Genomic DNA, 288358 nt, shown 5'->3' with positions numbered 1-288358 from the left:
TCTTTTCATCATCATCATCCTAGCCTATTCCTGTCCGCTGCTGAACCTAAGCCTTGATGAGCTTCTTTTGTTCAGTTTATAAGCTACTCAAAAAGTTTTGCAATTTCCTCTAATATATAACGCCTAAAAAGTTGAATACAGGTGAGGTCAAACACACGCAGTATTTTTTTAATGCCTATATTTTTTCTATTAATTTGTTGGAATTACTTTAATCAGGGTATTGTCCCATTGCTAGTAGTCAAATATTTTGACAATGGCTGGGACTAGGATACTATGATATATACAATATGAGAAATAGATCAAACCTTGGAATATTATGATAAAGGAGAATAATTTAACCCATTTTATCGACCAACTTTAAAAAATTGTACCAAATAAGGAAATCAATTCATAAAACCATTACTACCTACGAACATGAATTTGACCTACTTACATCAATAAGTATAGTAAGTACCTCACGATTTGTAGATCATTTGTAATTCATCACTATACTCATCACGATTATTATACCCGTAGGGCAAAGTGCAATTAACGGAATAATTATAATTGGTGCAACTAACAAAGAAGAGTTTCCAGGGTCTGCAGTATACTTGGTTAGATCTTGAAAACAACTGTTTCAAGTCAACAACTTTTTATCGTCCCACTGCTGGGCACAGGCCTTCTCTCACACGGAGAACGATTGAGCATTAATCAGCTTGAAGGTTTGAACTTGGAAGCAAACGGGTCCAGAATTGTTAACAAAATTTTCAGGGAGGAAATGGAAATCATATAACGCTGAAAAGTTGCAAATTAAAAACGCAAATAAAGCTTATAGCTAGTGTTAAATAGCCCATTTGATGCCAAAGGTATACTTTTTATCCTATTGCCAAAAGTAGTTCCCTCGTGACATGCGAAACAGCTAGTAAAAATTATATCGGCTTATATTAATATAAAAACAAAAATAGCCCTTATCACCCACCCTTCTCCAGTGCCTGTATGTTTTTACTGAGAAGAAGAAGAGGACACAACAAACTCCCCAGAAACACATATCAGACTCTTAGATTTCCTCTTATACCTGCCACTGAAAACATTTTTATACTAATAAACCATTACCACCATTTTATAGAGCAGTCCAGTACTAAGTAGAGCCCTAACAAGCACCATATCGCTCGATCCTCAGTTTTGACACATACAAATTCTGTCTGCCGACTTCAGCAGATCGAAACTTATGTAACCGGACTTAAAAATAATCTATTTAAAAGCTCCAACAGAAATAAAATCGAGGCCAAAAAAATGAACCCACCAATTTTTTTCCCAACTTTTAAGCTACCTCTGAAAATATCGATCCATTTTCATTCCATATTCGAAAAAAGATCACCCGGAAACAACCCCACCAGTAGCATCCTTGGTTGCTCAACCAAGTTAGAATTCAGAGCATCTATATAAGCGTTAGGTTTTCCTTGCAACCGTCAGTCGTAGCAACAATATATGCGCGTGCGCACGTATCAAGTAATTGTGTCTGTGATTGTGCAGTGAAGTGTAAGAACGAAGAAGCTTGTCAAAAAGTTAGTTTTTTTTTCCTTTTTTTGCTTTTTAAGTTTATTTTTTTGAGTTTCGTGTGTGGAGCTTTTATTCTTAGTGTTTTGTCTTTGGTCGTGTTTGTAATGTTTGATTGTATTTCTAACAAACAATAGTTCATGTTTGACAATAATTTGTGTTAGTTTATTTGCAATATCAAGACGAGCCATATAAATTGACAAACAAACCAAAATCGACTAAGTTACGATTAAGTTACAATTAAGTTGCGAACGAAGAATCATCATATCTATATATTTTTTTAAGTTATATCAAATTTTTATTAATATCAAAGTTTTTAACAACCATAACAAATAATATTTATAGAAAATAAACTGCATACTTCCTTACAAGTTAAAAACAACTTCCTAAGTTAACAAGTTGTAACTTATTTGCATAATCATGGAAGCCGAATCATTTGAATATAATACTAATTGGCTACTAACCGCTTGAAGTTATTAAGTTAAAATTACAGTTTTAATTGACTTAATAACACTTACCTGCTTTTACGTGCATCACTTATGTAAAAAAGAAAAAAAAATAAGCTGTCAATTTTGACAGTTTTTTTTTTTTAATATTGTAACGGTTATTTTACTTAACTATTACATAGAAACGGACAATCTTTAACCTCTCAATAACTTGTCATTTTAACTGTAAAACAAGTATATATTGCAATTGCATTTACAAGAATTTATCTGACAACCACACACACTTAATTTCTGAATAAATATCAGCAATACGTCTTACTCCTCACTAATAGTATAAATGTCACTGTTATTCTGTATGTTGGTTTGTATGTCATGCTTTAAAAGTAAAAGGCTCGAACAATTTTTATCACAGACAAGCTGCTTTTCCGCGGTTTTCCCGCATCCGGATAACTGCTTCCCGTGACAAAAATATCCTATGTCCTTCTCCCGGGTCTAAGCTACATCACCTCGTATTTATAGCTTACACCTTTCAGCAATACTTAAGTTATAGGAAGTGTAACTAACACGACTTTCTTTTAATATGAAAAGCTATGGCCCGGGTGCTAAAAAAATCTCTTCAACTTTGACACTTCAAAAACTTTCTAACTATTGCACTAAATTCGAAGAGTGAGTTCACAGTTTATGAACTTTAAATAAATAATCGGTATGTTGACAATATGGAAACAGATTTATATTTATGTCCACGTGCGTAAAAACTGTCAACGAAAACCGCGGGAAACATGAAACATATGACAGCTGACTCCGCCATCTTTGTCACAAACGTCAATCTACCAAGAAGGTTCACATCGCCGAAATTACTTCACAAAACCTTTTCAATAAATGTTTAATTATAATTTTACGAGCATAGTAAAGTATTTAGGAGAATTAACTTGTGTAATACGAATGACAAAAGTACAGGCATGCAACTAGAAACATTGTAGGCGATTAGTTAAATAGTTTTAGTAATATCTCTTTAGGATTATTCGTTGGAAATTACGATGCTCTTATGAATAAAATTGCTGGAATATTTTAGTTGTTTCGCTCATAAAATTTACTTTGAAGACGTGATATAAGGCCCGTTTAAATATTTCTATGTATTACTTCACTTCAGTTTTTTTGTTACTAACCGAAGTTTAAGGCTTGTAAGAATTTTTTTTATTTAAGTTTTCTTTCTGAAATCTTTCAATCTTCTTTATTGTATTTATTTTTTATCTTGAATTTAGTCATCAGTCCACATAGTTCAGAGAGTGTACCGATGAACACTGACCTTCCCTAACTTTTGATGCACACCCATAAAAAATATAAAAAGAATTTAGTCGTAATAAGAGTTTAGCTGTACCTAAATACTTCTTTTATAATATATTTTTTAAGTCTACACATATTTTGAAGTAAAATAAAATAAATTGTGATTATATTTCGGTTGAATACTAAAAGAAAACTGCATTACAATACAATAATAATTTGTCAATTGTTCTACGCATAAACTTGCTCATTTGTAGTGTCCACTTAAAACCAGTCCACTCGAACGGTCATTGGTGTTAAGCTCATGTGAATAGGTAACTCTTCACCTTGACACTTTTACTACTATTCCCTGTAAATTATACTTAGAAATTAACGTTACTTTAATTATTATTTTGTATCGGTTGTTTTCTGCGGTGTTATCCCTATCTCAAAGGAATTTTTTTACACATTATGATAAAAAGTATGTTAAAAAGCAGTCTATTAAAACGGACACAGGAAAGTACTAAGTACTTCTACAAAAGCCATCCTGTCTGTCTGTATAGGTTCGTTTCGCGCTTTTATACCAAAACTACTGAACCTATTTATTATTTAACCATTTATTTACACACACGAAAAAAGTAGAAGTAACATAAAATAGTACAAAGGTACTGCTTATTTCTAATGAAATCTCTTCCAGCAGACCCGTAGTAGGAGAGTTATATGTTTATATGTTTGGTACACAATTAAAAGCCTGAGCAAAGACATACGCTTCTTTCTATCTGGTTGAGGGAACTAGCTAGAAGTTCTTCCCTTAGGAACCAAGCAAAACCAACTATTAACTTATACTTTTACCTATAGCAATAGATATTCGGCTTTTCACCCTGACATCTTAATTTAAAATCCTAAACCCATACATATATTGCTGCAACTAGTTTCCGAGATAATTTCTGTCATCATTCCACATGACTATTAGATCGACATACGCAATTTACTCTTGTATTACCTACTTTATATATTAATGGTAGTCTGTCGAAATAATTTCACATCGTTCTGACACGGGTCGCAAATCTCGTTGCATCCCATTGCGAGAGAACGTAAATGTATCAACGTCAATTTTATTTGAGACTAACTTCCGCCCGCGACTTCGCCCGCGTAGAGTTCGGTTATATCGCGTTTCCAAGGGAATTCTTCAAAAGTCCGGGATAAAAACTATCCTATGTTCTTTCTCAAGGTAAACTCTATCTCTGTACAAATTTTTATTAACATCTTTTCTGTGCTTTAGACGTGAAAGCGTAACAGACAAGCAGACAGACAGAGTTACTTTCGCATTTATAATATTAGTAGGGATGCGCTGGTTTCCGTAATTTCACCAACTGAAATCGAGTAACATTTCGATAAATTTTATGACGTGACAAAAAACAAATGACCATATTTTTCCTTCATAACTGACAACTGTGGAAAACGTTTGACAACACTATACGTTTGTTTGCCCTGCTTTGTACATTTTGTTCCAAAATTATGAAATGTAACGTCATTGGCTCAACCATTTTATATCCAAAACAAATGGGCGATCTTTCCCATTGTAAAAATATTGAAATGAACATGCTCAAATAAAATTCAAGTATTTTGGTCAATTTTTCTTAGTCATCATTCTCCGAGCCTTTTTCCCAACTATGCTGGGGTCGGCTTCCAGTCTAACCGGATGCAGCTGAGTACCAGCGCCTTACAAGGAGCGACTACCAATCTGACCTCCTCAACCCAGTTACCCGGGCAACACAATAACCCTTGGTAAGACTGGGTCAATTCTTCATAGTATTCTTCATAGTAGACTAATATTAATCAATACGGATACCTTCAAGAAAATCATATGTAGCCTGTACTGACAGAATTTTCGAAATTAGGTCAATAGGTCCCGAGATTACCAAAGACAAATACAATTTTAAATATTACAAATAAATGATAAAAGGAAACTAAAAATTCAACATTGAAGGTTAAAAGTATAATACTAAGCACTTATTAAACTTTTAAGCCTCTTAACAAAAGTCTTAAAACGTTTAAGTAGTAAGTCGAGGTCTGACCGAATGGATGCCATATTTATTTTTAAGCACACCTATTTAGATACAAAACTTGGTCTGCGAGATTGTTCCGTTACCGCGGCCCTGGTACATAAAAGGCCTACGACGGAACACGACGGTTTTTAGTCAGTAAGAGTCTGACACTTCTTCACCGCTGCTAACCCACAGCGAGAGGGGTCATTTGATGATTTTTGACGTCGGTAAAAAATATAAAGGAGATCATTCAAGTCTCGAACATTTTGTACCCAAAAATGAAAGTGCCGGCCAGAGAAAAAAAATAGTAGATTCTCGTAGAGAATAACGCCCTGAAGATTTTTTACTATTACAAGAATCGTCTACAATTAACCCCCAGGCTGCTATTGGACGTTGAAAATACAAAAAAATCACACAATGTTTGACAATTGGAGGAGGCAGGCGCTGCTTTCAAGCAACTCCTGCCCAACCTGAGAGGCCCAAACGCTTTCTTTTTTTTTCTTTGATAGGAAATCATTAAATGACCCCTCCCGCTGTAGGTTAGCAACGTCTTCGGTTAACCCCTAGACTGCTATTGGAGTTTAAAGTGTGAGTACCGTGAATAAAAAATATATACTGGAATGTTACGAGAAATAACGTCTTTTTTTAACTGACCGTGTAGATTACTCCCCCTCTACACCGAGGAGCTTACTGATTGAAACCCATCGTGTTCCTTCTGACCGGGGTTTGGCCCTGGTGGGCTCAAGGTGGTTGTCTCCAAGGAGACAGAGGGACGATGAGCCACCCGAAACTATAGGGGGACAAACATTGTGTGACTTTTTTGTATTTTCAAAGTCCAATAGCAGCCTGGGGGTTAACTGTAGACGATTCTTGTAATAGTAAAAAATCTTCAGGACATTATTCTCTACGAGAATCTACAATTTTTTTTCTCCGGCCGGCACTTTCATTTTTGGGTACGAAATGAATGATCTCCTTTGTCAAAGATGGCTGACATATTTCTGAATTTGGAATGATGGTAAAGAGGTAAATAATTTAGGTCAAATATTTTTTTTTATTCTTGGCATTATTGAAGGATTAGCTTTTCGAAGCCCGAAATTGTCAATCTACTTGTAACTGATTTTTGAGTAGCCTATCTTCATCTTCGAGATAAATTGTCTACCAGTGAGTCCCATTGGGAACAAAGCCTGCTGGGGCTGCAGGATTGTTCGCGCGAGTTACCGCGGCGCTGGTACATAAAGGGCTTAAGAAGGAACATGGTGGGTTTTAGACAGTAAGAGTCTGACGCTCCCTCACGCTGCACATACAGCAGGAGTCATTTGATGATTTCCCACAAAAAGAGAAGAAAGATGAAGAGGTTTTAATGTTCTAGGGTAAAAATAGACTAACTCATTTTCTAGTTTATAATATTGAGTAAGAAAGTAAGGAAATACAAATAAACTACAAAGTTAACCATCCAATTAACTTCAACTTGTTCAGAAATTCTGACAAATGTGCATACTTACAAATTGCACTTGTTGAATGCAATTTAACTGCATTAGACGAACTCAATCAAGTTGACGTCTTAACGCTATTATAAGCTGTGAATAGCTTAGTTTAGGGCTGTCAGAAGTCAAGAATGACAAGATATGTAATATCAAAATTGTGGCAGAAATTGTGCATAAAAAAAATAGTGTGTATTTGTCCACACATTCGCACAAGCAACGTCACATAGTTCCTAACTAATCTGAGCTTGTACTACAAACATAGATACTTTTATATTTATTTTTTCTGAAAATACAAATATTATACATAGAAACACCTAGACTAAACCAACTACCCATGTTAATGCACTCAAATATTTTACTTATGCGGGAATTGAACCTGCAACTTCCTAGTGGCATCTATGTATACAGCATTTTTGTAACAAAGGTGATAAAATATATAAAATTTCTTGTAGAACATTTGTTACGTAATCGAAGTCCAGAATATAAAAATGCTCCAATTTTATTGCCGCACTTCATTTTTCTATGAGACAGCCCTAACTTGTAGCTAATCAGCTCATTTACAATGTGACAAATCTTATCACTTACTCTAAGCTTAGTAATCCTACAAGTTTAAGCGTAACTTAATAGTACTTAATTACGTAGGTACCTATAAAGTTTTCTAAGGACTTAGGCCCATTTCCTATCCATTTCCCTAGCAAGAAAAACAGCCATCGTGCATCGGGTCAAATGTCGGCCGACGACGGTTTAGTCTGCAATACCTATGCTCTTAATCGAACTATCTAAGTTCGAAAGTTTAAGTTTAAGTAATCTAATCATCCATAAATAGTCGGGAAATGTTGTTATCCTGTGCGAAGCCGAAGCTGGTCGCTAGTTTTAAAAATAAAGAAGCTTTATTACACACAGCTACCCTACATTTTGACGATTCAGACAAAAAAAACGAGCTCACTCTATCCTAAGCCATCTGTTCAATACTTACGTTGAGGAGCCACGAGAACTGTCATACTTAACGTTAACTTTCGCATAATATTGTTTAGGCCTACAATAATGATGATTGTAGTTACATATTTTACTTCAGTGTTTGCCAAAAACAATTTGACTCCGAAAAAAAACAAAGAATTATCTATAACACATTGCAAGCGACCTCTTATAGACCACAGACAATAGAATACCGTGGGATTCTTGCCTCACGAAGGTAAACTTCGTACTTTGAGTACTTAACTATCTGGACATGCCATTGCTGCACTTTTCTCCCTGCCAAATGTATAAAGGTGCACTTTGAATGCTAACTGCCGACTGCAACTGCTGACCACACGTGCAGCGACTGCATGAAATTAGTGCTGCTGCCGCTACGCATCACGCACTTCTGGTTTGCATGTTTCATATAAAAACATGCAAACCAGAAGTGTTTCAGTTTGCAGTCGCGGCACGTGCGGTCGGCAGTTGCAGGTGGCAGCTGGTTTTTAAAACTTACTTTAATAGCATTACTCATACTCGTTTATACTATGTGTGTTAAGTTTATGCTTCTGTTTGTCAGGTTTGTCATGCGCGTGCGTAACAATGTGATCGAAAATGCGCTAGTGGGATGTCACTTTTGTTGACTTCCTCAAGTCAGTTATCCGGGCAACTCAATAGCCCTAGGTAAGGCTGGTGTCAGGATTACTAGCTTATGACTACCCATAACTACTGCCAAATATGTGTGGTGTGATTACCATGCTGTTCCAAGTGTTTCAATGCTCTAAGAAACACAGTCAAGATATTAGCCATTCGTTACGTACGACAGACGGACGGCCTTTTTACACGCAATTTGATGGTTACACAAAATTATGATGAGTATGATAAAATTCGGCCAAGTGCGAACGTATGGTCTTCTGACCACATAATTAAGAGTTTAAACTGCTGTAGATATATCCTTAAGACCTTTATCTTATTTAGTATAATCATTGTTAAATCATCATCATTCGTCATCTGCCTATCCTCGTCCTCTTCCACTATATGCATCCTCATTCATCCTCATCACCTTCCCCACAACATGACTCTCATTCCTCCGCATCACATGTCCATACTATGGAAGATTTTTATACCAATGTAAGCAGGTATTTTGGGCAAACGTCCTTTTGGTGTAGCTGAGAATTTTGAATGGAGCCTAACTATGAACGCATATGAATGTTTTAAACCATTACACCTGTTAAACACTCCATTCTGATGACGTCATCAAAGTCTATCATTTCTGTAAAAAATCCTGATTTGGACGATTCCCCACGCGCAAGTGTGCAAGATTTCATACAATTTCACTTAAAGAATTATCAAATTCGTTTCTTTCGGCAAACCTGACAGGTGTGCATTCACCATATTTTTTTTTAACCTAATTTTAACTTCATAACTAGGTCAACCTCTAAACAACCTTGAGCAACCCATCAAATCACAGCGAATATTCTCACAGCATCAGATAAACGAACAGTTTAACTTACTGCGGTTGCCGTCAACCAGCGCCTAACCTTCGCGCCAACCGTTTGGTTCACGACTCTGACATATCAACCGAGTAGGCGAGATTTGTAATTTTCTAAGTTATTTCTGTTTAACGTTCCAAGCATGGATAACTAAATTATTAACAGAGATGTCATAACGTAAAATCTTATAAGAAAGTAGCGCGACAAAATGCGGGTGTTCGTTGGACTAGGAACGTTACTAGCTCCGCCCTTACACGCCTTCTTTGGAACCCGCCTATTATCTATTTAAATAAAAATGATTTGTTGTTCGTTAGTCTGATTAAAACTCGAGAACGGCTGGGCCGATTGAGCTGATTTTGGTTTTAAAATGTTTGTAGAGGTCCAGGGAAGGTTTGAACGAATACGAAGTTCGCGGGATCAGCTAGTTTTTTAAATAAAATCACCAATCTAATAAAGATTCGTTTTGATTCGACAAGGAACCGGAATGTCTCGTTAGTTCTAGTAACTGATCACGCCTACCGTACGTCACTTGACCTACAAGAAGGCGCCTGACCTACCTTCCTCATAGCATCTCCGCTATCTTTCCTTCCTCCGTATTTCCAACATAATCGTGGGATTTACGGAACTTTAGTTAATGTTTGCGGCAGTTAATTCATTGAGTGAATTACTGGTAGTCGTTATTTAAAGTCGTAAAATTTTGATGTAAATGTTTATCGCTGTAAAGATCACCTGCCTAGCCTTTTCCCAACTATGTGTGGTCTGCTTAGAGTATAGCCGGATGCAGCTCAGTACCAGAGTTTTACAAGGAGCGACTGCTTATCTGACCTCCTCAACCCAGTTACCCGGGTAACCCAATAACCCTTGGTAACACTGGCTGCTAAAATTCCCAAAACTACTAAAAGTGTTCAAATCACAGCTGAGTCCTAAAATTGAACGTAAATTTAGAAACACGAAAGAACTCAGAGCCCTAGAAAGGCCTAGAATAGAAGCTTCTTTTTATCTGAGTGTGGGATGTAGTTCCTTTGAGATACCTACTTATGGAACTGCGGGGTTTCTGCATTCAATTTTCAACCTTATCACAATAGTGGAAGGTTAATGTTCGACTGGTATTGAACAAATTCGGGTCGGTTGACCTACCGGTGTCTATACCTTTATATACCAATTGAATTCGCAATTAAACTGAATCAGTAATAATACTTAGATAATTGACATTTACCGTCTACTTTACGGTTCATCCTGGTTAATAATTTACATGTTAATCGAATTTAAACTATAAATTGTGATTTTATTGTTTCTGTATTTATGCGTCGTTTATTTATAGGATGATGACTGAATAATATACTTAACTGTAAGTATGGTTTATACTTTATACGTATCGATGTATGGAATAACTTCCTCTTTGAAAATGTGGTCATGGAACTCCTGTATTTTATAATAACGTCTGAGTTATAGATTCCCATTTTTCCCTCTGGGTAAACATAACAATTTTAACCGAAAATCTTTTGGAAAATACAGCCAGATATGCGTTGATGTCTTTAACACCATTTATTCACATGTAAAAATACTAGTCGGTGTGAAACGCATGCTACAAAGATTGTGCTAAGTATGAATGTGGAAGGATGGAGAGGCAGAGGTAGACCGAGGAAAAGATGGATTGATTGCCTGAAAGAGGACATGAAGCAGAAGGGAGTGGATGTAAGTATGACGTCTGACAGAGAGGAATGGAAGAAAAAGACATGTTGCGCCCACCTCAAATGACTTGAGAACAGGACAGGAAGATGATGATGATGATTCATACAAATAAACCATAAATAAGTTTGATCGACACCTGATACTTTTGTTTGATGCAAAAGACAACATTTTTAAATGACTTTCATTACAAATTTCTCATCTCATGCTTGCGTATTAAATATTTGCAAGGGTATAAATATTACAAAATATTTCAGTACCTAATTATCCTGAAAAAAAAAAAACACTGCAAAATATTTTCATACTGAAAAGAACAATAAGTTTCACACTTGCAAAATGTGATTATTTCCATGTCATTATATTTTGCATACAATTAAGTTTACAACATTTGGCTGTGCCAACAATTGCAATGTGCAATGTGAACGAGTAAATTGACAGGTGTCTGTGAATCCTTTGTTATATTAATGTCTTAATTAATACGAAAATTATATCTGTAATAATCTACTTAATAACTGTTTTTCGCAATATCATTAATATGACGAATTAATGGTAATCTCCGTAGACAATCTAGTTTAGCTCAGCTATTTTATCAATCTCGTGTTAAATTCTAAGTGACTAGATTTCAATGGCTTTGTCCGAGTAGCTCATCTTTCTCCGTGACAATTTTATAGTCATCTATGTGTTTAGCTGTTTTTATCGTAAAATCGTAGCAAGTAAGCAATCTCACTTTGACGTTAATATAATAACTGAATCAATTCATATAGTAATATAATATTTTACGTAGGTATACTTATGTATAAGAACATTGTGTGACGTCTTACTAATGATAATTTTTTTTTCACAGGTACAATACATACACCCTAATTTCAAAATGGTTCCCTCAGTCAGAAGGGTAAGTGTCATTTTATTTTAAATCCTATATCAACTTTTTATTTTATAAATATAAATAAATAGGCTACAATGAGAAATTGTAATTTTGCATAATATACATACAGAAAACCACCATTAAGAGTACATTACATAACAACTACATAGGTAAAATATATTTTATACATTATTTCCTCTATGCAACCCTATACACACAAGTGATTAAAACAAACCAAAACACAACAAAGGAACCTAACATATCAATTACTTACTAAAACAATATACCTATACCTTGTCAATCAACCATCAATTCTAAAAACAATCAAGGCTTTTTATTTAAACATCAAATTAATACTTTATTACCTGCCTTCATAGAAGGCCGAAAAACTAAAAAAATATATGAAATTCTCACGCTAACGTATTGTGAAGCTCGGAGAACAGCCATTGATCATTTTAATACTAGACATTTGGTATAAACAATTGGATTTATTTAAACAATATATGTATGTAGTCAGGGATTCTTGATGACGTGTTAAAAGATATGAGATGTCAGAATGGTTAGGAAATATAGTTTTATGTAGGTACTATGTTGAAAAAATCGGAAACGGTTCCGTAGCGTGTCATATAGTTTATACCTAGGTACTTGACCTCATTTGGTGAGCTATTTAACTGAAGATAAACAACCTGAAGTATAGAAGGATGTTGTTTCGAGCCTTTTTTACAAAATACATTAGATAATTCACTTTTCCACTATAACTATTAAGTGCATATCTTTCTCTAAGTGATGACTTTTTCAACTGTTTACTCTTAATCACGTTTAGACAGAGCAGAGAGCGAAAGCCTTCAAGTAATTATTGTAAAGATTACGTTCAGATATCGCAAACCAAATAGGTTCATATAGGTAATACATGTTCTGGATTTAACAATTTTTCCCAAAGATACAATCAAAATAATAAAATAGTTCGCAAACAAAAAAGGTGTACGCATTGACGCGAGTCTACAGCTAGCATATATTATGCTCGCGGGCCCCCAATTTTCAATTTCGAAATGTTCTTAACACATGAGAAGAAAAATATATATTCACAAGCTCATAAAACGATAAAATAACTGTAATTACATCAGTTAACATACACCTTGTACATATAATTTTCACACCGAGATATCGATACCAGTTCCGATACCGATTTCACACGGATACCGATATTTAAAAATCTATAAAACACGATACTCATAAATCACTATACTTTATTATACATTATTATAATCAACTTTTTGCACTCTAACAGTACTCTAAAAGCACACTGCAAACTTTTAGTCGGCCGATAGTTTGTTTGGGCTCATAAATCAGTATGAAGATGAATGGTAGTACGCACATTACAAAGATCAGGTATTTAGCCGGTATCAGAACGACTGAAAGCTTTGATTTGAATTATTGTTTAATGACAATTTTTTTTGATGAATGACATAATTTTGTATTGAAATTGTAATCATTAAAATTATTTCTGTTATAAGAAAGACAGACGTTTGTTGCTGGGGAGTTTGTTGCGCCACTTCTTCTTCCCAGCAATAACACATAGGAAGTGGCGAAGGGTGGGCATTTCGGGGACAGTCATATGGAATTCTGACGATCGAAAAGTGCTATGTTTGGCCTAATTTGAATCAACGAATTTGACTGATTTGATTTAAAAAATAATGGCCAACCATCGGGTTTACTGTCGGCCGACTGTTTAGTATGCAATGTTCAGGTACTCTTATTATAGTTGTGAAAGCGTCGTTTAAACTTTATTTTTTGTGTGTCAGTATGTGTGTTCATGTATCTAAATTGCTGGCGTTATAACGATGTCTGCTTTTTGATTGATTGGTCCGTTATTATGTTTGGTAATAACCATCTTCGGTAAATGTGAATTTTGTTTATGAAATTACGCGTTAGTTCAGAGGTCTATTTTTGTGTGGTAATCGCCATAATTTGGTAAATGAGTGGGTATTTTTAAGCAACAATACAATATGTATTGTTATTGTAATGCTAGGCTACTATGAACACAGCGTTGTTCATCCGTCTTTGGAAATTTCCAGTTTCCCGTTAAGTTTTAAGTCGACTATAAAAAGCCATTTATAAAAAATATGTCAACAATGCCAGGCCAAAATTAATAACAAAAATATGTGGCCAAAACATATTTTTTCAGATCTAAGTTATGTTTCATTTTGCAAAATATGTATTACTGTAACAGCCTTTTCCTTTTCCGAATACATAAGTCTACATGACAAAAATCACAAAAATACCTTTTCCTAACCCATAAAGAAACATCATGCTATTCATACATACTCTTCCAAATACGAAAAAAAATACCAGACCAACATACTGAACTAAATAGTTCAATTGAATGATACTCGTATTTCCGTAACACGACCACGAGATCTCAAACCATTCACTCACTCCTTATTCGGTATATTTTTTACCTATCCAAAGGATTCTAGCCTATATCTAAATGCCAGTTGACGTCCTCACATTCTAATTGAATGAGATATTTTATATCTTACGAAATCCTAATCCTAACTAATCTTATAAATACGAAAGTAACTCTGTCTGTCTGTCTGTTACGCTTTCACGTCTGCACCACTTCTTCTTCCTCTGAGCCTTTTTCCCAACCATGTTGGGGTCGGCTTCCAGTCTAACCGGATTCAACTGAGAACCAGTGCTTTACAAGCAGCGACTTCCCTATCTGATTCCCTCAACCCAGTTACTCGGGCAACCCAATACCCCTTGGTTAGACTGGTATCAGACTAACTAGCTTCTGACTACCCGTAACGACTGCCAAGGATGTTCAATGACAGCCGGGACCTACAGTTTCACGTCTAAACCACTGAATTGATTTAAATAAAATTTGGTACAGAGATAGAGTTGATAGTTTTTATCCCGGACTTTTGAAGAATTCTCTTGGAAACGCGATATGACCGAACTCTACGCGGGCGAAGCCGCCGGTGGAAGCTAGTTTACTATAAAATGGTTTTAACGTAAATTGATAGGATACGATAAGTCCGTAGTCGTAAACTGAATTAATTCGGTCCCATTCATTTGCTCTTTATGGTGAAGTCAGGTAAATAGTTACTACAAATAGTTTGTCTGATCATGTGTGTAATTTCGTTTCTGATACCATCAATTAATTGAGCTGTGAAAATGCAGTTTTTACTTAAACTTTATTAGGCAATAAATGTATTGCAAAGTTACATCCTTATTTCTTGACAAAGCTGGTTTTTCTTCTAGGAAAAACCTGCTACTTTGAAAGTGGTCAAATTCTTAAAAAGTATCGTCAAGATCAATATAATATTTGGTACATAAAAACACGTATAAAATAATTGAGGTCCTAAACATTTTAATAAAAACATATTTAATTTCGAAATAAATCAGATGACTAGTAAAAACAAAACATTTCAAACACCTATCAATTTTAACTCACCTGACATTTTCTAATTGATTTACAATAAATTCTAATACCCATTTCAATTATATTTCGATCATAATATTTGCAGTTAAAAATAATGGATTCCAATACTTGATATATTAGTGTAATAAATATTTTTGTGGTAGTTACAAAGACAGTTATTACATACCTGAATGATATTTGACGAAATTGAGGTTTTGATAAATCATCTAGTAAACTATAAAATATAATGGTTTGAATTCTCGAACCGATTGAATCATAAAGAGGAAATATTTTTTATTTCTTTGTTTGTACCCTAAAGGCTCCGAACTACTGAACCGATTTGAACAATTATTTCACTGTTGGATAGCTACACTGTTCCCAAGAAACATGCCATGTTCCCATTGGTAAATCCGCGGGCAAACGTCTAGTAATTTCTTCTTCCTCCTGCCCCGTTCCCAATTTTATTTGGGGTCGGTGCAATATGTCATCCTCTTCCATTTTTCTCTGTCACTCGTCACACTGACACTCGCCTTCCTATTTATGTCATCTTTCAGGCAGTCCATCCATCTTTTCTTAGGTGTTCCTCTCCTCTCCTCCTCTCCATCTATCTACATTCATTCTTAGCATACACTTTATTGCATGCGTATAATCCCTCCTCATTACATGCCCATACCATGACAACCTAATTTTTATGGTGCTAATGTTCCAAATTCAAAATCTTTAATCGTGGATGGGTTATAGAAATCCACCGCAAGATAGACACAGCGCATTTACTGTCACAAAGGCATCAAAAACAATGGCCGACTGACAATTTTGCGCATACATTTCAGATAACACAAAACTGGGGTCACCAGTTTGACCCCAGCCACCACTATCACTACTAGGCATTGCACTTTCTCGTAAATAGCAAGAAACTGGTAATTTTACACTTCATACATCATTTAGGGATGTCACTGTGTCATAAAGTTTCAAATAACCGAGTTTTTTTTATCCGCAAAATTAAAAATTTGAAAAGGAATGACTCCGAAACATCATCTGCCTAGCCTTTTCCCAACTATGTTGGGGTCGGCTTAAAGTCATACCGTATGCAGCAGAGTACCAGTGATTTGCAATGAGCGACTGCCTTTCTGACTTTATCAACCCGAAAACTACTGAACTGATTTGAAAAATTCTTTCACTGTTGGAAAGCTACACTATTTTCGGCTAGTATAACTACTTATATTTTATTCGCGTACGGGAATAAGTTCCCCCGAAAAGCGGTTGATACCGTGAAAGATATACGGTAATATGAAACTGAATTAACTTGATAAAACAATTTTTCTTCTCACAGTAACTTCGCCTTTTTCATCTACACCAATATAATAAAGAAGAAAAATTCTTTAACTATTGAAATACTACACTCGTTCCGAGTAACATAGGCTATATTTTATCTCGGTACGGGCAGTATTTCCCACGAAAAACGACTAGTATACCCACTAAAAACTGGAGTTAACTTAGAACTTTAGAACTATATTTAACCCAGTCCCCCAATAACATTGAGCCTCTAAAGCCTAAATGTTAACTAAACACTACTTATGTACTAACTTGAGCACTATTTACTTAAAGACCAACGCTTGGTGTAACCACGCGAGCATCAAGTTACAGTATACATAAATATGTAGTGTAAGTGAGAAAGGCCTTAAATATAGCTTTTATATGGGACTTGTAAGCTAATAATGTTTCCATCAGTGTTTGTCTGATTGCGGTTTTGTATAGCTTGGAGAAGGTATTTTGATATGGGATAGCTTTGGAAATTGAATTTTAGCGAGAATAAAAATCCTGGAAGTAAGTTAACGTCTATGTATAAAGTTAAATTCTGATTAACAAACCTGGACTGGTTGGTCAATGCAAAATAAAAGAAATGGGTTAGTGGGTCATTAATGGGGCATTTTTATTGGTCATTAAACTATTCAATTATACGAAACTCGAAATCTAGTGTCCAAGTTGTCATACAACTGACTAGAAAACGGAACTGTCAAAATCTAAAATGTTTCAAATTAAACATATTTGACCTCCAAAAATTATGGGAAATATTTTCAACCTGGCAGCCCTATCGTACACTATCATGCAACGCCTAATCGAATGGCGACATGCAATTTGTTACAACTTTATAACGGCACTAAATCATTGGAAAATCACCTCTCACTTCTTTGACATAAGAGTTATGGGGATCGCAAACAATTTTGTTCGGTTAGCCATCAGACAAGATTGTATGAAGATGGTTTTAGAGTCATTCAGAGAATTTGTAATGAAACGGAACGGTAGCGGTTTTCTTAGGATATAATACACCTGTCTGTAATACTATAGAAGGTAGGCAGTATGCCGTGAGTCTGTGGTCCGTGAGTTCGGGTGGCTCATCGCTCACGTCTAGTTAATAAAAAACAACAGACCTCCTCAAAGAGATGTCAGCAACCCCAGCGGGGCCCAGCAGGGCCAAGGCCTGCCGGGGCTGTGAGATTGTTCGAAAGAGTTACCGCGGCCCTGGTACATAAAAGGCCTACGACAGAACACGACGGTTTTTAGTCTGTAAGAGTCTGACACTCCTTCACCGCTGCTATCCCACAGGGGGAAGGGTCATTTGATGATAAAAAATCATCAGCATGCAGTATACATAACTAAAATTTTAAACAAGTTACGCGTTAGCAAGCAACGTTTGGTACGGTCGGTCCGTGGATGGGTGACCGTTTTATCATGATTGTGTTTCGGAAGGCACATTAAATTCATGGGCTCTTGCTGTCATTTAAACATCTTTGGCAGTCGTTACGGATAGTCAGAAGCCATTAAGTCGGACACCTTAGTCGTATCGGCTCACTGTAACTGGGTAACTGTCTTACTAAGGGGTAACTGCGTTGAGGAGGTCAGATAGGCAGTTGATATATGTAAAACACTGGTACTCAGCTGCATCCAGCTAGACTGGAAGTCGACCCCAACATAATAGGCAGATGATATAGTTAAACAACTACATACTATGAGGTTCAACTTATGTAGATACTGGGTTCTAGAAACGACGCCGTATTCAGAAGCCAGTCTACAATCATATGATTTAGTTCATAATTTCGCGTGTCGAAACTGCTATAAAGTTTATGTTTATGTCAAAACTATATATTGTTTATAGGTAAATGCTGTGGGTATTAGGTACTAAGCTTATGAGCATACGTCATAAATAATATTACTATGTAATTGAAATTATTACTGTCTTAGCTGGCTCCTAATATAAGGATCTATTTGTGTTTGTAGCGTTTTCACACTGGCGGATTTTCCGCTCGACTGTTCCACGCGCGACATTTACTTGTCGCATAGTTTCAGCTGTCATTGTTTGAATTAATAGTCGCCAATTTTTTGCGGTTCCACGCAGATATTTGCTTGGAAATTCTGTCAACGTGGAAGCGATGTTATGCCAAATTAAAATATTAGAACAAAGAAATTGCTATGTGTCTATGGCAGGTACAGTCAACGTCAGGTCAGTGGTAACAGTTTTATAGGAAAATCGTACTTATTACTATTGAGTTAAGTTGCATGACAGTTACCACTGATGTGCAGTCTACCGTACATCCGGTTAGACTGGAAGCCCACCACAAGATGGAAAAAGCTAGGCAGATGATGATTAAGAGATTAGCCCAAAGTGTGGGGTATCTCTTAAACTATAATGCAAAACTTGCCCACGTAGAGATCTATAGGTATTTTTATGATTACCTGTTAAAGAAGTTTATCTTTTCCATTATGAGACATGTATATTAGACAAATGCTGTGGACATACCTATTTATAAAAATTGTATTTAAGCACTAAGCATTATGCGAATCTCCTTTTGCATGACCGTAATATTTTGACACAGGTCAAATATGGTGATATTTTTAAAGCAGCTTTGCATAATAAGGCTAATGTCTCCTCTGTGTGTGACTGGCTATGAAAGTTCATGGCTTCTGACTGCCCATATCGACCAATTTAACGTGCCTTCCAAAACACAGAGGAATTCGTCATGCCTTATCACTTGCAATTTCCAGTTCGAATTCCTCAGCCCAGATTTTTTCTTGAATTGATAATTTCTTCATGTCATGCGAATTCCTCCCGATTATTTAGTCTGAGGTGTGTGCCTCAGCTGCGTCCAGGTGGACTGATAACCGACCCCAACATAGTTGGGGAAAGGCTCTGATGATGATGATGATGATGATGAATGCGTTCAATACAGTCAGTCACGATCTCCTGATACACATCCTATCCTTCTACAAGGTGTCTTCTCAAGCGCTGGATTGGTTCATTTCTTATCTTCAGGATCGCCAGCAGTCAGTACGAGTTGATGAAGTGACATCAAATTGGTGCAAACTGGATGCTGGTGTGCCACAAGGCGGTATTCTTTCTCCACTTTTATTTTCAATTTTTATAAATCTCCTAACTCTTGAACTTCAGTCTGCGTATCATCTTTATGCTGATGACTTGCAACTATATCGTCACTCCAGCCTCGAGGGCTTATCTGCTACAATCATGGAGTTAAATAATGATTTAGCTGGGTTGAAGAGCTGGGCTGATAGGTTTGGAGTGGCGGTAAATCCTGGCAAGTGCCAAGCTATTTTAGTTGGTAGTAGTCGCATTATGCAAAGAGTGGATTTAAGCAGCTTACCTCCGGTACAATTTGATGGTATGAACATCCCTTATAACTCAAGCGTGAAAAACCTGGGCTTACATATCGACACTACGCTAAGCTGGCAGCCTCATATTGGGAGTGTTAGCCAGAAGGTAACAGGTTTGCTGCGCTACTTTTATCGGTTAAGAAACCTTCTCCCGTTCAACGTGAAAGCGATGCTTGTGCGAACCTTGATCCTTCCCATAATTGACTATGGTGATGTTTGCTTCTATGACCTGAATGCAGATCTGCTCAATAAACTTGACCGGCTTCTCAACAATTGCATTCGATTCGTTTTTAATCTTCGCAAGTACGATCATGTGTCTGCTTATCGAGAACAGCTTAGATGGCTGCCAATTAGGCAAAGACGTGAGATGAGAGCATTAACTACTCTATTTTCCATTCTTCATACTCCTCGTTCACCTCCTTATTTATCATGCCACTTCCAGTTTTTGTGTTCTCAACATGACAGAAATTTGCGTTCCTCCAATAATCGTCTACTCCAATGTCCCTCACATCGCACAGATTTCCTTCATTCCTCCTTTTTTGTCCAATCTATTCTTTTATGGAATAAGTTGCCCTCGGAAATTAGGATGGTAAATAGCCGCTTGACTTTCAAATTGAAGCTTCGTGAGTATCTTCACCAGAGTTTGCAGAATTGACACAACTGTGCATTTGATTTTGTGTTATTTATATATGTATTAAAGTTTATTTAGTATTATATATATATATATATGTGTATGTATAATAAGTCTATGTACGTTTATATATTTTCGATGTGTCTTATATACATATTTAGTGCACCTGCCATGAAATTTCTCCTCCACCTAAAGGTTGACTGGTAGAGAACGCCTAAGGCGTTAAGTCCGCCTTTTGTACATTGTTTTTTTTGTAAAATGTGTGCAAAAAAGTATAATAAATAAAAATAAATAAATGATGATCCCTAACGTTTGTTATTTTACATTACAAAGCATTTGCTACAGACTAGCGAAGAGCTCTCGCACGATATTATTACATATAAGTAAATTGACACAGAATCGTGCCAAATTGCGCCTTTGTGACCTCGAGTGCGCAACTCTAGTGTAGGGTCACCACGTGTTAGAGTATTAGGAATACTGGGTCTTTGAAAATGGTTAAATCACCATTTTTCAGTTTTCTATACGTTCAACTTATAAATCATATTTTTTTATATTCATTGCTTGATAGTAATAATGAGAACTTTCATCATCAGCCTATCGCAATCCACTGCTGGACATAGGCCTCTCCAAGTGCACGCCACTGAGATCTATTTTCGGCTGTTCACATCCAGCTCCTGCCAGCCGTCTTGCGCAAGTCATCACTCCACCTTACCTGAGGACGTAATAGAACTTTGATTGACCAAAATTACAAGTAAAATTGTTGTGCTGCTCCCCTCATCGCTGCCACTGTGGTGAGGCTGTCACCAGCCTCGGACACCACGGCCTGTCGTGCAGCCGTAGTGCGGGCCGTATTGCGCGGCATGCAAACATAAATGACATTATACGTCGAACTCTTGTTGCCGTCGGGGTACCAGCTGTATTAGAACCAAACGGCTTGGCACGCGACGACGGTAAGAGACCAGACGGCATGTCGTTATTCCCTTGGAAGATGGGTAGGCCTTTAGTATGGGACGCAACCTGTGTCGATACTCTTGCGCCATCACACCTTCCAAGTTCTGCGTGCTGTGCTGCTGCTGCCGCTGCGGCTGCGGAGAACGTCAAGCGGCGGAAATATAGTGGCCTTGTCGGAAACTATATTTTCGAACCGTTTGGGGTTGAAACCCTCGGGTCGTGGGGTCCGAATGCCCACATTCTATTTAAAGATCTTTCTAGGCGGCTGGTTGACGCTTCTCGTGACCAGAACGCTGGCTATCACCTCGGACAAAGAATCAGCATGGCGATCCAACGAGGTAATGCTGCCAGCCTCTTGGGCACGCTCCCAGTTGACAGCGATGGGGACGAATTTTTCGACGCTTTTTAGTTGTTTGTTTTACTAGGATAGTTTTTGATTTTTATTGTAAATATGTATTGTAAATATCTTAAGTAAAATTGTTTGATTGGATTGCTTTCACGATTACCTTCAAAATAGGGAATCTGTTCCATTGTTTCATCTTCCCAGCAAAAACACATAGGAAAGAGTTTTTGGTGGCTGTCTTTTGTAAACCTGGCGTTCGAAAAGTGCTGATTTTCAGCTTAATTGAAATCACTTTTTACCTTATTTTTATTAAAATGTCCGCAGTGTCCAAGAGCTCAGAAAATTTTATGCTTTTCAATTAATCAACAAACACAACCGATTTGTGTCTAGAATTCCCAAAAAGGTCAGTCTAGACCTAGCTAACGACATTCAGACGAATGCTATCAATTTCTCAGTTACAGCCGTTTGATCAGTTTGATAGTCAATCCAAACCATTAAATAGTTTACGATCGAAATAAATGCTAGAATATAACGATTTGGCTTATAATCTGTATTTTCAATCATCAAAGATTTTAGTATTGGTGGATTTACGGAGTTTATTAATTACCTAATATGTCTGGTATGATCTATGGATCATAAGAGCAGTAAATGTACTGCCTTTTTATTGAGTTGTTCGTAGATTAATAAACTGTTTAACTATTACAAACTGCACTCCTAAACTAGTTCTTTAATTTTGCCAGAAAAGTTTTATGTAAGTACTGAAAGCTATTATAATTTTAAGTTAACAGTAGTAAGTACACAAAACCTTAAAATATAGGAAAAAAGTAAAGATATACACAGACGAATTGAGAACTTCCTCCTTTTGGGAAATCGGTTACAGAATTATAGATTCTTAAAAAATACATTATAACATACGAACTTTCAGATTTTGGCTAAATACAATTATTTAAAAACTTAGGTCTTCCTTTTAATAATATCACATTGAAACACTAGTACGATAGTACGATAGGCTCAATACACAAAACATTTGCCCTTTGAAAATCTAGGTCTAAGCTAACCTAGCTAGAAATATCATTAGCACATCATATCGCTTAACACGAATTCCCGTGTCAATCAAAACCTCATTTATTGCGAAACTAATAGAATAGGATACTAATTTTCTATAGAATAATAACGTTGAAGATCCTCCTAGCCGATTATCGGCCACGGCGGCTGTTCTCATATAAAGAGATCAGTCAGCTGCGCAGGACATGTTATAGTGTATAAGCATTTGCGCAGACACAAGTGCAATCCCTATTCCTTCACTCCCATAGCCCGATGGGACGGCAATCCGACACGACCGGAGAGAGATCAGCGGGCCTAGCATGGCGATTCTATCTCTATTCTACCAAGAAACGACAAAGCTCTTTCTTTCCCACTCGACATGTCTTCTACCCGAGCATGACGCGAGCTGTAGACTCGCGTTTCTATCAAGAGAAAGACTTTCCATAGCAACGGATAAGTAGCTAGTGATGGGTCGTTCTGCGATGAATTTACGTTTAGTTAGCCAAAAAAATGTGTCAATGCACTATTTTTCACGCATGAACCTATACATAAACTCACGTAACTCAAAGTAACAACAAAACGTATTCATCGAACTTATTTTTTATCTGTGGAACTAAAATGGTTCATGTTTGTTTGTTTACAAAAAACGATTATTGTTGTTGATTTTACGTATTTAGATATTGGTGATTACTGCGTGCGGCAAGGAAAAAGTAAGTAGATTTTGTGATTAAATAAATAAAGTACTGATTATTCCAATAGTTGTGTGTAATTAATCCAAACGAACATAATAATTATCCATACATACGATGAAAAGAACAAAGGAAAATAACATAATAATCTCAATAAATGGTGATTGGTGGCATTGTCTGATGAGAACTTTGCCATGCACAGTTCAATGCGTTCCTCACTGTTATCTTGCTTCCCTATATTATTGTCCGAAGTGTTTTTACTTTCGTCGTTACAAAACCTGTTTATTTACAGCGTACGAAGTCCCATCCAATAAACAGAGAAGATAGTATCCCGATCCATTGGGAAAAGAAGGCCACGATAAAGAAGAATAGGTCCGTATTCAAAAGCTGCTGAAAAAATATGGAAAAGAACGAGTTCTTGGCATACAATGCTGACACGAGAAACATTCTATTAGTAAGTGTCTTTAAATAATATTCATTTACTAGTAATAGTTCTCCAGACTTGTTGGTTTCATTCTAGCAAAACTCTCATGCTTTGTTTTCAAAGTATAATTATGGCAATAATAATTATAGTACCTATTTGTTGTGTGATATAAGCAACAACTCTTAAGATAAAAAATAAAATGAGACAATCATTTACACAGAGGTAAAGGTTTATTTACATAAAATTAAGGCTACAGATAGTCATTTACTCAAAATAGGCTGAAAATCAGCAGCAGAAGCGGTGGAACAAACTCCCCAGCAACTCAATTCTGTCTGTATGGTTTGAAGAACTGTTGATATACAAAGATATTCATAATAGTTGCTCTTCTGTGAGTTGCAGCTTGTAGTAAGCTACCGCTAAGGTCATTAGTGTGTCTCTCTTTCTGCCTTTCTTCGGGAAGAGTTGTAGCATAGGCACCCTGCAAAAAGAAATAACTGTTTGGTAAAGAGTTTTTACAAGAATTATTTTACAGTATAATAAAAGAATAACATACTGATAGTGACACATTATCAGCGTTCTTATTGATGTCATGAGTCAAGACCCTAACGCATGACTAGAATCCCCTGAAAATGAATGTTAATTTAATTTTGTGTTCTTGTTTCAGATTACAAAAAAAGGATGCTAAATGACAACTGGGTCGTCAGTTTTCAAATTATAAATTATTGAAATGATATCATTTAATAAAGAATGTGAATATTAAAATCATAATGGTTGTTTATTTAAAATGTCATTTTTTTCTTAGCAGATAAAACTGTCCAATTCTAGAGTCATATAGCCTGCGCAGTTTGTTCTTAATGAGAGAACTATTGAAAATTGATTGTTTATGAACTCTGTCAGGATAATTGGCATTTATGTTCAGTATTTTGCACTCAGTATCTACAATCTGAAATAGAGGTTATATCTAATATTAGGTATCATCATCTCAGCCATAGGACGTCCACTGCTGAACATAGGCCTCCCCCTTTGATCTCCACAGATACCTGTTGGAATATATTAGGTATACTAACCTTGTATTCACTGCAAAAACAAATTGCTTAAAAAATTTGCTAACAGTGGTTAGTAATGTTGTTAATGACCTAGGACCCGAACAAAGAACCTGCAACAATTAAGCTTTGTTAAATATTTTTCTTCTGTTTAGTTATTTTCTTGCAATGAAGGGCAATACCTACATAATAGACAAAATAATCTTAGAAACAATAATAAATGAATAGATCTTTCTATATTTAACTTATCTATAAGGACGAAAACTTTGTCATATTTTTGGTTGGAAAGCACAACGAAATAAAATAGACTGTAGGTACTTACATTGATTAACAGGCAGTCCCTAAGATATCCTAGGAGACAGATTCCGCACAAATACTGCACCATCTCTGCACATTTACGTTTTCAATGTCGAGAGGCTTAACACTCGTATAGCTCGTTCTTTGAGCTTTACACTGATTCTTCTCAGCATAAAAACTGACCACATGACGACGGTAGGACCCCGACATACTTTGTAAATGCTTTTTGAGATCTTAAAATTATAATAATATTCTTGTCTACTCTTGTCTAGGTCCGATGAGATGTAGAGTATTTGACATTTCATATAGAAAGTTATATCTACTCCCAAATGTCAAAAGTAGAGAAAATATAGTCGTCATGCTCGACGCGATAGACACATGTCGACGAAGAAAAGAAACATTTCTTTTCTCGATGTCAAACATCGCCATGCTCGGGTCGATAGAAATCTTTCTTCAATCTGTCATTTTGTCGATTCTCCGGTAGACAAAAGCTGTTTCTATGGCGGTCATGCTAGGCCCGCAGGCGCACGACCGACATTTACGTGCTCTCCGATGCACGGGTGTATAAATCACCAACTTGAAGGCTGCTTTGTGAAAATTTCTTAAAAACCACGAAGGGATAAGACTAAGAAGAAAAATAAGAATCTTTACAGGTGTTTTGATAAGGTTACGTTTCGGTCTGACCGAACCGAACCGAACCTAAAACCCCGTGTGCTGCTATTGTGCTCGTGTGCTCGATTGGACACTAATTCAACAGGGCAGTTATATTTTCTACAATTCTACATATGAGACTTGTCCTACATAATTTAAAAAGCATAGTCAACCTACTGCTATGTTATTGATGATTGTAAGTCTTCCCACGTGAGTGAAGCATTCTGACTGGATTCCGGCCTTTGTCTAGACTCAAACTTAGTCTAGAACTAGTAAATTGTTGGCTGCGTTGCTTTTTATCTGATAGTGGTAATGAATGGGTTACTGCTGTTGGTTAAATGTGAATGTGGATCTCAAGTTCAATTCTAGAGAATGTGTCATATTATAGGTCACACATGACTTTAAGTATTCCATTGTATTGTGACACGGACTTTGACAGAGAAAATATAAATAACTAGAAGAGTATAAAATGAAAATGAATTAAATCAGAAAATGACTAGCTATAACGTAAAAAAATACATAACAATTTAAGAAAAAAACACAAATTTGCCTTGATATTAATTGACGAAATTGTTACAAAAAAGATAATGGAATGTGTCAGTGTAAGGACAGTGGCGGCGTAGCATCGGGTGGCACCCGGGGCGGACAACCTATTGAGCACCCCAAAAAAAAAACGAAAAAATAAAATCACGTAGTAAAAAAAATCGTGTGGAAATCATTCATGGTGCTTTTCGCAAGGTTTAACATGAAGAAAAAGGAGACAGATCACTGCAAGTTTTAAAGCGCTAGCGGAGGGAGAACGAATTTTTTGAATTTTAGAACACAACAGTACTAAAACAACTTTGAAAAAAAAAACACCGCAAAGTGAAGAAGCCGCGAGCATAGCGAGCGCGAAATTTTAGATTTTTGGGATGCAAAGATACGTAAAGAAATGAAAAAAATAAAATACCCTGTAAAGTGAAACGCGAGAGCGCAGCGAGCGCGAAATTTCTGATTTTTGGGACGGAAAGATACCTAAAGAAATGGGAAAAAAACCTTTATAAAGTGAAAGGCGCGAGCGCAGCGAGCGCGAAATTTTTGAGTTTTGGAACACATAAGTAGGCACTCAAACAAGTTTGAAAAAAAGACCACTGTGAAGTGAACAAGCCGCGAGCGTAGCGAGCGCGAAATTTTTTGAGTTTTGGGACACAAAAGTCCTCCACCGCTTACAAAAAGCGCCTAAACAGCTTAGAAATATCCACCGTAAAGTGAATTTTCTAATTGTTGGTTTGAAGACTCTCAAATTTAACTTAGAATTAAGCACAAATAAAAAGAAACCGTGACTGAAGCGAGCGTCAGTTGTTTTTGCTACTTCGTTGCTTGAACTTTTTGTTAGATTGAGGACTCAAAAAGTAAGCGCAGAATAAATTAGAAATTAATAAAAAACCGCGAGCGAAGCGAGCGGATTTTTTTTTCAACTTTGAGGAATTAATTTAAGTAATCAGGTAAAGGCAAAAATACAAGAGAGGGGTGACAGCTGGACTAAGGGGTGACACCCCTTTCAGTCCCACCTCGATCATCCTGGTCATGCAGATATGTGCCGACCAAGATGGCACCCCCCCAGATGTGGTACCCGGGGCGGACCGCCCCCCCCGCCCCCCGCTTACGCCGCTACTGTGTAAGGAAAGTTTAATCATAGACAGTAGTCATTTCTACAATAATATGATGTTAAAGACTGTCAGGCGGATTTAAGATTATTCCAGCAAGGGTTGATAATCTCTCCCACTCCTAGCTAGGAACTGTCCACAGCCAAATATCTCGACCCTAGGCTGCTTTAAGACTTTTTGTAAATACCTCCGTGGTCACTACCAAAGTTCATTGACCTTACTTATCACACACCGGCCCTACAGACCACTAATGAAGTTATAACCATACAAAGTTGCATCCACCTCCCAATACAACACAATAGTAAACACGTCAACGTTTTGTCAGAATATAATAACCACGAATATTAATTAATAGCCAAAACGACCTTAGGACATAATGAACCATTATTTAACGTTAATTAACGGAATAGTTAATTGGGGTCATCTGTTATTTCGACTGTTAGTTGAACACCTTTGGCAGTCGTTACGGGTAGCCAGAAGCCAGAAAGTATGACAACCAGTGTTACTAAAGGGTATAGGGATATCCGTATTTCGGTGGGGCACGTTAAATTAATGGGTTTCGGCTGTCATTTGAACATCTTTGGCAGTCATTACACGTAGCAGAAGTCAATCTTACTATAGGGTATTGAGTAGCCCGGATAACTGGGTTGAAGAGGTCAGATAGGCCAGTTGCTCCTTGTAAATCACTAGAAGCCGACCCCAACATAGTTGGGAAGAAGGGCTCGGGGGATGATGATTCTTATTGAGTCCTTTATGTACCAGGGCAGCGGTAACTCCTTCGGACAATCCCGCAGCCTAATAAAAATACTTCTAGAGTACGTTTCTCTGCTGGCTGAAGCTCGGTCACTAAGTCACTACATAAAACTAATGTGGATCTGTGTGTCCCTCGTATTAAGCATTACCATCAATTACATAAGTAGGTATTTGCAACAATTTACATATTATCTACTGCTAACGAATTAAATACTGTTAGTCGTGTCGAAACGTCAGCCAAACGAAATACTTTACAATCTACATGTGATTAGACTGCGTGTGCGGACTGTTAATTTGAAGATGTAATTAATTTAAATTGAATTGAATGAGTGAAATAACATAGTTGTAATTTTATATGTATGAGTGCTTTATCGTATATAGGGGAAGAAGACGACGAAAGAAACGATGGATGGATTGTGTGAAAGTCGATATGGTTAGAAAGAATGTTACTTATGAGATGACGGCAGATAGAAGAGTATGGAAGGAGGAAACATGCTGCGCCGACCACAAATAAAATTGGGATAAGGGCAGGAGGATGATGATGATGAGTGCTTTGTCGTAATTGTGCTTGTGGATTGATCTTAACGGATTTTCAAGGCGAAGTTCTGTCTTTTATTCATTGACACATTCCTCGTTTTTGGGAAGTCGGTTTAAAAACGAACAAAGTTTAGATACCTAACTGTTGAAATAAAGAAAATGCGGACAGGCTCAACGCAAATATATCTAAAGCGGTGCAGTGTGGAAATGCAGTGCAGGAACGTTGAAATGATTATACTTAGACTTTTCTCTTCTTATTTAAAGCACTTTGAATGCCCAGAAAATAGTGAAGGTTAAGAATACTTTGGGATATATTATCCCATAGGCGTTAAGTCGCGTGGATGCGCAAGCGTGGCCGGTGTCACCTAGAAACTGGTTGCAGACCGGCCGGACCAGACGCCGAGCCAATGTCGACTGTTCCTATATTAATGGTATAGGAGTATTTACGTTACAGAGTACTTAGACAGTAATATTTTCTTACTATAAATAAGTACTCTTCTTCAGGCCGCTAGTCGGCTGCGGCGACTATTCTCTCTAAAGAGATCAGCCAGCTGCGCAGGATATAGTACAGAGCAAAAGCATTTGCTTGACACTCTCTAATCCTTCACTCCCATAACCCGATAAGAGTATAAGACGGCCATCCAACACGATCGGTGAGAGAGCAGAGTCGTCGTCATCAATTGGTTTCCATTTCATTAAGATAACTGAGCAATTTTAGCTTTGATTAATAATGTTCATTGTGCAAATGGGTTGAAAACTCTCTCTTTAAAAGCTCTAATTTGACTACCTTTAAAGCAGCCACCTTCGCACTCCATTCTCTATATAATCATGGCACGACACAAGTTTGTAGACCTTTGCTTCTATTGGCAATGTTAATTAGTAAACAGATATCATTGTAATTAAGGTGTGTTTCCAATTACAAGCAATGTTTTCTGATAGATTTTATTGGTACACAAATCTAATTTGATACCCATACTTTAAAAAGCACGTAAACTGGATAGAATAGGTACTCAATTTTATAGGTCAAATATTTTATTTAGAACGATATAAAAAAATCTTTATGTGCACCATTTTAAGGCTCTTGAGCTCATGTTTTTTTTTCTTAGACAGATCAAAATTTAGGTAATTAGGTAATCAAACTTAGTATAATATAAGACGGTACTTTATTTCACAAACATGATATGGATTTAACATCCTCTTTCATACTTTTCAATCTGTTATATTTTTGTGAAATAAAGTTAAGAATTTATTCTATTTTTGTACTAACAAGTATCTTAAGTACCTACAATTGTATTCAAAAAGGGTATTTAAACCATCTCGAAATAAATAATGACCACTACGTCCTCAAATATTAGTCAGCAATCATATCATAATGGTTTTTGAATGACTCACCAAAACATTTGAATAATAAAATCGTACAAAGGGCATGAAAAATCTTCTAATGACCAATAATGACTGGTATAACGAGGTAAATAGTAGTTTAAATATGCAATTGGTTGAATATCTAAATTATTTATTTATAAATGGTTATTAAAATCGATTTAAAAATTCATTTATATGATTGGTCTCGTTGACAGCTGACATTCGTTAAGCGATGACACCTGTCAAAATGGGTAGTTAGAATGGCGCTAATCTTTCGTAAACAAAGGATACAAAATCTATATGTATAAAAATGAAACCCGCTTTCCGTTGTCAAGACATAACATGAAACGGCTTGACCGATTTGGCTGAAAATTAGAGGGGAGGTAACTTAGACCCGGGAGAAAGTTTTAGAATAGGTATTGTCACCATCCGGGTACGGGACGCGGGTGAAACCGTGGGCGAAAGCTAGTAATAAATAATAGAGTTGCTTATGTATCTATACTAATATTATAAAGAGGAAAACTTTGTTTGTTTGTTTGGTTGTAACGAATAGGCTCAAAAACTACTGGACAGTTTTTAAAAATTCTTTCACCATTCGAAAGCTACATTATCCACGAGTAACATAGGCTATATTTTATCCCGGTACGGGCAGTAGTTACCACGGGACGCGGGTGAAACCACGGGACGCGGGATTCTATAAAATACACTGATATGTTGTGTCACTGTTTACTAATTGTCTCTTTAATAAAAAATGTAGGTAAGTAAAAAGTGTAAATCGAAAACCTTTACAATATTACGAGATACAGGCAAAAAAACATTAGACATTATACTTTAATTTCGTTTTTAAACCGATTGCGACTGTTAGTGAAAGTTTCATACAAATAAGTAGGTAGGTATCTTATTTTTCAAAAAATATTGCGCTGCATAAAATTACCATAAAATTCGCGCAATAATGATTTGCATACTGAAGTGAAGATATTACGACTTATAAAATAAGCAAACAGTTAATTTCTATTGCATTAATTAACAACATCTTCATTAAGAATGTTCTTACTAAAACAACGTACGTACTTAAAACATTCTTACTGTAACTGCTTAATTACATTATATCGTAAAACTGTATTTAACTGCTGTACTTCCCGATTCTCCTAATTTTACTCAAGCGACATACGATTCACGTTCGACTGAGATCCAATCCCGACTCAATTACGATTGAAGCGTATGTGGCATCCCGCTATTTTTTCTTTGAAATAAACGTTTTTATCCTTTTCTGTCATTCAATGAATCATTTTGTCTGCAAATGATTAACGATTGCAATATCACTACCGTAAAACCGACTAAAATCACCAAAATAGCAGACCAATCGCAAACCAATCAAATGTCGTTCGAATATGATTGGTCCTATATTAGTAGCAGAATGCCCGATATGGTTAACTGCTATTGCGATCATATTGCGATTCAATTTCTATTCGATTTTGACATTATAAACTTAGGAGAATCGGGCCCCAGGTCAGTGGTAACAGTTTTATAGGAAAATCGTACTTATTACTAAGTATTGAGTTAAGGTGCATGACAGTTACCACTGATGTGCAGTTTACTGTACCTATAGGTAGGTACTTAATTTTATAACATGGATTAAGAAATTATCAGTTTTACTTAATTCGTACTTAGTGAATAGTTTTCGTAGAATCTCGCTATAAGAATGTCGTTTGTATTTGTTCGATTAGATAGTATTTTTTTATTTTAAGTAAAATGAAACTGAAATGAATCGATGACATTATCTTAGACCCAAGTAGACTGTATGTTTTTATACAATTTTGGCTCACCCCTTTGCTGAGATAAAATTTATCATATGCCTAGCCTTTTCCCAACTATGTTGGGGTCGGATTCAGCTGAGTACCTGTATTTTGATAAAAGATCTACATTAAGGTCCATTTTACACTTTAGGTTACGTTACGTTACAGCCTTTTTATCCCAGCTGGCCTGCGGCCTCCTCTCACACGAAGAAGGCCACGCTTGCTCAATGCGGGTTGCTGATTTCAGACTTTATAGTCCAGGTTTCCTCAAGATGTTTTCTTCACCTTTTAATCAGCCATTTGTGTCTAAGATATACTTAGAAAGTACACACATATAAACCTCGAACTAAAAGTTGCATTGGTACTTGCTTAACCTGGAAACGAACCCAAACACATGAAAGGTTGGTGCTTTACCTACTGGGCCAAAACGAATTGACTTTACGTACGGAACTCTAAAAAACACAATGACGTTTAGAAACTAGTAATCACTGGTAACAGTTACCGTATTATGTAAATACGACTAACAACCAGTTGTCTGTCTGTCAGTTTGTCTGTCTAGACTGACAGTGATGTCTTGTTAGAGGGATGCACATTTAACTATAGGTGGGCTATTATTTCTTAATCATTAAAGTTAAAATATCAACAAGTTAACTGAAAATAAGAACAACTGTTTACTTTAAAAATTGAACGTGAAAATTCGTAGTAAACAGTTAAATGGTTTTAAGAAAATTCACGTTTATGTTGTTCCTAAACTTGGGCCTAAGACCATGCAAGGAGAAATATTTAAAATATTTCAGTGTCTTCTTAAAACTTTTTGAAATGCCTAGACTGTGATATAATAAACTAAAGAGTAGTTAAATAACTGCATTCTAATTGTATTATTCATTTATTTACATCATAAGTGTAGCAAAATTACTAGGCCATATAAACATGCTAATTAATAGACTGGACGTAATTCTTCTAATTCCTACTTAAGTATTTCCTGCTAACTAATTAGGAGCAAAAGATTGTTCTACCATGTACGAATGTAATAACATAATTTTCTCACTTTCAAATTCTTTCGAGATCAAGTCTTTTGCAATCGTAATGATTCATAAAGGAAGCATTATTATAAATATGTAACAAGCTCATAATAATTTAAATTCAAAATAGGTAATAAACATGACTCAAAAAATTGACATATAATTTCGCGGGAAACTTCATTTGACATATTAAACTTTTCACGTAAGACGAAGGTATGAGCGATACAGCCTATGATTATAAACTCATTTCTTGAATGTTCCAATTTTCTCACGGTATGGATGTAATCCGTGCACTATCTCAAATTGCCAAATAGGTAATGCATTGCACTCTTATGGGAAAAGAAAATGCAACAAGAAAATTGATTGAAGGTAAATAGTTTTCCGTTTTACGGAATTTGCGCAAGAAATTGAAATGTTGAAAGTTGAATTTAGACTGATAACTTTTTTGTGTGCTTCCGTGATTGTGTGGAAAGATATTTAGCAGCTTTATATACTTTACTTTTTAGGTTTTGTTTTAAAACAGGTTCCGCACAATAGCCTTTTAAATTTTTCAGAGTTTAGTCTGCAATCAAATTGGGCACGTGAAGTTGTTGGAAAAAAACAAAAGTTCAAAATAATTTCATAACAGCTTTCCCATAAACAATAACATAAAACATTATTGTTTGCAAAACGGTTATATTTTACTGGAAATAATAACCGTTTAGAAACCGATTACTAAATCGAATTGATGCTAAGGGTATCCCATAATCGATTAAATCGATATGTCAAGTTTTTGTCAATCGTTAACGTTTGCATAACTACTGTAATACGCAATGGCTTCCGTAAATTATTTTAAGATTTCGATGAAAACTCACGGAAATATGATTTTGAGTTTTTATAAAAGATTTCTGTACCCAAGTATATTAGAATATTTTATGAAGTTTTTGACACTTCAATTACCAGTATTTTAAAGGGGAAACATTTGTAGTTTTGTTTGTTAATAATGGATAAACTCAAAAACTACTGGACCGATTTTCAAAATTCTTTAACCGTTGGATCTACATTACATATATGTATCCCGTTATGGGTAGCAGTTCCCACGGGACGCGGGTAATATATCCTTACTTATCTAGTAAAGGTACCGATTACTGAATTTCTGTTATATTTTATTTTTGTTTGTAGCATTATTTCCAAGTCTAAAGTAAGTCATTCAAACAATCAAACATTTTATAGGTAGCTACTAGGTTTTATGAAGACCATAATTAGGCCCAACTAGTCAAACACTACCTATCTTTAGCATCGCGTACAAAAATAGCAACACCTAAACCTTGATAATAACCATCCGAATTGTCGGTTACAAGGCAAAGCCCATAATAGCACTTTAATATTACATTATAATACACGTAATATTATCTAATATTAAACATGTATTTACTGTTCATCGACCTCAGTTATTTAATATCTGTCTTCTGTCAAACAACAATAGATCATTCTTTATTTGACATAAGTGATAGCTGATATTGTCAGTGTTGCCATATTTGGCGACACGGTCAAGGGGCAACCCTGAGTGAATGAATGGCTTGTTCGTTGATTAGTGTATTGATCGATGAGTCAGAGATTGAGAATGTGAATGATTTTGGTAGTGGGATGTATCGACATGAATCTTTCGTCTTTTGGTTGTAGGTAGAAAACAATCGCTGTTGGGGAAACATGCATATTATAGGTAAACTGCAATATACCCATTGTATACTAATTGTACATAAAACATTGTTGAAAGGTTCTTCTAACCTACAGACAAACATGTGTTGCTGGGGAGTTTGTTGCGCCACTTTTTCCCAGCAAAAACACAGTTTTGAAGTGTGAGCGTTTTGGGGGCTGTCTTTTGTAAATTGAAAGTAGGTACGTAAGTATTAAAAGTACGATGATGATGATGATTTAGGAAAACATTAGAGATGACCTGCATAAGAGTAAACTCACGTATGCTCTCTATTCCCTCACTCTTATAGTCCGATAGGACCGTGATCCGTCACGACGTTTTTAGATTTTTATGTAACACCCTGCTTTGCAAACCTGTTTGTACTGCATCTCATGTTTTGAACAAATAAACAATCAAATCAAAAAAGACCCTACATTCAGAAAACTGTTACCCATCCATAAACTGACCCTTGAACTTCAGATTCCATATACTGCTGCTACTTTTAACATTTTAATGAAGATATTAGGCACATAAACTTTATAATTTCATTTTTTGATGTCCACAATAGATGAATTATCTACGCATATCTAGTATTGTGACTATAATAATGTCTTTTCACATTGAATAAGCTTATTAAGCGTGAATGTATCGAATTTGACAGAGAAAACCGAAATTATTGAATAAAGGTGTAAGTGTCATATTTGTTACATTGTCATTTTGCCACCCATGGCGTAATGAAAAAGTTTGATATGTCGAATTTCTTGCTATTTCATGGTGTATTATAGTTACTTAATAATACCTGCGCATAGTGCCCACATCGAAAGGGGACTTTTCGTAACAGAAAGCTTTTGCTCAAACGTCATCACCTGTCGAGCCTTTTCCTATGTTGTGGTCGGCTTCCAGTCTAACCAGCAGTCTTCTGATGCAGCTGAGTACCAGTGTTTTACAAGGAGCGATTATTAACGACAGCCGAGACCTACAGTTTAACGTGCCACCCAAAATACAGTCATTGTTGTCCAAGATATACTTAGCAAGTACATACAAACTGAGAAAAGTTGCATTGGTAGTTGCCGACTTGGAATCTAACTCACACACACATACATGCGAGGTTGGTTCTTCGATCGTTAAGCCACTACTACTACAAAATGCTTATCTCCAGTAACCAAAACAAAAGATAGATAGAATATAGAAATTAAGTCAAGTGCGAGTCGCATCAATTTTGTTGTCATCAAAGCGGCAATTAGGTTGATTTATGCGTGTAACTTGAACTTAGAAGCAGCTTATGTAACACTTGACACGTGACCTTACAAGCAGACGTTTTTACTGTAATTATCGTTAGAACAACGGTTTAAGGTTAAGGGAACTTTGTAATATGTTACAAGTACAAGTAATAATGGGTTATTATATTACGCCTTTTGGTTGCAGGTTTGAGGAATAAATAATTAACAAAAAAATGGCGTTTAAGTTTCAGTGCAGTCTAATTTTGAATGAGCTTTCTGTAAAAAAACATGAAAATATCTTTGGCGCTTTCACGCCAAAACTATTGAACCGATTAAAATGGATTTTTGGTACAAAGATAGCCTAGCGCCTCTGAAATTATATGGGCTTCTTTTTTCTCCAGATTCGGGAAGTAGCTGCCTCGTTCCTTCAATCGTTGGAGCTGTGGGAAATGGCTAGATTATAACTTTACGTAGACTTGTTCCTACTCCATTATGTACTTAATATACCTACCTATCTAATATTGTATTCAATTCCAACACACAAAAATATAGCAAAACACTTTCAACCTTCAAGAAAATCTTGAACAGCACAAGAATATAAAACTAGATAGAATCAATGTTTTTCTCACAAGTTATCATCCCATCTCTGCCTGGTCCCAAACGATTGTGGCTTAATGATAAATATGTATTAGCGAACAAATCTCACAGCTTCTAACTTATACTACATCAAAAATAAGCCTGCATTTTGTAACTTGACTTTAACATACAATTTTCAACCCTATTTTCTTATGTATAAACTTCAAATTCTGTTGACAAATACTTGTGAATGTACGAAATATTAATTTCAACTTTATGCTGTAAGGTATAAGGTTGAAATTGGCTTGTCATGGTAAGTTTTGTGACCGTTCCCACAAAAACAATAGTGACAATAATTAGGTTAAAAGTGTTGAATTATTTCACACAATTTGCGAGTACAAACATATGCGTGCTTGTAATGTATAGTTTAATTATAGTTTACCCTTCAGACAATTACTTAGAGCTCCCATGATGCCTAACTCAATACTTAATACTAAGAGTATACCACTAACTATTTAACGCAGTTTCACCTGCGTCCCGTGGGAACAACTGCCCGTATCGGGATAAAAGATAGCCTATGTTACTTATTTTTTAAATCGCTTCAGTAATTTCGACTGCAAACAGACATACAAAAAATGTTTCGTCTTTATAAAATTATTATTAGAAATGCCTAGAAAATGGAAGCGGGAAAATAATCTAACACAGGCTTGAAAAATTCATTTTCTCTAAATAGAGAAAAATAAAATAAATAATAATAAACAGGAAACCCTATCCAGAAGTTACTTATTTTGCTTGATCCTGTGCATAGGAGAGCACGTCAATGTGGGTCCTGTGCCTGATACTTCTCCGGTCATGTCGGATCGTCGTCCCATAGGGATATATAAGAGTGTGGGAATAGCGAGTGCACGAGTGTAAAATCAAGAAAAATACTATAAGTGTAAACTATTGTCTGTTTTCCTTAGAAATACATTACTTTTCCTACTCCACAAAACAAACATTACAAAATCGTCCTCTAGGAAACAAAGCTTACAACTTAACCATAGGAATCAAAGTGCTAATCCTCAGAGTTCGTAACATTTAGAAAGTTAATAACACTGCCCTAGTTCACTAGTCTCGCAACCCGGCGTCACTTGCTTCGTGACTTTACTTGCAACATTCTCTACAGGAACTTGGAGGTTAGACGATTTCCTAAACTTTACTTAAATTGCGGAAAACAATTTACTTTTGCTGAGGTCTGTTAAATACTGAAGGTTTTCCCATGTTTTAGGAAAATTGCTACTACCTCTTCTTCCTCCTGCCCTGTTCCCAATTTTATTTGAGGACGGCGCAATATGTCATCCTTTTCCATTTTTCCCTGTCACTCGTCATACTGACTCCCATCCTATTCAAGTCATCTTTCAGCAATCCATCAGAATTGGAAAATTGCTACTTGAAACCTGGATATTAAGTAGTCTTTAATATCCTCCAATGTTAGGGCAATCTTAGGTATAGATAGATAGGCAGTCGCTCCTTGAAAATCAGTAATAGTAATAGTCAGCTACAAGCAGTAGACTGGAAGCCGACCCCAACGTAATTGGTAAAAGCCTCGGGAGATGATAATGTTAGGGCAACCTTCGTATATATTTACAAAGAAATCGGTCGAGCCATGTTAGTAGTAAAATCGTAACAAATTAACCAGAAATATTTAATAATGTAATCATTCCGTGCGTACGAAGAAAATGCATGTAACTTTGCCATATTATTTCATCTGAATATGCAAAATCATCAAAAAGATGTCCCAACTCATTAGCTTAGACTTTCAAATGGTAACAATGCTTAGTTAATTTTCGGCTCCTTGATGATAATCTTAATTAAAACTCAGCGTCTCACGTCGTTGAAAGGTTGAAACTTGCGACGCGATATCAAACGTTTTTGGATAGGGCTGGTGCAAAAATATTGACTGGTACACGTAGGCATAGAATTAACTTCGACAAAGTATCAAAAATATTCACCGACAAGCGGCTCCTAAGTGCCTATGAAAATTCTAGAATACCACTATGAAAACCTACACGAAAAAGTTACACATTGTAGCAAAAAATATTAATATTTTTAACACTGCTTTTTAAGTTACTTAATTGATTAATTACTTATTGGGCAGAAAAATTGAACTTGAATCCATAATTTCCATGTTTTGGCTAGCGTTTTCACGCGGACAGAATTTCCACTTTTGTTTTCCAAGCGACGTCGCCCGATTCGTACTTGTGTCTCCGGACGGTCATTATAAAGAAACAAATGAAACAAATCTTTCCTATGTACAACATCATTAAAGATTCTTACAGCATATTTCTGCGAGACATCTTTATCTATGGATTCAAAGGATTGAAGCAAGAACATTAAACATTTACCTCAAACTTCCCACTACTTACAATTATCTAAGAAATGCTCTCAAATTACACCCACAAGTACAACCCTACATTTAAGCTATCTAACATTAAAATGTCATAGTTATACGCGATAGGTCGCTCTCGTGTGCTCTCCGATTCAATTACATGGTAGAATTGACGCCGTGCGGCTGGCAACATTGCCCAATACTACCAATCTAAAGAAAATTAGCGAGTGACGTAACAATGACAGCGTCAATTTGACATTTGGTTGTTATATTTTTTTTGACATTTGGCGTTTTGTTGGTGAGTTTGCAGAGTTGAGTTGGTGTAATAAAAGCAATGGATGTAGCTTATCAAGGGTAGGACCTATCTAACTGGGTTGAGGAGGTCAGATAGGCAGTCGTTCCTTGTAAAACACTGGTACAGTAGACTGCACATCAGTGGTAACTGTCATGCAACTTAACTCAATAGTAATAAGTACGATTTTCCTATAAAACTGTTACCACTGACCTGAAGTTGACTGTACGCAGCATAATATATGCTTTTAAAGAATATCTTGATTCAAAGCTTTCATTCCACATTCGGTCTAATACCGGCTTAATACCTGATTTTTGCAATGTGCTTTACCATTCATCTTCATATTGAATGATGAGCCCAAACCAAGTATTGGCAAAATTAAGTCTTATTGCCATATGTCCTACTCTCACACAAGTACATTCTGAAGTGGCTTTTATTTATAAGTAAATATGCAAGCTTAAACTACTAAAATACCTAATACAAAAATAAATATGTATTATTTATAAAAAATAAAGTATCGGCCGACTAAAAGTTTCCAGTGTGCGCATAGGTACTCTGAAGGAAAGACCCTCCAATTTACTCAAATAAACACCAAATTCTTCACTAAACATTCAGCAATTACACTTAACAACTGACAAACGTATCTATCATTACAAACCAAAATTATACATTACCCAACATAATCATCTGCCTAGCCTTTTCTTTACACGAATTATTGGCAAATCTGCCCTTTGGCCAGCGTGGGGCGAATTGTCTAAATTCTAAAACAATGAAGCATCATGTCGCTCGCTCGAGTGAGTACAATAGTTTTATCTTTAGATAGAACATAATTTGTGACTTAATGAATGGTATCTATTGTACTAGGGTATGTCAGGTTATAGTGACAGCGGAAAGCGGGCAGATATTTTCGTAGAAGCTTTTGAGCTCGTCAAAGAAATTGCGTTTACAAAAACGTAAATGGTAGCTGTAAATTAAAATTTGGTAGTTTTTATTTGGAAATGCGTCTTTAACTTTAACATTGATCTGATTGTTTGATCTTTTTTTTTTGGGAAAATTGAAAACTCCAATTATACATATTAAAACCTCACCATTTTCCCGCAGATTTATCTTCTCATGGAAACTACTGCCGGGATAGAATATAGCAACAGTGAAAGAATTTTTATATCGTTTTGGGTTACAAAAAATGTATTTTCCTACTTTAGATAAAAATTTAAAAAGTTATAAGAACCATTGCTTTCAACAGATCTTTTTCTACAAACTATGAAATCGTTCAATTCCTACGTTCCGCTTACAATGACGCCACACCTTAAACTCTAATGAGGATCCAAGTATCCAACCACGAGGAAAGATGGCGAAATAAAGCATTGTTTCACTTATTATGATATGCATCGTGAATCAAATATTAGACTGATTGATGTACTTTCAGACGTCCTTGAAATGTAAGAGTAAATATTAACCGTCTGACCTGCTGTGTAGAAAAACGTTAGAATCAAAATGGCATTTCAAAATTCTATTTATGAAAAAGAAGTAGGTTACGCCAGCATTTTCGGCCTCGTCTCGTGGGAATTAATCGACTCACCCCGATAAAAACGTTTAACCTTCCTAGATAAATAGAGTATCTATCCCCTATACTCAGAGACATTTAATGGTTACTTAAGCCATTCCTTAGTGAAGGATTTCTTTTACAATCCGTCACTAAGGAGTGATAAATCAAAGGAAATCATAAGGAGTGGAAATCATTAAAATGTCTCTGAGTGTGTCTATAAAACACTGATACCACATCCGGATAGCCCTTAACCTTCCTCGATAAAAGGACTCTCTGATCTTACACTGAAAGATCTTTTCAAATCATTAAAATCAGTACATACATCGGAAAATTAGCAAAATGTGTTCATCCATATAACGACATCGTTTACTTAAACACATAATACTTCTGCTAAACTGTAAACAGTTTTTAGTAGATATAACACGCGTTTGACCGATTTGGCTGAAGCGGCGATGAGGTCGTATATGGAATACGCTTGCTTAGAAAAATCCTGAACACTCTTGACTAGAAGACTCCCATATTCAGATATTAATCCGTACTTTTCTTTTGTAAAATTACAATACCTTACAAATAAATAACAAACTTTTTACTCTTCAGCTTAATAAGTGCCAAAACTTGTACCCATACAAACAAGCATTCGTGGTAGCAAGCACGATTTGCGATACGCTAACACCAAGGCGATGTTCAAACTGTAGATAACTGCGTACTATTGTCACGCTTAAGATAAATGGAAGGGAATCGTGAACATAACATGGTAAATTGTTTAACAAAGCTTGGTCTCGTGAGGGTTTTAATCGCACATCGTTTTGTGCTGAAAGTTTCGAGATGGGAGGTAGAAAAGCACGATAAACTGTAGGTCCCGGCTGTGAAACATCTTTGGCAGTCGTTACGGGTAGTCAGAAGCCAGTAAGTCTGACAACCAGTCTTACAGAGGGCCATTGGGTCGCCCGGTTAACTAGGTTGAGGAGGTCAGATAGGCAATCGCTCCTTGTAAAGCACTGGTACTCAGAGCTGCATCCGGTTAGACTGGAAGCCGACCCCAACATAGTTGGGAAAAGACTAGGCAGGTGATGATGGTATTTTATCATTGCTAACAAGAAAAATGTACACAAAATAACATCAAGCATTTTGTTAGTGCAGCGACCGACCTCGATCTACGATATGTTTCGCACATAAATATATGCACATACCTTGCACATATAGACATACATACACCCGTCTTGTACGTCGCGTGCAATCAAATGCATTCACGTACGGTTGGCAGACGATGCACAATGCACATGTAGTTTAGTTTGATATTCTTTAGTTAGGAAAAATGGAAACTCGTACTAATGTAAACTGGATTTGAATTGAGAAGAGCAGTACTAAATGATTCTTTAGTTCGAAAATACGAAAAAAAAATTGTGTCTGTAGAAAAATTGCTTTAAATATCGTTAAAAAAGCGTTTTTCAGATTCTAGTATTCGATTCTGTGATAGATAATCTGCAAAAATTTATATGTTTCACCTTGGATACAATAAAAAAGGAAAATTTAGTTGACTAGTGTTATTTAAACTGGTTAAATAAAATCCATCCACGTTTCTTGCCGACCATATTCACCATAAACAGCATTGTATGCAAAGTTTACGCAGTGTTCTGTCCGCTACCATTCCTACTGATTGTCAAACAAAAACTACTAATAAACGACTTTATTGTAGTTTGTTTTATAATGCAAAACGTATAATTAGCCTGTAGTTATATTTCACATACATTCTCATATTATAGCACTTACCATGGAGAACAAAATGACTAGTGGAGATGTCATAACGCAAAATCTCTTAAGAAAGTAGCGCGTCAATATACGGGTGTTCGGGAGACGAGGAACGTTACTAGCTCCGCCCTTACATGCCTTCTATGGAACCTGCTCATAATATTCAAAATAAAATCGCAAATCAATCAAGTTCAATATTTAATTTGACAAGGAACCCGAAGGCCTCGTTAGTTCTAGTAACTATTCACGACTGTCGATCGTTGCTTGACCTACAAGAAGGAGCCTGACCTACCTTCCTTATGGCATCTCTATCATTCCTTTCTCCGTGGTACCTACTAAACTAATAGTTTGTAATAGGTATTGTAAATGCAAAAGTAATTTTCTGAAGACAACATGATTGGACGGTAATGTCTAGTCTAGACGGTTAATTGAAATGTGGTAATTGAATATCTTTGTTACGGCTTGTACTGTGGATATATGTGCGTATTTTCAAGATGTGGTAAAAGCAGGAACTCCATAGTATTAGTATCTACCTATAGCTTATAAGCTACTTACTTCTCTGTTTGAAGAGAGATCTGAGCCCTGCAGTCATCAAGGCCCAAATATAGCTACAACATAAACGTAAACTTTCTTGAAACAAATATTTACTAAGAATTTTCCTTTTCAAGTTTCGAAGTATACAATTTTTTTTTATTGGTAGGAATCCGATAAAAAAGACTGTTTTATTCAATAGATTATTCACAAATGATCTTATGATAGGGAAATATTAAAACTAAGCATCAAAATATTCATCCGCATCGCAGTATACAGTTGTTTAAAAAAAATACATTTGTTTTTTTAGGCGAACTTGGCCCTAAAAGAGCTGATTATCAAGGCCTATGTTGAAGGATGTTCATTCAAAGCCAAAGTCAAATCAATTTATTTCATTTAAGCCTTTACAAGCACCTATGAACGACAGAAATAAGTTTGATTCTATAGTTGCCCATTCCAAAAATAGCTTCCTATGGACAAGAACTTGCAAGAAATTCCATGGTTACTGTTTTTTTTCGGAAATACTCGTTAGTTACTATCTACATAACATAACTTAACCATATTTTCTCTTCTCCTCAGATGTGGCTCTCCAGCATCGTGTGTTCCACGTTATTCGTGATGGCGATGTCAGCCGGGAACGAGTACCTTCCTCCGAGCAAGGGTTACAACTACGAACCGCCTTCCATACCCTTCCCTACTAATAATAATGGGAACAAGGTAAGAAACCCATAGGGATCATTTAGATTTAAACATATAGTCAAATAGGAGGATTAGGAGCCGAAACGTGGACACTGACGGTACGGCTGGTCCACAAGTTTAAAGTCGCTCAGCGGGCTATGGAAAGAGCTATGCTCGGCGTTTCTCTGAGGGATCGCATCAGAAATGAGGTAATCCGTCAGAGAACCAAGGTCATCGACATAGCCTACCGAATCAGCAAGCTGAAGTGGCAGTGGGCTGGCCATATTAGCCGAAGAACCGATAACCGTTGGGGTAAACGAGTTCTAGAGTGGAGACCACGCCTCGGCAAACGTAGTGTAGGACGTCCTCAGGCACGGTGGAGTGATGACTTGCGCAAGACGGCTGGCAGGAGCTGGATGCGAGAAGCCGAAAATAGATCTCAGTGGCGTGCACTTGGAGAGGCCTATGTCCAGCAGTGGACTGCGATAGGCTGATGATGATGATGATATAGTCAAATATCAGGTACGATGTTCCTGTGACCCTTAAGGCATGAAAATAATGAACATTTTCAATACGGTACGGTGTTGAAATTATCAAGGATATTCAACTATGGCACAGTCTTCAGTTGAAAATGAATTATTCAGGCTTCTCAACCATTTTCTGTAGCCTTATTCGCTAACTCCACTGACAGCTCGCAGATATCATCAATTGGTAAAGTGTACATTAGTAAATTGTCAAACAGCTATTTTCTTATTCGCTAACGCCAGTTACCAAATGAGATGACGTCATCAGGCTGATATCCACCATGACTCATTTTGACAGCTGTTTCTGTATCGATAAACGTTATATTGCGATTCCGTAAGCCCAGTGGACATAATGGATAATGGATAAAAAAATAGAGCTGTCAAATTGTCATCGTAGTTTTGGCGTCAGCAACCGTGTAACGATATCCGCCGATATCCACTTCATGCGATACAGAATACCAATGTTTTGAACTTATCGGTTGACATCAAAGTTCCGATGACAACTGAGGCCAGTTGACATCTGAGAATTCGAAAGTTAGCGAATAAGCCAGCTGAACTTTCAATAAGAAGCAATACAGATTATGAATGCCTACAATTCCACGTCGTTCACGTTCGTTATTACAATTCCAAGTCAGAGGCCGTCAGGCGGATTTGAGAAAACTCTGACACTAGGGCTTGTAGGTGATAAAAACCTACAGCTCACTCGATAAGAAGAAGACTTAATCATAATTGACTCGCAATTTAAAATAATCCTTGTTACCAAGGAACGTCTTGATTTCCATTGATCCACTTACACTAATACTATAACTTAAAAAGTAATATTTAACCAAAAAACGTTCTACATTTCAGCAACCAACACCGCCACCGTACAGGCCGACTACACCCCCGAGGCCGTACCTGCCCCCCAACCCTCAGCCGACTCCTGGACCTGGACCCTCGCCTACTCCTGGGGTAAGTAACTCAACATCTTGGAAATTATATCCTAATGCTCCGGAAGTTTCATACTATACCAGTGTTTTATAGGGAGCAACTGCCTATCTGACCTCCTCAACCCAGTTACCCGGGCCGATACCCCAGGGAGCGACTGCCTATCTGACCTCTTCAACCCAGTTACCCTGCCAACCCGATATCCCTTGGTAAATGTACCGAGATTTTAACTACTCTAAACTGTCCTGTTTAGAAGAACTTATGGCTATGCAGCAGGATCGATTTATTATAAGGTTAAGCAACGCTTGGTGCGGTCGGTCCAAGAATGGGTGGCCATCTTGTCATGACGAGTTTCTCCGTGTTTTAGAAGGCACCATAAATTAATATTGTCCCGGTTGTCATTTAAGTATCTTTGGCGGTTGTTACAGAAGCCAAAAAGTCTGATAGCCAGTCTTACCCATGGGTATTGGGTTGCCCGGGTAACTGAGTTGTAGAGGTCAGACAGGCAGTCGCTCCTTGTAAAATATGGAAGCCCACCCCAAAATAGTTGAGAAAAGGCTAGGCAGATGATGATGTTATTAAGATAGGTACATAAAATAAATAAAACACAGGCATCACATAAAACTATATTATTCGTCGTCAATATAATGATTAGGAATCGCTTCTGCGCTCGGGGCTAGATACTTCCCTTTAGGCACTTTTTTACCTCCACCATCTCCTTTATCTGAAAATGTAATTAAATTATTTTCTAACCTTTATTTCAATATCATTTAGTATAGAAACGTATAATGTTCGTTAAAAGATACGAAAAACAAAGTAAGGGTCAAAATAAAATTCAGTTCAAGTCTAAAATTATATAGATTTTGGTGAAATATTTCAGCCATAAAATAATATTTTATAATATTTTGAGCTGAAGAGTTTTATTTTGAAATATTATATTATTTTAGTGTTAGATATCGGCAAAGGTAATAAGCTCTTATCCGGGTATACGAAATAGATAGTTTTCATGGGAACAGTTCACTGTAACTTCTATATAATCTAAAACTATTTCACATGAGCACCGCTCGACCGCGCGGAGAGCGCTACGTATCCGCTTACTGCCACGGAATCCGCGCCTTTTTTTAAAAGCATTTTTTATGCTTACCTCCGTTAGGCTTTTTGGGCGCCCCTTTTCCCCCAATTTCCTCTGAAATTATTTATATTGTTAATAATTTCTTTATCAATTAATTAATAGATAAATTACAACTAGCAGTTTACTGCGGTGTCACCTGTGTTTTAAGAATCCTGATACTTTTCTATGTTCACCATAATTGTCATAGCAATTGGTTTAGACATTTTTCTGTGAGCAAAACGATTTACTTAAAACGATAATTTCAGGAATTTTGATACGATTTGAAAAAAATATTTCAGTGTTATATAGCCTCGTGTCGATGAAGGCTATTCCTATGGGTAGGTACTATAAAATAAATCACGCTTACCACTAGCTAAAATAGAATATACACTCAGCGGCACGGAATCTGGCCCAAGCACATTTTGGCCTTATAACCATTATTTAAATGAAAAATCAGAATTTTTATTTTAAAATTGTTTAATTTACTCATTTTCCAATAGAAAATGACTAACAGACAACAGAATTATGAAGATTTTCATTAAGTTTAATTGAGTTAGAAAACAGAGTCCTTTACCGCAGTAATCACCATAAACTTTTAAATTCAACATTTTTAACAAAACAGAAAGTTATCGAATTTTAATAATGGATGTTTCTTCCTCTTGATCTGATGAATGCTTGCATACGATCTGGCATGCTCTGGATTGTGTTTTTTATCTCCACCTGGGAGATCTCCTCCCAGGCAGCTACCAGCGCGGTTTTCAGTTCACTGAAAGTCCGTGGTGGGTTACGACTTGCTCGGACCTGTCTTTTAAGCATGTTCCAGACATGTTCTACAGGATTCATGGCTGGGTTTCTTGCAGGCCAGTCCAATTTTTGAATACCGACCTCGAACAAGTAATCGGTTACCCAAAGAGCTGCGTGAGGTCGAGCATGGTCCTGCATTATACGAAATTCTTCCTTCCTATGAATCCCTGACAGGGTAAAACATGATTTAGAAGGATCTTTTCAATATACCGCACTATTGTCAGACGACTTTCGACAACCAATAATTCAGTACGGGCTTCTGAACTTCTGCCTCGACAAACCAAGATGGACCCACCATGAAAACCGACTGTTTGCTTGGTAGTGGTGGGAAGAAACCATTGTCCGCGCTTTCCCCATCCACGTTCACGGCCGTCTGGAGCTCTTAGGACGACTCTGCATTCATCGGTCCATAAAATTTTACTCCATTAGTCATGCGTCCAATTTGCATGTTCTCGTGCAAACCTAAGTCTGGCTACGCGATGGTGCGGGAGGAGTTCCGGGCCTCGAACTGGTCTTTGAGCATGCACATCCCGTTCCTCCATCCTTCTTCTTATTGTGCACTTACGGACGTTGACTTCTCTTGCTGTTTGCAAAGGCTGGCGTATCTCTAACGCAGTGAGAAACCGATTTTTCATTATTGCACGTACGATAAATCGGTCGTCGTGCGCCGACGAACACCTTACACCCCACTTTCTGGTCTTCTTGTGTAAAGGCCAGTCCGGTCATGCATTTTCTATGCATATCTTTCACTTATACGTGGTGCACTTAAAGTTTCAACCATCGTCCACTGCGTACGCCCTTGACGTCTTAGCAACACTACTTGAGCAACTTAAGCTGCAGTAAGGGTAATTTTCAGATCAAATTGTGAAAAAAGAGAAACAAAAAACGATCATAATCATTATTTTTTTTTGGAACGTGCTTAGTACTTCGGCAATTTCTATCTGAATTTAAACTTAACTTTCTGCTTTGTGTTCCGACAACGAAATCTGCTTCTAGTGTTATAAAAGTTAAACAGACACACATTTTTCTGTATTTTAATTAACAAATACGAAAGGACAGACAATATGTCATATGAAATTAGAATTTACAACAGCTATCTGGGCTGATATCTACTTGTGTTTGTTTGGGCCAAATTCCGTGCCGCTGAGTGTAGTTAATTAAGTAAAAAAACATAAATAAAATACAAAATATACATAGTTTCCGTATTGAAATACTCACTTGGGAAGAAATTTGCACTTACTGAAAGTAAAAATAATAATAAAAAATAGCACTTTAGTACGCAATATAGGTTTATCAAAATCCCGAACAACAATACTGTATGCATGTTTGTTCCTCTTTCACACAGAAAATACTACACTGACTTTGACAAAACTTGGATCTCATATATGTTATAGGTACCTATATGAGAATAAAATAGGCGATTTTTATCCGGTTGCTGGAAGAAATTCTTTCATAATGGATGGTTACTGGGAACAGCTAGTAGATCATATTTACAAAAATAAATATCTACACAAATAATTTATAGGTACTGCAAAGTTATGTCGTGAAAAAGGAAGACCGAAGAAACGACAGATGGATCGTGTGAAAGTCGATATGGCTAGAAAGAATTTCGACTTGTAAGGTGACGGCAGATAAAAGAAAATGTAAAAATGATATAAATAATGTAAAAATGCTTACATTTTGGCAAAGGTTTTTCCGTAGTACATCTGGTGGAAAGTGTAGACGTGCCAGGCGTGGTTACTGTCGTTTCAGCAGCTTCGCTCGCCGGAGTATCTTCAATATCATTCATACGAGCTATATGCAAGTGATATTAATAAAAATATACGTTCACACCAAACTTAAAGGCGGTTTGCAACTAACTTCTGAGCGTTGCTTGTGGTATAGGCATTGCCAACATAAATGATCGCTAAAATGCAGGTATTTGATTGTTTTAACTTAACATGTATAATTTTTCTTTCCTTACAAAACGTGCTGTGTAAATAAAAAAAAATTAAAAGGATAAATGGTGAACATAACCTTATTCAGACACCATTATCTAAAATATGCTTTCTCTGTCCCTGTATGCTTATGCCCATTTTTATCAACAGTTACCTAAATTTAGGGACCCCCTAAGAGCATTAAGGGAACACTTAATACGAATTTCGTTTTCACCAAAGTTTAAGTGTCCCTTATAACATTTATTATTGGGGGAGCCCTTATTCCAAGGGACACTTAGGGAAAATTTAAGAGATGGTCAGTGGATCGTATTTGTTAATTGTATACTGTTAATTGCTTTATAAAATTAATATGAATATTATAGATTTTATACCTGTGTGAGACAATCTTACTTCTGTAAATTATTGTTGTATCATTGAAAATGTTTTTTTTTTAATTAGAGTTAAGTTTAATTTTTGAATTTACATTACATTAACAATATTCTGAAAGTGAAGTAAGTTACCTAGGGAGCCCGCTAAATAATAGAATTAGGAAGGATTTAGTGTGCCAAAAAAATATTTAATAAAACAAAAAATATTACTCTTTAAAAATCAGTTATTTACCTTCTTCAAGACCTAAAGTAAAAAATATATACATAAAAAATCAATTTTTTAAAACTAAAATATTTAAAAGTAAAAAAAATAGTAAAAATATACTCACTAGTTAACCTGACGCCATATTCTAATGTTTGATTATTTCTGAGTGTTATAAAATAATAAATATTCAAAAAATATATATTTAAGTCAAGTGCAAACATATTTACCCATGTCCAATTCTTTCACTTTGAAGGCTGAAAAATTACCTATAAACTTTAAAAAATTTACATGCAGATCAAAAAACCGGCCAAGCGCGAGTCGGACTCGCGCACGAAGGGTTCCGATAATAAGAAAATATATAAGTTCCAATAAAGTATTACTTAGGTCTGCTTACGAAAAAAACTAACCCAATTGAGCATCGTAGTTCGCTTTGCTTAACGGAATAATGGCTAATATCTGAAAATAAAATATAAACAAATAACATTGTTGTTACAATTCTGCAGTAAAGCAAAATACAAAAAAGTTTTTTGTAACAAGTTTTTATTCTTTAACTTTTTTAAGTCGGTATCTAAAACCTAAAAATGCTAGGTACATATGTTGGAAACCGCATCAAAATTGATTTTGCAAAACGAGAGATAATGGCCCGCAAACATAATTATACGCAGGTGAAACTGAAAACCTATTTTTTTGAAGTCATAACAACCGCTATTTTACTCTTTTACGTATCTCTTATACTTCGTGAAATTGTATCATACACTGAATTAAAAGAAAAAACGTACCAATGCATATGAAATTGAATTTACTAAATTAAGTCGTAACTCCATACCGCTAGCTTACAACTAAAACTATAAAATAAATAACTTAACAGCACTTCAATACATTTCCTTATTTTTATTAGTTTTCTTATTTATTTTATGACTTATTTCTGTTTATCGATATAAAATTTTATCGTCATTCTACAACCCTAAAATAAAATTAGAATTGACGAAGTAATAAGTAAAATTGCTTGAGCTTGCGGCAAAGTACCTAACAGCCATTGGTGCGTCCCAGTTCTTTCTTCAAACATCTTTGGAAGACTTTGCAAGTAGTCAGAATCCAAAAAAGTAATCTTGTAACCAAAGGTTGTGATGCCTCGGTAACTGCATTTAGGAGCTCATATGTATAGGATAAGCAGTCGCTTCATGTAAAACACTGATACTCAACTTCGTCTGATTAGACTGTAGCCGACCCCAACGTGGTTGGGAAAAGGTTAGGCAGATGATGATGATAACTATAAAACTATAAAAAAAATCAGCCATTACTTAAACTAATCTGGGTTTGATTAACTACCTAATTGTACCCGTTTTCACAGCCGTCTTTACAAAAACTGAAAATTATTTTACTACCTATTTATTTATTTTCATACTTTATACACAATATACAACGGCGGACTTACACCTTAGGCGTTCTCCACCAGTCTACCTTAGGGTGGTGAAATAGAAGTCATTAAATATTAACGTTATTTTGTTGTATTTTTCCAGCCCCACGATCATCCCCATGATCACCACCACCACGACCACGACCACGGCAACGGTAACGGCAACCACGACCACGGTGATCATCATCACCACGAGCCTGGCATGCCTTTCGACTTCTCCTACCAGGTATGTTGACGAAAACTAGAGGAAAAGCACTCTAAAGAAAGAGGGCCAATCAAAAAGTTATGACCAGTTTTTGTATATTTAGGTATACACAGAAAAAAATTGGACTGTTCCATAAATGTCTTGTAAAGAGTCGGCCGTATAAATTTTAGAATATTTCCGAGTGTAGCAACCTATATGTATAACCTATACAAGAAGTGCTACTGTCTACATAGTTAGTTACCGAAATTAGTACCTACCTATGTACATGTACTGGCTTTGACAATTCAAGTGGCTTTGAATGATCACTGCTATATTGTACCTACCATTACCTGAGATTGATTCTTACTTCTTATGCCGCAATTCTAAGATGCAAGCACATTTAAATACATCTAAAATCATAAAATCAATGTTGGTGTGACTTGAACGGCGCGCTTCGTTGACCGTAAGCCCTAGACCATTAGGTTTTTACAGATCTATCCAGGTTGTAAGTCTGGACGAGATTTTCTGTGAGAGGTTTATGGAAAGCTGCACACAGGACCGATGGGAAATAGGAATCAGTAGGTACTCACAAAGTTCCGCCGGTTACTGCAACTTGATCCACTCACACAGTACACAGATCACTTGTACACATGTTATTTATGGTTTGATGGGCGCCCAGTAACTCCCTGCAGGGGTTGTTGACTAGTTTAAGAAGTTTATTGAAGTTTAGACATAGTTTTTGATTTTAATTTGCGGCGCGTTAGGCGGCCGGCGTCGTGTTTTTTGGCACTCGCGCGAAAGTTTTTTGTATTGACGGTGGCGCCACGTCTCGCTTGGTGAGTGGCAGTTTTTGGAACTAGGAGAAGGAAATGGAAGGAACAAGGAATGCATGCAGGCTCAAACATTCCCCCCCACTTGAAATCAGTCCAGAGATTTCAAAAAATAAGAGTCGAAAAGACTAAAGGATGTGTGTTATGTGTGCTTGAGTTCAAATCGTGCTGAATTACCTAGTAAGTTACGTGATTACGATGCTAAGTTTATAATTTTAAGTTAAAAGTAAGTTGATTTTAAGCTACATTAACAATAATTATGGTTAATAAAATACAATGGAAAGGTTAAGGTTTAGTTAGAAGTAGGCAAAGGGCAAATCTACAGGCCGTCGAAGTCCTTTAGCCGTACGTAGCGTGACGACACGCACTACACCATCAGAGCCTGGATGAAGCTCGACAACACGACCGAAACGCCACTCCAACGGTGGAAGATTTTGTTCCACAATTGAACTATATCACCCGCTTGCATATTGACTTGGTCTTTGAACCATTTGCATCTCTGCTGCAGAGTATGAAGGTAATCTCTTTGCCAAATTTTCCTAATAAAAGTAATGAGCGATGTTGCTGCAAGTTGCAACTTGTATTCATAGAATTAAGAGTAATTACTGGGTCAGCAGAAGAAGCTGGAACCGCTGGAGTAGCACAAGAAATCACAGGACACGCTGACGTGGGGCCCTGGTCGCGATGAAGTAGCGTGTGATGACGCGCGTTGCATTTGGTACAGCAAGCTTTGGACAGACACATATCAGCCGCATGATTGGGCTTTAAGCAATTGAAACATAAGCGCTTTGATTTGGCTAAATATTCACGTTCATTTACATTTTTTAAATTAAACACTGGACACTTATAAATAGTGTGGTGAAAATACCCACAGCATACACACCCAAATTTTTTATCTGACACTGAGAATGCATGAACATCAGGATTATTCAAATTATTATATTGCATGAAATTGTTGTCAATAGAATGCGACCCTGTATTAGAGTTCAACCCTGTATTCAAATTACATTGATTTAAAATTGACTCAAGATTCACATCTGATGTATTATTAGGTAACTTTGTAAGAATGTTAATAATTCGATAAAAGTAGGTATCTGACTTTTGTTTTGACTTTCGAATCGTTTTCGTGTATCAGAATCTCATATGCGAGAAGATAAATAAAACATAATAAATTCCCCAAGGTTTTCGATTTTAATGGATTTTAAAGCGTTTACGGATTCCTGTAATAAACTAGTGATATTACGTAAATCGTTTAAATTACTAGATTTTAATGTAGGATGACTACAGATTTTTTCCAAATAATTTACTGCTAAGATTCGCTTATTTTGATACCGATCTATAAGCGCATCGAAAACAATTTGATAATTGTCTGATGTGACCGGAATGCCCTTGGCGATTGACAAAGCGGAACCCGTGAGGCAAGAAAGTAAATAATGAAACTTTTCAATGTTAGAAATGTTTTCGTTATCGTGCACGAGGGATGCAAATGTGTCATAGAATGTTTGCCAATATTCTATATTTCCGTCAAATTTAATAAGTTCGATTTTAGGTAAACGTGGTTGCGCAAAGTTGTCAATACGTCTATACCTACTCTTAAATGAGCCTAACTTGGACTTATCGGATGATAATTGACGAGATAAATCGAATAAAATTTGAATCTCACGAAATACGTACCTACTCACGTTGAGTGACGAGAAGTTTAAGTTTAGTTTCTTTGCTATCCATTTTGTATTGTTTAGAATTCAATGACTTAAAATGGACAACTAAATACTTTTACTAATAATTGAGTCGTAGGTTACACGATTTGAACCAAGCACACTCAACAATTAGGTATATTATGCGGCTTAGAAGGACCACTAAAAATGGTGTGACTTGAACGGCGCTTCGTTGACCGTACCTAAGCCTTAGACCATTAGGTTTTTACAGATCTATCCAGGTTGTAAGTCTGGACGAGATTTTCTGTGAGAGGTTTATGGAAAGCTGCACACAGGACCGATGGGAAATAGGCATCAGTAGGTACTCACAAAGTTCCGCCGGTTGCTGCAACTTGATCCACTCACACAGTACACAGATCACTGTACACATGTTATTTATGGTTTGATGGGCGCCCAGTAACTCCCTGCAGGGGTTGTTGACTAGTTTAAGAAGTTTATTGAAGTTTAGACATAGTTTTTGATTTTAATTTGCGGCGCGTTATGGCGGCCGGCGTCGTGTTTTTTGGCACTCGCGCGAAAGTTTTTTGTATTGACGGTGGCGCCACGTCTCGCTTGGTGAGTGGCAGTTTTTGGAACTAGGAGAAGGAAATGGAAGGAACAAGGAATGCATGCAAGCTCAAACAAATGTCTTTTATCCTTCAGGTGGCGGAAGATGGCAACGACTACAGCCACAACGCGATATCTGATGGTGACATCACCCGGGGAGAGTATAGAGTAGCCCTGCCTGATGGACGCACTCAAATAGTCAAGTACACCGCCGACTGGAAGAACGGTTTCAACGCTGAGGTGAGTAGTGCTGCTACTCGACAATAGATGGCGCAGTTTTCAATTATGCTCTCAAATCACAAATGGAAATAAATGTTTACGAATTAATTTTATCCGTGGGTTAGCAGTAAATCGATACTAATGTATTAGGAAACATTATTTTATTTGTTTGTATCCTAAATGCAAATTAATTAACCGATTACAAAAATTCTTTCACTGTTGGGGAGCTGGAGCTCCTAGGGATGTGGGTGAATCCACTGGACGCAGCTAGTAAAATTTAACTTAATCATAATCATATTAGAGTTAAATAAACATTACTAGCGTTTAAGATTTTGACCTAACTAACGAAACTATTCAAATGTTTATTAAATTACTAGCTTCTGCCAGCGGTTCCACCTGCATCCCGTGGGAACTACTTCCCGTACCTTGATAAAAAGTAATTTCCTTCCTTCTGCTTCCTCGATAAATGGGCTATCTAACATTGAAAGAAATTTTCAAATCGGACCAGTAGTTCCTGAGATTAGCGCGTTCAAACAAAACAAACAAACTCTTCAGCTTTATAATATTAGTATAGATGTTCCGATTGTACAACAATAAATGTAACCCAACTAATCTTTATTCCTCAACGCTCTAGGTGACATACGAAGGCGAAGCGAGGTACCCAGACCAGCCAGCTGGTGGATACGGCAGTGGAAACACCGGTAATGGCTACGGCAGCGGCAGCACGGGCGGTAACGGCTACCCCAGCGGGTCAGGTGGCTCCGGCACGGGCGGACAAGCCTACGTCCCCCCCAGCCAAGGAGGCGGCTACCAATACTAAATAATACCCAACGATAACGCAAGGTTTATAAAGTTATGATGATTTCTTGCTACAATTACGCGAATTGTTGTTTTAATAGTCGATTTTGGTGGGAACACCTCTATTTATGTCATGTTTTTGGCAGCTGTCAAATTGAATCGAAAATTTCCCGCCATTGCAGAAACAAAAATGGTTGAACAATTTGAAAGAAAACATAGCCATACCTATTTAATTAGATTTTCATAAATAAAATGACGATTCGCGTAGTTTTAGTAAGAATTACGAAGTGAAACAAACACGTTTGTTAATTGCCCATTTAACTGTTTTTCTTTATAACGATACTAAGTTCTGAATCAAACTTTTTTAACACTGATGGCATGCCTAATACCACCTCTAAAAAGTCGACTAAAATTGTTTGTATCAGAACTTATTCGTTACAAAGACTAAACAGCCGAATAATTGTTTTTAATATAATACCTATAGTTTAAGTTAGTATTACATTAACATAGTTACCGAAATATAGTTACCAATTGTTATAAAAATATTATATTATTAATGTACTTCGCTAGCTAGATAATCAATGCTGACAGTAGACCACATTTCCTTCTTTTTCCTATGTCATAACTTATTGAGGAATGTTCTAGAAATAGAAACAATACGTATACGATTTACACAACTTGTAAAATAACGTATACCTTGTAAACTTACATAAACAGCCTATATCTGTAAAAATATAACCTTTATAGTTAAAATAGAATAATAACATTTATTATACCTTTTAAAACAACTGTATTGTATAAAAAGGGAGCTAGGAACCATATTGTGATGTAAAAAAAATACAAAATTGCTTGTAATAGTTTTTAATTAATAATACTCATTACACTGCCGTATTTTGTATATTTATTGTATAGGATAGAGGCATAGAGGAGTAAATTTGACAATTCTTTGTTGAAAATATGAAGTGTCCTTTTGTACCTTATTTTTTTATAAAAATAAATCTAAGCTACAGTTAAACTTGTTTTTTTTTTCTCGAAGAAAGGAGTTTCCTTTCATCGTGGGTTTGTTTCAATGGGAATATGGAAGTTTATTACATACATAGCATTTCGACCCGTACGTAATACTAACTATGCTGCCTTAATAAGTTTTACTACCGACATCTAGCGATGAATAGCGTGAGCTTTTATTTTATGTCGTAATTTGATAGCATGAATTAAATAAAGCAATTAATTTTAAACAGTTTGCCATACATTTTCGTACATAATACTTTTTCTTATAAGACTAGAAATAATACAAACATAGCTGCCAACCTAATAACTTATGTAACAATTAAAAAATAATACTTGAAGCAAATACTGAAACTGCAAAATAATTGCTTACACCAATTCAGTTGTGCCTTATCAAGTTTCAAAACACAATGTCGCATGAACTTTTTTTAAATGTGAATTAAGATTTTTCTTCAAACTGAATTTCTTATCACAAATTACGCAACACTCTGTCTTTTCCATGTGTTTTCTCTTCATATGCTCAAGTCTCCGACCTGAGGTGATAAAGTCAGCACCACAAATCTCACATTTAAAAGGTTTCTGACCAGAATGCAACATTAAATGTTCAAATAAAGTTTTTTCATTGACGAATGTGTCACCACAAATCTCACACGTTTTATCCTTCACTTTTTCATGAGTAACAAAATGCTGAGTTAAGTTGCTCTTCTTATAAAAGCCTTTTCCGCACTCGGTACATTTGTAAGGCCTGATATTTAAATGGACCTTATTAATATGAGCTTCTAAACTGTTTTTGTTGATACTTCGGTAGTCACAACTACCACAGTCATGTAATTTAGATTTTCGTTTTCTTCTTGATAACGCAGCATGATTTTTCAAATGCAAATTGAAATGTGAGTGAGATTTCAACACTATAAAACAATGGGGACATTGCTTTCCTTTATGGCCGCCCAAATGAACTTTTAATGTTGAATTATTTTTTAGTTCTTTGCCACAAATATCACAGATTCTAGCAGAACTTGTATTCCTATGAGTAATTTTATAATGTTTCTCTAGTAATACTTTAGATTTGAATTTCATATCACATTTTGAACATTTTACAGCTATTAAACTATTAAGCTGTTCTTTAGTATTATTTATTATACTCTCACCAGTAGGTAATTGAACCCTTAATTTGTACTTTTTTGGTTGTCGTTCACATACTGTTTTGTTGTCAACTTCTTCGTTAATATTATTTACAAGGAGGTTCAACATTTCATTTTTTAAATAGTTCCTTTGCATGAGGCTAAACAACTTAATAATTAGGCTTGCACAGTCATCACATGCTTGTGATAGAAATAGATCCTGAAATCAGTGAAAATTAATATTAAACATAATTAACAGGTACAAGTAAACGATGGAGTAAATTTTAGTAACATTTAATTTTGATATAGAAGTAGGCACTGTAGCATGTACCACGCTTATGAACTTTACGAGAATGTTATGAATAAAAAAATATAAACAACTGCAATGGCAATGATGTGTAAATATGTGATTGTGAAGTCCCAAATTAAAGAATAAAATTGTATTATAGATGAATAAGCTAAGCATAGATGTACCCAGCACCTATTTTAAATTCTAAGAAAGGTGATAAACTTATTAGTTAATCTATTTGGTATTCTTTCAAAGTCGATCAAAATTATTCTTATTGAAGGTTCCTAATTTTTTATGGCTACAAGGTACTATGTTGGCCTTTGGCTGTAGATCAAAAATGACTTACGTGAGATGGAAATAACTGTTTCATAATATTCCATAAAGTTAAATTCAAACTAAAATATTCATCGTGTATTTCAATATCTTCGTGTAAATCGGTTGTATTTTCGCTTTCTTTATAACACAAAAAACATACTCTGTTCATAGATTTTGGATTTATTAGTAAGTTTAACATATCCATTTTTATAATTTTAAAGTAAATAAATATTTATAAACTAGATAAATAAACTAACATAACAATACTGTTGAAAAATGTCAAACAAACAAAACTAAATAAGTTTTTAATTTAGAGTAGTCCACTCAAGATCTCTACAATAGTCGAATTTGGAAGCCGATGAATCGACTAAATAAGTATCCTTAAGTTGGCCCCTGTTGATAGATTCAGAAAATATCGTGATTTTTAGCGAAACGAAACGCGCGACGCGGGGGGCGGAACGTAGGTTGTACGGAAGCATTCCATGTCACTGTTTTTCATAATCAGAACCTTTGACTTTATTGTGTTTTGCATTGATTTAATCATTTCTAAAATAGCATTACTCAAGATAAAACACTTCGCCCTTTTATTTATATTTGTGAAATCTTTGACCTTAAATTGCTTTTACGATCATTATTCGTCTCTGTCGCCATTCGTATGTGTATATCATATTTCATTCTAAAATCGAAATTGACAGATAACTTTCAAAGCTAATTTTATCGAGTGCTCAAGAAATAAACTGGAACGTGAAAAGGCGTAAGGTGAGACGATTTCTAGCTCTGGACAAGTTATTTCATAAAATTGTGTTTCCTTTCTCTTTGTACAAACGCTTTATTATAATCTTAGGCAACCATTTTTCAAACTGAAAATAGATACGCCATTTTGTCCCACAAAATGTGTACGTAACATAACCTAAGTACGGGAGTTTTATAAAAGCAATACGTACCTTTGATCAAAACAATCTGATTCAGGTAATTCAGGGAGAAATATTAACATTTTAAGCAATGCTTACGACTGACAGAGCTTCCTCTCACTTATAATCATGCTCAAAAGCTCGAAATGGGAATGGAAATTTTCCAAATGACATTTCGAGACTCGTTGTCATTATTTTTATAGACTAACAAGTCTGCTAAAAAGCTCCTATAAAGCTAATTGATGAATACAAAATATGCTTTAGGTCTGAGTTTGAAATTACATTTCAGTTTTTTGAACTTTCCTTAACAAAATACTGCTATACACAAAGTTTCCGCGGTTTCACCCGTCCCAAGAGAACTACTTCGTTGTCATCTGCCGAGCCTTTTTCCAACTACGTTGGGGTCGGCTTCCAGTCTAGCCATATGCAACTGAAAATCAATGTTTTACAAGAAGACTGCCTATCTGACCTCATCAACCCAGTTCTCTTGGTAACGCAATACCTCTTGATGAAACTGGTTGTCAGACTTTCTGGCTTTTGACTACCCTAAACTGCCAAAGATAACAAAGAAACAAAATAACTAAATTTCAGAACAAATACCTAAAAGACCTAATATGTTGTTCTTTTATTGACTTACATTTTTATTTTATTAAATAGTATTGACGTTTTTAAAGATATCTAAGTAACTAAAACTGTTACTATTTCCATTTTACAGACAATTGAAAATGGAGGAAGCAGTGAAACCTAGCAATCCTGACAATGTAGACTGGATCAAAGCCAAACTGCAGACGTTATGGACTTCACCGCAGTTCTGCGGCCTGTGCCTCGAGAACAAGGGAAACTTCTGTTCCGTTGACATGGAGTTTGTTATTAGCCAGCAGAAGCTGTCTAAATGTTTGCAGGATATTTTAAATTATATTTTTAATGAAGACGTAAGTTGATTTCAGTATATACTTTTTAAATGTGCAGAAAAAAGCAAATATTTTTATGCAAGCAACTCATTTTTAAATTCTAATATTTTTTCATAGTGCATCATGTTTGCAAAGTCTAGGCTCTGTAAAATAACAGAGCTTCTTCATTAATTTCAATTCATTCATTATTCTAACTATGATGTTCCTTATTTTCAGGCTGAATTCCTGATGTCAAGTCAATACCTGTGTGACAGTTGCACAGAAAAAACAATACAGGCCTACCTCTTCATCCACAATACAAAACAGCTTACAAGAATCCTCAACAACTGCGTCTCGGATATTTACTCCAAAGTAGTTGATGTGGATTCTCAACTTGACACCACTATCACATATGAGACAGCCAATGTCATGATTGTCCTTGAAAATGACACAGATTTATACAAAACTATTAACAATATGAACTCCATGACTGAAATAGTTGTTACTGAAAAACCTGTACCAATGAAAGCATATAAAACGGAGAAAGAAGATCTGAAACCTAAAATCATTCAGGTTTGTAGCATTGAGAAGCCGAAAGATATAACAAAAGAAGAACCAAAAGTCAACATGGTAGTGAAAGAAATAAAAGAAAAGAGAATTGAGAAACCTGATGGGACTCCAAATATAACCTTGAAAGAAGGTCACATTGTAATAAAACCTCTGAGCTCATCAAGAAATTCTACTCCTCGGTACAACACTTATGAATGCGCTGAGTGCCCAGACATATTTACAAATTTCAGAACACTGAAGGAACATGAAAAAGCTAAGCATAAGAAAACAGTGTTCAGATGCAAGTTGTGTGACAAATCTTATAATACCTTGCAGTATTTAAACATACATTACTTGACACATTCCAAAGCGAGGTGCAAGTTATGTCTACTCATTCTTCCGGAAGAAGAACTAATGGATCACTTGAGGTGTAATCATGCAAATTTGGTATACCCTTGCAATTTTTGCGATTTGGTCTACTACACCCAAGAATCGTTGACTACACATTTCAAAATAAGTCATCTAGTTAACGATACTAAAGCTAAGTCTCATTGTGTGATGTGCTTAACCAACTTCGTAGAAGATAAGAACAAGAAACATAAGTGCAAGTTCTCTTGCTCAGAATGCTTTGTGATGCCTTGCATACATTATAAGTACCTCATGTCTTACAGAGAGCAAGTGTTGAATCACGTAAGTTACATAAAATGCGTAGACTGTGACTATGGTACTCGTAGAAAAGAGCACTTGATAGGACATGCGAACAGGGAACATTTAGACCACCATCCATTCACCTGTGCTGATTGTGGACAACAGTTTTACACTAAATTGAGTCTTAAGACTCACATAGTACAGTTCCATTCAGATCTGTCCTGCCAATATTGTGATTTTGTCTTCAAGGATGCTAAAACTCTCGAGAATCATAGGAAATCTTGCAAGGTTGTCATACGGCCGTTCTCTTGTAGTCAGTGTGTTGCATCCTTTGATGTTTCTGAAGAACTGACCAACCATGAGAATTTAAGGCATAATGAAGGAGTACACGCTTGTACTCTCTGCAAGAGCAGATTCCTTACTGAAATAGAACTGCAGGAACACCACGCAAAGACTCATGGTGGTATTCAATGTAAGAAGAGGAGAAAGCATATTGAATGCTCCCTATGTGATATCATGTTCAAAAACGTAAAAGAGATGCTTGAACATGAGAAATTGCATCCCGAAAATGAAGTTTACCCATGCAAGGCATGTGCAAAAAAGTGTAATTCTTTAATGAAACTGTATATTCATAATCAAAGGCACTATACTAAGAGAATTAAGTGCACTCAATGTGGTAAGAAGGTTGCTGCATCATTCTATGCACAACACACTGTTAGGTGTCCTTACAAAAAGGACGCTGTTCTGAGTCATGTCTGCGAGGTATGTGGGAAGTCATTCCACTTGGAGTCATTACTGATCTTCCATCAAAGAATCCACAAGGATCCTGAACCCTGCCTTCTATGTGACAAGACCATCAAACCGTCAAGTCTGAAACGGCATATGGAACAAATTCATGGATTCAGTGCAAAAGCAAAGGCCAAACCTGGCCAGGCCATAGAATGCGAGTTATGCGGGCACATAGTTAAAAAGAAATGTGACTTAGAAACTCACATGAACCGATATCATTTAAAAATCAAGCCATTTGTCTGTCACATTTGTAGCAAAGATTTTTGTGGTAAAGTACGCTTGAAGGAACATTTAGCAACGCACACATCTGACAAAAGCTGCTTCTGTTCTATCTGCGGCAAGAAGTTTGCAAACCGCGTTTGTCTGAAAATGCACTTTAGAATGCACACGGGAGTAACTCCCTACGCCTGTGATCTTTGCGGTCAGAAGTTCAGATCCTCAAGTTTAATGAAGACCCATAGAATTAAGAAACATTTACAGAAAACGGTAAACTGTCCTCTCTGTGATAGTATGTTCTATATGGTCAGAGATATGAGGCATCACTTCAAAAAGGTTCATTGGAAAGGCAAAGATGGAGTGCCGTTTAATCCTGCAGATGTAAAAGAGTTATCCAAGGAACATTATCATTTGTTTGAAGATCGCAGGTTGCCGAAACTTACTTGAAACTTGTCATTTTTGTAGTTAGGTAGCTAAATGCAGATATGAAAAATTATCTTATATTTTTTTCCTGTATAATAATTTTTGATTAGAAAAAGGTGATGGATGGGTGAGAATGTTGGCTTTGTTATTTCAATAAATCATGTTCTTGAATAATTTTTGTGTTATTTTTACACGTAGGTATCATCTACCTAGCCTTCTAGCAACTATATTGGATCTGCTTCCAGTCTAACTGGATGCAACTGAGTAAGTACGTGTTTTCCGTGGTGCCTACCTGATCTCAACGACACTACGATAACTTAGGTGTTACCACATAACGCTGCAACGCGAAAATTCACGAAAGTAGAAGTAGTCACTATCCAAAGTAGGTATTGAATAAAACGTACACATTCAAACAACATACATATTATATTTCTCACAATGAACAAGGCATATAAATATCAACATCTTCCTCAGCAACTTTAACTCTCCTCCCATCATGAAACAAATGATAATGTTCTTTATCCAACCCTTTCATCTCCCGAGGGTCAAATCTTTTATCTTTCTGCTTCCAATGCACTTTAATCACATGTCTCCTTAAATCTCTCACTGTATGAAACTTATTCGAACATAACGGACAACTATTACTTTTATCCGAATGTTTTTTTAACTTATGAACATTCATAATACTCGAAGATCGGAACCGGTCTCCACAAATTTCACAAGTAAAAGGTTTCTCACCAGTATGCAAGCGTAAATGCATTTTCAAGCAAGCAGAGTTAGCAAAACTCTTTAGACAGACCATGCACATAACGCTTTTCATGTTATGTGTTTCTATATGTTTCTTCAGTAAGTGTTTGCCTATGAAATCTTTGCTGCATATATGGCACACGTAAGGCTTAATTTTTAAGTGGTGACGATTCATATGGCATTCTAACAGTGTGTTGTTCCAAGTTTTGTAGTCACATTGCTCGCATTTCAAGTTTGGCTGCTGTTTTTTAATTCCTGTATTCCCAGGATTCTCCTCCATTAAATGCCTTCTCCAATGCCTGCGCAATCTAGCTGGGTTGATCATCTTATTACATTTAGGACATGGTACATTTTCCAAATGTACTTTTTGATGAGATTTTAACAAAGCTACGTTTTGAAATGACCTGCCACAAGTTTCGCAGGTCTCTATAGAATTTGTGTGGGTAGTTAGATGTTTTTTGAGAAGAATTTCTCTCATCTCTTTACCGCAGATGTGGCAAGTGGCAAATGGTCCGTTGTGTTTGCGGTAGTGTGCTCTAAACTGTCTTAAGGTTTCATACTCAGTATTGCATATTCTACAAGGGTAGGTTGTGTTCGGTCCATGAGACCTCATGTGTTGTACTAATTCCCCTTTAGTATCAAAGATCTCTTGACACACAACACATTGCACATTAATAACTTTGTTCTTACTTTGTAGGCCACTATGAACCTTGACCATATGTTCCTTTCTCTTAGAATCTTTGAGAAACTTTTTGTTGCATAATCCACATGGGAAAACATCAGTACTATGTCTACGTTTTATATGCTTTGTGAGATTATCTGATGAATCAAAGGAGGCTGGACACTCGTCACAAACGAAACTCCTTTCTATATCCTCACAAACTTGCACATGCTCTGTGTATGTGTTAATATTGCTGAATTCTGAATCACAGAATCTGCATACAAAATAATCCTCATGAAATTTATGAATATGAGATGTTAGAACGATTTTAGAATAAAACTGTTGTCCACATTTATCACAAGTGAATGGATGATGGTCCAAATGTTCTCGGTTTACATGTCCGAGTAAAATCTCCTTCCTTTTACAGACATAATCACAATCCAAACACTTCACTTTACCTGCATGGTTTAATATCTGATCTCTATAAAACATCAGATACTTATAATGCATGCACGGTACTTCAGAACATTCCGGGCAGTTATATTTGCAACTATGTACCTTCAATTCTTCTTCAGTAAAAGTTTTAAGACACATTAAGCAGTGCGGGTTTTCTCCTTTGATTTTGTGGCAGATTTTTTCATGCATTTGTAAAGTGTTTAATGTATAAAATACTTCATTACATTGAGAACAAGTATGTAAAGAATCAATATGTTTTGCTTTAAGGTGTTCGAGTAATTCTTCTTCATGGAGAATTTCATGACAAATCTTGCATCTCAAACTAGCATGCACTTTGTAATGTGAATTTAAATATTGCTGATTTCTAAATCTTTTGAAACATATTTTGCATTCTATTTTCTGTTTCATACATGTGTATCTATGTAGTTTCAATGCTCTATATGAAGGTAGTTTTTCAAGACATTTTGTACATTTGAATTTGGAACATTTTGGTTTATGTGTTTCTTTTTTAACTTCAAGAAATTCATTCTTCTCTTGAGTAACTTTATCGGTTTCATGTTTTAAATAATCTATTTTCTCCTTTTCTGCAGTTGGCTCAAGAATATTGTCTAAAACTATAACTACATTACTACTTTCAATTTGTGAGTCAGGCAAATGCTGGTAGATTTCATCTGATTTCTTGATCAAATAATTTACATAGTTGTCAATAATCTTGAATGTTTCTTTAGCATTTTCTATGAAAATATATGCCTGTATTAGTTTTTCTGTGCAACTGTTGCATATCTGTGTGTGCGCCAAGAAGTTTTCTCCCTGGAAGAATACATCCTGTATCAATGTAAGTAAAGCTATGGACACATAAAACAACAAAGATAAAAGATAATTGTGTATCGTAATAGTAAATAAGGACATGGAATCTTGATAAAGACCTAACAGTTTTAATTTGACCCTGCCATGCATACTGTAGGCTCTAGCTGTCATTGAACATCCTTGGCAGTAAGTACAGTACCTTACATTACATACATTTACATTACCAGTAAGTCTGACAACCAGGCTTACCAAGAGGTACTGGGTTGCCCAGGTAACTGGGTTGAGCAGGACAGATAGGCAGACGCTCCTTGTAAAACACTGGTAGTAAGCTGCATCCAGTTACATTGGAAGTCAACCCCAACATAATTGGGGAAAAGCTATGCAGATGATGTTCATTTACCTGTTTGAATACCACATTAATCATGGCACTTAAAGGATTAGTGCGAACTTGTTGATTCACAATAATTTCTATAACTTCGTCAATGGTGCTCATATTGTTGTTATCATCGTTTTCCAAACAAATACCGCAAAATTGGCCGCTATGGAGAACATTTCGGAGTTTCACCTTGATATTTAACATGTTTTCATTCATTTATTATCACCACCTGCAGGTTTTAAGGTATATTAAGCTTCTAAATCACATATATTGCAATTTATTTACACAACAAAATATTATTTTGACATTTTCTTATTGTTTACAAAAATGGTAAGTTGAGGTTAGGTTTATTTGTGTTACGAGCTCTCAGACCAAAGAAATAGGCAGATAGAGCGCTCAGAGAACACGCGAGTGTGTCGACCAAAGCAAATACACGATCAAAAGCTAATATTGAGCTAATACAAACAAACCCGCGACAGTAGTTAGCGCGCGCATCGTCTCGCTCACACATCGCTAGTGATTTGTCATTATTAATTCAAAATATGCCGTCTTGTGTGTTTAAACACTGCAAAAGTTGTTCACAAAATCTAAGAAAACAAGATGGGATATCTTTCCACAGGTAACTCTTGTAAAGTTATTTTAAAAGTTTCATTTTCTTATTTTAGCGCATTTAAATAAAAGCTTGTTTTTAAAGATTTTTACAGTTACAGTTACAGCCTTTTTTATCGTCCCACTGCTGGGCACAAGCCTCCTCTCACAAGGAGAAGGATTGAGCATGAATTTTACCTTTTACCTTAATTTATTTTATACTTTTTAGTTTTCAGCTGGTAAGTCCCTAAGACTGTCCATCTCGTTCAACGCATCATTATTGCAAAGTCGTTTGCCAGTTAATTTTGAACGGCTTATTATTTTCCGGGTGACTAATAACTTAAAAGTCGACAAATGTTTGCAACAAATAAAATAACTTGGCAGCGATTAAATATTTTCGCGACTATTATAATATGTAAGGTTCAAAATTAAGGGTGTTATAAAAACTAAAAACTAGCAGCTGCGTTTAGGTAGGACATAAACTATACCAGTCAATTGAAATATTAGGTGAGGAGCTATTTATAATGACTTGGCGACTAATAATGTTAGTTGGGTGGCAAAGATAATATATTACCAACTATTTCGTGCCGACTAAAAACCCAGTTTCAGGCTTCGCTTTGTGGATAGCTCTAAATATTAAAAGGAGTACAATAAAAAGAAATAAGAGTTAATTATTAATATTTTGTTATCATAATTTCATGAAAACGGCGGCAGGTGCGGTGGTATTATCTCACTTGGCGCACTATGAAGATGGTAGAATTTAATTTGGATTCATTTTATTTAGCATATTGCCATTTATAACCTTCAATTAAAAAAACATTGTATTAAAAATTGAAGTTAGTGACGAAAACGAATCGCTGCAAAACCGACTCCACGTAGTCTTGTCTGCCCTACCCCTAGAGTGCAATTCAAAACCGCGTAGGCGCGGAGCTGCGAGCTGAGGCGCAGGTACTTTTAACGCTCGCCGCCGCGGCTGAGGCTGGCCGGCACCGCCGGCCATCAAGCCGAAGCTGCGGTGGTGAGCGTGAAAACCATCTGCGACGATAAGCTCGCATGGGACCGCCGGAGCCCCGCAGCGCCGGAGCCGTGACAGAAGTCATGCTTGCTGCATGTTGCATGCTTACTTCCATGCTATTCACCTATAATTTTGAAAATAACAGCCGCAAAATATTTTTTTTTCATGCCATTTTAGAGTTTATTTAAAGCTATTAAAAAGTCGCACAATATATTTATAATATGAGCTAGTTTATATTTATTCTTCACCCAAACAATTTTAAATAGAACCATATTTGTATTATTTATGAATGCCCATTTTCTATTTTATTGTCATCATTAAGTTTTCGCTTAGATATTAATTCAGTTGCCAAAAGAAAAACTTGATGCTAGTTTAAATTAAAACGGACCTCATAATTGATATATTAATATGCTACCTTTTACTTATTATGATACTCCTTATTAGCTGCCAACCCATTATAAATGGTACCCATTCTATTATTTTTTTAAACCTATATTCGTTTTACTTAGTCGCCGCGTTAAATACATGCCATTTTGAACAGTCTAACTCTTCAATTAGTAGCCCTTCTAATGATTTCTTTCACCCTAGGTACTTAAGGCCACATATGCTATTTTGGTGCAGAACTAAGGTTGTTAAGGTTCAGTGTGTGTAAAATAATAATTATTTGAATAAATATGTTGATTTTTATAATAAATTCTTTATATTTTGAAATTAAAAAACCTATTAATTAAATAGCTTATGAACCCTAGGTTACTAACCTTAATTTTTGAAGCTTATTACGAACCTTCGTCGTTTCGACTACGGTAATACGGTACTTAATTAAGGGGATAATGGGTTTTATTTAAATCAATCTTGTTATTTTTTATTATTAGTTAATTATATGTTTATTATAATTTACTGTGTTTACGTACAATATTTGAGAACAATTTAATTGAACAAAAATATGGGAGTATTTCTCAATATCTGGCAACCGTAAACGCACACAGATGCACGTGACTGTACCTACACGGCGCCACTTATCTGTCGCGCAGCATAAATAAAAACTGCCATCACTTTGATCTGGGACCCGATTCTCCTTAATTTTACTTAAGTGACATACGATTCACATTCGACTGCGATCCAATCACGATTCTTTCTGGCAATGGACTTTAGATAGGAGACAGGCCCATATAACACCGATTAAATATGTAGCGGTACTGCACATGCGCCTTGCTTTGATAAGAAGATAGGTACGACTCGTATCCTGCATGGTCCGGAGTCCGGAGTGATGAAAGGTGAAATGCCGTCGCCTCCTCTTGCGAGGATGTGATGATGCAAAGGTGGCGGTAAGGATAAGAGAAAACTTAGAACATACTGCACAGCGCCGTTAATTTTTGATTGCATTTAACGATTTAAAAAAAAAAAAAGAAATTTGACGATTTTTCTACTCACCTTTTGTTTCCTTTATCCCTTATTGTGTCATTGTTTGGGCTATATGGGAATACCAATTTCCGCCCGCGCGGTGCGCTAATAAAAAGCAGCATATGTGTTAATAAAGAGTATCACCTATCTACATACCAGATTTCAACTAAATTGGTCCAGCCGTGTTTTACATAACACATTACATCCACACATTCTCATAAACTTTTACATTTATAATATTAGTAGGAAGAGACTGACTCCCTACATACCTCACTCTACACTCACACTCTTTACTTTTGACCTTTTTAATAATTTCATACCAAAATAACAAAAAAAAAAACATTTCTATCAATGTAAATATAATCTTATTTATTTATTCAATTAACATATACCTTAAATCTAATACAATATTGTGTCTGCAGTACCTATATCGATACTTATTGCTAAGACAATTATGGACACCTAATCTATTTAATATTTAAAAAGGAAAATTTAATTACATAGAATAGTGGGTCATGCAATTAGTATTGCGCAGTCCAGAAGTGTTGCGCAGTTTTTGCGCAATCCAATAAGAGTTGAGCAGGTTTAGCGCAATTATGACAAAAGTTTGCGCAATAAGCGCAACATGGGCTAGGTTAGTATAAAGAGAGTGTGATAAGAAATTTTTTGGTTTGCTTTATAGATTGCAAACAAATGACAGTTAGTTTTGAAAATATAACTTATCAAATACTAATATATGTAGCTTGTGAGTTTGTCTATACATAGCAATTTGAAATATTTTTTTTCATCAGGTATTATATGTTTTTCTTACAATATTAGGCATTTTCAATAAATTGTAAGTATCTATTTAAATTGGAACCAATAAAAACATATGCATACAATACATACATATCTGAGAACCTAATTAAGTTTTTGGTCGGTTTACTATTTATTATTTACTTAGCTAAGGGTGAGTTGCTCCATCTAACTATAAAAACTATAACGATAACCAAACCATAACCAGCCGTTAACCTCCTATTGGTTAAATCGGCGGTTTAATAGTCAAAATGATTCAATTATGATTATAGTTAAATGGTGCAACTCACCGTAATTGGTAAACTGTATGTACCAAAAACAACCATGACAATAGTACCATTTTGATGTAAAAAAATTTCGATTATTGCATATATTTTCGAGTATTTACAAATAAAAGTATATTATGGCTACTCATGAAGCTTGAAAATTGTAATATAAATTGGGATAAACTATATTTTACGATGGTACTAGGGTACTTTTACGATGATACCATGCGACTAGGGCTGCCATATTTATAATTTTAGGACGAGTGAGAGCGAGATGCAATTAAAACCTACTGCCTGGAACCTTTTTTTTTACTACACATAATTACATCAATTAAAAAAATAACCCCATTTAAAAAATATGTTTTGGCGTGGCGCAGTTTCCAGTGAAAGCTTGTTAGGCACATATCTTATTAAATTGAATGTGTACTATGAATTATTATTGCATCATCCAAATTATAATTAAAACCTCCATCTTAAGGGCATTACAAATATAATCTGTGTACTTTACAATACATTTGAGAAACTTAAAAAAATAACTTGATTATTATAGCAATTTCAACAATATTATTTGCAATTCAAATAGCAATTTTGCTACTAAAAATTCAAGCCAAAAAATGGCTTGAATCCCCGCTAAATGACGCTATGATCTTTATTAACATGTCTTTTGAGTTCAAATTTGTTTGAAAAGATAGATTTGCAAATTCTACAGCAAAATTGGCCTCCGTGGTACACTTTCATATGCTCTCTTACTTTGGAAACTGAGTAAAATGATTGTCCACAAACTTGACAGCAAAAAGGTTTAGCTCCTATATGTTTCCTCACATGAATCACTAACTGCTTTCTACTTTTAAGAGTCTTTCCACAGAAAACACAGTTTTCCTTCGACGGCATACCATGTACCTTTTTATGATTTTTCAAATTATTCTCAGTATAGAACTGTCTTTCACACATGTCGCAGTTATAAGGCTTTATTTGTAAATGTATTTTATTTACATGGAGCGAGAGTTCATTATCGTTTGAACATTCTTTCTCGCAAAAACTGCACGTTTGGGCTCGTTTTTCTTTTAACATTTTTAGTTTTGTTGAATGCCTTTGTATGTGGTTGTCGTAGTGCGCTTGAGTCGCATAGACTTTATTGCACAGTTGGCAAGCTTTCAAGTAATGTTGTCTTTCATGAGTCTGAAGTTTCAATACATCAGTATAAGTCCGCCCACATACCCTACATGATAGATAAAAGCTCTGTTTCAACAAATGTTCCATCTTAGTATGTTCATACAAATAGAATTTAGACTTAAACTTACTAGCACAGATAATACACTGAACTTTTTTACTAACATGTTTCAAAATATGTCTTTTTAAGAAATAGTCGGAAATGAAATGTTTGCTACAGATAGGACAAGTGTATTTAACTAAAACCTTTTTAACTTTCTTCTTTTTGTTGAATGTCAAAAATTCGCTGCAAACATCTACCGGGTATTTATTATTACTATTACTCTGTAAGCCGTTAACTAATTTCTTATTTCTATAAGTTTTAGTTGCCGTTCTAGCTAAATTCTCTATATCTGGTATTGGAGTTAAATCTACTTTATATTCAATTTTGGCTTCAGGTTTCATTTCAACGGGTCTATCTTCTTCGCTCTCACTGTCCGATTTCAGTCTAAATTCATCTTCTAGAACGTCTACTTTTAGTTTAGTTTCATCTATAGGTTCATTCTCATCTAGAAGTAACGTTTCATCAATTTCTGGTGGTGCCATGATAACGGGGGGTGAAACTTGTACAAAAACATTAGTATGGGGTTCGATATCCTTAAGGTTTTCTAGCATAAGGCCGATGCACAAATCTAGACGTTCCCTAGTGAAGATAAATTGGTGAATGAATACGTATGAAGTGATCGCATGGTTAAGGCACTGTTCGCATATTTTTGTCCCAATGAAGTTGTGTAGGTAGAGCATCTGCAACAAAAATTTTGAATTAAAAATTAATATTAAAAAGCTTTGGGTTTTGGATCGGGATAAGTATGGAAATAGGCCTGACGACAGGGTTTAAAAAAATAGTCATTCTAATTGGTCCGGCTTTTAGATTACGAAAAAATTTTGGACGCGTATATTTTATTTTAACAAAACATAAGGAAACCAATAAGATATAAGGTATTAAAGTTTGAAAGTGGGAGTTTGTGCGTCGCGTTTATATAAAATTTGTACCTAAAAGTGACGTAACACAAAACTAAAACGTGTTGTATCTTCGTTATTATTGGACTGTGAGAGATAATAAAAAATACGTGTCTATTATTTTACGTTTATCCAAAAGACGGACTAATTAGTTTTTCGCGTCATGCCTATTGGGGTTTTTAGGGACAATAATAGACGAAATCGCTTCGTGAATATTTAAATATAATATTAATGTAATAAATATAACTTGAAATAAATGGCAGCACTAGTAAGTTATATTTGTAATCAAATGAGTATTATGTAAGAAGGGCCTACAGCTAAGATTATTATGTTTATGAGTAACTTTATAATACTGTTTTAGTTTTTAACTGAGTTTAAAGAAAAAATCTTATTTTAAATAACATAGCAAAAGCAGCAATACATATGTCTTACTAGACATAAATATGTAAGGAAGAATTATACTTATGCATAATGAATCAGGGCTGTTATGGAGCTCCTAAATGGAAACAATAAAAAAAAACTGTGATCCATTTACTATCCAGAATATAAATATAGATAACGAGAATATCCGCAAACATAAATTTTCTAGCCCATAACAACCCTTATTAATCAATAATACTTAACAATAAATGAGTACACAGATCGACACCTTGGTACATAAACAACTTATTTTTTTATTTCCATTTATTTATTTTTAAACATATATTTTACATTTTTAAATATTAAATATAAATGTAAAATACATGTTTAAAAATAAGTCGTTTTATGTAAAAAAAGCGAAATCGACATTTTGTTGGTTACGATAATATACGTAGGAGGTATCGAGATACAAAATCTTAAAACTATTTATGAAAAGCCTTCGGAATGTTCCGGACAGCCCTTTTTATCCTTCTACCACCCTTGTCATTTTGTACAAACTGTGAACCAATATTGAATTGTATATTAGTCCCAATAAATGGCCCAATATTTGCCCCCAAAGTTTGAGTTGGTGCAAATGTTGGAACCAAGTTTGCGACAGGCACATATTCTTCAATATCCATTTGTTCCGTGACTTTGGTATTGAAATTATAATTTACAGAGTTCATTTCTATGTCCATACTTTGTATAGTATTTGTTTCTTTGTCTGTTACTTCAATAGTTTCACATTTCATATCCATCATTGATGTTTCTTCTATTATTATAAACTGTTCAGCAGTTTTCGCTGTAGAAACATTATTTTCACTTATATCTTGCTTTTTAGTTATTTCAAAGAATGTATTGTTGTTTCTAAATGTAATTTTACAGTTGCCATTTTCTATATATTTCTTAGATTCACAGCAACAGCAAGTGAATCTATCCCCGTTGTTTACAGTTAGGCATACATTACACTGCCAAGCTTTTAGTATATCTTGCTTAATATTTTCTTTAACTTCTATGGGGTTTTCAAGTCCCATTGTGTCAATAGGTGTATTATTTTCAGAGTTTTGGTCATTTACAACATTAATAGGTTTCTTGCAGAATTCACATTTATTTTGTTTAGCAAATATCCAACAGAATTTACAATCTTCTAAATTTTTTGGTGATACAGTTGTCTCAATATAATTTTTTGTAGGAGTTTTATCAAATATCCAATTTAAACCAGTCGTTTTGTTAACAGGACGCATTATATCTTTATTTATGTTCTTTTCAAGTATGGCTTTAAAGTCGATAACTTCATTTTCAGAATTTTCAAATTCAGGATTCGAAAAATTAAATATTGTAATTGTATCTTTTTTAATGTGTTGAAGATTAGTTTCCAAAGTTATAGGATTTGAAAAAGGAAACATATTTGGCCCATATTCTAGTGGAACTTTCTCAGTAAAATTATTGCCACCCATTTCTTTAGGAAATAAGTTTAGTTTTTGGTTGTGAGTACAACCTGTTTCTGGATAAAGTTCTACAACATTTATTTTGTCTCTGGTCTTGTAGATTTTGTTAGTTATATCATTGTCTTGCTTAGTATTTGTGGCAATTTCATCAGCTTGATAGTTATTCTTATTGACTTCCATTTCTGCATGATCTACTTTTGCATTCTTTGCAAAGTTAACCTCTATGGTGTCATCTTTCAAAGATTTTATATTTGTATCTGTTATTTCATTAATATTGTCATGAATAGACATTTTAATGAATACTTCTTCATCAACAATATTTAGAGTTTTATGTACAGATTTCAAATGGTCAGGTAAATCCATTTCATTATCAGTTTCTGATTTATTATTATCTTTATCAAGTTCCATTGCAACCTCATCAGTTATTTCAATACATTTAGATACTTGAACATCAAAATTGTTAGTCTTAAGTTCATTAGTACTGATTATAAAATTTGGGTCTGGATCACAGAAAACATAGTGATAAAAATCATCTGTTTTAAACTTTTCTGCCTTTACAATAATAGGATTGGACCAATTAAACTTTATTTCTATATTATCTTCCTCAGTTTCTCGGTATTTTCTCTTTCTTTTTGTAATAGTCATTATATTAGCTTTCTGGGGTATGTGTAATTCTCGGTACTTGTATGATTTTCGCTAGAAAAGGAATCACCTCTTACAGATGGAACTTGGTAGATATTCACACAGTACAAAGGCATTTTCAAAAAATTTTTGCAAACGCACTAACTAGAAATCAAGAATGAATGGGAATATTTGTACATACTAAAGTTAACAGTCGCTAGTGCAAGAACGAAATAGATGTTTGAAATATTGTTTTTACTTTACACATAAACAATTGTTTGAAGATCGTAAAAAGTAGAAGTATATTAAGATTAATGGAGTTGCTAATGCTTACTAAGCCATGATAATCATAGTTGAGTAATGAAAATAAATATAAAGGTGATGAAATACTTACATCAGGCAGCGTAGAAGCCAACACCGTATACAGCGTTTTATCCCCCACCAGTTCCGGACAACTTCCATGAATGCAGACCATTTTATCCAACTCCACTAAGTTGCTCGACTTCTTCAGACAAATTAGGCACAGTTGGTCCGTTTTCTTCTCAATCAAATGTTCCATGACGCTTTTGAACTTATGCTTTTCTATATGCTGTAAATGCTGTTCGTAATTTTCTGTTACGTTACCGCATTCTCTGCATTTAAATGTCTTATCAGCTTCTGGCATCTGTTTACCACGAACGTGGACTTGTGTGTGATGCTTTTTCAATTGGTTATGTTTTATAAAAGCTTTACCGCATAACCGACAGTGGTACCACATGGTTTTCGGATGCAGTTTTTCGTGGTTTAACAACGTTTCTAGGTTAGGGAGTACTTGCCAACACTTTTTGCATTCAAATTCGTTCCAATCGGGTTCGTTGCTCAAAGATTCTGTTTGTAAATTGATGAGGTGTCTTATAGGTTCAGCGTAATCCATTACTTTTTTATGTTCTGCATATAAAACGTTGTAATTCGGTTTTAGTTTTTGTCTGCCTCGTTTTTTCGGTCTATCTATGGGGTCTAGTTTTGTTAGTTTTTCGTCCATGTCTATGAAACAGTTGTTTAGAGCGCGTTCTGCTTGTTCGCACTGCTGTGTGAAGAGATATGCGTTTAACGCTTTGTCAACACACTTCTGACAGATGCTCTCTGGGAATTCTTGGTTCTCGCTCACCTGAAATATGAGGATATAATTTACTTTTTAATATTGCATGAAGTTCAGGCTAGTAATATAGATTTTTTCAACAAAGTGACACAATTTTGATCAAGTTTGATGTGAACTGATAATATTCACTGATATGCAGAATAATAATACGGACAGAAACGACGTAAAAGCATTAAAATTACATTGATACCATATATTTTTGATAACTTACCTTGAAAGGATAGAAACAAGCTATCATCTCTCTGATTGTTATTTTATAAACGGCTCCTGTGCCCGCAATCTGCATGATCTGGTCCAGTTCGGACAATCCAGGCGATATTCTCAAGCAATAACGACATACTTCCGATTTTAGTTTTCCACTTAGCAAATACTCAACCGCCACTTTTGTAGTCAACGGTTCACCAAGTTCCGAGACCTTTCCTGATGGCCTAGAAGCTTCTTTAACATTATTAGACACAGGAGGTGCGTTTCCCTGCTTTTTAGGCGTCTTTGAATACGTTTTCTTCGTATTCATCAGGCATAATTCGGGAAAAATATCCTCGTCCATATTTAGGTTAGACGAAGATTATTGTTTTTATGTACTCTGTTAGAATCTTTTACATATTACAAGCACGGTTTGTAGTTGTAACACGTAATTTTAGTATTTGGAAGAACGTTTTAATAGGCAAATGTAAATAATTAAAATATTTCCGATGACACCGCCAAGCTAGTACGAAAATGGCGGAAAGAGAAAGAGAAGAGCGTCGATGTCAAATGATTGTCAAAAAGACGTCACCTAAAGACGCTATATTTCATGCATTATCCTCTATCGAATAAGACTAGTACATACATTGTAAAACTGGCTCATATTATATTGAAAGACTATTTATTTATATATAAAAACGTATTTTATTTAATACCATGATTTGAACACGGTCAAGTAAAAAATCCGTGAATGTGACATAAAAACATCTGCATGAAACGAAACGATCTCAGCCTGTTCTGTTTCGGGTAAAAAGTATCAATAATCTTATATCAAAACTTGCAGATTTTCTTGACTTTTGCTGCTATTGCGTTTGTATTGTATAGTATAATTAATAAATTCTAGTTTTTTGTGTTACTTTCGTAGTAATAACACCAAATAATGGTAGTAACAGTGATATAAATTGTATAATATTTTTTTACATAATTTCACCATTGGTTATTGACAAAATCGTACAGAAAAATAACATGCCCTCGTCCGCAACACCAATTTACACAAACGTCAAAAATGGACATAATAAAATTTTACTGCTCTATCTAATTTTTCCTGAAAAATAATCATTCACAAAAAAACTGGTTTCGTCATCCTTGCGCGATTGAAATCCTGTGTTAAAAATACTGTTTTTGTGTTCAGTGTTAGTCAGTGTGGACAGTTATGACCTGTTTTCATTTATGGTGTAAGGCTTAAAGGCATCGATACTTTGCTTACAGTGAGTATAAAAAAGCTGATACCCGTCAAGGCTAGGTCTCGTAACTTAATTATTAATTATCTGTTCAGATGATATCACTGTTAGTTCTTTGAACTTTATTTTCGTGATGTAAGACAAGTTTTGTGAAAATAATGTTTCCTTTGAGTTTTGAAAGTTATTTTTAGATGTTAGAGTACGCAATTACAGCTGGGTTTGTTTGTGTAGTGTTTATAGTGTGGTAATTTAAATTTGGAACACTTAAAGGATTCTCTTTGATTGGTAGCTGAAGTGGTAGTCAAGTTTACTTCCTGTAGCTTTTAAAAATAATCTGTGAGTATTTTTATTTCTTATTTTATTTGATAGAGATTCGAGTTTGGTATCCCATTTATCTTTGTGCAACATATTTGTTTGGCATTAATCTTATTATTTTTTTTTTTTGTAATTTCTATCAACAGTTAAATTATTAACAGTAGCATTAGTTCCCTACTATATTTCCACCACAATTTGAGTGATTTTGATTACAATACTTTTAGACTAAAATAAAAGTTTTCCTATTAATAAAAAGGTAAATTAAAAAATTTCTCAAAGGTTTTCCTATGAATTAGTTCTAGTTAACAATTTCATCCTACATTTGCTCCCTGCTAAAATAACTATTGATTGCATTTTTTCTATTGATTGTATTAATCTATTTCATAGTCAAACAAAACAAGTTTAATACCACTCCATTTCTTTTTAACAAATTAAATATGTTATCCATGTATGTTGAAGAGCTCAAACTAAAAATAGCCTTTGCATAAATGATTACAAAGCTATAACTCATACAAATAATATGCATAAACATAAATACTTGGTAAACATCTGTTGACCATATAAACAAAATTGTAGTCATGCCATGAAATACAAATGGTTACTAACTGTATTATTATTTTGATGCATGATTTGGCTATACTAATAATAAAGAAGAAACATTTTGTTTGTTTTTCCAAGACTTATCAAACTCTGTAGGATTTTGCTTGAAATACATAGTAACAAAATATATAAAACGGAATAAAACCCACATACATTCTTCAGTACAAACTTTTACCTATTTTATTTTTGATTTGTTTGTACTCTAAAGGCTCTAAAACTACTGAACTGATTTGAAAAATTCTTTCACTGTTGGAAAGCTACACTCTTCTCAAGTAACATTAGGCTATATTTTATCCAGGTACGGGCAGTAGTTTTTACAGGACATGGGTGAAACTGTGTGAAATGGCTAGCTTCTTATAAGTTAACGCCTAAATTACTTAGTAAACACAAATATAAATTATTGTGAAACATGGAATATCTAAGTTATCCTTGTATTTTTTGTTGTGTTGACTAAGTTCTCAAAATATATCTGCAGTCACAGAAGTTAGTAATGAATCATCATTGAAATACCTATCTTGCAATACTTGAATATAAGTGTTCTGTGTTAGTAATTTAGTGACAAAATATTTTACTTTTCCCATTATTGGTTTACCCATGGTAAGACTAGTTGTTGGACTGGCTTCTGATAACCCATAATGACTGCCAAAGATGTTCAAATGACAGCAGTGGCATCCCAAGATAAAAACACATAAAGAAACAAACTCATAAACTCTACCTCTTTTTATAGATTTTACCCCACTCTTCAATAGTTTTCACATACAAGGCTAAAACATATTTAGAATCTCTTGAAAACCTTGCAAATAGGTATACATAAGACATATTTGACCTATGCATCATATTATTTTCCTCATAGCAATTATTATTACATTAAGTTTATTAACTTTATTTGATAAATATATTGTTATTGTATTTATAGCAAGTCTAATGAGGCTTTATATCATTACAGTTATTATTTATGCATTCATCGAACCATAGACAATACAAACTTATTGTTATCTAAATCTGTGTAAGTGTGACGAATTATGCTAAAGAAGGGTTTGCAAATGAGGTGCTTATACCTACTTATTTATATAGCAAGATATCAATATTTTTTGTGGTCTTGATAGGATGCAGCTGAGTGCTAGTGTTTTAGAAAGAGTCATTGCCTATCTGACTTCCTCAACCCAGTTATCGGGACAACCCATTACCCCTTGATACAACTGGTTGCCAGACTTACTGACATCTGACTACCTGTAACGACTGCCATATATTATGCTAGCTTCGCCCTCGTGGTGTGTTGATAAAAAGTAGGTATCCTATGTTCATTCTAGTACTACCAAGAATACAAGTTTCATGATGATTGGTTCAGTAGTTATTGCGGGATAGCGTAGCAAACAAACGGACTTTCGCATTTATAATAGGTTCATATTATAATAGTAGGATTTTACCATATACTCACTATTTTTTTTCATCACTGACGCATACCAAAAGGGCAATGCAGCTCCTAAAATGAACTATAAAATACATCTGAAAAATTTTCTCTAAAATTCAATAACTTAACGACCAGATAACAGAACTAGCTTCCGGCTCCGGATCACAAATAAAAACAACAGTTTCAATAATCGTACCACAAACTCAAAACCTGTTCGAATGAGTCATTCAACCTCAAAAACTAACAAAGATATTCAAATGAGTGAATCTGACGTATTCAAAGAACTTCGGAAGTTGTTGAACCGTTTGCCGTAACCCATTAATTGTCGGAGCAAATAAATTAACACTACGGGTCACTGTGTGGCCTTAATAACCATAAATAATTGTTTGTTTGCCGTTAATTTTGGTTTCCACTTAAATTTTTGGTAGTAGCCGCGGTCAGTTTAAAATTCTTCAACTTGGGCTGTATTTGTCAAAGCCCTGATTGAAATACGAATAAGGCCCGGTCCTATTAACGCTCATAGTTTAATTCCGTTAACTCCAGACTATAAGTACCATCATCTGCCTAGCCTTTTCCCAACTGTGTTGGTGTCGGCTTCCAGTCTAACAGGTTGCAGCTGAGTACCAGTTTATCGTACCATCCGAAACACGGAATTACGAAAACTACATTTCAATTGATATTCGGAAGTATTAGTTTATTTCTACGACATGTTTAGCAGTCATTTTAATCTCCAACATAACAAATGAATAGCAAAGGATATAACGTATACAACAGATACTGGGTCAGCGTACCCCTTTTACTAAATAAACGAACGTGCCGCAACCCCTGTGTTCCCTACCATTATTACACAACCCCTATCTGGTCTTGTGGTTATGTTATTGCAACAGGGAATAAGCGAAAACACTTCTTCGAAAAGACTTCTAAAAACACCAAAGAGCAAAAAAGCAGGTGTCTAGTGGTACGGCTATGTACATTTCGTCATCTAAAAAAAACTTTTTTTTAGAACCACCCCTTTTTAGGGAAGTCGGTAAAAATTTCCCCTGAATTTGCTATTTAGAAGCGCTAAAGTTTGCCATAAAACCTCAGGATAGCTATCACAAAGCTAAAAGCCGCTTTGTCGAAATTCTAATCTAGAATTTCTGGACTTTTCGCTCAGCCATAGACTGTTTGGATTGCCAGTATTCCCACAGATAAGGTAGTACGTTGCAAAGGTTCAATGCTCGTTATTCGATCTCCTTGAGTTTATTTATATTATTTACGGAGCGATAAACGTTGTGTGCTTAACGGTTTTCCAATAACTTCTCGCTAGTATAAAAAATATTTATAAATATTCTTTGGTAGGTAGTTGTGAAAAATATGGCTTCATAATCTTTAAAATGAATGTCAATAACCTAGACACACGACTATCAGGTCTAGCGCTTTAGTGAATTAGGAATTAAGGGGATCCGATTTTGGTTCTAATCCCAGTATAGCAATATTTTTATCAATTGGAGTCAATTTTAGTAGACTAAATTCGTGTAAACGCTTACTGTTTTTTATAATGTGGGCTGCAGGCTTGCTATCCTTATAATCCTGACGGCCTTTAGAAATTGTAACGACGAATGTCATCAAGTCGGGGACTATGTTGGTTGAACAACAGACTCCGGACTAATTTAGGTGAAAATCAATTAAAAGAACTATTGAGAGGTGTAATACCAGGTGCATGAAATAGCTAGCAGGACACCAGTCTAACTGGAACTATAAGTTTCCTTGAGAAATAAAGCAAATCGTTGAAGGTACTCCTAGATTAAGTAATAATTGAACTCCTAAATGCTGAGACCACAGGCTTATGTCTTCTTTGACCTTAATGACAGGTGTCTCGATTTGAACGGCCAGTTTCTTTGATTAACGACTTTGATGGTGTCTAGACCGAATTAATAAAAGAACAAGGTTATGCCACAGAAATAATTAAAGGTAGACTGGAATATGTTACTGGTAGTATACCCCAAAACGTCTTAGGCCAATGATGAGGACTAATATTAAGACAGCCAAAAAGAAGCAACCTATGACTTCTTCTTTCTCATGCCCTGTTCCCAATTTTATTTAGGGTCGGCGCAATATCTCATCCTCTTCCATTTTCCCATGTCACTCGTCATACTGACACTCACTCCCTTCCTATTCATGTCATCTTTCAGGCTATCCATCCATCTTTTCTTAGGTCTTCCTCTTCCTTTCCATCCATCACCCTTCATACTTAGCACACACTTTGTTGCATGCACATGACTACTCAGATAGTATTATACTAAGAAAAATCCAGTTGGTGTGCTATCGCAATTAGATACAGATGACGAGATATTTATTAAACCAATTACCTTTTATTCGGCATATGCAGACACCCAGCATATTTAAATGTTGTTTGATGTTAAGTCACCCGGAAAGCGATGCTGATGGCTTTTTTCAAATGTTAATGTGTGAACAGAATGGATCAAAGGCGTCTGAAAAACACCATTGTCATTCAAAAAGGATGCACGAGTTGGAGTACGATGTGAACTCTTTTTTGTTGTCTTTTGAAAAGGTCAGATGTTTTATGTACACGTAGAAATGGTGTACACGGAAATAGTAGGGAACACATGTCATGTTCGTTATCAAACTTTTATTTTAGAGGTTTTACTTTAAAATGAATAGGTGACTGAAGTAATAATGACCCATTCAGACACTCAAAACATGCTCAAAATCCGTCGTCTATTTCAATAATTTAATGACATATGTAAGCTCCATTTAGGTGATATAGACAGTCGGTCCTTGTAAAACACTAGTACTCAACTGCATCAGGTTAGACTGGAAGCCGACCCCAACGTAGTTACAAAAAGGCTCGAGAAATGATGAGGTATAATCATCGGCAGGGATATTGAGCCCTGACCTTCACCTGCGCAGAAGCGATTTATTGGTTTATTGCCTTATGTGTACAGTGCGCAAAGCGATCCCCACTCTTCCGCCGAGAGCTCAATATCCGTGCCGATAACTATAACCCCGATTTAAAATACCTGCAGACACATTTTCCTTCTGCAAAACATTACCTTATTTCGAAAAATAAGACAGAAAGAAACCTAACGTCTTCATCAGCCCGTCAGTCTTGATTAAGCCCCGTAAAGGCGTATAACGGATAGTTTTATCCGCAGTATTACCGAGGTTATGAGGTCATGACCTATTTCCCCCCTAGTGTCCCCTAGTTAGCGCAAGGGCTCGTTTGTACGCTTTGAGCATGGTGCTGTGCTTTTCTACTTTGACTGGCTCTTTGAGGAAATGTTTCTTGATGACGGCTGTATGATGTCTTATCTTTTGACTTTCCTTGTTTTTTGTGTAGAGTCCTAACTGTGATTAATTAATCGTTTAGGAGCTGGTCCATGCTTCTATTAGGCAATCGTTTTATTGTTATTACATTTCATCAGCTGATTTTGCAATGCAAGCACGTTTGAGACAAAAGCAGTTGTCAGTTAGTTTTCACCAAACTTAATGGTGGCTCGAACTGGCCTAAACTTACTTTGCTCTCATAGAAAGATTTTTCGAGCTGCCACTAAGTTTGGAACAAACAATTACGATATCCTCCTAACCGATTATCGGCCACGGGGCGGTTGTTCTCGTAATAGGAGATCAGCCAGCGGTGCAGGTCATATTATAGTACACAAGCATTTGCGCAGACACAGGTGCACTCACTATTCCTTCACTCTACAAACTATACAATGATATCATCAAGACATAAGCTAGTGCAACTTCTGCTATCTGCTAATGAATAGACACATCACATTGAGAGCTGTTAGTAGGATGCAGTCGCTGCACTTATTTTATTTTACCTTGAATCTGCCAATTTGCCTAAATAATGACATCAGCTTTTTAAATAGCTGAAGTGTTGGTTTATTTGCTTGAACACGAACTCGAACGTCTCAGGAACATCTGGACCGGTTAAAAAAATATTTCAGTTTTTACATAGCCCTTGTAACGAAGAAGGCTATGTAGGCTACTTCTTATTCAAATGCTCAGAGAATAATACTTAAATATCCTATGGGATGCAAGTGGAACCGGAGACTAAAGCTAGTTTACAACATAAGGTACTAGGATCCGATAACCACGTGGAGTAATCAAGCACAACTATGCTACGGAATTCCGTAACGAATCGACACCTACACGCATCAGATATCTTAGATTTGATGACATCATCTCTTATGAGTCATGTACGAAAATAGACCTTATGTTATAGTACATAAGGTGTAATCAAACCACCTTGAAGTCCGTTCACCTTGCTTGTTTGAAATTCAGTCTTATTTCTTAGATGGTAAGGTTGATTTTCGTGTGTTTAAGAGTCGGGTTGTGTGAAATAAGAATAGGTAAATTGGACTTTATTTTGTGACTGTTAAAGTTGGTTTTGCTTTGATTATGTATGAAATAGTTTTGTTTGTATTGCTCATCTTAAAGTATTGATATTGTTAGTAATGAAAACATATTAGCGATATACTAAGATATGTATGTCCTTTGCGGGTAAAATGATACTTGAATGAGTGTCATATCAATTGATATTGTTAATTGGTTGTAATTAAACCTTAACGTATATGAATCCGGTCGGTCCGTGGATGGGTGACCATCTTGTCATACTGAGTTCTTCCGTGTTTCGGATGGCACGATAAACTGTAGGTCCCGGCTGCCATTTAACATCTTTGGCAGTCGTTACGGGTAGTCAGAAGCCAGAAAGTCCGACAACCTAACTTACCAAGGGGTATTGGTTTGCCCGGGCAACTGGGTTGAGGGGGTCAGATAGGCAGTCGCTCTTTGTAAAACACTGGTACTCAGCTGCATCCGGTTAGACTGGAAGCCGACCCCAACATAGTTGGGAAAAGGCTCGGTAGATGATACAAAGCTTTATCTTTACCTATATAAATCTGGAGGGTACGATTATGTAAATCCTACATGACAAGTAATTTTTTCAGACATATTGACGTAAATACGGCTATGCGGTATAATTATCAAGATATAACAATAGTGAAAGAGATAGATAAAGTTATCAGCAATCAGTAACTGCGGTTTCAATAATCTAAGTATCTATTGTTTAGCTTAGTACGATAAATGTGTAAAAATAAATATGTCAAACAATCAAACACACTTTCGTATTTATAATTTTAGGATAGTAAGCCTTCCCAAGGGGTATTGGGTTGCCCGGGTAACTGGGTTGAGGAGGTCAGATAGGCAGTCGATCCTTGTGGCACACTGGTACTCAGCTGCACCCGGTTAGACTGGAAGCCGACTCCAACATAGTTGGGAAAAGGCTAGGCAGATAAAATCTTTAATTGAGAAAGCAATTAGTCAAAGGGAATTCATCAATCAACAAGAATTTGCCTCGTTGATAGAGATATGAATTTAACTTTGAAGCTTTGCCAAGAACTTCAAACATTTTCCGTAGCGATGATAGCTGATAACCGGCCTATTGTTAACTAACTGACGATTAAGTATCCTGCTGTTTAGTCGTGGCTTAACTGCGGGATATCATTTTAGCTGTTTTCGGCGATTTTACCCGCGTCTCAGAGGAACACATTTCAGTAACCGCATAAAATGTAGTGCCTTTGACACTCGGGGATAGTGTAGCTTTCCATCAGAAAAATATTTTTTACAAATAAGTACTGAACCTACTTACTCAATATCGGAGAATTTAAGGTACAAACAAACAAAAAATATGTTCTTCTTTATCATGTTAGTATAGAGTAATGAAACAATATTCTAGAAAAACTTGTCCAAAATAGGTTAAGGACATTCGGATACGACGATTAAAACTTTTAAACCAACTTGAACTTTATAATTAAAAGGACAAAGTTGATATTGTCCTCATGAGAACCTTGGCTCGCGGTTTCCGATAACTATAATGCCTGTAGCACACCTCCGCTGCGAAACCCAAAGGGCGAAACCGCCATAGTTTCGCTGTGAGTTGTGAGTTGTTGGGCGGCGAAACAATAGCGAAATTCCCTGCTCTAACGTACAAAACTGACTATGACGTTGTCTCTTTCTAACATGATTTCGCTTATTTGCTTAGGCGCCGTCTACATCTCCGCCCTGGCGGACAACTGGCGAACAACGGGCGGAGATGTAGACGGCGCCTAAGCAAATGAGCGAAATCATGTTAGAAAGAGACAACGTCATAGTCAGTTTTGTACGTTAGAGCAGGGAATTTCGCTATTGTTTCGCCGCCCAACAACTCACAACTCACAGCGAAACTATGGCGGTTTCGCCCGTTGGGTTTCGCAGCGGAGGTGTGCTACAGGCATTAATAGATTTAAATATATACTGATAAAATATGTTGTATTTATGTATTTAGTTCATATAGTCATAATCATCTATGCATTTGAAAAATAAATTGAGAGTGTTGCAAAACTAATTTACGAAAATAATGTTGACAACTTAAGAATTAAATGCAAAAGTAACTCTCTATCTGCCACTATTGAATACCTATATTTAACATCTTTGACTGAATCGATTAACTACCTATTTAGTGCTAGTATATGTTATTAAATAATTTATTAACAAAAAAATATTTCTAGCGAAAAATGTCATTCAAGAAGAATGCCATTTTTCGGCACTACAACAAGCTTCTATGACAATTTATTTACAAAGTGGGAAATGCCTGTACTCAAAATTAGTAGTATCGAAGGCGTTATAATTTATCATACCCAAATAACAATGCTTCTTTTGTTGTTTATCTGATCAGGTAGATGCTTACGTCATTCATACATAGGTACTTAGGTATAGGTAAGGTCAGCTTCAAAAGCTCATTTACACTTTTAAAACTACAAATTATTACTTCTACATTGAAACCTGTCTGTACGTTAGGTACACACACACTGTCACTATTACGAAAACGTAAATTGGACATCAGAGAATTACAAAAAGTAGCTGTAGCCAGTTTTTCAGTAATTTTGTAATTTTGACTGTGTTTAGTGTTATTTCACGAAAGCGGTTGAGCCATACTAGTGTGTGTAAATGTACATGCCCATTGTGTTTGATTCGATAACTCGACCAATACTGAAACCTCCCAAGCTAACGCATGCTTTTGTGAAATAACACATACTTAACGGACTTTTCATTTTCATCATTGAACATCTTTGGCAGACATTACGGGTAGTCAGAAGCCAGTATCTGACAACCAGTCTTACCCAGGGGTGTTGGGTTGCCTGGGCAACTGGGCTTAGGTGGTCAGATAGGCAGTCGCTCCTTGTAAAACGCTAGTACTCGGCAGCATCTGGTTAGACTGGTAGCTGATTCCAACATAGTTGGGAAAAGGCTCGAAGATGATGAACGGACTTTTGTTGCTGACTGACTATACCTACTTACGCAGAATATATCTAGCCCAAAATCCCCAGTCTAAACAAATCCAGCTGAAGCACAAATAAACAATATTCTAATACAGACATGGTGGCTAATGTTATTGTATATTGTCTGCGTGTGCGCATGTTAAGTGTACAAGGTGAAGGATTATACACTCCCACGTTTTCGTCTATTTACTGCAGTTCTGTAGTTTAGGAAAATCTTTGAAGAGGTCATTTTAATATTAGTTGCATTGGTGAGTCCTCTGGTCGAGAATGAATCATTATTTTTGGTAACTAAATTACTCAAAGACTCGAATATTTAATAGTTTTGCTAACTGCTCTACACGATTATGTATTTTATTTATTTATTTAACCATTTATGTACACAGTAAAATGTATAGTTTATTATGTACTTATATAGTTCTCGCCAAACTTTATGTCGGCTCGGAAAGTCAATCGAAATGTTGCACAGAAACTATTTAATAAAGGATGGGTGAGATGCGTAGAGAAATAAGTTGCGAGCCATTTATTTTGACGAGAGCTGTAACCTACCATAAGTCCTACGATGGAAATGGTGATGAAAATCCAGCTCATGATTTGTCAAATTATACAGCTTTTACTTTCTGGCGCAACTTTGTTTAAGACATTTTTCTTAGTTCAATTTTATCACGCCATACCTCTGATTGTCATTTCTCTATCACGTTGGTAAATCTCCAGACTTGTAAGAGGCCTACAAACAGTAAAAAGTCCCTAAATACATATATATAGGTTGGCATATTAGCTCAATATCAATATTTGCTTCCGCAGGAGCGGCGTGATGCGATAATGCGTGTGCGCCGATAGTCAACGCCCCCGACATTGCTCTGACTACCGTAAGTTTGTCATTGTGTGTTATTATTATCTGTGTGTCTATGTTATTGTCTATGTAATTTTTGTAGTGTTGGTATTAGAAAGGGCTGCGGTATATATATTTTTGAGTAGGTAAAGTTTGTGATTTTGTAAGTTTTTAAATAAGAGATACCACAGACAAGTGTTTTTATTAAAGTTATTGTTAGTACTCTACTTCTAGATTGGGTATAAGCTGATGGTCCTATGGAGCTTTTTACCTAAGTTCGATTCCTCGGTCCTCATAAACCACCCGAAGTGTGATTGGATTTTGTCAGGAATTGGGTAGAAACCCAAATAAACAGTTGGTTGATTGCCTTAGATAAGAAACTTAGTAAATCATTTGTCAAATATTTATAAACTAGGAGGTCCTTTACCTCATCATACATCTTTAAGTCAAAGTCAAAATCGTTTACTAACGTAGGCTAATTAGATTAGCACATTTTAACGTCAATATTACAAAAAGGACAGCACCCACTTTCACATAGGATGTATAAGTAATAGATGTCTTAAAATTGGTATTTCCAGGTGTAAGATGGCGTCGGTATGGAAGCGCCTGCAGCGCGTGAACAAGAGAGCGGCCAAGTTCCAGTACACCGCCTCCTACCATCGCGTGGACCTCGAGACCTCGCCCAAATGGTAAGCAGAAGATTACTGTTACAATCGAATGCAGCGGAGTAGCTACCTACAAGAATTTTAGATGGAGAGACTGCTTATCTGACCGCCTCAACTCAGTTACAAGAGGTCGTTCCCAATATTCTATCTATTTGTTGATAGGTATGCTTATTCGAGATTGAATTTTAAGATTGAACGCATACAAGTACTGTCAAATTCCTATCCTAAATAAAGTATTGGGTATATTAGTAAGACAACATGATATCGCTATGCACTTGTAGAATTGATGAAAAAGCTTTCAATATAAATGTTTGGGTACTTCTTATTTCGTGAAAGGGTGAGGAATATTGTTTCAGTTTATATGATGTCAGGTTCCAAACAATTTACTTAAAATACTGGCAAAGAGGTAAGGTTGGTATACTATAAATGTTTCATATCACGAAAGCGGCCAAGCTATACTTGTGTGTGTGTACAGCCATATTGTCTTTCGTAATTCCATCCTCGGGAGCGCTAAGTGATGGCCGAATCGCGATCTACACACACAAGTCTAGCTCACCCGCTTTCGAAAGAAGATAAAACATCTATAACAATCTAGGAAAAGGTATTGCTTGTTATAATAAGTCGAAATATCGATTATCTCGTCGAAATTTGGGGTACTGCAACGAAAACTAATTTGGATCCAATTCAACTAGGTCAAAATAAATTGATTAAAATTTTATTCAACTACTAGCTGTTGCCCGCGACTTCGTCTGCGTGGGCAATATAGAATTTCCAATTTCGTTTATTTAATCGTTCATTGCTCAACCCCTGTGGGTGATAGCGTGATAATATATAGCCTATGTGTTGAACCGGCCTCCAGGTAATAGTCATGCAAAATTTGATTTAAATTCATGCAGTACTTTTTGAGATTATCCGGGACAAACATACAGACAAACAGATAAACAGACATACAGACAAAAATTCTAAAACTACATATTTGGGTTCAGAATCGATCATGGATCACCCCCCAAGTATTCTTTAAAAAAATATTCAATGTACAGTTTTGACTTTCCTATCATTTTATTATATGTATAGATAAATTTCGGACATCTACTAAAAAGGTATACGAAGAAACAAAAATAATGAATATTAAACAAACGTACATATACTACACGTGTATTCTAATACGTAAAATATTAAATAAGGAAATCCACTCCAACATAAAATTCGTTACTAAACGACAAACCCGAAAGATCAACCTAAGACGTGCTAGTTACTTAGTTACCCGTCCACCTAGAACTAACTATGGGAAAAGAAACTTGGAGTTTGAGGGTGTTACAATTTATAATAAATTACCATCAGAAATAAAAAAACCGGCCAAGTGCGAGTCGGACTCGTGCACGAAGGGTTCCGTAAATTACAGTTAAATCAACCTATCTCAAAAACTATAAGAGATACTTTGATCAAACCAAAAATCGTTGAAAGAGTTAATTAGCATGCATCACCTCTATTTTTTTTAGAATTTTATACCCCGTAGTTATAAAAATAGAGGGGGGGGGACATACTTTTTACGACTTTGAGAGCTGATATCTCAAAAACCGTTCACTTTAAGAAAAATGTTTTTTAGAAAACTTTATATCATTTTAAAAGACCTTTCCATTGATACCCACACGGGTATGTACATCGAAAAAAAATTCATCCCTCAGTTACATGTATGGGGCCCCACCCCAATTCTTTTTACTATTTAGTGTCATATTTTTGTAGCGGTTCATACAACACATATTCCCATCAAATTTCATCACTGTAGTACTTATAGTTTCCGAGTAAATCGGCTGTGACAGACGGACAGACGGACAGACGGACAGACGGACAGACGGACATGACGAAACTATAAGGGTTCCGTTTTTGCCATTTTGGCTACGGAACCCTAAAAAGAAAAAAAATATGTCCGATTTAAAAAACTACTAAAAAGTCACATAGTTAATTCATACAAATAATTTACATAAACTAGATAAAAAATGAAACACACATGTAAAGATACATAGATTACTTATTACTACATATATAGATAATTAATTTATTATATCACTAAATATTATTTGTAATTACTTAATTAAACCAATCAAGAAACTAATAACTCAAAAAAAAAAGAATACATATAAATACATAAAATATTAAGTAAACTAAAAAGACTTAATAAAACCATACTATACAAACATAAGAGAAAAATAACTTAATACTAATATGCCATCAATGCCATATCCAGTGTCTGCAAACCTGCTTCAAGCATCTATGTTGTGATTTGGTTCAAAAAGTTGTGTGTTGAGTTTACTGTCAATCTACCCACATTTTTGTATTTATTTCTTTTTGTTTGTGTTATTTCTTTATAGAAGTACCTACCTTTGTGCGCTCGAATCATTTATGTTAGTTTAAAATATTGTTTCTCAGTAAGTGAATTATGTAATTCTTTATGAGAAATAAAGTTGTTCTTAAACCTAAATATATTATATTAAAGGCAACAAACACAACATTGTAAAAAAAATACACATTATCTAAAACTCCTCCACATATCAGGCAGATGTCTTCTATCTACAATTTACATTACCTATCAATGCAACCGTCCTTGTTCGTATGCAAACGATGCAGCTGAACCCATATCGATCTGAGCTATTCGCGTCCCTAACTTATCGAGCTAAACTTAGATACTAAATACTTCGCTAAGTATGTCTGTGTGATTTTGTTTCTAAACTGGGTTATTGATGCATTGCATTTTCACCAACAAATACCAAAATTTAAGGATACCCCTAAGAGCATTTAGGGAACACTTAATACGAATTTCTCGTTCAACAAAGTTCAAGTGTCCCTTATAACATTTAAGCATTGGGGCAGCCCTTATTCTAAGTGACACTTAGGGAAAAGCTAAAAGATTGTTGGTGAAAACTGGCATTTCTTGAGCTTTTAACCCCCCTAAATGCAACAAACAAAGCTTTGTCAAAAAAAAAAACATAATCTAAAACTGACACATAATCTGAACCTATATCGATCTGAGCTATTCGCGTTCCTAACTTATCGAGCTAAACTTAGATACTAAAATACTTCGCTAAGTATGTCTGTGTGATTTTGTTTGTGAGTTTGAGAATTGATGATCGGGGCCTTTTTGTAGTTTTGTTGAGTTTAATTTATTAGTGCCTTTGTTTGCTTGGACGGTCTCTGTAACTTGAATTAAGTGCGGTTCTGCATCTGTTTAATTACAAATAATTTTTTCATTATTTTCTCCCGCGGGTGTCTTAATTAAAAAGTTGAATGATAGTGTACTTTTTTGCATAGCGAAATGCATAATCCCTATGGGACCCTTTCACCTTCTAGTCGTATTCGTGTTCGTTTCAGCCGAAAGACGTCCACTGCTGGACCAAGGTTCGCCACATTGCTCGATCTTCAGCATCCCGCATCCACTGCTTCCTGACGACCTTGGGCAGATCGTCCTTTGGACCCTTTTGGACCTCCTTAATAATTTATTTGCTTATAATTGTATGTTATTGTTTTAGGAAACCGAATAAATTAAGCGTAGTATGGACGAGAAGGTCTCGCCGAGTGATCACCGAACCGTTAGAATGGGAACCTTCCTTGAAAGATCCTCTCAAGTAAGTTGGAATAAAAATAAGTTATTATTTAATACTCTTTATTTAAATATTAAAAATGTGTAAGTTAATCTGTCCGTCGCACTTTCACGCCAAAACTACTAAAGCAATTTCAATTAAATTTTATACACAGGTTGTCTAGAGAGCATGAAGAAGGATATACCGATAGGCTGTACTTTTTATCCGGATGTGGACAGTAATTTCTTCTTTCTCCAGCTAGTTCTATACTTGTATTCTTTCTCCTCTTAGTTTATTTCCCAAGTCATCAAGTATTCCTCTATCTTATACTTATATTATACATATCTATTATTATAATTTGCAGAGGCTCAGTAATCTACACGGTACCCGAGAACCGGACAGTCGCCGTCACTCTGTTCAAGGATTCCCGTACTAACGAGTTGGAAGATAAGGACTGGACCTTCGTGCTTGAGGATGTAAGTATTATTATCATTATCATCAGGTCATTATAGTCTTGAATCGGTATCTTTTTATATACTTAAATATTGTATGCAACTGTAGAAATGTGTTATTTCTTTTTGAGAACTTTGCTTCTTGACCTGTTCCCAAGTTATTCCTCTTTTCCAGCCGTCACATCCTGCTCCTTTGTTGTTCGTTCCATCTTTAAGGCAATTTTTCTATGTTTTCCTTAGTCAACTCCTGCCTCTACTTCCACATTCATACTTTACATAATTGAGAATTTATTTACCTAATGATTGCGGTCCGAAATAATATGATTATGAACGCGTTTTGAAACGTTTGTTGTCTGTCGCCGAACTATTTACGTATGTATTCTTTGTATGAGAAGATACTTTCATCCCGTGTTAGGATGATAATTTAGATGATGATTTTGATAATGATAATTTTGTTTTTGTTTTTTGACAACGTCTAATAACTCGATATTACGGGCAGCATGCACGAAAAACTTGACGTCGTTGTCCCGTTACGCTCGATGTCCCGTTCCGCGAGCTGGAAAGAGGCATGATCGGCTCGAGTGGTTGGCTCATATACTACTATCATGTTTGACGTTGTCACGTCAAACTACCGTCCGTAAACCGACTTTAGAGACAACCAATGTTTTTTATTTATATTAAAATCTGTCTTTTAGGTATCAATAACAGGCAAGCGCCGTCGCCTAGCGGTCTGCTCCATCAACATGCGCAAGTACGCGAGCCTGGAGCCGTCGCAGCGGACACTAGTGCTGCCGCTAGAGCCGGTCACACAGAAGATTGTCGCCGCCAGTGTGCAGCTCACGTTGCACTGTGTGTTGTTAAGGGAGGGACAGGCTACGTAAGTGTGTTTGTGTTATATTGTGTGTTATATAGAGCCTGGAGCCGTCGCAGCGGATACAGCAGGTATTTTTGTTGACCCCACATGTAAATGTCCAACCAAATGTAAGCAATTTTGACCCAAATATACACCCAGACAAAAAAAAAGCATGTTTTATAGGCATTAGGCATTGTGTATACGTATAGTAAAGTCCTTTCAAGTAATAATCGTAATTTAATGTTCAACAGCGTTACTGAATCCAATGATGGCTTAATGTCAAAGTCTAATGAAGACTGAAGTGAAAGCGAAAATAATAATCACAAAATCAAGCCATTGTAAAATAAAACAAACTATTATATTTTCTTACCTTATATTTTCTCTCCTTCCAGTGATGAAGACATGCAATCCCTAGCATCGTTATTATCAGTGAACAATAATTCTGATATCGCAGTACTAGAAGATTTGGACGAAGACGACTATACGTTGTCTGATAATTCTACTAGACAGGTATGATATAATATTATTTGGATGCTTGTGTATGAGTGCTGTGTTTAGTAAGAGGACAATGGAATTTCCTTGGATATAGTTACTTAAACATTTGATGGATATGTGAGAGAAATAAGCAGACTGTAATATGTCTGTTTTACTGTCTGATGCATTTAGTTTTGAAGTTAAATAATGGTCACTGCCATCTAAAGGCCTTACTTAAGGTAGTATTGACCATGTAAGATCAGATGGAAGTCAAACTTATTTGACGTTGTGAATAATGAATACTTAAAACTTAGTTATAGAAATGCATTTGGTCATCTATCTATGTAATTTAATATGTATTTAATTTCTACAGATGCTGGATCTCCGACAGCAAATGGAAGAGATGACCCAAAGTCTAACAAACAGTGACATAGCAGCCACCCCCAACAGTGTCCAAAGCTTAAACTTCGACAATTCCCGAACTCCTACCGCCCCCATCACCCCCGATGATACCAACCCCACCACGCCAACAACCCCAGTCCCTTCAGACCCCATGCCTAATGATAACGACACTAATTTTGACCCCCCACCTAAAACTAGGCCAGAAATGCTAAGCCATTTGACTAAGTTAGCAATGTCTAAGCCAGAACCGAAATTTTATTCGACCCCCAAAAGTAATAATGTGGTGGAAAATAAGGGGGAATTGAAAGGGGTGGTTTTTAAACCAAGAACGGTTGCTATGAGGAATCTGAAACCTTTAGAGTTGAAGACTAATTTTAATTTGGATAGGAATGAGAATGAGAAAGATGAAGATAGTGATAAGACCCCGACGGCTGCCGATATGGAGAAACTGTTTCCCGGCAAGTTTGATAAGGATAAGACTCCGGTATGTTAAAGTTATTCTTATATTTGAAGTAGTTAGTACATTTATTTTGGTTAATTTTTCTAAACAAACAACAAAAATATGAGTAAAATGAACAGTGGGCCAAGAATTGAACCTTGTGGAATTAATTCCACATACTTGACTCGTGAAGTACTTCAGTGAAATACTGTAATTTTACTTCGGAACCACTATTTGTAACAAAAGAGTCATCATCATCATCATCTCAGCCATAGGACGTCCACTGCTGAACATAACAAAAGGGTAATAATCTTTAAATATAGGTTTCTCGTATGTTAATACTAGCTGGTGCCCGCGACTTCGTCTGCGCAGGTTTAGTATTTCGAACAATATGGTTACAAATTGTAGCCTATGTGTTATTCTGATGTATAAGCTATATTATTGTAAAGTTTCATTAAAATCCATTCAGTAGTTTTTGCGTGAAAGAGTAACAAACATCCATACATCCATACATACAAACTTTCGCGTTTATAATATTAGTAGGATACGTCATTTTGGTATATGAAAGTTATTGGTTGACTTTGTCAAAAGCTATGGTTAAGTCTGTATAGGCTTGGCAATCATCGAGTATGTAAAATATTTATAGTAAATATGTTTTGTTTTGTAACATACAGGTTCAAGACTTATTAGAATGGGTGCAAGGAGTAACGAAGGAGTACAAACAAGTCCGGGTCACCAACCTCACCACCAGTTTCCGGTCTGGCCTCGCTTTCTGCGCCATTATACACCGCTTCCGGCCTGATCTCATGTGAGTATGAATATCATATGGACTTGTGCACTGTTAATCATTAGTTTGAATACATTTTTTTAAAATCTCTTAGGTATTCCTAAATAATTTAGATGCTCTTAAGGATCGGTAATTAATGAATAATAAAGAATCTTGATGTGTATAATCAATGTGAATAAGATAATAACAATCAACAACTTAATTGGATCATTGTTTTAAGGATTAAGTAACTCTGATACGGCAAATTTCGTTTCCAAAAACTGTGCAACCGAATATATCTTATAAAAGGAAATATTAATTATACTAAGCCGGTTTGATCACCTATAGTTGTATAGAGGAAATATTTTTTGTTCGTTTATCACCTAAAGAGCCTGAAACTACTGAAACGTTTAAACGTCAAACATACTTCAGATGAAAGTTACCTGATCGCCCACAATTAAAAGGTCCACAATAATTAAAAAATTTTTCTCAATTCCAGTGACTTCTCGGGTCTGCAACCTGACGAGGCGGAGCGCAATCTCCGCGTGGCACTAGACGCCAGCTCCAAGCTCGGCATCTCACAAGTTCTTACCGCCGCCGACGTCTGCTCCCGGCAGATACCTGATCGATTAGCTGTGAGTAAATAATATAAAGCTGTGTTTGATTTTTTAAAATTAATTGTAGGCAATCTAGAGGATTTGAAAAGTTCTTTCGGTGAAAAAGTCTGTCTTTCACAATGCCTAGACGTTATCGGGACTCGAAATACTCGAATCAAATCAAAGCGTTTATTCGCGTTTATGACGCATATAGGACACAAAACAGACTTTATGCATAATAACATTGTAGGAGAAAAATATGCGTCACAGGCACGCGAAAAAAACGTCAAACATTCCTTAACTTTCTAATAATACAACTCAAAGATAAGTAACGTCCAGGTATTGCGAGAACAGAATGATTTTTGTTAAAATTGAGTTTTAATACTCGGCAATAATATTTTTTTTTATTTCATGATAATAATGATTATGTTTGTGTTTCAGATAATGACATATTTGTTCCAACTGAGGGCACATTTCACTGGCAACGAATTACATGTAGAACAATTAGGTAAGTAACCAATTATGTATTACCCATTTTATGTAAATAGTGCATAACACTTAGAATGAGCCCTGTATAGCCTTTCTTCAGACTTTATGGAACTATCAGATTTCAAAAACGCATAGTATTGAATTTATACTTGAATTAGTTTGTCTTTTTTGTGCTTGTGACAATAGTTTGTAAAAAAAAATAAGTATTTATTAAATTAAGTTATTATTAGACCTTATGCGGGTATTTGTCTATGAATAGTTGCTTATTATGTTAGAAATATTTTTTCATTTATAAACTCAAAGAACTACTCATAGTTCTAATTCCTCCATATTAATACCTACAATCTCCCAGGTAACGACGAGACCGAGTCTTCGTACCTGGTGGGTCGTCACGACACGGACGGCTCCATTCCTCAGGAGCTGTTCAGCAGAGAGATCAGCACCAGGCGATCCAGGAACATCATGGACAGGCCCAGGCCCGGGTGAGTTCACTTGTGGACTAGGATTAGAAATAATAATAATATAGTAGTAGTAGTGGTAACGTGATCTAGAGAAAAAGACAAGTTACTTCAAATTAATATTAGAAAAAAAAAACCTAATATAAAAAAATGCGGAAGTTTGTAAGGATGTATGTAGGTATCTTTGATACTTTTATTTATTGATAAAAAAAGTATTAACGACATTACGAACATGGAGCATTTTGAATAACCTAGAATTATTCTGGTCACATAATTTTGGAGTTTGACTTTAGCGATTGTCAATTTACTAACTCGAAATAAAAACTAACCTATATGTTATGACCGAGGAATGAAACTCTCGAACTTTTTTAGAAATTACTAAACAAATATTTAATTTGTACCTCCGCAGCTCCCAAGACTCACAAGAATCCCGCAATTCCCAAGACCGCTCAAGCCCGGACAAGCCCAGTTCCCCGGGAACATTCATGGCCCCGGGAGTCCGGGACATGTTTCTTCAGCAATCCAAGACTATACTCGGCAAGATGCTGTCTCCGGCGCGGGATTTGAGGGCTGAGAAGCCTACTGCTAAGTGGTTCGCTGATCCTTTGAAGGTTAATGAGGTAAGTTTTGGTTACTTATTTTTATATTTAATTTAATAGAGATTTTTTTCTTTGTATAGTTACTAATGTGTAAGTACCTAAGTCTGTTGCGCTTTCAGGTTAACTGACAGACAGAGATTTCTTATCGATACTTAATGACATAAAATAGTTATTTAAAGAAATTCGCTATCGATATTTGAACATTTCTTATATTCCATTGAATAACAATTATATTTTTATCGAATATCAATTATATTTCTTTGATAATCAATGATATTTCTTTAAGTATCGATTTTTTTCCTTTAAATATCGATTTTGTTTTTTATCTTTCGATCATTTTTGATTTTAATATTGATTACCTGTCTTGGAGTATCGATTTATATACCTTTGAATATTGATTATGTTTCTGCGAATATGGATAATATTTCTTTGAATATCGATTATCTTTCTTTGAATATCAATTATATTTCTCTAAATATCGATATAGAATATTTACTATCATATTTATTATTACTACTAGCCGCCCCCAGTCCGGCCTGAGAAGCTGATGACTCGCAAGGAGTTGACAGACCCCTTCGGCTCTGATGATGAAGAGGAACAACAGGAACCGCCACCAGCTGTGCAGAATAATGGCAACACTGATACAGGTAGTTTACTGATAAAAAACTTTAAGTAAGGATTGAAAAGGTTTTTTTAGTAAAAGTCGTACGGACTTTCTAGATTCATGTATAGTTTTTTTCTAAGACTTGTAACGTCATGTGACTTGGGATTAATTTGTTTTTACCCTAATATTATGAAGGGTAATGTTTTCTTTATTTATTCTTCCTTTGTTGTCGTTATAAAAAACCTCAGTAAATATACTTTTTTCGTTTGGTTTTGTGTGCGTCACGCGATGTGGCAAATTAACATTATTATATAGCTTGAACAATTGAGACCACATAGTGACAATATAAATTTATAAAAAAAACTTGATCATAATTTAAAAAAAAATATCTATATGAAACTTTTTACTCTTCTAGTAAAACCCCAACCAGAACAAAAACCCCCCGAACCAATTCCGGACCCCCTCTCACAACCAGACCCGGAACTCCGGGGAACCCCGAACTCGCAGCCGAAGCCCGTCACCCCGGAATTACCCAAACCGACACCGGTAAGACTAGTTGTTAATACAGGAATGGCTTCTTTTGTAGTTCGTAGTGTGTAGTTTGTGAACGTTAAAGTGGATTTCTATAAGGTATCTGTGGTTTGTTTTGCGATTAGATAGAATTTTGACATTGGTTCTTTATAAATTAGTCAAATTTCGATCTATAATTGCAAAACAGAGGATAGATTAGTTATAGAAACTCGTATATTATAGCCGGGTGATTTTGGTATTATTTAAAGTTATGGTTAGAATTATAGTCGCGGTGGCCTAGTGGGCAAAGGACCAACCTCTCGAGTATGAGGGCGCGGGTTCGATTCCAGGTCAGGCAAGTACCAATGCAACTTTTCTAAGTTTGTATGTACTTTCTAAGTATATCTTAGACACCAATGACTGTGTTTCGGATGGCACGTTAAACTGTAGGTCCCGGCTGTCATTGAACATCCTTGGCAGTCGTTACGGGTAGTCAGAAGCCAGTAAGTCTGACACCAGTCTAACCAAGGGGTATCGGGTTGCCCGGGTAACTGGGTTGAGGAGGTCAGATAGGCAGTCGCTTCTTGTAAAGCACTGGTACTCAGCTGAATCTGGTTAGACTGGAAGCCGACCCCAACATAGTTTGGGAAAAGGCTCGGAGGATGAGGATGATGATGGTTAGAAAACCACAGATTCAACCCTTTTTCGCCCGAGATGCTATTCTACCTCCTTTACCTATTCTATATCTCTATCTGGTTCTAAGCTACCTCCGCACCAATTTTTTGACAAATCGGTTCTACCGTCCTTGAGTTATTCGTGTAACTAAGATAATTAAAAAAAAAATGTACTTATATACCTAGTCACCCAGGCTATATGTTTTCACATACATATTTGTTTGTATTGTAAACATCAAAATATACTTTGAAAGATCTATCAAGGCGATTTATAGTTTTTAAGTGTGACACTGACAGCAAAAAAAAAAGATTTTCATATATAACTGAGAATTTTTTAGTTAATTATTTTAACCTTTCATTAGTGTTTTTTGCGTCATACTAATACAGTTCAGTGGTAAAATCATAGTTACATATCTGCAGAAAAAAACTATTTTTATGTACATATTAAAGAGAAAGAGGTTATACTCCATATTTTTTTATATTTTCATTATGGTAATACATTATTTTTGTGTTGATATCAAAATTATACTCTATGGTACATTCTTCCAAAAAATATTGTTTGTGTCTGTCATATATTGGGATATTTGGAAAACTGTAGATACCCAATATATAAAATGCTAGTGCGTTTAATACTAGTATTATATCTGCCAGTTAATTCATTATGACCATTTTCGTGTAACTCCGTACAGTTGGCAATGTAAAAAATAAAATATTAGGAGTTTTAAAAACAAAAATATTCTTCGAAAATCACTTATTTTTGAGATTGAATAATTATTTGGCAGAATTGCGTTTCATAAAACTTCGTCTTTAACCATAATTTTCCAAAGAAATATTTATTTAGTTTTAATTAAACTCCTGAAATTACCCAAAATTTACTTTGCCAACCGCACAAATAAAAAAATACTTCACCATTTCTTTCCATTGCCATCGACATCGCTTACAACCAATGCCTGTGTTTGACGCTTCTGATTGGACGACGCTATGTAACCCCGCTTCGCTGATTGGTCGATCATCTCGCCACCGACGTTTCCCATTGGCCAGCAATTGTTATCACGTCATGATGAGTTGAAAGAGAGAGCGAGGCAGTTGCTAGAAGCTACGAAAAGAGAGGCGAGAGAAAAAGATAGAAAACTGAGACAGAAGGAGAAAGAAGAGAAAGAGAATGGACTTAGGAATGGAGATGTTAGTCCTAAAAAGGTATGAGGATTTTATTTGCTAATGCTGTAGTTTTGTTATGGTTAAAATTATAGTATGTAGAGTAGTTGTAGATCTTAGTTTACATAACTGAAGGTTATATTGGACATGAACAAAATATAAAAAAAAATCTTCTTTTTCTAAAAATATCTGGGTTAATTTTTAATATTTTCAAAAAAATGACTATTTTTCTTTACTTTTTTTTTCTAAAAAATCGATTAAAGTTGTAAACAAGATTTGGGAGTCATATTTTACGCCGGAAAATTCTGATATTACGTCGTTTTTTCATCTTTTTATCAAGATTCTTATATTTCTCACTAAATTATTTATTTATGTTCAACAAAATAATTATTGTATAGCACATTTACTTAATTTCTAACGCAAGCACTTGATGTTTAAAGCCTATTTACACAAACAACTTAATAGAAACAGTGAATAAGCTAGTTATCTCTTTCTAGCCAATGACTGAGGAAGAGAGACAGGCGATGTTGAGGGAGAGAGCGAGAAAACTCATTGCTGATGCTAGAGCCGGTATTGTTAGGTAAGTGTTAAAGTATTAGTAATAAAATGTAAAATAGTTTGTTGGTTAAAAAGTAATATTGGAGATATGTACTCTCATATGAGAGTAATGAACTAAGGTCCAAGGTACATAAACGTGGTACACGAAATAATAAACTGACAAAATAAACTTCAGTTTTAGAGTTAACAGCTGTTTTAAGATAAACTGACGTTTATGTTGTCAATAAGAATAGGTCTAAGATACTGCTAAGCTTGACGGTACACCGACAATGTAATAAAAATATGGCACCTCTTATTATTTTCAACTTTATATTTATCTTTACTTCTTCTTCTTTATATATAAGCTATCTTTGCATCTTTATGTGTGTATACGAAGGATATTCTGCCGTTCTATTATTTTTGACCTAAAATAAAGTTTTTTTTTGTATTTTTTATTATTTTGTAACAAAAATTATACCATGTTATTTGTATTGTAGTCCTACATCTCCGCTGTCGCCGTCCCGTAACTCCCGCACCGGGACTGTCGAGATCATCAGCAAGCAGTCTGTTATGGACGAGATTGTTGCAGGTAACATAAAACACAGATAAACAACATTAATTTTCTTTATTATATCGCAATTTCATATTCTGATTGCAATTTAAGTTTAAACCAATTTCCGAGAAACTTAACTTACAAAAAAAATACACCGTTCCGTTTTATTTAATTTGAATCTCAAAAAGTAGTCTAGATTTTTTTGGAGACCTGATTTTTTTTAATATAACTAAAATAGTTTTTTTTGTACATATTTAGGTTTGGGATAAAGTATCACACGTGCATAGCATATATTCAATCTAAATAACTGTGCTCTCTATGATATATTTGATCTCTATTTATACAGCGGGTGGAGTGGAACAGCTAGACGCGCTGCTTGGCAGAACTGACTCCCTGCCTTCCACTCCTGGCTCCAGGAAGAGTTCCCTCAGTCCTGATAGATCTGGTAAGTGTTATACTATCATCAAGTTTACGTTATATGACGCATAATGTTATATTCAATATGAAGCGTCCATGGAGTTTCATGCCAATTCTTAAATTTTTTGGTACCAAAAACTATTGTGACGCTTTATAAAAGACTGCAAAACCTATGTGAAATAAAGAATTGTGACATGCTTGAAACATACGTAAATATCTTTTTGTTTGTTCTACACTGATTTTCGAACAGGTAAATAAGTAAATAATGCCGTATCCGATTTCTTCTAAATATGTTATATTTGTAAAGTTCTTTGCCAAACTAATTGCATAATGTCTCCCCGCTGTTACCTAAACATAGTGCTTTCCGCAATACATATTCCGTCATAGACTTTGGCGAGAAATGTGCTAGTATATTCCGTCTATCTTCCACATACTTACTGCTATATTTTGTCCAACAGAAGACCGTCACAGTGAAGACACAAAGAGTGTAAAATCTCTCTCTCTGAGCGGCGAGAGGCGCTCACCACTACACTCGTTCAGTGCATTCGTCGACTCGTTAGCGCCTGAACATGATAATAATGATACTGATGAGGTACGTAAAAATAATAATAAAAACTTTTATTAAAACTAGCGATCCCGCCCGGCTTCGCACGGGTAACAGTATTTCTCCATGATTTAATGCATGTTATTATACATAACCTTCCTTTTCAATCACTCTATCTATTAAAAAAACCGCATCAAAATCTCACAAGAACTACAGATTACAAAAACAAACTTAGTACTTTTATCGACATCTTTATCTGCCTAGCCTTTTCATAAGTATATTAGGAGTAAAAGACACAAGTGCCTGTGTTACTCGGGCCTAAACTTACAATTTAACCAACTTCGCCAAAAAAGAGGTCTTCAACATTGATGTTTTTATATATTTTTCTTTCACCAGGGCAAAGAAACAGGCTCCTACATACAAAGCGAACTAGAAGCTTTAGAAAAGGAGCAATGTGCTATCGACGAGAGAGCCGCCGCGCTCGAGAAGCAACTGCGCCGAGTCATGGAGTGTGCTGACAATACTGAGGTACGTACGTCCGTCAGTCAGGCCTCCAGTTCGTCAGTCTGTCAGTCTATCAATCCGTCAGTATGTCAGTCTTTCAGGCCTTCAGTCTGTCAGTCCGTCAATCCGTCAGTCTGTCCGTTAATTTGTCCGTCCGTCAGTCAGTCAGTCTGTCATCAGGTTCGTTAGCCGTACTATTTAGACAGTTGAAAATTTCACAGAAGACATATTTCTGTTGCCGCTCTAACAACAACTCTTGAAATATTTAAGGTTCTTTAAAATATGTTCCGTAATCTGTTTTACAGAAAATGTGGAGAAGATTGCTCTTATCCTGTATTCAGCCTCCCACTGACCCGGTAACCTTATCCCTCTCCCATTCCTACCCTTATAATAATACCTTAGGCCCAGATTCCACCACAGCGGGATGGAAAACTTTTTAAACATTTCGTTATACAATGGAAAAGTATCTTATTTGATCCAGAAATTCTATTGATTGTTTAAAAAATCTATGCTGCAATCCGCTTTCGTGGAGTTTCTGAGCCTTATAATTCCCTTAAAGTAGTTCCTGTAATTTAATCAAAGTAGCAATTCAATATCTGGTCAATGTAAAGATATTCGTAACAATTTAGCTAACATAAATACCTACTATAATTAAGTAGATATACATTTATCTCTGCAATAAAGTCTACATATTTTGGCGTAGATATGATTGTATAATATGATATAGTATTTATTTCTTTGAATTCGTATATTTAGTTGTTTATTGAAGATATTGTTTAAATAAATAATAACTATTTCCTACAGGAGGAAGATAGACTGATGTCTCAATGGTTCAACCTGGTGAACAAAAAGAACGCGTTACTCAGAAGACAGATGCAGCTTAATATTCTGTAAGTATTGTTTATTATATTGTACAATATTTTCTGTCGTTGTCATTTGTCGTCATTTAATGTTTTAGTCTTTGCAGCTTGTGACTTCATTTTCAATTTTTCATAAACAAAATTTCCGTTCCCGTCGTTGTATCTCCTAAACAGATGACCTATCCTATGATGTTATGCCTACTTTAAAATAAAGATTTTATTGTAGTAACAAAAATTTTTACAATATAATGATTCATCATCCTCCGAGCCTTTTTCCCAATTATGTTGGGGTCGTCTTCCAGTCTTACTGGATGCAGCTGAGTACCAGTGTTTTACAAGTAGTGACCTCCTCAACCCAGTTACCCGGGCAACCCGATACCCCTTGGTTAGACTGGCTTCCGACTTCCCGTAATGACTGCCAAGGATGTTCAATGACTGCCGGGACTTAAACTAAATATGACTACGTACTTGTATGTAGTTTTTTTTTACATTTTTTACACCGATGATTAGTTTTTAATGCTTATATATTTTTCTATACTACAGAGAGCAAGAAGAGGATCTCAGTCGTCGTTGCGAGTTGTTAGCTCGGGAGCTTCGCCTGTCTCTGGGCGTGGACGAGTGGCGCAAGACGCCCGGACAGAAGCGACGGGAGCGGCTGCTCTTACAGGCACGTATAATACTTATATACTCAGAGAGTAAGAGGAGGAGCTGAGTCCTTGTCGTGTCAGACTAAAGATGTCCACTGCTGGACAACGGCCTCCCCCAAGTTGGCTGGATCTTCAGCAACCCACATCCATTGCTTCCCGGCGATCTTGGCCAGAATGTCCATCTATCTAGTTAGAGGGCTGTCCACGCCGCGACCATATACAATCTTGAGGATATCAAGGCTCTATAGATCATATGCTTGGTGCTTGATTATGACGTCATTTTACTGGCGAGACAAAAGTGACCTTTATAATATAGGTACAAACCATTCTCAATGTGGCAATGAAAAATAATTTAATCTATTTTTTACAGGAGCTGTTATCAGCGGTGAACGAGAGAGATAGATTAGTGCAGGAAATGGATGAACAGGAAAGAGCGTAAGTTTAAACATCTTATTTATTTTACTTTAAAAATGTTTTATTCAGTTTTCATATTGTAGATTTTTCACTAGTGGTCTCAGTCAAATTAAATGAAAATAATAGTTATCTGCCATAAATTTCATACTTCAAAACATCAGTTAATTTATTACGTGAAATGTAGACATTGCCAAGTCTTATGAGAGTGAAAAAAACACAAATTCACCTACCTATGACCTGTATTTATTTATATTATTATATTGGGCTATGTGAAACTGAAATATTTTTCAAATTTAACCAGTATTTCTCAAATTCGCGTGCTCAAACAAAGTCCACCATATATTTTACAAACACGATCCTAATTATGAATATTTCTCCCCACAGGATAGCAGATGACGATGCGATAGAGCGCAATCTCTCGCAAGTTGAGATTCAACGCAAAAACAACTGCATCCTACAGTGAACACGCTGTGTTGACATACAGGCTGTTCACTTTACGGCAACTCATGATTTTATACAAGTGGAATGAGATTTTGAGTTTTCTTTTTGGTTTTGGTCGCCATTTTGTATTATTTTCAGTGTGTTACTTATGGCACGTGGGAACGACTTCGCGCACCCGGATAATGCTGTAGGCTTCTTTAATAAATGGGGTATCTAATACTAAAAGTTTTTTTAATCGGTTCATTAGTTCCTGAGTTTGAAGTTTTAATTTTTTTAAGTGTTTTTTTTTAATAATCATTAGGTATTTCAGGCTTTTATACCTATAACAATGTTAAGTTGGTCTGTTTTTGGTGTACTTTAACAAAGATACGTTAAGATCATAACATTTTAATAAAAAAATTGGTCGAAAGTGACATTTACATCGAAAATATAAAGTCATGAAATCACTATTTTAATAATCCATTAGTCCACTTGTAAAAAATCATGAAGCGTATAAAACTAATATTTATTTATTATCTACTAATTATTATTTTTGTAAATCAAAGTGCGATGGTTTTCGCAATATACGTTCGCGTCCCAAAAATCCCGTAATTTAAGGCAATTCGGGTAAAAGTATAATTTTTATTTTTTATTATGGAAACACAAGACTTGTTCAATTAACTGTTTTACTACTTTATAAGCTTATTTGCTAAATAATATCATTTATAAAAGTTTTTTCTCACGAAAGCGGGTGATCCACACTTGTGTGTGTAAAGGTATATGCATATTGTCTTTGTGTGAGTCGGTGACTCGACCAATAGTGAAAGCTCTTGAGCTTACTCATACAAAGACATTGTGTATGTATATTTACACACACAAGTAAGGGTCAACCGCTTTCGTGATACAAAACATATGACGCGCATATAAACAGATATGACGCGTAAACAATATTTTTTTCAAAATGAGAGACAGTGTGTTTTTTCTTTTAAAAAAAGTCATTCTTTCTCACTTATTTTAAATGTTTCTACAGTTTGCGTAAGTCAACTTTGCATTTCTGGAGTTACAAATTGTTAATATTTTTTTTTTACTATTGTAAAGTCAATAGTAGCCAACTTCGGACAAGCAAAGCTTATCGACAATATATGTACGAACAAATGCGTTCGAAGTCAATTGGCTAACTTCACAAATGCAAAGTTATTTGACGAACTGTACCAGTACTTATGTACTTGTACCAAAAAGTGGTAAAACAGACTTAAAAATATAATAAAAATGAGAAATGTGAATGATTGAAAATAAAATGGACGAGGAGTCAAAATTGTATGAACATTTTTTCAATTAAATAAATATAATAATAAAATTGTGCATTATAAATTATTATGGTTTATTATAAAAGGCTTAATTGGCATAATAGTTATGTTTTATCGTTAAATTGGTTAGTTGGGTAGGGTGGGTTCACACTTGCGATTGGTCGACAATGACTTTTTATAATTTTTCAATTTTATTTTATGACAACTTCGAGTAAACCTTTCAAACGCAAGCATAATTTTATTGTTTGTTTAAGGCTTAGTTGTTATAGAAACACAAATTTTTAAACTTAAATAGCAATGGTAAACCTTTTGAGAAATGGATATTATGTCCTAGTATTTTTTCGCAAAAATATTATCACAAAATTACTGAATTATTTTCTACAGTATTATGTAATGTTTTGGAAATAAATGTTGTTTGTAAAAGTGACAGAAATTGACTGTTCTCTCACAAAATAAATTTCCAGAAGACATTCATATTTTCTGGTCGTCGACTTTTCGCAAGTGAGTATAAAATGTTATGTTAAGGCGTCAGTCATGCGATGGATAATACTCAAAATATTGTTTCCTATATATTTTTTATGTCTACGAGTATGTTAGCATTTCTCACTGTATAGTTTTTTTGGTTCTAAACTAAGAAACAATGTCAGATATTACACGCGTTGTGATTTATTCAAACTCTTTCAAAACAGCGACGACTTTTTTTGTTAACTTTTTTGTCGTGAATGTTTGCGACTAAAAATCGCAGCGTGTGTGCGAGGCTTTATTTAACGCAAGTTTAGAACCAAAGCTTAGGATAGCATTAACATTATTATATTGTGGTTTAATTTTATTTTGGTATAGGTTTACCAAAGAATATTTTTTTTTAATTCCTACTACCCCCTTTTTTAGATAGAATGGTGATATTTAAGTACAATTTTGCCATAGTCAATGGATTCTTGTAAAGCTATGGTCGAAAGATTTATTTTGTAACGTTTTTTTTATTAAGTAGACATTTTTTGAAACGATCAATTATTTTTTTAGATTTAAATGTAAATAATAGCGATTTTTTTAGTTTAATTGATATTTATTTGTACACTCCAATAAAATCTTGCCGTCATTGTTTTTCAGTATTTTTTAAAATCGGAAAGTGAATAAAAAAAATTGGGAAAAAGGCCAGCGCAACATTGCGACTAGTCGTAAGCTGTTTTCATGCGACTAGTCGCAAGTTTGCGTGGAGCCTAATCGGCCGGTGCTAAATTGTACCACGTGATTCTGTCTTCACAATTTGTGCAATTTTTACTAAACGACGTACGTTTGTCTTATTATTAAATAAATAATGTAAATATTTGATGATGCTGGTTGTTCTAAAGTTATTTTTGAGGTTGAGAACATACGTAAACACCATGGTTTTATGTCATTGACGTTTGATTGTTTTGTGTATCTGTAAAATTCTGACACATTTGTACTTATTTCTACCAGACCGCCGGATTTTTATCGAGTCCCGGATTTTTTAAAGGCGACACTTTGAAGCCCTTTTGAGACAACTTTAATGACATGTTGACACAAAACCAACGATTATTCCGGCGTACTTGGTGTGTCGTTACAAAAGTAATTTCTGCATTCAGTAATTTCAAGAATCAATTTCATTGATTTAATCATTCATGTGTATTTAATTTAATAAACACAAAAATCATTCATTTTTTAAACTAATAATATCAATACAAATTCGCGTGGCAGTGAATAAATCCTGATTTTCAAACTTGATCTTTATTCCCTTAACACTAGAGTCGATAATCCCTCAAAAGAACTTTAGAACAGGCACTTACACGTAAGTAATACGATAGTTCGCAATCTAAGGCTTGAGGTAATCAGATGTATTACACACTATTAATATTAATAATAACATTATTACGTAGAAAACATTTGTGTAAATCCAACAAATTTCATGTGTGATGTCACCTTTATAAACTGGATTCGTATCAGAAATTCGTTTCAAGGATTTTTATGACGAAGGGATGTAGCTACTCGGAATAGTGGAAACAGACAAAATTAATAGGTGGGGTGGGAGGAAGTTTACTTCGTAATATAGAAATCTCTCTATATTTAAATTTTGACCGATTTTTCAATCCTCTGTTACTGTTACAGCCTTTTTATCGACCCTCTGCTGGGCCCAGGCCTCCTCTCACACTGAGAAGGAGTGTCAAACATGTTCATATTATAATTAAGTTATCAAGTGATTGAAAAATCAGCCCTTATTACATAAATAAATTTTTCAATTCAGTACCTCAAACATGTAGGTTTTGCTGGTTAACAACAGTAAGCAAAAGCGACTTTTACCCACTTCTGAGACAAAGTATGGCCTTCTAGGATAAGGATTCTTCTCTGGAGAGGATTCTTCTAGAATCACTCACTAGGTCACTTGATGAGGATTCAAAATTTGGACCCGCAGCTTTGCTTGTAACAAAAATAAATATTTTACCCTTCCTCCATAAGGAGGGTTATGTTTTACGTAACTTTTTAGAAAACTGTTCTTAGGATTGTATCCTTAAAACGTTAATTTATTTGTGATTCCTATATTTATTGTTATTAACATTAGGAATTTAAAATAAAGGTAAATAATCTTCAATTATTAACATAATTTATGGGAACTATATTTTTTGTCACCAAAATTTATACACTCTTTTGCAAAAAAAGCGGGCACCTATGCGAAAGCTTAGTTTTAAGGACTTTACGTGTATTTCAAAGGGTTTTAATGATTGTAGTATATTTCTAGCATCAAAAGGGTTAGCCGAGCATGCGTGAGAGTGTATTCTAAATTTGAATTTTGTACAATTGCTAAGAAATTGGTTAAACCTTGTTTTGGACTAATTGCTGGCAGAAAGTTCGTCGGTGTTTTGAAAAGTTTTTGAAGTGATTTTCAGAAAACTGATAATGCAGTTTTAATTAATGATTAATGTACCTTTTTGTTAGATAAAATTTTTTTGAAAAACTATGCGTATTTGATAAAATTTTCACCTGCTCTAAATGGGCTATACTGATGATTGATAGCAATGTTAAGAGTTTCGGTATTTTAGTGTAAAGCGTTCTTCTGTTTAGATATTATACCCACGTGTTTTAAAATATCGCTTTTTCATAATTAAACACTATTTAGAGGAGTATCAGTACATTGGGCTGCGACAAAACCAATTTAAAGTAAGCAGTGCCGATCACAACTCGTCTCCTTTTGGAGTTTAACATTTTTTTAAATCTTGAAATTCTACAAAATACAGAAAATAGCGCATAGACTGTGAGCACGAGATCTTAAGGTCTCGTAATCACTGATTTTCAAATAACCTCGTCTCTTGGGAAACTCCGTAGACCTCCGAAGATCTATGAGTCTGAGCGTTCAAATAGCGTGTTTTCATCCCACTGACATTTTATTAAATAAACTTGCCTGTACCGAGATTTCCTAGCATCTACAGCACTATCCTGCTTAAATCGTAACAATAATTGGCTATCTGCTCTTTTTTTAAGAAACATACGTTTGGTCAATACTTTTGAATTCTTGACTCCCTTTCAGCGAAATCATCGTTTAGTAACCCGATACCTATGGAGTTATAGAAAGCTTCAACGCGGCAATAATTAGACTTTTTAGATAGCTTAAACCCTCCTCATCATTTTTCATGTGGTTAATTTTAACATTTATCACAAAATTTGGTATTTTTTAATTTCAAAGTCCGATAGGAGACGAGTAGCGATCGGCACTGCTTACTTTAAATTGGTTTTGTCGCAGCCCAATGTACTGATACTCCTCTAAATAGTGTTTAATTATGAAAAAGCGATATTTTAAAACACGTGGGTATAATATCTAAACAGAAGAACGCTTTACACTAAAATACCGAAACTCTTAACATTGCCATCAATCATCAGTATAGCCCATTTAGAGCAGGTGAAAATTTTATCAAAAACGCATAGTTTTTCAAAAAATTTTTATCTAACAAAAAGGTACATTAATCATTAATTAAAACTGCATTATCAGTTTTCTGAAAATCACTTCAAAAACTTTTCAAAACACCGACGAACTTTTTGCCAGCAATTAGTCCAAAACAAGGTTTAACCAATTTCCTAGCAATTGTACAAAATTCAAATTTAGAATACACTCTCACGCATGCTTGGCTAACCCTTTTGATGCTAGAAACATACTACAATCATTAAAACCTTTTAAAATACACGTAAAGTCCTTAAAACTAAGATTTCGCATAGGTGCCCGCTTTTTTTGCAAAAGAGTTTATCTGTCATCAAGTTGTATCACCTAATAAATAGATCTATCGCCACGAAATATTTTCGTTCTCAGATAAACAAAGAGTGTTCCCAGGTATGAATTACCAAATTATTGTTAATATAATGTGTAAAATATGAGATGGATTACCAATAAAATTGTAGTGCCATTACATGAATATAAACTTCGTCCTTATAATAATAGTTTTATTACTGAAATAATAGCTTGGTGCTCAAAATGGTAGATCTGTCACCAAATAAATCGATTAATCGATCCCAGACTGCGACTCCTTTTTATTTGTTATTTTGTCACCAATACAGTAGTTACATTTTATTTCGTTCAGTTATTAAAATAATGTATTCGTTACCAATTTAATACATCAGTTTATAATTTTAATGAAAATATGTTCAAAGGGAAGAGGAAGGGAAGGGAGAGTGATTTTGATGACTACAAAGTTCAATGGTTCAGCAAATGAAGAGTGGGTCAACCGCACAATATTGTTTGGATACATGAAAATGCAACTGCCCTGCGTTTTACAAAAATTATATGTGCAAGCATATTATCGGATTAGTCATACGCTTAAAGCTGGCCAACCCCCCACCAGAAAATTTACTTATCGGCCAGAAAATGAAAAGGGGGCGCCCTTCAAAATCCAAACCTGCGCTGATTATTCAGTGATTGTTATTTTTAACAATGAATATTGATTATTTTGACTTTAATTGTTTTATTTACTATTCAGCTAGAAATTTAATTAAAATATATTTATACTACCTGTGGAAATTAAGACCCTTGGGGGAGGCACATGGCCAGTTAAGTAGTAGACTCTTTTGGTTGAAAGGATGATGATGTACCACCATACATTTTTAGACCTTCATGAAATGTTCTAGTGATATAATATATGATTTATTGGTGATCTCTTTAACTTAGTTTGCTTAAATACTTTTAGGACAAACCTATTATAATACATACAAAACCATTCATTTGGTACTTGACCCCATATCTCCGTGATTTTCGGTAATTTATTGTGGAATTGATTTTATATTGATTGGTGATACATTTTGGTGACAAATCTACTATTTTGAGGGCAAACCCTATTATTTAAGAAACACAAAATGAATTAAATTGGTGACAGCTTAAATCATACCCATAATTTATTATGAATATTATTTGTAATTTCTGATACAAATCCAGTTTACTATACAAAGTCAACGTAACTTTATATACCGTGGTAGATTTTGGTGTGTTTCTTTATAACACGCGGATTACACACATTTCACACTCTGGCCAATAAATAACAAACCTAATTATTGTATTTATCATATTGGGACGGCATAAAATTTTTGTTACAGGATATTCAACCTTATTCTATAGGAATAATTTCTCTTTTTTCTGCCTGTCTATTAAAATTCCTTTATGAATTTATCTAAACTCCATTTGAGTAGGCATTAAATAAAGGTAAACAATCTTAGTAGGTACGACTTTTGAAACTAATACATATTAAACAAATAAACTGCTGATTAAAGTAATGATTGAATTAATAAGGTATTATGGTATTTAGATAGATTTTTAACAACATTTTATTATTTTCAAACTGAGTCTGATGTAAAATTCAACATTTCATGTCCCCAGCCTTTTTACAACTATGTTTTGGGGTCGGCCTTCAACCCAGTTACCCAGGCAACCCTTTTAAAGACTGGATGTCAAGCTTTCTGGCTTCTAATATAAATATGTGCATAAGACAACCCGGACATCTTTGGTTAAATATGCTCTCAAATGGAGTATGTATCTATTTCTTTGTTCAGCTACGTAATTATCAGTGTATAATGTGTGTATTCCGTGTAATAGAGTAGGTATACACGGTAGTCAGCGCAAGTATTGTAAGCCACGCCATATTTGTCTGTACTCGACGACGCTACTATATCAAATATCGACTAATAAAATAAAGTGATATTGTCAAATTTATACGGGTTTCATTTTGCGCTCCGACCGTTTTTATTCTTCCTGAAAATTTAGTGGTTATAATAAATTCTTTTATTTTCTCTACACAGTTGATGCCTTAAATATACTTGTCGGAGGCGTCATCAAGATGGCACTATCGTCCGACATCAGCTAGGGTAATAGAGCAGAGATAACTCAAAGAAACTCAAAACTCAAACGTTTATTCAAATTAGTCAGAACAAAAGACAGCCCCCAAAACGCCCGCCCTCCGCCACTTTCTACGTGTTCTAGGTGGGGAGAAGAAGTGGCGGAACAAACTCCCCAGCAACACATACCAACCATTACAAAACATTCAAATACCACAAGAACCATACCTTGTACCGTACCATACCATACCTTGTACCGTACCATACCATACCTTGTACCGTACCATACCATACCATACCTTGTACCGTACCATACCATACCTTGTACCGTACCGTACCATACCATACCTTGTACCGTACCGTACCATACCATACCTTGTACCGTACCGTACCGTACCATACCATACCTTGTACCGTACCGTACCATACCATACCTTGTACCGTACCGTACCGTACCATACCATGTACCGTACCGTACCATACCTTGTACCGTACCATACCATACCTTGTACTGTACTGTACCATACCTTGTATTGTACTGTACCTTGTATTGTATTGTACCATACCTTGTACCGTACTGTACCATACCTTTGTACCACTGTACCATACCTTGTACTGTACCGTACCATACCTTGAAATTGTACTGTATACCTTGTACTGTACTGTACTGTACCTTGTGTATTGTATTGTACTGTACCATACCTTGTACTGTACTGTACCATACCATACCTTAAATTGTACCGTACCGTACCTGTACCATACCATACCATACCTTGTACTGTACCATACCATACCTTGAAATTGTACCATACCATAATGTATTGTACCATACCATACCTTGTACCGTACCGTACCATACCTTGTACCGTACCGTACCATACCTTGTACCGTACCGTACCATACCTGTACCGTACCGTACCGTACCATACCATACCTTGTACCGTACTGTACCGTACCATACCATAATACCTTGTACCGTATTGTACCATACCATACCTTTAAAATTCGTACTGTACTGTACCATACCATACCTTGTACTGTACTGTACCATACCATACCTTGTATTGTACCGTACCATACCATATTTGTACTGTACCGTACCGTACCATACCATACCTTTGTATTGTACTGTACCATACCATACCTTTGTACCACTGTATTGTAACCATACCATACCTTTGTACTGTATTGTACTGTACCATACCATACCTTGTACCAAAATTGTACCATACCATACCTTTGTAAATTGTACTGTACTGTACCATACCATGTATTGTACTGTACCATACCTTGTACTGTACCATACCATACCTTGTAAATTGTACTGTACCATACCTTGTACTGTACTGTACCATACCTTGTACTGTACCGTACCATACCTTGTACCAAACTGTACCATACCTTGTACCGTACCGTACCGTACCTTGTACCGTACTGTACCGTACCATACCTTGTACCGTACCGTACCATACCATACCTTGTATTGTACCGTACCGTACCCTGCCATACCATACCATACCTTGTATTGTACCATACCATACCTTGTACCGTACCATACCATACCTTGTACCGTACCATACCATACCATACCTTGTACTGTACCATACCATACCTTGTATTGTACCATACCATTTGTACTGTACCATACCATACCTTGTACTGTACCATACCATACCTTGTACTGTACCATACCATACCTTGAAATTGTACCATACCATACCTTGTACTGTACCATACCATACCTTGTACCTGTACCATACCATAACCTTGTAAATTGTACCATACCATACCTTTGTACTGTACTGTACCATACCATACCTTGTACTGTACCGTACCATACCTTGTACCGTACTGTACCATACCATACCTTGTACTGTACTGTACCATACTTTGTAAATTGTACCGTACCATACCATACCTTGTACCGTACTGTACCATACCATACCTTGTACTGTACCGTACCATACCATACCTTGTACTGTACTGTACCGTACCATACCATGTACCGTACCATACCATACCATGTACCGTACCGTACCATACCATACCTTGTACCGTACCATACCATACCTTGTACCGTACCATACCATACCTTGTACCGTACCATACCATACCTTGTACCGTACCGTACCATACCTTGTACCGTACCGTACCATACCTTGTACCGTACCGTACCATACCATACCTTGTACCGTACCGTACCGTACCCGTACCATACCATACCTTGTACCGTACCGTACCGTACCGTACCATACCTTGTACCGTACCGTACCGTACAGAAGAGAAGGTACGAGAACATAGTAGTAGATAAGGGAAGACATAAGGGTACATAGGGAGAACATAGTAGTACATAAGGGAGAACATAGTAGTAGATAAGGGAGAACATAGTAGTAGATAAGGGAGAACATAGTAGATAAGGAGAACATAGTGATATGGAGAACATAGTAGTAGATAGAAACAGTAGTAGATAAGGAGAACATAGTAGTAGATAAGGGAGAACATAGTAGTAGATAAGGGAGAACATAGTAGTAGATAAGGGAGAACATAGTAGTAGATAAGGGAGAACATAGTAGTAGATAAGGGAGAACATAGTAGTAGATAAGGGAGAACATAGTAGTAGATAAGGGAGAACATAGTAGTGGAAGACATAAACATAGGGAGGAACATAGTAGATATGGAGAACATAGTAGATGGGGAGGAACATAGTAGTAGGAATATAGTAGGGAGAACAGTGGAGGAACATAGTGGAATATAGTAGATAAGGAGGAACATAGTAGATATGGAGGAACATAGTAGATAGGGAAACACATGGTACACAGAAAAACACAAAGAGATAAGGAGAAAACATAGTAGCAGACAAGTGAAGAACATAAGAAAGATGAGGAACATAGTAGATAGGAGAACATAGTAGTAGATAAGGGAGAACATAAAGTAAATAAGGAGAACATAGTAGTAACATAGGGAGAACATAGTAGTAGAGATATGGGAGAACATAGTAGTAGATGGAGGGAGAACATAAAGATAAGGGAGAAGAGAAAGATATGGAGAACATAGTAGATATGGAGAACAGTAGTAGATATGGAGGAATAGATATGGAAGACATAAGGAAGAAAGGAGAAACATAGTAGTAGATATGGAATAGTAGTAGATAGGGAACATAGTAGATGGAGAACATAGTAGATATGGAACATAGTAGTAGATAAGGGAGGAACATAAGGAGAACATAGTAGTGAAAGATGAGATAAACATAGTAGTAGATAAGGGAACACAAGGCAACATAAGGGAGGAACATATTAGTACATAAGGAGAACATAGTAGCAGATAAGGAGGAACATAGTAGTAGATAAGGGAAGACATATGGCACATAGGGAACAAGTAGTAGATAAGGAGAACATAGTAGTAGATAAGGGAGAAACATAGTAGTAGATAAGGAGAACATAGTAGTAGATAAGGGAGAACATAGTAGAAAGATATGGAGGAACATAGTAGTAGATAAGGAGGAACATAGTAGTAGATGGAATAGTAGATGGAGAATAGATAAGGAACATAGAGGAAGGGAGAACATGGTAGATAAGGAGAACATAGTAGTAGATGGAGAACATAGTAGATAAGGGAGAACATAGTAGATGGGAACATAGTAGATAAGGGAAGACATGGAGAACATAGTAGATAAGGAGAACAAGATAAGGATGAAACATAGTAGCAGATGGAGAACATAGTAGCAAGATGGTAGATCAGTAGCAGATGATGGAGAAACATAGTAGTAGATAAGGAGAACATAGTAGCAGATAAGGAGAACATAGTAGCAGATATGGAATGAAGTAGTAGATAAGGAGAACATAGAAAGAAGGGAACAGTAGTGGACATAAGGGAGAACATAGTAGTAGATATGGAGGAACATAGTAGATAAGGAAGACATAAAATAGGGAGAACATAGTAGATATGAACATAAAATAGGAACATAGTAGATAAGGGGAAGACATATAGGGAGAACATAGTAGATAAGGAGAACATAGTAGTAGATAGGGAACATAGTAGATAGTAGAGATGGAACATGGACAGGAAATAAGGAAATATAGGGAGAACATAGTAGTAGATAAGGAAGACATAGGCACATTAGGTATAGAAAACATAGTAGCAGATAAAGGAAACATAGTAGTAGATAAGGAGAAATATAGTAGTAGATGGAAGGAAATATTAGAATATTAGGAGAAACATAGTAGATAAGGAGAACATAGTAGTAGATAAGGAGAACATAGTAGTAGATAAGGGAAATACATATGGCAACATAGGAGAACATAGTAGTAGATAAGGAGAACATAGTAGTACAAGGGAGAACATAGAAAATAAGGGAGAAATATAAGGAGGAACATAGAAAAGAAGGAGGAACATAGGAAGGAGGAATAGTAGATATGGAAGACATATGGAGAACATAAGGGAGGAACATAGTAGGATATGGAAGAAATATGGAACATAGGGAGGAACATAAGACATAAAGATAAGGAACATAGTAAATAGGAAGGAAACATAGCAAAGAAAGATAAGGAATATACATACATAGGAGAAACATGGTAGATAAGGGAGAACATAGTAGATAAGGAAGACATATAAATAGGAGAACATAGTGAAAATATAAGGAACATAGTAGTAGATAAGGAGAATAGTAGATATGGAGATATGGAGGAATAGTAGATAGGGAGAACATAGATATGGAGGAACATAGTAGATATGGAAGGGAGGAACATAGTAGATAAGGAACAGTAGATATGGAGAAATGGAGGTGGAGGAATATAGTAGATATGGAGAACATAGTAGTAGATAAGGAAGACATATGGTAACATAGGGAGAACATAAATATATGGAGAACATAGTAGTACATAAGGGAGAACATGAAATAAGGGAGAACATAGTAGATGGGAGGAAAATATGGAGTAGACATGGAAACATATGGAACATAGGGAAAACATAGGGAACACAGAGAACATAGTAGTAAATAGGGAGAAACATAGTAGATAAGGAAGACATATGGAAATATAGGAGAACAGTAGTAGATAAGGGAGAAATATAGTAGAAAGATAAGGGAGAACATAGTAGTAGATAAGGAAGACATATGTAAATATAGAAACATAGTAGTAGATAGGGAGAACATAGTAGATATGGAGGAACATAGTAGATGAGGGAGAACATAGTAGTAAAATAAGGAGAACATAGTAGATAAGAAATATAGGAGGAACATAGTAGTAATATAAGGGAGAACATAGTAGTAGGAAGACATAAACATAGGGAGGAACATAGTAGTAGATAAGGAGAACATAGATATGGAGAAATAGATATGGAACATAGGAGAACATAAGGGAAGAAGGGAACATAGTAGTAGATAAGGAACATAAGGGTCATAGGGGAGAAACATAGGGCACATAAGGAGAACATAGTAGCATGAGGAGAAACATAGATAAGGAAGACATATGGCACATAGGGAGAACATAATAGTAGAATAAGGAAGGGAACATAGTAGATAAGGGAAGACATATGGAAGGGAGAAATAGATATAGAACATAGTAGTAGATAAGGAGGAGAATATAGATAAGGAAGACAGGAAAAGAGAACATGGTAGATGGAACATGGAGGAACAGAGGGAAATGGAAGAGAAGGAAATATGGAGAATATAGTAGAACAGGAAGACATATAAAATAAACATATGGAACATAGGAAGACATGGAGAACATAGTAGTGGAAGATAAGGAAACATAGTAGTAGATAGGGAGAAACATAGTAGATAAGGGAAACATAAGGGTAATATAGAGAAATGATGAGAGAGATAAGGGAGAACATATAGGGATAAGGGGACATAGTGGATAAGGGAGAACATAGTAGTAGATAAGGGTACACATATGAGAAACATAGTAAATAAGGGAGAACATAGTAGATAAGGGAAGACATAAGGGTACATAGGGAGAACATAGGGGTACATAAGGGAGAACATAGTAGTAGGGAAGATGGAAGCATATAGGGAGGAACAGTAGATAAGGGAGGAACATAGTAGTGGAGGAAACATAGTAGTAGATAAGGGGAAGACATGGAATATAGTAGATAAGGAGAACGTAGTAGATAGAGGAATATAGATATGGAATAGTAGATAAGGGGAGAACATAGTAGATATGGAAGACATATGGAGAACATAAATATAAGGGAGAAACATAGTACATAAGGGAGAACATAGTAGCAACACATGGAGAACATAGTAGTAAATAAGGAGAACATAGTAGTAGATAAGGAAGACATATACATAGGAGAACATGAAGTAGTAGATAAGGAATACAAACATAAGGGAGAAATAGAAAATAAGGAGAACATAGGGGAACATAGAAGACATAAGGGAGAACATAGTAGTAGATAGGGAAGACACAAGGGAAGGGAGGAACATAGTAGTAGGAGAACAGATGGAAGAAGGAAGAAGGGAGAAAGAAGGAACATGGTGGAACATAGGAGAACATAGAAAATAAGGGAGAAATATAGTAGATGGGGAGAACATAAAATGGGGAGGAACATAGTAGTAGATAAGGAGAACATAGTAGTAGATATGGAGAACATAGTAGCAGATATAAGGGAGAACATAGGGCACAGGAAGACAAAGAAGCAGACAGGGAGAACATAGTAGCAGATGGAAGGAACATGGAAAACATTAGGAAGAACATAGTAGTAGATAAGGAGAACATAGTAGATAAGGAAGACATGGTACAGGGAGGAACATAGGAACATAGTATATGGAAGAAGGAATATGGAGAAACAAAGTAGTAGATAAGGAAGACATATAAATATGGAGAACATAGTAGTAGAGAGGAACATAGTAGTGGAGGAAGAACATGGAGAAATAAGGAGAATAGCATATGGAATGGAGGAAGGAGGAAATAGAAATATGGGGAGGAATAGTAGTGGAGGAATGGAAGATGGAAGAGAACATAGTAGTGGAGCAAATAGGAGAACAGGGCACATAAGGAGGAACATAGAAAATATATGGAGAAACATAGTAGTAGATAAGGGAGAACATATAGTAGATGGAGGGAGAAGGAAGAAGAAAGATGTAAGGAGAATGATAGTATAAATAGGAGGAAATGAAGAAAAGACAAGAAAATATAGGGAGAAACATAGTAGTAGATAAGGGGAGGAACATAAGGAAGACATGGAAGGAGGAATGAAGAAGGAGAACATAGTAGGGAGAACATAGTAGTAGATAAGGAGGAATAGTAGATATGGAAGACATACATAAGGAGAACAGACAGTGGAGAATAGACAGTGGAAGACATAAGGAGAACATAGTAGGATATGGAGGAACATAGTAGTAGGAGGAGAAATAAGGAATAGGGAGAATTGTAGTAGCAGATGGGAGGAACATAGTAGTAGATAAGGGAAGACATAAGGGTACATAGGGAGAACATAGTAGTAGATAAGGGAGAACATAGTAGTAGATAAGGGAGAACATAGTAGTAGATAAGGGAGAACATAGTAGTAGATAAGGGAAGACATAAGGGTACATAGGGAGAACATAGTAGTAGATAAGGGAGAACATAGTAGTAGATAAGGGAAGACATAAGGGTACATAGGGAGAACATAGGGAAGAAGAAGAAACAGGAAGGGTACAAGGGGAGAACAGGTAGTAAGACAATAATATCAGTAATTCAGAAGGAATTTCAAAGTAAAACTGATCACTGCCTCTTACAAGAGACAATAAACTCTAAACTGATAAATTAAAACAAAACATTTAAGCTCTACATGTGACCATGGCTACACTTCGCCCAGTAACCTCCAGTTACTCTTTACTGCGAACCTCACATAGGAACGCCGAGTCTACACAAAATTACATTTCATCATAAAGACATGCTCTATATTATTTCTAAAAATCAATCAAATACCAGTTCAGTTCATGTAAAACCCAATTGATCAGGTAACAAAGGCCAGTATCGTAACACAAACTTTTAGGTAATCTGTATCCAAGCACACACACCAATTAGACCTATACGGCTCTGCTAGTCCAGCAATGCAATCCATCTACCAGGATCACCGAGTCTTCCCATGACTCTACGGTCTAACCTTTTAGACCCGACCCCCGCCAGTGTTCACTACAATACCGCGGGCTCACGGTGTACTACCCAAAGGCTAAGCGTACATACCGATTTCAACGAACTACGGCTACAATGACACTACTGGTGCGGTCAACACATACGGTCACACTTGACCCGGTCTGCAACTGGAGTATCTAGCTTGGAACAGATTAAATATCACAATTTGACTCATCCTCATTAACTTCATTTGGTACCTGACCACTTGGCATACGTCTGATCAATCTAAACATTTTCAATGCAATAGAATGCTTTCACCTTGTGCGATGACATGCGATGTCCTGGCCTGCCGCAACCCATACGGCCTCCACGACGAATCTGGGGGAGGATGACGCTCCAAACAGCAACTGCAGCGCACCTCGCCCGCCGCTTGACTAGAAGACCTCGTCCTGTACTCCAGGCTCAGTTCACCTTAGATGTTATCTGTTAAGCCAGAAATAGAAAGTGCTTAGGCATCAAATATTGACAACATATGGGCCAGCAACAAACCTTCTCGTTTCGTAAGATAGTAAGACCTACACACATGTTACAGATTTAAAGAAGAGCAATCACTATTCAAATGAAGAAACTAGATACCTACCTTAAAAGCTAAGCACGTAATCAAAGAAAGATCGAATTGCTAATCAGACTCAACTTGTAAATTACTAAATCGCTAGGCTTCACGTGACCGTTGTCCCTTAGCCGAGCTCTCAGCCCATTCTGGCCTCCTAGGGACCACAACCACAGTGATATGACACCAACTGTAGCACTGATGTATACGGGTCTCTTCTTGGTCACCCCGATGCCATCACACAGGCCAACGGGTCTTTTCCAAGTCACCCCGGTATCCACCATTGGCACAAATCAGTACAAATTAACACAATGATACTGAGCAGGTGAACGTAACACCTTACCAAAAATCTATAGTCTGATGCACAATTCAATCAAATGTCACAAAACTGAAATATTCTAATTTGAAGTTTTAGTTAATAAACAGAAACCAGGTAAGCCCTGTGACCAAACATAAGATACACACTTCAGCCATCCCTGTGACAAGTGCTCAACGGCAGTCATCTCTGTGACTTCCAACTTGACAGTCAATCAACCCTGTGATTGAAGCGCAACACACAACCCTGTGAACCTAGCTTCCATCATCTACGATTTCAATAATTAAAAAAAAACTACCATCATTAATCACACATCAACATCTCAACACATATCGCGATTCTACACAGTGCCTCCATCAAGCACTATATTTTTTGAGACTAAATTCTAAAACCAACAAAGCGATTTCGTCGCGACCCGGGAATCGAACCCAAGACCTCGTGTATAGCAGTCATGCTTGCGACCACTAGGCCAACGAGTCAGTCAAACAGTACAATGTTCAATGACAAGCCACAATAAAATTGGATTGATCTCACCATGTTTATCATTCAGGCGTCTCTTAACATCTCTGTGCATAGCGTCTTGTGTATGTTCAGGCTGAAATCCGGCACGCAGTAGAAGCCAGGCGTCGCGCACGCGGACACCACAGCGACGAACTAGCAGACTAGACTCCTTTCACTCGAAGCAGGAGAGGCTCACGGGATTATCACATGCAAAAGAAATCGGAAATCGATTAATTTTATCACAACATTTTCATAACAACTATGACAATATTACTATCATGGCATAAATCTAATTTCACTGACTGACGATTTTCCCAACCACGCAATTCATGAAGGTCACGTCAACATTATGTTGCTCCTGCTCCTGCTCCTGGACACATTCGGATCAAAACAAACCTAACAGCAGTTTTATAAGGACGCTTGTGGCAATGAATGCTCCTTGAACCCAGGCAGTTCATAACCAACACTAATCAGCGAGACTGAAACTGCCTCTCAAGTTTATAAATGTTATATGACAAATAACCACAAAAATAAACCAAAAATGGATCGGTCTCACCGGGTTTCCACTCAACGTGCGTGACGATGCGCACGTCGCTATGGCGCGCAGTTCAGCAAGGCTTTCGCGGACGTGAAGCCACGGAGATGCACAAGCACCAACACTCCGAACTCACGATGACACGTCAGGCTCCTGGCAGGCAGCTGGGATGCTCCGCAGTAATTTTGTCGCCAGATATCACAATAACCACCGTCATCGTTGAAACATGAAAAAAAGACAGATTCGGTTAATTTTATAGCATACCCACGATAACTAGCTTGACATGTAAAAATAGAAAACGATACCATTACCATAACCGTGGTTACCATACTTGCACCTTCGCTGAAATTCTTAATAAATCTTCCACCACAAACTCCATTTCAAATTATCGACGTTACATTCCTCCTTTTTTTTTTGTTAGTGGGTAGAAATTTATCTTCGCATGGCGAATTCGAAACGCATGTGGGCATTCGGATTGCATCCCACTTCTGATGTCGGAGGCGTCATAAGGATGGCACTATCGTCCGACATCAGTTAGGGTAATCAAGCAAAGAGATAACTCAAAGAAACTCAAAACTCAAACAAACTAAAAACTCAAACGTTTATTCAAATTAGTCAGAACAAAAGACAGCCCCCAAAACGCCCGCCCTTCGCCACTTCCTACGTGTTCTAGCTGGGGAGAAGAAGTGGCGGAACAAACTCCCCAGCAACACATACCAACCATTACCGAACATGCAAATACCACAAGAACCATACCATAGACCATAATACCATACCATACCATGCCAGAGAAGAACCATTACAATACAAAAATCACAATACTTACAATAAGTTTAGGTTACCACGCTAGGCAATAACACCAGGTACACTACACGTAACGAAAGGCAGTAACGCGACAACTCCACGAAGACTCGACGAAGCTTCGACCAAGACTGAGCTAAGACTGAGCTCCGCGGACGCCACGCTGACCGCCACGACTCTGCCAAGCGCGCTAAAATGTTGTTTCACCGGAAACGCCGCTAGAGGGCGCGCTTGCGTGACGTTTAGTGTCCGTACTATTGACAGTCTCCGACAAATAAAGGACCATGCCCATCTGTGCCCCAGTAACGCCCAGAGAAAGTATATGACAAGATAGCCTTATTAAATAAAAACTAGAATTATAATGATAATTTGAAGTCTTAAAAAGCACCGGTTAAAAAATAAAAAAATAAGACATTCTTGTTGATATTGCAGTACATGACATCGTTTCAATCATGCTTTATTTATTGCGGTCTGGAATCTCGTCCTTTGGCCCATGTATATATTCATTTAATGTATAAAATATATTCAAATAACTGACATGTTTATCTTATAACATACAATTAAGTCATGAATTCATGATGATCATGAAGTTCCTAGTGAAAAACTAATAGCAATGCTGTCTATAAACGATAAAATGTATAAAAAACCAGTGGGAAGTTATCATGTTTAATGTCCAATATCTTTTGAATCGGTGCTTTATATAATATTAAATCTTACAAATATGGCTATAAAGCTATCGTATGACATAGAACTGGAATTTGGGCATTGCATGGCGTTGCTGACTTTTGACTCCATACTAATATGGGCATGATCCTTTGAACCTCGACAAAAAGCGAAAACAATAAAGTCGTGGAATAACATCATAAGATCTCATAGATTTAACGCAAGTACATTAACGCAATGCATTTTTACTGGAAATTGATCGCAATACGATACTTATAGCATTCCCGGTTGATATTTCTAATTAACGCAGACACCGTGATTTTAAACCCTTCGATATTAGGTACTTCGGCATTACAAACTTTCGATATTCCGTACATCGGTATCATGAACATTCGCAATACAGTACTTCGATGTAGCGTACATTCTAAGTCACGTGCATCTGGTGTACTTTATGGCTACAGTACATCGGCATTTTGAAAATCGAGATTCCGTGATAGTCAAATCCAACACACAGTCTTAAAAATAAATCTCAATTCAAATTAAAATCGTCTTTATTGATTATTCGTTGTACAAGCAACTATAATTAATAAACATTGTATAATCAACTTATAACAATTAATAATCTTGTTAATAACAAACAAATTGTACTGGAAGAACTTCTCCATAAATATATCTTACTTATTTTAATAATAATCACTTCGGTATCTTTTCTATAATATTAGGTACAATACCTACTGTATCTTTTTGTATGCACTGTAGAAATATTAAGGGGAGATTTCACCGGTGTAAGACACAATGTTTCTTCTTATTTCGAGTAGATATCTCTAGCAAAAAGTAGCAACATATACTGTGTTAACAATTAGTCAAATTTAGTTAATAACTAGTCAGATTCAATACTATTATTAAACTGTTCAAAAACTTTCTCTGCAATTTGTATGAAAGCGCGAACTATGACGTAACAGATTTTTCACATCAAGTTGTAAGTATACTTTTTTGCTTACATTAAAAAAAAACCGTCACAACTATAGCGAAGGTGAAATTTTTCTGAATTTATTTACTTTACGTAAAGGATTTTATTTCTGTCATATTTAATTAGCCAATTTAATATCAAGCGCGAGTAGGTATTTGGACGTTTTTATTTCTACAATGCATTCAAAAAGTCGAACTTCATAATCGCTTTACCGAAAATCACAACACTAATGGCCATACCGGTTAACAATATTGGAAGATTAACTGAAATACATTTCGTTGTTTCTAGAATCAAAATTGATTTGTTGGACATGACTGGGTATTTGGAAGATTTATAACTGCTTACTAGACACCGGCTAGGTTCAAAACGGTTTTTAAAGATTACAACATTTTGACATATCTTAATGATTCCGACTACGTCCGATACATTCCGTCACATAGCGGACTTCCACTTTTTAATTTTATTTTACACGCACGCACTTGAATAAAAAGTTGCCTATAGCATTCCTCGTATATAAATAAAATAAATATTACCTATTACCTATAATGAATATTACCTATTCATATAGGCTATTTGACCAGAAATATATATTTTTTGTCGGTACTAGTTCCTTTTTATAAATAAAACTTAAGTAGGTAACCTCATAAGTTTTCCGAAGGTAGTAAATACAAAAAAATGCCTACCTATTGTTCTGATAATATCCAACAAATCCAATTTTGATTGACAAGTTTAAATTAAACCCAAAATACAGTTATTGATACATAGCATTATTTGGAAAATTGTCAAAAAACTACAGTTCGTCGCATATTAGCGGTTATTTTGCTAAAATATCGTTAATTGTGATTGCTACGTTAGAAATATCAGTTTGGTCATATACAAAAGTTCCTTAGGTCTTAAACTTTATATAAGCTGAAACTATATGATATAGAGAAAACTATGAGATAAATAACTTCAATAAATAAAGTAGGAAATTGATAATCCGTAAATACATTTTCAAAATATTTCAAATTCAATTAGTTTTTTTTTTTAAGTTTAAGAAATATCTTTTAACACTAGAAACTTTTTGGTTCCATAAAAAAATAATTTTTACCTTGTCTTATCAAGAAGAAATTGAAAGGAAAAACTATACATTTTCTCTTATGATTTGAATCTTATAACAATTTGCTCTATATCATATCAGTGCTCAATTAAGTGTTTAATATTAATAATACTATTTATAGAAGCACTTGGGGCCCATATCATACATTAACATTAATTCTAAGAGTAAAAGTTAAAAATGACCATCCGGTCGGAAAACTTCGTATGGAAGTTAAGTTTGTTTCGGACAAAAAACCGTTAATTTTGAACGGTTAAAATTCTGACCAGCAGATAATTTTAAAATGTTTCACCATATATATTTCTTTTTAATTTTACATAACATTTTGGAACATTTTTTTCGCATTTAAACTACGTATTTTTTTAAAACAATTTTTACTTATTTTAATATTTCCAAAATGACAAAACTACCCTATTTATTTACAAAGTTTAGAATGAAAATCGAATGCTTCTCGTTGGCAGTACTGACCTTCTTAATGCATAAATATTTCAATAGTTGTGAACAATGAGGGTTTTTGAAATTTTTTCTGCCACCGGGTGGCGCCACGTATGCGTCTGGTCCAAACAGCTGTCAAATAGTATGGAATTGTAGGTGCCGAACTTATTGTTTATTGAAATTCTGTTATATTGGAAGTGTTATTGATTTTATTATGGACTACGGTCAGAATAAGGTTTCCGAACTATAAATTGAGCTAAGAGAGAGGGTGCAAAAGTCACTGGTACTAAGGAAAAGCTTGTTGAAATTTTTTTTAACACAATATGATTTAGTTTTTTTTATTTACTCAACCGCAATAGTAAAACAATAATGCAGTGCTTTAATTATAAAATAAAAAAAAACACTAAAATCGTTCACTATTCATAGTAAAGATAAGCACTTTGACAGTTATCTGGACCTGACGACTCGGTGCTGCCACCTCGTGGACGCCATTTTACGAAACCCTCATTTAACTTCACTTTACAATTAGGAATACTTAACTGTGATTTATCGATATATTTACAGAGTTAACTGTAAAAAAGTTAGAGGTTAACTTATTGGTTTTATCCTTTCTACACATTTTCATTTATAATATTTTGCAAAAAGGATAAAAGCAATGTTTGTTTAGTAAGAAAGCGTTATGTCATGGTAGGTTACGCTCGCGTGTGGTTGTTGGAGGTGACGGGTGGCGCAGCTTCCGCTTCGGCCGCTGCCGCCTCTCTTTTTAGCTTGCGGTATTTACCTGAAATTATACAAAATATTTTGATTCATTTATTAAGCATTATATAATTTATTTCAAAATATATATTTGCACTAGGATTGTTTATAATAAAACTGAAAACTATAATCTAAACTATCGATAGGTAAATAAAACGTTAAGTTAACCCCCGCAAGTAAAAGTTAACCTTAACACCTAACAATTTATTTAAGCTCCCATTTGGGCGCCAATTACAGACAAATGGACAGAATATCCCGTAGAACGGACATTATCAAAAACAATATATAAAGTATGTACTAGTAAATACAACAGTATGTTTTAACAACAAAAAACCTTATTTCCTAAATGTAAAATTTTTACGAATTTAGTCCCAGCTGGGCGCCACTTTCTTCACATTTTTTCAAAACGTTCTTTAAAAGCAAATACTAAGATACTAGAGCGGTATACTCACGTGAAGTCTTGACCATGATGACTCCCCACCATATGGACCAGCCCCAGCCGACGAGGCAGAACAGCACCGTGAACAACTGTCCACAACCCACCAGCAGGTTGATTACGAACGAGCCTAAATAAGGTACAGTTAGTTAATACTACAGTGTTAGCTTCTTAAGAGATCATAATTAAAAGGTATTTCGCCGGTTAAAGTTGGGTCCTCAAAGTTATGGCACTAAGAGCTGTAGCTCTTAAACATATGGTAAAAGCGATTGGATGTGGTTGTTATTGATGAAATCAAGTGTGGTGGTTCTTAAGACAAATTATGTATATCAAAATCGTTTTGATCATTTTACAGAAATGGATAATTTTGTCATTGACTTTTAAAATGGCAGGTTTTTCTGGTACTGATGATTTGAAACTCACCTATCCTATGTTTAGCTCCGTCGTGTACTCCAAATCGAGGAATGCCGAAGCATAAACAGAACATGCCACTCAGTATACTTCCTGTAAATACAAATATGTAGATTAGAACTTCGCACATTAAAATTTTTCATTAAATAATTAATAAGTAAGTAAATCGAAAAAGTATGTCTAAAATATAGTATTGTGAAGTTTTTAATGATATTCAACAAAGTTTCTATGTGAAAGATTAACTTGACCATGGCCCACAAAAACATAGGACGATTAGATGAACTGATCACATCCATTAACATGTTTTAGCGCCCAACGTGGGACCCAAACATACTCAATCTCAACTTTTTCAAAGTGAAAGTACTTTAATTTGTGGTCATAAGTTACAAAGGTGTTCATATTTAAAATTAAGAATCACTATGTTCTGCTAGTAAACGTAGTAGGTTTCTATGAAACTTTTTACTTATCAGATATATACTCTTCCAAACTATGTAGCTGAGTACTTAATACTCCTTGTCACGAACTGAGTAATACTAAAAATCTGACGAACTTACCAAGTCCCGGTACAACAATGTTGCACAGTAGACAGAAGTATGCGAGCACGATGGGCAGCACAGGTATAGCTCCTCGCATCACACTCGTGTGCTCTACTAGAGAGGTGTCCAGCTTCTTGCGTGTGTCCTGGAATTAAGATGAGACGAATCTTAGAATAAAACTACATATATTGAATACTAGCTTCTGCCAGCGGTTTCACCCGCATCCCGCGGAAACCTCTGCACGAACCCGGATAAAAAGTAGCCTGTAGCCTATAGCCTTTCTCGATAAAAGGGCTATCTAACACTGAAAGAATTAACACCACAATAAAGACATTATTATATCAGAGGAAAACTATTTTATGAAAGAGTTAACATGGGTTTCGAATCAGCAAGCTGAAGTGGCAGTGGGCTGGCCATATTAGCCGAAGAACCGATAACCGTTGGGGTAAACGAGTTCTAGAGTGGAGACCACGCCTCGGTAAACGTAGTGTAGGACGTCCTCAGGCACGGTGGAGTGATGACTTGCGCAAGACGGCTGGCAGGACCTGGATGCGAGAAGCCGAAAATCGATCTCAGTGGCGAGCACTTGGAGAGGCCTATGTCCAGCAGTGGACTGCGATAGGCTGATGATGGGTTTCAAAAACATGGGACAAAGTATGAATATACCGCATAACATTCTATAATCTGTGGTATAGCCATATTCACATATTTTCAGCAGTAAATGAATATCAAAGACAGCAACGACAAAACCATTGAATAGGTAGGAAGTTAACCTTCACATATTTCGGCAAGTTGAATAACGGTTTTTTAGTCTAATATTATAAATATGTTTTAACAGTTAAAATGTCAAGAATCGACCTCGTTTGCCCACACTAACCACACACTGCAGACTTAACAGTCGGCCGATAGTTGACCCGATGGCAACCAAATTTTTAAAGAAAATTTTGCTCCCAATTTAAGTTTTCAATTACCTGATCTCTCTTATATTAGTACTACTATTCATCTCCATATTGATTTATGAACCCAAACAAACTATCGGCCGACTAAAAGTTTGCAGTGTGCTTTGCATAGGTTTACAGCACATGTTAACTTGTCATGTTCGTGACAGGAGTGACGACGGGTCCGACTAGCTCGCTGACCGTATCGTTTCAATGTCACAGCTTAACTATTAAACTAGCTATGCTTTGTGGTTTTATCCGCTCATTGCGAACAACGGGACTTGTCACCGCTCTATCGGTAGCTCTTACCTTTTTCTTGGTTTACATACACATATGGTCGTTTAGCTGAACTTGAAATGAGGCTATTAAATGAAAGAAGAATAGTATAGTTGCTATCAGTCAGTACAAAAATGCTCAAAAAATGCTATCATCTATAGAAAACTGATAGCTGCCAGCTGTACCTGTGACAAAATTAACGTGGTGGACAATTAACGATCAGCTAAGTAAATACTTCTCGACATAATAAAATGTCGTTCTTGTACTTATGACTTATGTACATAAATAGTTGTTAGAAATATTACGTACAAGAAGTAAATGTTTGAAATTAATAAGTATCAACAAAAGTCTCACAAAATGTTCTATATCAGCCGACACTTAAACTTTGCTCATAATATCATTCAAAAGAACTGTCCAAGAAAGTACCTCAGCTTCCTCCTCAATATCCACATCCTTCTTCATGAAATCCTTCGTAATCACTATCCTGGAAGCTTTCCTCGATGGCATAGGTGATGGGTTCGGAGTAGCCCTAGGGGATACCTGGATAGAAGGCCGGGGAGAAGGGACCGGGGTGACAGCGAGAGTGGTCTTACGATCCATCGTAATAGGATAGTTAGGGTTCTTCGAATATATTTCTTGGGGTAAACTGTATAGGTAGTGCTGTAAGTGGGGCGTTAGGTAAATATTCGGCATTTGTCTTAGGCTGCTTATTTTCGCGTTGGCTTTGCGGGTGTAATGGTTTTTTAAGTTATACATTGATGATATTTTTTGCACTCATGATCACTAACACTTCAAACTTTATTTGAAAAACAAAACACTTCAATCTTATAATATTACACTTTTCAAGTTGATTTTTAATACTTTTTTATATTTTTTTTGCAGTACAGTAAATAGTCGTAATACGTAATCCGAATGCGTTCAAGTTAACAGTCGAATAGACACTGCGATTAAAATGCGCTAATCATACATTTAGTAATGTCATCGATTATTTCGTCCCTATTGTTAGACAACCGACCTTGTTTACACTAACCCATTTCATATAAATAGTACCTACTTACTAACTTACTTTTAATTACATATGGCTATAGATTAAAATCATTGCTAAGAAAAGTCTACACGCGACGAAATTAAATATATTTTTTAAACATATTGTTGTACTGCTTAGCACGCAATAAATGTACTTACTTTATTATTATAAACGACTGACATTAAGTTCCTTGAGTAATAATAGACATGTAATTTATTAACTTACGTGGTACCACGTTGGGCGCCAAGAATAATGTTGGCGCCCAAACAGGGACCTTCGTTCTTGCTAGTGTACATCTTTCAATCATTCTTGTGTAATGGTATTAGATGATTCACGTATTATTTTACGTTTACGATGTAGGTATAAGTTACAAGCAGTTATTTTAGATTAATCTTTAAATTGTTTTATTGCGTTAGGCTACGTTAGTCACATAAACTAAATATCACAAGTCATAAGCCCTTAAGTTTGTTGCCTTTGAGAATGAATCAACTGACCATGAGTAGTCCTAGCTCTGAGAAATCAAAAAGCGACGTTCCTTTATTCAAATTACTTGGCAATTTCCAAGAAACTACAATTATAGGAACAAACAAAGTTTTAATAACTGGCCACTGGTCAGACCTTGAGTCATGTTGTGAGACCCGCGTGGCGTTGCGTGACCGCCATTACAGAGCCACTTGGAAATATTCGGCGACTTGTTGGTTTTGGGTCATTTTGTATAGATTTAGTGAAGTCTATTGAACTGTGGAGTGACCTGGTTCGTAAGTGTAGATTTGCGAAAGTAAACAAAGATTGGCTTGAGAAATGTGGAATTGTTCACTGTTTATATGTCTAAGATACCACCATATTTTTCTTTGCTCAAACTTAGAAACTATTTCGTTATTTGAGGTTAAGAATCTACCCGACTAAGGGCAATAAACAAAACTGCGATGCGATGCGGCGTCGCAGTAAGCTTATATCAAGGTAATATAGTGATTATGATGACACAAGATGAGTGAGATACAATTTTAGATTTGATCAGTATTCCTGTCCCGATTAAATTCATCATCGTCCAATATAGCAGACGCTGTGCAAAAATGATTGGGCTGATGAAGTAGGAACAATTACTAGTCTAATTACCTCAGGAGGCAGCGTAGGCGACATGCTCTTGTTCTTGGAGAACATGCTGGTCCGCCTGCTGGAAGACTGCTCGGAGCTGCGCCGACACATGCCCGTCAACCACGTGCACAGCCGGTTGTTGCAGCAACTGTTGTCAGACAGTTTGTGTTAACGATGTCGGTTGAGAAGGTGATACAAGTTGCTCAATGAACTTAGAGATACCCAAACACATAATAGGGTAGTGTCCAGGGTCGAAATAATGAAATAATATTTAGTCCGCTTTTTAGATAATCAAAAAATATTGGATACGTATTTTTTCTTTTTTTAATTAAACATAAAATGACAAAGATAATACACTTCAAAAATTAGGAGTGGGGGCCTTTTACGTCACAGTGTCCTGAAAATTGTAGCAACTTGTGACGTCACACTCAACTTTAACACGCTATATCTTAACAAGTTCTGATCCAATTTAAAAAAGAAAAAATACGTATCGCTTAATTTTGGACAATCTACAAGACGGACTAATTATTATTTTTTAGGAAACTAGCCTATTGTGTTCGGGTTCCTTTGGTCAGACCCTACCAAGTATGACGGGTGATATTTACCCACCCAGTACAATTAGAATTTTCCCTTTTTAATAGTAATAAATGTCCCTAATATCCCATAAATTCTTCTTGCAATCAATAAATTCTGGTGATTAATACGTGGTGATGATGCACGAACTCCAAAAAATGTCCGACTATTATTATAATGAAGTAGTGACTATCACTATAGCCCTAGCCATGAACTTTAACGTATCTAAACGCCAGGTAAATTAAACCTGTACAGCAGGAGCTTTACCATTATTTATGTTCATCATCACTGTTGGAGCGAGAGTTTTGTTAGAAAGTGATGTTAATAGACGATGCCATATTTGTAACAATTGTGCTACCGAATTAACACCACTTACTCGTAAAGTTACAATATCACAGTCTTATATCCTACAGACAGACTTACCTAGTAGGAGGACGATCACTCAATATGCTATCCCTCCTCTCAATATGCCTCTTCTTCCTCCCACAGCAGCCGACCTCCTCGGGCGCGGGAGACATAGACTCGGCAACATTGTGTGGCATAGACCCTGTGTCGGCCACGCGTCGCCGTCGCCCGCAACAACCACAGAATATGTCGCGTAGTGTGCGTTTCGGTTTGGTTTCGTTTTCGTATTCTATTGAGGCCTGAGGTTATCAAAATTATTGTATTAGTATAACAAAGTTCTTCATCTTACGTCACATTTGCTACTATGTTGAAGATAAAAGAACAACGCCTGATTTTAGTTAGGTTAGTCTGATCCATCTCTGCACAACATAATAGAAAGAAAGAAAGCCTGTGACATTTTATAATAGAAAGAAAAACACCCATTGGCACATCACAAGACACTACATACAGCACACATAGTGGGAAAAAGTATTAAAGTACGTAAAAATATAAATAAATGTGAGTGCCAAATACTTCTGATTCGATCTTTAATTCAATATTTATGTAATGTTGTGTCAATATTCATGTAATGTTATAGAACACACATTTCTTATTTAGTTCGATAATATAACAAGATACTCACTTTGCCAGCAGCCCTTTCCATATCCCGTATCTCTTGCTCAGCCTTTTCCTCATCAACGCCTTTCTTACAGCAATTCAGCTTACTCATCATCCCTTTCTTTCCTTCCTGCATTTCATCTTTCTTTCTTTCTTTATCCTTATCTTTATCTTTGTCCTCATCGTCTGAATCTTCTCCTTTAGTGCAACAAGCGCAGCACCTAGATTTGCATTTTTTCATTAATCGTTGGCAGAAGTTGGGGTCTTTAGGTTTATCTTCTGAAGGATGTGTTGGGTCAGAAGGTTCTGTGGCTGTTCCTTCTGGTGGGGTCTCTTTGGCTTCTTTCTTGGTCCTAGCTGGAGGTTTAGGGGTTGTGCTCGTGCTTTGAGGGAACCTGATGATTGAAGGTTTATTGTTAGTAGATGTTTTGGTATTTTCATCATCAGTTTTTGAGATTATAGTTGAGTATGTTCACTATTATTTAGATACGTCCGAGATTATTTATTTCAGAAATGTGTTGGGGGTCCATTTTGATCTAATCTTTGATCTAAATCTTATTAGATCATTGTTAAACATTTTTTTTATTTAAGACTTCTATGCATTTTTTAATAGTTATGTTGTTCCTTTTGTAATGCAAATGCAGTGTCAGCCTTATAACATAGTTTGGAGTAGTTTTCGAAACCTTGACATTAGATAGTTTTTCAAAGACAAATTAGCTTTTCAAAAAGTTTAACAAAATGGTATTCTGTTTATATTGTTCCTGCAGTTGTTATTAATGCAAGCTTGCGGTATGAAGTTTAGTACTTTCTTGTTTAACGAGTTTTGCATAAATGTATTCATTACGATATTTCCGGAATCTCCTTTTAAACGAATGGTATTTCTTTGAAAAGTATTTTATTGCTTACGTAAATCTAGATTCATAAGAATCATGTTTTAGTGTTTTTGGTAAATAGTTGAATCAAAATATGTAATATAAATGGAAATGGGGGTAGATTGAAGGTGTTTTTACCCAGTGCTTAATTTTTACGAAATTAAAACTAAAATTCGTGTCAAATGGCGAGAAACTACCTAAGCTACCTACTACAAAATAGTAGTACTAACTGATTAATCTACTAATTTTACACGATATACCTACTACAAGTGCATGCCCTTAGCCACGTAAGCATAGCCAATGTGGCTATTGTGGCTATTTGGCTTACATATCGCTTTATCAGACAAAGCGAATACAGTGCGAACACAATATACTGTTTGTGGGTAGTTTAGTCATGCTTTAAGAATCAAGTTACGCTTGCTAAGCAAGTTATGTTTATTTTGTTTTTGTTTTATTTGTTACCTTTGCAGCATGGGAAGAGCTGGTATTAGGGGTAGCCTAGAATTTAGGAAAATAATCTGTTAAATGAATTCATTAAAACAATACTCATAAGTACAACATTTTAAGAACCAATCGCCTTTGTGACTGCAACGATAACTACTGAAAAAAACCCCTGTAGATTTATGCCCGTTTTCACCAACAACCTCTTACCGTTTCCCTATCTCAAAGCTACTTTTAATAAGGACCCCTCCCAATTTGACACCTACCTAAATTCATTTTCACCGCACTTGTACATGGATCCCTTAAGTAAGTGACAGATTACTAGTTCTACAAACGATAATGCAAAGTCGATATTTTATCGATAAAATGATTTTTCTCTATTTCTTAAGAAATAAACGTCTATCGAGTATATATTACTAAAGCCTGTGAGTTTTTTTTTCTTGTGATGTTATTTTAATTTAACTTAAACTACATTACGCTATGTTTTATGCAATAAAACAGTAAAGAGGTTTTCTATAGGTGAATTTTTACCTATGTCATTCGCGCGTTTGTCAAATTGACTGATGTGTATGTGTACATAGAGTGAGGTTAATTTTGGGTTTATTATTGTTGAATAGATAAGTTTATTTTGGCAGAGAAGAGAAAACGAGGATAAACCTTTCTTGCAGAAGAAAAAGACAAGCTAGTGAAATTGCTGACGTCTCATAGAGACACAATATTAAACAAAAAACGGATGGGACCACGAACGAAGCCAAAAACAAAGCTTGGATCCAGTTACAAATAGTTTTAATGCGATAGGAACCGTTTACAGGTAAATGTGAATAATATCTGTGTATAATAATATAAGATATTGCCGTTCAACTGTGTTCCTTGTTTTACTGTCGACTTCATTGTATTTTTGTTCTCCATGAGTTGATGGATTTAAGTATGGGGTTAAAATTATACATTTATTATATTTATTTAGTTTCAGGTGGTGCGAGAAATTGGAAAGACGTGTAAAAACATGCTGCGCCCAGCCCACCTCAAATTGAATTGGTGCAGGAGGATGATGATAATGTTTGGTACATCATATGAGGACTAATATTAAAATATTTGTTTACTATCTTTGTTTTAATTTATATATTTTATTATGTTCAATATTAGCCTACTTCTTACCTCCAGAGGGTATCCCCTATCACCTAGGAGATAGGCTCCTCCATATTCGAATCATTGGTATCTACTGCAGTTTTGGTATTTAAGGCCAATTCAAACCTGAGCGATATTCGCTGCCGCTGTGGGTAGAGGTAGATACCGCACGGGTTTCGCTCAGGTATTTAGTATCAAGTATAGTTACCGGCACGGATATTGAGCTCTCGGCGGAAGAGTGGGGATCGCTTTGCGCACTGTACACAAGGCAATAAACCAATAAATGGCTTCTGCGCAGGTTAAGGTCAGGGCTCAATATCCGTGCCAATAACTATACCTACCGCGGCTAGAGCGACCTGAGCGATATTCACTGCCGCTGTGGGTAGAAGTACATACCGCGCGGCAGCAGCGGCATACGTCCCGAACATCAACAGTAATATTATCGCATACCCACTGGGTTTTCTCTGTCGCAGGTGGTAGCGAATACCGCTTAGGTCTGAACAGTCATATTACCGCATACCATAATAATTCAGCGACATCACGACCTAGCAAGTGCATTCATAGCAAGTGATAACCTATAATCTATATCTATACTATATTATAAAGAGGAAAATGTTTGTTTGTTTGGTTGTAATGGATAAACTCAAAAACTACTGGACCGATTTTAAATATTCTTTCACCATTAGAAAGCTATATTATCTGCGAGTAACATAGGCTATATTTTATCCCGGTGCGGGCAGTAGCTCCCACGGGACGCGGGTGAAACCACGGGAAAACGGCTAGTCTTATAAAAAAGTCATGATCATCGTACTTATTTCTCAGTCATCTGCTCTTTCACGTAAGATAGGTACGTGGTCTTCTAATGATTATTATTTTACATATCCACAACCTCCACAGCTTCTAAACTTTCTAAAAGTTTACGTTTCATTTTTTTTTTGTATTTTTTTGCTTTTTAAACATGGTATTTTTGGTGTTACATAACATATAAAGCTACATTTCACTATCCACGGTTCAAAATATGTTTGTATTCTGTAATGATAATAATAGGGGTTGTTTAAGCAGGCATCAATCGGGCCCCCAAGTTGAAGTCAAATTTTAAGGTTATAATTTGACACCTAGGCTTTGGTGAAAATGAAATTCTTATTAAGTGTTCCGTAAATGCTCCCTAAATTTAGGTATTCGTTGGTGAAAACGGGCATAACCCTTATAAAATCCATTCACGCTTTGCCGGAAAATACAACCGAGCTAGATCTTTCGTGTCAGTTCAATTTAAATATTACCATGTTACTATTACTACTACCCCTACAAGCTAATTCTGCCCCCATCAGATAGAAATTATAATTTTTACAACTGTTATTAAGGTTTTGTCCACCGGAAGTGGAGGCCTTGTTTCAAGTGCCTATTTCCGGTCGCCAACGACTGGTAAGTACTGCCATGTGGCTGTTTGACACATTAAAGGTTATAAATACGAATATTTTGGTAAAAATTATACGAATAATCAGATCTAATATCTTCATTATTCCATGACTAGTTTCCCCCACCGGTTTCACCCGCGTCTCGTAGAAACTATTTTACGCACCACAAAAAAAGGTAGCCACTGTCTTCGGCCTTATAAATGGGCTATCGAACTCTGAAACCACTTTTCCTGAGAAAAGCACGTTCAAGCAAGCTAAATAATTCACATAAAAACAAATAAACTTCAGCTTTCTTCAGCTTCAGCAACAACATAATAGTTACCTATACATGTAATCAATGAGCACTAAAACATATTTTATAATAAAAAGAAAGTATTTCTCAGATAGGTACTTACTGAACTATACATGAACATTATTTAAAGCAAAATAGTACCAATATTTACCTATTCTCATCACCATACCGCTTCGGTAGTAACTCATTTGGCAAAATATACACAGTCCTATTATGTATCATTATCAATTCAAGACAAAACACAACAAAATCCGAAAAACAAGCATGGAAGCACTATTTTCAAAAACCGAACGTAAACGCGGCCATATTTTTATTACGTCAAAATAACATTTCGCGCCAAAAACCGGACATAAACCATAGACAATTTGATAGTTTCGAAAGAGGTTTTGTAATGAGGTTTAATGCGTTTTTTAGTCTATGTTTTTCCCGCCAATGTTTAGTTTTTGAGGGCGGGTGCGACGCTCAACGTTCGAGGGCGAACTAGAAGGGGGTTGAACCGTTTCTTAAGGGCTGTATCGAATGCCAAGAATTACGTGTCGTGTCGTGGCGTGTACCAACGTAATGAGCCTTGGCCAGAAAGAATGTAGTGGACCTTTGTTTAAATAGGTTCTGTACTAGACGGTTTTATTTACCTTTTGATTTATTGGGGGGTTTAAAAAGTTATGTTTTCTTTGGGCCTAGACCTGATTTAACAATTCTAAGACTAATTTTAAGTTTATAGGGGAATTTTAATTGTAACATTTTTGTACACATTTTTAAACCCTGCCGTGTGTGGAAAAGCAAGCGATCTACAAAATCTACACCATAAATACAAAACTCTATTGTTTTAATGTTTAAATTCAACAAAACCATAGACAAAAAATAAGAAACCAAAAACGATCTATCACACAAGCACACAATATTTTACCTCGTCCAGGTAATGAACCCACAACAATGTTGTCACAAGGAGACCTAATCTCAAACTGTTTAACATTACCAAACATTTATCCAATTGACTGCATTAACGTCATTGCATGCAACAAACAAAATGGCGGCAATCAAAGTCACACTGCACTAATCTTAGAGCATCTAGTCAACTGGACATGCCTGTGCATCTTTATCTATATGCTAAAGACACAGGGAGAACAAAATTATGGGAATGGATGGATACGTCATAATAGAAAATCACCTAAAGGAATTGTGACGCCAAAATGCGGGTGTTCTGGGGAGCAGGAACGTTACTGGCTTTATACGCATTCTTGAGAACTCGCCCATTAAGAAAAAAACTGAAATCGCCATTCAATCAAGTCCATCTCGACTTCTTTTTAATCAACTTCAAAAAACAAGGGGTTTCTCAGGTCTGTGTTTTTCTAGTATTTGTTACTCAATTGCTCGAAGACGTCGGACTGATATGTTTTTTTTTATATGAAAAAGTATCCTCGCCGTTTGGTTTCATTTCATTTTATCTACATGACCGTGAAAGTTCTTCTCAGTTCCAGTTTATTAAATGCTCTAAGCTAACTAATAGAAGAGCGATCTCTATCTACAATTTTCTAATTTTATGAGGTTTATTGCAAAGAAAATTATGAATCAATTCATTTTAATGTTTTTTTAAGCATTTCTGCATTTCTACTGTTAGTAGGTCATTGACTGGCACTGTTTGCGGGGATACAGCGACCTCTATCGTACGTTAGTGGTACTAGAATATATTAGGTTTAGTAAGGTTTGTTCTAAAATTATACTTTACGAATTTAGTCCTGAAGAGATGAATACAAAATTTAAACTGATGAAAAACTTTGGAAAATGCGACATCTTTTAATTTTAAAGAACGATACATTCTTTAAAGTAATAAATAAGATACAAGGACTTTTTAAATCGCAAATAATACCTGTTAAGGAAAACACTTTACTGACATACAATTTTGTTGCAATGCTAGTCTGAAACCTAAGAAAAAATAGTAGGGTGTAGAGTGAGCGTGAAACCGCGGGAAATGACTTGAAACTAAACTAAGGTACAACGAGCAATGAACCATAAATTCATGTACTTATTTACAACAAAAGGGAGATTTTTCCCATAGGTAATTTCAATTCGGTTGTGTCAGTAATCTCGTGTGGCGATCGTGGGTAAACCACCACACTTGTGTTGTCTATGGGACTTTCATTAGGTTCACCATAAGACTATATGCCATAAAACCTTATAATATGAGTATTTTCATATTTATGGATGGTATTTGTCAGATTTCTTAAGAAAAAACACCACTATTGCATCTAACTTTCGTTTTGTTATCAACTTCAAGAAGTGAAGCTCACTTGATAGACTTCGAAAAAAGGGGGATCTCAATGTGGATATAGATATTTTCTTTAAGTAATAGTTTTATATAAGCTTAACAATATTTACTTTAAATATTACATGATTCCATAATTATTTTACACATCATTAATTACAAAAAATCCATAAGTAATCTAATTTCCCTTTTCAAATAGATCGTAAAAGTTATATAGCTATGTAAATATATGCTAGCCTAACTACTAGGAAACAATACTAAAATGATAGTTGGATACATAATATGGTAATGCACATACATTATATAAAATAGGAAACCATTTTATGATGTACATATGATCGAACTGGGTTTTGAAAACATGCATCATCATCAGCCTAGTTTTACAACCAGGTTGTGGTCAGTTTTTTTCAATTCTTTCTCCTAAGAGATCTTAGAGATAATTTTCAAACCTCATTTCATTTCTGACTACTTTATTAGAGACAACTGAAAAAAGAAATTCTTCATTAAAAAAGTCAGGGGATTTTTGTGCTCTCTGCTTTAATGTTCTAGAATCCTAAGGCGGTATTACTAGACGATAGCCGCAGGCAATTGAAAATAATAAAATAGGTATGTAACTAAATCTATCTATCTAATTTTATCTTTACTTAATAATTCCCTAAACAAATTAAATTAATTTTAAAACACAAACGACACCGCATTAGGTATTCCCGGCTGTCATTGAACATCCTTGGCAGTCGTTACGGGTAGCTATATGCCAGCAAGTCTGACACCCGTCTAACCAAGGGGTACTGGGTTGTCCGGGTAACTGGGTTGAGGAGGTCAGATAGGCGCTCCTTGTAAAGCACTGGTACTCAGCTGTATCCGGTTAGACTGGAAGCCGACCCCAACGTAGTTTGGAAAAGGCTCGGAAGATGATGATGACACGACACCGCATTATCAAACTATACCTACTTTTAAATTCAAGAGGTCTAATAAACCAATTTCCGAATGACAAAAACAAACTTTTGTGTCCACTAATAAGTTTTCTAAGAACATTATAATGGAATTACTGAACAAAGGCCGTATTGTATGTTGTACAATGTTAAACGGTCGCCTCCAGTTTATTATCAAAACAATGACTTGGTTTGGGGTCGTTGTTACTCGGTACACGAATTGTGGAATGTATTTTTTGTTTGTATGTTTATGTTATTATTTTACGTATATTAAGGAAGAATGAAAACGTGATGGGTGCTGAATTTTTCAGTAGAGTTAAGGTTAATGGTTTTAATTTTCAAATAACTATCTGAGTCTTATGGTGAGTGCATTCATTTGCCAAAAAGTAGATTAGAGTTAAATATCGGTCATAAGATTTACCAAAATATCTTCTAAATTACATTGATATCGATGTTTTAATTCATCAGGCAGAGTGTAGGTGTTTAAAAGTATATTTATCTACATTAAGTTATGCTTAATGGCTACACCTATTTGCAAAATTACGATGAGTCATATAACTGAACGGTCTCAGCATAAACTAACTTAGGTTCCAATATAAGACCTTTTTAACCGACAAGTGACGACAGGTATTATAACACCTTTTGGGCTTTTTGTAGAAGTATAAAAATACAAATTACAGTTACTAATAGACCCACGAATAAAGGCACCAGAAATAGCTTACACCTAGGACATTTCCTAAGATCATTTGCCATTAAAATTGTAGTTCGAAAATAACTCAAGCATAATATGACCAAATTTTTGTGCCCCATCACGGGCGTGAATAGGGCTGCGAAAATTTATTATTTAACGTATTTTTACGCATCGGAAATTAACGTTATTTGGGTTAAAGTTGGGGACCGTGGCAACCTTGGCTGTTGAACTCGAGTGGCTACTGTGACAGGATTTGGGTCAAAAAACATGGAAAATAGAGACTAAATATAGCTTAATTCGCTGTGAATCTTTTTTTTTTTTGGTATTCTTATAAAACTTAGACTTACTTAGATGACTGTTTACGTGAAAAAAACGTATGCATGGTTCTTCGAAATATTTAGGTACTAGGTACTTCTACACTATGTAAGTAGATAAGTGAAATAGACAGATTGTAAGACCGATTTTCGCATTTACAACCAGAATGTTTACAACACAGATTTAAGTTGTAATTCTGAAAAACAATGAAGCTGACAAAAGTTCCCAAGAAAAAGCTTGCACTATTAAAATCTAACTAAAAATACCAAAAACTTATATTCTTCTTACCCCCAAAAAAGCCACTTGACATGTACAAAAACAAAACAAAGACAGAACATTAGTTGTGGCTAGCCCTGTGGGTATGTAAATCAGCTGGGTGGTCACGCCACGCGGTCGATACCGCTCGTTACCGCACTGGCCCACTACACCAGCGCTGGACAACGACGTGCGTGGGATTGATAGCTTCGAGTGTGGTGTCATGAATTATATCAAGCACGGGAGTAAAGGGGCTCTGAAGAGTGTTTGATTTTGGCAGATGTACGGATGAAGCATTAAATCATCATTCTCCGAGCCTTTTTCCCAACTATGTTGGGGTCGGCTTCCAGTCTAACCGGATTCAGCTGAGTACCAGTGCTTTACAAGACGCGACTGCCTATCTGACCTCCTCAACCCAGTTACCCGGGCAACCCGATACCCCTTGGTTAGACTGGATGAAGCTATTAAATGTGGCACATATTTCAGCTGCACCCGGTTAGACTGAAAGCCGACCCTAACATAGTTGGGAAGGCTCGGGAGATGATGACGACGATGGTGGCACATATTCTTTGTATATTTTAAGTAGATATAAGTAAAAATTTTGTGTGTTTTTCGGTGTCTTTAAGTTCCAACTACAAATGAATAACGAAGAAACGCCTGCAGCATTATTAACCTCATATTATATGTTTTACTCACGTGAGTGAACCAATAGCTATCTGTTATTAATATTATAATTTGGTTATTATTGAATTCCTATTATCTTGTATTATAAGTACCTACTTACTTAATCGTTTGTCCTGAAAATAGCAGGAGTTAAATACTATTCGTAAACTTAAAATAATTTTAAGATTCTTCAATACCATTCAACGCTGAAGTAAATGTCAATGCACGTTATTCTTCCAGCTTTCAATCTCAATTAAAAAATAAAACACACAGATGCTTAAGTGCATTCACTTCAAAACTTTCACTAGCGGATATGCAGTCATGTGAAAAACTGTCGTTTGGATACATAACATCCGTTGCAAATGAAAATTGATTGATATGCAAAACATAATTCCTATGAGTTTTATGAACGTACCATTGGGAGTGAAAGTAAATTAATATGAACCTCTGGGGGATTATCTGCCTTTCATATCTTTATTTATGTCTATCTATCTAACATCTATGTGTGTAAGTTACGCCTTTTTCCCAAGAGGGGTTGGATAAACAAAGAATGTCACTTGCATATGTTTATGCAAATAGAGATTTGATTTATAGCTTGTTTTGGAACTAGTTTAGGCATATTTTCACTTGCAAAATGGACATTGAAATACAGCTGTTTATCATAATTAAGTCCTAAAAATAGTATAAAGCAGCTGTGCTTTAAACATACCTAAGCTAATTTGCTTTGTAATACTGCTTAAGTTTTTGGGAATCATATAGTACATAGTTATGGTTACAAATAAATTTAAAAAACCCCCGACCCAAAAAAAGTACGCAATAATTATGACAAAAGGTTAAAAACGCTAAACCCTATAAAAAGCAAAAAATAACTTTTAACACTACGTAAACTAAATTTTGTCGTGTCGGGGGACCGCTTTAATTCATTACTTTAGATACGTGTTTTTTTTGTAAACGAATTTTGTAATTAGGTAGGTATCATTTGATTTATGTAAGTATTTATGAAGGTAAAAAGCGGTCCCCCGACACGTCAAAATTTAGTTTACGTAGTGTTAAAAGTTATTTTTTTGCTTTTTATAGGGTTTAGCGTTTTTAACCTTTTGTCATAATTATTGCGTACTTTTTTTGGGTCGGGGGTTTTTTAAATTTATAATTTAATTTTATTTCATGCTTTTTAAAGGAGCTCCTTAATTTTTCATTTAATTTATTTTATCTTAAGATGGGTCGCTATATGCGATCTCGGCCAAAGGAAGCTGTTTAACAATCTTCATGACAAACTGGCTCTGGGAGAATTGCACAGATTGAGAAACAATAAAGAGAAACCTTTGGACATTCTAGATTTTCAGCAAAAATATAAATCGGTTTATCCGTTTCATTCCGGCATTCCAGTGTTTCATCCGCCACATCCCATTTCCAGCATCAGGTTCTCGTCAATCAGAAACATGAAGAGAACTCGTCAAGACAAATTCAACAAGCCCAAACTCGATGGGTTTACTAAAAGGCAGTTCAGGGTTACGTCTCCTACCTTCGTGCCCTAACAGCAGACCAGCTCAATGGTTCCAAAAGACATTCGTGTTTCAAATTTCAGATCCCACATATACTTGCAAGTAAACTGAGCGTGTAATATTCCTATCACATCTAACAAACGAGCTGATGACCTTGAAGACCTGAACCGATTTCCACCAAACATAGCTAAGAACACTCCCGACTGACATACCTTTTAAACAAAAAAAACCGCATTACAATCGGATCATCCGTTTGGGAGCTACGATGCCACATACACACACACACACACACACACACACACACACACACAGACACGTCAAACTTATAACACCCCGTCGTTTTTGCGTCGGGGGTTAAAAATAGGTTTCACGAAAATTGAAAATAGGCATCAAACTGGTTAACTATCAAAGTATCGGTAATCTGAGTTTTAGTTGCCAACAAAACTACTGTGTATCAGAATGTATAATTGAGAGCAGATTTGAAAGATTTTCTCACAGATTTTAAGTACCGTTTTTAGCTTCGTTCTACAACATCGTAGTATTTATAAAGATGTACATAATATCTAGTGCAATATATATATAGGATTGTAGGTGCTCTAGGTTGATCAGGAATTTTTTAACCAAAAAGGACTATAAAATAAAAGCGACTTACCCGCCATTACTTTGAGCCGATCTATCAGACCCGTTGCCGTCTCCCAATTTCTTCTGCACCTTTATTTTATCGACACCCGGAGTCGACAGATTTGAACTTTGCACCTCTATATCTCCCTCACCCTTCACTAGAGTCTCATTCACTTTCTCAGCAATATCTGTACCACCATTTTTCTTTTTCTCATTAACAACTGTCACTATTGGTTCGATATCTTTTTTAGCTTGTTCAACTTTCTTAACAATGTCTTTTATATTATCTTTCTTCTCTGTTATATCCTTGGGCTGTTCTACAGGAGTGATTATGCTATCGACGATTTTAGTTACTTCGGAACGTATTTCTTCGGTCATTTTCTCGTTTTGTTTTACAACTTGATCTTTGACTTCTGTTACTTTATTTGCTGCTTCTTCTTTTACCTTTTCAGCTTCCGCTTTTGTTTTTTCAACAGCTTCTTCCGCGGTCTTCTTAAGTTCTCTAGATTTGGCAGATGCAGTTAGAATATTTTCTGTAGATACCTCAGGCTCTTTTAGAATAGCTTCTATCTTTTGCTTAGCTCTTTCTACCTGAGGATTGTTATAAGGTGGTTGTAAGAGTCTTAGTTTCATTTGATCTTCTGTAAATACAGGCTTGTCGTGATTGTTTTTATTGTGTCTGGGAGGCCTTTTTTCTTCGACTTTCTCTTTTTCTTTTTCTTCAACTTCTTTCTCTTTTTCTTTGGGTTCTGTTCGCTTGTGTGGTTTCTCTTTTGGTGGTTCTTTTTCATGTGTGGCTGGCTTTTCTGGCTTATCAGGCACATCTTCTTTACCTACTAGAGATTCTTTTGAACTCAGTCTTTCAAAAATACCTTTCTCTCTTGCTTTTTCAAAAGCAGCGGGTAGTTGGTTCGTCACTGTTGACACAAGCTCTAAAGGTTGAGAAGTTATCGCAGCAGTGGTCATCGAAATAATGTTTTTCTTTGTCATTATGACCAGTTCACCTTTCTCGTTCGTTATCTTATCGTATTGAGTCTCGTTGTCTTGTTTCACAACATTGTCATCGGTCATAGAGTCTGTGCTTCTCGTGCTTTTAGCTTTACCTTTATCTTCATCTTTTCCTTTCGGTGTCTTCTTAGGTTCTTTAACTGAATCTTTTCTACCGACTTCATTAATTTTATTCGTTGAATTTGATTTATCACTTATGTCTTTTCTACTGTTCGTTTTCTTTAGCGGAGGCTTTTCGGCTAAGTTCTTTGTACTTGGCGCCCTCGTCAAACTTTTCACACTGTTTGTTCGACTGATGGGCTTTTTAGGTTCTGGTTTACTTGTGACTGTAGGTTTTTGAGTCGTTCTGGTACTGGGTGCTCTGCTCACTGGTTTTGGTGGCGTAGTAGTCACAGGTTTACTCACTGGTGTTTTAGTTTTACGTTTATCTGGACTTGGGTCTCTACTTACGGCCCTGCTAGGCTGTCTAGAATTCAATCTAGATGTAGCAGGAGTATTGCCTGCAGTTTTCACTGTTTTCCTAGGCACTGGGGTTGGTTTTGGGGTCGTTCTTGCTGAACTTGGTTTCAAGTCATCCGTTGGACTTTTGTTAGGTGTTCCAACGATAGGAGATAGGCGTTTAGCGTTGATAGTTCTATTTGAAGGTGGGGGACCTCCCCTGCCAGGAGAGATTGGAGGCTTGCCTCTAATGTGAGCAGGAGATATGCTTAAATGTTGAGTGCTTTTACTTCCTCTTTTGTCATGAACTTGGCTCCCAATCCTAATAGTTTCATGAATACTGCTCGTACTACTTGATATAAATCTTTGATTTCTATTCAAGTTATTCTCAAGAGGTCTCCTCGACATAGACGATTCCCGTTTTGTAGTGGTTCTTGTCGGAGATACAGAACTTTGTCGTTTAGGGATCTTTGAATGTTTGGGCGAGCCATTGTTCGACTGGGGTTGGGATTTCGAGACAGATCGAACTCGGGACCTATGTGTCACCGGTTTCCTGATCCCATCATCAGCGTTGACAAACTCCTTGCTGTTAGCAGGAATATTTTCAAAATGTATTATTGCTGAAGGAGAACTATCTCTGGACTTCAAATTAATTTTACTTGGAGAGTTACTTCTAGAATTAGCTCTTGAAGTAACAAGACTTTTGGAACCAGATTTAGATTTGTCTAAGACTCCCATTTCTTTAAGGATAGCTTCTTCTTCTTCTATTCTTTTCCTTTCAGCTTCTGCTTCATGTTTCTCTCTGTTCAGTTCACTGATTTCTCTCACTTCTTCAATGTTCTCTTTGAGGAAGTTCCTTGGAGAATGTGGTCTAGGTAGATTGTGTATGGGTAGAGGTAACGTGGCTGTTTGTGCCATATTGTCTATCCTGGATAAGGAGTTGGTTCTTCTTCTGGGTGGTGAATTTGCTCTGGAATTTGCAGCTGAAGTTTTCGGAGTATTGTGACGCGAAGTTTCTTCGCGGAAACCACGACCTGGAGAAGACAGAAACGCTGTATTAGTTATGAGATTAATTTTTATTTGCAAGAAATGTAAGTACCTATGCAATGTACTCAGATTTATGTTATTGACTAAACCAAACAAATAAAAAAAAATGTATTTCAGAGTTTTTTAATTGTGATTATTAAATCTAGTCTTTTAAATGTTTTGTTTTTTTCAAGGTTTGTGTATAGTGGGTGTCTTAATAAGACATTGTATAGGATTCGTTTCAATTATATCGATACAAGGAAAGGCTGCACCCTCTTTGTTATTAAGCTTGTTATCACCATTTAATATGCCTTTTTGGTCTTCCAGTTTTTTTTTTCAAATATATCAGCGTTCCTCACCTCTAAAAGGAGAGACCCTCCTCGTCTTGATGTCGACAGGCAGTGAGCGCGGGCTGGTGGGGCGTGATACCGGTGTCTCTGCCAAGATGGCGAATGATGACTCTTTCTTTCTCTTCGTTGTTGCCACCGCCCTGGGGAGAATGGAGAAATTTGAGTTTTAAAATTGCTGGTTAAAGAATTGGGAAGAAAATGTGGTCGTTGGTTCTCAATACCTGCATACGGCAATATTTAAATGGAATAGTCATAAAACACCAAATCCTGATCAGGATTAAAATTCAACTAAAAGAAAATTAACCACATAAGTGTCAAAGTGAAATAAATACCTCATGCGCTCAATGAACGGAGCATTATTTTGAAAATGAATTATATCTTAATCTTAATAACGATGTGACCACTGATCCAAATAATGATAATAGAACAATAGAAATACATAAGACGGGGTAATGCTCCCAGCTTTTTGGGCACGCTCCCAGTCGACAGTGGCTGCTGGCGGGAACAAATTTTTGATGCTTTTTAGTTTAAGGGGTTTTATTTATTTTATTTTATTTTTATTTTATTAATTTTAAGGAAACTTACAGCTACATACATCGTTTAGTTTAGGGTAATAATGTGGAAGAGGGCCAATAACAAGTTTCTCATAACAATCAAAATGGGCATTTACAAAACGACGTTTTACTAGAATAGTTCTATTTAAAATTTTAATAATATTGAATAAATAGCATAAGACTAAAGGACAATGGGCGATTCCGGTCCAAATGTCCACCACGAACGAGACCTATATGGCTAGATAGCCCGTTAAATATAGAACATTTTTTGTCATGAAAGTAAAAAAATATGTAATGCCAGAAAAAAGTTATAGCAAAATCAAATAAAACATTTTATAGATTTTTAATAATTGATTATTTTTGATAATTGTTCATTATTAGAAAGAAGACACCACCAGTTACCTTGAACATTCTTAGATCCAGGAACCGCTGAGTATATTCAAGCACTTCTGGCGCCAAAATTGATTTGTGATTCGTACATCCATCGGGCAGAAAAATATGGGCTGTTTATATGCAAATGTGTCTTGCCCATCTTAGCTTTAGATAAAGTGCGGAAATGGAAGTGGAATAAAATAGAAAATAATAATGATAACATACAAAAACTACCGAAAATTAAGAATACATTTTTGGCTATAACTTTTTTTTGGCATTGTTTTTTTTTTTACTTTCTTAGTAAAAGTTACTCTAAATTAAGTGGACTATTTAATTATATAGGTCTCGTTCGTGGTGGACATTTGGACCAAACTTCATACATTCTTGCCCAATCTCCTTTATATGATAACCCTTTGGCAATAAAATATGGCCCGAAAGAAAGTGACGATCACTCTCATAAACAATGATGAAATAGCTCAGGTGGTTAAGTACAAAAACAGCTGAAATTGAAGAAAACAAGCGCATTTGTGTAACGCCGACCTTGTGTTTACGTCAACACAACTGGACCGATCATAATGAGGTTTTTGCAATTTTATTTTTTTAGGGATCCTTAGCCAAAATAGGTTGAAGAAAATCGCACATCCTGTAGGACAAACTACTATAACAATTTTTTTCTTTTTACCTCAAAGGGCTCCGAAACTACTGAACCGATTTGACAAATTCTTTCGCTGTAGGAAAGCTACATTATTCCCGAGAAACATAAGCTATATTTTATCCAGGTACGCGCAGTAGTTATAGATAGTTCAACTCAGATTTGCGCGCGGCCCTATGTGTGCGTCGGCTTGTAAATATACAACTTTCATTCGTGTGACAGTGACGTCGTCCGAGCATGACGTGTTCTTATCGCTTTTTGTTATGGGTACAGTCGTTTGCGTAAATACTAGTTATTCACGGAGAAATTATTAAGGAGTCAGGTAAAGTGTTTCAAAAAAATGAAACAACATTCAAAGCTTTTTATTATTAAATATAGTTTTTCATTGTTTTCTCAAACGTCTTTTCAAATCAACATTGACATTAACAGAAATAAATGAGGTGAAATATCTAAGATGAATTAAATACTCCTTACATATTTTCTAGCTCGGGATACGCGGACAATAAATAAAAATGTGGACTAAGAATGTAAAAAGAGGTATAATCTAGTATAATAATGTAAACAAAATGTGTGGGGAATTTTAAAAAGTTATATTGCTTCGCATAATGTCGACCAAAATAACAAAATAATGAAACTCATAAATGAACGTTTAAGTAAAATTGATGAAGGGATGTGGCGTAATACTCGTCGACATGTAGAAAAGAAAAAAGAAGAATACTATAGACATTTTGACATTGGAGTCAGAATTTATAATTCTCCTTGGAGAGTAGCGAATCCGAAAATTCATCATTTGATTTTTCAAATAGCGATTCATAATCATTATAAATAAATAAACATTAAATTACGTAATAACTGTTTTTCTTTAAACCCCCGTATACAACCCCTAAATAACTGTATTGTACCCGACTGTACTTCTTGTCACGCACACAAAGTTACTGTATATGTACAGGGGTTACCCACACATAAGGCCGCGCGCACAACTGAGTTGAACTTACTATACCTCGGAACGCAAATGAAACCGCGGAAAGACATCTTGTTATGAATATTTCAGACAATCTTTTCGAATGAGCAAAAGAAGAATTAGTTGAAAGTCTAGTGCATATAAACAATTATTGTTTGAAATTATTATTGTTTTTGGGTTTATATTACCTACATGGGTGTCACATGTAGCTTCTTTTAAATTGGTGGGATAAAAAGCAGTTAATAATTTATGAGTCATTTTCAGCGATTTCCAATACCCAAAACATTTTTTTTTGATACGGAACCCTCAACCACCCAATCAAGTTAAAACCTTCACAATTTTTTTGCTTCCAAATGCATCATTTTCGATGATTTAATCATTAATCGGAACGTTCGGGTAACTAAGTGAACCGGTTGCATGTGTTCAGTTAATTACGTTATTATACCGTTTGCAAACTATTGGCATAATAAGAATTAATGTTTGCATACATTTGTGTTTATGTCTGGAGGTGTGGATGTGTTATGAAATGTTTTGAATCGTTAATTTTGAATAATAGTTTTGTGTGAATTTTTCGTTTTCGCTGTGTGCGATGGTTATCATTTCTGTTTACACACATTTATAAAGGTTGTCTGTAAGAGATTGCTTTTAGCGATAAGATAGCCTATTGTACTCACGAATATTTGTTTATGTCTTTGCCCATGTTTGTCTTATTGGTTAAGAATATTCATTTTTGTTTTAAGAAACATTCAGCACGAATTTATAAGCCGTTATAAAATGAAGCCGGCTTTTCACTATGGGATATAATATAGTATATATTTTACATCCCAAACTATAAATATATCCAAAATATATCTTAGCATGTAATATCCCATTATATCCCATCATAGTGAAAAGCCGGCTTGAAATTGAAGATACGCTTCCCTAAAAAATTGATAGATCTAACTTCCATGAAGTTTTTCCTAAAGTTCACCTTCCTCTTTTCTCTCTACAAAATAAATAATCTTCCCTTTTCCACCGTCATCCCCATCTCTCACCCCCGCCAGTGACGTCACGGTGGTCGCGCATCACAAATCGGTGTGACACGACTGATACGCGCATATTGTTCCAGTGCGCAACTACCTCTATACTTTCCCCGGATACTCCCCATCCACCGTCATCCCCATCCTCACTCCCTGCGCTGACGTCACGGTGGTCGCGCATCACAAATCGGTGTGACACGACTGATACGCGCATATTGTCCCAGTGCGCAACTACCTCTATACTTTCCCCGGATACTCCCCATCCACCGTCATCCCCATCCCTCACTCCCTGCGCTGACGTCACGGTGGTCGCGTATCACAAATCGGTGTGACACGACTGATACGCGCATATTGTCCCAGTGCGCAACTACTCTATACTTTTCCCGGATACTCCCCATCCACCGTCATCCCATCCCTCACTCCCTGCGCTGACGTCACGGTGGTCGCGCATCACAAATCGGTGTGACACGACTGATACGCGCATATTGTGCGCAACTACCCATCCCCGGATACTCCCCATCCACCGTCATCCCCATCCCTCACTCCCTGCGCTGACGTCACGGCATACGCGCATATTGTCCCAGTGCGCAACTACCTCTATACTTTCCCCGGATACTCCCCATCCACCGTCATCCCCATCCCTCACCCCTGCGCTGACGTCACGGTGGTCGCGCATCACAAATCGGTGTGACACGACTGATACGCGCATATTGTCCCAGTGCGCAACTACCTCTATACTTTCCCCGGATACTCCCCATCCACCGTCATCCCCATCCCTCACCCCTGCGCTGACGTCACGGTGGTCGCGCATCACAAATCGGTGTGACACGACTGATACGCGCATATTGTCCCAGTGCGCAACTACCTCTATACTTTCCCCGGATACTCCCCATCCACCGTCATCCCCATCCCTCACTCCCTGCGCTGACGTCACGGTGGTCGCGCATCACAAATCGGTGTGACACGACTGATACGCGCATATTGTCCCAGTGCGCAACTACCTCTATACTTTCCCCGGATACTCCCCATCCACCGTCATCCCCATCCCTCACTCCCTGCGCTGACGTCACGGTGGTCGCGCATCACAAATCGGTGTGACACGACTGATACGCGCATATTGTCCCAGTGCGCAACTACCTCTATACTTTCCCCGGATACGCGTCGCTTGTTAGCGGCGGTGTAAGTTATAGGCTGTAGCGGGAGCGGCGGTATATAGCAAGGCATCACCGATAAGCCGTTCAGAATGATAATTCTGTGCAATTTGGTAATGAAATACAATACGTTTAGTGCAAAATATGACCAATACTAGTAAGCTTTATGTGGATTACCATAAAATCGAAGACGTCATAAGGACCACTAGACCAATCGCGCGACTTGCAAATACAAGAATAGTCCAATAATCGGGAGATGATGATGAGTGCAAGAATAATCCATCATCATCTCTCGAGTCTTTTCCCAACTGTGTTGTACCAGTGTTTTACAGCGAGCGGCTGCCTATCTGACCTCTTCAACCCAGTTATCCAGGCAACCCAATACCCCTTGGTAAGGCCTTTGGCTTCTGATCACCAATCTTTTCCTTCAAGAAATGATTTAATGATACTCAATTTTCTGTTCACCAGGCACGTATATTTTTGAATTTTGTTTATGACATTGAAAATTTAATACGGAAAGTAACAACAGAACTCTTTTCTCTTCTTACTTGTACCACGCCCCACGCACAATGTGTAAACACAGTACTACAGAAGTAATTACACGGTGCGTATGCGCCGATGTTTCACGCACTGCACTCACTAGCGTGCGCACTACTTGTGATGGTAAAACTATATGTTATGGGTAGATTAGATAATGACAGTGGCAGATTTCATGTTAAGTATAGTAGTGTGTAACTGGTTTTTTATTGGCCTTATTTAAGGTACTTAGCTTAAATGTTTGCGGTAAAATAAGATTACACATTAGAGGAATGCAACATATTTTCTTTTTATCAATTAATATACCTACAAGTTCTGAAACTTACAATAAATTAAGCTAGATTTCCACTGTATCCCAACAAAGCTCTAGGTATGTCAAGCACCAGATAAAAAGCCTAGCTTATCTCCGTCTCCAGGGTACCACCTATCATTATGCTAAATTTCACATCAATCAGTTCAGCGACTCAAAGAAACATACTCAAATTCCAATTTATAACATTAGTTTTAATTTTGTAAAATACCTAAGACTGAAAACTGCACACAACTTGTGAAAGATTTCAGTTTTTTAACGACATAATTAAAATTATTACTTTAAAAGAAGTCTTTAGAGAGGCGAGAAAACAGCACATTTCTACATTAAAAATAATTGTTATAATTACCTACGACTATCAAGTTTCAGTTAGTTTTACAGGCATATATCAAGCTGACTTTCGTTCACCGCAAATTTGTGGCGACCACAGGCTGTGCCGTGAAGACACGCCGAGGTATCAACTTATAGTGTTGATAGTGAAAACTAATGTTCAGAGAAAATAGCACTTTTCGAACGTTTGTGTTGACCTAGATTTAGAAAAATGGCGGTTAGGAAAGAATATGGGAAAACATGTAGCTTCTCAATAGAAAAAGATTTTCTTTAAATCTGTTCAGTAATTTCAGAGCCGAGGCTACAAACAAACAAAAAATGTTTGCTCGTTTATAATTTAGTATAAGTAGTATCCGAAATAAAGTAACATAATTACAAAAGAAATAATTAAGTATTCATATAAAAAAAACACTGACATGAATTATCACAAAAGTAGGTAAACATGCTTGTTTTTAATTTATTATTATTAATAAATGAAGTGGTTTAAAAATGCCTACATACTTATTAATCTTATGTCACGGCAGGTCAATGCCCTGGCCATAAAATCCGCCATATTTGGGAAAGACAACATTATGAGTGATCACCATTGACTGGCCTTGTACAATGTCATTGCTTTTCTAAAGAAAACTTTTTGACTAAACTGCTAATGATGTGTTTAAAAAGAAATTCATAGACCATTCATTCTTTTTTGGCTTTCACTAAAAGGGTTTATTGCATACTCATTCGGTATTTAGAAGCTAGAAAGTTTGACAACCAATCTTACCAGGGGGTATTTGGTTGCCCAGGTAAGTTCCACTCGCGTCCCGTGAAAACTACTGTAAAATATAGCCTATGTTACTCGGGAAGAGTGTAGCTTTACAACAGCGAAATCGGTTTCGGGCCATTTTCCTGTGGCTTCACCTGCGTCCCGTGGGAACTACTGCCCGTACCGGGCTAAAATACAAGCTGTTGATTTGCATCCGTGCCATGGTAATTATGCTAATGATTCTTGACCCAAATCAACAAAAAAATTGGTATGTAATTTTTTTTCTTTATTTTTTTTCGGAATTCCGTAAATGTCATCTAGCCTCATTTAAACTAGGCGCGTATATTACTGGCCTTTAAACTGTGCTGCGCCCTCACACAAACGCAAACAAAGCATACGCAACGATCACTCATAAATTTCATTCATAAAATTGGATTACTTCTGAAATACCACGACATTACCATGACAAAAAAAAGCAGTGCAGCAGCATATTAGTTATTTCCCGTCTACTGTAATTCCAATCGATTATTTACGTATTCTATGTCCTCCTCCTGAACTATGGCACAAATGCAAATCAACACCTTGTATAGCCTATGTTACTCGGGAAGAGTGTAGCTTTCCAAAAAACAGCGAGAGAATTTCTGATCGGTTCAGAAGTTTCGGACCTTTAGTGTACCAACAAAAAATTGTTTTTTCTTTTTTATATTAGGTAGGTACTATACAAGTATCAGTACTATAAGTAGGTAATCGAAGGCCAAAGTAACCTAATCACTGCACCCACATTAGCACATCTCATTCACTAATGACATGCATTACACAACTGCAATTTACGTGCATCAAGAACAATAGAATCGGAGTTCCGTAGGAGAATAGTGGGACGAGCCGAGGTTCCGTACAAATTTCGCAACAGTGTGAATCATGTAGATATATTGTAAATTGTAAAGGCGTTAGATTGCTATCTTTATGTGGGAAGATGCCGAAAGAAGCGGTTTTTAATTCTGTTTAGTCTTTTTGATTGGTTTTGGCTTTATTTGTAGTGTAATTTTTGATTGAAATGGGTAATATGGTTTAATTTGGATTGATAAATAAATTATTAGAAAGACTGTGTAATCGTTTAGGTACTATTTTTATAGTGATATTAAGAGAATTTTATAACAACGAGACAACTTTAAAAACAATATCATATTCAAAGCGTAATTCATTATGACTTTTGAACCGTACCTATTATTACGGTATTACACTTTACGACGTTTAAATCCTTCCCATCTTACACAGTATTTTATGAGTAAACCTTTGTAGACAAACAAGCCGTGACCTTTTCAAATGAAATTAAACAAAATATGAAATAAATAAATCGCACAAATTAATCATGTCAATTTCTGAAATGATTTTTACAAAACTCTTCAACCAAAGCCAATTGTTTGCTATTGCAACACTTTACAATAATAAGCTGTAGGTGTTACTATTTAAGTTTAGCGATGCATCTGTAGGTCGCACTGTCTATGTGGTGTGGGAGGCACCTGTCTCTCAAGCTTGGAGAGATGATCTCATGAGTGTATACTAATATTATAAAGATAGATACTAATATTATAAAGAGAAAGAGTTGTATGTATACCTTTTACTCTAAAACTTAAACTAGAACTAGAATTGATCATAAACAGAACTTGATTGGTCTGAACAGCTCGACGTAAATTTGCTATATATTATTAAGTGACCATTCGGCTACGGGAAGCAATTATCTCGGGATCTAGTATTATTATAAATATCAAAACATGTGATCGAAACATTACTATATTGTCATCAATCAATCAATCATCGATATATTTTATGCTTACATTATACAACCTACAGCTGAAGACTTTGTTTACTTGGACATGATATTCTCTGAAAACTAAGATCCTTTTAGGGTTAGGTAGCCCATTTTATTGAGGAAAGCTATAAGCTATTCACTCATACGATTTGGTTCCCTCAGAATATGAGTGAAACCACAGGGAACAGCTAGGTCAATGTCAAATTATTTATTTCATTTAGGCATTTGAAAGCACTTACATATAACCGTCAAAAACACAAATAGGTTTGATTCTAGTTGCCCATTCCAAAAGTAGCTTCCTATGGAGAAGAACGGGCAAGAAACTCCATGGTTACTTTGGTTCATGTCTAGTTGTCGGCCTACTAATATTACTAATAGCTTACTATAACTTCATTCGTGTGGATATTACCTAATTTAATGTATCCTTATGCTTCAATAATAACTCAAGCATGAAATTAACAATTTATCTTCGATTATGATATACCGTAATTTTAATTGTTAACGATTCATTTCCGATTAGTTATGAATAATTAGATTAGTTATTACGGCTTAGGTAATTACACTTTTTTGTTTAAATGGGAGCAATCAATAAGTATTGATTGAAAAGAGTGGGCATCAATGAATGATAGATAAAAATATATTTATATACCCTTTTTTGATCGCAATAGCTTAAATTGATAATTTAAAAACTGTGTGTGTCTATTTGTGGCACCGCGGTACAAAAGGCTGACCTGATTTGGATGCGTTTTGTTTAGATGAAAGCTGTGGTGCTCCAGTGTTCCTTAGATATGGTTCACCAAAATCAAATCAGCCGTTTTTAAGATATTAGCAATTTTTATCAATATGTATTTTTATTTAATTGATAGTTAAATACTTCAAAACTTGATTAACTCCTGTACTCCACTAATTTGATGTCCAATCAGGCTTATCAGGATCCTATAGTAGACTGACCACAAATTGCGTCAATCATTCAATTTGCACAAAATTACAGGATCAGCAAATAACTGCTAAACCATTATTTCTATTGAGGTTTACTGGTTAGAGTGCCACCACACTGCAAACTTTTAGTCGGCCGATAGTTTGTTTGGGCTAATAAATCAGTATGAAGATGAATGGTAGTAGGTACGCACATTACAAAGATCAGTATTTAGTCGGTAAGTATCAGACCGACTGGAAATTTTAATTGGAATCAAGATTTTCTTTTAAAAAAATGCCAGCTATTGGGACAACTGTCGGCCAACTGTTTAGTCTGCACTTGTGTGGTGATTGGTTCAGTAAACTATGCATACCTATGTTAATGAAAGTATATTTTTTATGAATGAAATATGAAGTAGGTTTGTTCGTTAGGTGTTATTATTTTTTCGCCAATTAACCGACTTCCAGGCTAATAGGATGCAGCTGAATAATAGTTTATTTCTACCTGCAATCGGGCTGTCTAAATAATGAGTGGGTCAGTTAAGCTATTGAATAACAATACCTGCTGCCAGCGACCTACCTACCGAGGAAATTTCTTCCCGCACATGGATAAAAAGTTCAAATCAAATCGTTTATTTTGCAAAGAATATGCGTACAAAATAAACTATCCCAGTACCTATATTATTCTGATGTATAGGCTATCAAAAATCCTATCACTAGTTTTTTCGTCAAAGAGGAATAAAATAATTGTACAAACATTAAGTATTTCTTTAAAAGATTTTCTATTTTATCACTAAAATAAAAGTTTCAATGTTGATTGGGAAAAATTACAGATTTACATCTAAGAATTTCCGCTTTACTTTTGCAGTCTACAGTGATAACTTCTTAAATACATGATGACCATTTCTGCTTACCTCCTTAAAGATTACAGCCGTGATACAAGCATTTTGAGCACATTCTGATCGCGGTTACGTACAGCCAGAAATAGTGGCGCATTCCGCTTTCTAACTCAACGCGTAATTAACTTAATTAGCTTAACATATCTACGAAATGCTGGCTAAGCGTGAGAGGGGTGGTTTGGGATTATAAAGTGTATGACGTATGTATTATTTGTTTTATTTTTTAATAACTTTAAATCTGAAATATAGTATAGTTCGAGCTACATAACTTTGCAATTCTGAAGTTAACCATTTGATTTCGTGCTCATAGTCGTATAAATCTTGACAAGAAGCTTTGCTTATCCGAAGTTGGTTTTACAAAAATAAGGAAAAAAAATGCTCTATGTGTGTTATTTAGTAAGAACCGGTCAAAACATCATTTGTTTTGATAGAAGTTGTAGGTTTATATATATTTTGTTTATAAATACATATATAATCGAAAAGTTTTTCATTTTTTTGACTACTAATCTAATGGTTAGCTCTGCTGCAGTCGAGGGAGCATGCTAGTTTAAAAGTAAGATATTCACACTTAACTGGTTTAGAGTTTTTATAATTTCACTGCAGAACCCCAAATCTAGTTAGCAGGTGTAACAAATAAATAATGCTTGTTTTTGTTAAGAAAAAATGTAATTCTTAAAGTTTATTGGTGTCTGGTGTTATGACTAAATTGCTTGTTTACAAGCTAAAATGTCTGGTTATTAGAATAGCTGGATAATAGTTTTAAAGTTAATTGTCGAACCCGGTTAATTTGCCTGTCGTAATTGTATTCAATCATTGAAATTCTTTTACTATTATTAAATTCTTGCTTTGAAGAAGCTGTATTGGAAGTGCGGAAATGTTGATATACCTTTTAAGAAGGACTATCAGGATATTTTAATAAGGAGAAAATTAAGTTTTAAAAAATCATGGTCAAAGAATAAATAAGTTGCTGTTTTCCCGCGGTTGCAGTCGTGTCCAGTGGGAACTTCTGTTCGTCCTTAGGCAAAATATAGCCTATGTTACTCAGGGATAATGTAGCTTCGCAACTGTGAAAAAAATGTTCAAATCGGTTCAGTACCTTCGAAGCCTTTGGGATACAAACAAACAAGCAGACATTTTCAGAGAGCGTACTTCTAGAATCTTAGTGAAATCGTGAGAAATAGCTAGTATTACTAACTATTATAGTAATATGTGATGTTATCAATAAGTACACTATGAGTTTTGCATATCATCCATTAGTAACTTAACTACATTCACATCCAAGCCAATATCAATAATAATGACACCTTGTGACAGTTGGTTTCCCGCGAAAATTGACAGTTGTGACAGTAATGGCGGACGGCGGCCATGATGGGTTCTAATTAAACAGATTGTAACTGCCTATTAGAGGCATTGGCCTAGCCGTGGACTATTGGAGTAGGTTGAAGACCTGTTAGCTAGCGACTACTGAAAGTGAAAAGCTGGTAGTTATTACAATATCGATTGGAATCGTTTTTTTCTTTCTGTAGATAGAGGAATTCATGAGAAATATTAACTTGAACTTTTTTGTTACACTTCCACGCTGAAATGGTTGAACCGATTTAGATAAGACACAACTAACTCGTTTGTTAGTATAGTTTAGTTAGTAGTATCCTATCTTTGAAATAAATCCCTCAGGACTCTGAGGAAGCCAAAGGAAAAAGCTAGTCTACATATTTTGATTGGTTGTTCCTAAACTACTGAACCGAATTTAAAAAATATTTCACTGTTGGAAAGCTACACTCTTCCCAAATAACATAGGCTATATTTTATCCCGGTACGGGCAATAGTTCAGGACATGGGTGAAACCGAGAGATACATATTTCTAGTAAATCATATACAGGTTTACCAACTTATAAATAGTTTCTGCAATCATATCAAGTTGAAATGACAATGCAACCTTTTTATATACCAACATAGTTGTCGTTTAGTAACAAAAATACAACAAAAGATGTGACGTAACTTGGTACAGTAAGGTTTTTTTACTAAGTTTTTTTAGAAGCAATCTATGAACAAACCAGTACGTGATAGTTAATGTTTAGTAAAAAGTTAAACGGTTCTATATGTTTGGTTAACTGGTAACTGGTGGTTATTTGTGTAATCAATTGATATGGTACCTTTGATTGTTTAATTACTATTGCTTGCAATTGGAATAAGGCAGTTGCTTAAGAAATTGAGAACTGATGAAATGTACATGGTTTAGAGTTCGCGCCAAATAATATCGCATGCAATTCTGAAGGTTTGCCTTTTGACTCATTGTGCATTTGTCTTATAGATGTTGTCGAGAAGCTTTTCAGAAGTAGATTTCACAATAGTTAGTAGAAAAAACTGCAGCACATTCGTGATGCGTGAAATGGTTAACTTCACAATTGCAAAGTTATGTGAGAACTGTAAATTGTTTTGATTGAATAAATATTTTGTTTTGTTCTGCTTGTTACACAATTGTAGCCCAATGGTAGAGAATGTTCTATCAAATTAATAGCCGGTCTATGACCACCAGTATTGATGGTTAAAGTGAAGTTAAAATGCATATTTTAATCAGTTTTTTTTTTCATTGCATACAGAATTCCTTTTTTTAAACGTTGCAGTCGTTGAAAAGGTGTTAGATGGCTTCTACCACCACAATTTTCCCCTATATTCACCCAAAACCGACGATTCACGTAAACAACAAACCGAACTATTTAAAAAAACCATACATACATAGTAGGTACATACATATGTTCGTACCTACACACAAAAGCCAGCTCTATTATACAATTTAATTGAAAAAGTCTTCCGTATCAATTACTGAACGTTACAGAGTTACGTAAAACATCACAATAGTACGTAACTAACGGTATTTATGTCAAAGTCAATGTTTTTGGTTCAGTCGTCTTTGAGTTTTAATTAAATTAATTGGAAAACCTAGTTTAGAACGGCTTTGACCTGAGTATGACGAATAGAAGTATATTTTTCTCAATCTATACTAATATTATAAAGAGGAAAACTTTGTTTGTTTGTTTGGTTGTAATGGATAAACTCAAAAACTACTGGACCGATTTTAAATATTCTTTCACCATTAGAAAGCTATATTATCTGCGAGTAACATAGGCTATATTTTATCCCGGTGCGGGCAGTAGATCCCACGGGACGCGGGTAAAACCGCGGGAAAACGGCTAGTGTTTTGTATTTTATTTACGGTTCGATAATAAAGACACATATCTAGCTAGATAGATAGATATACTCTTTATTATGTACACCTATTAAAATACAACAAAAAAAACTAACCTAAAGATTTAAAATTCGGTGACACAATGGAACACATAGGTAGCTTAAATAGGTATATGTTAGGAATAAGTAACTACAGAAATAAGTTAATGCATTTTTTTATATCTCATTAGTTAGTCAATGTCCAAATTATAGTTATAACCTTTTAGGGAAGTCAATTAAAAACACTCCGACATCAAACTACCGTGGCCATTGGCCATAAGTATTTATCAAAACCCCGACTACCGTTTTTGGAAAAACGGGTTTCTGACAAATCCGTCTTTTTGTATTCAATTCCAGCTAAATATAATCGCCAAAAGATTACCTGTCACACCAACGTTACAAAACTACAAAGAAAAAACAATAATAAAAGAAAGATTATCAAAAACCGACAACCGTAACATCCCGACGTAAAATTTCTCAAGAAAAGATACAGATTTAATACAAAATCGCGCAATAATACAATAATGACTCTTTATTGTATCAACAGTGATCTACATACAGACATATTACATTAAGAGTATCTGCAAACTGAAGACTAAACAGTCGGCCGATTGACCCAATGTTTGGCAGACATTTTTGTTTAAAGAACATCTTGACAGATTACAAAACCATCTTGACAAAATAAAGTATAATTGACCACACAATTTTTCATTTTTAATAGTCATTTAAACACATATATCTATCATTAATAATCTATCATTGTAAAATTACCAAAATTTATATGCCACTATAAGATCTTGTATGCCTGTGTGTCTATGTTACTTACACATGTTTACAAATTAATAAATCTATATTATATTCTTGATTCCAATCAAAGTTTTCGGTTAGCCTGATACCGGCTAAATACCTGATCTTTATAATGTGCGTTTCCTACCATTCATCTTCATAATGATCTATGAGCCCAAACAAACTATCGGCCGACTAAAAGTTTGCGGTGTGCGGCTACTCTTAATATTACATTTAGACTACAATATGCGCTCGCGCACGTTTGCGTAAGGAAGACGGAAACTGTGATGTTTATCGTGACGTAATTGTGGCAGAGCATAAAAGGAGAGCATCGTTTATTTTGATTTTGAGGTAGTGTTCGGCTGTGGATTGGGCACGAGGAAATACTAAAAGATGTCTTGAAGAAAATAATGTAAATGGAGATCTTAATGGATGAGAAGTGATTAAGTAAGTGGTAAAGATGAGTTAAAAAAGCGAATATGCAAAAATAACTACGTGTATCCGTCGTTTACAAATGTTAAGCGAACTTATATAACGAAATACACATCAGAGATCGTCTGGTGGACTTGAGGCATCTCTGATACTAGGGCTTATCGGGTCTTAAGCCTGCAGCTCACTCGATAAGTAGAAGAAGATGTATAAAAAAAAAATAGAGCCCAAGCGTTTTTATGCATTTTACCTCTAAGAACGATTTGTCAATGTCTAAAATAGAACGGGATCAAAGTAACAAACATGTTATTGACATTCACGAAGTAACGAATTTAACCATGCGTGAAAAAGCTACCAAATTCGTAGAAATCTGAAATCACAAACACACTTCAATTTGATTTTGATGTGAATAACCTTTTGCTAGGAAGGCCAGAGATAGGTTACTCGTGTTCTGTAAAACTTATAAGGCGCATACGATTTTGGTAATATTGTGGGCGTTTAGCGGTGTCTGAGAATTAACTTAGAATAGCGCTTTTTATGTGAAGTAAAGTTTGTTCTACAAAGGCGTTTCTTACTGTTATGGTTTGTTAGGTATTTATGCTGCACTTTTAACATGGTTGCAAATGCATTTCTTTCACACTTTCTGTCATACTTAATTTTAAAAGCTATAGTTTTTCCTTTTGGAAAACACGTGTCTATATTCCAATTTATATTTCTCCAGGTCCTAATGAAATAAGGAAGAAATCTTTTTTGTTTGTTTATATGTAGGCACCCCAAAGGCTCCTTTCTCCTTGTTCCTTTCAAAGGTAGGTATAGGAAAAAATTCCCACGGGACGCAGGAGAAACCGCGGAAAACAGCTAGTATTTTGTTTATCAAACAAATATTATTGATTATCATGTAGGTGGCAAACTATAATTTTTACATAATCTCTAAATTGATGTCCCAAGTTTTTTACGTTGATATTTTTCAATGTACTTGTATGCAGCCTTTGACTTTAAACTGTCATGCCATCAAGGGCTATCTTGAATCCAACAAAAGGATGAATCAAAGACACAACAAAACAAGCCATATAATAGATTAGTTTATTGTAAATAGTTTAAGCAAGGTGTTTCAAGGTGAATATAAAAACTGTATGCAGTAGACCGTGGTCTGTGAGACGGACCGTGTAAGTTTGAAGTTAGCTTTATCAACATTGATTGGAGAATATCATGTAATAGTAAAGTCTGGTTTGTTAAGGCTAAATTCGATCTTGAAGTAAGATATTATTACTATGCTGTTGGTTAAACCTATAGGAGGTGCCACCGAGTGCGGCACTGTGACGAACACAAAAGTTTCTTCTAGTCTACTCGTAGCAAACAGTGACATATTGTGTGCCGTACAAAAATAAATTGTCCGCGAAACTGCAACCCTTGTGCACCAACGTTTCATTTATTAAGTAATCTATGATTTTATTAGCACTATTAGCAGTGGACTCGCGCCGAAGCATAAGTAGGTACATTTTTTTTGTTCGCTAACAATTTTGGCGTACTCTCGACATTACATTCTTACATACTAGCAACATAGTATTTTTTTGTAATTGTATAAATTGATGTAGCAAATAATGTTAGTATTCAATGCGGTTCAACAATCCCAAGGATTATGTCAACTAAAGCAACAATGATTGTCAAAAGCTTGATGCTGTTTTGTTGAACATATCCTTACGACATACTGAAGAGTATAAATAAAAGAAACTTTACAAATAATACACCCGACACCCCAACACACATAAATAAAACCCGTGAAAAGCCGGCATTTCTTTCTTTCTTTAGTTGTCACATTAGCACACCTTTCCTTACAATCAGTAAGGCTATCTAATATTTACATATACACCTGTACACGATGTGCCACAAAGAAATAATTAGCTCAACCTTGGTCTGAAATCGTTGATCTAGTTAAAGGTTTTGGTGCCGAAAAATTCTTTGAAAATGTTTAATTTGGGGGAAAATGATAGATATGGAGGGTGACGCATTCAAATAGCATATAATCCTTTAGTAACTCATCATCTGTTTAGACTTTTCCCAACTAAGTTAGGGTCGGCTTCCAGTCTAACCGTATGCAGCTGAGTACCAGTGTTTTACAAGGAGCAACTGCCTATCTGACGTTCTCTACCCAGTTACCCGGAAAACCTTTAGCAACTTTACATGAGAAAGTTATTCTGTTTGTCGGGCTTTCATGCTAGAACTACTGAACCCATTAAAATTGTTTGGTACACAGATAGTCTAAAGCAAGCTGATACGGGAAGCAAGTGGAACTTCAGGGAATAGCTAGTAGTGGAAATATATGTATGAAAGGGAAACACATATTATAATGACTACTGATACACCACTAGATAGGAAACTACGCAGGAACGTGTCGAGGAAGTAAACTAAGATATCTTTGTGTTCATCAGACAAGTAATCAAAACAACGTAGTCTTGTTTTTTGTCATTTCCGTAAAAATCTTGTATATATTGCCATTTTAAAGGAAATGTTAAATAAAATATTGTAAAATTTAATCATTTTAGTTCTAATTTTAGATTCACAATGTATAATTTCAAAGTTTTCTGAATAAAAAAGATCTATTCTATTTGCAGCTTCATTCATTTGTAGTGGTAATGGATTTTATTAATTGGCTAGGTAAGAACAGAAGTAATCCAAGTAGCATTTTTTAAAAGTTGAGATATTCACAGAAATACGTTTTTATGAATATCATAATTATGTTGAGCACATGATTTAAAATATGTTTGTTATTTGATAGATATAAACATAACTCAAACTTTCATAGCTGTTTTAGTGTTTAGTAAATGCAATTTTGATAAAAAAATTGATATAATTGTGTTTATATTTAAATATTTGTTGAAATACAGAAACGTAACATAAAAGAGTTTGTTTGAAAAAGTACTGAATAGCACTTGGATTACTTTTGCACAACCTCACTTCATACTCAAAAGTCCCAAAATTCGACTTAGCTCCATTTTGTCAAAAATGTTACTTGGATCACTTCTGTTCTTAACTAGCCAATTAGCTAGTTTACACGGTTTCCAAGATTTGATCAGGTCCTATTTATGAAGAACAAACTGATGGGTTATGATGATAATTGCATTCAATTTATTGGCAGGGCAAAGTAAAACTAGGTAGGTACCTACTTCAGTTAAAGTTCACCGTTGTCTAGAAAACGTAAAAGGTAAGTTTACGTGTGTATGACAAATGTATCAGCCCCATTTACCCACTTTTTTGCCTACGACCCTTCCGAATAACACTGTTTAATACACGAACGAAACCTGGTACTCATGATTCCAAGTATTAGGTACCTACCATGAAACAAAGCAGCCAATCTTCCAACCTTGATTATGTCACAAGTCAGTGACGGTCTGTCACCGCTTTTTGTGACGAAAAGCCTTGGTTTTTACATAGTCATATGATTAAAGTTATTAAAATGCGGTTAGGTATAAATTATTTGTATTTTTTTTATTTAATAATTCTTGTGGTTTGTTGTCAAACTCAAACTCAGAAACATTTATTCAAATTACAGCTCTTTTCGGACGTCATAAACATATGACTGCCCCCAGAACGCCCTCCATTCACCAATTCCTATGTGAGTTTGCTGGGAAGAAGAAGTGGCGCAACAAACTGCCCAACAACTGTTATAGTGTGTACTAGCTGTGTTCCCTAATTTTCATCCAGTAACTGAAACGAGCTACCATCTTTATGCACCCGGATAAACAGTTATAACTACTTACGGGTCATAATCGTCTTCAGAATCCTACCTATTTCCATAAGTAATTACATCTGAATCTGTGCATGCAGATTTCCGCAAAATTAAAACAAGCAAACAATCCCATTGGTATTTAATGTTAGGTTAAGCTGTTGCTGCGGCCAGTAATCGCGGAAAAAGATTTTACATTACTGAAACGGTTGATTGTAGAAGCATTTATAGACGTCAGCCTTTTCAATATTTCCTCTACGGCAAAAAACACACTGACATAATACCCGCTCATTACAGATGAAAGAAATATCATTGACAAGTCTGATTTTGCGGTAAATCTTTCAGGAAATACACAAACAATAGAAAAGGTCATCCAATAGGTTTGTGCTCTATTTGTCGCTAATAAACATTAGTTTTTACTTGTTTCAATATTTCAATGGACATTTATTATGCAGGAGTTTTTGTTACGGAAATAAACAATGAGGAAGGTAGACTAAAGTAAATATAAACTTAAGAATATTTTCAGCGCAATGTGACATTGCAAGTATGATTGAATTTTCAATGGTAAACAAGCTGACTTTTTCTCGAAGTATCTGTCTAGCGTTTTCTCAACTATGTTTGGGTCGTCTTTCAGTCTAATCGGATGCAGCTGAGTACCAGTGTGCCTCATGGAGCCACTGCCTATCTCACCTTTTCAGCCTTGTTATATTTTTCGGATGGGCAACCCGGAAAATAATATGACTAATATGACCATAGATAAAAATGCAAGCAAATATAAAAAAATGCTTTTATTAAGTTTATGGTCGATTCACGTTTGATACGGATGTTTAATTCATTACACGCAAAATCCACCGAATTGCTTTTGATGAATTTTGCCAGTAAAGTTCCAGCATAGATAGCACAATAATAAACCTCAGGTTAGGTACTTTTTAACCAGATTACGGAAAGTATTTCACCTCGTCAAGCAGATGAAACCTAGTCAGAAGCCAGGCAGTTATTATTTAAAAGTGTTTAACCCTCAAACGATGACATAAGCCTGCATTTATCAAAACTCTTTAACACACACACACACACACAGACATACATTACTGTCTCGCATATTAATACCAACAGTATAAGGATATTGGCACTGACATTATGCTGCAAAAGGCGATACCAGTTTAGTGTAAAGCGGACCATTTAATATTGTATGTAGTTTTATAAGTAAATGTGGGGTCCATGTGGGATGTTAAGAAAAACATTGACCTGCTAGAATTACCAGAATCATAGATAGCTAATTATGATAAATTTAATAATATATGAAGACAAGAAACTGTCTCGACTAAACTACTGCATTGGGACTAGACCATAGCCTCGTCATCAGAAATCATCATCATCAGAAAGACATTGTTTAAGTAGGTACTTTTATCCGGGTGCGGGAATTAGTCCTCTCGGGACGCAGGTGGATCCGCGTGGAATAGATAATAAGGTCATGGTTACTAAGGAGAATAACTTTAATCTTGATAGGATCAAAAGGGTGCAAAAGGTTCTTTGAATTGACTTTCAAAGAATTATCAACAGTGCTCTACCATCTTGCATAACAGTGTCATTATTTTTTCATACTACTCAGTTTTTGTACGTATCAAGTATTACATATATTTTCCCCGCAGCATTTCACTAACAACCTTAATTACCAAAAAGCAAAAAACAAAAGAGATAGTTATTAAGATATGTATATCACTTAAAACAATCAAGTTAATACTGCCCAAAGGTACCAAGCAAGCAAAAAATTAAGTAAGACACAAAAGGAAGTCGGTTTTCCCTAATTTATACCATCACGAATCTTGCTTGTAGGCAATTGTCATCAAACAATGATCATCCGTTAGTTTTTGTTACTTAACTCGTTTGGTTCACTTCCGACGGTTAAGTTAGTGCTGTTAGAGTATACGATGTTATGTAAGTTGTAACTTTGGGGATTTTGTGGGTTAAGTTCTCTAGGTAAGTGTTTTTGGGCTTGATTTTGGTGTTGTTCCCAGGTAGCTCTTGTCATTTGAACTTTGGGCTTACTGGTTACAATCGTAGTAAGTAAAGTGGAGGTTCTAGGATCGATTTTAGAGTCAGTGATGTCATTGAGAAAGTAGTCGACAATATCATCATCTGCCTAGCAATTTTTACGACAATTTTTGTTTCGGCTTACATGGTCGAACTCGATGCAGTTGGCGACATGGAGCGACGGCCTATCTGACCTCCTAAACTAAATTACTCGGGCAAGGTTGTCAGATTTTCTGGATTGTGACTACCCGTAAAGACTACCAATATGATTCAAAAGAATGCTACTTATCTCCATTTTACTTAAGAAACTTCTAACAGATTACAAAATAGTTATGGTTGTAGCTAGACAACTGTATTGTGTCCAAACTTCTACTACCTTAAGTAACAAGTCAAGTTACTTTTAAACTGCCAACACGTGAGTACAACCATTTCTTAGTCAAAGTTAACGTAGTTACACGATTGCAATAAAGATATTAACTAACTCCACGCTCCCGTGAACACTGGCATTCTTTACGCGTACTAACAGTTATCTCTAATCAGTTAACTATCAGTTATTTATTAGGATTATATCGAAATATACTTCTTGTTACCGTCTTCATGTTGTAACCTAATAGAAAGTATTTTCTATCATCATCTTTCAGCCTTTTCCCAACTATGTTGGAGTCGGTTTCCAGTCTAAGAAGATGCAGCTGAGCACCAGTGTTTTACAAGGAGCGACTGCTCTATCTCTTCAACCCATATTACTCGTAACGACTGCTAAAGATGTTCGAATTACAGCCGGGACCCACCAATTTAACGCATCATACAAAACATAGAGAAACTCATTAGGTCCAACAACGCCAAGCAAAGTCAATATCAAAGTCGTTAATTGAAACTAGACTAATTAGATTAGCACTTTTTCTTCTCTCTTTTCCCAAAATTACAAAAAGACAGCATCCCTAAAACCTTTCACCATTTGCTGGTGTTATGGCTGGAAAGAAGAAACGTTGCTTAACCTTATGATCGGTCTACCCGGACAGCTAAATATGTTTACCAATCAAAACAAGGATTACAAAACAAGAACAATAAGGTGTCAACAATATTATGAAACTATTGTGTTAACTATAAACAGTTACACATTTTGTACTTATCATGTTTACTAACAATTACATTATCTAATTTTAACACATAACCTTTACAGCTCATTCTAATACTACCATCCGCACTCGGTTTCAGCCACGTCCCGTGGAAACTACTTCGAGTAGGAAGACAAAAAATAGCCCATAGACTTCCTGGATAAGTAAGCTATCCGGACCTTCAGTTTCTGAGTTTTTTTATTATTATTACTGCGTTAAAAACATAGAGACTTCATGATTAATCAATCGGTGGAAACATTTCTATTGTTGTTTGTATCCTAAAAGGCTCCGTTACCACAGCAGCGATTTGAAAAAATCTTTCACTATTGGGAAGCTACACCCTACCCGAGTATCATATGCTATATGTTATCCCGATACGGGCAGGAGTTCCCGCGGGACAGTAGTGAAAACACGGGAAACAGCTAGTAGATTATAAATCTGAAGAGTATGTTTATTTACTTACTTTTACTGTTTAGTTGCTTTTAATATTTATTCTACAAAATGTATCTTTAACAAGTTCTTAGTTACTTTTAGATTACTTATCATTATTTGTAACTATAAACTTTTGGTAACAGGACTCAAAGTAAAAAGTAAAAATCTTATTATAGGGAAATATTAAAACTAAGTATCAAAATATTCATCCGCATCGCTGTCAGCTGGGATCGTGCCCAAAAGGCTGCATATCCTTTGACCGAAGTATAGGCCAGCCTTTATAATTTATTAGCCAGAATTATTGGCTAATAAATTATAAAGACTCCAACAATAAAGTATAAGAAATAAAAAATAAAAAAAAAAGTTAAAAGTCAACTGACAACGACACCTTTGAACAAAGATAGATTTCAAACAAAAACAAAACGGTTTGAGTGTAATTTTAGTGCATCCCTATTGAAAGATATTTATAGTGATTAACAAAAAGTTCCCTTGTGTTGTCTGTTCATTTGTTGTGCTCTAAATACGGAACGTCTGATCTCCTATGAGTGTATATTTATGGCTGGCGTTAAGTATGTATAAGTGAAAAGATTTGTTTATTGGTTTTACCTAATTATTGTTGTTTCCTGAGGGGAATTGAAGCTGAAGAATTCGTTTGTTTCTTTGAACGTGCTAATCTTAGACACTGCTGGTCCAATTCAAAAGTGTTTTGTACGATATCTCATCGATAGATAAAGGCTATAAGTAGCTAACTTTTTCAGGTGCAGAATTAATTCCCTCGGGACCCGTGAGGAAACGATTGTGAAAGTTAGTTCTTCAAAAAAAAACATATTCATATTTTTATTAATTGGAGGTCTGACTTAGGGGCCTAGTTATTATAATATACGATATGGATTTTGATACTTAATTTATGTATTTATGTTAAATACTAGTGCAGGTGCCTAGTTCTCAAAATAAAATAAAAAAACATACATATACGCCATAGGTAGATTTTGGTAAATAAATTAAAAACAGGCTAGTGCAATTATCTGTTCTCTTTTCGGCAATAAAACAAGTCAAATTACCATAGTTACCTAAGTTCATGTAATGTTATGTATTTCTTCACACACTTTATCATTGCTATAACATAAACAATGAGAAACTATACAAATATGTAAAGCAGGATTTCAAAATCTACATAGCATTTTTAGTATACTATTTTTTATTAATGACCACGTACATATATTTTTGATATGACCATTCTTAAATTATTTTTGATTTTGTTTTAATTTACGTTTTCTGTCGAGTCATGTTACCAAAAATAAAAACGTAAGTATATAATATAATATTCCGTAACAAACCTACAGAGTAATTTCAATAAACAATTACACAAAGCCTACACTGTAATTTTAGTTTTTTTGCTGTTTACGTAATTATCGCAGTTTTTTGGTATATTACGTGTAACTATCGCAACTGTGTATGTAAAAACTGCGGTCATAGTCTAAGATTTAGATAGATGGTTATAATTTACCATTTTGCTGTAGATATTACATAATTTTGCTACATAAGTATTTGTTTATTTATTTGGGAACTTAACACATTTTTTAGTTATGAGTTTCATTAAATGATTTAGTTTACGTTGAAAGAATGTACAGTTTGTGCTAAATAAATAACGAAAATAAATTAAACACCTTTCTAAAGTTTTGTAATTATCTAAATAATTTCATGAAGTGGTCTAGTATTTTTTGCTTAATTAAGTAATTTACTTATGTAGCGTATTTTTATTTCGCAGCAAGATGTCTTAAAAAAAATCCGAGCAAAAACCTTATTTTCGTAATCACCAAAAACCACAAAACTTTTACCAAAAACTACCAAAAAAACAAAACTACTCACGGTTTAGCAGCAGCAACAGGTTCCTGCGCACACTTCACTTCAGCAGACAGCACTGTGAACGCCTCATCCTCCCGCCTCGGCACTGACACATCCGCCACCAGCCCAGGACTCGCAGACTGTCTCCCCGACAAGTCGAAGTACCGATCCTGGGCATGAATCAACTGAGTCACCGTAAACGCCGGCGCACCACTCTCGTTCACTTTAAAATCGATTTGCGGCCCGAATAACGATTCATCGTATTCCAAACTCAATTTCCGTTTAAAAAATCGATCGTCTTGAATATCTTTTGAGGGAGAATTATCGTCGCGGTTTATAGTAATGTCTAGTTTGTTCGCGCTGTTGAGTCGAAGCGAGCGTTCGGTAGTGAATGCGTATGGAGTGTTGGCTAGCTCCTCCTCGATAGAGTTGTAGCGGCTTCGGAAGAGTGAACGGGGGGTTTCCCCCCCCGAATCGACGTCGTACTTGCCCCCGAAGAGATCGTACTGTCCGAATCTGTTGTTGATGGTGTCGAACTTGGGGCCTGTGAGGTCGTCGGGCTGGGTCTTGGGGCTGGAAGGCGTGGGGCTCATGTTGATGTGAACTACCCCGTGTTCGTCCTTGTATTTTAGTTTCAGCGCCATTTTTTTAGGGTGACATTTTTGCCTGGAATTAAAGAAAGGGTTTTTTGAGTATCACTGTGTTAAGCAAAGGTTGGTTAAACGTAAGCAGAAATAGAAAATATGAGGGGCGCCACATCTTAATAATAACATATCTATAGAATGTGGTGAAGGGTGCACGTTTTTCACGTTCGAAAAGTGCTGTTTTTCAGAATAAACGATTTAAGATTTTGATTTTGGCTACTTTTGAATAATTACAAATGAGCGATTTATTTAACCTCATACTTATTTTAGTTACACTCAATTTAAATATTCAGAACTATTGAAGTTATCAGTTTCCACGTTAAATTATTTTGCTAAAATAACTTTTGACATTTTCGTGAATATATAACATTGAAATAAAACAATGAAAAATATAATATATTCCGTGTTTATAATATTGTAATCAGCCAAGTGAAGGAGTTAATCTAAATATAGTTTGTTTTATGTTGGACTTAGTAGCCAAGGCTATTTCAATTAATATTTAGATTAAAAATAAATCCTTGTACAAAAACTTACAAGCGAAGTTTATAAATAAAGTTGATACTAAAATTGTGTAAAGTGTACTGTTAGAAAAACTACATCATCATCCTCCGAGCCTTTTTCCCAACTATGTTGGGGTCGGCTTCCAGTCTAACCGGATTCAGCTGAGTACCAGTGATTTACAAGGAGCGACTGCCCTGTCTGAACTCCTCAACCCAGTTACCCGGACAGATTCCGGTAGGTTGACCTGCTGGCATCTGTACTTAAACAATTTTATTAATGAATTCAGTTAGTTAAAGATGAGTCATTACATAAGAGGTATTGTTGCAACGCAATCCCACACATCAGTACGAGTAGATGAGTAGGCCTATTTGTGAGTTCAGTAATAAATAATTATAATAGCTCCGGTCGTGACGTGGGTGTCAAGGTTATGAAGAGATTGTCTGAGAGTGATGAACTTAGACTTTTTACTTTCAACATGTTTGTTTGTAAAGTTGATGAGTTTGTTTGTTTGTTTAAACGCGTTAATATTAAGAAATACTGGATCGATTTTACACTCATACCTACATCTTGAACTTTCTGTTCTAGATTTTCTATAAAATATTATCTTTCTAATACCCAAACTGGAGATTATTTTTTAACAGCAAGTCATTAGCGAGATAAATGAAAGAGTGAAACCGCGAGGAAAAGCTAGTATAATAGATACAATAACACAGTTTCATAGTTCAAAGGTACCTACCTATAGCTTATATTAATTGTTATTGTAGAAAATTACTTAAACAACAAATAAAATTTTATATGCATATTATGTAACTCTCTGACTGTCTATCTGTCTGACTGATCTGACTTTTGCACTAAAACTATGGGACCGATTTAAAAGTATGGTACACACATAGTCTAGACTTCTAGAGCCTGAGATAGGACATATGTAGACTACTTTTAACTTTACATAAAAGTTTCCGCGGCCCTGGTACTCACAGGGCTCCAGAAGAAACATGGTGGGTTTAGTCAGTAAGAGTCTGACACTCCCTCACGCTGCACGCACCCACATCAAGAGGGGTCATGTGATGATTTCCCACGTATAAAAAGGGAAAAAGTAGTTTTGGTGAATGCTCATCAAATTAAAAGTATTTCGACATGGAATTCTATAATATATATAGTGACTGTGATGTGCCCTTGTAACGTTATTGTTGCATTTAAAAACAATTATTCAATTAGATGGCTCAACATTCAATAATTGAGAATTGGCGTAATTGTTATTTCTTTAGAGTATTTATTTATAGCAACGAGATTCACGCTTTTTAGTAAGTTTGATTGTTAAAAGGTGATCTCTATTGCAATTTCATCTATACTAATATACTTAATAAAAAGGAAACCCATTTTTGTTTGTCTGTTTGTTCCCTCCGAAACTACTGAAACAATTTGAAAAAGTCTTTCCCTGTTGGAAAGTTTCACTTCGAGTAACAAAGGCTATATTTTATCCCGGTACAGACAAAACGCGAGTAAAATCGGGTAGTTTTCCATAAAAAGCATTTCGTAACATTATAGTATTTAAAAATAAAACCATTAGGTACTTTTTCAGGACCTAATTTTAAACATACTTACAACGCAGCATATTGTACGTAATAAAATATAATAATTTATTACACACTACAATTTACAAACAGTTAAAAGCAAACTTAACTAAGTTACTAACACTAAGCATGACTCGAATAAAAACAATTTATTTATTTTGCAAATCATGTAGGTAAGTATTGAAAAACTTCAGCGGCTATAAATACATTTGCGTGAAGAAAACTGTATTTTTAATAAACTGTCAGAATGGTAGCAAGTTATTTAGTTTTCATGCATTATTCATATGGCTGGCTAATCGGCAATTATATCTTCTAGCTATTTAGGAGTCAAATTATAGATTCGTGTTGGTAGTCAAAAATTAAAAGCATTTTTAATGGGTTTACGAGTACTTTTGCCAAACCAAAACATGAATTCTTTCAAGTGGAATGGTTAAAAATCTTCATGACTATACTATAAACCTTTTGGTATTTATATTATTAACCTGTTTACAAAACCAAAAGGCAAGCAAGTAGGCTAAGCCAGAACTTGAGTAAGAAAATGCATTCGCATGAAATGTACTCTAGTCACATACCTACACACACATCTAGCCTTATAAAATCGCAACAAGACAACTTCACATGTTGATAAGAAAATCAACCTATTGTTTTCAATAACTTTAAAATCTTTACATAAAAAAATGTTTCAGTATAAACAAAGAGAAATAAATGTCATACTCTTATCTACTTTTGTAAGAGAAAAAACATAGGTAAGTATAACATTTTCTGAAAATTGCATTTCAAAATGCAAGTAGGTACTAGTGAACTGCAATGCTGAGCAATGACCCGCTGGGTTCAATTACGTTGATATTAACAAACCTGCCAGTTATTGCTATATGCATTAACTGCGAGCTCTATACATAATAGTTTACATACTTCTGTGGTTAGGATTGCGTGGAGTTGAAGATATGCGAAGCTATGTTTTAAAAAAAATATTATCGATGTGTATGGTACGTGTGTATGTTGATTCATATGGAAAGTAGGTTGTTGCTTGCGACTACTTTTGAAAGATTAGACTTTTTTATAAGAATTTGATTACTAATCTATCAGCCTTACTTATAAACGTGAATTAAATATAAGTAATACTTAAGGGCTCTTTAAGAAAAATCTTACTTATAAACGTTGCTTAATCATGTCTTAACTAACATTTAATCACTACTTAAGACTTTAAGTAGTTATTAGTTAAAATGTTGCTTAGAAGGTGATTAGAGATTTTATAAGTAAGGGGGTATATTACTAAATGTGTGTTACATTTCCAAAACTTGATAACGCACGCTAAAGATTCCTTTGCGTAGGTACAAATAAGTAGCGTATTTGTATAAATTATGTCACAAAATGATATTTAGGTATCTTAAGTTTGAATGGCGAAAACAAATACCAATGATTGCAATCTGAGATGCTTTTGTTAATTATATACTCAAACATACATATAGAGGTAGTTATGGTTCCCACAAGCCACAAGAGTTTCATTTGAAATTAACTGGAGCAAGAAAGCTCTGCCAAGAAATCATCATCAATCATGCCAGGATATATACAGCAAATCGGGATAGCTTCATAGCTTATTAAATAAGTTTAAAGCTTCTTCTACAAAATGCCAAAAACAATTAGAAACCCAATGTTATTCTGATGTACCAATGTCAGATCATAACTAATTTCATCAAAATCCGTTCAAAAAACACATGTTCAACTATGACGATTATAATTTAAATGTGAAACTATCTTCAGCATAGCATTCGCCTCGCTCGTAGTACACCACAACCCTAACTATTAGAACATAACTCAGTGTTGTTATTCCAAGCCGCTACTGGTCACGCGTAGTTTTTTACTAAACTTCATAAAACGTGTTTCTGATATGCACTTAGGATTAATTATATGGCCTATATGCAGAGGTCGTTGCTTCCATATGCAGCAAGCATTTTTATGAACGAAGAAAATATTTTTCATTTTTTAAAATAATAATTTTATTCACAGCTTTCTTCATAATTCAATATATTAAATCTACATATTTACAAAAAAAACTATGTCTAGTAGTATCAAAATATTCATCCGCAACGCTGTCAGCGGGGAACCATCGTGCCCAAAAGGCTGGCTGCATTGCCACGCTGGATGGCAATACATATCCTTTGGCCGAAGTATGGGCCAGCCTTTTGCTCATGAGTGGACTCCACTAAAAAGATTTGTACATAGAAGACAGAACTGTCTTATACAAATCTTCATTGACAAAGGTGATTCATTAAAAAGTGTTGCTCGTTGCGCCTTATGAATGCTATTAGCAATTTTCATGACGGGTTCCTCCGTGTTTTGAGTGTCTTACAAAAGAGTTGAGGAGGTCGGATAGTCAATCGTTCCACGTAAAATATTTGTAACTCTAGCAAAAGGTCAAATATTATATTAATTATGACTTATTTATTTATTGAATTTACAACAGAGGAAACCGATTTAAACTTCTGGACGTAAATTTTCGTTTCTGGATCTATTTGGTCATTTTTATAAGAACTAAAACCATTGTTTTAATTTACCATCTTGTATGTTTATGCACCTAATAAGTCCCTAAGTTGACGCATACAACAAACAGCCTACCAACAAACTGCTACAACTGTTGACATAGGAACTAAAACAAAAACGACACACATTCATCAGTCCCAGATATAGCAAGTTTCAACCGGATGAGAACTAACCATGGAGGAAGGAAAGATGGGAGATGCCATAATCCAGGTAGGTCAAGCGCCTTCTTCTATGTCAGAAAATCTAGGAATTTTTATTTGACCCACTTCCCAGCCATCGATTAGGATAAAATTTCGCACACGCTTTGAGTTCTGATGGCAATACATGACTAGCTAAGAAACGTTACAATAAGCATGTTTTTTAAACTATTTCTTTTTGAGACATCTATCGAAGGTTTTTGGTACCTATTACAAAAAATAGTCGGACCCAAAGAAGCTGTATAAAGACGAAGACAGTAACGTTCCTCGTCCCCCGCATTTTGGCACGCTACTTTCTTAGGTGATTTTCCGTAATGGCAACTCCTCTCATCTTTCCTTACTCCGTGGTGCTATCGAGTTCACGACCACCTCTTGAAGCCAGGCTTGGCAGACAGCCAAGAGTGAAGGTCAGGAGGTAAATGAGGATTTAATTCCTATCATGGCACGTCAGGTAAGTGTGGAGCTTATTAATTGTTCTACTTTTGTGTAAATGGATCTTTTTGTGTTTGAAAAAGTCATGAGTACCTATTGATGAAAGGTGATTGAAAATTTTGAACTAATTTATGGGTATTAGAGAAAATATGAAACACTTTTATGCACAAGAACTGGGCCAGAGAATCAAGTAAAAGATCTCGTTACTTCCTGTGTTAGATATACGCATATGTGGACATACCACACATTTTGGACGCAGATAGGTTACCTTATAATATATGCCCCTTTAAAGTAATTTATTGTATGTAACTCCAGCAAGTGCTTGCTACATTTTGAACGCATTTTGCAGCCTAGTAATCACCAAGCCTGATAGGTGGTGTATAAACGCACCACTTATAGCCGTTCCATTAAACTATCTAAGTGTAGATACGCTTACAAAAGATAGCATTTTGTCTACAATATCCCCATTCCAATAACGTTTAATTCCTTTCTAGTAAGCAGAGCAACAGGTAAGTACATATAGAATATTGGAAAGGCCGTTAAACACTCCTTGAAGCTTAAGAACAAAGGATTTGAAGCATCAAAAGTAGTTTCATTTAATTCCACACACACGTAATGTGATATAGCAGTAAACCGACTGCGGGAAGTGCGTACCCTCGTCCATGACACGAGATGGAGCGATAAGCCAGTTTTGAGGAAACTGACCCAAGGACTCGTCCTTGGTAGCCGCCGTGAATTCGCGGCCGGCGACTGCCTTAATATACTTTGTGTAACGGTGTCAAATGTAGGGCTGTTTTGGTTAATATAAGTGTGTAGAACTTGGTTATATCAATGTCTTAGACTTTGATAGCACCATACTTAAGGATGTGCTTTTTATGTATACTAATATTATGCAGCTGAAGAAATGAATGGTGAACATTTTGAGAGCACGTAAATGTCGGTGAGAGTGAAGGAATAGTGAGTGCACCTGTGTCCAAGCAAATGCGCTCTATGATATGTCCTGTGCAGCTGATAGATCTCCTTAGAGTAAACAGTCCTTATAAATATGATTTGGCTAGATATTGGGACTTTTTTTTAATCCTAAAACCCTCTATGACTAGAAGCAACCGTATCTAAAAAAAGTCATAAGTTCATTCATCAAATAATTTCTTAAAATTATATGTTAGTTTAAGTCATAATTACCATATTCTAATAGCCAAAAGACAACAGTTCACTAACCCAGTATTAAACAAAGTTTTGCGAAAGTATAATTATGGGCATTAGTTCGAAGGTGACATTATAATAAGGTTTCATGTCGACTCAACATAAAGATATGGTGCTTATGGGCTTGCGGCGTTGTTATTTGGTTCACCAACTTGGTTGCTTTGGTTGGTTGGGAAGTAGGATGAAGATTTAGACGTAGTAAGGGCTTAAAATAACTGAACAAAACTATTGATGCAAAATGAGGGAATCGGCTAGTTATTCTGTTTATTATTTTCTTATAATTATAAAGCTGAAAAGTTTGTTTGTTTAATGATTGCTTGAACGCGCTAATCTGGGGAACTAATGGGCCAATTTAAAAATGCCATATATTGGTGGATAGCCCATTTATCGAGGAAGGTTGTAGGCTACTACTTATTTATCCGGGTGCGCAGCGAAGTTCTTAGTTGAAACTAGTAAAACTGCTAGCGACTTTAGTTACCCTAGATGTCAAATAAAATAGAAATATTGTGCTTTTATGAATTTAACTTGTCCTCATCATGTACAGGTAATGTACTTCAGACATGATTGATTTCAGGTAAAACTATTAACAAGGTCTAAGCTATCTATAATTCATCGATTTCATTTCTCTATCCACAAAAATTAAATAATGAAGATAAAATAGTAACATTATTGAATTAGTTAACAATCTGTGCCGTCAGATGGCGCCACCAGTACGAAGTTAATGAATAGCTCTGGGACCTCGCTAATTACTACAATCAATCACGCGTCCTTGTTAACTTTGCTGAAATTTCGCTATTTACATATATACATACATATGTTGGTTTTATTTTAGTCGTTTGGTTCTGTTACGGTTTGTGTTTCGCGAATTTGGAACAACAGTTCATTAAGGAGTTATAATTTTCTACTGACGTAGGTTTAGGTTTGCGAAAATACACGTTTAGATAAAATAGCGAATAAGTTCTCAAAATATTATATAAAATCATCTCAAAATATATAAAAAGGAAAAATGACATTGCTTAATTTACGTTTGTTAAGAAACTCACGCCAATGGAGTATGTACCTAGATACACTTGCTTCTGTCAACGGTTTCAGCCGCATCCTGTAGGAACTACATCGCACAACTTTTTTCTAACTTCGAGGAATTAATTTAAGAAATACAAAAGCAAAAATACAAGAGAAGGGTGACAGTTGGACTGAGAGGGGTGCTCGCCTCGATGTCTCGCACACGCACTGTTGTAGTTTTGTTTAAAATGTGAATATCGCGCAGTAAATGGTAGTGAACCTAGGCTTCGCAGATTAGAATGGCACCCTTAGTGACTTGTCTCTTCTGCCCGCGCCATCCTGGTCGTGCAGATATGTGCCGACCAAGATGGCACCCCCCGAGATGTGGCACCCGGGGCGGACCGCCCCCTCCGCCCCCCCCTTACGCCGCTACTGATTGTGCCGGTAGTAGTTTAATTGCATTAATGGCCAAGAGCCTAGAGAGCATATCTAGAGAATAGTGCTATCATATACCTACCTAATTAAGCTTCTTGGACGTTTGCATCAATCGCTCTAATTCAATACACTCATCTTCAGGTTTTTCTCTCAGGTACATACTCTGACTGTTGCGTATGCACCATGTGCCCACCATAAACTGTCAACGTAGGTACACATCATGATTATGGCATCATTTTTTGCATTTCTTAACAGATACGAGTCCTGAATATTTGAAATAGTTGTATTTTTAGAAAAGTACTTTAGAGCTGTATTTTCTTTAGATTTGGCCCCAACGTCCATACAAGTTGCCCATTGTTGGTCTCATTTTGCAGGACACGTTGCCTAGATAGGCAGATAGTATAGTCTACATATACACTACATTTTAGGCACTTTGTGTACCTACACGGACCAAATATGTCTCCCGCTTCCTCAACCTTCAGTTACAACCTGTCTCCTCGATACATAGCCTATCTACCTAACAGTGAAAGAATTTTACAAATCGGTCCAGTGGTGCTTGAGATTAGCACGTTCAAGCCAACAAGCCAAACAATCTTCAGCTTTATAGTACCTATTAATACCTATAGATTTACAATAACATCGCATTTGGTCACATTTACACAATCCCAGATTATTACAATATTTTTTTCAGATTCTCCTATAAAAATATTCATATCACGTAAAAATCTAATTAAATGCCCCCTAATCGATATAACCAATCGAGTCAGTGTTAGCAGGAATCGAGTGGTTATTCCCGGTAAAGCTGACATTTGATTGGTTACCGGCTAGTGGTGAGCGAATGTTTGTCGAGTGCAGTAGTACCGATACAGTGCACGTGTTATCGATCCGAACTGGACTGAATGTAGTAGAGGTAGCAGAGAAAATTGTATGGAATCCTCCTTATTTATTTAACAAGTTCAGAATTTATTAATCCATGTTAAAATCGGAGAAAATGTATGGTTATTAAGAGGGTAAAAGATTTTCGACATCTTGACGAGTATAAAAATGTATAATGTATAATGATTTATTGTAATGAATTATTATTTGTTAATTATCTATATTATATTTAAATGTTTTAATCTAAATCATATTTGTGCGTCTATATCGTCTGCAGTTTTTATGCCTATGTTTTGCAAATAATACATGACTTTGGAAAATCCTTTTGGTAAATGAAAAAAAACTGCCAAAGCTTGTAAAGGATATAAAGAAAATAAAGATTTTTTTTATGTTTTTATTATTACTGGAATTCAATGTGTTTTCAACATGTCGTAAAGAATAGTTTTTCGCGTGTAGACAATTAAAATGATTACTAAACCTAGATTTTTTCTATAACATTCAATGTCACTATGTCTTATGTCACCTTGTCACCTAAAAACCTAAAGAATTACTACTACAAAGTAATATAGCATGACTCATCCATCACTGTATTCTTTCAAAGTCAAAGTCAAATGATTTTATTTCATTTAGGCCTTTACAAGCACTTATGGACGTCAAAAATATAAATAAGTTTGATTCTAGTTCAAATCGACTTAATATTATAAAATGCGAAAGTTTGTATCTACGGATGTTTGTTCCTCTTTCACGCAAAAACTACTGGTTGTATTTTGATGAAACTTAGCTGGCTGTGATATAGCTTGATATCAGAATGAATAACACATAGGTTACTTTTATCCGGGTGCGGGTAGTAGTTCCCTTGGGACGTGGGTAAAACCTCTGGCAGGAGCTGGTTAACAATAATAACAACGAACTCCATGTATTATATTTTGCTAACCTCATCAATATATTTAGTTTCTTTCTATAACAAGTTCAAGGGTTTCACAAGGATATTGTAAATATTTTTGTTGCTTTAGTTAAAGTCAATATACCGACCCTGACTTACGAGGTATGAAAGTATGAACGCGTATGAAATAAATGTAATGTTAAGAACAGTGTTTAGTAGATTGTTTCTCAATTTCATAATATGTTTCTGAGGCAGAGATGTTAATGAATGAAATAAATTCTTGTTACTAAAATAATTCAATTTCTATCTAACTAATACTATCTAAGTTTCCAGAACAATTATTTCAATATGTACTTACCATTGTGTCTTATGTAATGTTAAGACGCCTATTATGAGCTTAGAGCATTTTCGGTAAAAATCCCTGAACCTGCTGGTATTGTTAATGTTAACCTAATCAATTATGATCATGAAATATGAATTTTGAGTAGATAGGTAAATCAAGCAATTCAAATTCTTTTAAAGCAATTCTACTCATAATAATGTTGTATGCAATAATTCCTAGTAATCTTAAATCTAAAAAAATAATTCACGTAAACTGACTAACGTTCTCTGTGGACGCTACACATGACGCGGCGCTATCAAGTTCAGTGACTCACGGAGTCGAGAGCTGACTCAGTACTACTGTGAGAGACCACTAATATACACTTATTGTTTAGCCCTACTCGACCACTTTACAAACTTATTGTTTTACTGGTAGAGGGTTGAAGAATCGTAACATTCTTAGGAGCTCTTCGGGGTTAGCTTTTGAAGGGTTAAAGGGATGTTTTAGTCTATAAAGATGCAATGACTATTTTGCTGAGATGGATTTCTCGCTGGGGTCTGTGAATGAGCTTATATCTTACAAGAGTTTGGTGGGAAATGAAAAATAGTTCAAAGACTAACTATAGCTTACCAACTGCATCACCACCGCATATTTCAGACATATAAGGTCTGTCGTTACTCTGTACGTAACCACTTGCCTAGCCTTTTCCCAACATGTTGGGGTAGGCTTCCAGTCTAACCTTATGCAGCTGAGTAACAGTGTTTTACAAGGAGCGACTGCCTATCTGATCTCCTCAACCAACTTAGCTACCGGGCAAGGGATCTTGGTAAAACTGGTTGTCAGACTATTACTTCTTTGGAATAAAACCAAAAAATATTGCTAAAGTTAAAATGAAAAACTGCATCGCCTGATGGTCAGTTGTTGATTAAAAATTATAACATGAAAGATGGGATTTTTTCAGCTTGAAAATTTTATATTTAGCGTATAATTTGCCATGATTACAGCGAAATATTTCATTCGCCGCGACGGTTGAATGCTATATGACTGCATTTAATTAACATAAAATATATGCCTAATTACTTTTATGATGCACCAAAAAACTTTTAGGTCAAACATGAAACGTTCGTTCCTAACTGTATGAATATTTTCTTGTTAGCTTTTAATAGCGCCTGTATAGTGTATAGTCAAGTGGCGGCTGTACTCAAAATTAGATTATTCTTTTTCAGATTAGTCTAAGAGTCTTGGACTTTTTGACCTAAAATGTCTTTGTTATTGATGGTGAGAACTGGCGGAAGAAACTCCTTAGCAAGACATGTTTCGTCCCAGAGAAATCCTATCAAATTATCAACAAATTTTGCTACATTAAGTGTGCAGCCTCAGTGGGGCTTAGGCTCTGCGTGTAAACAAGTAATTTAAATGCATTTTTACATTAATAATTGTAAAGATGGTTTTTTTTTGGACTAACAGGCTATTCTAAGCTCAGACTAATATTTCCCCCTTTATTATTTTTGTAAATTTAACAAACTTTATTAATTAAGTAACTATGCAAGACTAAATAGGTTCTTTGATTGACTGTTAAACTAAAGCCAATCAGTTGGTTTTACAAAAACTGCAAAAGTAATCTAGTAAGTTATAAAATCATCGCTGGTCTTGTATTGTGCCCCTAAAATACTAACTCCAACAATATTTTCCGTATTATAATTAAATTTGGCTAAAGTATATCATAGCTATGATTAATAGTGTAACAGATAGGGCAGCTCGCATGTAGGACAAGCCTGTCGGCGCGTCGATGGGGATGACTTGTCGAATATCAAGCCGGATAGATACTGCTACTTATGTAGGTATAACAGATATGAGAATCATTTATTATTTCTACATATATGTAAGATCTACTAGCCTTTTGGCACCCATATAAAAATTTAAAAAACTCAATTTCAAAATCCATTCTTAGGCTCTTAAAAATCTTAAGATATCTGTGTACCAAATACTTATTTCATTGTTTCGACGTGAAAGAGCGACACACATTAGTTACTTTCGCATAAATAAGCATTAAATGCCAATCCAGAGATAAACAATCAGTCTTATTTGTTTTTATGGCAACTAAATGTAATTGAAAATGCCCACAGAGTATATTACAGCATATGTTCTTTCTTAAGCCATTTGCATTTGGTTCGTAGTTTTAACGTGAAAGCAGAATGAAAAAACAGCATTAAATACCCCTAGTATTTAATCCTTTAGTATGTAAACATTACAGAGCTACTTATTTGTTTTTATGGCATTAAATAACGGCAAGTAAATGTAATTTTACAACAAAAGGCACATGACACTAGCCGGTGCATTGGCTAGTTCATTGCGCATGCGTGCATTTACACGTGTTACAGACGCATCTGCCGTGACCTTCAGTTTCGTGAATTACAGCAAACTGCACCTTATATCACCTACTAACTATATATCCTTACAGATCCTACTAACTATATATCTATCAATCTTTCGCAGATATCACATGCCACATCACCTATCTAGCCGTTTTCAATGTTGGGGTTAGCTTCCAGACTAACTGGATGCAGCTGAGCAGCTCAGCTGATCTGCGTGGCACATAGAGCGTCTGCCTATCTGACCTTCTTAACCCCCCTTGGTAAGACAGGTTGTAAGACTTTTTGTCAATAAGTTTATCGCCTATAGTAATTCTTCTATACGTCATCTTCTATACCTATCTGTCATCGAGGTAAATAAATTCCACTATTGCTCACTTACTACATGTACAACTTATCGAAAACAAACAAAAATATTCACCTACATCAAGCCTATAATATTAGTAAAGATAGCAGCACAATTTGAAGAAGGAATATTAAGCACCACTTTACTGTAGATATTAAATATAATCTTAGAAAAGCGTTAGAAAGACGATTGAGTTAAATTAAGTACACAAGTGCACAATCGCGTAAAAAGTTTTTAGACACAAGCAAGTGAGCAAGGTCGTCTGTAACATTGACAAACTGCACTGCAGCCTACAGCTAATTACTTATTTACTTCACACCTTACTTGCATTCATTAATAAAGTAAAATAATAGTTTATTTCCCTATCCTTTTTCTTTATGAAGCAAATTTTCATTTATATTCTCACCAAAATAATAGATAAAGATTAACTAGTTAATATTTTTGTTTGTTTTTTTCCTTAAAGCTCCGAAACTTCTGAGCCGACTTGAATAATTCTATCACTGTTGGAAAGTTACACTCTTCCCGAGTAACATAGGCTATATTTTATCCCACTACGAGCAAAAATTTTAATCATCAATAAAAAAACTGTAATTATTTAACATATATTATGTTGTAGGGGTAAAAATATAACATTTTGTCTATTTCTTCATAATAAAAATAATACATTGATTATAAGGAAAAACTTACGAAAACATGTCTTTCATTTTGTACCTAAAACATGTTCAAAGGATCTCGTAGCAAAATGGCTACGAACTTGCTACGACGCGTGGCAAGATTATTTACGATCAAGGTTAGGTTGTTAAAATGCGAATATAAATTATCTATACATACATGTTTCTAGTGTTTTTAATAAAGGTTTAATTAATTCTTTATTTTTGTTAATCTACTAATATTATAACTGCGAAGTAACTGTGTGTGTGTGGCGTCTATCGCTTCACGAGGTGACTTCTGAATCTATAGATAAATTAGGATATTATAATCACTTTTTCTATGTAGGTATATGTAAGCGAGCTATTTATCTTTCGGCCTGTGGTGAAACAACGAGAATAATGTACTAGTAATTACACATATACAACACATATTTATATTGAAAAAGCCAATGGTATGTTGGTTACAGTTTCTCGATAAAACGGCTGAAAAGATTCATATAAAATCTAGTATCATGACAGAGGGAATTTCTTTGAACTTAGGAACGTCAAGTAGTTATTTTATATCGCGAGAAAACCCACAGTAAATAGCTAGTTACTCAAATTAATTTGTAAAACGAATTGGCTAGCTGTTAAGTTTTCGCCTTGAGCTTGGACTAAAGTCTAGACTTTTAGTCAATTGCAAGTCCTACAAGGTTATGTGAACATCGTGTAAGTAATTTAATGGAAAACTAGCCGTTTTCGCGGATTCGCCTGTATTTACAACAAATACGCTAGTTACTGAAAAACAAAAAATTCTACGTTGATAAAAAACATGTAAGCTTCTTTATTTAATGTCATAAAGCTGAAAAGTTTGTTTATTTAAACTTGCGAATATCAGGAACTACTGAACTGATTTGAAAAAAATCTTTCTGTGTTAGATAGACTGGGAAGTTTTTATCTCTAGTAGAGTAGCTTATGCGGTATATGGGTGAAAGCTTGTTGGCTAATTACCATACCTTTCATGGTATTTATTAGATAAGGACTTTTCATGACTTAAATATTAAAAACTTCACGGAGTTGTTGGTAAAGAAAACGGACTTCAAAAACCTAGGAAAAGGAAGAGGTGTTATGTGCCATAAATTTAATCGGATAAATAGTGCAATCCTCGTGGTATGTACATTTTTGTGGTCAGTAGCAAAATTCAAGGTTTTTTTTCGAGTGTTTTAAGGAAATAATAGTTATTTGTTATACAAGAGTGCAAAGTTGCTTTTTAACCGCGGGCTCAATTTTGATGACCGAGCAAGCGAAGGATTCTTATAAGGATTCATAAAACGATACTTACTTAATTAGAATCCTGAGCGATAGTGAGGGAATCAAAAGAGCACAAGGTGAAAAATCTTTGCACTCGAGTGCAACACGTAACTTTTCATCCCACCTCATCGAGGAAATTTCTAAACTTAAAAAAAGAAAATGGCGCGCACGTCACACATGGCAAATTAAAAAGATGTACCTATTAAAGTTCATTTATTTGAAAACTCAGTTTAAAAATAAAACGAGGTTAAAAATCTATGTAAAACCAATAATAAAAATTACTTAATTAATTGAATCATTATTTTTAGCAGTATTCTATTTGTTTAATATGTATTAGTTTGAAAAGTCTTATCAAGATCACATGGAGTATTGCACACGATGTTCTAAATTCAAATCACTTTGCCGCTCTAGAGGATAAAAGCGGCTTTTGCGCTCAGATATCAAAGGGTAAAACTACTATTTCCGAGATGGTGGGATGAAAAATCTATTTCTGTAAATGGTAACATTACAAGCATAAAAAATTAAACGTTAAGGTAAAATAATACCTGACCAATAAGAACTTATTTATGTTTTAGGATTGAAAGATAAAATATGACCCTTGAAAAAGTGGAGCACGGAAATGCTTGGTAGCTATACTTATTACAATATTGCTTGAGTTCTGAAAAAACAGGTTTTACGTAGATAGCATACACGACATCTTTATTTTGCAATAATTAATGTAACTGCATAAAGCGATACTTACTTAATATTAATTTAAATCCAATTTAAGGGCACACAGCACACACTAAAACAGTATTTTTTTATTACAAAACAATTATTCCAAGTCACTAGTTCACATTTTTGCTAATATTTTACAAAAACACACATTTAGAACGTCATCATTTCAATTTTATTTTGAACACGTAATATAAAACGTAAATTGCCACCATTTTTAATTTTCTGGCGCGAAAGTAAATCGTTGCTGTCATTTTTGAATTTCGAACCCACGCACACACTCACACATAAAATTAATATAACAGATTGAACATTGTTTCCTTGTGAAAAAAGTACACATGAAGGTTAGATTTTAGTTTCTCGGCCATGATGCGAAAATTTTGCATATTCAACACTTTTTGCACATAAAAAAATTATATTAGAATATTAAAAACACTGGATTGGTTGTTGGCATGATCTTTTTGTAATTTTTTGTTAAAAAATAGTTGTTTATTATTGTTTTGTTTTTAGTTTCTAAGGCTACGCTATGTCTTGCAAGGCAGTTGTGTTACAACTGACCATTGTGTGAAGAAATGGGGGGGATTGTGGGGTGGCGTCGGGGGGGGCGCCGTTAATCACATGGGGTGGAATAATTTTGTTTTTTAATTACGCCAAGGTGCGTTCGGCAGCGGATTTTACTGTTATTGGTGGTATTTTAGGTTACGATGTCATGTTCAGAAATACGTAGTGTGTGATGATTTTATCCGGCGCCGAATGGAATGAGGGCAACATGTTTTTACTCTATTTTCATTCTAATATGGCGTCAAAAAGTATTTTTGTTAATTTTATTATGAAAAAACAGTTTTACATGTTTTATTATTTTTTGTGTAATGACTTACAGTGCTAAGTTAATTTGAATAAAGCCAACCTTGTGTTGTTACATGTGGCTATTGAAATAATTTCATTAATTAAGAGTTTACCGTACATTACATGTGTGGCATATTGTTAGGCGATGTTGGACTCGAGGCTATGCGGTAGCTGGGAGTTTATTTGCTTATCTCTGGTTTATGTTGACACTAAGCTTGAGGAGGTGAGCAGGGATGAAGGCAGTTTTTAAAAATGTAAAATATATTGTGAAGTTGTGGGTGACAGTGGTCGCCTGTTTAACGAAACAAAAAAAAATGCTTGTTTGCAAGATTGTGTTTCGTTCTGAAAGTTTCAGGATTTTCTCAATTACGTAAAATTTCTCCTCACTGAGAAAAAAAAGGTTGTGGTAAGCACCTTAATGCTGACCACTGTAAAATTAAATGGTTGTCATTCATCCAAAACATTACATGATGATGCAAAAGATACCTAAAACTGTCTTTATTAGAAATACAAAAGTAAGTAACTCTGTCTGTCTGTTTGATTATACTTATGTCTGTGTGTCCGTCCAGCTCAATGTACCTAGGTAGGTACTCCGATATTAGGGTGCACGAAGCAGTTCCCTCACAATTTTAGTAAAACAACTAAGTAGTTGGACAATAAAACGATTTCTTAAATGGTCAACATAAAAGCCCAAACGGCCAAACGAGAAACATTCAATAAAGTTGTTCACCAGTATTACAAGCGGTTCCATCCTTCAACACAAGGTTTTATACAGTGACCGTGAACACGGCGTTATTAGAATATATTACTTTTATACACTGGATTTCGAGCTTTTTTTGTTAGTAAATTACTGGTGTAAGTAAGTAGTTAGCTAGTAAGCAAGTTAGTAGGTACAACTAGTACGTACCAGCTTTATTAATGTATTGTAAGATTTTTTACTAAAATTCAAGAATTTGAGTTTATTTTTTACTAAAACACACCATCTATGTGTGATAGGCCTTTGCCCTAAAGTAGGACGATAAAAAAGCTGATGATGACAATTAAACTGGACTAAACAAACCAGGACTTGCATTATTGTATCTAGGATTCGTATCGTGGATACAAAAGGAAAACTAAAAGATAAGGAGGAAGAGTTTTCTAAACTTTACAACGAGGATTTTATTGTTTGTTTGCACCACAGATACTCCAAAGCTCCCGGGAAGCCAAACCAAGTGAAACACCACTTGTCACATTAATATTGTAAAGACGAAAGTTCATATTTAATGAAGGTTAATGTGCTTTAAAGGCCTATGTAACTTGTAAACTTAAGCAGTAATTCAGCTATAGAAATACGTTTAGGTCCAAGATAAATTAGTGTGATTCAGCACCGACAGCAGCATAATGAGTAATATGCGAGCGGGGTTGCCGACCCTACCTCCGAGTAGGCAGTGCGTATATACGTATGTCGTAGTCATGTTAGACTGGCTTATTAAATGAAATGCTCGATACAACTCGATAAAGAAACAAAATATAAAATTCATTTATTCAAAGTAGCCTGAAAATTAGGACTTTTTGAAGGTTAATGTTACAAAAGACAATAGGTACTAAAAACACCCGCCCTTCACCATTTCTTACGAGTTTTTTTAGTAAGAAGAAACGACGGAACAAACTGCCCAGCTACTAATAATTTCATCAAATGTCGCCAGCTTTCAGGTATCGGTAACTGAGGAAAGATTTTAATAATTATTTCAGTGTTAGAAAGCCCATTGATCAAGGAAGGCTAAATATAGACTACTTTTTATCCTGGGATGCTTAATATTTTCCAGGAGACGCGGGTGACACCTAAATTCAGTGCTGAATTTTTCAACCAGATTAGCGAGACAAAAAAGCAGTATCTAATGAAGGCGATGAAGGTTAATTAATATTGTTTAGCGGAAAGTATTAGCGTCATGTAGTACATTAAGTAGATAAGAGCTGTTATTAATACCGCCGCACCTGTGTTGCGGAATACCAATTACTTTAATGTTTTGGGTTGAGGGTTTTTAGAGCTTACGATGTTTTTAGTGGGTCCCTAACAAGCCAGTCTTTTTCTTTTTATCGAGTTAGATCACCCAACAAGCCCTAGTGTCAGAATTCTCTAACAAATAGTCGTAACACGTTTTTAGTAGCCATACCTATAAGAGGACGTTCGAAGTAGCACCAGTAATCAAAAATATACGTGGAAACCGGCTGTCGTGGTATCGGTATATTATGGGTAGGAATGATTATTAATATTGAGAGCAATGTTGAGTAGGTATGTGATTGGATGGATACTTACGAAAGGGATAACATACACTTTAACATTAAAAAACCACTCTTACCATTTAGACCCGAGTTGACTGACAAAATGGGCTTTTATTGATAAACATAAGTGTTGTATTTTACAACAAAATAGAACAAAGTCGTCTCGCCATCGTACCGTAACCCAAAACAAAGATTATCCAGTACAGCGTGCAGTCTAGACCGCACCTCTACAGGCCTTCAAACGAGCAGTAAGTACACTCGTCAACTGGGAGTTAGCGGTCATTAGCGGCTCGAGGGACTTAGTCATGAAAACTAGCAGTAGCATGTGATTTCACCCACGTTCGGGGAGAAATACTCTACTACTACTACTCTATGTAGTCTCCCTTCTTAATCCCTTGCGCAATTTCCTTGTCTACTTCCATTAGTATTCCTTTATAAATCACCCCTATTTTAACCCTTAATAGTCTCCCTATGTACTTTTTTGTGCACTCTCTTGTACTTGCTCTATATTTTCCCTTATGTATTTCTCCTTTGTACCATGTTCAGGTTTATGCATATAAAACGTAAAGAATATATTTCAATCATTCATTTATTACCTCATTATGTAAGGAATACAATATTGGCAGCTACCGACTGCGGTGTGACTAACAGATAATTATATATTAAAGTATTTAATAATATTCACAAATTAAAATTTACAAATTGTATCGCTAATTAGTCACATACAAAAATACAGGAGAAATTATAATATTGCTATATTTTTATTGCTTTTGATATATTTTAAATGTCATATTTCATGTAAAATAAATTCAATGGACAAATTGATTAATATTTCATCAATAATTAAAATTAAATACAATACTTCATTGAAATCACTACCAATATTTTTGTATCCGACTTTAAAAACTATAAAGTAGATACGTAATACGAATAATTTGCTGAAAATCATTTAGATCACAATACGGATTGAACTGAATACAAATAATATAATAACGTTTATAATTACACAATGTACAATTCTATACAACTTAATTAATAAGATTATCAGCTGTGTGACGGATGGACTGGATGGGAAAACATACCATTTTTAACGAAACCATAGAAAACAGACTTCATATCGAAAAAAAATTTACTCGACATTAAAAAATGATGGAAATAAAGTATAACAGTCTTAATATCAATTGATTAAATCGTACGAATAGTTACAAAAAATAGGGATGTCAAAGTTCGATGAAAGTAGTGATTAACTAAAGCGTACGACAAAATCGATTGATTGAATTTATCGAGTACACTTCTGTCATTTCATAACGCCAAAGAAGTCATAAAATGCTTTAGATGTTAATTTTCTAAAATCTACGTCAATTTAATAAGAAATCTGTTATTTTTCTGGCAACTGTCAAAACACTGTTTTAAGACAAGTCTGAAAGTTATACAGAGAATAAAACTGCAAAATTGATCCTTATCACATTGACATTCGGTTCAAAATTCTCCAAAACATGTTAGAAATTAGATACTTCACTAGAAATAAGGTAGGTCCATCTTCCCTTCCGAGGCAGCCAGCTAAAAGATATTTAAGGCACCAAAATAACTATACAATCACTAAAAACTACTGAAATTTAATGAAAAACAAAAAATGGATGACGTTTGAACATTTTATACACAAATACATAAATGCTTATTATAATGCGTTTGTGAAGTTATTAATTCAATTAAAATATATAATGGTAAAGACAGTCAGAATTGTACAATTTTAAATAATCGAAGCGGCAGGTACATATGTATCTTTTTATTTTTACTATGCAAGAGACTACTGTAACTTTCACGTAACTGGGTTGAGGGCGTCAGATAGGCAGTCGCTCCTTGAGGCACAGTGGTACTCAGCTGCATCCGTTTAGACTGGAAGCTGATCCCAACATAGTTGGGAAAAGGCTAGCCAGAAGATGAAGTGACACCGTGAGAAATACCTATAGATTTCATGTTACGATCACAAATAATCAATTCCTAAAATATCTAAAAAATATTTTAGCAAGAATTGGACATTGGGTTTTGGTTAGTAATGGAATTCAATATTAGGGGATAGAAGGAATAATTCTTGTAAAATGGCGTCTTTGACTTTAAAAGTTCTGACTGTTGGATATTTTTGGAAATTGATAATTCATAATCAAACATGGGTTAGGATACAATACTATAATTATTATAGAAAAATTGTAATGTCTCCTTGCAAAAATTGAAAATTCTTTGAGAATTACTTCTGACTGCCTAAAAACATTATTTATTTTAATTTTCTTAATATAAATGTGTGTTGTACGGTATATTGTTTTCAATAATATTGGCAGTTATTTAACAACTTAAATAAAGTTGCTTTGACGTATATATAAGTTATCAAAAACAGAATCTGAAATGAATTTTTAACGCGGATTTTTCGTATTTCCGAAATTGCCAGATTCTAGTGACAGATCCGTTTATTTTATGAGCATTGAAAATAACAAAATATTCAACTAAAGAATATATTACACAGATTAAAATAAAAATGCTATCAATTGATGAATTTAGACGGAATTAAAACAATAAATAAATGAATGAGTATATTGTATGGAATTCAAAATCATTCATTCTTATTGCTCAAAATATTCAACCTTTATACTGAAGAGAAAACTTTAAAGAAGTCCAAAATATGACATTTTCAACGCCTGAAAGTAACATGTCAACAGTTATTATGCAATTTTCAAACTTAATTAAAAGTAATAAAGTAGATATTTGAATGACATATTTTAGACTTCAAATAAAGTTTCAAAAGCAACATTTACACTAATCAACGTTCGGGTTAATCTTACAAAACGTATTTATTAAAATCACATATCTTTCAGTACAGATTTCAGTATAGCGCCCTCCGTGTTCCTAGTTTGGTTGACACCGGTGTCGAGACTTTGTGTCAGGACTCTCGGCTCTCGGTCGGACTCTCGCGAGAGCTGGGAGGCGGTCTCTATAGAGTCTATGTTTTGGAATAGAAGGTTGCTTGAACTGGTTGAGGGGTTGCGACTGTGGGTTGATTTCGGTATGGCAGCTATTGGGGGCGGGCCTGGAAGAAAATAGGTCAAGTTATAATTTTTGGCCACTAACACTGGAAAAGGGCATAGAACTTAGGAATCAATTCAAAAATTTAAAGGGACGCAATTTTTAGGTTCAAAAACCTTTCTGAAGTAATTCCATTATAAAAGAAAATCCAGTCATTTATTTTAGATTACTTTCATTTCAACTAGATAAACATACAATGATTGACATACAAGAAATGGCATTAAATCATACAGTCAACCATATATTTTCGTTAGATTACATACTATATTCAGTGAATCCCCCTTACATACCAACTGATAGGAATAATGTAAACTAGTATTCAATCTATTAAATAACCTCAAATTTATAATTTGTTACGTTTTATCCTCACCTATAGCAGAATTCTTCCTCGAACTAGGCGTATTGCTCCTACTCCCAGTGCTCTGAGCTAGCGTCATCATGTTCGGCAGCTGAGCCCTGGGCTTGGACTCGTTCTGTAAGAACTTGACGAACTCGGCCGCGAGGCTGTCGGGGGCGGCGGACGAGCGGGCGAGGCCGAGACGCTCGCACTCGCTTTGATTGAAGTCGAGGACTGTTGAGAGGACGCGGAGGACTTGTGTTCTGTGGGAGAAGAGGTTATTTGGATTAGTAAGAGATTGTTTTGATTGGTGATTATAATGTGCGACGTCATAAATTCTTTAAAAAAAAGGATGTTCAGTTCACATCTACTCTCTAATAATCCGATTATCATTTGTTACAATATTAAGAACGACGGTCATATACCACAATTTCATTCGAAGGAACATGTAATTTCAATAATTGGCATTTAAAAAGGAACTTGATATCGTTCTGATGCTGTATATTTGTCGTCAAAAATCTAATCTCTATAATAAGCTCTAATAAACGTAAATGAAAGAAAATAAAATAACAATATTTTAGGTGACATAAAAGAGAGTTAATTCATTAATAAAAGATATGGCAATTGGGTACAAAATACATCAAAACTACTCACTTGTTAGTACTGTTACCGCCAGCAGTCATGACGTAGTTGATCACTAAGTTCTTCACCAGATTCTTATCCACTTTATCCTGCTGGTTGGAGATGGCGTTGTAGTAGCGCTCCTCGGCTGCAGCTACCGATGTCTGGAGTGTCCGGACTGGATGTCATAGAGTTTACGATTTAAGAATGTTCCAACAATAATTAAAATACTGGGTGTCCCATAAGTCCTTTGAAATCTAAATTTCGAATAAAATTTAAATGGCGCGCGGGAATGGCATGCGGGGTGCGAGGATAGCATCAACGGTCTTTGGGAATTCATTCGCCATGGAAAGTTTTACCGTAGCGGACCGTGGTTTTTGTGTGCGTGAGTTTTATGACTCATGTAATATTTCATTTTCGTTGAAAGAAGAATTGATCTTCTAAATATTGACTAAATAAAAAAATACATTCAAACATTTCAGTACTATACAAAATTACAATAATAACAATCAGACAAAATCAAATAGAAATTTATAAAAAAAAACTATTCTACTCTTACCATGCATCTAGTACATCTTCATTCGTAGCATCGTTGCGTGCGCGCACACGACCTCAAAGTATTATTCAGCCACTGGGTAGGGGCTCGGAAACCTCTCACACTTTACCGTTAATACATAAACAATAATATACATGATATATCACTAAATATCAGCCAATAAAAATGTGTGGATGATTTTGTCCACATAAGTTATGCCCATCAGGGCATGATAATGTCGTCCATATACAAAATTTGTTAACAATATGCAGTACTCGTATATTCCCATTAGATATAGGATAAATACGATAAAACCTCAAATATTAACAAATTGTAACAATATGGTGTTAAAAAATGTCTTGTAGAAGCAAAAAATATGAAATACAACCACAAGACTAGCCAACGGGATTTGCCAGTAACTTCTAGGCATGTCAAGGCAGGACTATTTTATCGTCTGATATTCGAGTGATTATAAAGATGCTAAATAATACTTAATAGTGAAAATTCAAGTATGAGCGATCCCCGTCTCCCATTTATTAATTTCACCAGTACCTGAAGTAATACTCAGAGGCAATGTGGCAATTACGGCGATCTTCTAGTTCTACGCGTCTACGGAATTTGGAGCATTCAAAATAAAATAACAAACTATATCTGTTTTGGATATGTAATATGTTTCAGGTAACCATGAATATTTAAAGATTAATATTTAATACCTTCTTTTTTTTAAGTCGATTTTTTCTAGGTTCACATATCCAAAACAAATAAGGACATAAACAAAAAAAACAACATTCACAAAACATTCAAACAACGAGGTGTTGCAAGACATTTACTTGCATGTGCTTCATGAAAATATAATGCAAGAGAGATTGCAACTGCCAGATATTGAAAGTTAATTATTATGCTGAAAAAAAAAACTGATTTTAGATAAACCTTTTAAAGTTGAATTTATATTCAAAAATAATTGTACTGACAGTCACAACCTCAAAAAAACAACATTCACAAAAAATATCAAAAAGCGCAAAATAATAAAAATGGTGAAAACACATAGACGACACGACGTGAAGCCGTTACCCTCAGTCAAACCCCATATGGTAATCTGAGTATCGCGGCCCGCCATTACCGGGTGTCAACGTGACAGCTGTCAGAAGTGACAGCTGTCATCGCGACGGGTGACGGCTGCCGCGGCGTTCGAAAACCTCACAGTTACCAAATGAGATTAAACCGAAGAAGGCAGAAGCGCTGGTCTTGTTTCTTGTATGCAAAGCTGCTATAGACGACGGTACTCGTTTCACTGTGTAATACTTTTTTTACTAAGTTAAATATGTATAGTATTATGACTACATGTAGCTTATATGCCTTTTACAGAAGCATTGGCGATTAAAATACCAGGTATTTTTCTTACTTATGCAACAGGATATACCTATAACATCTCTGGTCTTATTTAGTACATTAATATGACCTTTTTATTTATTTTCCTCTGTAATAAATTGATCAGACTATCTGCATAAGGCACCTAACCGCAAAAAAATAGCAAACACGCTGTATTATTGGGCAACAAATCCTCCATATTTTACCTCGAATTGTTGCCCAAAAACAGCTGAACAAAACAACATACAATACACTAAAGGTGACTTACACCATTTAACTAAAACGACAACCAAATCACAACCAGCCTTGAAACTGCCAACCAATCAAATCGATGATTTGACAGCTGAAAAACTACCGCCATTGGTCAAATCGGCAACTTAACAACTGAAAATAGTTCGTCTATCATTACAGTTAAATGGTGCAATTCGCCATAAAACACACTTGTAAGCTGACACATATATAAAATTGTTATTTCACTTACATTGTGTCATGGAGCTATGTGAGTTCCCAGTTCGGCCGCATACCAACTGGTAGTCTGGGAGTCATCAACCCAGAATTACCAGCTGATATTTGGCTGAAACTCGGTTACTACGGGTCTAGCTGGGTAACTACGGAGCTAGGTTTGTAGGTAGGAATATGGTGGGTACTGATTTGTCAAACATCCTTTTTTTTGTCGCGAACAAATGTACGCCAACAATTTTGGTAAAATCTCGCCGTATGGTATAAGGCAACTTGAATTTTGAGAATGTGGACATATGAATAAGAAAATACGAAAATATTATTATTAAATTCAATATTAAGAATAGATTCAGTTAAGTGTAAAAAGACTGCAGAAGAAGGTGTGTATAATATTTTTAACTTCGCAGAAATGACAGACATGACCTAGGTATTTTTTGGAAATGCAGATAATATAGATACGGTTGAACAAATCAATACCCATATTGTACAACAAAATGGCAATCAGTCAGATCTAATCTAAATTATAAAACAAAACACTACATTATTTATTAGAAATGCATCGGCCATGAGAGATAATAATATTAACAAAACAGATAATCTAAAATGTATGATACAATTTATTCACAAATTAATGTAACATTCGTCAGCTATCCTACACTAATAAATTCAATTTTTTGGGAGTTTAATTGTTGTAAAAGGGATTGCGAAAATGACAAAAAATGCATCATAGAGTAAAACAATATCATATAATTCAACAGTATTTTCATTTATTCAAAACTATTTTTTCTTTAAGGCAAATAGGTCCCCTTTTTTTAAGTCAATAATCAGCATCAATGACTATTTTCGCAATCCAAATAAAACTCTCCCCATTTTACTACCTTCAAAACCCGACATACCTTGTTCCTTCAAATCATTGATTTCAGCTCTCTTGGTTTCCACCTGATCTCCAAGTCTGGAGGCGGCTTGGAGACCAGCTAACGCCTCTTCGAGCTTGAGGTTCAGCCGGGAGATCTCCGCTTGAAGACCTATGTTCTCTCGTCTTACTTCTTCTAGTTTGTTTCTGATCTTCTCTGTGGCTGTGTGGATTTCTCTTTCTTTTTCTGTGGAAGGTTTTAGGAGTTTTTCTTGAGGAAGTGAATGGTTGAGAATAATCTTACCCCATATATTTTTACAAACATATTCAATGACTTTAAGACAATATGAAGAAAAATAAATGAAAGAATGAATTTATTTAGTTATTGCAGGTTTATGGATCGTTAAGGATTCGTTTATATTTTTTGGAATATATTACTGTTTAATGTATCGATATGTACTATCAAGTCAGTATACCAAATATTTAATTATGAAAACCCTATTCATCGAAATAATGTATGATGTACAACATACTTGAAGAATCCATCAGGATTTATCAGGACATTGTACATGCCCCTCTAACGGTGAATTTCTACCAACTTATCAACCCGTTATTTTGCAATTAGAGATTTAATTTTTACATTAGTTCCTTATAAATTGTATCAATAATAAAACTCATTCAACAAATTCCCTAAACATTCACCAACAAGCCCTAAAACCTTACCTAACTGGAACTGCTCCAACACGACCTGCAGATTAGTGAGTGCCGCCTCACTCCTGGACCGCGCGTCTTCAGCGTCACCCAGCCGCGCCTGCACGTCCTCGCGTTGCTTCTCCAGGAGTTTGATCTGGTTGCGGTACGTTTCTACCTCTTGGTTCGCTCGGATGCTGGAATTTTATATAATTTATTGTAAAATTGACTTTGTGTTTACTGACAAGAAGAATAACGGGTATTCATCAAGACCAAAATAATATGTTGGCCATATGGAATGTGCTTTAATAGTATTTGTCTTTAGTTTTGTGCTATATGAACAAGTTGAAATCTATAATTCGTTTTTACTTCAGAAAGTCAAAATCATTCATAATTTTTGGAACGGTGCAATCAATAGTACCCGACTTTTCATAGAGCAAAGGGTCTATAGCTATACTAATATAATAAAGAGGAAACTTTTTTGTTTGTTTGTTTGTACCCTAATGGCTCCAAAACTACTAAACCGATTTCTAAAATTCTGTGTTGGTAAGCTACATATATTTTATCCAGGTACAAGAAAAACTACCCTAGAAACGTTAAAACACCTAGTTTAAATATAAAAACTCTTGCTCACCTATTGCTAGTATAAACAGTACTATTCTGTTTAGCCCGTTCCTCCACCTGGTGTAACCTGGCCTGGCACTCCGTCAGCTTCTGCTCGGAGACCATCAACTCCTGGGTGTAGTTGTCCTCAGTCTCCACCAGGTGGCGCCGTAGGCGTTCTAGTTCTTTCACCGAGTTCTGTTCTTGTTCCGACAACTGAAAGGGTTTTGGACAATTTTAAATTTTATTTAAGCGTTTTCGAGGAAGATACCACAAGTAAATATGTTTAGAAAGATATAATTATCGGCACGAATCTTGAGCTCTGACCTTCATCTGCGCAGAAGTAATTTATTGGGTCCCTTTTGATGAAGTGAGGCGCGGGAGCGGGCTAAAGCGGTGATTGGCCCGCAGTGCATCGCGTCATACCCGTCACTCATTGGTTCTTTGCTAATAAATCACTTCTGCGCAGATGTAGAGCAGAGCTCATGATTCGTGCCGATAACTATACTCAAGTCACGGACAGTTAAATCTTTAAGTTAAGTAACGTTTGATTATTTCAAGTTAGAGTTTTCAACATATTAAATGAGCAATCTACTGAATTTAAAACATAAGGAAAGATTAATTAAAGAATGTATTTACCTGTGATTTTTCTGCCGATAATTTCCTGGCAGTCTCTAACTGCACTGCCAAATTCTTCTCTAATTTGTCACACTTCTCTGACAAATTCTTGACTGTTTCGTTCGCCGTCAACAGATCAGCCATGACTTTATCATAATCAGTTTTAACCTGATTCAAAGATATTATAATTCCATCCTTCTCTTTAAGCGTTACCCTTAAATTCTCACAATTTGTACAATTACCCGAATTTTGTACTAAACGATCTTTTTCTTCTATGGCCTTCTTAAATTCACTTGTCTGTTCTAAAATCACATGGTTTAGCCTCTGAATCTCATTATGATACTGTATGCTTTCATTGTGTTTTAGGTTGATTAAGTTAATTAGTTCAGTTTTTTCGGCAAGCGTGCTGTCTATAATTGATTTGTATTCTGCTGCCATTTTTTCTAATTGTGCGTAGTTAAATTTCGCTTCTTCTATTTCCTTCTCTTTAGCCGTTAAAGCACTTTGAAGGTGAGCTACCTCAGTCTCGATGCTTTCCTTCTGTTGTAATAGTTTGATGTAATGCTCATTATGTGTTATGTTTTCTAACGTCGCTTCATTTCCTTTCAACTCAAGAATTTGTTGAGTCAGTTCTTTTGCTTCTTTTTCCATCACACTTATTTTTGCTTTGTATTCTTCGCAGAATTTCTCATATTCTTCTAGACGCCACGTGAGAGTTGATATTTTATTATTCTTCAAATTGATTTCATCATTCAATGAGAAAATCTGTTTATGCAATTCATCTTTTTCATCGTGCAGCCTATTGAATTCCTCTTGGTCTCGATTAGCCATTAAACTTGTGTCGCTAAGGTTCAGTGTAAGTTGTTCTACTGAATGCCTTAGGCGTAGTATTTCTTCATTTTTAGTAGCTGCACTCTTTTCCAAATCAGCTACACTTGCATTCAATGTATCTATTGTAATTTTATTTTGCTGCACAGTACTATTAAGGCCGTCAATCAGGGAATCTTTTTCGCCGAGATCTCCTATCAATTTATCGAATTCATCTTCCAAGTGAACAATTTTACTATCAGTTGCAGACAGCTCAGCTTCAAGTGCCATCTTCCTTTCGTGAAGTTTTTTATTTTCTTCCTTGAGACTCAGAATATCCTGATGAATAGTTTCAGTTCTTTGGCCATTGCTGGTTTCTTCATGAACTTTGGACTCTTTTCCAGATATAATATCTCTTTTCAGATTTGTGTTCTCTGTCAAAAGCTCTCGCTCTTTTTGCTGTAATTCAGCGATTGCTTTTTTTAATACATCAATAGATTCTGCAAGAGTCTCGTTTTCTTTAGAAACTTGTTGTAACTTTTCAGCTAAAATACTTTTCTCTGTAGACATATGTGCTAATTTCTCCTCACCAGATGTACTAGCATTAGTAAGTTGGTTTTCCAAATGCGCAACTTTTTCTTGCAAACTATGTTTGTCGCTCTCTACTTCTTGTTTGTGTTTTATCACGTCATCAAGTTTAGTTTCAAAGTCATGCAGTTTATGATCCAATGTAGCTTTTAATGTTTCTAATTCCTTATGAGCATAAGACTTCTCATCTAAAGCGACTTTAAGATCATCTACTTTCTTTGTTAGTAAAACTTTATCATTTTCTAAAATATGTATATCTATGGAAAGCTGCTCGTTCTTAGCATTTGAGGCGTTTAGACGTTTTTTAAGGTCATCTATTTCATCTACTGACTTTTTAATATTTTCGTGATCCTTATTATTGACGGTCATTTCTAATTCTGCCACTGCGTTGCTCTGATTTTTGAACATCTCGAACTCATCCATCATGGTCGTATATTTCTGTTTCAACTCATGCATAGAATCACGAAGCTTAGTTTTTTCGGTTCTTACTTCATCAAGTTCCCTGAGTATCCTTTGGATTTCTGCCTCAAAGATTTTATTCAGTTTGTTAGTATCAGCAAGTTCCGTCTCTAATTTTGCTAAGTTATCTTCATGAGTTTCTATTATGGGTTCTAACTTGGACGTATTCTTTAGATTTGCAATCTCAGAGATAAGGAAATCATTGTTTTTCTTCATCTCATTCAGTTCTCTCTCAAGATGTTGTATATCAGTAGTTAGGAAATCGTTTTCTGTGGTTATATCATCTATTTGCGTTTGAAGATGATTGGAATTTAATTTTTGCTCTGACAACTGATGTTCTAAAACATCTATTTCTTTTTTAAATGAATGTAAAGTTTTGAAAGCACTTTCTAATTTGAAGAGTACTATATTATCACCAGCTGATGGTATTTCGCCAACATAATCAATAGGAAGTTCAAAGTTTACATATTTGTTGTATAATTGCATGATCTTTTCAGGTTTTATTGTTTTATTGTCTACAGTTTCTTGACAGCTACTTTCTTTTTGAGCTAGTTTATGTTTCAGTTCACTAATATCTCGTTTGAGAGTCTCAATCACACCTTTAGCATTATCATCTATATTGATTTCATCTAAATGGATTTGATTAGAATTTCTCCTATCCTTCAATTCATTAATTTCTTTCAGAAGCTCTTCATAAGTTTCTCTTGGGACCATATCTGATACATCTAAACGCTTGTTAGCTACTTCTATTTCATGCTCTAACTTTGTTACCTGTTCTTGGAGCTTAAATACTTCCTCGTGTAATTCTTGATTTTCTTCCTGGAACTTTTCAGCGTTCTCCCTGAGCAGACCATGTATTCTCTCTAGATTCTGATACTTATGTTGCAAGGTATCGTAATCAGCCTTAATTGCCTTAGCACTATCCAACTCTTTTTCCCGATCGTCAATAGTCGCTAATAACTTCTTATTTTGGGCTGCATATTCCTCATTTGTAGTTTTGAGATCTTCATGCTCTTGTTTCAAAACTTCGAAATTAGACTGCAGCTCTCTTTTCAATGTGAGAAGTTTTTCCATCGCCTGTTGATGTTGGCTGTCTAGATCTTCTAAGTTTGACGTGAGCTTTCTGTTTTCTTCTCTCAGTCTTTCGACTTCATTGTCAGGTCTGAGGTCAATGGTATCTCTTTCCCTCAGGTTATCATCTTGCGACTCTCGTAACTGCTTTCTGTAGTTCCTTTCGTGGTCATGCTCTGATATTTTCGACGTTTGGGGCGGCGGGTCCCAGTACCAACTGGACTCTTCTTCCTTGACGCCATTTTTTCTACTGAGCTTCTGAAAATAAGGAAAAATAAAATGAATGATCATTGCCTCATAACAATTGCTCCAATTACAGCACCGATAAGAGTTCAATATGTTTGGTTTTTTTCGGGCGGTTTAATACAGCAGTAAAATCGCAAGTACATACGGTATGTATGTATTTGACAGAACCTCCACAAGATTTTAAATAAGACTAAAATTATCGCTTCACCAAATCATCATATTCATTTGAAAACGTACAAAAATCCCCAGCTACACGGACCGAAGCGTCCCGAGACCAATTGTACACACACAAGTATGTGAGTACGTCTGTTTAAACATACGATATCGTTATCTGGCCATTTTATGGTCGGACTGACTCAGGCGCACAGTTGAGGACGTAAGTCATCGTATGTGTTAGCTTAGCTGAAGCTAACTGGGATATTAGTAATGCGGCACACATGTTGTAATCGTGGCTGGCTTTATTTTAAGTTGTAACTTCAATTGTTGCTGAAGTTAACGGTACTAAGTCGGTTACATGAGTAGCACCTTCGATAATGGTGGACAAATAAAATCAATTTTCACTCACTGTAAATATAACACCATACAAACATGCAATAAGTATCTAAAGAAGTTATGGTTAAAGTAATAGGTCCAAATGCACTTTAAACAGAAACTACTAGAAACAGATGACAATGTATTAATTAACGAAAACCTACCAACACCATACACGGTACAATTCAAACATCCATCTATCTATTCATCTTTTAAAAACCCATGTAAAATTCTGACAATACTAAAAACCAAACCCAAGTCTTGTAACACCGGTACCAGTATCGCAGTAGCCCCCATTTGCTAAGTGAGCCGTGAAGATTACACAACACATTTGGTGACAGAATTCACGATAGCACCCGTTTTACACCTCCGTCACTCCGAGTGGAAAGTATACGATAAGGCGGTTGAAGGAAATACCGTTTTGGAGAACAATTGGTGTAAAGTGCAGTCGTTTAAAAGCTAAATAGTGGGCTGATGTGTGAGAAGTTGAAGACGAAAGGAATTATGATTTTAATATTATTCAAATTGAAGAACCTATAACTGCTAATAATGTAACTTAAGCATGTAATAAGTAGGTAGCGGAGATCAGACAGGGAGTCACTTTTTGTATAACACTGGTACTGGTTTAACTGGATGCCGACCCCAAAATAGTTGGGAAAAGGCTACGTAGATGATGATGACCTTAACTAAGGAATGCTGTCGAAGAAAAAACCTAATAATGCCCAATGTTGAGGAAAATCTGAAATTCCTACTCATGAAAACCTTTTCAAACCATGCCGCACAAACGATTGCTTCACAAGCATCTTTATTATGCTCTCGCCATAGCTGATAACGCACTGATAATTACTTTATCTTAATCCGTAGAACATACCGGACTAGAACACAATCCTAGTTACCATAAAATCGTATGGAGCTAAATGTATTTATGAAGCATTTATATCAATTGGTTCAAATACCAGACGAACTACTTGTACAACTGCCTGGCAAGTTCTTACATTTATCTCTGTCAATATGGCTAACGATATTTTAAGTCCTTTCTAAGTCTATCGATTCATAGAACCTTAGGAGACACCTCTTCTTTCTAAGCCTAATTCACTTTCAAAATATTTTTGAATTTTATTTCTTCATCAATCATAAAGTCATCAATATTAAATTCACTGATTCTGCATCATTGTTAACTATTGCTGCTATCGTAACAACTTTATCCAAGAATTAAGAATTAAATTCTGAAGTTGTTAGTCTTTCCTCTCTAAGACCTCTTATAACAGGAAAAAGTTTCTTCTTGTCATGGTTGATAACCACCACCTTATCTCAAACTTATTTGTGTCGTATCCGCGTTTTCGTTATGAGTCGATGGTTCAAGAAAATCCTGTTATGAATATGTTCATATTAGCCTATCATTTTTCCTGTTGGTGTTTATTCAGCACTTTTTTTGAAAAGAATTCGTCAATTTCCTTATTTGGATCGTGGTGTTTAGATAATTAGAGTTTACTGGAAAGTTACGTCATAATACGAAGTTGTATTGTGGGTCTCAAAAACTCTAAATCTTAATAACATATTTCTCTAATATTTGTTTAAAGAACTCGTATAAAAAAGGTCATTGCCACTTCAAGAAAATCATCGATTTCACAATAGTTTTACTTTAACCCTTCAGGCCTTTTGTTAATGCTTCCGCGTATACCGATATCACTAGCTTTTACTACGGTTATAAACCATTTATGTGCTATTGTAACGAACGGACACTGAACCTAGGACTTGGCGTATCGGAAAATGTAACGAGCATTTGCTTACACGACGCGACGTCTGAAATGTGAAGTTTTATGTATAGTAAGAAAATGATTCATGATTCCATCGAACCATTTCACTGCATTCATTTGACAATCGATGGAGTCACTGTAAGCTTAGAATAACAAGACAAACATATACCTGATTCTAATAAACAAGCCAAAACTATAAATGAGATATAACCTAGCAAAGCCAGACATAAGAAAAATCAAGTCACAGACGACATGAATGAAACTCAAGGCGCCTAGAACCACTAAAAATGCTAAATAATTCCTACAATAATGAAGATTGCGCATCACTCGGTACTAGGGAGCCTTGACCGAGTTCCCGTCGTCTTGTCAAACTTCCATAATTGTTCGAATTACGTAAGGACCATTGTCAATTGTACGACAATTCGAGACGGTGCTAGGTAAGTTTACTGTTTTGACCAAATATTGGAATTGGAAGGGATTAGAAGACGCGGAGAGAATTTTGAAAGGTGACTGCATAAGTTAAGCTAAATACGAGGTTTAGAGGTGCATGAAATCAAAGAAGCTAATGTTGCATTGGAAATTGCAGTGCTCTGAAAACAGACAAGCTTTCCAAAACCCCTATTTACTTTTTCAAGGGGGCGTTTTGGGGCAGCTGTCAACTAGCTTACTTTCAATAAACATTTTTGACTTTGACAACTGTTAATATAAACTTTTTCAGCATAAGATTATTTAATATTGATGTCAAAGTTTAAAAAGAACCCAGTAGATTTCATGTTAATTTGAACTTAATTAATTTTGCCCAAGCGACATCTTATTAGCCGAAAATTAACTAGACCCTAATAAATATTTGATAGCATCATAACCGTCTGACTTCATGGACCATTACATCAACTGATGAGCAGAGCTGTGTCGTAACAATAACATAACACGTTGGGATCACCAATACGATGACTGATCTTGATTGTAAACTAAAGCTGGTTGGGGATTGATATTCAATAATATATGTCGATGAAGACGATGAAGATATGAATAAATCTATTGGTTTAGAGAAAATTCCCACTAATGTTAGAGGTATAAATGTAGAAGACACTTTTACTATATGTTGCGCAATTTTCATATAAATCGATTTAGTAGGTACAATGGTAGGCTGGAAAGATCCTAAGAAAGAACATAGGGTGCTTTTTGTCCGGGTGCAGAAAAGTTATCTCGAGACAGTAAAAGCTCAAAAGAAAAAAAGAGAAGAGAACAATCTTTATTCGCGTTAGTAAGATATGTTGTGAGATAGTTGGAAATGTAATAGATTTAAAGACATTCTAGGAAAACTGATACATAATGTACAAAGAAGTCATGTTATTTCTGAATTAAATTCTACCAGTATAACTTACGAAAATTACTTACAGGACCATCATCAATACCGATATACGATATTGAAGTAGAGTGGACGAGAATAAATGTCAACTGAAGAACCACTAGTGATACTTGCTTCCTCATTTTACCACCATTCTTCCTACCATATTGGTTAAATCAGACTTTTGAATTTCTAGGCTGTTTGGTTCACCTGATGATAAACAGTGTGGAAAGGATGAAATCTAGAGTTGAGACGAAGTGTGTTAAGGACATCTTGAAGATGAAGAGTAGAAGAAGAGTTATAACAAAGTGATTAAAAGATTTACAGTAGCTGAAAATTGGATTTCACACGTTTCACTATAAGAAATAAAGACTAAATAGAATAGCTGATATTGTTATTAAAATTTGTGTTATTCTGGGGATACTACAAATAAATATAGAGGAAGAATACAATATATGAGATGTAGGTTAACAAGTCATCCATGTATCTACACCATGGACCATGGCAGTTGAAGCTCACACGGGAGCACAATGCAATAATCACAATATTAATACAACTCTCATAGCAACGTTTAATATTTGGTTATTTTCCGCTCTGCATAGCTCGTAATTATTTACTTTTATTACAACACGGTAGTACGCTTTTTGATCACCAATGACGTTTTAAACGGTTACCGTGTTACGTTCGATACAGTTTACACTTGCGGCAAGCAATCGTTTTATTTTGCCACACTACAGTGCATTGGCTCCGATTACGCAGAAAGAAAAAGATGACTTGTTTCCTACAAAAGAAGCGTAAAAGTACTGAAGATAAACTTTTACTGTTAGCCTTGCAGTCTTATCAAGTGAACCATTATGTAATTCTTCAGGCTGCTAGAAAACTACTAAATCTTGCTGCACTTTGCACTAAACACACATCTTCACCGTTCGACAACCAGGATTCAAATAAAATAATAAAAATTTCAAAATTCGAACACGACCGTTAGTAAAATTCGAAATGCAAAATAGGACATCGTTATTTTTCAAATACGTTCGACGACGAACAATGGCTGGCTGTATGCGGCGACTGGCGTTGCGGCGAGCTGGCTGTTTTCAAAACATGGCCACCTGTAACTGTTGTGGCTAGACTAACATACGCTCCAATTAAAACTACTAGATAGAGACAATAGAGGTACAATTTGATACTTTGTAAACTTGCGATGTGAATATTTTAAGTTGTCTTATTGTTAATCGCTGCTTTCATCGCGTTGGTCTTACTCATTGGCTCTGAAGAGATCTAGTGGATTCTATAGGTGAGGTAATAAAACCTCAACCTGAGTCCAAATCAGTCCAGTCCGCAGACTGAAAATTTTTATTGTAGGCCCCGAGCGACAGTGGGGTCCAAAGCCTGTCGTAGTTCCGTGATTGTTCGAAAGAGTTACCGCGGTCCTGGTACATAAAGGGCTAAAGAAGGAACATGGTGGGTTTTAGTCAGTAAGAGTCTGACACTCCCTCATGCTGCACCCACAGCTGGAGGGGTGATATGATGATTTCCAATAAAAAAAGCCTTGGACCTGGTTCTTTTCATCAAAAATGCGAAACTCTTTAAATGTAGAATGACACATCAGATTTGCATTGCAGTATTAGGTATTAGTTGCAACATACGTTTAGCTGATAATGAACCGTCATGGTATTTCCCTGAGGGCGTGACAACGGATTTGCAATCTGAAGTGCATACTTATACTTATCGCTGAATTATCTAAGCTATTCGTAATCAGTATAAATCTAAGAAATTGTGGACAGGCTTATACTGGGATTTTTCTTTTCATTATTACTGTTTGGACGTTCAGTTATTAAACTGCAACTATGCAATACCTTTTGGGTTGCCCGGGTAACTGGGTTGAGGAGATCAGATAGGCAGTAGCTCCTTATAAAACACTGGAACTCAGCTGCACCCGGTTAGACTGGAAGCCGACCCCAACACAGTTGGGCAAAGGCTAGGCAGATGATAAGATAGAAGGAAAACATTGTGCAAAATAATTCAATAGGTAAAAATCGAATAGGTGAATCAGGGAGCATTAATAGCTCTATCTATAGATTGATTTATTGAAGGTGTTAATCATAGATTTTATGAATATAGCTATTTTTTATTGAAATTTCCTTATATTTTAGCAATAGTTGATAATTTTCAGGTTTGTTGAAATAGTATTTGCAAGAATGAAGTTCCTAATCAAAAAGTTGATTTTTCTGTGAAACATCATTCATTACATTAAAAAGCATTAAACCCCTTCTTTGCAGTGGGGTAAAAAGGGAGTTTTCTGAGTTGTTTTGCTTAGGAGTTTGACATTACTTGTACGGGGCTATTATGTCAAAATTCTACCTCTAGCAAGCAAATCAACCACAGATAGAAATAGAAATGGTTAGAGCTCTAACATAACCAGAGATAACTCGCCAACAATATCTTCAAACAGCAGTAATCGAGTGGAATCAATTTCACATGACCGAGCGTCCTTCGTAAACGCAATCACAGCCGGAACGGGTCGCGTGCGCACACAACCTCCCCACCACGGCAGCACGACTAACAACCTTATATCTAACGTCATTAAGTACAATTTCCTTCACATTAAACTAACCAACTGACCGTGCAATGTGCAAACGATGGACAGCATTATGACAATACGAATAAAGTTTAATTTTGTTTAGAGATTCACTTTCGTAACTCGTCAACTGATTTTAGCACTTATAATGTAGCTACAAAGTTGAAATTCAAATGGAGGGGCTAAGTTAGAATGTTATGTAACGAGTAGTGAGCACGTAATGCATTTTTTACTTTAAATCGTTTGTAATAGAGGTCATTATCGGACGAGCGTGTTCGTTGTATGTGACGGAAGCTGGCTCCATTCAAGATGTTTAAGTTAGACCATTGATGTTCGCGATAATGAAAATTGAAGGAAAATAGCATTAGAAAACTGATCAAATAGTTATGACGTTGGCTTCGTATAATTTATAGTGTCTTTTAGAACATGGAACACTCAGTGTGGTCATGTAATCTGCCTAGGCTTTTCCCAACTATGTTGGAGTCGGCTTATAGTCCAGTCCAACCTGTTGAAATGAGTACCAGTATTTTATATAAAGTGACTGCTGCCTATCTGACCTTCTCTCAGCCCAGTTTCCTGGGCAACCCGATACCCCTGTCAAAAATAGTCACAAATATTACTGAATACCACTATCGAGCTTTTGTTTAATACACTTAAAGTGGGCGACTCTTTTCAGAAACTTTTTGCATCGTTAACTGTAATTTACTTCATTACCAAAATGAAATTAAGGGCAGTTTCAAATGACCGTATTTACTCCTGTTGCATCCACACAGCAAATCATTCGCCAACGACCCAAAACACCGCAATCCCACCGTTGACACTAAAATAATAAAGTTGCAATTTCCTTGCAATAATTTTAATTTATGTCTTTTTGTTCTTCGCCGTAAGAGGCCAATGTCGGCGCATGATTGACTAGCTACGAAGGCTGTGAGAATTCTTATTACCAGCCATTCAAAATGAGGGTCTTACGAGCCAAATGACCTTGGTCACCCGACTGTTAAGCCCCGTATCAGAGTAAATGTGACTTGTATGAAATATTGACTAATAAAGGTGAGGTTAGAAGTCAATTTCCGTAAGAATCATTAAAATAAGTACTTAAGCAAGTAAAATCTCAAGGTTCTAATTGGATGTCAAAGGCCGGAAGTGATACGTTACGCTGGGCTAGCTAGCGAACCTGTCTAGCTAGACAAAAACAATTAATAATGATAGACAAAGCTCGCGTGTAATTTACAATTTGACCGAAATATTCTGGGTAATATGTTTGACTTGTAATACCTACTACATTTGCTTAATGATCATTGTTTGCAAAAGCAACATTTTATTACAATTTTCGACTTTAAAAAATTAATATTTTGAAAAAGAAAAAAAATCATAATGTGTTCAGAGCAAAATTTCATCCCATTGAAGATCGGGGTCAAATTAAGATTCTAAGATTTTCTTTCATTCATGGTTGGTTACAAGTGAAGATAATATAAGCGTTTTAAAAACATCAGTATCGACAGTCAAAGCTCCTCAAATTGAGATAAAGACAGTCAAATAAAATATACCACAGAAGAAATCTACTTATATTCTAATATGACAAACTACATCAAACTACAGTAACAGATCACACAATCAACAGTAACGATAAATCGCCAGTGTCACAGCATAACGTGCGCAGGCGCAGTTGTGCGGCAAATCGTCCGGAACTCGGTCATGGCGCGTGCGACTACATGCGGGCTTGCAGCCTTGACAGTAGGCTGAAAACTCATGTGGTACAGACTGGTTAGAAATGTGAATAGGATAGGAAGGAAGAAACTATGATGATAATCATCTCCCGAGCCTTTTTCCAAATATGTTGGGCTCGGCCTCCAGTCTAACCCGATGCAGTTGAGTATCAGCGTTTTATAAATAGCGACTGTCCATCTGACCTCCTCAACCCAGTTACCCGGGCAACCCAATACCCCTTGGTAAACTGGCTGTCAGACTTACTGGCTTCTGACTACACGTAAAGACTGCCAAAGATGTCCAATGACCGCCTGAACCTTTAGTTTAACTTCTAAAGGTTCCAACACTAGATCAAAATTTACATCATATTGGGTCTTAATTTTAAAACCTCGATTCCCTTCACACAACCCATAGTAGCCAAGGTTTACAAAAACAAACCCAGCAGTAACAAAGTGCCATAACGACTCAACCGCAATGGGTACATAAGTGCGGCTCACCTCATCACATCAATCGATTGTGAAGCTAAATATTAACATTATCAACCGTAACCTTTATAGTAAATATTATGACGTGGTTCATTTGTTAGTTACGTCTGTGCTGTGTGACTTTGTGGTTACTTGTATCTTTAAGATCTGTAGGCATCAGCCTATTTACAGTGAACAAAAATTCAAGTTCTTTCTAATGAAAGTCTACATATAAGATGTCTTTTTATTGTCAAACATTATTCCTGTTACAAATATTTGAGGTTATCCTAGGCATTTTCTTATACAATCATTCAATCAACAATTACATTTGAATGAGTATTTGCAACAATACCATGCTATAATGTGTCAGTTATTTTTTTCTGTTTCAACGTCCCCTTTCTACAATATCAACGTCAAGACACATTAGGCCATCTCTTCCCTAGATGATCTCCCAAAATCTCCAGCTAATTCCTCAAAAATTCACGCAAACGCTTCGTACACATAAGTTTAGCAAATAATAGGCAATAAAGAGTCGCTGGCCAGCATCGAGCACAAGGCCTCTCTAGTAGTACACGACACATCTGCTAGGCTTGTACCTCTGTTTAGTGTTTACACAACGGGGACATGTGACTACCATTGACGGAGGTTAGAATGATGGTACGCTGCTGATTTTTGATTAGGAACTATTGAATTTGTAGGTGTTGAATTAAAAAGAGTGATTTGGATGTTAGAATTGATGTTAACGATTAAAATTACAAGATCATGCACCTATATTTGAAACCGATCAAAAAGTTTTAATCTAACATAGGAATGAGCTTAGAAAACCTGTGGAGACAGAATACGAAAATAGCAGCGGACATGACAAGACCCACTATTAATTGAAGTCCATCCAATCAATATGAACATCATCCACCAAAAAATACATGAGAAGCCAATCAACAAAGCTTCAATATTAAAACCAAAGGCAACAATCACCACAAAACCGTTAGCAAAACAAAAACTGAACACACCAAAGCCCCAAAGAGCAAAGCTGACACAGAAAAAGTCACGTATATACGTAAAGTTGTGCGTCATTTCGCAACGAAGGGTCTCTGAAGCAACACAGAACAATTGTTCGACGACAAACGCTAAACGTTACTGCCTATTCTTACGTATTGCCGCATTGACACCGGTAAATGTAAGACTGACTTGTACTGCTTGGATTTTCTATACATTTCGTTGGGAAAAGGTCTTGACATGGTAGTAATTACGGGGTTTGTTTGGAGCTTCTTTTATGTTGGGTAAAATTGCGTGAAATATACTTAAGAATTTTGTATTTTTGATCGTCATCATTCTCATTTCAATCTTTACTATCTATACTATTATAATAAAGAGGAAGCTTGTGGTTTTTTGTTTGTATCCTAAAGATCCCGAAACTACTGAACCGATTTGAAAAAATCTTTCACTGTTGAAAAGCTACACTCTTCCCAAATAACATAGGCTATACTTTATCCGGGCACGAGCAGGATTTCTCACTGGACGCGGGTGAAGCCACGGGAAAACGGCTGTCTGTTTATATACAATTAGTTTTAATACACTTTTCTTCGAAGAGATCCGGGTATGTCCTAACTGTGGCAGGTACCAGAAGTTTGCTGACTCAATCGATGTGACAGGACCAACCTCAGCATCTAGGGTTACTGAATGCCACTGACCTGGCCATAAATAAACCGCATGTGCACTTCGCACTTAGGTCAAACATGTTAGGAAAAATTTTCTACAGTACCAACTAATTTCAGATCAAACAAGGGAAATCTGACAAAATTTATTGATCAGGACCTGCTTCCACAAAGATTTTAATATGACCCTTACAAAGCCTGTCAACATTAGAAAAATGTATGAATGTTAAATTACATAACAAAAACACAGATGCATTTACGTGCACCTCTTCTATAAATCATCAGGTACATTATATAGTCTAGTCACACAGCTAGACAAACGTCATTCAAGGTCAAATCAAGGTGTTATTTGACCATACTATTATCGACACTACGATACGGTTCATTCAGAACGAATCTGTCTGTATCTGTCATGTGTTAATGATCTGGTAACGATCTTTTAATATGTAGGTCTGATCTGCCATCACAGTTACTTTTGATGTAAAAGAAGCTAAAAATTATTGATTTCGGTACTGGTCTTGTAAGCTTTGTAAAACTGACTCTCTAGGTAGTAAACAACTAGTTAAGAAGAAGATATTTATAAGGTCAAATTGCATTTTACATCATCCGACTAATTAATTAAAATGCATAATTATTACAGCACTAGTACAATTATGTTTATGCACCCACAAACCACAGAAGTTCACTTATAACAAAAACGACTAGCAAAAAATGGTATAACATCGATATAATTTGAACATTAAACCGATTCAAGCCTCTACAGATTCGATCGTTCAACCAGCGCTCGCGCCATGTGTAAACAACTGGCGTTGCTTAGCAACCAGGGCCGCCATATTAGCCGGACCCGAGGGCAAGGGAGACAGACATACGAGACTCGTAGGAGTGGAAGCGAGAAGGAAACACAAAGGGTTTGTTGAACGATAAAGCCTGCAAACACATAGTTCACGGTAGATTTGACGAGTAGTTTTATTAGGGAAATTATTACTTCCCTGTGTTATATGGAATTGTTATATGAACCGGCCCGGCTCGCTTCCTGGGTTGTAGTCGTAAAAATATAATAAACTTATGATTTACTTAAACTTGCCCCTTTACAAGTTTCGCGTAAATCAGCAACGGTTTTTGAAGACGTAACAAGTGGGACTATAAAATTTATAAAATGGATCCTCAACTTTACACACTTCTACTCAAAATCTAAAAGCATAGATTACAACCACTATAATCTCTCCAAAAAATGCAGCCTTAAATGGAAACTTCAATTAATACAGTACTCCAAATGTTTATTTTATTTGTTCATTCAAACCAAAGTCATCAACGGGCGGGATGCAATAAGACAAACATTACAAAAAAGGGTAAAAATCCAAAGGTACAAACATTGGGCCACCCGCAGCCCATTCTCACTTCGGTAAGATTTCGAGACGTCCTGAGCAAATAGCACCTTTGCGAAACCGAAACCTTTGTCGATGGGAACTCTGATATTTGGGACAAGGATGGAACCAATATTTTTGATGTCAGGTATGGTGAATGGAGAAATTAGGACCATTACTATAATAACGTTGAAAAGATGAAAAATCAAAGAGAATGAAACGATGAAAGAAGAAAAAACTATAAATTAAGATACACAATAATAATGATACACTAGAAAACAAAACCAATAATCTAATCCTAAAAAATCTTTAAGTTTCTAAAATAGGACATCTGACATAGGGATATAAACGATTTTGAAATTATTTCGATTCAAGAAAAGCTTTCGAGACGATTTAGCAAAGTCGCTTATTGTGCAACATTTCAATACAATTTTCATTCGCGCCTAAAATCCTGCCCACTATCATATCGGAATTTACTATGAGTCAAAACTACTTAATCATTAAGAATGTTTTCCTTAATTAATTAGTGTTCCGGATCGGAACAATGATCAAGATTTTTACTTCTGATAGTGTTACTAATGTGTTTTACTAATTGCGGAAAATATAACACGATAAGACTGCACGTGTCCGCAAGCTTACTACGGCAGGAGTTGTTATTTTTAAACTTTAAAAGTGCACCTGTGTAGTCCTCATAATGATCCAATTAAAAACAGTATATTTACAAAATCGCAGGGATGCCCGGGTAACTGGGTTGAGGAGGCCTGATAGGCAGTCGCTCCATGTAAATCATTGGTACTCAAGTGCATTCAATTAGACTGGAATCCGATCCCAACACAGCAGTGGCGGATTTACCAATAGGCCAAGTAGGCCAGTGCCTAGAGCGGCAGATTTAGAGGGGCGGCAAATTTAGCTATTTTCTTTTAGTTTTTTTTTTTTTATAATTATGCGAGTACACAATCCATATATAATCATGAATTTTAAAATATTCCAATAGCGTTTTAATAAAAATAAAAAAAAATCCGCTCGCTTCTTTAATCTTCTTTAATATAATAAAAAGTTCTTATAATAAAAAGTTAAAGCACCGAAGTAGCAAAAAAATTTCTAAGCTGTTTAGGAGGTGGAGGACTTTAGTGTTCCAAGACTCAAAAATTTCGCACAATTTGACAATGACTTTTTCCTAATGTCTTTAGGTAGGTATCATTGCGTCCCAAAATTCACAAATTTCGCGCTCGCTACGCTCGCGGCTTCTTCTCTTTACAGTGGTTTTTTCATACTTGTTTGGATACTTTTGTGTTCCAAAACTAAAATATTTCGCGCTCGCTTCGCTCGCGACTTTTTCACTTTACAGCGGTTTTTTTTTTACTCGTTATGGTACTTCACTGTTCCAAAACTCGAAAATTTCGCGCTTGCAGCGCTGGTTTTTAATTTTATAAAACTAGCGAGCGCTTTATAAGTTTGCAGTGATCTGACTCTGGTTTCTTTATGGTAAATCTAGCAAAAAGCACAATGATTTCTACACGATGTTTAAGTACTTCAATTACAATTTTAGTCCGTGATTATATTTTGTCGTTTTTTTTGGGGGGGTGCTCAAGCTCAATAGGTAGTCCGCCCCGGGTATCACCCGATGCTACGCTGCCACTGATCATAGCACCCGAACGAATGAACCGATTTCAATTTAGTTTTCTTTTTTGTATTACAGGTGTTTTACGGGCGAGTGTTCTTAGACATGTTTGATGCAAATCGATTGAGCCGTTTAAAAGTTACAGAGGTTATACGCTTTAAAGTCGCTGTCAACAGTACGCCGACAGTACAGCGACGGCCCAGGGCGCCGGGCATAAGGGGCGCCGCAGGCGCCCCCAACCAAACCTTGATCAGAATTTTACTCCTATTTTTGTTTTAAATTTCATCAAAGATCGCAGCTTACAAGAACGGTATCCAAATGTATGCATAGCATCAGGGCCGCCTTAACCTATGGTGTAGGTTGTGCGAATAACCCGGGCGCCGCGGGCTCAGGGGCGCCGCGGTACGCTCCTGGACCAAGAAATTTCAATTAAATTAATGTATTGTCATACAATGCTGGGCGCGTATACTACTTTTATGTCCCAAAACTCAAACATTTTCGCGCTCGCTTCGCTCGCGGTTTCTTTACATTACACTTGCATTTTTTTCCACATATACCTACTTTTAATTTAATGTCCTAATACTCAAAAAAATTCGCGCTCCCTTCGCTCGCGGCTTCTTCACTTCACAGTTGCCTTTTATTATAAGCTTTTTCGGGCTTGCTTCACTTTATAGTTGTTTTTATTTTTCAACATTTTTTTGTCTACCCTAGCAAAAAGGTAGCGTCGTTTTAAGTCCTTTTATTAATAAGAAAGTAACTTCTAGTTTCTATTTATGGTACTACTTTAAGTCCCAAAATTTTAATTCATAGGCGCCAACACCAACAAAAAGTTATCTACGTTTGGGCTACATTTTTAAGTCTTTTTTGTTTTGAGTTCTAAAATATAACTCGCGCAATCAGAACCTGTGTTCCCGTGTTTTAGCATTCATCAACCAGCAATAACTTATGTACAATTGGGCTACATTTAAGGTAATGTTTGCTTTGACTTGTTAACAATAAAAAAAAAATTCGCGCTCGCTTCGCTCGCGCAATCGGTAACTGCATATGTCTCTGTTTTTCGTATGGGTTTGAATCGCAGTTGGGGGCGCCGTAGAAATCTCGCCCAGGGCGCTAGTAGAGTTAAAGCCGGCATTGGCTGTCTTGTAAACTTGTTAGGTCAACATTAAACTCTTCGGTACATATTGGGTTGCAAAAATAATCTAGTAACTGACAGAAAAATTATTAAGTTCACAATCATTAGTGGCGGCAAAAATTTAATGGCCTACTAGCGGCAAATTTGTAAATCCGCCACTGCAACACAGTCGGGAAAAGGCCAGGCAGGCGATGATTTACAAAATTGCAATAATGCCATGTGCAAATAGATATTTAATAACTGCGAGTTTTTGAATCGGGGAGCAGGTAACATAAGACCGTTTATTTGGACTATGGATATTGTAAATTTAACAGATCGTAACAAACTGACAGTAAGACGCGAACCGCAATAAACGACCTACCACAATTTCGAAAACTACAAAAAACACTCAAAACACAGATCGAAGAAAAGATAGCAAAGACAAAAGATCAAAGATTACATCATTCAGCTTTACAATATTAGGTCCACTTGCGACATTTGACGACGACGGTATAGGTAATTTGAATTTATTTAAATTACAATGACTACAGTATGTATTTACTTGGTAATGTTCCTTTATTGTTGGCTGAGGTTAACAGGGGTTAGATTACGAAATGTCACAGTACCTAGCGAGGTTCACTTCGTAGATTTATTATCTGTGGCAGTGAAAGCGGAGACGTTCTTTTTTCGGTTAACCGCCTCTTTGGAATTATGTTGTTTGAATTGCTTTTGAAAAAGGAGCGTTTGAAACGTGAATGGTAATTCGCTGATCGGAATCTGGTATTCTCTCATAGGTATTGATTACTATTGGTTGATATCGACTGTTTCAATAAGGACACGTTTTCTCATATGCTCAAAATAGCTCCTGTATGTTCCAATGTTTGGTCCTATACCTATTTCGGGCATCGCGCTAAGGTTCTCATAATTTGGTCCTATGATACCAAAGTTATCTAAACACTCTCAAAAAGCTGATGAATAGGACTCATACACCTGACTCTCCTCATCTCCAAAAAACAATGTAGGTTTAACCGTATCTACATAATACGTATATGTAGAATTTTAACGGATGGTTCGTGAGGTCGACATAGTTAACTGTACTTACGCGTTAACACAATAGGGTCAGACAGAGACAAATATGAGCGCCTCTTTGAATGACCGAATGAGTTATGAGACAGAACTGGCTTTGAAAGAATCCTTTACACAACCCCGAGTATTTTTAATGTGACAAATATGTTTAAGTATGAGGCTTCTGTAGAAGATAAGCTGGTTTTACATGGAACTCCATAATTTTTAGTTTTCATTTAAATTGTAGCAGAAACACTGACGGAAAGTTAGGTGACATTTTAGGTAATAAATGCTGTACGTTACTGATCTACATTCATTTAAGTTTTAGACTAAATCTTAAAAAAACAATTAAGCACCACAAAATTCTGGTACAAAAACGTCCACGCTGTCTTCTATAATTCAACCACAAACGCTTCAATAAAACCTCCATAGTTACTGTGCAAATACTGGCCGTTCGGCAATTAAAAGACAAACGCTCCACACTTGACAGGTGTTTGGGCGCGAAACCCGCATTCTCTTTTTAAAAATGTACCGCGGGCTCGTCATTCTGGTCACGTTCAGCTAGCAACAGAGGACCAGTATAAGTTGAGCCGTGGAGCTAACACAACGTATGCACCTGTTCTGAGATAAGGGATCAAGTAAGACTGGTATACGTAGCACGAGTTTAAATTATACGTACGCGGACAGAATGAACGCATACGGCTTAAATAGTTGACGATTAGGGACATGATACAGTGTATGGTGGTATATTGACTCATACCTTTGGAAACTGGAGACAGAAAAAAATAGAAATAAAACAGAAAGTAGTTAAGAAACACCCTTTGACCGAAGAAAGAAGAATAATCGTACAAAAAAAGGCCTAAGAACGGAAAAGAATCTAAAAATAACACACGCATTATAATATTCAAACAAGAAAACATTAAAAAGGTGATGACGCTTAAAAACCTCATTTGTAAAGTGTCGTATTAAGACTTTGGACGCTACCATGTTTCTTAATTTCTAACGTTTCATTATTTAAAGCAACTTTTAAAAACTTTATGGATATATGAAACTTTCTAAACCGATTACAGTTTTAAGAATAAACGTGGTGACAATTATACTTACGGGAGTTTTAAGTCAGTTTTGGCTACATACGCTTTGGGCTTTGGGAGCTTTTTAGTGCTGACTTACGAAACAAAAGTTAATATGATGAATCTTGGTTCTAATGTTCTTAGGCATTCTGCAAAAATAGCATGGGCACTGGCTAAATTGTGTGAAAGATGATTTGACTCAAAAGTAAGTTACTTGTGAAGTCAAACGAAAAAGTATTGACGAAGAAGACATGCTGCGCCCAATTGAAATTGGGATAACGGCAAAATGAAGAGATCAGATAGGCAGTCGCTTCATGTAAATCACTGATACTCAGCCACACTCGGCGACACTGGGATCCGATCCCCATTTAACTGGGCAAAGGCGAGGGCCGAATGATGATGATTATGGGTAACTACCACCACCACTTTTCTATAATGGTTACACTTTACCCATAGAACTTATTACGTATGTAGTACACGACCACAACCCCCATGGCTGTGAAGATGCGGGCATGCAGATGACGCTACCATCATTTAGATCTTAGATTAGATTTAAATTGCACTCATATTACGTGGAAAAAATAAACTGGGTAACTACTGGTTTTGTTTCAAATGGTCTTTTCAGTTGAATTGTCAAACCATTTGTTCGTTTTTTAAGGTATCACAATATAAAGTAGTACTTTGTACATTTTTGGCAATTGTTACAGGTAATCTGAAGCCAGTAAGTCTGACAACCAATCTTACCAAGGGATATTGGGTTACCCAGGTTGAGGAGGTCAGATAGGCAGTCGCTCCATGTAAAACATTTACCAACTCAGTTGCATCCGGTTAGACTGGAAGCCAACCCCAACGTAGTTGGGAATAAGCTTAGCGCATGATGAGTATTTCTAAATTATGAACAACTGTTACTGTTACTGTTACAGCCTTTTTATCGTCCCACTGCTGGGCACAGGCGCATAATTATGAACAACACTGCGGAAAAAAGATCCAAAAGTTTTTATAACACCTTGAAACAAGTAATCACTTGTTGCTTACAAATAATTACCAAGGCTCTTGTAAAACTAATTCCCTCTGTCACCAAGCTCACTAGTCTAAACACTAAATCAAAACAGCAACTATTCGTGTCTAGCCGGGCAAAGCAAAGCCTAGGGTAAAAGTCGGCCACAGGCTACAATATAAACTAATATGCTAACAATTATATGCAGACACGATCTGTGACTGACAACAGGCACGTTTCTGACATAAAGTTAAAGGCAACCTTCGAAAATATGCTTTTGAGTACACATGGGTCGCTTAATTATGAAAACATAATCATAGTGCCAGCTTTGTAGCGTAATCAAGATAGGATGATCATTTAACTTCGTTAAATCTACTATTAAACATAAACGTCAATATATTTGGAAACAGTATTTTTGAGGATCATTGTATCATGCTGGAACTAATACTGAAAATCTCAAAATTGTTATTTCGGTATAAAGCAACGATCATTTATATTTACGAGATCTTTACACCGAAATATGTTATGACTATGGGGCTGGACAATAAGGGCAAATGCACTTTTATAAGATTATATTTATGGCACAAAAGAGAAAGTTATAAGACAAAGTCGATCTCTTACATAAAATACGAATGAAAATCTACAGCTAATACGTTTAATTCCTATTTAGCCCATAATATAGTCTACCAAACCCCCAAAAGCCCACAAAGCGACATGGCACGTAGCTCTGCGCAGACGCAGCTCCGAGTCAACACAACTGTGTCAACACATGCAGAATGCAGTCCCGCTCAATTGTTACACACTGATATACTATAGTCTACGTGTATGGACTAGAAGGACCAGACAGAATTTTCTACTGAAAGTACTCTGAAGCATGCGCATAGTATGACCCGTGAAAGAACTATGTTCACAGTCAGTCTCCGTATAATTATAAATCATTACTGCATCGTACATAGCACTTGATACTTTAGGCTATTTTTTATTTTGATTGATATTACTTAGACTCAAGACACTTTTATTTTGGAGTCACAAAGCTAGCAGGCTTAAGACATTTTAAACCTTATTCCTCATTTTTATCCCATGTGAAATTGCGAAAACGCTAAAAATACTTCAGGTTACAAAAATATCACATCAATAACTTGTCTTTGACCCGTTTTCAACATATCAGGATCTGATGACGCACCAACAGTTACATTGACATATTCCTGAATTATACACAAAAGTGTCGAAACTTCCTCCATTCACAAACCAAGCTTTTACAAACCAAAATACATGTCAAAAAATCAATGAACAAACAGAAAATTACAATACCAAATACTGTTACAACATCCAAAGGAAAAAATCTTGGTCAAAGAATCGATTTTAATATCGATTTGAAATTCGTAGTGCCCCCTTTGTTATTGTAATCGATATTTTTCAACCGATGTATATCGTTTTGCATATAATACGGGTCGAGTTGGACTCTGGTCTTTGACCCTGGATCAATAAGGTTTATTTAAAGTCGTTTAATTACCTCCTTTGTTGTCATTCCAACTGAATTTGTAACGGGATTGGAGAAAACGTATTTTGCCTTCTGTCCAAAAAGACTAATTCATATTTAATCCTAAGTATAACCTCAAATGTGGTCCTTAAGACTGCAGTCTATCTAAAAGCTATTTGTTTACAGTCTGAAAGAATCTGAAAAAGACAAAAATACATGTGTTGCTGGGGAGTTTTTTGCGCCACGTCTTACCAGTAATAATTAGGTAATAATTTTGCGGGCTGCCTCATGTAGGTGATTCTGGCGTTCGAAAAATGCTGATTTTCAGCCAACTTTGAACAAATACTTTTGATTTTCGATTTTAAAGGTGGATGATTTAAAGTTACCTATGCCATATTTGAATTGAATCAGCATTTGGAATTAAGGGAGGCTACTTATACAGCTATTGCTATCATAAAAGTATAAATAGCCTAACAACATTTACTTTACATTGCCGAGATTGACACAAATGATAGAAAACACAATTATTACAGGTTGCAATAAATATCATTCCGGGAACAAAGCGGCCACGTTTGTGCAAACTGCTGACTACAGGGTGTTACATGTCGCGATCCGTTCTCACACCTTTGGATTTTGCTGTCCTGTACATTTGTAGCCCTTTACATTGATGACGAATGAGTTGTTTAGAATGAACTTATGAGTAACAAAAATATAATCATAGTCTGCCCAAATAAATTAATCAAAGGCGACATAAAGTTTTTTTTTATTTTTTAATTGACCATTTGATATTTCTAGTTAAAACATCGTGGTGGTCTAGCGGCCAAAGAACTAACATCTCAAGTACCCAGATCCAGATCAGGCAAGTATTAATGTAACTTTTTAAGTTTGTATGTGCTTTCTGTAAGTTCTTTGTGTAAGTATATCTTAGACACCATTGACTGTGTTTCGGAAGGCACGTTAAACTGTAGGTCCCGGCTGTCATTGAACATCCTTGGCAGTCGTTGCGGGTAGTCAGAAGCCAGTAAGTCTGACACCAGTCTAACCAAGGGGTATTTGGTTGCCCGGGTAACTGGGTTGAGGAGGTCAGATAGGTAGTCGCTCCTTGTAAAGCACTGATACTCAGCTGAATCCGGTTAGACTGGAAGCCGACCCCAACATAGTTGGGAAAAGGCTCGGAGGATGATGATGATGTGCTTTCTGAGTATATCTTCAGGAAACATGTGAAGTCACCAACCCGCATTGAGCAAGCGTGGTGCTTAACGCTCAATCCTTGTCCGTGTGAGAGGCCTGTGCCCAGCAGTGGGACAATAAAAAGGCTGACGATGATGTTATTTTTAGTCTAAATAATAATCAGGTAAAAACAACAAAAAAGATAAACAATCCAAGGTTCTTAACGATAAAGGTCCAAAAATTTCACATGTAAAATTTCTACAACATGTTGAAAGATAAAAAAATATAGATTAGATCGATTACTTAGAAATCAGTCATATCACGGTATCTATAATTGAAATTTCGAGTAGTATATCTATACCTCTTAAAGTTATCTGATAGTATGACCCAGATTTCAGGCAAGGAAAATTGAACGCGATAATTTCCTATCTTCTTTATTACTTAACTTTATAGCTTCGTGTAAATGGTATTTTTTTCCTGACATAATAACTGGCATCCGTAAGACATTAAAATGTTTTTATGGACATTTTATTGTGGTCCTTCTAGCTTTGAGACAAAGGACCAGAAAGTAGGACAAATCATTTAAACATTATTATTTATTAAAATTCTGAGAGACCCAGGAACAATTATCATGGCATTAATTAGACAAAAATAAATCAGATCACAATATCCTTCAAAAACCTCGAGACTGAATGACTCCTAATTTTGCAGTTCCTTGCTACATAACAAAATTCTCACTACACATTCCCACACAAACCCAGAAACAAGCATTGTCCGCGTCATGAGTGAACTACATTATTATTTTCCAAAATTTGAGTAAAACTGGTTCAAAGAATGTCAAAACCGGTCCGCGTACAAAAGCTAACATTACAATGGTAGCAGAAATGAGTAAAGATCGCATCTGTCAACGTCTGACCGTACAGACAGCTTCAAAAGTATCTGAACAAGTCAAAATCTTAAGTGTCTAACAACTTCATAATTTTCGTGCCCTTATCCCAATTTTATTAGTGGTCGGCGCAGCATGTTTTCTCCTTTCATACTCTTCTATCTGCCGTCATCTCACAAGCAACTTAAAGGGTCATCCATTTCTTAAAAATACATATGTCAAAATTTACTTAACTTCAAAAAAGTGTATGAGTACTTTGGTAAATTATCGACGACATGGTGTATATCAGTTCTTGAAAATTTTGATTTTGGTCTGCTACGTTTTATGTTGACTGTACCAGCTTGTAAATTAAATGTAACTTCTTTGGAAACGGCAAATTATTACTTGCGTGAAAAATATGACGGGTGACGTGGCTTGCATCCCTGCTTGAATCAATATTATATGATAAAATGACTTTTATCAATTTTGCAGTAGAGCTGACTTTTGTATGTGATGTGACTTGTAATAGGCATACCCTACCAGAAGTTTACTTTAAGATTATTGTATTTTTATGGTATGTAGTGCTGTTGGTATAAATATTTTTGTGGCGCTGAAAAAATTCAAACTTGAAAATTGCTACCAGGTTACCATAAAACTGTAGTATACATACCTACCACACATTTAAAACTTGAATACACGTAACATCCGCCACTATCAGCGACGCAAGTGAATCGTGACGGCCGATACCTAGGTGACATATGCTAATGTCGGGCAGAAGCTCACGATAACAATGGAAAAGTAATTAAAAATACTGAGTAAATTAAGGTAACTGTACTCTTTAACGAGGTGACAATAGGTGTAGGTAGAGAGGTTCTTAAAAGGTTACTTTTAACTTGTAGTAAGTAATGTTTGAAAGAAATGCTTTTACTCAACTATGTTGGGGTCGGTTTCGAGTCTAACTAGATGCAGCTACCAGTGTGTTACATGAAGCGACTGCCTATCTGATCTCTTCAATCCAGCTACCCGGGCAACCCAATACACTTTGGTAAGACTTTCTAGCTTCTGGCAATATTTCACATTGGAAGAGCGAAAGAACCAGGGTTTTTGTTATGAATATCACTAACTAACGTTTTGATACGGACACAAAATTATCTGTACAAATATCTACAATACTATAGTAACATAGTTGTTACAAGTTTACAACTGCAGTTACCGTTTTATGTCCAGCAATTATTTAGAACAAAATATGACAAAGTTACATACATCTTATTTCAGTGAGTCCGATATTCAAGTAAATAGTACTCCCGTGATTTTCTACGTAACAAAGCGAGACAAATTTTGCAATTGTTATATTTGAACTTGTATATGTTTAGCTAGCATACATTCTTTCGCCACAGTCGCGGTCTAACTCTAATTTGATTATATTTGTACTACTGAATGTTCTAACTGAATAATCATCGGAGCGTTTTATGAACATACGACCGTGTGTAAGCAAAAGAAATTATCAGAAAATTATCGTACAACTAGTAACGCCTTGGCGATGTTCTACAGATAACATTGCATGCCCGATAACAAGAATAACGGTCGAAAGCCGTTTCCCGCCATTTTTACTGTCACGTTCCTAGTTCCATTATCTCAAGTGTAAAGCCTCTATGGTCTATTTACTTTCGAAATTCGTGACGCGTGATGTACTAAAGAGTTTTAATTACGCGATATAAAACCCAGCGAGGACGTATTAATGTCTTTTAGCGATAAATAAGTAATTTTGAATCGCTAATTGTTGGTAATGAATAATGCATGAGTATTATACACTGGCAAAATACTTGGCGCTGTATTCTTCAATTTGTCGTCGAGTTATTTTACATAATGAAAATGTTCTTGAAGGTGATAAAGATACGTAATTTTTGTTGCTAAATTAACAAAGACTTGTCCTTAGCTTACATGTTCGCGAAAACATTGACTTTGAGACGAGCCAGCAATTGAATTTGAATAACTTAAAGTTTTTTTTTAAACTAGGAAGAAGTTTTGTAGCTTGGCCTACAGGCAGAACAAAAAGTGCGTATAGTAATATTTTGGTTGGTTTTTATAACCAATAATCGCGCGAAGTCACGAAATCTGAGTTGTCGAACAAGAAGTAAAAAAAAAAAAATATTTTTTTACTTTTTTCTAAAAATAACGAGAATATTTTTATCCACAACCGTCTTCACTACACGGATTTGCAGGCTTAAAACGTAAGAAAACTGTGAAATTAAGTAATAAACGACCATCAGAGAGTACCAAATGACATTGAACGAGGTAAACCGTCAGCGTATTACAATTGTAATCTGTCATTGGTGGGTACTTGTAATAAAATTACACATTGCACCGACACGCGAGGAGAGCCATTGTTCGACAAACGACTATGAAAAAAAATATACATCTTTAATTGTGCATAAGTTGTTTGAATGTTTAAGCTGAGATCCTGAAATAGTATAAGCAAAGATTGCAAGTTATATTTCTCTATCATTTACGTTAATAAATTTAAAAAATACATAGGGCTGAAGAGCTATCCCTGGGAAATCCCTGCGTTCAGTGTACATGTAATACATTTAAAAATGTACATAACTTCAGCTAAAAGTTATTTATTGAATTGCAGAGTCTGTTCCTGCTTACACTATGCCGATAACTGAATTTCAGCTGTCCGGTTTCTTGAAGGACTATGACTAACTTGATAAAACGCTAATCCAAGGACCAAAAAGAAAGTGGATTTTCTGCTATTCGATTGTAATATATTTTTTAAACAATACCTGAAAATGCAGAAGACACTAAATCCATAGATTTTTGACCATATATCAAGACTTAAAAAAATAAATTATGATAAAAAAACTGGTATTAGCAGTCACGAAGAGTAGAGCCAGCATCGGTAGCATCGGTGCCAAGGCTGGACTTAAACATAATTAGTTATTTAAAGCTACTCGTGTATTTATTGGTATTTCAATTTAATTACCCAGAGATCATTATCTATAGAGAATATTGCTTTACTTAGATTCTACAGGTTTGTACTGAATGATGATAGGCTTGATTTGTCCGAAAGACACAGGATTTGAAAAAAAAAACCTGAAATATGAGCAAGTTTCTTTTTATTAGTGTGGATCTAAATATTTTCAGTAAATATGTATGTAAGTGCTTTTATGTTGTTGAAACTAGGTTTTAAGGAAATCCACCAAGTGTTAAAGGTGTGTCCTGAAGTATACGTCATATCATGAAAAACTAATCCTTTCAAGATACAAGTTCGATACGTAGCTAATAACAAGACTCGACTTCAAAAATCACTAGTTCGCGTGCGATAAAATATACTTTATCGCCTTATCAATAAGATATCTTTTGCCTCGTCTACAACACACGCCATGTGTAAATATTAATATGAATCATTATTTATCATATTATATCCCAGCACTACCATCGCCGCCAGATAATAAATCCATTGACTGTGGTAATAAGTTGTATTTGACACATTACAAAGGAAGTGCCAAATATGATGTCACTTGTACAAATATGAGTCAGGAAAAAAATATTTAAAAAATTACGCTTGTGACCTATGCAACCGTACAGTGGAGCGCTAATCAAAGACAAACAAAAAAACTGAATAAACAATAGACAAAAAAGGCAAACATTACAAAACTTACCTAGAGCAGGCGCGGATATCCTACCCGCAAACATAAACCGATAACCTTATTTGAACTCGGCCGTCACTTTTGAATTTTTGAAAATTCGAACGTGCTCTATCGAATGTTTTCGGGTCGGGACGTCCGCTCGCGACGGAGTCCACAGTGTAACTGAGTGGTTAGGCGGCGCCTGCGACGTTTGAGATACGCCTTCACCCACACATGGAGGGGCGGCACACACACATGCGCAATAACGAAGCCTGCATGAAAAATGCAGTGTGTTCTACGAAATAAGGTGCGACAATTCAAATGAAGCATTTTTTAAGAAATAAAGCTTTTGGGTGTTTTAAAATCGAGTTTGCATCGAATTAGACCTTTGAACTGTTCAAAATTCTTTTGAAATTCAATACACCGGACAAGTCGTTGAATAAGTAGTTTGATATTAATAATACATTCCCTAACGGATATGGATTCCCGATAAAGGAACAAAAAAAGGGATTCAATTAAATTCTTAGTAAAACTTTATACTAGAATGAATTGAACTTTTTGCGATCACATTTTTAGGATATCCTTAATGAGATAACCTAATTATTTTCGCTACTAGAGTGATTCAATCACGGATTAAATATAATCTCGAGGAAAAAGGGTATTACTTTTCGAACGGAAGTATGAAAACTTGAGGAAAATCTTACTAATAATTTTTTGACGTTTCTTAGGCCGTATTTTTGACCAATTTTTATTTATCCCTTTTAAATCTTGAGTGCATTTAAAAGGGAATGCATCACAATGCAATGTGCGTGCATTACAAACAATATGCAGTGAATATTGTTAGCTATAGACGATGGTGTATCTATAGCTATACATAGCCATAGTTCAAAGAAGCCAGCCGTGTGTCAAGGAAATACTAAAACTAGCTTATTATTAAGTAATAAGTGGCTGTGTGAAGATAGGTAGAAGAAATGCCTGTATTTTCTATGCTTAACCATTTAGGGTTTTCAATTTTAGATCAACCAGACAATCGGGTAGGCCATTATCCGGATAAAATATATGTCACCCGGGGATAGTGGCTTGACAACAATTCTGAAGCCTTTAGGGTCCAAACCAAAATTGATCCTTTGATACAAAAAAAACGTGGTTTGGTTGAATGTCTACTGATTGCTGAGCCCATGGGTACAATGTTACATTCTTTATGCTATTTCGCTCAGTTTTCAGCTACAGCTGAAGTTTAATACGCTAAGACTTTCTCCTGCAACAATCAGCAAGCTATCTAGACAAATAACTAACTCAAAAAATGTTTTGATACACAAACAAAGTATTTACAATGTTAGCAAGGAAGCTATTCACTACCTAGCAACAATGTATCCTGTTGATAGGGTTTAATAGAAACATTTATGTAACTTGATTCTAAGTTAATTATTAATTCATTCGATCACATTCCGATAGTAAATTGAAGAGGAATGGTAATCATATAAAACTTAAAGTTACATAGAAACGTAATTTACTTCCTTTTACGAAGAAAAGAACTGCACGAGACCTTTAACTTCAGATTTAAATACACGAATAATTTTGAAATACCTTTTTTCCAATTCTGTTCTTTCAGACCTGCTTTAAAAACATTGTAATAGTATGAATCCGCTACACGTCGAGTACAAAATATTGTAAAAAATAGTCTACTTGCACAGGTGTAGCGTGACAAACATACAAACAATAGAACGACACACTATTACATTTTTATGGAAGTGTATTTAAATACGAAACATGACGACGACGTGTGCGCAGCAAATTACTTTACGTTCAGAAATTCATCAGTTTTGTAAAATATAGGGCAACGATTGGAGGCTAAACTTATATCATCATCCTCCGGGCCTTTTCCCAACTATGTTGGAGTCGGCTTCCAGTCTAACCGGATGCAGCTGAGTACCAGTGCTTTACAAGGAGCGACTGCCTGAACTTCTCAACCCAGTTACCCGGGCAACCTAATAAGACTTGTATAAGTATTAAAATAATCCATTAAAACCGGACAAAACCGGATAAAATAGCTATTAACAATAAACCTTTCTGGTGGAAGGGTGCAATTTGGCCGTTGTCGAATTTGAACTTTTTTCTTCAAATTCCAAAATGAATATCAGCCATTTTATAGGATCAGAGGCCATTTCCTTTTCCTAACAAGTGGTTAGTATAAAATAAAATCAAATGAGCATGCATTAGAAGGGCGTTGTGCAATCATTAGCATAGTTAAAACTATGCAGTCGGACGACCTGTTGCACTAAGGTCTTTGGGCTTTGATTATCACGCCGTTAGGCTTGGGGGCTCAGCAGATATAGTGCTCTGGTTATAAAAAAATGACGATTGAAGATGATCGTGTGTAGAAGATACATATTTTTTTGAAATGTAAGGAGCTCATGACTAACTAACAGCCATATAAATTGACCCATGAAAAGTTAGTCAAAGTTAGGTAGTTAAGTTAGGCAGACGATCTACTTCATAAAGATTTCTTCCGTACTTCGGGAGTTATGTTATTGAGAGCCTCGACTCTCATTTGAACATGTTTGGCAGTCGTTACGGAAGAGCGAAAGCCAGAAAGTCTTCTCTAGGGATATCGTCGTATAAAAATCGTTTTCAGTTATTTAAGGCTGAAATATGTGTTTATAATAGATACAATTGGCTACTACTAATATTATAAACGCGAAAGTTTGTATATATTGGATGTTTTCACCTCTTTTACTCAGAAACTACCGGATGCTTTGGATTTAAGGGGACGTAGTTTCCCAAAAAGCGATCGAAACTGCTGACGAAAGCAAATCAAATATTACAAATTAATTATAAAACAAGACATACCTGAAGCACCCGTCAGCACCCGTGAACATTACAAAACAAAGGTGTTACACGCTTATCTCAGCTTTTATATAGCAACCTTATCAACCCTTCTGATTTAGCGATCAATACTTTTATCTCGCAGACGTGTGTTGGGCCACTTTTACTGATGTTTTTTAATATCTACAATATGTTCAGGGGATTGGACAATATTGAGGTTAATTTTAGGGGTAGTAACTGATAGTAAATATGGATAATGTACTATGCAGTTTTTGGGGAAAGGTATAGAGGTCCGGTCTCTGTCAATGGGTAAGGGTTTAGCTAAGCTATTATAGGGATAAAGGGATAATTTTAAAGTTAATTAGAGTATGTTCGTTTATAGTGTTAACATAAAAAACTTGCATAATATTGCGTAAAATTAAAAACAAATACGAAATTCACTATATTGATTGTACAGTTCCGCTTTTGCCTATGAGTGTGCAATAGGAAATATTTTATCCTATTCTAAACATACTATCACAAAACTATGCCCCGGCCAAACATTTTCAGGATGGGAAGATGAAATGGTGTTTCAAATTTATTAGCAAAGAAGGTATCACAAAGCTACTGAACCGATTTAAATAGTAGAAATACGAGTCTGAATCCCGGACAAAGGCCACTTTTTAACCGACTGCGGGAAGTTGTGCCCACGGGAAGCGAGTGGAACCACAGGGAACAGCTAGTTATTTATACAGAGTACTTCCGTACCTTTTTTGACCCAAGACCATCAACGAAAACACCCATAGGCATTTTTTTGTAATTAGCATTCGTTAGTAAACATTAATATTTAGTGTTTCCTGGCACCGATGTGATTTCTGACTATTATGATAATCAGTAAGTAGAGTTTTTTGTACTTTATAGCTTTTGTTTAAAGTATGTTACATTTAAGATTTATAAAATAACATGTAAAATAGGATCGTCATGACAGCCAGTTAACAAACTCTCCATTTGGACCATATATCATTATACTTCAGGATCAAAGTTACCCCTCTCTACGATATGTTTAACTTAACTTCTAAGCACATCATCTTCCTGCCCTCATCCCAATTTTACTTGTGGTCAGCATGTTTTCTCCTTCCATACTCTTCTATCTACCGTCATCTCACAAGTAATATTCTCTCTAACCTATCGACTTTCACACAATCCATCCATCGTTGCTCTAGTGATCTTCTCCTCTATATCCATCCATGTTCATCACCTTCCTCACAACATGATCCTCATTCCTCCGCATCACATGCCCATACCATGACAACTTAATAATTGTCATGGTATGGGCATGTGATGAACACACACAAAAATTTCTTAAGACAAAAACTAAAATAATTCAACCTAATCGTGGAGGTAAAGTACTTATCAAAAGGTGTACCTACTATAAATAAATTAAAAGAATAAGTGAACCAGTACAAGTATGTACGTAAGCAGTTAAATTGTTTTACATAATTTATTTGCCTTTGTATTGTTAATTATAGAATAGAAACTAAGGCTTATATATTACATGTTTTCCATTGTGATTATTTACCTATCTATGAGTGCATTTCCGAGTGTCAGACTCTATCTGACTAAAACCCACCAAGTTTCTTCTTGAGCCCTTTATGTACCAAGGCCGTGGTAACTCGCGCGAACAATACCGCCAAACATTAAGCCCTAATTTACCTACAACATAAACATCCACTTTTTATAAAACAACTGTTTTAAGAAAAGTGGACGTTTATGCTGTAGGTGTACCCCGGCCTTACGTGGTGCCGATCATGAGGGCAGTGAGTTTGTTTAACTTACCTCAGACTGCAAAGAAGACTGCAACTGTTCTACAGACTTCTTTAGAGATGCAATCTGTAACAACAAAAATACATAATATCAAAATCACATACCTAATGATTTTTGATGTCCGATTAAAATATGTAAGTAAATTAGTTGATTTCATTTCAGTCAATTTAGGTAATTCCCTATTTACAAGGTATGATGTCCAGACCAACGGTCGGCCACGGAGGCTGTCTCGATATTAACCCGAACCGGGGATCGAACCCTTTGCAAAAAGTAGACGTTTTCAAGTACAGTTATGACTATAGTTTTATATTTTGTGTTTTATTTAAAGAGTCCAATGAAAACTATTCAGCAGAAAACTAAAATACTTGCGTACATAGAGACCAAAAACCTAAAACAACGCCATCGACACATCGACAAGCAGATAGCAGATAAAAACTTTTTCGACGGTAACTTTCCCGCGCGACAGGAAAAACGTCATAATGCCACTTACATACGCCCGTTTTACATAAAGACAGAGGCGCGTAAACACCCACTTACGATGCCAATACATTCCACTCTGACCTATTGGTGGCGCGCATTTAAATTGCTTCCAAATTTGAATTTCAAAACGGAGATACGCTATTGGTTCGTTCGTGTGTATTTTTTTTTTCGAACAACTTAGTTGACTTTTTTTATTTTATTGATAGGCACGGTTATTGTTGTATACTTTTGATAATAATATGAAATTGCCCAGATTTCACTTCAAATTATTTGATTTTCATACCTGATGAAAACAGACACTAGACAGTACAGTGTTAAGATCCCAAAGAAAAACCAGTAAAACAACAAGCTTATTTCGATGTCAATGTAGGTAAATAGGTATATCCACCTACTCTTTTATCCGGACTTCAGGAACACAGCAATATCAGTATTAATAGATACATTAATAAAAGAAAAGATCTACAACTTGTCTATGGATACAGTCAAAGCTAAAACCGTTAGATTTGCTTGTCCCATGAATTTCAAACTATTCTAATCTCTAAAACGTTTTCTTGATCTATATTTCCTTCCTACTCTTAATAAATTCGTTTGAAACACGTTTCAGAATTTAGGATACTTGTCAAACTTTTGCTTTGCATTTTGGAACCAATTATAATTTGGAACTAACCATAGCTTTTTATTTATTTTTATTTTGAACACTTCAGAAATAAGCAAATGACCAGAGAAAGTTTTCAGCGAATTATAATTTTGATAGAAGCCATTTTTAATTTAAAGAAATATTTATTTGTAATCCACAAAAAAAACAATGATTCCTCGAACACTTCCAAAGACATTATTATTTCAAACATTCTGAATAACTTACCCCTGCATAGGTATATTAAGAGTTATTTTTCTGACAAATCAATGGAGGCAATCCTATGCCTTCGTAGGTAGGTATTTAAATAAAAAACCTACCAGGTAGTACGGCTAGGTGTAAGGAATAAACAAAAACGTCAGAAACGGTTTAGCAATTGTAATGGTATGGTAAACACGAGATTAACATAGGAACTGGGACAGAGATTATAATCACAGATTCGGTCATTGACAAATTGGACACTTTTTTGGAGTTCCATGGGATGAAGACAGAAACGAAAAAAAACATGTCATCATTTTGCGTTTTTGCATTTTGTCTTTTCCCAAACCAATTTTGAGGTCAACTTCAAGTCTTAACTGGCAGCAGCTGAGTAAAAGTATTTTAGACGACCCAGCTAGCCGGGTATCCCAATGCCCGTTTTTTGTGGGAAATCATCAAATGACTCCTCCCGCTGTGAGTTAGCAATGTAAGGGAGTGTCAGACTCTTGACTAAAACTCACCATTTTCCTTAGTAAGTATTTTATGTACCAGAGCCGCGGTAACTCCGCAGCCCCTTAGTACTTGTCAGACTTTCTGTCTATCCTAACTTTTAAAATCGGTACAGTGGTTTTGGAGCCTTTATGGTACAAACAAACACAAAAATATTTCCTTTTTCATTCATTAGTATGGATATGATACTTCAATGTATAAAACGACGGAACCATACGGAATAAATTGCAAATTTCGTCAGAATTTCCTCCCATCTCACCGTAGGGAGGTCTTTGGCCGACGTTGTGTAATATTCGGATATTCGACACGAGACTGGGACGAATGATTCAGATCAAAAGATAAAAGTCTGACAGATTCGCAAACTCACAAGTTATTCAAAAAAATACACGAGTTTGAAATTCGTAAAAAAACCTGAATACATCAATGGTTTTTGTGACGTCGCTATTTCCATATTTTTGTGAATCATTTGCCTATATCCTGTTTAGTTGACAGGTCTGCATATGACATCAATGTTCCTTGACTGAGCATGATAGATAATCAGTTCTCATACTAGACCGTGTAAGAAGCTTTTGACCAGTGGTTGGTGGTAAAAAAGTCGGTATAGATACATAACTGCAGTAGGTATAATCCATACAAATGAAAATACAAACGACTGATGTATAGATTCCTGACCATTTGCAACCAATTAATCAATAGGACAATAATAAATCAATTAAATCATCCTTTTACACCTCATCATATCTTTTATTGACACCGAATGAGAAAAGCTCTCGATGATTCAATTGATCATTGAGCCAAGCAGACTTACTAGATTGCTCAACCATTTTAATATAATATACTTCTAGGTATCAGCCTTGAATACTGGACTTTAAAATCATCGCCAAAAACTTGGAGCAAGCGTGATGATTAACGCTCATTCCTTCTCTGTATGAGAAGAGGCCGTAACACGCTCGTGGGACAGTAAAAAGGCTGATGATACCTATGGGTCCAGCTACAAGAGCCCATAATAAGTATGAGACCAAATTATATCCAACTATCAATCTAACTTCGTATCAAAAGCTTCACATCCACATACATCATAGCGTAAGTTTGTAACAAAATAACTTGTTAAAGCCAACACGGTAATCCAAGCTCGTCGGCACAGGTTTCGCCCGAAAGCTGTGTGTTATCGGAACTTATCGCGGGCAAACATGCGATACCGTATCTACCCTACCAACGGACATTTAGGCCGTGTGGAGCGTGTGGCGTGATGGGCTCTGAAAGTAGCGATTTTTTAACACTTTTTGATCTATTTTTTTTTAACTTCAACTAGACTCAAACCTAGGCAACCAGAAGCAAACCTATTTATATTTTTGACTTTCATAAGTGCTTGTAAAGGCCTAACTAAAATGAAATAAATGATTTGACTTTGACTTCCTTCTGAAAATTAACTGTTTTCCCAAAAAGGAAGTTCTCAATTCTGAAGTTTGTATATTTGTTTTTTTTTTTTGCAGGTAAGAACGTCTGTAATTGCCTTTAAGTTACGCAAAGGTACATCTCATCTACTCGCTTTGTTAGAAATATGAAAGTTTAATAAAAACCTGTCACTACAGAACTACCCTGATGCTAAGTCACGTATAATTTTCTTTTTTTTCTTAGACGAATGAAACCCACCTATGTTCCTTCGGGAGCAATTTATATTTCCGAATTCAAGGTAACAAATAAGTCCAGCAAGAGCTTTATTCTACGGTTTAGATATTTTAATAACGCCATCACGCTAAAATGCAAACTATAAGTATAATGGCGTCCACGGCCGATTTCAGCCACGGCGGCTGTTCTCATTTAAGGAGATTACGCGCAGGACATATTATAGTGCACAAGCATTTGCGCAGACACAGGTGCACTCACTATTCCTTTACTCTCATAACCCGATGGGACGGCAATCCGACACGACCGGAGAGAGATCAGGCGCAGGACCGACATTTTCGTGCTCTCCGATGCACGGGTGAATCAGTCACCCACTTCCAGACTACGGGCTGCTTTGTGAAAGTTTAAGAAAACCCACAAAGCGATTTCGGCCCGACCCGGGAATCGAACCCGAGACCTCGAGCACAGCTGCCGCGCTTGCGACCACTAGACCAACGAGGCAGTTAAAAAACTATAAGTATACAAGCAAAATTGTTCACTCACATAGTTCACGAACAATTTACCCATCAATTCGAGTACACAGCTAGCATGTATACGCGCACAAAGTTTACAATTTCGCGGACATTTTATAAATGTTTGGTATTACCAAGTAAACCAAAAGAAACACCAGACAACGGTGGAATCTTACCTATAGTTACATTTACACAGAAATTCTAAGCTACGAAAGCTCTTACGGACTTTATAGATTCGGGACATACAATTAGTCATTACATATCGTCTCAAATTTTAGGAAATCTAATCATCCTCCGAGCCTTTTCCCAATCATGTTGGGGTCGGCTTCCAGTCTAACCGGATTCAGCTGAGTACCAGTGCTTTACAAGAAGCGACTGCCTATCTAACCTCCTCAACCCAGTTACCCGAAAATGAAATCTAATATCTAACATTAAACAAAATCGCTCATTTCATGGCCACACCACATTCAGTTTACGGGCCAGTAGTACCTAGAAACTTTATCTCCACATTTTCACATAAGCTAGAGTGAGACAAACATACACACACGATATTATTTTTATAACATTAAGTACACAATAGTGGAGTATCAATCATATTCCATGTGAATTCACCCTTTACAGGCTTTAGCAAATACTTTGAAATATTAATAAAAGTCACATATGGCCATGGAGAACAAAATAACTAACAGAGGTGCCATGACGGAAAATCTCCTAAAAAATTAGTGCGTCAAAATGCGGGTGGGTGGGGGAAGAGGAACGTTACTGACTTCACCCTTATAATGTCTCAAAGAACCCGGACGCCTTGTAATTACACTCTAAATTGATCGGTTTGGTCATGCTCACCCTGCGTATTTGACCTAGAAGATGGCGTTTGACCTACCTGTATTATGGCATCTTCTATTATACAATGTGTCCCGGGGATAAGTGACCGCCCGAAATTTTTTGAATATTTGTACAAAATTAAGGATAATTTCATTTATATTTTTGAAAAAAATCATAAAAAAAATTTTATTGTCAGGCCTGTTAATAACATGCTTTGCTCTTTTTTTTCAAATTTCAACTGACTGTATTTTTGCATTTGTTTGAAATAGCAGCAAACATTGTTGTGAGCTATTGTAGGAAATATCATGTAGTTTATTAATAAATTAAAAGAAAGTGATATTAAGGGGGCATTTTTTGGACTTATTTTGAAAAAACTGAAAAAAAGGCGTTATTTTCTTTGAATTTTTATTTTCTTTTTTTTCTAATAAATGTTTTATTACATTTTTGTTATGTTTGATAATTTTAATTGATAAACTATGATGTCGGCTAGTCAATAAAGAAAAGAGAATTTAAAAAAATGTAAAAACTTAGGAAATATCTTAAAAAAACTGCAGCATGTCACAGTATTTACTAAAAATCATTAAAAAAAAACCAAAGGCGGTAAGTCCCAAATATAAAGGAAATTATCCTTAATTTGGTACAAATATTCAAAAAATTTCGGGCTGTCACTTATCCCCGGGACACATTGTATATTATGGTTCATATTTCCTGACTCTGTGCCTATGACGGATAAATATAGCACCTATTGTGATGTCAATTAAACCTATTGTGATGAAAATTGGATGACAAAAAGTTGACAGGTCAAACCGAGAAGGCTGTATGGCATTATGTAAAGGGAGGTTTATAGTCAGCAACTTCCACTGCCTCATTATAAGTTGTATTCTAATACAATGTGGTAGTAAAAACAGCCATGTCCGCTTGAAGAAGTAACAAACATACACACAAATGCTCACCCACAAAATATTAGTGTACATTGCTCTAGTAATATGCAAAAGGTTTATTTTATTTATATTTTTCGTCATTGTTTGTAATCACGATACTTAAATGTCCTTCATAAGTCTTATCAGCAATACAAAACTAATTAGCAGAGTAGAAAACAATTAGTATAAGCTTTATAGCATAACTCAGTTCTTACTCAATTATGATTATAATATTAAATAGCAAACGTGGCAGGGGCATAATAATTTAATTTAAATGTAGCTCTTACAGTATTCAGGCTACTAGTGGTTAAAAAAATCATAATTATGTACATGGGGACTTAGATCCCCGAGCTAGGCCAGCTAAGTTTAAGTATGTTGAAAGTTTCAATAAGCAGTCCAGACTTTGAAACAGTGGTTGTGATCCTTGCTTTTGGTCTTATCAGATTTAAATAATTCCAGTGAGGGAATAGAAAATGGAGATAAGGGTACATGTAAATGTATATGTCACAGCAAACTGGTTATGATAACCATTGAATCAAATGATCGCTGTGTCATAAAACATATTTTCCAACTAGTTTTCTACAACACATATACACTTATATTATACTAGCTTTCGCCTGCAGCTCCGCCTGCGTAGAGTTTGTTTATATCAAGTTTCCAAGAGGATTCTTCAAAAGTCAAGGATACAAACTATCGACTATATGACGTAACAGACAGACAGACTTACTTTCACATTTATAATATTAGTAGGGATGGCAAATTGCATCCAGAAATAAATGTAAGCCATTGGTCAGTGGGTTGTCTTAGAATTTTATGAATTTTTTAAGCCTGTTGTTCTAACAAACATTAACATCAAATGTACTTCTTGCACAATAAACAAGATACCAAACAATTAGCAGGAATGTGAAAATGAACTACATACTACCATTTAGAACACATTATGAAACCATACATAAAATTTAAAGACCAAGCAATATTTTTCTTTGAGTAATTCTATCTTTATCAAGCCTAGAATATTCTCACACAGCCAATAGCACCTCATATTTGTAAGAATAAGTGTAGGAGGTAACAATGTTCTATTTAAAACTTAAACATGATGGCCTTCTTATTAAATAGAAATAAATTGAAAAGCAAATATCTAGCACCTATGTGTTCTGTTTACTAAACAGGAAAGAGACAACAATAGCAAGATAACAATAACTTCACGTTTATTTATGTAATCACAGCTTCAATTTCGTGATTGCGTCGATTTTTTTATGCTGTGATGCAACCTCCAAAGAATTAGAGAGGATCATTACAGGCCGTATGGCTACTTGACTCTGTACAATAATAAAAAAATATAAAAACATAACCTTAAAGTCAGCTGTCAAGAGTAACATTGAATTGGTCAATAAATTATAATAACTCACCTCGAGCTCTTGGTTTCGACATTTCTCCTCTAGTTCTTTAACAGAAGAGTCTTCTTGTAAACTTTCATCAGCAATATCCTGTGCAGGACTCTCAGATAACACTTCAGATGCGAAATTTGTTAACTGGCCTTTAAGACTGTTTAAACTGTTGTTCAAGTTAAGCCACGACATTTTTAACGTGAATTTCTAGCGTCACATATCACACTAAAGTATTGAAACGGAAAAAAATAGTAATAAGCGATGTAAACAATAAGAAAATTGCATTATTTTTACAAGTGACAGGATTTTGTCCAGTTGGCAAAACAAGTCGCCATTTGACATAAAGTGACGTAATTGACGTTTCCTATTATGACACTCCATACTGCAAATTTTCTACCGAAGTGCTAAACTAAACGCGATATTACTAGTTCCAAATACGATTTGAATAATGGCAGTGAAATAAATAACTTAATTGTAAAAACAGTAAACTAAGCAAATAAAACTATTTTCAAATAAATTGCGTAGCAACAATTCAAATAATACGATAAAATAACTGTCTAAAATGACTGCGCTGCGCTCTCGATCCACAAAACGCATAAACAGAACGTAGATCAAAAATGAAATCGAAAATGTCCTTTGAAATGTGTAATTTGTCAATATTCAAAATATGAAGTAATTTATAACTATTTACAAGTTGATTGTTTCATATTTACTTGGAAACCCACCATATACACCAATACATCTGTTTTGTTATTACGTGATATATTTTTTCCTAGAACCGGTGGAGGTTATGAAATGAGAACATCTTTTTAATTTATTATTTTTTCTGAAACCCTATTGAAAGGTTATGAAATACTAAACAAACTGAAGTTATTACGTAAACATGTCGAGAATTCTGCACAATCGTTTGAGGTGAGTGGTAATCTAACCTTCGTTTCTGACCTATGACTGTATTGATGTTCTTCGCCCTATATTTTTCCCTCGGAAATCCCTGTGAATGTAAAAGTTACGTGTACTTAAACTTTCTATTAGCATGTCTGCCGTTGATGGAGCCCTGCCGGGTCTAATGTATCATGTTATGAGAGTCGACCTTGACACTCTGCTGACCCAAAAGCTATGTGCCAAAACTTATTGATTGTTTATTGATTTACGCATTTGGCGTTCTCAGTGCCTATTTATTTTAAATCTGAAAAAAGCAGTACCATACTATTCCTATCAGATAAAAATTATAAGGTCCCAGGATAATAACTTTCAGTTATACAATGGCAGAATTATAAAAAAGACATATGCCCATTTTCACCAACAATCTCTTAATCTAAGTGCCACTTAGAATATGGGCTCTCCTAATTTTGACATAAATAACTATGGATAAGGGATACCTAAACTTTGGTGAAAACGAAATTCTTATTAAGTGTTCCGTAAATGCTCTTAGGGGATCCCTTAATTTAGGTATTTGTTGGTCAAAATGGGCATTATTCCATTAAAAATATTATCCCTATTTCAATACATATGGAAACTAAATATTACAGTTAACATGTCTCTGCCATTAATCAATACTGGCATGAACTCATGATAAACGCATCATACCTAAGTAAAGAAACTAAAGTCAGTAGTCATATAAGACAATATTATCAAAATAAATGTCATCTAATCCTACTGATACAACAAATTATCTGAATATGTATAGAAAAGTCATGGTTTGGCATGAATCGCTACTTTTGCATATCACATGTAGAGGACATAAAACATACATTCTTAGTGAATGTCCGTAGATGACTAAATCATGATATTGAAATTCACAAATGACAGGCTGCTATAAATAAGACTTAAAGGATGTTCATATCTATGGAATTTCATGTATTGGCCTATTATTTCTTACAAAATAAAAATAACTGCCTTTCCAGAGCAATTTATTCTCTACTTAGCCTTTGCCCGACTATGTTGGGGTCAGCCAGTCTAACCAGATGCTGAGTACCAGTATTTTACAAGAAGTAACTGCCTTCTGACCTCCTCAACCCAGCTTCCTGGGCAATGCAATATCTCTTGGCAAAACTGGTTGTCAGACTTTATGGCTTCTGACTACCTGTAACAGCAAAGATGTTCAAATGATGGCTGGGACCCACAAATGTATTGTGCTCTCCAAAACATAGATGAACTCTTCATGACAAGATAGTCACCAATGTGAGAAGGTTAAGCAAACCTTCTCCTCTGGACACTTTATACCTAAAACATCAAAATTACTCTCTTACTACACTAATTATAAAAACAATATATTCCAGATCATCATATAAAAAATCAGCACAATGGACAATCGTAGACAAGAGAGCCGTCGCATTCTCCGTGTGGACAGGTCGCAGCGTTCTCCTGCACAAACCCATAGACACCAGTCATGTGCAACGGAGGAAGTACGGCATGCTGGTTGCAAGAGCTGTGAGAGGGATGCTGAAGATTAGGTACCTGGTCCTCGGAGGAGCTCTTGGTGGGGGGATGACTTTGAATAAGGTTTGTTATAACCCTGTATTAAATTCCTAGGGTGAGTTGCACTATTTAACAATAAGAATCCATATGGTTGCAGTCCATTGGTCAAATTGGCGATTTGACAGCTGACAATGATTCGATTATTGTTAAATGGTGCAAGTTACCTTTAAAGTCATTATGTAGGCAAAAGTAAGTTTCTTTGCTACCTCTACACAAAAAATTACTCAGTTGTGGTACTACTGGAGCCTGGCAAAAACATATAGACTACTTTTATCCAGGTGTAAGAAGTAGTTCACTTTAGAGCATGAGTAATTGCTAGTTATATATGTATAGTGTAGGACACCCCTAAGCAGGTTGAATTTGTCTTTAGCTAAAAAAAATATTTCTAAACAGCATTTCTAACATCTAGATGATGTAATTTCACTGCCAGCCCATGTTGCCATGAAATAATTGTAGGATTTGCACTACAATGACTTATTGACTAACAACAGATTTCAAGTTAAATCAACAAATAGATAGGTTATTGAAATCTGTCATAAGCCAGTCGGTAGCCTAGCAGACAACACAAATAAATCAATAAGATTGTTATCTGCTAATTACACAACACCTATACAAATCAGTAATTAATATGTTTAAAGGCGGCGCCGTATACGTCTAATTATTGCAAATAAATTAGTCCCTTACACACCTTGGCAATAATCCAGTGAAACACTGGGATTGCCAGTTAATTAATATTCATTATGTGCAGTAAGAGTTAACCAGCACTTATTTATTCTAATCATGTCTTAAGATTAACTGTTGACTTGTCGATTTGGTTATTTATTGTCATCTGATCTGCATTATGTTCTCGGCAGACTTTTAGTCGTCTCGAAACACGCAAAAACCATTGTAAGGGTGTATATTATGTACCTATTTATAAGGGGTACTCTGTCTGTACTAATATAATCAAGAGGAAACGCTTTTTGTTTGTTTGTACCCCAAAAGACCGATTTTAGAAATTATTTCACTATTCTAATGCGCACTACACTCTTCCTCGGTAACATAGGCTATATTTTGACCACATACGGGCAGTAGTTCCCACGGGACGATGACGAAACGGCTGGTAAATACCCATATTTTTTTGTTCTAGAAATACGCAGAATGGAAGGACGGCCTACCCGACATGGGCTGGCTGAACGACCTGCTGCCTGACAATGACCAATGGGACCAGTTCACCACCACCCTCATTAATGCTAAGGAGAGGATCGGAGACAACCTGCAGATAGGTCAGTTGTGGCAATGTAGGCCTTGGGTTGTGGGAATAAGAGATATTTTCCTCTCAAGATGTCATATATGTGCCATATCTAATTGAAAAACAACAAATGGATCGATTATTTATTGCATTCGGTAATAAGGCGAGATTCCAACGGTGTGGAAATATAACGCACTCAAAATGTTTCTTCTGGTCTACTCGCTCTAGTAACCTGTGTCATATAGTGAGCGAAAAATTATCAAATGTCCTCGAAATTGCAACCCATTTTTGTGGTGGAATTTTGGTAGAATCTCACCACAAAAGGAAGTGTATTTTCATTGGAAACTATTTACTAGCCTATGTCTTGTATTTCTTGTACAAGTGGTTTAATTCTATCTAAATTACTTAAAAGTCTTCGCCCTCTTTTAATTTCTTTCTCTTATTCTTATGACCTAAGGACACAAACATTTCACAGGCACATATTCAGTAGTTAATAAAAAGGCTATCTCTACAAGTAACCAAAGCACACTAATTCAGATAGTTGGTCATGTAATGCATACATTTAATATTTCGCTCAGTTAGTGTGGTCTAAGTAGATAGTTGTGACTGTCGACACTATCAGAATTTAGTTTTCTGGTGTATTTAGTTAGTGGAAATTAATCTAATTTTGAAAGTCGCAAGTAACTGACTAATTCTATACCACCAGACAATATGTACATTATGTCAGTATCGTAGGGGAACAAATTGTGTATTCGTATAATCTCACTGCTTAGAACGGTGGAACCGATTTCGCTGAAGGCTGTTCGGAGGAGTACTTGGGGAAGGACTACTTTAGGAAATAGTTTTTAGCCCCATCTGTGTACGGGAAGTAGATCCGACGGTATGAAACTGCAGGCGGAAACCGATAAGTAATGCTCAAAAATGCGCGGTTTCCGCTAGGTTGATTGATGCTCTCGGTGCATATACATTCTAAAATGGGCCAGAACTATATAAAATTCCAGTTAAAATAGGCCAGCTGGGTTTACCCACTATATGTAAGTTTGTGGCCCCAACTCCTGGCAAGCTCCGTGGTACCGTAGGTGCGCCACTGACGCTGTCGCTGCACATAGATCCTCGGCTGCGGGAGGCGGGGCTGGCGCGGGCGGGCGAGCTCAAGGCCTGGCTGGCGCAGAGGTACGAGGATGCCGTGGCTGCGGCTGCTGCCAACAATGCTAGTCTTGGTGAGTACTGTGAAATGGGATGGTTGCATCGAAATATATATTTGTATATCACTACATAGTATAAAACAAAGTCGCTTTTTCTGTCTCTATGTCCCTCAGTACGCTTAAATCTTCACAACTACTTTGAATTTGAGTTCGTTTTTCCTACTGAACTGCGCAGTTTTAATCTACCAACGAGCCCTAATGTGAAATTATGTCAACAACTGCTATTTAGGCCTAAGGAGATTTAAATGAAATGGAAAATAATATATTTTGATGCAACTGTCCCTGTGTAATCATTCAATACATTTATTCATTGAACACATTTTAGCTATGACATAAACATTATTGTTTTGTTGTAGTATAGTTTCTTTCTCTGTTTTTTTTGTTTCATTTTTATTATTTTTTATTGTTTAACAAATATCCTAAAATTTTAATTTTTTTAGTAATGATCAGATATAAAAAGAAAAATTAACAACATTTTGACCTATATTTTCTACCACATGAAGAATCTATATCTTATGTATATTTGAAGTGGAAATTTCAGAGCAACCGCAGAAGATTGTGAACAACTTGCAAAGTCGGCCGATGCCGTCCGTTGCTCGGGGACCCAACGAAGACACTACTGCTTATGGTAAGTGTAGGACTTTACTATATAAAGGTCATTATTCAACTGCCAAAAATATTGAAATTTCAGTCAGGACTCCTCAGTTTGCGTGTGTTGATTATGTTAATGTTCGCTGTTTGGAGCCCTTTTTTGGAGGGAAATCATCAAATGTCAGAAATTCACCATGTTCCTTTCGGAGTCCTTTGTGTACCAGGGCCACAGGTCACTCTTTCAAACAACCCCCAGCTCTGTATGGACTTCTTAAGGCAACGAATAGACTTCAAAAAATGCTCACATATTAACACCCCACTCTTCTCTTCCAGAGAAGCGTGTCCATGCACTACAAGAAGAGGTGCTAGCGCTGCAAGCTCGCTACCAGCGCGAGCTGCAGCGCCTGGAGCAGGAGAACAGGGAACTGCGGCAGCAGAACATGCTGCTGCGTCAGGGGAGACAGCCCAGCACTAGGAAGATGAAGGTAGGCACAAGTTATTTACTTGTTTCTCTCTAGAAGAGGTGCTGGCGCTGCAAGCTCGCTACCCAATTACCTGGATGATACCAGGTCACTTACTTTTTGATAAAACTATTTGTCAGACTTTCTGCCTTCTCCTCATTACGTGCTTTCTGAAACACGGAAGAAATCATCATGATATAATAGTCACCCATTCAGGAGTCGTCTGGACCAAGCGTTGGTTAACGTTATGATCGTTCCGTACGTGTGTCTAAACCTATTATTTATTTATCGTTGCCTGACACCCATTCGTGTGCCGTCCAGCTAATTTTTTTTTCCGACGTCAAAAGTCATCGAATGACCCCTCTCGCTGTGGGTTAGCAGCGGTGAGGGAGTGTCAGACTCTTACTGACTAAAAACCGTCGTGTTCCGTCGTGGGCCTTTTAAGTACCAGGGCCGCGGTATCTCTTTCCAGCTAACCTTCACTTAACCTAATGATTATGTCACCTATTGCCAAAATTATTAATGTACTGTTCTTTTGTTCCCCAGCGTTCCCTGATCGACATGTACTCAGCCGTGCTGGACGAGCTATCAGGCTGGGACGCGGGCGACACGGACCGGCTGCCGCGCGTGGTGGTGGTGGGCGACCAGTCGGCCGGCAAGACGTCCGTGCTGGAGATGATCGCGCAGGCTCGCATCTTCCCGCGCGGCGCCGGGGAGATGTGCACCAGGTACTGTGGATGTGCTGCTGCTGCAGCTGCAGCTTTAGGTACAGGCATCATCATCATCTCCCGAGCCTAACTATGTTGGGGTCGGTTCACAGTCTAACCCGATGCGACCTGTATCCTTTTCCCAACTCATGATGATGATGATGATGGTGTCCTCCTAGCCGATTATCGGCTACGGTGGCGGTTCTCATATAAGATCAGTCAGCTGCGCAGGACATATTTTAGTGCAGGCACATTTGCTTGGAGACAGGTGCACTCACTATTCCTTCACTCTCTGCGTCCGATGTGACGGCAATCCGACACAACCGGAGAGAGATCAGGCGCAGGACCGACATTAATATGCTCTCCGATGCACGGGGTGTATCAATCCCCAACTTCTAGACTACGGGCTGCTTTGTGAAAATTTCTAAAACCCAAAAAACTATGTCGGCCCGACCGTGCGGGAGTCGGACCCGATACCTCATGCTCAGCCGACGCGCTTGCGACCACTAGATCAACAAAACTGTATACATTACAAAGTTATGTTAATTCGTAACATGATTTATTAAAACCTACTAAGTATTTATTTCCAGAGCTCCAGTGAAAGTGACGCTATCAGAAGGTCCGTACCACGTGGCACAGTTCCGCGACTCCGCGCGGGAGTTCGACCTCAACAAGGAGTCTGATCTCGCTGATTTGAGGAAGTTAGTAGTAATACACAATAGCTATAATATTTTATCCCGAAATAATAATAAGAACTGAATAAACTGCAAACTATTTGTAATCGAAAAGTCAAAATATTATGCATATACTAATAGGTAAAACTTTCTTACATCTTGCTAAGTATGCCCAAGTTGACCGGTAATATAAACGTCAATTTTCATTACAAAAATTGTACATACAAAATCATAGTAGACAGTTGTTCTAAGAAAACCTGACGTCTGTGGTCAGTGAATTTGGTCATGAATCGATTTCAGCCCTTAAAACATTACTTATTTTGTTTTTTTTTTTTATTTAGGACAGTAGGGAGGATCCTAAAAAAAAAGTTTAATTTTGTGCTCTGCATTTTAACTTAACTACCCCTATAATACTTTTTAATATAAATAACATTTCCCCAGGGAAGTTGAACTTCGTATGCGTAACAGCGTCCGCGGCGGCCGCACTGTCTCCACCGAAGTCATCTCCATGGCGGTCAAGGGGCCCGGCCTGCATCGCATGGTGTTGGTGGACCTGCCCGGAGTCATCTCTGTAAGTATACTGTGTTAAAATTACGTTTTTGTATTTTGACCTGGACCTTGAATGTAAGCAATGACAAAGTCCACGTTCTAAAATTGTCCTTGACCCTTACTAATGTCAAAAAGGAATAACTATACTGTCTTTGACTATTGCAAATTGACCTTAAACTTAACCAAGGTCAATGTACTGAAATTGACCTTGACCCTAACTAAAGTTAAAAGGGAAATAGAACTTAATTTCCAAAATGTATAGGTATAACTTTCATACTTAGTACTTAACGTATTGGTATGTGGAAATTGATGCACTTTGTAGGTAATTAAAAAGAAAACTACACTCGAGCAGTAGTTGTCAAAATAACGTTCTGTGAAAAGCCCTACTTACAAATGGTGTTCTCCAATATCAAAAAAATATCAATTTCCATCCTCATCCTCCGAGCCTTTTTCCCAATCATGTTGGGGTCGGCTTCCAGTCTAACCGGATTCAGCTGAGTACCAGTGCTTTACAAGAAGCGACTGCCTATCTGACCTCCTCAACCCAGTTACCCGGGCAACCCGATACCCCTTGGTTAGACTGGTGTCAGACTTACTGGCTTCTGACTACCCGTAACGACTGCCAAGGATGTTCAATGACAGCCGGGACCTACAGTTTAACGTGCCATCCGAAACACAGTCAATGGTGTCTAAGATATACTTAGAAAGTACATACAAACTTAGAAAAGTTGCATTGGTACTTGCCTGACCTGGGATCGAACCCGCGCCCTCATACTTGAGAGGTTGGTCCTTTACCCACTAGGCCACCACGACTTTTTTTTTTTTTTTAATTTTTTTTAAAAAATATCAATTTATAAACTATTTAATTTATTTTCAGACACAAACAGTGGACATGGCGTCGGATACTCGCGACGCTATCAAACAGATGACGAAGCAATACATGGACAACCCCAACGCTATTATACTCTGTATACAGGTATGTTTGCCATGCTTACTTAATATAGAATGCTATTTTAATGAATTATTACGACCCCATTTATCAATCATCACCTTACTTCTTTCTAATGAGGAAATATGGCGTTTTGTATATTTGTATTTTCATTCCAAAGTCAAAACTTCAAACATATTCTTCAGATAAAAGTTATCTGGCGATGGAAAAATTGACCATGTACGTAAAATTAACCATGCAATTATTACTTTTTGAACGACATGTATATTTTTTTATCTAAAACGTAGCTTCGCCTATTCTTATGTAAAAGAAGGAGACAAGTGATAATGTAAAATATTTTATCTCTTGAAAGCGGGTGAACTAGACCGTTGTATGTACTCGAGTATATTCCATGTCCCAATTCGGATGTTTGTTTTTTTGATATATTTTACATAGCCCTTTTATTTCTTCAAATCCATCTTCAGTGCCTGTCGATTTTATATTAATTTATTTCCAGGACGGTTCAGTAGACGCGGAGCGCAGCAACGTGACAGACCTTGTATCGTCGTGTGACCCGAGCGGCAAGCGAACCATCTTCGTGCTTACCAAAGTCGATCTCGCTGAGGAGAATCTCGCTAATCCTAATCGGGTGAGAAACTCAAACTTATTTATTCAAACCAGGCTGCAAAACAGCACTTTTTATCCTAACTAATATTATAAATGTGAAAGTAACTCTGTCTGTCTTTCTGTCTGCCTGTCTGTCTTTTCTTCACGCCTAAACTACTGAACCGATTTGTGTGAAATTTGGCACTGACATGGTTTGGAACTTGAGAAAGGACATTGGATAGTTTTTATTACAATAAAATATACACTCTTTTGCAAAAAAAACGGGCACCTATGCGAAATCTTAGTTTTAAGGACTTTGCGTGTATCTCAAAGGGTTTTAATGATTGTTGTATGTTTCTAGCATCAAAAGGGTTAGCCGAGCATGCGTGAGAGTGTATTCTAAATTTGAATTTTGTACAATTGCTAAGAAATTGGTTAAATCTTGTTTTGGACTAATTGCTGGCAGAAAGGTCGTCGGTGTTTTGAAAAGTTTTTGAAGTGATTTTCAGGAAAATGATAATGCAGTTTTGATAAATGATTAATGTACTTTTTAGTTAGATCAAAACATTTTTGAAAAACAATGCGTATTTGATAAAATTTTCACCTGCTCTAAATGGGCTATACTAATGATTGGTGGTAATGTTAAGAGGTTCGGTATTTTAGTGTAAAGCGTTCCATTGTTTAGATATTGTACCCACGTATTTTAAAATATCGCTTTTTCATAAATAAACACTATTTAGAAGAGTATCAGTACCTTTGGCTGCGATAAAACCAATTTAAAGTAAGCAGTGCCCATCACAACTCGTCTCCTATAGGACTTTGACATTTTTAAAAGTCTTGAAATTCTACAAAATGCAGAAAATAGCGCATAGACTGTGAGCACGAGGTCTTAAGGTCTCGTAATTACTGATTTTTAAACAACCTCGTCTATTGGGAAACTCCGTAGACCTCTGAAGATCTATGAGTCTGAGCGTTCAAATAGCGTGTTTTCATCCCACGCATATTTTATTAAATAAACTTGCCTACACCGAGATTTTCTGGCATCTACAGCACTTTCCTGCTTAAATCATAACAATAATTGGCTAGCTGCTCATTTCTTAAGAAACATACGTTTGGCCAATAATTTTGAATTCTTGACTCCCTTTCAGCTAAATCGTTGTTTAGTAACCCGATACATATGGAGTTATCGAGAGCTTCAACGAGGCAATAATTTGACTTTTTAGATAGCTTTAACCCTCCTCATCATTTTTCATGTGGTTAATTTTAACATTTATCACTAAATTTGGTATTTTTTTAATGTCAAAGTCCTATAGGAGACGAGTTGTGATGGGCACTGCTTACTTTAAATTGGTTTTATCGCAGCCAAAGGTACTGATACTCTTCTAAATAGTGTTTATTTATGAAAAAGCGATATTTTAAAATACGTGGGTACAATATCTAAACAATGGAACGCTTTACACTAAAATACCGAACCTCTTAACATTACCACCAATCATTAGTATAGCCCATTTAGAGCAGGTGAAAATTTTATCAAATACGCATTGTTTTTCAAAAATGTTTTGATCTAACTGAAAAGTACATTAATCATTTATCAAAACTGCATTATCATTTTCCTGAAAATCACTTCAAAAACTTTTCAAAACACCGACGACCTTTCTGCCAGCAATTAGTCCAAAACAAGGTTTAACCAATTTCTTAGCAATTGTACAAAATTCAAATTGAGAATACACTCTCACGCATGCTTGGCAAACTCTTTTGATGCTAGAAACATACTACATTCATTAAAACCCTTTGAAATACACGTAAAGTCCTTAAAACTAAGATTTCGCATAGGTGCCCGTTTTTTTTGCAAAAGAGTTTATATATTCCGGACATATTATAGCGTGATCTATTGGTCAAACCAAAATTCTGCCGGAAGTCACTATTCCACGCGAACGAAGTCGCGGGCAAAAGCTAGATAAACAATAAATTTTATAAATGACCTTGAAGGTCAAAATGACCTCGACTTTTGTGATGGAAACAGGTTTTAAGCTTGGTGGTTATAGCATAAAGTTAATATCAACTTATTAAAAAGCTCAGGTCACGAAAACACGTTCAGGTCACGAAAATTTTACCTTGACATTTGCAAAGTCACTTAATGTCATTTTCGAACATTTTGTTCCAGATCCGCCGCATTCTAGAAGGCAAGTTGTTCCCCATGAGAGCTCTGGGCTACTACGCCGTGGTGACTGGACGGTCGCGTAAGGACGACTCCATACAAAGCATTAGGGAATATGAAGAGAGGTTCTTTAGGTCTTCCAAGCTGTTCAAGTGAGTATTTCAAGGTCATTTATTTACAAGAACTGATGATTACGTAAAATTGAGTATTTTTGTTGCTTAATTTTATTAACACCTTACACAAAATAGAGGTAAAAGTTTGTGAGCGTGTATTTTAAAAACGTTTATTTAACTTTGCGTATGTATGTGGTGAATGTGCTGTACACGCGTTTAGTTTGGTTGACAATGCAAGATATTTTATATGACGTGATTCTAAATTCAGGATGACGGAGTAGTTATTTTAATGCGCTTATACAATAAGGGTATCAAATAAAAGGTTTTTACTTAATTTCTTAACACAACTAGCTTTACGTTACTACTATAGGTTGTTATTGGCCTACTTCACATAAAAAAATCGACTTTGACCTTGACCTTTGACTTGCAGGGACGGGCTAGTAACGCCGTCGCAGGTAACGACCCGCAACCTGTCGCTGGCGGTGGCGGACTGCTTCTGGCGCATGGTGCGGGCGTCGGTGGAGCAGCAGGCCGACGCCTTCAAGGCCATGCGCTTCAACCTCGAGACCGAGTGGAAGAACACCTTCCCCAGGTGGGTTGTACTCATAGTTCCTCAGGGACGGGCTGGTGACGACTGTGAAAATGTGCCTTATAGTTCCTTGTTAATGGTATAGTGTGTTCTAGTGTGTTCTTCATCTAATGAATAGATAAATAAATAAGTGTGACATTTTCGAGAAGATAAGCCAGCTACGAAGGGCTAATTATGGTAAAGATACTGGTAGATTCTTTATCCCCTTACTTTACGGGTGTAACATCACCATTTCCCAGGCATTTTGAAAGTATCTTATAAACCTACAGAGCAATTTTAAATGACCTTGACCTTGAACGACAGAGCAGTCAACATCAAAATTGAGAAGCACTTGGGAATCGACTGCTTGTCTCATGTATTTGAGGTGGTACTCGGTTACATCTGTTTGGACTGGAAGCCGTTCCCAACATAGATAAAAATGAAATTGTTTTCCAAAACTGCGGGCTGCATCTGGTTAGACTGGAAGACGTCTCCAATACAGATAAAAGTTAAATTGCTTTCTACAATCAATTGCATCGTGGGTTATTTTTAGTGCTGTCTTTTGTCTGAAATTAAATTACACTTCTAATTTTGAATTTCCTTCCAGGCAACGCGAACTAGACCGCGACGAACTATTCGAGCGAGCCAGAGCTGAGCTACTCGACCAATCAGCCGAACTATCGGCCGTAGCCGCCGCAGCCTGGGAACTGCGGCTGCAGCAGGCGCTGTGGCAAGCCGCGGCTGATAGAGTGTTCGGCAACATTTACCTACCCGCGGCTGCTAATGCGCAGGCTGATGTCGGTGAGTAGACCAATCGGCTGACTATCAGCCGCGGCTGATAGAGTGTTCGGCATCATCTACCTGCCCGCGGCCGCTAATGCACAGGCCGATGTCGGTGAGTAGACCAGTCGGCTGACTGTCAGCCGCGTCCGATAGTGTTCGGCAACATCTACTTACCCGCCGCGACTAATGCACAGGCTGATGTCGGTGAGTAGACCAGTAGACCAGTCGGCTGACTATCAGCCGCGGCCGATAGAGTGTTCGGCAACATCTACCTACCCGCGGCCGCTAATGCACAGGCTGATGTCGGTGAGTAGACCAGTAGACCAGTCGGCTGACTATCAGCTGCGGCCGATAGTGTTCGGCAACATCTACCTACCCGCGGCTGCTAATGCGCAGGCTGTTGTCGGTGAGTAGACCAGTAGACCAGTCGACTAGATATCAGCCGCGGCCGTAGCCGACTTTACAAGTTTTCAATACTGCTTACTCTCTAACTTGGACATACGCTTCCTCCAACGAATCGGTCGTCAGTCCGACTTGACGCATACAAATTATTTGACTAGGCCCAAAATAAAATACTTTATCATATGTATTTGGCGTTTTAATGGAAAAAAATATTCATTTTTTTAAGGAATACAAGTGTACAGCTTTTAATATGAAAAATTTGCAGTAATATTTTTCATTTTTTTATAAATTGCATAGATCGTTATTGACAGTTTATTAAAGTATTGAATTTGATTCGTTGTCAAATACGGAATTCTGTCTGACACAGATCGTCACCCCATCTTGCCGGAGAGCCTCTTACATGTTCTAAGCCGGGCCTTTGTCCAACAATGGGATGTAAAATACCCTGAGGAAGCTATTAGTAAGGTTAATTTTAACCCTTTGCCCGAATCCATGTACCATAGGCGTGACGATAGGTCTTAAAAATTATGATTATAGATTGCCAAAAAATATTGGACACGTATTTTTTATTTTAATATTAAATATTTGCTAAGATACAACGCAAAAAAGATTGAGAGTGAGGGCTCATGATGTCACGTCTATGTCAAACTTGTACGCCTAAATGTCGTAACACATCTGTAAGTGAACATCTTCGGCAGTCGTTACGGGGTATTGGGTTGCCCGGGTAACTGGGTTGAGGGGGTCAGATAGGGCAGTCGCTTCTTGTAAAATACTGGTACTCAGCAGTATCTAACCGGATGACTGAAAGCCGACCCCAACATGATTGGGAAAAAGTCTCGGAGGATGATGAGATATAGATCACAAATTGTGCATAAGTTAGAACTAAATAATCTATTGATAGAAGAATTAGTACATAGAAGTGTCGTAACAGAAAGTTCTATCTAATTGTATCTTCTTTATCTGTTTATGAGAAAAAATAAAAATACGTGTCCATTATTTTAAGGTTATAAAGGACGGTCTAATTAGTTTTTTTCATTAGTGTCCCTCCCGGTGCCGCGGCCACTAAAGTTGAATGCGGCGGACGGCACCCCGGCGCCCTCGATATGGTTGGACCCTTACGATTATGATTCTAGTGAGATTTATACTGCTATTACTATGTCATTAGTCTGTTAGTTTGTACCATGTTCGATATAAATTGGCGAGTCTGACAAAGCGCACTGTAGAACATTTTTAACATGATTAGGTTGACCCATATGTAATTTTGCAATGGAATCTACCTAAAATAACTGATTTAACCATCTTCCAAGGATCGTAGCTCCATGAAAATTGGCAGCTGTATGTAATTCTGATGACAATACAATAATATGGTACTGTTGAACTAATCTGATGATGGAGCCGTAAGATACGAACTGGAACTTCATAATTGAACATCGTATCATAGTTGTGTTTGGATTTATTAGTAAAGTCTTGTAATGAACTTTGACCGTTATTACGGGAACTTATAATAGTATGTTTTTCTAGGGTTTTAAACTATGTATTAAATGCTTTATTGTCAAAGTGTTATCGACATTTTCTCATTGAAATAAAGCTAAAAATTGATGAACACAACAATAACGTAAAAAGATCATCGAAATGAAGTTTTTTTATTCCAAACCATGAATTTCAGATTCGCCAAATTATGTCGGATTCTTACAAATCATTGTTTTAGTCATATTTGTTAAACTTTCCATTGATATCACTCACTAGTAGCATAATTATTAGACATTAGTTGTAACTATTCTCAGTTAGTTTCACTGGTATTTGATTTGTGCGTATCTTGATTTTCACAGTGAATAATATATCGTTACATCATTAAACAGTGTATAAACTCGAATCTCATCGCATATTGTATATTGCATTATACACCAATTTGTATATAAAACGTTCTTGAAAGGTTCTTTTAACCTACAGACAGACATGTGTTGCTGGGGAGTTTGTTGCGCCACTTCTTCTTCCCAGCAAAACACATAGGAAGTGGCGAAGGGTGGGCGTATCGGGGACTGACTTTTAAAATTTTTGACGTGCAAAAAGAGCTGTTATGCAGCCAAGTTTGAATATTTTAAATTTGAATCGATTTGTGATTTTATTATGAAAATTAAAGGTGCTAGTTAAGCGGGACTTCCTAACGCAATTCAAATTTTGACTTGAAAATTGACAAAGTCCCTAATGTAAAATTCCAAAATCAACAAATATAAATTATTCTATCAATATTTCGCAGACAAATTCAACACAGCAGTAGACATAAAGCTCCGCGAATGGGCGGAAGCCGAACTCCCCAACGCGTCCATCCGAGCTGGTCGCGAGGCCCTACGCGAGGAGTTCTCCGAGCTGATGGCCCGGGCTCGGGACTCGGACCCGGTGTACGAGCCCGTGAAGAAGGAGGCTGTTGAGGAGGCGTTGAGGAGGCACCAGTGGGAGGATCGGGCGCAGGATGTGAGTACAAAAAGGAAAGAAGTTCTTAGTATTGCTTCAGAACAGAAGTCTTCTTCCTAACAAAAATATTTAGGAAATGGAAAAGGGCGGGACGTTTTGTAGGCTGTCTATTTTTGTGTAGTAGAAAGGTTATTGGCATTTTTCTGGATTTTTGATGAACAGAAAGCCCTACGTCGCTTGTATCGTTCCTCGTCCCCCGCTCACCCACATGTTGTCGCGCTACTTCCTTATGAGATTTTGCCTTATGTCACCTCCGCTAGTTATTTTGTTCTCCGTGCGTCGCGTCTTATAACACAATCGCGTCTTATAATAACGACTGTCGACCTCCGGCTCACGACTTAAGAGAGCGATGCGGGCGGCGCAATAGGTACATGACGCGTTCCGTTTACATTAGGCACTCTCGTACCCGAGCTACTTATCGCTTTTAATGTTTTGAATATATTTTACTATATGTACGTCTCTTTCAGGTGCTACGAGTGCTACAACTGAACGCGCTACAGGACCGCTGCGTCTCATCACGTCAGGACTGGGACGCCGCCGTGTCGCTCATGGACCAGGCCCTCAAGCAGCGCCTCGACATCACGCACCAGGAGCTCAAGGAACTTACCGGTAACTCACCTGTACTCGATAACTGTCCTGTAGAACAGGACAGAACATTGCGCAAGTCGCTAGCTACTCAGAAACCAATTTTGGGAATCAGCGGGGGACGAATTTTGATGTGAACTGCCGACGAATTTGGCGCGAACTATACTGTCCTGTAACTGTCACTAGTCGGCTGAATATTTTAACACGATCGATAAGTCACAATTACATGCATTTTTCTCTTCTGTAGCGTTATATTTTCTACTGAGATTAAAAGTCGTGGCACACTCAAACGGCACGGCACCACGGAGATCCAAACGGATAATAACTTGTCATTTGAATTTCACCCTTAAATCGAACACATAGAACATTTTACCAACATCCTACCTAACAAAGAGCAAAAGCCGAGCCGAGCCGAGCTGCAGCTATGTGCTGTTACATATATGTGCCAAGACCCTAATGCTCTCCTCTACCTTAAATTTCATCCTCATTTACAATATATCTACCTACTTTCCACAGGACCCGGTATGAAAGAGCGCTGGCTATACTGGCAGTCACCATCAGACGAACAATCCCGACGCAGCGAAGTCAGAGCTGAACTCGAAAGACTTGGAGTAGCCAGACCAGTCCTCGCGTATGATGAGGTGGTCGCCGTCAGGGATAACCTTAGGAGGAAGGGCATTGAGGTCGATAACGACTATATCAGGGAGACTTGGAAACCTGTTTACCTTAGGTATGTATTTTTGGGTGTAGTGTAGATGTACATTTTTGCAGCTTTTTTTGAGTTCTGTTGTGGCAAATTTCGGCCCTACGAGGGTGTAAGTCATGTGCCAAAACCTTCTTCATGAATCTCTCTAGCTATTTGTGAAAATTGCATTAAAATGCTTTCAATATTTTTTTACTTTGTCGCCTACCGGCAGACACAAAATAGAACTTTATTATAATACCAGATAATTTGGATTTAAAACCTTAAAATGTATTTCAATAATTGTTTTACTAATGATGGTACACGGCAACAACTTAATTTAGCCTCCTTGCTCAAGTTTACGCTATTTTTAATCGACTTCCTGAAAAAGGAGGAGGAGTTCAAATCAAATGAATGCTAGTATTTTTTTTACTCTAATAATATACTCGTTTATTTCAGGAATTTCCTGCAGCGTGCACAAACCCGAGCTCGCGACTGTCGGAAGAGCTTCTACCTGTACAGCCAACAGAATGGAAACGGGGTCAGTAGGATATTTACTATTACATAATATTTGTATGAGAACATTAGTATTGCAGTATTAATTGTTATTGTTTATTTGGCCATTGCGTAGGACTTTGGCGTGAGTATTTTAATTGTTTTTGTTAGCTAGTTTTAGCTAAATAAGGAATTACATAGGAAAGGTACATAAAAGGGGGATGTAGTAGGAGTACATATGGGAGTTTATATGGATGTGTGAGTAAAAATATAAATATATAGGGTACTTCCCTATATTATATAATGTATTCAAATCGGACCAGTAGTTCTTGAGATTAGCGCGTTCAAACAAACTCTTCAGCTTTATAATATTAGTATAGATAAGGAAGTATGCAAGGGAAAATAGGGGAGAAAATGAGGCAGTTTAGAGCGAGGAAGTCATAAGAGATTACATAGGGAAGTACATAAAAAGAACAAATAAGTGTAATTTCACAAGTAAATTAGGGTTATAGATCTGCCACTGTTTTCCAACTCTATCAAGCCGACAATTTCGCTAACAAAAAATAACCCAACACTAATATAACTTTCCCTAACAATTACAGAAAGAATGCTGTGAAGTAGTAATGTTCTGGCGAGTGCAGCAAACGTTACGTACCACCGCCAACGCGCTGCGGCAACAGATCGGCAACCGCGAGGCTGCCCGCCTAGACCGAGAGCTCAGGGAGGTTCTAGACGAGGTAACTATTCATATTATGTTTTTTTTTTTAATTTAGGGGTTGATTTAGCCCCGCTACTCACCAGCCAGGTCTGCAATTTCGTGTTGGGGTATAAAAGGACTGGCAAAGGACAAGTTTTCACCTGGCCTCAAATACCTATCCAAAATTTGCTGTCAGGTCTCCTACTATATGTGCTGTTTAACGTGGTTTTCTTCTCAATCCCATGTTCTATATAGTGGATAGAACATAGTCCTTGTTCGGCTCAGAAAGTGTAGCTTCCTTACAGCGATATGATCTTTAAAATAAAGTAAATAAAAGTTTTAAACAGTTAAGCTAGTGAACTTTTTATTAAATTTTATATTAACCCAAATATATGTTATTCTCAGATGGCAGCCGACCCGGAACTGAAGAAGAAACTGTTATCCGGTAGAAGGGTAGAGCTAGCAGAAGAACTAAGTAAGTTTACATATCTTATATTACAAATTCACACTATTAAAATATATTTTTTTTTCAGTGCGTTTTATATTTCTTGTACAAGAAATCGCATCGGTTTTTAACATTTTTTGAGAAATCTCGTCATAAAGATAACACTGACTTTATTCAATATTTTTTCCAAAACTTAAATGTATTTTTTCCACAGAGCGAGTGAGACAAGTCCAGGAGAAACTAGAGGAATTCATAGAGGCGCTTAACAAAGAGAAATAGTGGATAATTGTACATTGTAGTTATGCGATATGTATGTACTCTATACTTAGTGGATCCATCGCCAATGCACTTGTCACTAACATACAATTTATGTGAAAAAACTACATTTATTTATCATATACTAGCTAATTACTGCGGTTTCACCGCGTGTCCCGTGGGAACAACTGCTCGTACCGGGGTAAAATATAGCCTATGTTACTCGAGAAGAGTGTAGCTTTCCAACAGTGAAAGGATGTTTCAAATCGGTTGTCAAAGGATGAGCAAAATGAAAAAAGTATTTTTGATTGTATCTGGCGTATTCGTAAGAAAAATAGATGTTTATTTATGGAATATAGAAACAATTGTTTTGGTTATTTTCGTACAATATCTATATGAACAAATGCGCAACGAGTCAAATGGGTAACTTGAAGATTACAAAGTTATTTGGAACGAATTGTAAAAGTTATTTCAAAGATTAATTGGTACATCATTCATGGTATGAATTTTGGACTGATGTTTGAACTTATAATAAAGCATTTCTGCTAGTAATTTGTTTATGTAGAGTATATGTTGATATCAATGTAACAATAATAACGAAAAATTCACTACATCATGTATAAACTATGAACTACATATGTGTAATTTCATATAACGCATTTTACGTAAACCAATGAAGAAAAGAGTATGATTGATTTAGTTTGTATCTTGTATGATTATTTATAATGTGACAAACCAGTGTAAATGATATTATATACTTTTAGGTAGATAGATTCTAATTAATTTTGGGAGTAAAAAGTACCTTTCATTTTCGAGTTCTTCCTGTGAAGGTAGCACTAGACTTTAGTTAGAAATTGTTAACGAAATGAGGAAGAGTTTTTTTTTCATGTTTTGCCCAACTGCGGAAAATGAAATGGCAAGTTTTGGCTGGTGTATATGTAAATTTAGACTAAGAAATATATTCAAACGATTAAAAAATCTAATGATAACAGAAATAATATTTTTGAGGCCTATGACCAACTGTGGAACTTATAACTAATGTATATCTCAATAAATAACTTATAACTGTTATATAACTGGTCATAGTTTATTAAGTCGGAATATAATGTTACCAAATATCTAGTTGATGTTATATTTTTGTCGTGTATTCATCAGAGTTTTCATGTAATTTAATTTCAAGCTATTTACTCATATATCACTTTTACTGTATTTATGGATTCACATAATTTTCACTTAATTCTTATTACATTACTCAGATAAAATAAATCTTATGTACTACCTAGCTAGACCTTTTTTAAGCAATTATGATTTTGTAAATGATGTATGAAAAGTTACATTTAACAAATGTATAGTTTCGAATTCTTATATAAATAACTATTTGAAAGGGCATACATACTTATGATGAATGAAGTGAAAAACTGTTCCCTTTGTTAACAAATGCATTGGCGATAGTCCCTATGTTGTATTATTTTGTTATTAATTTAACTGCTTGATCTAAGTTGTCTTTTAATAAAACGTTAAGAAAATTACACTTGTTTTATTTGTTTTACTGTTTATTATCAATTGGTATGTAGTAGCAATTTAATCGCTTCGTTGCGACGCACGTTACGCAAATAGTGAACAAGTATTTTATGACAAGGGTGTAGTTATATACTCCCCTTATGTATTTCCTTATGTACTCCCCTTATATACTTCCTTGTGTACTCCCCTTATATACTTGCTTGTGTACTCCCCTTATGTACTTGCTTGTGCACTCCCCTTATATACTCCTATAATGATATCAATTATCTTTACTTATTTATATACCTCCTTATGTGCTTCCTTACATACTCCACTTATGTACTTCTTTATTTACCTCATGTGCTTCCTTATATACTCCCCTTATGTACTTCCTTATATACTCCCCTTATGTACTTCCTTATATACTCCCCTGATATACATCCTTATGTACTTCCTTATATACTCCCCTGATATACATCCTTATGTACTTCCTTATATACTCCCCTTATGTACTTCCTTATATACTCCCCTGATATACATCCTTATGTACTTCCTTATATATCTCCTTATGTACCTACTTCCTTATAGACCTTATCTGCTTCACTTATGTACTCCCCTTGTGAACTTCACCTTTTGTATTTACCATGTCTCTGCAAATAAAGATTTTCATTTTCATTCCATTTTCAATGTAATCCCTTATCTTTTCTAATTATAATATTCATGGACAAAACTAGATAAGAGACAATATAAATTGAAAACAATAAATGCATTATACCTATACCATCATTGTGCGGAACCATCTATACACGAGTGCCACTCGTACTTGACCGGTTTGAATATTTTAGACCAGTGATTCCCAAAGTGGTCCAGGTGGACCCCCAGGGGTCCACGGGAGACTTGCTGGGGGTCTACGTAGGCGTGAACAAAAAATGGGGGTCCATAAGATGTTAATGGGGGTGCACGAAAATTGATCTGCTTTTGATAGTAAAGAGCAAAAATGTAAGCATAGTTTTTATAAGGGCCTACCTACATTGTTTTAAGTACCTATCTAAGCAGATAATATTTTAATAAGGCAAGCGACTGTTACTTGTCCAAACTTGCGTATTCGACATTACGTACATTCGTGTACCTACAGACTTGCAAAGCGCTATCCGCCCGACAATGCTTAATGCTTGTTCAGACATGAACTTGATCACCACTATAAATACTTGATGCCAAAGGCAAACGCATTCATTTGTTTCCGGAATTTCGAAAAAAAGGCGGAATTTGGAAAAAAAGTTGTGAGAAAATTTATATCTGTGTTTGCTAGTGCCGGAGAAAAGTAAGTAACCTACCTTTTTTTTGTTTTAGTAAGTATTTTGTTTACGTGTACTAGTCGGTTGATCACAACGGCCTGTAACCGTTGTGATAGGTAACTTATAGCAACTTACAGATATTTTAATTGTCCTCTTTCGATTTGAAGACAAACACAGCACGTTTTATTCAATTGTTTTTTCACGAGAGAAGCACTGCCTCTCTAAAAAGGCCGAATAAGCAATATTGCGGAGCAATTAATTTTGTAATTTTTCTTGCAAATAACTACTAATTTTATGAAACAGTAATTTCATAATCATTTTAAATTGATTTTGAAGTAACTATTTTATCAAAACTATTCTTTTTCGGAAAGAGCGAGCGGTGCGCGGACGACGGGAAAAGGGCGGGGCTTGAACTTCGATGCCAGTTTGTCACGTTTTAACAATGAAGCCGCAGACAAAAAATTACGCAAATACACATTTGCGGTTATTGCGGGGGATTTGCGGTTATTGCTCACAAAAGTAAAGCCAAACATTGATCGTTTGCTGACTGGAGTGTCAGCTTTTTCAGATACATCCTTCCCATTAATTAAAATTATGACCTGAACCTATATTACCTTAATATTTTTGTCTTGTATTTCATATTCATATTATTATTTATTTGCATTTCACAATGTATAAAATAGGTGTAACAATATGGCTTAGAGCTAGGTACAATTGTGGACCCTGTAGGGCACAGCAAAATAAAATTAAAATTAAACTTACAACTAACATAATAATTAATAAATCTATAGAGAGAAAAAAAATATATTTAAAAATCCAACAATTGACCTTATTATTAAACATAAAAAAAAAATTGTGTAGGAACAAGCATAAGACTAGACAACTAAACTATAAAACTATAGGCTATAAACAATTAAGTAACAGGTATTCACTAAAAATACTAAACAACAAAATACTGCAAGATCGGAAAGTGTGATGTGTTATGTACTGTGTTGTGTGTAGACAATATTGTTATCGTTCATGTATTCGTTTATTGAGTAGTAGGCTTTGTTAGTAAGGATGTTTTTGAGTGCGCGTATGAATTTATTTTGGCTTGTTTCATTTTTTAAAGATTCTGGTAATTTATTGTATATTTTGATAGACATTACATAAGGGCTATTGGTGTGAAGTGTCATGTGTGAAGAGGGAAGCATTAACATGTTTTTGTGTCTGACTGGACGATCGTTGTGTTTATTTCCGCGGGTTATGAAAAAGTTTATATTATTTCTTACAAATTTACATATTTCCAGGATATAAATAGATGGTAGTGTTAATATTCGATACTTAATATAAATAGGTTTACAACTGTCGGTTTGCTCTATATTTTCTATTATTCGGATTAATTTCTTTTGGAGGATGAAAAGGGTATTGGCGTCGGTACTGTTTCCCCACATAATAATGCCGTAGCTGAGCCATGAGTATGCGTAGGCGTAGTATGTGGTGATAGCAGGGGTGCGATTCACTAAGGCAAAACATCTTTACAACCAAGACATCATCGTTGTAACATCAGATGTAAAGTCGGCGGTATTCATTAGTTACAATTGCGCGATCGTGGCGCCTCAACGATGTTGACGGCGTGACATAGAACTAACATTTGGTGCCAAATGTATGAAAATCGGTATTCAGCAACACGAAACATCCTCGCCTGCAACGACAACCTCGCCTTCGCCCTCGATTTTATCTGTCAAACCGAAAAGCTTGTAAATTGTGGATGTTTTCTTGGATGAAGGCGATTAAAATGTAAGTAAAGCAAGTTATTTAATAAATTGCAATGGGAAAATATGTTTTTATGATGTTTTGTTTATCGCACTTTAATTCCTGAAACGTTTAAGCCTATTTTTAATGTTTTAGATGGCAGTTCGTCTTTCCTGTATGATTTTTTGTTGGAAGAAACTAAACATCAAGATAATTAAATAAATAAAAAGTCAGGCCTCCGTGATACGTAATATGGATTTACTAACTACTGATAGAAACTATATTATGGTTGACTGAAGAACAGATTAGACAGTTGAAAGAAGATTTCTCCTTTCCTAACAAAGGCGAATCGTTAAGGAGGAATTAGCAACCACACCAATATATTACACTTAAACAATACAATATAAATCATCATACAGTACAGTGGATAGGTGCCTAAAACTTACTGTCCATCAACCTTTTGTATGTAGGTACCTACTGTCCATTTTTTGGTTAGTGGGATTTATGTACCAAATAATGCTATGTGACATTGCAAGAACAATGGTCTCACGGGCATCTGCCTCAAGGACTCAACAATATACAGTAGATGCCATCAACCATCCAGATATTATTGATAAGTACAAGGTAAGAAGCAACTGTGACCCGGTTAACAAGCAAGCCGGACTCTAGCAGTGACTTGGACAGTGGACGTCATGCTAGAAGTTATTTAAAAAACAATAATATGTGTGACACCTACTAACAATACATATGTATTTTACCTGTTACTGTTACAGCCTTTTTTATTAACATCCCACTGCTGGACACAGGCCTCCTCTCACATGGAGAAGGTGAGCACCACGCTTGCTCAATGCGGGTTGGTGATTTCAGACTATATAGTCCAGGTTTCCTCAAGATGTTCCCTTCACCTTTTTATCAGCCAGTGGCGTCCAAGATATACTTAGAAAGTACATAAAAACTTAGAAAAGTTGCATTATTTTACCTGTGTATGTTAAATAGTATTTTAACATTACACAATAGTGTGCAGGTATCGAAGTAATTTTTATAAAAATACTTAACTTTTCTGTAATCATTAATTAATCAAACAATATTTTAATTCAACATGTCTTTTTATTATTTTGTATTTTATACCTAATGAATATGGATTTATTTATCTAAATTCAGATTCCAAAACATTCTCCTCGCATAATGGAATGTATTTTTAACTCAATTACACCGAGTTCTGGCAAATTCTTCATGTTGCCTCGCAGCTGCAATTGAACTGGACTTCCTCTGAACTGCTCCTTTTTGTCCTTCCAATACTGCAACACGAGCAAAAATTATATGGTAATATATAAAATAAATAAAACAACTATTTGCTTGGTGTGGTTTCACTTTCAGTTGCAATTTCAAATGCCTTTATGATTGAATTTGAAGGATAGAGTAAAGTCATTGTATATGCCTGCTGTCAACACTAATTTAGAACCTAATACATAAAAAAACACAATGTAAAAGAGTACCTACTATACTTACCATGATTCAATGCAACAGTAAACACACACAGGTTCATAAATGATTATTGATTACTAACCTTACACCACTGCTCCAATATTTTCATACACCACTACGTCACTGTTTGGGGCTGTTGTTTTCGGATCGTGCCTGATGACTGCTCGCATTTGCAGTACGATCATGGGCCCATCATAATCAAACATGGTTTGTTTTCCAAAAAGCTTACTAGCTCTTCCAGCTGACTCAACGAAGGCAGTGCGTTGCGAGACACTAAAAGATAAATATTTTAGTTAATAGACGTAGTTCACAAAGACTGTATTGTATATTAAAATGTAAATGTTACGTACTGTGTACTTACTTTCGATAGTTTTGGAACCAAACTAAAACACAGGACAAGTAGAATGCCGTTGGTTAGGGGAACAACTTTTTAAAGTACACTTAACCGCTTAAAGCCATTTGGAGCTTTGAAATCTCGTATTTAGACAAATAAAGATATAATCCAGTTAAGAGCAAAATGTTTGTTTTGGTTTTGAAAAGTTTTGAAATGACACAGACTATATATTATACTACATAACCTAGATTATAACAAATGTCAAAGATTTGAGTCATTATTTTCTATGTCGAAAATGATATGATTAATTAAATATTCGTTGCTTATCGAATAGAATGTGTTTCATACATACATATTATGTATTTACATTGATTTAAAATGTCGAAATAACACCAAAAAACGTTAGTCGAGATTTTCTCGATTATACTTTAAATTGCTTTAGAAGAAATTTGGCAACACTGTAAACATCCTACCCGTCATCGTTGTTCGGCAGATCGTCGACGAGCTTTTGAGCTAAGCGAATACGGTTTTCATCAACGTTGTTTTTAAAAGCGATGTCTACGATGCGACATCTGTGAACTCGTCGTTGTTAGCATCGATGATGTGTTTGTTACAGAATCGCATAGCAGTTTGTTTGTCGGTTGTTTTTTTAACTTCTCGTAGTGCGTAGCAGAATTTTGAGATTTTTGAGTGTATATGTTTGATGTGTGGCTTCCAGGAAATGTGTGTATCTATAATGAGACCTAATAAGGAGAAATTGTTAACAACCTCTATATCAGTGCCGTTAGCTGTAAGGTTGATTGTAATCGGAGCTTTTTGACGTGGATGGAAAGTCATTATCTTTGTTTTTTTGTAATTTATTTCCAGGTTGTGCTCGGTTAACCACTTTGTTGTTTTATCTAATATTATTTTAAATTGTTCATTGATATCGTTGACGTTCTGGCTAGTGGTAAGTAAGGATATGTCATCTGCGAATAGCACACATGGTTCATCTATGATTTTTGGTAAGTCGTTGATATAGATAATGAATAGGAGGCATCCTATGACACTGCCTTGTGGTATTGATGCATTAATGATCTTTTTGTCGGATCTGACATGTGTAATTTGTTTCCGGTCATGGTCAAAGAAATCTATTTCGACATATTGCTCTCTGTCTTTCAAGTATGATTCAAACCAGTTGTGCGTTATTCCGCGAATCCCTATACCGTGTAATTTTTCCAGAAGTATTTTAAATTGCACTTTGTCATATGCTTTGGTCATGTCTAAGAGTATTCCTGCTGCGTACTTTTTGTCATTGAGGGCATTTATTATTTCCTGCATATATTTATAGACTGCCAGGGATGTGGATCGTTGTCTACGAAATCCATGTTGAGCTTCGTCAAAAACTTTAAATTTTTCACAGAAATTATAAACGCGGTCACACATGGCTTTTTCATATATTTTAGATGACGTGGGAAGAAGAGCTATTGGTCTGTAGTTGCCAGGATCGGTTTTAGTATTTTTCTTATGTACTGGTTTGATAATACTTTTTTTTAATTGGTTTGGAAAAATGCCTTCGTCAAAGGACTGGTTTATACAGACGCAGTAAGGTACCGCGAGTTCCTCAGCACATTGCCTAATTAATGAGGGGGGTAACTCGTCTATACCGTGGCTTTTTTTGTTCTTTAGAGATTTTATAATTTGTTTCTCGGATATCTAACGGACGAAGGAAGAGGGTATTTTCTATACGGTTAAGGACAGGTACACCTTGGGCTTCACTGCTACTAGGACACGAGGATGCTTCACCTATTTTTGCAAAGAAGTTATTGAAGTGGTTAACTATTTCTTTAGGGTTTTCTATTAAAGTGTTATTTATTTCTAATTTTATATTATTTTTATTCGAACAAGTCTTTTTATTAGTCCGTTCGTTCACTATACTCCACATGGCTTTAACTTTATTTTGTGAAGTTTTTATTTTATTGATATATTGTAATTTTTTGGATTGAGTCACTACTTGCTTCAATAGTTTTTCGTACTTTTTATAGTAGTTTTTTAATACGTCGCTATTTGACTTTAAACATAATATTTTCAGTAACCTTTTATTTGTGCACGAATGCTTAATGCCTTTTGTTAACCAGTATTTTTTATAAAATGTTCTTAATTTTATTTTTATTTTAGGTATGTGTTGGTTAAGAGTGTCAATCAATATTTCGGAGAAGGCGTTGTAGTTCTGGTTTGCGTCCTGTGACTCTATTAAGACTTCTCTCCAATTAATGGATTTTAAGGCAGATTTGAAAGATTGTATATTTGTTTTAGTATATAGGCGTTTCTCTGTGTACCATAGTGTTTGTTTTGGTTGTTGTGGTATATTGAGATCTATAATTGTGCAACAATGATCTGAGAATCCTAGATCCTCTACTGATGAATTTGAATCTTTAGTTGTAAAATTCGTAAATATAAGATCTAAGCATGTCGAGGCAGTTTGTGTTATATGTGTTGGATGTTTGATGTGTTGTGTGTATTTAAATTCGGACATAAGATCTATAAACTGATTGCACTTAGTATCATTTTTTAAAACATCTATATTGAAATCCCCGCCGAGAACTACGTTATGCTTGGAATATTTATTATTTATATAGTTAAGTATAAGATTGAGTTGACTATAAAATTTTATTTCTTCTCGTCTGTTCCAATACATTACTACGAGCATAAGGTTTTCGTCGGGTACTTCAATTGCACATACCTCTAAGATATATTCAAGAGACATTTTTGATATATCAGTCCTATCAATATAGTTAATGTGGTCTTGAAGCAGTATACAAACGCCGCCACCTCCACGATTCTCTCGACAGAAGGAAGTTGCAACTTTGTAGCCACTGAAATTGATCATGCTTAGTTTATCTCGTGATAGCCATGTTTCAGATATGCATATAGCTTTGTATGTAGGATTTTCATTGATGAATGCTTCTAGTATGTGTTGCTTGTTAAACAGGCTTTGAAAGTTTTGAAATATAATCTTAAAACGGTGGTTGTTGTTATCAGTCTCTGTAGGTTTTGTTTGTGTCTCGAAATGTCTGGTTGTTGTATGGTTCTGGATTTCTACTGATATTGTTATCATTCCTTTGTGTATTTTGAAAGGTTGTAGATGTACTCTGCGTCGAAGTTTCACTTTCTAAGTGGACAAGTTTCCCTTCTATATATAGCCGGTTATTTCGAATTACTGCATTTTGTCCTTTGTTTCGTGCTACGAGCATTTTATCTCTCAATATTTTTCTTTCACTTCGAGCTTCTTCACTTAAGAATTCTGATACAGTCAATCCTGTTCCATAGAAATATTGCCTGTTTTCTATTATATATTTGGTCATTCTTTTGCTCATTAGCTCAATGACTAAGGGACGATTTCGATGATCGAAGTATCGCCCAATCCGGTTTGTATCCTCGATGTATCCCAGAAGGTCAATACCCAGGATATCCCAGCAGATAGTTCTAATCCTATCGTGCAGCTCTTCATCAGTTTCCTTGTAGATTTCCATCAATCCATATAAAACTATCTTCTTTTTATTTTCTGGTTCATATTGTATTATAGGCTTATTATTGTGTGATAGTAACTTTATTTCTTTTTTTAATGTTTCTGTATCGGTTTTTAGTTTTTCTATTTGAATGTTTAGTTTTTCAATTTCTACCTTACGCTGTTCATTTTGTGAAGATAATTCACTCGTTTCCTGTTTAAAATCATCTCTTAACTTTGATATTGCCTTGTTAATTTCGGTTTGGATTGTTGTTTTTATTTCTAATATGATATTGGTGTTATTTTCTTTAAGCTTTAAGGATATCATTTCACTGAGGCTGCTTAGTGTTAACTCTGGTTCCATATTTTGTCCTTTATAAAAAGTATCGCCGAATATGCTTACATCTTGTGAACATACAGTTTCGTCGTGCATTTGTTTGCTAGGCTTTCGTCGGAAGGTAACATTTGATCCCGGTGAAATATCAAGGCTGTTATCCATTCGTTGAGATCTTGCAGGTGTATTAGAATTAATATTCTTGGGTCTTTTACACTTGCATTCCTGGCATTCCCATATCGATTTGTTCTCGCAGTTCATACGCAGAAATTGTTCTTCACAGATGTTTGCACATTCCAAGTCATAGCATTTTTTGCAGACAGAACATGCTATATTAATTGTTGTTAATTTTGTATTGCAACCTGCACAGAGCGCCATCTTGCGGGGATGTTTGTGGATTAATGGATTGGTCCTTGCGACTTGCCAATTCACTTTTGAGTTAAGTGGCGTTTAACAACTTGCACTATTTGTCACTAGATGTCGCTGTTACAAAAAATGGACCAACTTTGTTCCGGGATTTAAAAGATAGAAAATTAACGGTTTTAATTTATATCAATTTTGGGAATTCTTATGAAATTGATAAAAGTGTAGCACAGTTTGAGTTTCTGCACAGTATATGTTCACAATAACTGGTTTCACTATTAATTATGTGAGTATTATTGACAATGTTATTGTTTTAAGTCTCTGGGGTAACATTTATAATACAATCGTTTTTTATCACTTAACTATTAAACTGTCTCGAGATAACACTATCTGGTCTTTTTTATCATTAACACATTTCTATTCTTTTAATAAATAAAGTGACATAAAATGTACCATTTTTCGTTTTTATTTTACATATCGGAATATAGGGACAGAACTCAGAAGTAACACATATTTTTTGGCGACTTTAAGAATGTGGTAGAAATGTAGCAGCAGGGGGTCCACCGAAACCAGTAAAATTTTGAAGGTGGTCCACGAGAAAAATAAGTTTGGGAACTACTGTTTTAGACGCTCCATAGACGATCAATTTAAATTGTGCAATTAACTTAGATACTGCTTTAGGTCTAAATATCGCCTAATAAAACAAAACGTAATTAATTAACAACAATTAAGAACTTTATATTTACTGTTTCACATGTTTGGCTTTTTTCTCAGACTTTTTTTTACGGCAACATCGAATGAACGAATGAGTCATAATGGGTGTGTCAGTCATTCGCTCTAACTAAAATAATCTCAAGGTCATGGGGCCGGTCAACAGTACTAACATTTGTTATTGTTTTTCTCCTAAATAATGCTTAAATCTGATAATTAACTGAGAATTTTCGTTAACATTAAAAAGTTAAGTATAACTCGTGAAATAGAATCTATAAGGAATACTAAGAAACTTTAAGGTAAGCAATTATTTACCTTATTACGTATTATTATTGTGTTTGCTTCTGATCAACATGACTTGTTTGTCGGTTAGGTACTTCACCAATTTATCGATTCAATTGCTAGTGAATAGCCAGATATAACCTTTAATTTTATCTGATAATGCATGTCATTGTATTGTTTTCTATTTTATTCGACTGCCAAGAAGGGTTATGTTTTTTCCTAAAAAGTTGTTTCACAAGATAAATTACTGCCACCGTTAATGTATGTTACTATTATACCTAGTATGATTACGTAGGTACCTAGGTAAAAAGGAAAGATTTTAGTGTTAAACCTGAAACCACAAAATGTTAAAGTTGTTTTTTTATAAGTATGTATCTCTTTAAAAAAGCATAGTATTTACCTATAATAGCAATCAAAAAAGTTAATACCCACCTTTTGTTTTTGTACTACCACAGATTACTATAAGTTCACAACAATTTTGCACGATGTCAAGCAATCATATAGTGCGGTCTGGGAACCACCCTAAATAGCGCATTTATCTAAAGCCACACATTGGCCCAAGCGTGGCCAATACACGCCATCACCAATGTGTACACGGGGTATTGGCAATTGGTGCACGTTGGCGAACATTTGTCAATGTTGGCGTGCATTCGGCGAGTTGTCGGTTTTTTGGGCACACATCAAAGGAATCGTGGCCCAGCATGGCCTGTGGTGTTTACACATTCGGCCAATGTTTAGTTCATCACCGGCCGCTGAGGATAGTACACTTTTGTACCTATTGCGTGTAAAAATAAATAAATATAGTAGTGTAGTATAATACAAATATAATAAATAGCCGCAGCCTTCGCATCGCAAGTGGTTTGCCAGGCAGCAATGAGCCATGCGCCAATGTGTAAACACCATTTGATCGTGACCTACATTTGTGCATTGCAAAACTTGGCCCAACACAGGCCAATGTGTACTGGGGGCTTAAGAACGTATATAGTAGTAGTATTATAGTAGGTATTAAAGTATTGTACGGGTGCCATAGTTAGTTCCCAGGGATGTGAGCTAAACCACGGACGGACCTAGTGCAAAAACTTCCAGGAAATACTACCTATGTAGTCAATTATTAATGATATATGAAAATATATAAAAATAATTGTTTCATGTTACCTTCCAACTACTTCCGAGGTCTACTCAAATATTGTGAAGTCTTTTAATCTTCAGTTCGTAATTTTCAGACATCGATGCCAATATGAGCGCAACCCAATGAATTAACTTTAATGCTTACAGATGGCGCCACTTACACCAGTCATGTTGTCTGGCGACAACCTGGGCCAACGTCACCGACACCTCAACAGCTTAGTGCGCGAGGCTCATGAGAGCGGAGCCAAGTTCCCTGATGTGGAGGTTCTGCCCGAACTGTCTCCGCTCGACCGACTCTTCAAGATAGACCTCGCCGTCAAACTGCAACATGTGCACTACATAATACATAACCTGAAACACGACGACATGCTGTACGTGAGCAGAGCCCTGAGAGCGACCTGGCTAGTACACCACCAGGACATCATTAACCCCAAACACTTGGAAGACGTACTCTTCCCAGAGATGCTGCCGCCGGCGGTCACCAGAATGAAACACTGGCTCTACATCAACCTGCGAGAGCCAGCAATGTGCCAGCAGTTCTATCAGCACTACAAACCGAACTCCTTTGACTATGCCATAAAGTTCCTTAACCACTGCAGCCAAGACTTCATACTGGAGGAGGTTCCCAACATACTGGCAAAGATATCCTGTCATTATTTGAAGGTACTGTGTGAGAAATGTCCTCGAGTTGCTAAAATATACTTCGATGCGTTGGCGACGGATGATGATGTGAAAGCGCGCTATCTCGCACAAGAGAAGTCCTACTACAACAGCGTGAAGTGCGTGCTGAAGTCGGACGCCGATGTGTTCCTCGACATCACGGAGAAGTATTTCAACATAAACAGCTTTAGTCGCCTCAGTCCATCGGCGACTGACTACATCGTGCGCTGCCACAAAGCTAGATTGTGGAACAAGTTGGAGCTGTACGCGGCGTATATCCTGCACATCCCGAGCCTCGCCGCTCGGCTCAGTGTCGAGGAGTGTCAGGAAGTAGTGCTGCAGCTCGCTCGGGCGAGCTACCTGCAGTATAGGTTCAGTTATAAAGCCGTGGAGCCGCTGATCAAGCGACTCAGTCCCGACAAGAGAGCCGCATTCAAGAAACGAGTGTTCGTGGAGAAGGACGTGGGAGAGTCTGTGCCGGACTGGCCGTACTCCACGCCGGAGCCACCGCAGGTTGACTCTGATCCTAATGTCTTCGATGACGAAGACATAAGGCCAGTCTGTAGAATGAACGATATGATGTTCCCAGAAGCACTACGAATGGGAATGTCAATGAAATGTGCGGCCTATGCATGCCGAGCAGAGTATGCTGAAGACTACGAATGTATAATACGAGTGAAAACCGATTTGGATCGCCTGTTCGATGAATTTCGTTTCAGTAGTTTTGATCGTACCTTGCATGAGTTAAGTCAGCGACTGGGTGCGACCGGTTCAGCAGACAGGCGGCGCGATATTTTCCTTGTGTTGGTCAGCAAAAGCGGAGGTCGTACTGATGCGGTGACAGCGCTGCTTCAGCTCGCCGTGCGTCACATCAATGAGCCGTCACACTCGCGCGCCTCTATACTGCGCAGTCTGGTGAAGCGCGCCAACGTATGGCGTCTGCCTGCTGACGTCTGGCAACATTTGCTGGAGTTCGGCCATGGTCTCGGACTCGACGGGGGACCTCCCGAAGCCGCGTGCCGTGAGGGGCTGCATGCCGTTGTGATTCGCCAATTACTAGCTGGCGAATGTGAACAAGCTGTCCGCGTCGCATTTTTGAACGACTTTTCCACGCTGGCGGAATATTCCCTGAAGAAGGACGAACGAGAGCGTGTTGCCGTCGGTCTCCAGAACCTGTTAGCAGCTTCAGCTGCAGACGCAGAACCAAAAGTAGCCGCAGAACGACTCGGTCAGCTGCTAGATGTCTTAAAAACATACCGCGTTCGCGTTAAGTCCAATTCGCCAGTGGTGGAAGCAGTGGTGGCTTTGGCTAAGCGGGATGCAGACCTAGCGCGTCCATTACTAGAACGTCTTTATAACGCTCACATTGCGAGGCGCGAGCTACTGCGACATAACATGGAGTTCAGACGAGACGAAGCAGCACTGGTGAACGCTCTTAGACATGATCCATCTGCTCTCGAAGTGAAACAAGTTGTGGATATATTGTCGGCTCGTAAGACTAGGTTCAATAAATTTGCCTCAAAACTAGTTGTGTACTATGATCAGAAACATGACGTTACGGCGTTGCTCCGCATCGCTTTAAAAGAGAAGACGATGAATGAAGATGGAAAAGAACAGAATATAACGTTGGCACGTGTGCTGGCAACTATACTGGGAGCTAACTTGGAGGCGACAATACGTGAGTGTGACGCTGCGGGCAAGGACCGTGTGAGGCTTGCGGCGGCTCTAAGGGCGTGCGCACACCGCGCCCGGCCTGCCATCAACTTGGCGGAGTGGGGCTGGCGCAAGGCTGGTGTGAAAGCTGTCGCGACGCTCGCGATGCGCTGTCGGGAAGCAGAGAGAGCCTCGCTAACTCGTGCGCTAGCGGCCGAGCGGCGCACGGTGAGAGTAGCCTTAGCGCTCAGCATGCGCTCTGCGGGCGGCGCAGTGCTCGACACCTTCGCGGCAGCAGTCAAGCTGCGGCCGGCAGTCGCGCTGCGAGTAGCGTTGCTGTACTTCCGACACGCAGGCGCTGGCGCTGACCTCAGGGTGTGGGATACGGTGAAACCCCTGCTCTCCAGTATCGACCTGGCACCACGCGAGAGGCTCCGTCGACTTCTTAGAAACACTGACTGGCTGCCTTCCAGTATCAAACCCGACTACTGCGTTACTTTATATTTTCCACTGAAGAAAGTATCTTATTCTGGCGCCGACCGAATACTCATTGAAATCGCGAAACTTCTCCCCGACAGCGGCGAGTCCGTCGAAAAGATATTGCTTGAGATGCTCGACAATACTGACACACATGTTCCGGAGGTACCCTTCCCTGGACTTTATATCAGGTACTTGATGCTCTCCAAGAGTGATGAGGACTTGGAAAAAAGATTCATGACTGTAGGAAATAGGTTTTTAGAACAGTTGGAGGTTCTGCGTTCTAAAGGAAACAAGGGGATAGGTGATTTAAAGTACAGACTAGTTCAAATTTTTGAAAGCTTAAAATATAACGCCGCGTTCTTAAACACTGACTACCCTTGTTGTTTGTCAATCATAGAGAAGATCTTAACCTGGATGAGGACATTCATGCCCAAACAGGAATACTTCGACAAGTACGTGCAGGTGCATCTGACAATGTTGTACTACAGAGCGGTGAGGCAGAGCATGAAACAGATGCCGGACGTGTTCGCTGATGTGAAGCGGAGGAAGTCGGAGGGCGTGGAGGCTGTGGGCTTCGTCCTCGGGAGGTACATAGTGAAGGAGGTGGCCCAGCTCGTGGAAACATACTTCGACTCCATAATAGAGCTGTATTCTGGTGCTCTGGTCAATTACTTAGGTAATCAATTTAGGTTCGGTTATTCAAGGTCGAGGTTTAATGGGGCCGTTTTGAAGGGTATGTTGGCAGAGGGGAAGGACAGTCAACGAAGAATTGTCGTCTACGTGTTGAGAGATTGTCAATACGACGTGGACAAAGAGATGACAAAAGACATAAAAGAGCAGCTGAAGAACGATAAAGTTAATGAAATATTTGTGCAAGCTCTGATTGACGATTAGGGTTTTGTCATTTTCGAATTCATAATGTATTTAGGTCTTCAATTAGAATCACTGATTTTTTATGCATCACCAGAGCTGTATACGTGTAACGTTAAATCCGCAACACCTCAGACACCCCAAACGTATTTAACCCACTTAAAAAAAGCTTCTCAAATTGTCTGCTTATTTTTTGGCTTTGTTTCTCGATTTCTCGGAGACGTCTATGAAGTCTGAAGAAAGCGTTTTAATTCAGTTTCCGAAATCCTAGAAAAAATGAAAAAAATATATAATCAGACTGGGATTTTTTTTCTGATCAAAGCATTGATATATCTTTTCGCATTTAACTGTACAAGCTGCGTTAAAGTAAAACTTGTAGGTATTTAGATCGTACATGTAAAATGTGATATTACGAACATAAAGTTCGGTTTTGCGTAATCTTTGGCTTTTTAGTAATAAAAATATGTTTTCAATCTTACAAATAACAAATAAAAGTGAAATTGCCTGCTACAGTATTAAAATAGGATGAGTTGTAATATTAGTTTCGATACATACCCTACCACACTATTTTGCAATATTTTTGAAAACAGTATTTGGTTCTTAGAGATATATTTTGTTACTATTTTTATTCAGTTGTTGACAACGTGAGATGAAGTGATATTGTTAACTTATATAAGATAAGATATTGAGTAAACCTATTTTTTTTCTACTTACTATTGTTAACCACTTTAATTTTAATAAAAGTTATTTAACCAAACCAACGGAGTATCTTCTTAGCCCCATCTAAGTTATCTATTTGAAATAGTTGTCAGATTATTTTTTACTAATATAAAACAGGCTTTGGGACATTAACCTCATTTCCTATCTTCTCTTCCCTGTTATACATGACCACAAAAGTCGCCTAGCACCACCTATCGTTCTCAAGCAAAAACATCAGTTCGTCATCACCAAAGCAATGCCAGGCCGGTATCAATAAATGCGCGCGATGATGAAAAACAAAATAATATGCCGTGAAATAGGACTACCAGTGATATGGTGCGGTGATCCCCTGGTTCCCAGCATCCAGTGAGCAAGTTATGCTTTTATGACTTAGCTAATTACTTGTAAGACTAGGGACGCGTTCCGTTTGCAAATACTTAAGTGCCTCTTGAATAATTTCTTATTTTGGCAAAGATAGAGATAATAGGTATAAATTGAACACAATAAATACATATACCATCACTGTGCGGAACCATCTATCTATACACGAGTGCGACTCGTACTTGACCGGTTTGAATATTCCATGCTACGTTCACACGCGCGGCGTGCAGCCCGTCACGGGCCGGCGAACATTCAAGCTGTTCACACGCGCGCCGTCGTGTCAGTCAGTGCAAGAATGGCGAGCAGCGAGGATCTCGGTGTTGTTGCTGTCATAGCCTTTGGCTTAACTTATTTTCATTGGAAAAAGGAACAAAATGATGAACGACGTTGACCATTCCGCCATGTTGTAATCTCCGATCGTAGCGACTTTCTTAGAACGTTGAATGAAGACCCACTCGTCGCGAAAGCGCAGGAAAGACTGACTGCCCGTGCGCGTGTAAAAAGTCGCCGGGCGCCCGCACCTTCATCCTTTGAACTTTGCCAAAAAACCGACACTCGCCCGATTCGCGGCATTCACGGTCACGGGCGCGTTCACGGGCTCGGGCGTACCGTTTCACGCTCGTGAACGTGAATGTGCCCGTTGAATGTTGCGTTGAACGCGCGCGTGTGAACGTAGCATCAGATGCTCCATAGAAGATCAATTTAAATTGCGCAATTAACTTAGATACTACTTTAGGTCTAAAGATCGCCTAATAAAAACAAAACGTAAATAATTAACAACAATTAAGAACTTAATATTTACTTGTTTGTTTCATATTTATTTATTTATTTATCTGATTTATCTCAGACTTTTCTTTATTATAATAATATTTAATTACGGCAACACACGAATGAATGAACGAATGAGTTATAGTGGGTATGTCAGTCATTCGCTTTAAATAATCTCAAAATCTCAAGGTCATGGGGCCGGTCCACAGTACTAACATTTGTTATTGTTTTTCTCTTAAATAATGCTTAAATCTGATAATTAACTGAGAATTTTCTTTAATATTACCAAGTTAAGTATAAGTAGTGAAATAGAATCTATAAGGAATACTAAGAAACTTTAAGGTAAGCAATTATTTACCTTATTACGTATTATTATTGTGTTTGCTTCTGATCAACATGACTTGTTTGTCGGTTAGGTACTTCACCAATTTATCGATTCAATTGCTAGTGAATAGCCAGATATAACCTTTAATTTTATCTGATAATGCATGTCATTGTATTGTTTTCTATTTTATTCGACTGCCAAGAAGGGTTATGTTTTATGTTTTTTCTTAAAAAAATGTTTCACAAGATAAATACAAAAGTACCTACTGCTAGTTAGTTAATTAATTAACTAATAGTCCAGTTAATGTATGTTATGTAGGTAAAAAGGAAAGATTTTAGTGTTCCTGAAACCACATAATGTTAAAGTTGTTTTTTTTTTATATGTATCTCTTTTTAAAAGCATAGTATTTATAATAACAATTCAAAAGAATTTTGTTTCTGTACAACTGCCTAACAACACACAATGCTATAATATTAACTCTAGACGTCAATTTTGCACAATGTCGCGCAATCGTATAGGAACCGCCCTATATAGCGCATTTATAAGCGCATATTAAAGTATTGTACGGGTGCCATAACTAGTTCCGAGTTGCCATCTCGAATTTCGCCAAACCCGGACAAACATAAAAAAACCCGGACATTGGCGTAAATCGCATGTTTTCCCTGAACGAGTACGATTTTTTTAAACAAAATAATACCTAATTTGTAATCCATTTACTATAAACATTTACTTAAATTCAATGAGGTGCTTTCTTACATGAAAAGTGATCGGGTTTTCCCCGGACACTTCTTGAAACCCCGCCCAGACGGCCCCCGGACGGCCTCCAAACGAGGACAAATCCGGGGAAACCCGGACGGATGGCAGTCCTAGATCCTAGGGATGTGAGCTAGAATCACGGACGGACCTAGTGTAAAACTACCTGGAAATACTATGTAGTTAATGAACTAAAGAAAATTGTTTAATGCTACCTTCCAAAGTCTACTCAAGTATTGTGAAGTATTTTAATCTTCTGTACGTAATTTTCAGACATCAGTGCCAATATGAGCGCAACCCAATGAATTAACTTTAATGTTTACAGATGGCGCCACTTACACCAGTAACGTTGTCTGGCGACAACCTGGGCCAACGTCACCGACACCTCAACAGCTTAGTGCGCGAGGCTCATGAGAGCGGAGCCAAGTTCCCTGATGTGGAGGCTCTGCCCGAGATGTCTCCACTCGACCGACTCTTGAAGATAGACCTCGCCGTCAAACTGCAACATGTGCACTACATAATACATAACCTGAAACACGACGACATGCTGTACGTGAGCAGAGCCCTGAGAGCGACCTGGCTAGTACACCACCAGGACATCATTAACCCCAAACACTTGGAAGACGTTCTCTTCCCAGAGATGCTGCCGCCGGCGGTCACCAGAATGAAACACTGGCTCTACATCAACCTGCGAGAGCCAGCAATGTGCCAGCAGTTCTATCAGCACTACAAACCGAACTCCTTTGACTATGCCATAAAGTTCCTTAAACTCTGCAGCCAAGACTTCATACTGGAGGAGGTTCCCAACATACTGGCAAAGATATCCTGTCATTATTTGAAGGTACTGTGTGAGAAATGTCCTCGAGTTGCTAAAATATACTTCGATGCGTTGGCGACGGATGATGATGTGCAAGCGCGCTATCTCGCACAAGAGAAGGTCTACTACAACAGCGTGAAAAGTGTGCTGAAGTCGGACGCCGATGTATTCCTCGACATCACGGAGAAGTATTTCAACATGAACAGCTTTAGTCGCCTCAGTCCATCGGCGACTGACTACATCGTGCGCTGTCACAAAGCTAGATTGTGGAGTAAGTTGGAGCTGTACACGGCGTATATCCTGCACATCCCGAGCCTCGCCGCTCGGCTCAGTGTCGAGGAGTGTCAGGAAGTAGTGCTGCAGCTCGCTCGGGCGAGCTACCTGCAGCATTGGTTCAACTATAAAGCCGTGGAGCCACTGATCAAGCGATTCAGTCCCGACAAGAGAGCCGCATTCAAGAAACGAGTGTTCGTGGAGAAGGACGTGGGAGAGTCTGTGCCGGACTGGCCGTACTCCACGCCGGATCCTCCAGCGCGGGCCGATTCCGATTCGAATGTCTTCGATGACGAAGACTTAAGGCCAGTCTGTAGGATGGACAATATAGAGTTCCCAAAAGCGCTTATGTCTATGCAATGTTGTGGTGCTGCCTATTGTGCAGATTTTGCTTATGATGAAGAATGTATAATACGAGTGAAAACCGATTTGGATCGCCTGTTCGACGAATTTCGTTTCAGTAGTTTTGATAGTACTTTGCATGAGTTAAGTCAGCGACTGGGTGCGACCGGTTCAGCAGACAGGCGGCGCGACATTTTCCTTGTGTTAGTGAGCAAAAGCGGTGGTCGTACCGATGCGGTGACAGCGCTGCTTCAGCTCGCCGTGCGTCACAGCAATGAGCCGCCGCACTCGCGCGCCTCTATACTGCGCAGTCTCGTGAAGCGCGCCAACGTGTGGCGTCTGCCTGCTGACGTCTGGCAACATTTGCTGGAGTTCGGCCATGGTCTCGGACTCGACGGGGGACCTCCCGAAGCTGCGTGCCGTGAGGGGCTGCATGCCGTTGTGATTCGCCAATTACTAACTGGCGAATGTGAACAAGCTGTCCGCGTCGCCTTTTTGAAAGACTTTTCCACGCTGGCGGAATATTCCCTGAAAAGGGACGAACGAGAGCGTGTTGCTGTCGGTCTTCAGAACCTGTTAGCAGCTTCAGCTGCAGACGCAGAACCAAAAGTAGCCGCAGAACGGCTCGGTCAGCTGCTAGATGTCTTGAAAATATACCGCGTTCGCGTGAAGTCCAATTCGCCAGTGGTGGAGGCAGTGGTAGCATTAGCACAGCGGGATGCAGACCTAGCGCGTCCATTACTAGAACGTCTTTATAACGCTCACATTGCGAGGCGCGAACTACTGCGACACAACATGGAGTTCAGACGAGACGAAGCAGCACTGGTGAACGCTCTTAGACATGATCCATCTGCTCTCGAAGTGAAACAAGTCGTGGATATATTGTCGGCTCGTAAGACTAGGTTCAATAAATTTGTCTCAAAACTAGTTGTATACTTTGATCAGAAACATGACGTTACGGCGTTGCTCCGCATCGCTTTAAAAGAGAAGACGATGAATGAAGATGGAAAAGAACAGAATATAACGTTGGCACGTGTGCTGGCAACTATACTGGGAGCTAACTTGGAGGCGACAATACGTGAGTGTGACGCTGCGGGCAAGGACCGTGTGAGGCTCGCGGCAGCGCTAAGGGCGTGCGCACACCGCGCCCGGCCAGCCATCAACTTGGCGGAGTGGGGTTGGCGCAAGGCTGGTGTGAAGGCTGTCGCGACGCTCGCGATGCGCTGTCGGGAAGCGGAGAGAGCCTCGCTAACTCGTGCGCTAGCGGCCGAGCGGCGCACGGTGAGAGTAGCCTTAACGCTCAGCATGCGCTCTGCGGGCGGCGCAGTGCTCGACACCTTCGCGGCAGCAGTCAAGCTGCGCCCAGCAGTCGCGCTGCGAGTAGCGTTGCTGTACTTCCGACGCGCAGGCGCTGGCGCTGACCTCAGGGTGTGGGATACGGTGAAACCCCTTCTCTCCAATATCGACCTGGCACCACGCGAGAGGCTCCGTCGACTTCTTAGAAACACTGACTGGCTGCCTTCCAGTATCAAACCCGACTACTGCGTTACTTTATATTTTCCACTGAAGAAAGTATCTTATTCTGGCGCCGACCGAATACTCATTGAAATCGCGAAACTTCTCCCCGACAGCGGCGAGTCCGTCGAAAAGATATTGCTTCAGATGCTCGACAATACTGACAAACATGTTCCGGTGGTACCCTTCCCTGGGCTTTACATCAGGTACTTGATGCTCTCCAAGAGTGATGAAGACTTAGAAAAAAGATTCATGACTGTAGGAAATAGGTTTTTAGAACAGTTGGATGCTCTGCGCTGTAAAGACAAGAAGGGGATCGGTGAGGACTCCAATATCAAGTACAGACTGGTTCAGATTTTTGAAAGCTTAAAATATAACGCCGCGTTCTTAAACACTGACTACCCTTGTTGTTTGTCAATCATAGAGAAGATCTTAACCTGGATGAGGACATTCATGCCCAAACAGGAATACTTCGACAAGTACGTGCAGGTGCATCTGACAATGTTGTACTACAGAGCGGTGAGGCAGAGCATGAAACAGATGCCGGACGTGTTCGCTGATGTGAAGCGGAGGAAGTCGGAGGGCGTGGAGGCTGTGGGCTTCGTCCTCGGGAGGTACATAGTGCAGGAGGTGGCCCAGCTCGTGGAAACATACTTCGACTCCATAATAGAGCTGTATTCTGGTGCTCTGGCCAATTACTTAGTTGATCAATTTAGGTTCGGTTATTCAAGGTCGAGGTTTAATGGGGCCGTTTTGAAGGGCATGTTGGCAGAGGGGAAGGACAGTCAGCGTAGGATCGTGGTCTACGTGTTGAGTGACTGCGAGTATGACCTGGACAAAGAAATGACAAAAGACATAAAAGAGCAGCTGAAGAACGATAAAGTTAATGAAATATTTGTGCACGCTTTGCTTGACGATTAGGGTTTTGTCATTTTCGAATTCATAATGTATTTAGGTCTTCAATTAGAATCACTGATTTTTTATGCATCACCAGAGCTGTATACGTGTAACGTTAAATCTGCAAGACCTCAGGCACCCCAGAGGTTTTTTTAACGACTTCAAAAAAATTAGGTTCTCTAGCGGTCTTTGTAAGTCTAAAGAAAGCGTTTTGATTCAGTTTCCAAAACCTCAGAAAAATGATCCTACTAATATTATAAACGCGAAAGTTTGTATGTATGGATGTATGGATGTTTGTTACTCTTTCACGCAAAAACTACTGAATGGATTTTAATGAAACTTTACAATAATATAGCTTCTACGTCAGAATAGCACATAGGCTACAATTTGTAAACATATTGTTCGAAATACTAAACCTGCGCAGACGAAGTCGCGGGCACCAGCTAGTAATAAATATAATTAGACTGGGATTTTTATGAAGACGTTTTAAAAGAAAGTAGTTTTAATTGATTCTGCATTATTTTCTGACCAAACTATTCATATACCTATATATCTTTGCGCATTTAACTTTTCAAGCTGCGTAAAAATAAAACTTCAAGGTATTTAGATCGTACATGTAAAATGTGATATTATGAACACGGAAGTTTTGGCTTTTAGTGATAAAATATATTTTCAAACTTACAAATAACAAATAAAAGTACAAAATGTTTAATAGAAATGGCCTGCTACAGTATTAAATAGGATGAGTTGTAATATTAGTTTCGAAACATACCTAACTTACCCACTATTTTACAATATTTTTGTAAACAGTATTAAAAGGTTCTTCTAAGAGATATATGTATTTTGTTACTATTTATATTCAGTTGTTGACAACGTGAGATCAGGTGATATTGTTAACTAATAAGTTTAAATATTGATTATACCTATTTTTTTTTCTACTTACTACTGTTAACCACTTTAATTTTAATAAAAGTTATTTAACCAAACCAACGATGATTTATTTTTAGCCCTTTCTAAGTTATCTGTTTAATATAGTTTTTTTTTATAATATAAAACATTTTTTATAATATATTTACCTTATTCCATGCCTACTCTTCCCTGTTATACATTACCAACATCGAGATAGGAATGATTACCACAAGAGCCGCCTAGCGCTACCTGTCGGCTTCAAGCAAAAACATCAGTTTGAAATGAAAGCAATGGCCGGCCGGCTTCAATAACAAAACGCGCGCGTTGTACGCTGCACAATTTTTTTTTTGACAACAATAACAACTATATTGAATTACGTATATGTCGGAGGCGTCATCAGGATGGCACTATCGTCCGACATCAGTTAGGGTAATCAAGCAAAGAGATAACTCAAAGAAACTCAAACTAAAAACTCAAACGTTTATTCAAATTAGTCAGAACAAAAGACAGCCCCCAAAACGCCCGCCCTTCGCCACTTTCTACGTGTTCTAGGTGGGGAGAAGAAGTGGCGGAACAAACTCCCCAGCAACACATACCAACCATTACCGAACATACAAATACCACAAGAACCATACCATAGATCATACCATACCTTATACCATACCATACCTTATACCGTACCATACCATACCTTATACCGTACCATACCATACCTTATACCGTACCATACCATACCTTATACCGTACCATACCATACCTTATACCGTACCATACCATACTTACCACCGTACCATACCTTACCTTATACTGTACCATACCATACCTTATACTGTACATACCATACTGTACTGTACCATACCATACTGTATTGTACCATACCATACCATACCATACCATACCATACACATACCATACCATACCATACCATACACCATATACCATACCATACACCATACACATACCATACCATACACCATACCATACCATACTATATACACCATATACATACCATACCATACCTATACCATACCATACCATACACTATACCATACCATACACTATACCATACCATACACCATACCATACCATACACCTATACCATACCATATACACCATACCATACCATACACATACACCATACCACCATACCATACACCATATACCATACCATACCATACACTATACCATACCTATACCTATACACTATACCATACCATACCATACACCATACCATACCATACCATACACCATACCATACCATACCATACACCATACCATACCATACCATACACCATACCATACCATACCATACACCATACCATACCATACCATACACCATACCATACCATACCATACACCATACCATACCATACCATACACCATACCATACCATACCATACACCATACCATACCATACCATACACCATACCATACCATATACTATACTATACCATATACTATACCTATACCATACTATACTATACCATATAACTATACTATACCATACCATACACTATACCTATACATATACTATACAATCATAATATTTTATACCATACTCATACACTATACCATACTATACCATACACTATACCATACCTATACTATACACCATACCTATACTCATATACCATACACCATACCATAATTTATACCATATACACTCATACCTTCATACACTATACCATATAACTTATACCATACCATACCATACATAACTATACTATACCATACACCATACCATACCATATACCATATAACTATACCTATATACCATATACTATATATACTATAATTACTATACCATACCATACACCATAATTATACCATACACCATACCATACCATACACACTATACTATACCATACCTTATACACCATACCATACCATATACAATTATACCATACCATACACCTATATACACATATACTAACATACACTATACCATACTATACACTATACTCATACTATATAACTATACCATACCATACACTATACCATACCATATACACCATACCATACCATACACCATACCATACCATATACACCATACATACCTATACCATACACCTATACCTATACACTATACATACCATATACACACATACTTATACTATACACTATACTATACTATACTATACACTATACTATACCATACCATACACTATACTATACCATAATACTATACACTATACCTATATATACTATACTATATAACTATACCATAACCATACCATACCATACCATACACCATACTCATACCATACCATATACACCATACCATACCATACCATATACATACCATACTCATATACACTATACCATACCATACTATACACCTATACCATACCATACCATATACACACTATATACCATACCATACCATACACTATATACACATACACCATACCATACACTATACCATACCATACTATATACCATACCTATACCATACTATACACCATATACTATACCATACTATACACTATACCATACACCATACCATATACCATACTATACCATACCATACACTATACTATACCTATACATACCATACCATACCATACACTATACCTATACTATACACTATACCATACTATATACACCATATATACTATACTAATATACTATACTATACTATACACTATAATTATACACCATAACCATAATATACACTATACCTATACTATACACTATACCTATAATAATTATATTACATTATACTTATAAATTATACACTATACTCATACTCATTATACTATACCTTATACACTATACCTATACTCATACACACCATACCATACCATATAACCATACTATACTATACACTATACTATACCATATACACCTATAATTATACTATACACCATACCATACCATACACCTATACTATACTATATAACTATACTATACCATACACCTATACTATATACCATACACTATACAATTATACTATATACCATACTATACTATACATATACTTATACCATATAATTATATACTATACCATATATACACTATACCATATACTATACATACACCATACCATACCATACACCATAACCATACCATACACCATACCATACCATACACCATACCATACCATACACTCATACCATATAATTCATACTACATATACCATATAATACCATACACCATACCATACCATACACATACAATATACCATACCATACACCATAACATACATACAATACATACACATATTATACCATACCTACATATACACCTATACCATATACACTATACCATACACTATACCATACACCATAATTATACCTATACCATAATATACACCATACATACTCATACTCATACTCATACACTATACCATACCATACCATACACCATACCATACCTATACATATACTATACCATACACTATACCTATATATACACTATACCATACCATACATACACTATACCTATACCATACCATACACCATACCATACCATACACCATACCATACCATACACCATACCATACCATACACCATACCATACCATACACCATACCATACCATACACCATACCATACCATACACCATACCATACACCATACACATACCATACCATACACCATACCATACCATACTCATACCATACCATATACACTATACCATACCATACACCATACCACACACTATACCATACCATACCATACACCATACTATACCTATACCATACACCATACCATACCATACCTACCATACACCATATTCATACTATACATACCATACACTATACCATACCATACCATATACATAACATATACCATACTACATACACCATACCATACACCATACCATACCATACACCATACCATACCCATACCATACACCATACCATACCATACCATATACACCATACCATACCATACACTATACCATACCATACCATACTCCATACCATATACCATACACCATACTACCATACCATACATACACCATATACCATACCATATACACCATACCATACCATACTACCATACCATACCATACACTATACCATATACCATACACACATATACTATACCATACACTATACCATACCATACACTACTCATATACCATATACACCATACCATACAACCATACACCATACCATACCATACACCATACTATACTATACACCATACCATACCATACACTATACCATATACACACCATACCATATACCATACACCATACCATACCATACACCATACTATACCATACACACTATACCTATACCATACACACTATACCATACCATACACTATACTATATATACCATACACTATACCATACCATACACCATACCATACTATACACTATACCTATACTATACACTATACCATACCATACACTATACCATACACTATACTATACCATACAATACACTATACCATACCATACACCATAATATACTATACAATACACCATACCATACCATACACCATACCATACCATACAATACACCATACCATACCATACACCATACCATACCATACACCATACCATACCATACACCATACCATACCATACACCATACCATACCATACACCATACCATACCATACACCATACCATACCATACTATACACCATACCATACACCATACCATACCATACTATACACCATACCATACACCATACCATACCATACTATACACCATACCATACACCATACCATACCATACTATACACCATACCATACACCATACCAATCCCAATCTAAACATTTTCAATGCAATAGAATGCTTTCACCTTGTGCGATGACATGCGATGTCCTGGCCTGCCGCAACTCACACGGCCTCCACGACGAATCTGGGGGAGGATGACGCTCCAAACAGCAACTGCAGCGCACCTCGCCCGCCGCTTGACTAGTAGACCTCGTCCTGTTCTCCAGGCTCGGTTCACCTTAGATGATATCTGTTAAGCCAGAAATAGAAAGTGCTTAGGCATCAAATATTGACAACATATGGGCCAGCAACAAACATAGCAATCACTATTCAAATGAAGAAACTAGATACCTACCTTAAAAGCTAAGCACGTAATCAAAGAAAGATCGAATTGCTAATCAGAGTCAACTTGTAAATTACTAAATCGCTAGGCTTCACGTGACCGTTGTCCCTTGGCCGAGCTCTCAGCCCATTCTGGCCTCCTAGGGACCACAACCACAGTGATATGACACCAACTGTACCACTGATGTATACGGGTCTCTTCTTGGTCACCCCGATGCCATCACACAGGCCAACGGGTCTTTTCCAAGTCACCCCGGTATCCACCATTGGTACAAATCAGTACAAATTAACACAATGACATTACTGAGTAGGTGAACGTAACACCTTACCAAAAATCTATAGTCTGATGCACAATTCAATCAAATGTCGTTAAACTGAAATATTCTAATTTGAAGTTTTAGTTAATAAACAGAAACCAGGTAATCCCTGTGACCAAACATAAGATACACACTTCAGCCATCCCTGTGACAAGTGCTCAACGGCAGTCATCTCTGTGACTTCCAACTTAACAGTCAATCAACCCTGTGATTGAAGCGCAACACACAACCCTGTGAACCTAGCTATCATCATCTACAATTTCATTAATTAAAAAAAAACTACCATCATTAATCACACATCAACATCTCAACACATATCGCGATTCTACACAGTGCCTCCATCAAGCACTATATGGTTTGAGACCAAATTCTAAAACCCACAAAGCGATTTCGTCGCGACCTGGGAATCGAACCCAAGACCTCGTGTATAGCAGTCACGCTTGCGACCACTAGGCCAACGAGTCAGTCAAACAGTACAATGTTCCATGACAAGCCACAATAAAATTGGATTGATCTCACCATGTTTATCATTCAAGCGTCTCTTAACATCTCTGTGCATAGCGTCTTGTGTATGTTCAGGCTGAAATCCGGCACGCAGTAGAAGCCAGGCGTCGCGCTCGCGGACACCACAGCGACGAACTAGCAGACTAGACTCCTTTCACTCGAAGCAGGAGAGGCTCACGGGATTATCACATGCAAAAGAAATCGGAAATCGATTAATTTTATCACAACATTTTCATTACAACTATGACAATATTACTATCATGGCATAAATCTAATTTCACTGACTGACGATTTTCCCAACCATGCAATTCATGAAGGTCACGTCAACATTATGTTGCTCCTGCT

At 36.3% G+C, this 288358-nt stretch overlaps 10 protein-coding genes, 5 long non-coding RNA genes and 1 other non-coding gene across 29 annotated transcripts; 9 read left to right on the top strand and 7 right to left on the bottom strand.

Annotated features, from left to right (window-relative positions):
- Positions 1 to 1460: 1460 nt before the first annotated feature.
- On the top strand, positions 1461 to 56288 carry LOC110382906 (pro-resilin). The gene is made up of 7 exons (XM_049851790.2): positions 1461 to 1544; positions 11755 to 11802; positions 43590 to 43727; positions 45062 to 45163; positions 51085 to 51207; positions 54353 to 54496; positions 55110 to 56288. Exons 2-7 carry the CDS (start codon positions 11782 to 11784, stop codon positions 55293 to 55295), a joined length of 714 nt encoding a protein of 237 aa, XP_049707747.2. The 5' UTR covers positions 1461 to 1544; positions 11755 to 11781; the 3' UTR covers positions 55296 to 56288.
- Positions 23356 to 24714, top strand: LOC126055000 (uncharacterized). Its single transcript, XR_010277950.1, has 3 exons — positions 23356 to 23543; positions 23815 to 23976; positions 24611 to 24714. It is a non-coding gene; the product is annotated as an uncharacterized LOC126055000 (long non-coding RNA).
- Positions 48273 to 50017, bottom strand: LOC110382908 (uncharacterized). Its single transcript, XR_010277920.1, has 4 exons — positions 49972 to 50017; positions 49792 to 49818; positions 48732 to 48848; positions 48273 to 48293 (listed from the first exon to the last, which is right to left on the bottom strand). It is a non-coding gene; the product is annotated as an uncharacterized LOC110382908 (long non-coding RNA).
- Positions 56119 to 58431, bottom strand: LOC110382905 (uncharacterized). Its single transcript, XR_010277919.1, has 2 exons — positions 58035 to 58431; positions 56119 to 57619 (listed from the first exon to the last, which is right to left on the bottom strand). It is a non-coding gene; the product is annotated as an uncharacterized LOC110382905 (transcript).
- Positions 58432 to 58473: 42 nt separating this feature from the next.
- LOC110382909 (zinc finger protein 84) lies at positions 58474 to 62603 on the top strand. 2 transcript variants are annotated; one of them, XM_021343617.3, is made up of 3 exons: positions 58474 to 58762; positions 59630 to 59846; positions 60042 to 62603. In XM_021343617.3, the coding sequence occupies exons 2-3, from the start codon at positions 59640 to 59642 to the stop codon at positions 62451 to 62453; spliced, it is 2619 nt and encodes an 872-aa protein (XP_021199292.3). In that variant the 5' UTR covers positions 58474 to 58762; positions 59630 to 59639; the 3' UTR covers positions 62454 to 62603. The 2 variants fall into 2 exon arrangements, with proteins under 2 accessions (XP_021199292.3, XP_049707693.2); XM_049851736.2 differs by lacking the exon at positions 58474 to 58762 and adding an exon at positions 58847 to 58972.
- Positions 62604 to 62836: 233 nt separating this feature from the next.
- LOC110382911 (zinc finger protein 11) lies at positions 62837 to 65900 on the bottom strand. The gene is made up of 2 exons (XM_049851742.2): positions 65501 to 65900; positions 62837 to 65103 (listed from the first exon to the last, which is right to left on the bottom strand). The coding sequence occupies exons 1-2, from the start codon at positions 65690 to 65692 to the stop codon at positions 62863 to 62865; spliced, it is 2433 nt and encodes an 810-aa protein (XP_049707699.2). The 5' UTR covers positions 65693 to 65900; the 3' UTR covers positions 62837 to 62862.
- A 2922-nt stretch (positions 65901 to 68822) lies between these two features.
- Positions 68823 to 76042, bottom strand: LOC110382912 (zinc finger protein 91). The gene is made up of 3 exons (XM_021343620.3): positions 75528 to 76042; positions 74573 to 75325; positions 68823 to 71494 (listed from the first exon to the last, which is right to left on the bottom strand). Exons 1-3 carry the CDS (start codon positions 75861 to 75863, stop codon positions 70172 to 70174), a joined length of 2412 nt encoding a protein of 803 aa, XP_021199295.3. The 5' UTR covers positions 75864 to 76042; the 3' UTR covers positions 68823 to 70171.
- A 456-nt stretch (positions 76043 to 76498) lies between these two features.
- On the top strand, positions 76499 to 112334 carry LOC110382904 (EH domain-binding protein 1). 4 transcript variants are annotated; one of them, XM_064042293.1, is made up of 26 exons: positions 76499 to 76767; positions 77030 to 77076; positions 87196 to 87260; positions 87802 to 87912; positions 91413 to 91508; positions 91828 to 91939; positions 92611 to 92792; positions 93161 to 93278; positions 93616 to 94128; positions 94758 to 94891; positions 95349 to 95484; positions 95887 to 95953; positions 96287 to 96416; positions 96802 to 97012; positions 97512 to 97638; positions 98011 to 98141; positions 99821 to 99976; positions 100432 to 100514; positions 100969 to 101060; positions 101371 to 101469; positions 101900 to 102033; positions 102382 to 102513; positions 103294 to 103379; positions 103893 to 104016; positions 104367 to 104431; positions 104795 to 112334. In XM_064042293.1, the coding sequence occupies exons 4-26, from the start codon at positions 87809 to 87811 to the stop codon at positions 104871 to 104873; spliced, it is 3111 nt and encodes a 1036-aa protein (XP_063898363.1). In that variant the 5' UTR covers positions 76499 to 76767; positions 77030 to 77076; positions 87196 to 87260; positions 87802 to 87808; the 3' UTR covers positions 104874 to 112334. The 4 variants fall into 4 exon arrangements, with proteins under 4 accessions (XP_063898363.1, XP_063898362.1, XP_063898365.1 ...); XM_064042292.1 differs by lacking the exon at positions 77030 to 77076 and having other exon boundaries at positions 76500 to 76767; XM_064042294.1 differs by lacking the exon at positions 76499 to 76767 and having other exon boundaries at positions 76782 to 77076.
- Positions 112335 to 126764: 14430 nt separating this feature from the next.
- Positions 126765 to 188062, bottom strand: LOC110383199 (protein stum). The gene is made up of 11 exons (XM_049851703.2): positions 187551 to 188062; positions 171568 to 172209; positions 147711 to 147841; positions 144911 to 147359; positions 133518 to 133887; positions 132914 to 133134; positions 131939 to 132065; positions 128600 to 128726; positions 128058 to 128138; positions 127651 to 127764; positions 126765 to 127223 (listed from the first exon to the last, which is right to left on the bottom strand). Exons 2-11 carry the CDS (start codon positions 172185 to 172187, stop codon positions 127135 to 127137), a joined length of 4329 nt encoding a protein of 1442 aa, XP_049707660.2. The 5' UTR covers positions 172188 to 172209; positions 187551 to 188062; the 3' UTR covers positions 126765 to 127134.
- On the top strand, positions 134986 to 135905 carry LOC135119028 (uncharacterized). The gene is made up of 2 exons (XR_010277929.1): positions 134986 to 135616; positions 135770 to 135905. It is a non-coding gene; the product is annotated as an uncharacterized LOC135119028 (long non-coding RNA).
- A 3139-nt stretch (positions 188063 to 191201) lies between the features above and the next one.
- LOC110382429 (thyroid receptor-interacting protein 11) lies at positions 191202 to 239443 on the bottom strand. 4 transcript variants are annotated; one of them, XM_064042461.1, is made up of 9 exons: positions 239113 to 239443; positions 232014 to 232067; positions 199811 to 202972; positions 199203 to 199387; positions 198602 to 198765; positions 197922 to 198125; positions 194697 to 194841; positions 194076 to 194305; positions 191202 to 193709 (listed from the first exon to the last, which is right to left on the bottom strand). In XM_064042461.1, exons 1-9 carry the CDS (start codon positions 239281 to 239283, stop codon positions 193483 to 193485), a joined length of 4542 nt encoding a protein of 1513 aa, XP_063898531.1. In that variant the 5' UTR covers positions 239284 to 239443; the 3' UTR covers positions 191202 to 193482. The 4 variants fall into 4 exon arrangements, with proteins under 4 accessions (XP_063898531.1, XP_063898532.1, XP_063898533.1 ...); XM_064042462.1 differs by having other exon boundaries at positions 199811 to 202969; XM_064042463.1 differs by lacking the exons at positions 232014 to 232067; positions 239113 to 239443 and adding an exon at positions 227406 to 227572.
- A 222-nt stretch (positions 239444 to 239665) lies between these two features.
- Positions 239666 to 259703, top strand: Opa1 (Optic atrophy 1). Of its 7 annotated transcripts, XM_064042466.1 has the most exons (23): positions 239667 to 240003; positions 241371 to 241593; positions 242699 to 242834; positions 243880 to 244020; positions 244535 to 244633; positions 244930 to 245081; positions 245604 to 245785; positions 246355 to 246465; positions 246880 to 247009; positions 247865 to 247963; positions 248433 to 248564; positions 250686 to 250831; positions 251223 to 251384; positions 251968 to 252102; positions 252391 to 252449; positions 253585 to 253677; positions 254803 to 255017; positions 255485 to 255626; positions 256119 to 256332; positions 256744 to 256825; positions 257382 to 257516; positions 257882 to 257951; positions 258136 to 259703. In XM_064042466.1, exons 1-23 carry the CDS (start codon positions 239975 to 239977, stop codon positions 258198 to 258200), a joined length of 2952 nt encoding a protein of 983 aa, XP_063898536.1. In that variant the 5' UTR covers positions 239667 to 239974; the 3' UTR covers positions 258201 to 259703. The 7 variants fall into 7 exon arrangements, with proteins under 7 accessions (XP_063898539.1, XP_063898537.1, XP_063898536.1 ...); XM_064042469.1 differs by lacking the exon at positions 252391 to 252449 and having other exon boundaries at positions 239666 to 240003; positions 243910 to 244020; positions 244547 to 244633; positions 251968 to 252161; XM_064042467.1 differs by lacking the exon at positions 252391 to 252449 and having other exon boundaries at positions 239666 to 240003; positions 244547 to 244633; positions 251968 to 252161.
- A 1943-nt stretch (positions 259704 to 261646) lies between these two features.
- On the top strand, positions 261647 to 263803 carry LOC135119020 (uncharacterized). Its single transcript, XR_010277916.1, has 2 exons — positions 261647 to 262750; positions 262862 to 263803. It is a non-coding gene; the product is annotated as an uncharacterized LOC135119020 (long non-coding RNA).
- Positions 263793 to 265148, bottom strand: LOC126055966 (uncharacterized). The gene is made up of 3 exons (XR_010277915.1): positions 264552 to 265148; positions 264273 to 264463; positions 263793 to 264003 (listed from the first exon to the last, which is right to left on the bottom strand). It is a non-coding gene; the product is annotated as an uncharacterized LOC126055966 (long non-coding RNA).
- Positions 265149 to 269557: 4409 nt separating this feature from the next.
- LOC110382432 (uncharacterized) lies at positions 269558 to 275249 on the top strand. Its single transcript, XM_064042277.1, has 2 exons — positions 269558 to 269718; positions 270977 to 275249. Exon 2 carries the CDS (start codon positions 270977 to 270979, stop codon positions 274514 to 274516), a length of 3540 nt encoding a protein of 1179 aa, XP_063898347.1. The 5' UTR covers positions 269558 to 269718; the 3' UTR covers positions 274517 to 275249.
- A 1252-nt stretch (positions 275250 to 276501) lies between these two features.
- On the top strand, positions 276502 to 282248 carry LOC135116603 (uncharacterized). The gene is made up of 2 exons (XM_064042310.1): positions 276502 to 276682; positions 277744 to 282248. Exon 2 carries the CDS (start codon positions 277744 to 277746, stop codon positions 281284 to 281286), a length of 3543 nt encoding a protein of 1180 aa, XP_063898380.1. The 5' UTR covers positions 276502 to 276682; the 3' UTR covers positions 281287 to 282248.
- Positions 282249 to 288358: the final 6110 nt, after the last annotated feature.

This window comes from Helicoverpa armigera, chromosome 28 (assembly GCF_030705265.1).
Source record: "Helicoverpa armigera isolate CAAS_96S chromosome 28, ASM3070526v1, whole genome shotgun sequence".
NCBI classification, from domain to species: Eukaryota; Metazoa; Arthropoda; class Insecta; order Lepidoptera; family Noctuidae; genus Helicoverpa; species Helicoverpa armigera.
This window is presented reverse-complemented; position numbering and strand designations above follow the sequence as displayed.

Excerpts from the sequence above, each read along its gene's own strand:
- LOC110382906 (XM_049851790.2), top strand. The coding sequence starts at position 11,782 with ATGGTTCCCTCAGTCAGAAGG. Across the intron at positions 43,728-45,061 it reads CTAATAATAATGGGAACAAG|CAACCAACACCGCCACCGTA; the intron begins GTAAGAAACCCA and ends TCTACATTTCAG. Across the intron at positions 54,497-55,109 it reads AGAACGGTTTCAACGCTGAG|GTGACATACGAAGGCGAAGC; the intron begins GTGAGTAGTGCT and ends TCAACGCTCTAG.
- LOC110382909 (XM_021343617.3), top strand. The coding sequence starts at position 59,640 with ATGGAGGAAGCAGTGAAACCTAGCAATCCTGACAATGTAGACTGGATC. Across the intron at positions 59,847-60,041 it reads ATTATATTTTTAATGAAGAC|GCTGAATTCCTGATGTCAAG; the intron begins GTAAGTTGATTT and ends CCTTATTTTCAG.
- LOC110382911 (XM_049851742.2), bottom strand. The coding sequence starts at position 65,692 with ATGAATGAAAACATGTTAAATATCAAGGTGAAACTCCGAAATGTTCTC. Across the intron at positions 65,104-65,500 it reads TTAATGTGGTATTCAAACAG|GGAGAAAACTTCTTGGCGCA; the intron begins GTAAATGAACAT and ends GTATTCTTCCAG.
- LOC110382912 (XM_021343620.3), bottom strand. The coding sequence starts at position 75,863 with ATGGACGAGGATATTTTTCCCGAATTATGCCTGATGAATACGAAGAAA. Across the intron at positions 75,326-75,527 it reads CTTGTTTCTATCCTTTCAAG|GTGAGCGAGAACCAAGAATT; the intron begins GTAAGTTATCAA and ends CTCATATTTCAG. Across the intron at positions 71,495-74,572 it reads TGGCTTCTACGCTGCCTGAT|ATGCTCTACCTACACAACTT; the intron begins GTAAGTATTTCA and ends TTTTTGTTGCAG.
- LOC110382904 (XM_064042293.1), top strand. The coding sequence starts at position 87,809 with ATGGCGTCGGTATGGAAGCGCCTGCAGCGCGTGAACAAGAGAGCGGCC. Across the intron at positions 95,485-95,886 it reads AGATACCTGATCGATTAGCT|ATAATGACATATTTGTTCCA; the intron begins GTGAGTAAATAA and ends TTTGTGTTTCAG. Across the intron at positions 95,954-96,286 it reads ATTACATGTAGAACAATTAG|GTAACGACGAGACCGAGTCT; the intron begins GTAAGTAACCAA and ends ACAATCTCCCAG.
- LOC110383199 (XM_049851703.2), bottom strand. The coding sequence starts at position 172,187 with ATGGCGCTGAAACTAAAATACAAGGACGAACACGGGGTAGTTCACATC. Across the intron at positions 147,842-171,567 it reads CCTGTTGCTGCTGCTAAACC|GGCGGTGGCAACAACGAAGA; the intron begins GTGAGTAGTTTT and ends CATTCTCCCCAG. Across the intron at positions 127,765-128,057 it reads CGGAGCTAAACATAGGATAG|GCTCGTTCGTAATCAACCTG; the intron begins GTGAGTTTCAAA and ends TACCTTATTTAG.
- LOC110382429 (XM_064042461.1), bottom strand. The coding sequence starts at position 239,283 with ATGTCGTGGCTTAACTTGAACAACAGTTTAAACAGTCTTAAAGGCCAG. Across the intron at positions 232,068-239,112 it reads GTCGAAACCAAGAGCTCGAG|ATTGCATCTCTAAAGAAGTC; the intron begins GTGAGTTATTAT and ends TTGTTGTTACAG. Across the intron at positions 193,710-194,075 it reads GAGGAAGAATTCTGCTATAG|GCCCGCCCCCAATAGCTGCC; the intron begins GTGAGGATAAAA and ends ATTTTCTTCCAG.
- Opa1 (XM_064042466.1), top strand. The coding sequence starts at position 239,975 with ATGTCGAGAATTCTGCACAATCGTTTGAG. Across the intron at positions 245,082-245,603 it reads CCAGCACTAGGAAGATGAAG|CGTTCCCTGATCGACATGTA; the intron begins GTAGGCACAAGT and ends TTTGTTCCCCAG. Across the intron at positions 245,786-246,354 it reads GCCGGGGAGATGTGCACCAG|AGCTCCAGTGAAAGTGACGC; the intron begins GTACTGTGGATG and ends ATTTATTTCCAG.
- LOC110382432 (XM_064042277.1), top strand. The coding sequence starts at position 270,977 with ATGGCGCCACTTACACCAGTCATGTTGTCTGGCGACAACCTGGGCCAA.
- LOC135116603 (XM_064042310.1), top strand. The coding sequence starts at position 277,744 with ATGGCGCCACTTACACCAGTAACGTTGTCTGGCGACAACCTGGGCCAA.